The sequence below is a fragment of the Prionailurus viverrinus genome, chromosome B2 (assembly GCF_022837055.1).
Source record: "Prionailurus viverrinus isolate Anna chromosome B2, UM_Priviv_1.0, whole genome shotgun sequence".
Lineage (NCBI taxonomy): Eukaryota > Metazoa > Chordata > Mammalia > Carnivora > Felidae > Prionailurus > Prionailurus viverrinus.
In genome coordinates this window covers 143,794,623-144,082,980 of record NC_062565.1, presented here as the reverse complement: position 1 = coordinate 144,082,980, position 288,358 = coordinate 143,794,623, and the positions used below count along the sequence as shown (strand labels likewise).

The 288,358-nt window shown below is 44.2% G+C and overlaps 1 protein-coding gene across 1 annotated transcript; it reads right to left on the bottom strand.

Moving 5' to 3' along the window:
• Positions 1-91,623: 91,623 nt before the first annotated feature.
• Positions 91,624-199,612, bottom strand: FNDC1 (fibronectin type III domain containing 1). Its single transcript, XM_047858725.1, has 23 exons — positions 199,504-199,612; positions 172,351-172,545; positions 169,932-170,018; positions 169,419-169,487; positions 153,224-153,430; positions 147,793-147,891; positions 146,138-146,255; positions 143,108-143,295; positions 142,096-142,203; positions 138,736-138,924; positions 134,769-137,345; positions 132,978-133,078; positions 130,679-130,790; positions 129,187-129,582; positions 114,351-114,419; positions 112,632-112,790; positions 110,327-110,557; positions 106,765-106,873; positions 101,159-101,238; positions 97,803-97,832; positions 96,690-96,851; positions 95,225-95,347; positions 91,624-92,637 (listed from the first exon to the last, which is right to left on the bottom strand). Exons 1-23 carry the CDS (start codon positions 199,610-199,612, stop codon positions 92,522-92,524), a joined length of 5,634 nt encoding a protein of 1,877 aa, XP_047714681.1. The 3' UTR covers positions 91,624-92,521.
• Positions 199,613-288,358: the final 88,746 nt, after the last annotated feature.

Genomic DNA, 288,358 nt, shown 5'->3' with positions numbered 1-288,358 from the left:
AAACCTCAAAAGGATACCCAGTTGAATTTGAATTTTAGATAAACAGTTAGTAATTTTTTTAGTATAAGTATATCCCATGCAATATTTGGGAGATACTTATACTAAAAAATTGTCTGTTGTTTATCCAAAATTCCTATTTAACTGGACATCCTTTATTCCACCTGGCAACCGTACATGCCCCGGAAAGGAAGATATTCAGAAGAAGCCCTACAAGGCTAGTTAGTATTTCGTGGGGGACTACCTCTCTCTAGAAATTATTATTATTATTTTTAATCAAGGGGACCATGTTCTGCCTCCCACAGACAAAAGGGGCCAGGGGTAGGGTTGTGGACTCAGCAGCACAGAAGCAACAGGAGGGAAGCTACACCGGGGTTCTCATGCAAGACAGTGTGTCCCAGGAAACCTCGAGTCGGACCCAAATCCCCTGTACGTGACAGAGTTTAGTACCTGCATTTATTTACTTACCTCTCCCAGAGAACCGTCTCATATTTCCAAGGTCCATAATTCATCACGAATCCTCCACACTGGCCACACGCTAGCCACTCTGGAAATACAGCATGCATACTCACCACGGGAAATGGGATTTCTTGGACTCTAATCACCAGGATTGAGCTAAGACAAAGTGACAAGCATAAAAGCACACTTACGTATTCACGCATATGCTTTTATATATTATCTTTTATGCTTACTGTGGCTGAGGCTTGTGTCTGTTACACAAGTAATCTCAGTACCAGAGTCTGAGATGTCTCTGGAGAAATGGGAACAGCGTCCTGAACAATGGAGCTTGATCATAAAAGATGTCATCTTCAGATGTCCCGTGATGGCTGTAGTTAGAATTCAAAGTTTATGTATATTACACAGATGGTGAAAGACACCTATATGGGAAACAGGAGGAGGAGGGAAGAAGGGAAGACAGAAGAAAAAGGAGATCCGAGACAGAAACAAAGAGAAGTAGGAAAAAGATGCCCAGTAGTTAATTTCTCCTTAGGTTGCATGAACGTTTAACAATCAAGCTTCTAGTCTTGTGAGCCTGAGCTTAGAAAACTCTTTGAAAAAATCAAATCAACTTAATCTAAGAATCACTTTTTGGGAACACAAGGGAAAGCACCGTTGAACCCAAATGGCAGATGTAGAGTGTTTTGAGACGGTGATTCTCTGTCCATATAGTTGGTATAGGGTCCATATGTAAGTACATCTAAGTAAATACATTTATCTGTAACTAAATATCATGAATTAGTTTTTGTCCCCCGAAGGGCTTAAGGATAGTATATTTTTTTGTCATATATATATATTTAAAATTTTTTTTTTGTTTAACGTTTATTTATTTTTGAGACAGAGAGAGACAGAGCATGAACAGGGGAGGGGCAGAGAGAGAGGGAGACACAGAATCTGAAACAGGCTCCAGGCTCTGAGCGGTCAGCACAGAGCCTGACGCGGGGCTCGAACTCACGGACTGCGAGATCATGACCTGAGCCAAAGTCGGACGCTTCACCGACCAAGCCACCCAGCGCCCCTGTCATATATATTTGTGCATTTTTAAAGATGATTGTGGAAATAATAACGTATCCTGAAGCAGTGTTTTGTTTTCTGTTTGTTTTTTCCCCTTGTTCCCCAGCACAGTTACGGCGCCGGAAGAATAGTGAACCAGACAAGTATTCCTGCCCTCATGGGGCTTGTGCACACTCTCCCCACACCCCTGTGCCCCGAGGCAAACAGGAACATTGCCCTACAAGTGTCACAGATCACTCCTTCCCTTTTCAGCTTTGGTCTGTGCAGGCCTGGCTTCCCGGGCACGGGGCCCGTGCAATCACACAGCCCCTGCTTGGAAGGGCCCCGTGCTTGGATTAATGCTCTGCTGTCCCCAGCCTGAAATACATACTAAGTTTTGTCCAAGGGCCTCTCGTGTTCACTTTGCACTGGCTCTTGCAAATTATGTAGCCTGTCCCACGTTTGTGCATTATAATAAAAAAAAAAAGGTCAAGTTAATAATTATATTTCCATAGAGAATTTAGAACACGTCTCCTAAATTATTTCAATCTCTTCATATTTGTAACCTCTAAATCCCTAGGAAGTCATAACTTTTTCTTTTTTTTTAAATGGGGACAGTGAGGCCCCAAGGGATTATGTCAGATTTGATCACTCCACCTCTGTGCTTCCAAGAGCTGGGTCTTTCTTCTCATTGCCGCCGAGGACTTCACTAAAGACGGGGACTCTACGCTTTGTCCTTGCCACTCTTCTGTGCATTAAACCCAATTTTTATAACCTGTGGGACTCAGCACTTCACAGCCAATAACTTTCCAACCATCAAATTTCATTGTGGTTTGGCTGATCGTGGGTAGATTTCGACCTCTTTTCTCTAGTTGGTAGAGAACAGGAAGCACAGGTTAGGGATGAAGCGGGCGGGAGGAATCACGTTTTCCTAACTCTGGCCTCTGGTTCAGCAGGCTGGACCAGCCCCAGAGCGGTCGGGAGCTGCTGACGAGGAAAGTCCTGGTGCAGGAGGCCGAGGCGGTCCTGTCACTGCAGACTTGCAGTGGTCCAGAGGTTACTGATCCAGGAGGCCATGCATAGTCTGTTCTGGCCACCTCTAGTTCTTCTTTTGTTTTCAGAAGCTCCTGTATCTTGCACTTATTGCAAATTTGTGTTCTGAACACATGACTATTGTGGAGTAAAACATATCACAGCTCTACTTTGCAAGGATCAGGTTAAATCCGTAGCAGGGTCTGGTGGTTTTCAAGACATAGTGATCTTCTACCTCTAACGTAATTATCAGATCTCTGGAGGCGAACGGGAGAAAGAGGATTTTCCTTTTCTGTGGGACTGAATCCCTCCTATCTTGTTGTCAAGAATCCATGACCTCAATCATGTTTGTCTGTTTGTGTTGCATCTCTGTGTGGGTGTATCAGACATATACATATATACACACATTGTGTATATATATATATGTATCATATTTATGCAAACTATACATATATATAAATCATATATATACATGGTTCTGACACAGAAGAAGCTGCAAAAATTGCTGGATTCAAATCTATATTTTGATCAATCCGAAATACATATCTACTTCAACATTGTCTGAAAAGTTTAGAGAAGGACTTGGCCATCAGTCGCCTGCTTTTCCAATGTGACTTTTTTCCTGAGGCCCCACTGAAGAGGTATCGTCCTCCTCCCTCAGCAATGGTTGTGTGCAATTCGGAGCAGGGAGAGTCTTTCACATCTGAAGTCAGTGGTCAGATTAAACTTGGGTGACATGTAACACCAGTGCATTGTAACGATCTATTTTCTGCTTTGCGGTCCACGATATCCATTTTGGGTAAATCACAAAAGATTCTTGCAACGAAGGCTATTCCCCTAACAAAAATAGAGATGGAGTGATCTTCCTTTTTTTTCTTTTTCTTCTTCTTTTTAATACAAACCCCACAACTTTCTTATAGAGAAAGAAGTCCAGCGTGCCTGATCAGGACAGTCGTTGCAATTTACAAAGGCCAAGGCTCCCCCAGCCCTAAATGTAACCCCTTTCCCTTTTTTTCGAGCCCGAAACTTTCCCTCTGTATTCTCAGACTTTGAAAGCAGTTCGCAGATTTTCAGGAACAATGGCAAATTTTCAAACATTCCCTAGAAAGGGTGTAGCCCTGCATTTCTCATTTATCTGCTCTCCTTACATCAGCCATCAGTGATGTTTGCAACCCCAGGCAGTTTTTTACTGCAGTTCATTCAAGGGTGAACCAGAGATGACAGGCCCTCTGGGCTATGGCGGGAAGGCCATAAGAATCAAAGAACAAGCAAATGCCCTCAAGAAAGAAAGTTTGATAAGTCCCTGCTGTATGATTTCTATCCCTTCTGCAAAGCTGTTTTGTTTCCAGCCATTTTCTTATAATTTGGGACTCTTTTGGAAAAGTCTTGCTACTTTCCTAGGAAAAGTCTCCAGGGGAGCAAGCTTTCAAAGCCCGCTGCTAATTATGTGCCAGGCTAACATGTGGAAGGCCGTTTGTTTACAAAAATGGGGCAAACGCACAGATTGCTCCCCACCAGGCCCTATACCCCCACGGCCACTCAACAACCAGTGCTGAGACTTGCGGGCGTCTAGGGTACATGCTGTTTTGAAGCCATTTGTTCTCTAGGATTCTTGACTGTTATTATGTCATGCATGTTCCTCTGGTTTTATTCCAGATGTATAACATTAACATGAAATGTTGGAGGTCATGACAGTGTTGGACTCTAAAAACATTACTGCTTGTCTTTTCAGCGCCGGTCCCCAAAACGACTTGCTAAAGAAGGAGCTGGCATCCCTTCTGGCATTTTACACCACCGGAGGTCTTGTGTGTGTAGGGTAGGAGGGGGGATGGAGTGGGTCCACTTCATCGGGGATCCCAGTAACATTACAGACCCAAGAATATGTCCAGTTCTCAAGGTTTAGCTATTGTGAAACGATTGTTTAACTATTTTTATGGGTATTTCAGAAGGGCTTTGGATTGCCTTACAAAGTTATGGAAGGGCTACTAAACACACTTATAAGATTCGTCAACTGCAGAGATACTTGCACAGCCACGGTGATGTTCAGAAGCGGCCATCTCCATTGTCCTACCTCCAGCTGCCCTGAGTGAAAATAGTGGCTTGGTATGCAAGCATAGCTTCATTACGAATCCCCTAGACCCTTCTTCTAACCAGACAGCCAACCCCCAGGCCCATTATTTCTTCTACAGAGATTCATAGATGCTGGCAGTGAAACCAGAGTGATCTCCAAAAGTCTGTGCAACGGTTATCGGTTGCCGCATAACAAATGACCCCAAAACTTCATGGCTTAAAGGACAATCATCCTTCGTTATTTCTCCCCAGTAATGAAGACCTCCCCATGTGACCTGAGCTTCCTCACAACGTGGTGGCCGGCTTCTCAGTGTGACCATCGTGAGACAAAGAAAGATCCAGGCAGAGCTGTATGCCTTTTATGACCTAGCCTTGGCAGGCACGCAGAATCACTTCTACTGTGTTCTGTTGGCCAAGGCAGTCACAAAGGCCTGCTCTGGTTCATGGAGCCCACCCCTTATTGCAGAAATGTCAAGTAGGACTGTGAGAGTATGTGGGATGGAAAGTATATTGCTTCAGCCACTTTTGGAAAATACAATCTACCAGAGGTACCGCCTCCATGGATTTTTTATCAACGTTAGTAAAGGCACCACCTGAATAAATACTAATGCAGCCTTGTGAGATATACAGAGACTCCAGATCTCCTGTGGGATGAACAGCGGTCAGAAAGCCCAACAATTCAGTGGAAACTCTAGAAGAACTTGCCAACTGGAAAGGGAGGAGAGAGGATTGCTAGGTTCTTCTCTCAGCTATGCTTTTGGATAAACGTCTGGAGAGCACAGGGCTCAGCAGGTCAAGAACCAGCAACACCATAAAAACAACACCCTACGTGTTATTGCACGCGATGTTTTTATATGCACTATCCCATCTGATTCAGCAGACAGCTAGCTCACTGAAGGGTGGACAGTCTTTCACAGGGATTCAACAGCAAACAGGGGAGACGCTTCTTCTGTGTCCAAGGAATCTGCACTTTAGTAGGAGGAGATGGGCAATAGACAAAGCGGAATAAGCCAAGTGACAAATGAACAGGAAAGTGACAGCTAGTGATGGGCACTGTAGTAAAACCAGTGCAGTGTGTGGTAGAGACGTACCCAGTGCCATACCTAGCACAGCAGTGCATTTTAAGTGGTCAATGACAGCCTCTCCCAGACTCTGGGGATATAGGTCAGACACAGCTTCAGTCTATGGATGGAGGAATTCAAGTCACTGGGGACATCCTGTGGCTTGGGTTGGTTTAGCAGCAAGGCCAAGGTGAGAACTCCAGATTGTTGGCTGTAGTCCCTTGTTCCCCGCAGGCTGCACGGCTCCAGGCAACGGTGGCTGATCAGGGCCTGGTCATTCAGCAAGGGTACGTAGCCTGGTGTGGGTGCTGTCTCCACGTGGGGCCTGGAAGGTGTGCCAGGAGCCCTTTGAGAATGGAGAAATCAGTGAGTAGCCAGCAGAAGAACACGATCTTCCCTATCTGTTTAGATCAGGAAATGAGTTAAAAATTGTCTTTCTTGGGGCGCCTGGGTGGCTCAGTCAGTTAAGTCCACTCTTGGTTTCAGTTCAGGTCATGATCTCATGGTTTGTGGTTTTGAGCCCTGCATTGGGCTCCGTGCTGACAGCTTACAGCCTGATTGGGATTTTCTCTGTTCCCTCTCTCTCTCTTCCCCTCCTCCACGAGCTCTCTCCTTCTCTCAAAAACAAATAAACATGTAAAAAAATTGTCTTTCTTTACATAGTAGGCTTGGCCATGAAAAGCTAGATGGAAATACAATCTTTGTGGATTAAACTGTATTTTAAGAGCTCTCTGACATCAGGATTGGCAAAATGCTGATAATCCTTGAAGTTGAGCAAATGATCCATGGGGGCTCACCATATTGTTCTACTTTGGTGCGTGCTTGAAAGTTTCTCAAATGAAGAGTAAGTAAATACAAAAATATTAGCAGAGGATCTCTCTTTCTCTCTACCTCTCTTAAAATAAGAACAATTAATTCAAGCAATCTTTTTTTGAAAAAGGAAATTTTGCAAAAAAAAAATGTATAACTCTCCAAACATATGCTTTTTTCTAAAGCCAAGCAATAGTGTATCGAAATAATTTGTAATATTAGCTCCACCTTTACGTTCAGTGATAGTTAACATGAATAGGTGTGTTTCTACCTACTGGGAATATATTATGAAGTATCAGAAGGAGACAGCGTGGTTGCAGTGGTCACTCAGGAGAGGCAAGGTGAACCTGGACGTTCTGGGAACAGGGTCTGGTCCCATCTCTCCCACGGCAGGTCTGTGGCTCCGGGCAGGTCTCCTCACATCTCCAGTCCTTGGTTTTCTCAAGTAAAGGAAGCGTTTGCTCTGGATCACTTCAAGGATCCTTCCTCCCAACATCGGAAAGAGAATTTTGGGGGTCAAGGCATGACGGGACTGAAAATACCAAGACCACTTAGGACAGACGACAGGGAAGACAGAGACGAATTTCCAGCTCCTTGGACGAGGACCCACCTGATGCCTCAAGGCCTTTCAGGATGTCCAGATCATCCGTGGCTCCTCACCTTCCATCTGTCTCCCTGCCTCCCCAGGCTAACATCTTAGATGTTCTGTAAAGGAAACCAATGAAAAGATGAGTAACAGCTTCAACAGCTACTGAAGATATTTTCACAATGTCTTTGAATTTCTCAGACAACACAGCGTATAAATGTCCTTCTCTTCATCTGGAAGAAGGTACACAGATCTTCCGCCAAATGGTGACCACTACTGCTCTGCGTGGACAGAAACCCTGTGCGTGGGCTCGGAGCCGCGGTTTCCTTTCCTTTCCCCTTGGGGGATAATGTGACCTCTCTGGGGACTCTCTCCTCTTCACCCCCTGACCAGAAACCAACCCCAGTATCTATAAAATACAGCAAGGAGACGCTCAACGCTCATGGTTTAATATGCTTACAATTCTTTCTAGGTGATTGGATTGATTTCTCATTTTTCATAAATTTTATTTCCTTTAACTTTTCTCTTAGTGTTTCTGGACTCTCCAACTTTTCTTCAAAGAGCACGCATTCCTTTGGACTTGGGAAATGAACCCCAATACACAGGATTTTTTAAAAAGTATATATTATTAACCCCCAGCTTAAAATCTGTCACCGGTCCTTCATCGGCTGGCCTTGCCAAGTGCATAGAATCCAGAGAGCTGGGCTGGCCCCTCGGCCTCCAGGACCGGGGACCCTACCGACTTTACCTTCTGGCCCCCTGTCCTCCTGCCCTCACTTCCCCAGGCCACCCGGGGCTCGCACCCACTCCCTGCACCCACATGGACCCGGCCTCTGCTCCTGGACCTGCCACGGTCCAGCCGCCAGGGGCCTCCACCCTCGGACCCCACCTCCTCCTCCCTCTGGCCGGCTGCAGTGTGCAGCACGCGCCGCAATCTCTTCAGGAGGCCCTCCCTGCACCTTCCCGCACCCAGGCTCTTCTGGAAGAAACCCCAAACCGCACTGTACGGCGCGTTCCAGGGCTGTTTCTTCACTGGCCGAGAAATGCCCTGACGCCAGACTCGGCGGTTTTCTTTCTCTAGTTTTTTTCTTTTGTCTTTTTTGTCTTTTTGGACTTCTCGGTGTCCAGCAATGTCAGACACCCGGCAACTTGACCCATGAACTTATCCACAGGATGTTTGCTTGGGTTTCAGGAGGTTTACACAGCAATTATAAATCACTAGAGGTTGTTTCTCTTTGCTCCCCCAATAAAGGCCACTTAGGAATAAAACCATGAAGAGTATAACGTGCAAAGGACCAAACTAAACACAGATGACATACCGGGGATGGATGTTACCTGCAGCAAGGTTCCCCCCTCTATCCGCGCACTGTTCCACCTGGAACCCCTGCCGTGCCCTCTGCGGGCTGCAGCCCGGGCAGCGTCTGGCTGACTTACGATGACGTAATGCGTAGTGCGTTGGCCGTGGGGACCCTCTGACTGGTATACTGTAGGTGCTCATTCAATGCTCGTGGAAGGAGGGAATTTCATATTTAGGTAGCCCGTGTGTCAGGAAGGGTTCGGTCCATATGAATCAGGGCATTAAACAAGGCACGCAGGGGGAGCCGCAGGGAGACTTTCTGGCCTTGTTTCCTGCAGGCACTGGGGCACCTGACTGGTGGGAGGGGCCTCAGCGCCACAAGCTCCGCCCCCGTGAGGGGCTGCCCTTCTGCAGCCAGCCAGGCGCTTGGGACTCAGCCAGCGTCATGTGGGCTAAGAAGGCTAGGCGAGCGTTTAAAAAGTGCTTGCCTTTCCTCCTTCCCACGTTAAGCTCCAGATTCTCCGTTATTTTTGAATTCTCCTCCTCTGTCCTCTCTCCAGAGTTTTACCAGCCCCGAGGCTGAAGAGCCTCAGAGCGTCACCCTTTAGGAATGTAAAATGATTCTTGCCCCAACACAGCTTTGCTTAATAACACACTCTACAAATTCAGGGAGCTCATTTGGGTAAAACACAGTTTTTCCTTTTCGTCCCTTTGCTGCTTTCTCCAAACAAATTCTAAGAAAGACTGCAACATCAGCAATTTGGCAATTTGGGACTGAAATAGAGAGTCTAGAGTCTGGAATCTCATGTCTTTTTCTGATTGAAAAAGTAAAAATTCTTTGAAGTGTATAAATTTGTGCTTGGCAGTGCTTGCATCTGGCGCTGTTTCATTTTTCACAGACCAAGCCAGAGCAGGGAACACTATTCCTCAACCCTTCCGCACCAAGATTCTCTGCCCGGTAAACCTTCACAAACCAGGACAGGAGTCCTCCTGAAAAGGGGTATAAACCCCCCTTCGATCACGTCTGACCACAATGATGAATCCCTCCAGGTGCCTCTTCTTCACTGTCCTAACCATCCTGTCCCCACCTACAGTGACATACACCACAGAACCCAACACCCAAAACCAGGCAATCTGTTAAGCGCCCTCTGAAGTATCAGGTGATGGAAAATGGGAGAAAGCTTGGTTAGGTGGCCACCACCTATGTATCCAATCACGGAAGTTCCTTTCTCTCTCCCGGGTGGCTCAAGCACAGTGTTGGGGGTGTCGGATATTTCAAGGGGAGAGGTCAGCTGCAGCCCACAGGGAGACTTGTGTGCCTTGCTCCTTCCATGGATTCCGGCTTCATGTAGTGATAATGATAATGATGACCAGTTGCCATGTAGACTCTCCATGGAATTGTGTGCACAGTGACCATTAGATTCCTTCATTATGTTCTGGAACAGTAGAAGACAGTGCCACTTGAAGCTTGAAAGAGTGAAGGGCCCATTGAGCATGTTGAAGGGCTGCTTTAGCCCACAGAATATCCCCCAGACATTTAAACACCACCCCCCCCACCCCCCTACGCCCCCTGCCCAACACTCTGGAGACTGTGTGAGAGTGCCTGATGGGGACTGGAGTTTGCATTATTTTGAAGCTGGGAAAATGAGGTTTGGGGAGCCAAAAAACTTTTCTTTTTTTTTTAAGGTTTATTTTTGCAAGAGAGAGAACTTGTGAGCACAAGTTGGGGAGGGGGGCAGAGAGAGAGAGAGAGAGAGAGAGAGAGAGAGAGAGACATAGAATCCAAAGCAGGATCCAGGCTCCAAGCTGTCAGCACAGAGCCCGATGTGGGGCTCAAACCCATGAACCGTGAGATCATGACCTGAGCTGAAGCGGATGCTCAACCGACTGAGCCACCCAGGTGCCCCGGTTTTCTATCTTTTGAGGTGGAGATTAGAATATCTTCTAATTCCTCTTCTAGAAGAACTGCTTAGACAGTGTCCTGATGAAACCCTGAATGCAATAAAGTAACCCAAATAAAGATGCTCCAGGCTGAATGTTGCAGCTAGTAATGTCAATTGGGCATTTACTAGCACTGTTCCCCCTTGGAGCTAGGCTGCCTTGTGCTTGAACATTATTGTTCTTAGAGTGTGATCATATCTAAGAACTGTTTCTAGGACTTTGGGAGGTAAAGACAAGGGCAGCAGGGACACCTAGCTGATTTTCTCTTCCTCTGACCCTGGAGGGAATGATAGAAGGAGGAATGGAAAAGCATGGCACACACACTGGGCTGGACACTGAGGTCCCCTGAATGGCATTTTACTGAATAACTAGGACTGAGAGAATGGACAATGGGTGATTTTGGACTTTGGAGTGTTTGAGGGGTTGTGTTTGTCCTGTTTAGCTCAAGGAGTCAGACCACACGCTCTGGGTGGCAGGGGGCTTTTCACTGAAAAACAATGGATGTTTTCAACCTCAGTCATTGGGGGAAACACTAATCCTGAAGCGAGATATCTAGAAAAGGAAGACTGTGAAAATTGAAGAGTTGTTGCAGTTCTCATGGAGATGTGACCCAGGCCCTGCCATGTGGTTGGGCTGGGACCAGGTAAGTAGCTCCCTGGGAGGGGACCTGTGGGGTCATTCGGGGGCCTGTGTATGAACCCTAAGAACAGACCCTTCAGAAACAGCTGTGTTTTACTCTGTGAGTTGTGATTTCCTAATCCCAGGGGCTCTTGGTGAAGTGTCATTTGGGGCAGAGCCCCATTTCACTCATGCTATGGGGAGCTGTGAGCATCTGTGTGGTGATCTCCTAGGGCCACTGACAACCAAAGCAGCAGTCATAATAGCAGTGGGAGCCAGGCAATAAGCCAGGGGATTTTAGCAACTTATCTAGCAGTGTGGTATAGAGGGCAGCTTCTAAAATGGCCCCTGAGTTAATATCCAAAATCTATAAAGAACTAATCAAACTCAACAGCCAACAAACAAATAGTACAATGAAGAAATGGGCAAAAGACATGAACAGACACTTTTCCAAAGAAGACAGCTAGATGACTAACAGACACATGAAATGATGCTCAACATCACTCATCATCAGGCATATACAAATCAAAACCACATTGATATACCAACTCACACCTGCCTGAATGGAAATGAACAAATAGGAAACAACAGATGTTGGTGAGGATGCAGAGAAAAGGGAGCACTTTTGCACCGCTGGTGGGAACACAAACTGGTGCAGCCGCTCTGGAAAACAGTATGGAGGTTCCTCAAAAAATTAAAAATAGAACTACCCTGTGACTCAGCAATTGCAGTACTGGGAGTTTATCCAAAGGATACAGAAATGCTTATTTGAAGGGGCACATGTACCCCAATGTTTATAGCAGTGATATTTTTTTTTTTAATTTTTTTTTCAACGTTTTTTATTTATTTTTGGGACAGAGAGAGACAGAGCATGAATGGGGGAGGGGCAGAGAGAGAGGGAGACACAGAATCGGAAACAGGCTCCAGGCTCCGAGCCATCAGCCCAGAGCCTGACGCGGGGCTTGAACTCACGGACCGCGAGATCGTGACCTGGCTGATGTCGGACGCTTAACCGACTGCGCCACCCAGGCACCCCAGCAGTGATATTAATAGCCAAATTATGGAAAGGGCCCAAGCGTCCATCAACTGATGAATGGATAAAGAAGATGTGGTATCGGGGCGCCTGGATGGCTCATTTGTTTAAGCGCCAGACTTCAGTCCGGGTCATGATCTCGCAGTTTGTGGTTTTGAGCTGATAGCCCAGAACCTGGAGCGTGCTTCAGATTCTGTGTCTCCCTCCCTCTCTGCCCTTTCCCTGCTCACGCTCTGTCTCTATCTCTCAAAACTGAATAAATGTTGAAAAAAAAGATGTGGTATATATACACAATGGAATATTACACCGCGATCACAAAGAATGAAATCTTGCCATTTGCAACGAAGTGGGTGGAACTAGAGTGTATTATGCTAAGCGAAATAAGTCAGTCAGAGAAAGATAAATATATGATTTCACTCATATGTGGAATTTAAGAAACAAACCAGAAACACATCAGAGAAGGGGAGGAAAAAGAAGATAAAAACAGAGAGGAAGGCAAACCATAAGAGACTCTTAAATACAGAGAACCAACCGACGGTTGATGGAAGGGTGTTGGGTGGGGAGATGGGCTAAATGGGTGATGGGCATTAAGGAGGGTACTTGGTTTTTTTAATTAACCAATTAGTTAATTAATTGATTTTTAAATTTATATCCAAGTTAGTTAGCATATAGTGCAATAATAATTTCAGGAGAAGAATTCAGTGATTCATCCCCTACATATAACACCTGGTGCTCACCAAACACTTGCCTGTTGCCTATTATCCCATCCCCCGACCCACAACTTCTCCAGTGACCCTCAGTTTGTTCTCTGTATTTAAGAGTCTCTTATGTTTTGCCCCCCTCCCTGATTTTATATTATTTATGCTTCCCTTCCCTTATGTTTTGTATCTTAAAGTCCACATGAGTGAACTTATATGATATTTGTCTTTCTCTGACTAATTTCACTTACCATAATACACTGTAGCTCCATCCACTTTGTTCCAAATGGCAAGATTTCATTCTTTTTGATTGCTGAGTAATACTGCATTGTGTATATATATATATATATATATATACCACGTCTTCTTTATCCATTCATCCATCGATGGGCATTTGGGCTCTTTCCATACTTTGGCTATTGTTGATAGCACTGTTATAAACATTGGGGTGCATGTGCCCCTTCAAATCAGCATATCTGTATCCTTTGGATAAATTCCCACCAGCAGTGCAAAAGGGTTCCTCTTTCTTCGTATCTTCACCAACATCTGTCGTTGCCTGAGTTGTTAATTTTAGCCATTAATTTTGCTGATTGGGAAGCGGTACTCCATCACTGGGTGCAGTGAGAGGAGCCAATGACAGCAGATGACCAATAGAAGCAGTACTTAAAAACACACTAACTGGGGTGACATAATCAGACATGTCATGATGGCCAATTAGGCACTAGGGAACTTTTACTATAAAATTATGATATTAGAAGGAAATGCAATTTACTTTGTAGTCACAGATTAATGAGGCTAGAAAAGACTGGTTATTTGAGAAGTACTTGTGAATCATTTATTTCCCAAAACTATGTTTCTTACACCTTGCTTGGATCCCCTTCTCTTCCTCACTTGTTTTCCCACTGCCTCCCACCTGGAAGTGGATTTCCTGCCTTCCTTGTTGAATCAGTGACTCAGTCGAACCAGGTGCCTGCCTTTGACTTTAGTTCATCCAAAAAGAGTCGACTCCCATTGGCTTCTCTCACTGCCCCTAGTGATGGAGTCCCGCTTCCTACCCCCCGCAGCCAGGTGCTCAGGTCTGGGTTTGGGGACATCACATCCCAAATAGCACCAGGACCTCAGAGCCTGCACGTGTCTGGGACGGGCATCAGACGTAGTTTGCATCTGCTCAAGAAAGACTTAGTGCAGTTGAGGTATAATTGATCTAAAATGAGTTAGTAACAGGAGCAAAGCTCAATATTTAAATCACTACATATCGTGATCAACATCATACGACTTTTAACTTTGAAGGCTTCGGACAACAAACATGCTCCACACGGTCTGTTTGTTGGGATCACTGTTTCAAAAGGAATTCAGGAAAGAACCCTGAATTCCTGGGATAGACTACAGGCCAACCCATGCTGGCCATGTCACTCTGGCCTGTGGTCCTTTTACCAGATGGGATCCTTGGTGTCCATCCACGAATGGTGGCAGTTTCAGCCAGGGCTCACCACCGCAAGGGTCTGGAGGAAGCCTAGGGGAGCTCTGCTATCCATGAAGCTGCTACCTCCTAGTTCGCCATACTTCTTAGGTTTCTTCGGTCCGATTCAGACCAAAGGCTACTTTCTCAATGTGTTTTTACTTGGCTGGAATCAAACAGAAGTAGAGAAATGGGATGTTTCACCACTTAAATTTGGAATTACAATATCATTAATTCCTCATCAGCTTTTGAATTTCTGAGATAGGGTGCCTGACAGGCGCTCTCTTTCAAGTTGCCTTTGCGATGTTACCAGCTCTGCTGACATACCTTTAAGGGTCGGTGAAACACTGGAGAACAGTTCCTGCAATGAACAAAATGCTGTGTCTCAGAGATTACCATCACTTTGTGGTCAAAAATATTTTTTCCTGTATGACTTGTCTTATATCAAAGTGTCTGGATTATGTTCACTGTAACCATAAACTGTTAGGAAGGTTTTCTTGAATACACTAGCCATTTGTACCTCTTCATTCTGGATGACAAAAAACAAAACAAAACAAAACAAAAAACAACAACAACACAGCACCACCTAGAAAGAAAGACAAAAGGATCCACAAGTGTGATCACTTTCTCATGCCTGACCTTCCCGCGGATGTTCCAAAACAAAGATGAAATCAGACAGTGAGGCCTGCGGAGTAAATAATCCCTTTCAAGTTTATCCATATGGCATTCCTGGTCCTGGAAAGCTGATTCGTTTCTAGATCAAAGGGAGGTTGGCTGGGTGGACCCAGGGGTTAACAATGCTGAGTTCTGCAGGATGCTGATGATGCCTTAGCCTCAGCCTGACTGTTGGGCCGGGTAACTCGCAACTCTTCTAGCCTGATAAACTTAGTCACCAAACCCTATCTTCCTACCACCGTTGGAGCAAGCCAGGGATATTCTGCAGAGGGCGGGAGTGCTCATCTGGGGCAACAGGAAAGTTCAGACCAAGGGAAAAAGCAAAACTGAACTGCGTGTGTCCGGATTTCTTTCCTTGGCAGTGGGCGTCCAGGGATCTGGCCTTGGCCTGGGCTCCGGGAACTGGCCTAGCATGGAGGAGGGGTGCGGCTACCCATCTGGAGCCAAAAATCAACATTCAGGGTCAAGCAGGCAGACTTGGAAAAATAGGAGGGGACTGAGCAGAGAGGTTGCAGCAATGACACTGTAAGCCAGGACTTCAGCATGAGCGAAGACAAAGGCACACAGAGAAGAGAAGCCAGAGCCCCAGGAGATTCTGAGAGGGACAGGGCCCCTTGTCTCTGGGTGGAGAGGGAACATGAGGACAAACTCAGCACAGCACAACCAGGGTTCCCATGCCAGGAATGGAATTTAGAGAGTTGACAAGACAGAAGGGAGGCCAGAAGCTGGTGTCAGAGTCACAGTCTAGTGTTAGCAAAACAGACAAGTTCAAGTAAGGACCAATAGCGGCTGAGATGGGCTGGTCCACGAAACAGGTTTTGGTTTCCGCTCGCGTTAATAAATCAACCGATGCCTGATTCATGGGAAGATCAGGTATGTTACCAATAGGGCCAGGACTGGGAGGGATGGACTTCAGACACAGGAGTTCTGATAAATGCTATTCTGCAGGATTCCCAAACAAGACAAAGCAAAAACAAGGCAAAGCTGCACTTCACATTTATAATACCATACACTGCATTAGGGAGTATATTCTCTGTAGGGGAAAACTTTAATTTTGAATGAGCATTGGTGAGAACTTAAGTCCTTAGCTTACAATTTCCATGCCTGATGCTAGATAGCTTCCCACGGGGTGACTCCTCATGTCAAACTGGGTTTCTCCTCCGTTGCTCACCTGCGTCCGAGGTCTGGTGCTGGAGGACCCGTTCACATGGTGATATTCCGTATCCCTGGACCTCTGTCTGAGCTGGGTAAGTCAGCAGGTGCGTGGCAGGAGAATTCTTGGAAGCCCTTCCTGGATCAGGACCGATGGCCATGACTTAACTATATACATGGGAGACACTGTGAGATTAAATATATACATAGATCTCCAACTCAGCTTCTCTTTTAAGAAGACAGATCTCCAAAACTCCCCTGGACTCGCCAGTGCTACTTGACATCAGGGAAGTGTGACAAAAGGGAAGTTCAATGCAGAGAGGTCGTGTCTTGACCGCAGCAGCCAAAATATCCCATGTGCGCAGTTTACCAGAAGCAGGTGACCCCGTGAACACGCTGCTGGGTGCCGGAGGTGTTAGGAGAAGCCCAGCAAATGGAAAGCCCAAAGCTGAGGCACCAGTGGCTGGAAAATCAAACCTTTTCCCAAATATACTCATTTCTCAGAGGTCCTGGTCTTGAGCTTCTCGATTTCATTTTCTCCCAGAGAAGAGTCGATTTTTAATTCTTTCTCTTTGGGGCATATTTTCGTATTTTCTTCCTTGTTTTCGCAGTGGGCACTTTAGCTGGCTTCCAGGTGGTGACATAAAGTACTTCGGGTTTTTCATGAATGCTTATTATTGTTATTTGAAAAGCGGAAAATTTTCAAACGTCATAATTGTTGAGGTTGGGGCAGGACAGAAGCGCAGGGGGCCAGCGGCCGACCTGTAGGCCACCCTGCGGGTGCCTGTGTCTCCAGACCAGGTCCTCCTCTCACCGAGTCCCCACAGTTGGTGAAGCGAAGGTCCGGCAGGGCACCGAAAAGGACGTTTACTTCCAGGGTTGAAACGCAAGTCAGTACATTTCAAATCACCAGATTTTTAAAAACTGCGTACAGAATTTAGACCTCCGGTATTTCTAAAACATCGGACATGCCACAAAACAGAGTGTGGGCAAGGGTGGTTTTATAACCCCGCCTGATCTCATGACTCAGGACGAGGGGTTGGGCAGCTCGCTCATCTCCGCATGGTCCCCTGAGGGGCCTGGACTCAGGGCCGGCCCGGCAACAACCTGGTCCCAGCCTGGCCACTCACAGACCCGGCCTCTAGTTCACCCGCCCCCCGCCCCGTGGTGCAGTCTACAACCTGAGCTACAAGGAGCAGGGAAGGGAGAAGATCCAAATCCCCTCCTGGCTCTGTGGCTCCAGGTTAGAATTCAGGCCTCATTTAAAAATTACATTCCAGAATTTCAGTTTCAGCTTCTCCCCCTCCCCCCTCCTCCCCCCCTCCTCCTCCCCTCCCCCTCCTCCTTATCGCCTCCCCCTCCTCTCCTTCCTTCTCCCCCCTCCTCCCCTTCCTTCTCCCCCCCTTCCTGCTCACCTCCCCCTCCTCCTTCTTCTTCAACTTTCAGCCCCAGCACAGAAGAAAACCTACAGCAGCTCCATCTGGCAGGACGAAACGAACGTTTTACGTTTTGCAGAAATGTCTGAAGGAGGGGGTCTTTCGAGGTAAAGTAGCTGGTTCCTCATTCTCCCTTCAGGGCAGGACCACAGCCCAGACCCCGAAAGGCAGGAACTGGTTCCCGTTTAAGAACTTCCAAAGCAAGAAGATTCCAGAAGCGTTATTGGTCGCGTCATTGCACAGCCCTCTATTCCGTATCTTTAGGTGCCTCGGGTGGGGCACTTGAGCCCAGAACGTAGGTTACGTAGGATGCAGCCCATCTGGGTCCGGGAGGCCCTGGGCTGGGGGTGGAGGGAGAGCTGCAGGCAGCGCGGGGGTGGGGGGGGAGGTGGGGGGGGGAGGTGGGGGGGGGTGCTGAGGTGGGGGAGGGGGGAAGGGGGAGGGGGTGAACGTGCCGCACACGCTGCCGGCTGTGGGTCACGTCGGCCTCCCGACATGTATCGTTCAACTTGAACAGTGTTGTGAAACATTAGCTTTTAAAATTATGAGACAGTTGCGAACTTTTGAAAATTTGGAAAATTCACGTGCGCTCACGCTCACTCACTGCCCACACACATTTAGAACCTGATTGCCAATGTTTCTTTAAAGACTTAGGCGATGTTTCAACTATACTTCAATTAAAAAAACAAACTTGGGAGAGCTAGGAACAGTTGAGGCCCTGTTCGCGCCTGGCTGTAGGCACGTACTCCACAGTCCCCATCGCTGCCTGCGGACGTCCCAGGGGGACCACCCGTGTCACCAGCCAGCCTCTGTGGTCATCCGACTTGGTGACCACAGCTAGAGCCGTGCTAATGGAAGTTTAATGCCAGCCGAAGGTGCAAGCGAGCAACATAGGTAATGCGCTTTTTCCAGCAGCCACATTTTTTTAAAAAGGAGAAAGGAACGGGTAAAATTAATTTTAATAATACGTTTTGTTTAGCCCAACATGTCAAAAATGTGATGCAATGAAAATAAAAATCATTTTTTTAAGTTTATTTATTTTGAGAAAGAGTGCACATGTATGAGGCGGGTGGGGGGTGCAGAGAGAGAGGAAGACAGAGAGAATCCCAAATAGGCCCTGTGCTGTTAGCACAGAGTCTGATGCAGGGTTCCAACTCATGAACTGTGAGATCATCACCTGAGCCAAAAGCAGGAGTCGGACCCTTAACTGACTAAGGCACCCAGGGGCCCCAATAAAAATGATTAATGAGACATTTATATTCTTTATTCATACTATATCTTCAAAATCCACTTTTATTCTCTGGCACATCTCAGTTCAGGCTTGCTCCATTTCAGATGCGGCCGGTGGGTGGGAACCCAACAGCCACAGGACGCTGTTGTGCTGCCTGGGAGAGACCGACCAGCAGTGGAAGGTTAGGTTGGAGAGAAAGACTGAGGCCAGATCATGACCTCAGGGTTCCCGGGTTAGGCAGAATGCTCAGTTCTGGGTGGCCTTAAAGGAGGTGCTTTTGTACTTCCTTTCATCAACAATTAGGAGCCACTGGAATCCTGTTCGGGGGCTTCTGTGCAATGTTTTAAAAGTCCTTTATTTTATCCGACCTTCCTACTCCCATATCTCAAATCCATTTACTCTTGGACTGTCTTGAATGTATATGGAGAACAGCTGAGCCAATGCTTCCAGAGGTTTCCAAACTGTTTCCTTTAGAGTGCCAGGGTTCCAAGTAGGGGCCTCGGAGGAATGGTGAGTGGGAGCCCTAGAGCCGGGGCCCACGCCAGCATCAACTGGAGGAGGTTCATCAATCTGACATGTAGTGGCTTGTGCAAGATTGTATTTACAGAAACAGCACTACTGTTTTTGTGTCTTTTTAGCTGTTTGAAGAATACTCCTTTATGATATAATCTTCCAGAATGGATAAAATAGTCCCTCCTGTGCTAGGTGTTTAAGTACTTGGTGTGATCCCTATTCCCTGCGTCTGTATGTCTTTTATGGATCCTTCCTTCACTTTAAGTCCCTTTATCCTGGGTGGGCCAATATAAGTTGGGGACCAGGTATGGTCATCACATGCTAAAAGGGGCCATTAAAAAATATAGTCATACGTAATGCTTTAAAAACTTAAAGGAGTTGTTTACTTACCATGTGTCTTCACAAATCTCATGTGAATCAGCGATTATGGATCTGATTGTGCCATTATAAACTTTTAAAACTCCACTTTCTATTAAGTCAATCAGGACGGTGTTCTTTTGTAGAAACAGATTTCTCGCAAAAAAGGAAATGGACTGTGAAGAAAGAATTGGCTCCTAGACCTTCTAATCAAATTGACCACATTTACTCACCCACCCCCTTCCCCAAACCCGTTTGGTAAGCCGATCTCTTAGCAAAAGAGAAAAAGGCTTTCCATTTTTATGACTTACATGGAATAAAGAACAATGTCTCCGCCTCCAGACCGTGACCGTCTCTGACTTTATTGTGATCTGTGGTAGAGAGAGGAATTCGCAGAGGAACATTCTCCCAGACGGCCACAGACAGGCTTCTTGGGACAGTTCATCTGCCTACATGGCTGAGCTGCTTGCTTTCTTTCTCCTTCCTCTTCTGCTCACATGCTTTCTTTTTATTTGAGATCATAATTCATCATCCCTTACCTGCCGATCAACTGAAACAAGTCATGGTGGTTTCAGACACAACTTCATAGCACCAGGTGGTTTCTTTTAGTGAATTCCTTCAAGGTGACTCTGATGTGTCCAGGCAAAGCCAGTGATGGAAACCCACCCGAACCCAGTAGTATTTGCAAAAGAATTCCCCAGGGTGCGTTCAGTTACAGAGTTTCGGTCAGGTTTCTTGTTATCCTTCACTGTCTTCTGAAAAGGCAAAACAGTGAGGCAGATGTGTCTGTGAAGAAACAATGCTAATGTAACAAAGGTGCAGCGGGGAAGGTATGCTTGGGGCTCTGGGTGGGGCAGAGGCTATATCGCAACACAGGTGTTCAGACATTCAGATTTCATCCAGGAAATGTACTAAGAAGCTCATTGATCCAGGGACGAGTGCACAGGACATCCTCCAGAAAGAAGAGCTTGGCTGGGGAATCCATTCTGGGGAGAACTTTGAGGGGACACAAGATGGTCCTCCCATGTGTGTCACACTTAGGAGAAAGTCCCAGCTGATTGCTGCGATTCCACCTTCGCTCTTGCACAAGAAAGGATGGAATAATTCCAGGGAGAGTGATGCTTTCATAGGCATATATTTGAATCGGTTCTAACTGACATAAAGAAGTAGGTAATTTGCAAACTTTGATACTCGAATATCAACCTATCACATTCCTTAGAAATGATCCCACAACCCATGACCTTCAGCAACAAGTTCAAGGGTAAAGCAAGGATACAAGCATCTCATCAAGAAAAGATGGCACATTAAATGGGGATAATTAAGGAAAGTTTAATATTATGATTATTTGCAAAAACATGAATAAGCTTAAAAGAAATGAACATGGAATGATGAAACACCATAGGGCCAATTTCAACAAGGAGACCTTTTGCCCCCTGGGCCTGATGGAGGAAGGCCAGAAATGCTCACTGGATTCCTGAGAGAGAGGGGGCCATGTGGAGGGAGTTACATTCTTTGGGGAAGCCACCAACACTCTCTCTGCAACTCAGCTCCTTCTGTCTTTTGAGTTGTTGCTTGTAAATGCCACTGTAAGCCTAGGGCAATGGATGATGTTGCAGCTGCCTATAGAACCCAGCACAGAACAAGATGGACACAGCGGGTTAAAGGGAAAATGCCCAGTATAGGCATCAATTCCAACAGGACAGGGCTGTTCATTGGCCAGAAGACCAGGGAAATAGGGTAATCTAGCTCAGTTTGAATGATCAGAATCTGAGGTAGCAGTACATTTTCTCCCAGTTATCACTGTGAAGCAATTGCTACTCTACTAAATGGCCCACTCTGTGTTCTTCTCGCCTGCTGGACTGTGAGCTCTTTGAAGGAAATACCTGGCCTTTCATCTGTACACAGTTTACTGCACGGCGTTTGACATGTAATAAATGCTCAATAGATGGTGGTGAATTGAATCAATGAATGTCCCAGGCCGCTACTAAATTGAAGCTTTATTCCTTTTGACTCTTTACCTTGGCCAGAATCAGTCTTCAAGAATGGTGCAGACCAATAAAACTAAGAGTTAGTTTTTTGAAAAGAGAAACAAAATCAACTTTTAGCTAGACTTACCAAGAAGAAAAGAGAGAGAGGACTCAATTAAATAAAATTATTAATGGAAAGAGGAGAGAGACATTATCACTGATATCACAGAAAGGCAGACCATAAGAGACCACTCTGAACAATTACACAACAACAAGTTGGAAAAGCCTAAAGAAAAGGATAAATTTGTAGAAGCATACAACCTACCACGACTGAATCATTAAAAATGAGAAAATCTGAATAGACCAATAACAAAGAGGAGATTGAGTTAGTAATCAAAAACTTCCAGTCAAAAGCAGCTCCAGGACCAGATGGCTTCACGGGGGAATTCTACCAAACATTTAAAGAAGAATTAATACCAATCCTTCTCAAACTCTTCCAAAAAAATGAAGATAAGGGAACACTTTCAAACTCATTTTATAAAGCCAGCATTACCCAGATAAGGACACTACAAGAAAAGAAAACTCCAGACCAATATCCCTGATGAATATGGATAGATGCAAAAATCTTCAACAAAATACTAGCAAACTGAATGCAACAGTACATTTTCAAAAAAAGAGCATACTGTGATCAAGTGGGATTTATCCATGGGAAGCAAGAATGGTTTGCATATGCAAATCAATAAACGGGATATACCACATTAATAGAAAGAAAGATAAAAATTACATGATCATCCCAATAGATACAGAAAAAGCGTTGGATAATTCCACATCTTTTCATGATAAAAACCTTCAACAAAGTAGATATAGAAAGAATATACCTCACCATAATCAAGGACATATATGACAAGTCCACAGCTAATATCACACTCAATGGTGAAGAATGAAGTTTTTCCTCTAAGATCAAAAGCAACACAAGGGTGCCCACTTCCATCCTCTCTATTCAACATAGTACTGGAAATCTTAGAGCAATTAGACATAGAAAGGGGTAAAAGGCATCCAAATTGGAAAGGAAGAAGTAAAATTGTCTTTATTTACAGATGATATGATTTTATGTAGAGAAAATCTTAACGATTCCACTAAAAACCTGTTGAAACAAATAAATTTAGTAAAGTTTCAGGATACAAAATCAACATAAGAGATCATTCCTACACAGTAACAGTGAGCTCTCTGAAAAAGAAAGAAAACAATCACATTTACAATGACATCAAAAACAATAAAATTCTTAGGAATATATTTAACCAATGAAGTGAAAGATCTGTATACTGAAAATTATAAGACACTGATGAAAGAAATGCCAAAAGATACAAATAAATGAAAGATAGCCCACAATCATGGATCAGAAAAGGTAATGTTAAAATACCCACAGTACCAAAATCCATTTATAGATTCAATGCAATGCCTATTAAAATTCCAGTGGAAATTGTCACAGAAATGAAAAAAATCCTAAAATTCATATAGAACCACAAAAGACCCTGAAAAGCCAAACCAGGCTTGAGAAAAAACAAACCTGGAGGCATTACATTTCCTGATCGCAAACTAGATTACAAATGTATAGTAATCAAAATATAATGGTACTAGCATAAAACAGATGCATAGACCCATAGAACAAAATAAAAAAAAAAAAACCAGAAATAAACCCGTGCTATACTGTCAACTAATATTTGATAAGGAAGCCAAGCATATGCAATGGGGAAAGGGTAGTTTCTTAAATAAATGGTGTTAAGAAAATTGGATATTCACAGCAACTAAATAAAAATGGGAATATAAATGTAATGCAAGAATATAAATACAATGAGTATTATTAAGCCACGAGCAGCAACATAGATGGACCTTGAAGGCATTGTGCTAAGTGAAGTCAGTCAGACAGAGGAAGAAAAGTACTGCATGATCTCACTCACGTGTGGAATATTAAAGAGTCAAACTCATAGGAACAGTAGGATGCTGGTTGCCAGGTGCTGTGAGTTGGGAAAATAGAGACGTTGGTCAAAGGGTACAAACTTCCAGTTATAAGATGATTAAGTTCTGGGGATCATGGTGATTAAGTTAACAATATTGTACTGTATGCTTGCAAATTGCTAAGAGAGTAAATCTTAAATGTTCTCATCACCATCTCAATAAAAAAAAAGCTAATTATATGAAGTGATGATTTATTAACTTATTGTGGTAGTCATTTTTTAATATATACATATGTCAAATCATGTTCAACTTATATAATTTTATGTATCAATTATGTCTCAATAAAGCTGTAAAAAAAAAAGGAATAGTGTGGAGATCACCTTCAGGTTTAGTTATTAATTTGGGATTAAGAAGCTCATGGCTATAGCTGAACTAAGTGGCAATATTCAAGATCCTGAGACTTTATGGGACCCAGAGGTATAAAGGGACCCAGAGGTTTAGAAGGTCAAGGAACCCAAATGCTAGCAGGTAAGGATCTCAGTGGGGCCTGGGGGGTTTACTTATCACAGCCAACAGGAGCATGGACAGGTCTCTCGGTAGGCTGAACTATAATCTATGCATCTTAGTAGAGGCCAAATTGAAGGCCTATTGATAGAACCCTGATAGCAGTGTTGACTATAATAAATGGAATAGGCCAAGTGACAAAGGTAAATAATTCTATGCCTGATGAAAATCATATTCTGGGTATATAAACTTACAGAATATACATAGTTATAGGATTGGAAAATTACAATAATTTATTCATTTTTCCTAAAGACTTAGGAAAATAAATTGGGCCGTCTTTCAAACTATTGTTTTAGGGAAAGTTACATACATGAACACGGATAAATACACAAGCATTTGCAACAACTTGAGATTTGCCACAATACTTTAACTCTGGAAAACTTCTAGTGGTTCTGCCTTGAGGGCACCGTATTTACCATGGGACCGGGGCTTTAGAGAAAAGCATTTGGAGGCATGTATACTTCAATAAAAGAACCACCACAAATTTGGCATGGCTTAGGTATGTTAGTTCTTCCAGAAGCTGGGGACCTGGACCAGTGAAACCCTCTTTCAGGGTAATAAGACCGTCACACACATGACATTCTTAATAAAATTCTACTGTTATCATCTTTGGAGATAGTCTTTTGCCATATTTCCGTAGGAAAAAAATAAAAGTCATCAATAAAATTAACCATAGAAATCTTCACCCAAAAGACCTTTTAGGAAAGTGAGAAAGGTCTTTAATTATAGAGAAACTAGTAAGCTATAAAATTAATTCATAATAGGGACTCCACCAATCTGAACTCCTTTGTAGGGCTGTTGAAATTGACCATGCTATATGAAATCTACAAGTTGGAAAACAATACTGAGGACAACTGAGAGATTCAGGGAAAATATCAGCAAATTTAATGTCTGTACACAATATCAACAGCTACAACAGAATATTATCCTAAGATGTAGTGGGTTGAACTGTGTCCCCCCAAAAGATACACTGAAGTCCTAATCCCTGGGACCTGTGAATATCACCTTATTCGGAAAGAGTACCTGCAAATGTAATCAAGTTAAAATCCAATGACTGGGGTCCTAGTAAGAAAAGGAGACAGAGATTCAGACATGGAGACGGAACACACATTGAAGGAAGGCCGCACGAAGACAGATGCAGAGATTGGAGTGAAGCAGCTGTAGGCCAAAGAATGCCAAGGGCTACTGGCATTGCCCGTAGCAAGAAAAGGCAAGGAAGGATCCTCCCCTAGAGCCTTCAGAGGCAGCCCAGCCCTGCTGACACCTTTATTTCACACCTCTGGCCTCCAGAACTATCAGAGAATAAATTTCTGTCCCTTCAAGCCACGTAGTTTGAGGTAATTTTGTGATGGCAGCTCTAGGAAACTGATAGAAATGTAAACAAAATTGAAAAACCAGTATTTCCTGTTCTGTGCGCAGTAAAAACCTGGAAGCCGCCCTGGCACTCCCCCCACCCCCCCATATCCAGTCTATGGCTGGGTCTTCCCAATTTCACCCCTACCTCTGTTGGCTGCTCCATTTCTCCTTCTCCCCGTCACCTCCTCTCCAGACTGGGGCTCGAGGACCAACTCCACCGCAATGGCCTCTCTCCAGACCTTCCTGCCCCAGAGTTTCCTCAGGCTCCAATCCTTCCTCCTGCAGCCAGGTTGGCCTGAAAATGTAAATCCCATTAAGGGGCACCTGGGTGGCTCAGTCGGTTAAGCACCCCACTTTTGATTTCGGCTCAGGTCGTGATCTCATGGTTTGTGGGTCTGAGTCCTGCGTTGGGCTCTGTGCTGACCGCGCAGAGCATGCTTGGGATTCTCTCTCCCTCTCTTTCTGCCCCTGCACGCGCGCACGCTCTCGCTCTCTCAAAATAAATAAATAAACAGTAAAAAAATTTTTTTCTTAATGTAAATCTAACTACACCCTGCTCCTCACTGCCCTCCCAACCTCTCCATTCACTTTTATAGGGCTTTAGCCACTGATGCCTTATGTGGTCTGGGTCCTTCCAGACTCTCCCTTCATCCCACTCTGTCGCTTGCTCCCTGCTCTCAAGATGTTGCAGCCTTCTTTCTGCTCCAAGAATTCTCAGAGCTGTATCCTCTCCCAGGACGTTTGCACATACCATTCCCTAGGCCCAGCGCCACTCATGCCTCCCCTCTCACGCTAGCTTTACCCCCAGTCCCTCCCTCAGAATCGGTCAATCTGCACCTGACATGCTCACAGCTCCTGAACACTGTGACAGTTAGCCCGACTCCTAATTACACATCTGTTTCCGTGGTATTTGAAAAACGTCTATCTCCCAAGCTACTCTGTAACTCCGTGGCCGGTTCTGTTCCCAGGGCCTGACTCAGCCGGTGCACGGAGGAGGGAATCAGCAAGCTGTGACTGAGCGCCTGAATCTGTTACATCCTTTCAAACTCTCCTTTCCAGTAACTCCCACCTTTTTTTAGGAGGGAAAAAACCCACAAAAGACGTACCCTCTTTACCGTCCCTTCTTCTTACTCCTTCCATCAAACTTGAAAGAATTTGAATAGGGCTGACCAAAAAAACAAAACAAAACAATAATCTAGCTACAGATTTCGGCCCCAGGCTTGCGGGATTACTGAGCGATGATCGCATTGATTGCAAGAAACATTTTCTCATTAGAAAAAGAAAGACATCTTGAAAAAGATCTTATCTTGTCTCTAAAGCTTTTTGTCAACATGAGCCGGCACAGCTCTTCACAAATGTCTGGTCTGCCTCCACGTGGGAAGCTTTTTCAACTACTTTACTGATAAGACGATTGGCTCTGATTAAAAGTGAATTGTTCATGAGACCAGTCTACAAAAGATAGAGAACTGTGCTTTTAGGTCAGGAAAAGAGCGGAGCGTTTCTGGAAGACGCTGACCTCCTTTAAATGAGTCGCCCTCGCTGGGTGGTGACTGGTGGGGCTCTGTCCCTCTCTGGTCAGAACGCACGCTTCGTCTCCAACACATCCCCCTGCGCCTCCAAAACTGTCTCCTCCTAGGCAGCTCCTGGAGTGCTCTCCTGTCTAGAAGAGTGGTCCCCAAAACATCTAGCACCAACCCCTGCAGGACAGTTTGTAACTATCTGCCGGTGACTAAACATACTCCAAATGCTATGGGTGTGTTGGGGACTGCCATTTCTCTGCAGCAGCTGGATGTGGCACACAGAGAGCAGCAGCACCTCTACCCCACGCTGGGGTGGCTGCTCTGGGGTGGCCTGCTCCTTCCATCCCTTCCCCGGGTCTCCAAAGCAGCTCCTTCAGTCCTCAGACACACGCTCTGAGACAGCCACTGTGACTTAATCCGAAGTCCCTAGGGAGGCCAGGACCCCCGTGACCACGACGAGAGGAAGTCAAAGGTCCGGAACACAGGAGGGAGCCCCACCTTGCCATCAGCCCTGAGGCCCTCCATGCTTCCCTGGCCAAGGCACCCACTTCCGGTTCTAGAGAGAGAGGACTTCCAGGAAGGGGAAGGGGTCCATGGGGCCGACGACGGGCTCATCTCCACCTGCTGTTATAAAACACAGTGTCTAACAAACATACATCCCACATAGCTGCAGAGCACCCCTTCACCATCCCAAAAGACCTATTGCTTTGTTGGCAACTTGCCCAAGAACAGCTTTGCATGTTATTTGTTAGTTTACTTGTATTTTATGGGTTTGTTTATACGCTGTATTTATTGATGCAAACGGATATTCACGTGCTCTTTGAGGTTATATAAAATGAGGGTTTACGGCAAGAACCCAAAGGGAACCAAGAGCCACATGGGGCTGTCGGCTTCTTCTGAGCTATAAAGTCACTCCAAGTCCCAGAGCCTCCTGAGACAGGGATTATAGGAGGAGGAGGCTTCAGGGAGGGTTCGGATGGTGCCTCAGACATATTGAGAAGCAGGTCAAGCATCTCGTGTGTGCATCTGCCCCAGCCACACCAAGGAAGGGAATGTTAATAGGTCACCGCTCAGTTTTACCCAAAGGCACCTCATGTCCTGCTTGGATCCTCGTTATCTTCGGCTTGTGCACCTGTGTGATCCCCATGGCACTATGTGACAAGGGCCACCAAGAGTAAAAAAAAAAAAAAACAAAAAAAAAAACCCTGCCTGGAGAGGCTTTCCCTAGAGCGGATATGTGGCCTGGCAGCCACCAACATCCAATGGCAGTTTCAACTCTAGCACTTTACAAATGTTCAAATACCTTAATTCTCACAGAAAACATAAAGCCAGATATCACTATGGCAGTTTTGAATAGGAGGGAGCAGCAGCCTAAGCGACAGTTGGTCAGTTGTGGGGCATCTGGGATTTGACCCAGGCTCGGGGCTTGCTTCAACGCTCACACTTCCGTGCACGACACAAATCTTCAGGGGAGCTTCGCAGGCTGGCTGATGGCATCCTTGCTGTTCTTACGCAGTCTTGTACATCCCCACGCAACTGACTGGTTTAGTTTTGTGTGGCAGGAACTGGTTCTCGTCGTCATGAGCTGGAGGGGGCAGAATTTAACTTGATTTTTCAGAAGTAGAACGATTAGGTATATTTCTGGTTCTGAGCCCCGTTCAGTTAAAAGCTAAACACATCCAGACATGATTTTTGTCTAGTCATGTCTGGGAAACTCCATCAGATGTATTCCCTGTTTATGCTTCATACTCAACTCTCCATGCCCGTCCCAGCCCCGAGGAATGTTATCAAATCTGGATGCCAGGAGGGAAGGCGGCAGAAACGATTATGCCAGACCACATCTCTTTTCAAATCTTTTCTGTTTTATACCTGGCTCAGTGGCTTTTGAAGTTAATGGTGAATGATGCTCATTTTTTGTTTTCTGGCCCCAAAGGGGTAGAGTGTCATAAGCCAACTGTGTGGGCTGTGGACTGGAAGGGAATGGGCTGTGTAAAGAAATCCTACGGTGGGGGCAGGGAGGGGTGGGTTGGTGGAGCGTAAATAACCACTTATCAGAGGCTTACACTGACTCCCCCGTACAAAACAAACCCCTGTCCCTGCCTGCCATCTCTTCCTCTCCTGGACCCAATTTTGTTCCGTTCTCTTCATAAATGTATCACCTGCTCGCCGCATATTTATTTATTTGTTCATCCTCTGTCTCCCATTCCCCCCTCCTCCACAAATATTGTAATATCATTTACTTGACGGGTGGGCTTTCTTATGTTCATTGCTGAATCTCTAGCAGCCAGAGCAATATCAAGCCTAATATCAACTTTCATGACATATTTATTGAATGAACTATGAATTAAATCCACAAACTCTCCCACTTCAACTGGTTTTACAAGATCCAGTCTTAGTCTTACAAAACTACTCTGTTAGTGACGTGCTGTTTACTTCCACATCTCATTCCCCCCAAATCCACCAGCGCATGATCAAGGCCTTGGTAGTGGAAGACCGTTTCTTGTTATGGCCCATCAGACTGCAGGGCATTTTACTCCTGTACCACGTTGCAATAAAAGAAACCAATAGAAAAATGCAGTCAGTCTGTGTATTTCCAGTGTCTTGCAGAACCTAAAGGACTTAACTACAGAGTAAGTGGCAGAAATAAATGGGACAAAGCAGAGAAAACTCTTAAGGGGTGTATGTGTTCGGAGGGGAAGTTGTTAGAAATCTAGTTGGAAGTTTGAGCTAGGAGTGGAAGTTCATTTTTTACCATTGTTGGCCAAATATTCTTTCCCATTCCAGAAACATGTCCAAGCCAGTATTGGTGTCAGCAGGTGACCCGAGGATTATCTGTTCATCCATTTCCATGGTAAATACTGTAACTATGGAAAAATCAAGCATTCCAGTTCGAGCAATATGATTAATTTCTCTCTGTTGACAATATTTTGCATAGTTTTAAAAGATAATAGAATAAAGAAATGAACTTGCAAAAAATGCAAACGTTATGTAACCATAGTTGCCAAAGATCCAATATTTCAGATGCGTGAACACCAACGAGTAGCTAGGTCTAAATGGGAGAATTTGGAAACGTCAAGAAAAGTACTGTGCTGAGGAATCCCTCTCTGCGGAAAATCAGTCGGGCTGCTCAGATTTCCTGTTACTTCCTTGATCCTTTTAGTTTTTTAGCTTAGCACGCATTCCCAAACTGGATCCTAATATTTTCCCAGATATTGCTTTTAAAATTCTGTCGATCAGTTCCTCTGGCTTGTCCCCTAGATTCTGCTGTTATAGACAATTCTCTGTTGACTTTCCCCTGTTGCTTCTCTGATTTGGGTTTTCTCATGCTGCATAATCTAGTTGTGTGCATTGACTAGTATGATCTGTTGAGAGGTCATCCATGCTCCACTTGGCCTCAGTTTTTAAAAGTGTTCTGAGCAAGTATAAGCCTTGTTATCAGCCAATACATCTTTGGGGCTGTGTGGGAATAGCCGTATAACATGAGTGGCAAACTGAATGTTCAGCATCCATTAAAATTTCATTTTTCAATTGATACCAAAGATAATACAATGTATTTGGAAATATGCATGACCAAATTTCCCTTGCCGTCTATATGTTTGACATTAAAGGTAACTCAAATCTGGCAAAAAAAAAAAAAAAAAATTCTGGTAGTATCTTTACACTGTCAGCTGGCAGAAAAAGTGAATCTGGGATGGAGGAGGTAATTTTAGCCTATGGCAAACATGAGCTCCCTAAACAATGAGGTGCCTGTTCAGCAGGAAAGCGGAGGGAAGGCAGGGAGCTTGGCTCTGGGTCCCAGCAGCTCCTCAGGGACCAGGTGGCTGAGGAGAACCCCAATGCACTTGTCATGGTGGCTGTGCGACCAGGCAAATTTTCAGGGGGTGAGGGGGAAGGGGGCTCAGAAGCTGTGCAGTATTTAAAATAACTACCTGATTCTTTGTCATCTAAAACTTCATGTCCTAGATCAAACCCTGCTCTCCATTATGATTCTGGAGGAAAGATGGAGCATTTATTGTCCTTAGATCCCCTTCAGGGGAGGGAAGAAACACTCACGCCCTCTTCCTGTCATGAGGAGAAGCTCCATCTAAAGACAAGACAACCCCGGGCTATCAGCGTCTGCCCCAACACAACCTCAGTGCTGGAAGGGGAGTGAACAGTGAGAACACGGATGTCTTGGAAATAAGGGTTCATGAGTTTATTAGTGCCTGCGCTCTCAGACTCAGACCTCACAACGTGTATGGCTTGTCTGCAATTTCAAAAGGAGAAAGAAAAAGGGTTACCTAATGAGCTAGCTTATTAACGAGCTAGGGACTTCCTAGGCATGCACGCGCTCACTCATGCTAGGTTACGGACTGCGGCCAGATGTTATGCCACAGGCTTGGCTTAATTAGCACTGGAATTGTGGTTAAATATAAATGGTAATTTAATTTGGAGCTAAATGAAATGAGTACATGAAATTGAGGTTACTCCTAAAAGCTGAAAATTACTGATAAAAAAAGACACAGTTGTAAGAAGAGCCTCTGTGGGCACTGGAATGAAATCAAATCAAATCAAAGTGGAGTTAAACACCAGTTTAGACCTGTTCCACCTAGTCGTCTTGATCTTATAATTGTGGATCGTAAATCATGTTGATTGCTCAAGTCAGAGTTTCGGATCCCAGGTCCCGCTGTGTAAAAAACATGGCTCTCCGGAATTAAGAGGTTGAGACAGAGAAGACGTGTCTCTTTAATGAGAGAGGTAGCAGAAGCCGACCTTGGGTCCAATCTTTCGACTCTCAAACTGTTCAGAGCAACTGGGGGAAGAGAAAAGGGTCTGTTACGGGTTGAGTCGTGTACCCGCTGTGCTCCTCAGTCATATATTGGAATCCTCATAACTGGTACCTCAGAATGTGACTTTATTTGAAAATAGAGTCATTGCAGATGTAATTAAGCCAAGATGAGGTCATACTGGAGTAGAGTGGGCTCCTAATCTATGATATGGATATTTTGTCTTTGCAAAGAGAATACCATGTGCAGAATGAATATGAATCTTGTCTTTATGAAAAGAATGCCATGTGCAAAAAACAAGGCACATACAGAAGGAAGACAATGTGAAGGCACAGGGAGAATGCCATCTGCAAACAAGGAGCCTCAAAGACTGTCGGCAAACCGCCAGAATCTAGAAGAGAAGATGGAACAAAGTTTCCTCACAGCCCTCAGAAGGAACCAAGCGTGGCTGCACCTGGATCCTCGCACTTCTGGCTTCCAGAACTCTGAGACGATACTTTTCCGATATGTTTCCGTTGTTTAAGCCACCCAGTCTGTGACTTAACATGGGGCCAATATGAAAACGTAGCAAAGCAGCCACCTCTGTTGGTGGTCCATGATACTGGAACATAACCAGATTCCTTTCCTGCTGCCATCTTTCTCCTAGTCAGAGGTTACGTTTTGGGGTTAGTGCTGAAAATGGGACACCGGTAACTTGGCAATATAGTATTTTTGAGGTAATCCTTGAGGTTCCCTCCACGGTGGTCCCCTGTACCCATTACTTGCCCCACCATTGGTGGCATTGATGGCGTTCTTTGTGCAGAAACCTCGGGGGAAGGGATGGTTAGCCGAGAGTAGAATCAAAATCTTGGCTCAGTTTCTATACAAGAGCTGGAAGTTTGGGGGAGAATTTTCTCTAGGGATTCACAAGCTTGACCTTGACTATAAGGAGGAAAATGGTCTATGGAATTTAGGACATACAACTTCCATACATGGAGTGGGGAAGAGCGTGTGATGATGTTAGGGCAGATGAGAAGTTTCTCCGTTGGTGATTGGTTTGGGCTCAGATGCTAGTGAGTTCCGGAGGAAGATATTCCACTCTGTTTTGGGCCCAGCCCCTGAAGATGGGAGAATGAAAGAAATCCCAGAAACCTTGGGGGGTGGGGAACCTCAGCTTTGTCTCTGAATGCAGAAGGGCAGCAGGCCTTATGGGGAAGGACCCTGCACAACGGAGAGCAGCGTTGGTAGGAAAGAAATGGCTTGTGGGTCACTGAGGCAGAAGGGAGGCATCCACCGTGGAGAGGATACAAAAGCGTTCTGTTCCCCTGACAGTGGTGCAGAGGTGCCAGGGGGATCGGCAGTGCACATCTGCGGGGGGTGGGGGAGGGTAGAGGTAGTGTCACACACATGACCTGGGGGTGGGGGTGGGAGAGAGAAGTGATATGCAGATGCTTTGATCAGGACCCAGGAAGGAAAGGTGGCAGCAATGGAGAGATCCTATCAGTTGGAGGTCAGAGGGGAGGTGTGGGCTGTGGTCACCTTGTAATGCATAAATCTATTCTATGGCGAGTACGTCCAGTCAAACTCGGACGTGTGAAGGAGGTCTGTGAATGGGCAGAGGAAAGAGGTAAGAAGTGAAATAGAGACCCAGAGAGGGAAAGTATAAAAGACCACTTTTTCCCTTCTCTGGGACATGTACCATGTTGTCTTAGTCCCCTTCCGTGTTTTTCCCCTCTTCGTGCACACATGCACACACACACACACACGTGACCTGTGTAGAGTAGTGAGGTAGGCAGGGCTGGGAAACCATCCTGTCTGACGTGGTTGTGTTGTGATGCTTATGGAGAACCGAGCCATAGGCTCCACCAGAAGCTCTGCTTTGGGCCACAGTGGACACATGCACGAACACTTCTCCATCTCTCTTGTTCCTTTCACACTTCAGCAGACCTGAGGAAGAGCTCCACGAACCGTCCTGTATGGCTAACCTGTGTTTTACTTGCCAACCACGTCTCAAGAAGAAAAGGTATCTCTTTCTGCTTTCCCAAATTGTGAAGGATTATTGAATATAAGCCCTTTTATGCTGCAATGGATCTGTATGAACCTACGAAATGGTGAGGGATCCATGAAATTATATTTTAAGCAATACTTCTAATCTGTACCTTGTATACCCATCCTTTGTCCAAACTTATCTTTCCCCTCTTATCACCAGCAATCATTGTGAGATGTGTATACTTTTAACCTGAAACACAGATCTTATATAGCTAAATAAACTTTGAAGATCTGGTTCACACAAATTGGATTGGAAACCAAATAAAATTTGCAGCAAATGATTATTAATGGTCTTACTAGCTGCTTCTATAGGTATACTGTCTACTCAAACCTCCTCAGAGTTAGAGAATATTTTTTAGTTAATAATAATTACTTTAGGCTTTATCTACCAGTTGCAAACCCTATACCCTAAACAAAGTATACCAGTGAATATGAATACATAAATATGGCTTGCCATATATACGCACCACTTAAGGTTAATACCAGTTGAATGGTTTACCAAGAAGAGGGGGATAATGTTCCCATATTATTCTAATTAGTATAATCCATGGGGAATAACATTTTGAAATGGAATTGTTAACAGAGTTGCAACTGTCTTTTATCTAGAAAAATGTTTTTGGCCAGGTGTCGTTAAATGTATAGTCTGCAGTGTCCTCAAGTTGAGAAACATGACTGGCAGTCATTCCTCCCACTCAGAGGGATCCCCAAATCTGTCTCACTTCTCACTGGGTAAGTGGTTTTGTTGGAGCCCAAGGCTTTCAGAAGTACTCTCAGGAATGGACTAAAAGCTTAGGAAGAGTCATGCTGTCTTCCTTACGTCTAACTATTCTACAACTAGATATTGTTACAGTGCCATGGTGTTGGATCAATACACACACACATGCACACACACACACACACACACACACACACAATCCCCAAGTTCTTAAAGTCAAATGTACAGTAGATATAATCTTTGCCATTTCACAGATGATAAAACTGAGACCCACAGGTCAAGTAACCTGCTGCCAGAAACCTATACCCCGTGGAGGTGTGATCCAGACCAAGCCAGCCCAACCCCACTATGCTTTGTTATCTCTGCAGAGCTTTCCTATTTCCAAATTAAAAATCAAGCAGTCCTTGGGGAGAAATTTGCCTCTGGTATTTAGAGAGAGAAAACTCACACAGAAGGACTGGGTTCTCATTAAGTCAATGCAGTTGAGCAGATAGGTTCCAAGCGTTTGCTGAGGACAGTGGGGATCACACTGATACACAATACAGGTCCCACCGTGTGGAATCTGGTATTTGGGGGGAAAGTGGAAGGGGGGATGAATATGTGAGGCATCTACAGAAAGAACTCAAAGTTCAGATTATCCTTGTCTAAAAAAAGGAACCCGAGTGCAACGCCTCGAGGGCCAATTGGCATTGTGTGCGTAACTGCTGAAGCCGAGTGATGGACATGTGGCAAATGTTGTTGATTGTGCAATCGTCTTTACTTTGAATCTATTTAATAATTTCCATAATTCAAGGTTTTAAAAACACTATGGGGTACATGGAAGAAAAAGCTTGCACCTGTGCGGAAGACTGGGAAAATGGTTTCAAAGGAGAATTGATAATTATGGGATTTGAAAGACAGAAAGGATCTCAACAGGGGGAGATGGATGCAAGTTCTTTTCTACCATTTCCCCGGGAATGTCACTCCTGTCTCCGTTCTCAACTGAGCTGTGTCGTTATTGCAAGAGTCCATGGTTGTCCTCCATACTTGGCTCTATTTGGCACCGTGCACCTAGCCTCACGGATACCGGTAGCCATAAATCCACTGGGGGAATCCAAGTGGTAACAGGTCTACTCTTGTGGTTCTGCCAGAAGCTCCCCCAGATTTTGCAGAGAAGCTGCATCTCCCTGGTGCTGCTGAATGCCAAAGGAACAAGCATTCTCCTTCCATTCAGTCCATTTGGCTGTGTATTTGCAACAATTCCAATTCAACTGGAATCTTCAGTAGGCCTTTTTCCCTGAGCAAAGTTGCAGTTGAAACCATGTGTTCCAGCGTGACAGAGGAGGAAGCCCCCCTCCCTCTGCTTGGGCTCCAACACCGTATTCTGTGTGGATGTCCTGCTCACCTTCTTCAGGCTCTGTTCCTCACTCCTAGCCACCACCATGCTGGGTCATCTCATACCCTATGTGGACACCTTTCTTGCCCTGCTCTGGATCCTAATCCCTATGATGGATCACCCCCATCTTGCCCATATATTCTCTTTACCTGCTTAAGTTCCAGCACCCATGTTGGGCCTTCCTCTCAAATGGACATACTCTTCACTCATCCTTTACCAGCCTTTGCTGAACCCTGCCCCCCCACCTTTGAAAGCTTTACTAACACTCATAGGATCTGACTTCCCACTTCAGTGGATGCCATACTCACTGTCTTTGAGATCTGACTCCCTCTACCAGGCTTGTCTCACAGAGTGACGTCCTCCTCATCCTCTTGAGCTGTGACATCTCATGAAAGCCCACAACTCAGGAGATGCCTCCCACACTCTTGACAGACTCTGAGACTCCACTTGGGCCAACTGTGGCTCCTCCATACACATATATGCCGACCTTGCTAAGCCTACCAGCCTGGCTCTAAAATTTAACTTTTTAGCAAAGAAGAGAAGAGGAAAGAGAAGAGGTGGAACAGTCTTGGGAGATCATATTTTGTTCTTGTTTAGGGGTAGAGGTCAGAGTAACTGAAGTATAATTTGCACACCCTAAAATCCACTCTTTTAGGTGTATGGTTCTAGGAATTTTTATAACTGCTGCAAAAAATAAACAAGTAAATATCTCATCCCCAACATTTCTTTAGGCCCCTTTATAGTCAATGCTTATTAGTAATGATTTCTTTCCCAACATTTTTTAGTGATTGCCCTAGGATTCATCATATACATCTTCAATTTATCATTAAGTGAATGATACCACTTCACATACATTGTAAGAACCCTACAACAATATGCTCTGATCCCTCTCTTTTATCTTTGGTACAATAGTTGTCACATATTTTTTATTTTTTAAATATTTATTTACTTTTGAGAGAGAGAGAGAGCATGAGCAGGGGAGGAACAGGGAGAGAGGGAGACACAGATCTGAAGTAGGCTCCAGGCTCCCAGCTGTCAGCACAGAGCCCGATGCGGGACTCAGACTCACGAACCACGAGATCATGACCCGAGCTGAAGTCAGACGCCTAAGTGACTGAGCCACCCAGGTGCCCCAGTTGTCACATATTTTACCCTTATGTGTGGCATGAACCCATCAGCCAAGCTTTGCCTTGTATCTGTGGCAGACGCTGATTAGAAGAGAATCTTCCACCCTCAACCAGGAGTAGGTCCCTAATTATATTTGTATAGAACCCTGGGCCCTGGATTATTTCCTTCCCCTCCCCAGGAATAAAGGTTTTATTTTTCGTTTGTTCATTTCTGTTTTGTTGTCCTGTACTTTCCACAGCAACAATGGATCTTTACCTGTGCCCTGGTGATGACAAGGTTTGCTTCCCTGAGAAGCTCAAGGTGTTCATTTCTGTGAGAAAAATCCCCAAAGGGCAAGGCTTCAAGCCTTTGTCATCACGGCAGCTGCTCTGCTTCCCACCATCGATGTCACTAGGGAGGGCTCTCTCTGTCTCCTACCCCGCACCTGAGCTTTCTTGTGGGCCACCCACAGAGGTCTGTAGAAAAGATCCTGTAAGTTAGTACAAACTCCCTTCATATCTGGGGCCTCCACGGATTCTATGCTGTCATGTTAGCCCACTGTTGACCTTTAGAAATTCTGTAAAAGTATAGCTGATTTCTTTTTCCCTACTTATATGGCAACTCTCCCTTCCTCTGGTGCTGTTTCACACATGAGCTAGTACGTGCATCCCAACTCTCCTGGGGAAGCCTATTCCTCCTTGGATTTTGGACTACTTGATTGGTTGCCCCATAAGGTCAGCTCTCTGATGGGTTCAAGAAATGCTGTGATACTACTTTTTTTTTTTTTTTTGGATTTTTCTCCTTATTACAATGGGTCAATACCCTTGTAGCTTTCTACCTCCTAAGTGGAAGTAGAACCCCAAGGAGATTTTTAAAATTTGAAATGTTTTCATTAAAACTGTGTTTTTGAAAGCATAATGTAAAGTTACTATTAATCATATAATTATGTGGAAGGAACTTTTAAACCTAGCACAAAGAGAATGACTAGATAACGAGAAGAAATAAGCCTGTATACTGTAGAAATAATTTTCAGATATGGGCTAATTCTATACAATTATGTATACACTTAAGTGTGTACATAAACAATGACTGATAATCTTGGGAAAGCAATACTATTTTGTGAACTTTACTTTTAATTGATGTATAATATATATTTAGAAATGCATGTAAGTGTAGAATTCGGGGCACCGGGGTGGCTCAGTTGGTTGAGCATCTGACTCTTGATTTCAGTTCAGGTCATGATCTCACTGTGCATGAGTTCAAGCCTGTGTCTGGCTCTACACTGACAGTGCAGTGCTTACTTGGGATTCTCTGTCTCCCTCTCTCTCTGCCCCTCCCCATCCCACTTCCTCACCCTTTCCCTCTCTCTCCAAGATAAATAAACATTAAAAAAAAAATGCACTTAAGTGTAGAATTCAACAAGACTATTTAAAAAAACTTTTTTTTAAAACATTTATTTATTTTTGAGAGACAGAGACAGAGTGAGAGCGGGGCAGGGGCAGAGAGAGAGGGAGACACAGAATCCAAAGCGGGCTCCAGGCTCTAAGCTGTTAGCACAGAGCCCAACACAGGGCTTCAACCCACGAACAGTGAGATCATGACCTGAGCTGAAGCCAGACACTTAACCAACTCAGTCACCCAGGCACCCCTCAACAAGACTATTTTTAAAGACGCATCTAACTTCTAAATATATCCTTGTGCTATTAGAAATTGATCATTGTTTTCCATGTGAAGTACTCAGCTCCCACAACAAGTACCAAAGGAGAATGGAAATAATTATGTTGGGAATTGAGCTGAGTCTGTAGTTTTTCATGACATCTTTTATTTCTCAACATATTTTCCCAAGTCTCAAAAACTTCTTGGATAAAGCTGAAACCTCTTGAGTATATTTTGCCAAAAATTGAATGAGAACAGGAGCTGCTACAGTTGGAAGCAAGGGCTTGAATGAACTTCTCACATCCTTGCAAGAGAAAAAATTGCCCTTATGGTTGGACCTAGGGAACATCAACTCCTGTCTCCTGTCACCTTGCTGGTAATAGGTTATGGAAAATTAGGATTTTTTACTCTAAATCAAAGAAAAAAACAGTTTGGTTTGCCCATCTTTTTCCTCTTGGAAGCAAATTCACCCTGGGAAGCCTCTATTTCAGACAAAGGGTATAGGTTGTCTTAATGATATTGACTCTGGAGAGAAGGTTAAGCTTTTTTATGGAACTTGAGCTTCTATGGCTGAGTGTGGAACTTAAGCTTGTCCCTCTGAGTGTGTAGCTGACTTTGAAATAAAAGACCTCTCTGTATTCTTCAATGAGCAACTGCTCCCCTTAAACTCTTCCTGGGAATCAATCAGTGTCCCCCAGAAACACATGACTTCCTGCTTATTAGGTTGTGTTTTTCAGATCCCTCTGTCTGCCCTCTCCTTTGTGATGCAATTCCCATCAGACCACCAAGCAACATCAGCTAAAGGACCTTTAGCTTTTTTTTAAAAAAAAAATTTTTTTTTCAACGTTTATTTATTTTTGGGACAGAGAGAGACAGAGCATGAACGGGGGAGGGACAGAGAGAGAGGGAGACACAGAATCAGAAACAGGCTCCGGGCTCTGAGCCATCAGCCCAGAGCCTGACGCGGGGCTCGAACTCACGGACTGCGAGATCGTGACCTGGCTGAAGTCGGACGCTTAACCGACTGCGCCACCCAGGCGCCCCAAGGACCTTTAGCTTTAATAGACCTGGTTTGATCCTTCTTTCCGAAAACAGTAGAAGACTTCCTTGGGATTCCTGTGTTCCTTTAGAGAATTAGTCTGTGTCTGGGTTTGTTCACTTCTTGTGGATGCATCCAATATTTAATTTTCTCCTTCAACACCTTAAAGAAGTTGTTTCTGATTTTCAACCTCAATCAGTGCATTCATCCCCGAACTGGGTAAGACAAAATAGAGAATTTGAGATAAGCTTTATTCTGGAGTCTATGATCTGGTTGCACCAGTAGATAGAAAGGTCCAGAGCCTACAGAAAGTTTTGGTTTAACTGCCTGATTCTTCTGCTAGAAGCATGAAACCAAACCAGGCTTTGCTTCCCCAATGGAGTAGGTCTGGGAGGCCATGGACTCTACTATTGTCTCAGGGTAAACTGAGTCAAGAAGGATGAGGTTTCCTGAATGCAGATGTGATGGATAACTTGTAATGCTCCTGGTTTTCTTCAGGCCTGGAACCCAAACTCTCCAGGAACAAAGAAGCCCAGGAATCTGGGAACGTCCCAAGCTGGCTTTAGCGTGTGATTCTGTCTTCCAAGTGTAGAAGTTCTAATAAAGAGCATCCACTTTTCACGGGAGACTCAAAACTGCCTTGCCCGACCTCAGCCCTTCAAAAGAATCATGCTGATAGGGGTGATTGAATAGCCCTGATTTGAACTTTGGATGGAAGGCTCTAGAATAAAGTTGGCCCCAGTTAAGGATCTCTCTTAAGGCAGCTCTTCTCTCTGGCCCACTTATTTTTGGAAGACTTACTGTGCTTGCTGATTCTAACCCTGCCGGTCAGCCAGGCTGTGGTGACCACTTCACGCAGGGATGGCCCTAGCTCTGCCTTCTGTGGACTAGTTCACCCAGGGATAGCCCTGGCTGGTCTGATGAGCTCTTCCAGATAGTTTCAACCTAGCAGCTTCTAAGTATGTCTGAGTTCCCCTTCCACTGGTAAGTTAGCATTGAATCTACCAGAACGGAGAGCCAAAGATTCATCTCCTTTTTCTGTAGGATCATACTCAAGACTGTAAACACTGGTTCCTCTCTCAGTTAAAATACAATTTTTTTTTCTTATGACAAAGCAGTAATTATTTACTGCCCGTAAAGGAGAAATTATAGATAGTTCACACTCTCGAAAATTACTGGGTGAAGATGTGTAAAAGTGTGAGGCTTTCAGTAAGATCCTCTTCAACTACCGACCTGGACACCTTCGGACTCGTTCTGTCAAGCTCCAGGTGCTTATGTTCAAGAACGTGCTTGTGCAGAGGACGTTAATGTCTCTTAGAACGACATTTACCTTGAGACTGTTCTTCTGCATCAATACAGTCAGCTGTGGAGAAAAGAACATTCTTCTACAAGGTTTCCATGCAGTGAGTGAGACAAATAATTTGGCATTTGATAACTGCTAGTCTGATTCCCTTGAGATCTATGCCCATGAACTCAAATGTCTTTCTTCTGAGTTCACGTGGTCTCTTTGTTCTGTATCGCCGCCGTAAAGTGGGGATTTGTGTTAATGAATTCTTCTGGGAAAGTTCCATGAATGTAGGACTGTAGGTACAGCTTTGGATCACATGCTCTTAAGTGACTAGTAAGAGCTTATTTATGAAGTCCTCGTGTGGTGCTGAAGAACATGGTCCTCCCACAACCCTACGAGAAGGAGTGATTACCTCTGTTCTGCACATGAGGAAATCGAGAGGCTCCTAGAAAATAAAGCCTCGAAGATGGGATAGCTGGGAAATGGCAGCCGCTGGGTTTGGCCCCTCATTGGTGCCAGGACCCCAGCTTGAGTCCTTATGCCCCTTCTTCTCGGTTTAAGCCATTACTCCCAGCTAGTAACCAAGCAGCACCATCCCCCCACCGCCCAGCCTCACAGTCTGCAATGTCTGTGCCACCAGGATGGGGATTAATGTGGCTCATCTGGAGTTTGCCAGTCCCCAAAGCACAGCTCACAAGAATAAATAACCAGCCTAAACCAGGGGGCAGAAGTGTTCCAGGGACGCATATCTGCCTAACTCCTAACAGAGCTGTGTTTCCCTCCCAAAGAGTGCAAGGTTTTCTTGGTAACCATTAAGATTCCTTTTTGGAATCCAATATGCTTGACAAATGGTCCTGGCTTCAGGCCTCCCGAGTTTCCACATGGCTGGGGTTGCTTAAACTGCAGTGACAATTTAGGGATTTGTCTTGTTCCAAGCGCATGGTAAAGTGGAAAGTTTGCTCACCCCTCCCACCCACACCCCCAGCCCCACTGCCTCCCTTGGTTTTCAATCCCTGGCTGAGGACACAGCTGCAGGAATCCACCGCCACTGAGAAATTCTGAAGGGTATCCGGTTTGCCTTTGGCTGTGCGGAGAGGCCAGGACTGGGCCAGAGCCCCCGAGGCCCATGAATGCTCTTCGCTGAGGTGGGGCCCTTGCTGCCTTTCTGGGCCCTGCTTCAGCCCCCTGCATTCTCCTTCCTGGGCAGTTCGGCCGACACGGGACTGCGCGCTGTTTAGCTTGGCTGCGAAGATAGAAACAAAGCTCCATTATGCCAACCCAGGATCTGCTTTACAGCTTTCTGTGAAGAGAAAAATCTATTTACCAAGGTTTGAGGCAAGAATGTGCCCTGGGGCTAAAGTGCAGCTTCCCTAAGAGACGTTATGAGGATTTGTTTTTATTGCTAAACTTTGCTTTGTTTTAAGAAATCATGTACTTTTTTTGAAGTTTCAGTTTTCAACGTGTACATAAATATTAAACCCATCTCATCTTTTTTTCAAGGCTTGGCTATCCCTCCCCCCACACACTCTCCAGTCAGACCACCTTGGTCTGCAGTTTGGGTGAAGTTCACTTTTTCTTATGACATCCTTTCAAAACTGTTATTTTCCTATTTGCAGAGCCCAAAGGCTGAAAACACAATGGCAGAGAGAGAGAGAGAGAGAGAAGTACGTGCATTAAAAGTTAAAAAAGGAATGAAAGTCTGACGTTTTCCAAGTCTTAAATATGACTTCGAGTGGTTTTTGTTTGTTACTGTTGACAAGTTAAGGCTAAAACCAAGATTCATTCATTTTGTTTTTCACTAAATTCAATCAGCATATATTCTGCACGTCAGTCTGTGTGCTTTGCCCTGAGGCGACCGGATAAACACACCACGGTGCACCCAGAGGAGGAAGACTTGCGAGATAAACAGCTGTAATAAGTGTGGTAAATTGCAAAAAGGGCACTTTGGTAAATTGCAGGGTGGTCAGCATTGCTGACGGGTGCCAAGAGCGCTCCCTCCTTGTGTCCACGGGAAGCCCCTCCTACCCAGAGGTAGAACCAATTTCCTCCCCCCGAACTCAGGCTGCTGGGAGGCTTTTGTGACCAACAGGCGGCTACCCTGAGCCCTGACTTCAGGAGGCCTCCCCGTTTCCGCCTCCGTTTCCGCGGTGCCCCCTTCGAAGCCAGCGGCCATGTTGGAAACTCAGCGCCATCACCGAATGGTGAGGGATGTAGGGAAAGAGAGGTCACGTGGGTAGGAGCTGAGTCACCCAACTGACACCATGTCAGGGAAGCATCGCTTGCAAGTCCTACCCGGTCCCCCAAAGCACAGGATGGCAGGCACGGAGATGGTTGTGGTTTTGAGCCCCTCAGTTTTGGGGTGGCTTGTCCTAGAGCGATAGACAGCTAAAGCAATGGGTGATGGTCACCAATGCAATATGGACTAAAGAGGAAATACGATTAATCCTACCGGCATCACCTGGGAACACCGGAAAGGGGCCTTGGTGTGCATTGTGAAGGGGAAACACCTCACGAAAAGTCGCCATTACCAAGCTTCCAGCTCAGGCAGCTGATTCCTGTGTCGCAACAGGAATGTTGCGACTAAACAGGGTGATGTTTAGTCCCTGCTACGTGCTGTTCCCAGTGCTTTACTCTCTCATTCAGGCCTCCCCACAACCCTCTGAGGAAGGTGTGCAACTATTATCACCTGCATCTTGCCGTTGTGAAAACTGAGGCTAAGAAGGGTTAAGGATCTTGTCCGAAGTCAAACAGCCAATGAGTAGTGTAGCAAGGAATCCGCTCCAGACCCTGCAGTACCAGAGTCTAAGCTTTTTTAATCTCTCTGCCTAAAGCTAGGGTTCAGGACAGCAGCTCGGGCTTTGTCACATAAGTATCCTTTGGCAGGCCATTTAGCTGCTCCAGGCCCAGCTTTCAAATCTGTAAACGCAGGGAGTTGGATTAGATCAGTGGTTCTCAAATTGTGACCCCTGGTGCAAGGAGAGGCCTTTGGGACCCAGAGAACTGGGAGCTGGGTGTTTTCAGCTTCCTCCCCGGCTTGGCCAGAGGCAGCTCTCCTGGTAGCTGACTTACACGAAGGGGTTCCACGCCAGCATTCTATCAAGGAGTGGATTCTGCTGATGAAGACACATTCGAGAACGCCAAATTCTGGAGTTCTGCAATTTGACTGGCTGCACCTTCAGACCCCATTACCACCACCCGCTCCTCCCAGGTGGCTGAATGCTGGACCCCACCAGCCCGTGGCGTCCCTTCCCTGTCCCACAGTAGCTTGGCTGGTTCTAAAAGTTGCAGGGCCCGGTGACACAGTCAGAGCACCTGCTTTGTATGTGAACCTTGTGTAAGGCAGGCATTACGGGGAGAGGCAGGTCCTTTCCAGTAATTTGATCTTCACGTTATCATACCAAACCTCGGCTGGAGTGCCGTCCCATTATTTTGTATTTTGTTAAAGGGCTGCCTTCCCAGGGTGGGGGCTGCGGGATGAGAATGAAGAAGGTCAAGAGCCTCCAATATCACAGTGGGAACAGATGGGCTGGATCCAGGGCTGAGAGGAGCCTGTCTGGCCACAGATGGATCCAGTACCGGTTCTGAGGAGAACCGAATTCTTCTTTCAGCTCTGACACTACATCATCATGCGGCTTCAGACAAGTCATATTTACAAGGTAAAGATAATCATATGTACTCTTCCAAGTTTATGGAATAATTATAAGAATTGAATGAGAAAAGACTAAAGAAAATATTGCATATGCTGAGCACAATGTCATTATCACCTCTTAAGTGTTAATCACGTGGTACATAGAATTCATTTTTCTCATGAAGTGGTGGCCTTCTTTGTTTCCCATTATTATTATATTTTTGGTAAGAGATGAAGCAGGTAAGTTTAAAAATATCAATCTTGGGGTGCTTGGGTGGCTCAGTCGGCTTCGGCTCAGGTCATGAGCTCACGGTTTGTGGGTTCAAGCCCCACATTGGGTGGGCTCTATGCTGCTGACAGCTCAGAGCCTGGAGCCTGCTTCGGAATCTGTGTCTCCCTCTCTCTCTCTCTCTCTCTCTGCCCCTCCCCTGCTTGTGTTCTCTTTCTCTCTCTCTCTCAAAAAGAAGTAAACATTAAAAAAATTTTTTAAATGGGGCGCCTGGGTGGCTCAGTCAGTTGGGCGTCTGACTTTGGCTCAGGTCATGATCTCATGGTTCGTGGGTTTGAGCCCTGCATTGGGCTCTGTGCTGACAGCTCAGAGCCTGGAGCCTGCTTTCGATTCTGTGTCTCCTTCTCTCTCTGCTCCTCTCTTGCTCGCACTCTCTCTCTCTCTCTCAAAAATAAATACACACTAAAAAAATTTTTTTGAATAAAAAAATAAAAATATTAATCTCATTTCAACCTATTTTTTTTCTAGTACACTAATAAAAGCCAGTGCAAAGTTGTTTGGCTGCAGAGAGATAAGCAGTATATTTGACATCATGATCCTAAAACAAAGGTTCAGTATCCATTGATTCTCTTCTCCTTTTTAGTAAACTGATTTTTGCCAGTCCTTAAGAGCCACCTAACACTTCAGGAGCCCCAGTCGGTGAGAAGAGGTTCAAAGCATCCGCAGGGATCCTAGAGAAAACACGCAAGCCATCAATGGTGGCTAAGATAGAAGCAGACTGTGTTTTATGGGTGAAAAAGTGGTCAGCACCCCTTTGGTAGGGACGCTAAGACTCTGATTGAACCAGCAAGTTAGAAAACATTGGTCCTTTGTGTTCTCTGAGTCACTTTGCCGGAGGAGAAGCCCCAGGACCGCAAGGCCTGCATCTGCAGAGGCAAGAATGCTTGTCTGGGAGACGACGGAGCTAAGGAAGTTTGTGTTGGAAGCTGCAGTGGGGACACGTGTTTCTTGGCTTCAAGTAGCACCCACAGAAGGGCGGTTACACTGACCAAACCCCTGTCGGAGCAGCAGAAGCTGGAGCCTATTGCTTTGAGGTTCACCTCCCACCGAAACATGTTTTCCTATTGTTTGAACAGGAACTTCATGTGTCCTGAAGTTGGCAGGAGGGTTGTTTATCTGCTCCCATCACAGTCGTCTTAAGGGACCAGTGGCAGATGAAGACAGACCTTCTCCCCTGGATCCAGAGCCCGTTTCAGGAGAGGCTGACAGGTAGTTGGTGCCCCGGGGCTGGAGGCTGAAGCCACGTGGCATTCTTCAAGGGTGGAGCCCATCGCGGCGTCTGCCACACGGAGTTCCTAGAACGTTTTCAGTCTTCTTGTACTGTGCCAAAAAGCCTTTCTTGTTTTACTGTGCGTCCTGAAATGCTTTGCCATTTTTTAAGGCGAGGCCTGGGTATGGAAGGTTCGAAATGCCCCTGCTCCATTGGCTTTGCCACCTCTCCCCATGCTTTTCCTACTACCACGCAGAGGGGGCTGCTGTCACTGGAAGAAACGTCCCCAGTGTGTCGGAAAACAGGGAAACAGTGTGGGGGCAGCAAATAATAAAGAACGGTGATGTTTTCCCTTATTTCCTATATTTTTCCCATCGCCTCAACACATTTTCAAATTTGAGAACTTTGTAAACCTTGCCACAGACTGTTCGACACCCCTAATGAAAAATTCTGTTACCGGGATGAAGATGAGTCCTTGACTAGTTTAGAGATTCTTCTCTTGGAAAATGGAAGAGAGGCCACTGGACCAGCCAAATGCCATGCCCACTTGAAGCTGGCGGGGTCTCGGCTTTGTGGCCACGGGGACGTATCATAAGATACCGTAAGCTTCCATAAGGCACACCAGCTTCGTGGAGCTTGGGGAGAGAAGCAACAGCTGAAGTGGCCCGGAGCAATGAGCACAACACGAAACCTTTGCCTGTGTGTTTGCTTCAAGGCAGCTGCTAAAAATTGTGTCTTGTGCTCAGAAAACACCTATGTGGCACTTACTGTGTGCCAGCGCTCAGCTAAGCACTTTAGAAAACTCAGTTCTCGAAACAACCCACAGGGCAGGTACTAGTATTGTCCCCACTAGAGAAGAGGAAAGCCAGACATGGGGAGGCTGCAAACCTTGCCCAAGAACAGAACTCCTGAGCGGCTGGGCCAGCCATACGGTCCCCCAGGCGTGCTCCCCCCCAGACCCCAGGATGTCTGCGAGAAAAGCCCTCAACCAGGACGTTCGCTTTGTCAAAGCACACCTATGGGAAAGCTTCCTAAGAGAGTCAAAGTCAATGCCAAGCAGGGATAACCCTTGTTAGGCTTCTTATTATGTATTAGTAACTATGACTTTCCAGTCACCATCACAGGGGTCTCGCATCCAAAAAGAAGTATCAGGTGAGCCGTGGTACTGGTGGTTGGAGAGCAAACTCCTTACCCTTTTTTGGAGTGAAAGTAGGAAAGGTTGGCAAAGTAGGGCCCCTGAAGGTTTGGTTTCGCTACACCCTTAATCTTTGGCTGAAAGGGGCTCCACAACTGTTTCCACTGTCAAATTGGATGTTATTTCTTTGCTCTTCCATGGGAAAGGACAGTCTACCCTGGAGCCCCAGGTTCCAGCTCTAATGGCACGGACTTTGAAGCTCTGTAATTTTTAAAAAAAATTTTTTTAATGTTTATGTTTGAGAGAGAGAGACAGAGACAGAGCACAAGCGGGGAAGGAGCAGAGAGAGGGGGAGACACAGAATCCGAAGCAGGTGCCAGGCTCCGAGCTGTCGGCACAGAGCCTGATGCAGGGCACAAACCCACGAACCGCAAGATCATGGCCTGAGCCGAAGTTGGATGCTTAACCGACTGAGCCACCCAGGTGCCCGGGAAGCATAAACATCATTAAGAGCATAAACATTTCGGATTTTATATCATCTTGATTGTTTGACCTTTTGCCGTTATGAAATTACCCTCTCATATCTGATATTTTTTTCTTCTAAAATAGATTTTTTTTATATTAATACAGCTGTCCTGGTTTTCTTCTGATTGGTGTTGGCCTTTCTGTAGGCCTTCACTTGCAATCTTTTTGTGTCTTTATATTTAAACTGCGTTTCTTGGAGGCAGCACACAGTTTGGCCTCTTTGTGTTGTCAGTTCTGACAGCCTCTTCCTTTTCGTTGGGGCAAGACACTCCCGAGTACTCCTCCTGCTGCCCCAGAAGTGCCTTGAAAGCAGTTGTTCCATACGTTTTCTCAGTTTTTTCATTGGTTGGGGTAGGCAGGTACATCTGTCCCTGTTACCCCATCCTGTTGGGGGCGGAAGTCACCAACCCAGAAAGAGCCCTTCACTCTGGGGTGAGCAGAGGCTGAGCCCAGGGGGCAGAGGTTGAACCTGGAAGGCGTTTGAAGAGTCCACTACTATTCCATTTTGAAGAACAGAGTGCTATTACTTTTGAAGCAAGTTCAAAGTATTTACAAATTGAATTTGGCCACTACTAGTTATTAGCTATTTCCGTCTCAGACTTTACACTCTGTGATCTCCCTTTTATGTGAAACATACACATCTAAAATCATGGGGAAAATAAATTACTTTTTACAAACCCCAGTAGACAAATGGATAAATAAAACCTCAAGGGTATTTGACCAGCATTTGGACCAATCCCGGATGTATCTGTTGCCCCTTACAATCATGAGAAAAACCTGCCACACGTGGAACTGCTGTCACACCTCAAAACAGAACTAAATACATTATATTATATAATTCTAAAGTGAGGGGACACAACTCTATTGGCAATTTACTTTATGTTTCAGGCTTGTCTCTGAGTAGGAAAAAATAGAAAGTTAAAATTTTTTGCAGGAATAATAAAAACTAGATTTGCTATAGGTTCTCTCTTCCTGTCTCTGGTAAAGAAGAATCAAAATGTTTCAGGATCTCGTAAGGATCCCAGCGATCAGCCTTACTCCTGCAGAAGGTTGGGGACGGGGGGTGTCCCTCCCTGAGACAAACCAGGGAGATGTCAGGTTACAGACACTCAGCAAGCCTTGTTGCAGAGGCCAGAAGGATACTTGCAGTGGGAGTAAACGGTCTGCCACGAGGAGGATCAGGGAAGGAGGAGTCCAGGAAACTGGAAATGAGGAGGGTCTGTACTGGGAGAAGTGACAGGAAACAGAAAAGCAATGACTCTGAACTGTCCAAGATCTCCTGAGCATGTTGCTGGCAGTGGACGCCCAGACGTCCAATCTAACTCGCTCCAATTTCCGTTGTTGTTAGAAGCTAGACATGTAAACATAGTGTCTCTAAGGGTGTTTTAACTGCTCAGAATATTTGTTTGATTTAACGAGGCACCAGGTCCCAGCCATCTTCCAGCTCAGCGTTCTGCAGGGCATGATTCTCATACCACCAATCTGGATCATTCATTTCAAATTCAGAAGAGAAAAGATCAAACAGTGGGCGGCACCTCAGGAGGTCTTTGCTGGAGAGGGAATCCTGTTATCCTGCTGTTTATCAATATCCAAGACAACCTTCCTTCCCTGCCCCACAAAATGCATGTAGGACTGGACATGTGTAGAGGCAGTTCTAGATGCATATGGAACAGGGTTTTGGAAGGATGCTTTATCTTCAACTCTCAAAAGAAAGCATGAGTTACTGGAACATTAAAACCATCACAAGGAATAAAAAAGAAACTGTTTTTTTAGGGTAAATTTTCTATTGCATTAGTCCCCTAGATAAGTGTCTTAGTTTTCACATCTTCTGGAAGGTCTGCTGGCAAAAGCAGTGGGTGTCTATATACCCTCTGAGACTGCAGCTGACTCTCTTGGGCTGCTCTACGCTGGGCTCTTCTGAAACGATGCCACACTTTGTCATGGCTCGGCTCACACTTTGTCTCCTCCAGCCTGCTTTGACTGTGCTTCTAGAAGTGGTTCCATCCACAAGCGACCATCATATTAAGACTAGAGTAATGGCACCCCCAAAGGCTCTCAGCAGAAAAAGCCCCCCAGCAGCTCATGCTGAACATCGGGCCAGAGCCACGCCTACCCATTTAAATAATTTAGCTCACTTAATGGAATGAAGAAGCCCAGTGGATAGCACTAGGTGGAACTGTACCCAGAGATTGCTCATGACTGATCTAGCTCCCTAAGTGATACCATTTTGTAGTCCTCAGTACTCATTTCTTTGAACATTCCAGAGATGGCTGAAAGTGATAGACCGGAAACAGCATAAACCAATATCAAGTACAATCAAACCTAGTGGAAATCTCCCTAGATAGCCACCCTTGGGGTGAAACTGAGACACACTGGACTTTCGAATGTTTTCAAAAATACTCTGACAAGTAGGACACAATTCAGGATAAGTTCCCTCAACAGTGAATAATGCCAGAGAAAAGTCAAAAACGTTACAAAATTAGTAACAACCACCTAAAAGGATGGGTGACTTGATCTGAAGACCTAAAGTAAAAGCTTTCCTCATGTGATTCTCAACTTGGCAACACGAAACACGTTTCAGGGAATCACCGCTGCCGCCCCCAGATGTATTGTTAATATCCACTGAGTCAATGTTAAAAAGCAACACTTTTAAACTAATATATATTTTACTAATTCTAACAGCATCTACATACATTTGAAAAATATTATGCCACACTTATTGTCCATATGGCTTTATGAACCCCTCGCCCTTTGCCCAGAGTTTGGGGATCATTAGTCCATTCGGTGTAATATCAGTGGTACTACAAGATTAATTCTAGGATTAATTAAATCTAGAAGCTTCTGGATTCACTTAGCCACTATTTCTGTAATTATTGGTCCACTTAGGTTAGTCCTCAAAAGATAATGATTTCTAGAGATGCATGCTTTCATCTTTGGTAGCCAGGTTATCTTGGTTGATGTTGACCCAATAGTCCTAAAAATATTCTCTTGAATCAAAGATAGCAAGTGAGGGGTGCCTGGGTGGCTTACTCTTGGCTTCATCTCAGGTCATGATCTCATAGTTCATAGGTTTGAGGCCCACATTGGGCTCCTGCTGACAGTGTGGAGCCTGCTTGGGATTCTCTCTCTCTCTTTCTCTCTCTTTGTCCTTCCCCAGCTTGCACGCTCACTCTCTCTCTCAAAATAAATAAACAACAACAAAAAAAAAGATAGCAAGGGTATCCTATTTCTATAGGCTGTTTGGCTTTCAGACAAAACATGAACGGAGATCACGTTTCTAGAAGGAATCCATTTGTTCCAAATCTGAGCTGTTCCAAGTTTGTGTTTGTCTAGACAACGCTAGGCCATTTTACAGGTAGTGCCATCACTCTTTTTATGCGTGAATTGCTCTTATGAAACAGGCATTGCCATTGTTTAAGTGCTTTTATAAAAGTTAAGACGTTTGTTTCACTTTTTAAGTGTCAGTAACTGATATTTCAATAAGAAAACATATTTCACATAAAGCACCATTTTCAGAGGCCTGAACAAAAATGATTATGAAAAAGTCACAGCACACTTTTTCTTGGTTTGTTTTATGGGTCTTAATAAAATAGTTGGTGTGCATTACACTTTCCTAGACACTGTGGACATGTAAGGCCTTCGTATAGAGCCCAGGACAGGAAGATCTTTGATTCTGCCTGTGTGCATCTGATGTTAAAGCTACATACATGGCCACGCCATTTGTGCCATTTCCTCTGAGACCAAAGAGGCCACCAAGATGGCATTGGACCATCTCGGCATTACAGCATCCTGACCTGGCCTCAGGGTAAGATCTCAGGCCACCTGGATTCTCCGTGGGTGTCAAATAGCCCCTTGTAGACATGATCGTTTTGAGAGCACGATGTAGAAGGTCTGCTGGGGAGAAAAATATGTAAATATGTTTTCTCTCTCTGGGCCTTGTTTGCAGGGAGCCAGGAAGAAGTGGTAGATGACTGAGGGTGGGAACAAAGAGAATCTAGCATGGAAGGGGCTGAGGAAGCAAAGGAAGGACCAAAGGAAGCTGGGCAGAGCTCAGCAGAGGGACTGCCGCACGCAGCACCACCTCCTGTGGGAAGAGGAGCCTCCGAGCCACCTGAGCTCTTTGTCTTCGTGGAGGAGATGAGGGCGTGGGCACAGCGGGAAGACACTTGGACCCTGGTCCCTGAGCACGGCCAGAGCAGAAAGAGTAGGGTGCCCACGCTCGCATGCCACAGGGCTCACGGGAGCTACCCACCCCATGACCAGAATTCCCTGGGCTGCGGCTGGAGAGCGCCATGCCCACCAGAGATGCACCCGCACAGGCCACATCAGCAAAGGCTGGGATGCTCGACACAGCTGCATTGCCCCTGAAGAGCAGTCAGCTGTCTCTCAGCTGCCCACCCCTGCCGTTGCCCTTGGAGGGCATGGGGTCCTGTAGGGCTGGGGAGAGGGAGTAAAAAAGCCACTGTCACTAGATTAGGAATTGAATAAGACTCTCTCTCTCTCTCTTTTTTTAAAAAAGGTATTTATTTATTTATTTTGAGAGAGAGCGCGTAAGCATGAACGAGGGTAGGGACAGAGAGAGAGAGAGGGAAGGAGAGAGAGAATCCCAAGCAGGCTCTGTGCTATTAGTACTAATACTAATATAATACTGTGCTATTAGTACTAATGTGGGGATTGATCTCATGAACTGTGAGATCATGACCTGAGCCAAAATCAAGAGTCGGATGCTTAACCGACTGAGCCCCCCAGGTGCCCCAAATTGAATAGGACTCTCTTTTGCCACAGGTCACAAAAGCCTAAGATGCTCTGCTTGGCGTGGCAAACACACACCTGTGGCCTTGCTAGTGCTGTCACCTTTTCTGTTCTGTATCTGTGGGGAGCATCAAGGAGGAAACAGAGCTGGCAGGAAAGTGGAAGCCTGTTTTGTTATTTCTGTGCTGAAATATGTCATCATTTCTCCCCTATCTTGCTGCTTTGGCCCCATGGACCCTGGGCTGCATGGAGAACCCCTCTGAGGCAGGGGCACCCAGACACTGCCACTTAACTCTATCCCCTTTGACGGCCCCATGATGCCAGGTGTCGGAGGCTTGAAGGGCAGGTGAGCTCTGCTGGAGTCTGTTGAAAAAAGAACAGGCTGGAAAGCAAGCCCTGGGGGGTGGCACTGGTTTCTGAGGTGGAGGAAGTTTCTAGGGGGCCAGAATCTTTTTTAGACTATGCCAGTTCATAGCTGTACAATTCCATCTAGTCTTCTAAATCCACAGCATTTCAGAACATCAAGAAACCTTAAGGCCCAGAAAGTGTGGCTGACTTCCAGGGGATCACACAGCTATTTAGTGGCAGAGCTGGTGCAAGAACCACATCTCTTTTCTAGTTGCAGGGCTCTTTCCCACTAAGCCACTTTTTTCCAAAAGAGCTCTCTAGAGGACAGCTTCCCATCCCCTCTCACGACCTCAGTGTGACACATGGGGCAGACTGAGGATGTACAGGACTCTTGCCTCTACTGTGCTGTTCCTCAGTTTACAGAACTTAACATCTCTGACTCCTTTCAAGCACACAATTTCCTGGTCCATCTCTGGTTGCTCCTCTTCTGCTCCTCTGAGTTCTGGAATGATTTACATAATCCTCAGCTGACTGTGTTCACGATACGAGGACTATTCATGATTGCACATAGACTCACGTGTGCACACGGGCAGGTGTGTCCACAGCTGATATCGCAACCTCCATCACTGAACCTTGGACCCACTCAACCATTCCAATGGGAACAATTCACTGGGGCATCAGAGGAGGGCTGTCCCCACCCTTCTCTGCATTGTGGGTCCAGCAGCTGGGGTACCATCCCGAGCTCAGGTGCAGCATGAGGGGGAGAGGGGCGGGTAGAAGGAAGGGATGTAGCCCGGTCTGAATAAGAAACCAATGAGAAGAGGGGCTGCCCCCCACATATGCATCTTTGTGGGGATGAAGAAGGTACCTCTTCCAGGTGGGTGGATTATGTCTTTGGGGATGAATGAGAAAAAGGCTCCCAAGTGGCTCCATGCCAGAGGTGAGGGCTCAGCAGAGCTGTGATGGGCTGCCTTTGCCAGGGCACTCTCGTGTGAGGTGAAATCTGCCCGAGGGCACGTGGACCTCCAGTGACCCCGTCTCTTTCTTCCACCCTCGTCCCCAGAATGCGGACCAGAGAAGAAATGCAAGGTTAATTAGTGAAGGACAAATCCAGTAAAACGAGGGACACTGAGGCAATGATGTAAAAGATAATGACCCGACTGTTCCAGATCACGGGACAGTTTCCTCCACTTATACACAAGAGTCCCCTAATCGGGTGGTTACGACAAGGCACCAAGACCCAGCACAGCTCAGTGTCAGGACATCAGTGGACAAGAAAACACAGGGCAGTGTGTGTTCCTCTTCTCTGAGGGGACCCTGGGAGTGCTGCTTTATAAATATCTTCAGGCCCCCGGCTGGCACAGGAGTGCCGTTCTGTCACACACGAAAGCCACTAGGTATATTTGCTTTCTTCCTCGCTATCTGACCAGGCAGGCGATTGCTTCTGCTCACAAAGCCATCAGTAATCTTTGTTGCTGGAAAGTTCATTCAGCGATTAAGGTCCTCCTTTCCTTCCGGTCCCCACCCTTCCCGTCCCCACATGTGTCTTCGCCCTTCCTGGCCGCATGTCTTCCTCTGGTTAATTTCCCAGTCGTAAGCTGAGGTGCAGCCTCCCACCTTTGAACGTGAGCTCTGGGCTTCCCTTCCCCGTGTCGCAGTCAGCCAACAGCCAGCGAGGCCGGCTAGTGAACAGGGCGCTGGAAATTCAGCTGACGAGTGGAGGAGTGCCAGTATAAATTTCCCTTTTTTCACCACACTTTTATAGAAGGTTGCAAAGATGCACATCAGCACTTTCACAAGCCGGGCTTCCTTCTGAAAAGAATCAAGCCTGTCAAAGCTCTGAACTTTTCTGCTGTTATTTTTAATGGTTTGATCAATTACCCGGCACATTATGTTCCTGTAACCCTATCCTATGCCATAAGAAGAGGGTTTGAATTCCAGAGTTCCAGAAAAGTCTGTTGGCCACATCAGCCAGGGTTTTATGTAACCCACCTCCTGCTCAGGGACTCATTTATTACATTTTCTCTTGCGTTCTCAGATACTGACCTCCTTTTTTCCTGACATCTCGTTACTGTTTCTTTAGTATGTTGGAGTACATTTAAGGTTTGACTATACAAGGCAACATTTCCATAAACTGTCTTTCTAGCCTCTGTTCATAAACGAATCTCCAGCAGGGAGGGCTGGCTCGCTTCAGCTGACTGATTCTGTGGGATAGGACTGAAGTGAGAAAGTGTTAGCAAAGTGACAGCCCTAGGTAAAAATGCAAGAAGTTCCAGCAAATTCCAAAAATATTTTATAGGTTCTTGATTTCATTATGCCCTCCTTGGCCGAGGAAGCTGACTGTGCAGTTACTTCACTTTTCTGCACTTCACAGAGGAAAGCTCAGAGCTCCCGAGTAGGAAAGTCAACCTCGTTGTCTTGACCTCAACCCATCCAAGTGAACCAAACAATAGTGAGTGGTGAAAACATGCTTCAGAATTGATAATGGGGATTTCTTTGATTATAATGTTTTCTCACTTAATGTGCCAAAACAAAAACTTGGCCAAAAAAAACCTATTTTGGTTTAGACAGTGTAACTGTCTAAATCAAAATGCCATGGCATATTCCTTGCCCCTGGTCTTATACAGCTGCCTCCCTGCGCACCCCATCTGCCAGGGCAACGCCTGCTCTCTTCCAAGACCTACCTTTTCCAGAAGTCTTTCCTGAGCGCCTTCCATTCCCTCCCACACAGGAGATGTGATCTTCCTGCTTACAAAATCCCCACTGCATCGTGGGTAGTCCCATCCCACACCTAACACTGTATTGCACTTACAGAGGTACGTGAGCGTTCTACCAACCCAACCAGGCTTTCTCAATCTCTCTACTATTGGCACTGTGGACCACATAATTCTTTGCTGTGGGGGCTCTCCTATGTATTGTGGGATATCTAGCATCATCCCTGGCCTTCGCCCCCTCCCCTAGGGGTGACAGCCAAAACTGTTGCCAAACGTCCCTCGGGAGGCAAAATCGCTCCATCTGAGAACGACCATTCTAGCCTCTGAGGTCAGGGGGTGATGACAGGTTTTATTTATCTTTAAATCCCTTGCACCTGGCACAATCCTGCTCTATGGTGGCATTTGTAAGTATGGGTTGAATTTTGAAAACCAAATGAAACAATATATGCTAATACAGTGCCTACACTCAACAAATTTCTACTACTTTCTACTACCACTGTTCTCTGGAACTGTTGGCCCACCTCAGCTATGGGTCATACCTACTGTGTAACTGTGGTGGGGATTAACTATATGGTGCAGGTGCTTGGCACCTGTGATGTGCAGTATTGGTTGACTCTGAATTTGGGCTGGCCTCTGAGATCGGTCATGATCTTGAACCCCGGACTCCTACCCACAGGTTTGACCCCGACCTCTGGGGATCCTGGCTCCTGGCCTCTGTCTTGGTTACTGACTTTAGTTGCTTCTGACTTGTGAGTGCAGGCCTAGCCTGGCTGTCAGCCTCCAGACCTCTCACCTGCCTTGACTGCTGTAAACCTGAACCACTACCTGTGCCTTCTTGCCTCAGTTGCTCCTGTTGAGTTAGCCCATGTCCTACACTGACTTGTTTTGCCGCCTTCCGGGCCCTATAATTAAGTTATTTGCAAACTGTACAAAACCTGCAAGATCTTGTACATTTGCCTTGGCCCTGGGTATATCACACTAAAGAGAGCCAACTGAAAAGTACCCAGTTCTATCCAACAATTGAGTTTGGGACTCTGTACTATGTAAAATAACCAGACTAACTGATGCTTTCAGTATTTGACTGCCTTGGTGCTGGGCGAACATTGCCCATGGCAGAATTTAGTAAGTAATTTAGTCATTTAGGAAGTAATACGTAATGGAAAGTGGTGGCCTGATTGACTATTGCCACATTATAAAATTATCACCAGGGAAACTCCTCATTACCTGTTGTCCTTTGAGATCCAGGCTAATGTAAGACAGACAGTGAGCCAGGCTCTCAGACTGGGCAGTAGCAGACACCTGTGGCCCCTGTTGAGCAGGCAAAGTGACAAGCGATGCCTACTCAGAGGTGTCACCTTGACAAAAGTTTATGTAGTCGGTACCTTTCTCCACCTTGCAACCTCCACTCCTAATCCTTACCTCCTTCCCCTAATCATCATAGCAACACACATCCTACATCAGCATCAGCAGAGATTAGAAAAGCACGTCATAAATGGGGACACCTGGGTGGCTCCATTGGTTAAGCGTCTGACTTTGGCTCAGGTCATGATCTCGCAGTTTGTGAGTTCGAGCACCACACTGGGTGCTCAGCCGGCTAAGCATCTGACTCTTACTTTTCAGCTCAGGTTGTGATCTCATGGTTTGTGAGTTCAAGCCCCACATTGGGATTCTTTCTCTCTCTCCCTGTCTCTGTGCCCCTGTCTCTCTCTGCCCCTCCCTTGCTTGCACTTTCTCTCTCAAAATAAATTTAAAAAATAATGTATACTTTTGAGAAAGAGAGAGACGGAGCATGAGTGGGGAAGGGTAGAGAGAGAGGGAGACACAGAATCCAAAGCAGGCTCCAGGCTCTGAGCTGTCAGCACGGGGCCTGACACAGAGCTCAAACACACAAACCGCGAGATCATGACCTGAGCAGAAATCGGACACCCAACTGACTGAGCCACCCAGGTGCCCTCCCCCCCGATATTTAAGGAATACTTATTTCTAGGAGCTGCCTTCAGTAATTCCAATTCAGAAGGTTTGAGGTGGGCCAAGAGGGGTATTTCTTAAAGCTGCTGAGAACTGCCTTAGACTATAAGACACAAGAGATCAGGTCCATGACCACTGAAGTCTCAGCCCATCGAGAAGGTAGTACACAGTGCCTGAGAGCTGGAAGAATGTCAGTAGGGAGACCAAATGAAAAAAATGCAGGTGAGAATAAGCCTGATATATCCTCCAGCTCCAAGATCCCTCTTCCTAAGTAGAGCCCAGTGTATTCTGATTCACTTTGGCTCTTGCCCTCTTAAAGACAATTCCTAGAAAAAAATTTTTTTTAATGCTCATCACCTCTAGCACAAATGAGTATTGCTGACATTGGGTTCCAGTCCTGTTGGATGTTGTCCAAACTTATCTTTTTGTTCTTTTTGCTACTTTCTGGAATCTTTGTGAGGCCTTGGATCCCCTGTAAGTGATCCAGTTTCTTTAGAACCCAAGAGCTTGAAAAATTTGTTGTGAAAGTTTATTCCAGAAGGGATGTCCAGAGTTCTCTTTAGTTATTATTGAATGAACAATCAAAAGGAGGATTTTGTTAAATGATTTAATTTGTCTTTTTTTCCTTGTGTGATTCCAACTTCAAATCCAGCAGGACTGAATCTATAAATGGCAGGACATAAGTAACCTGTCAAGGCTCTCTAGCACTCCCCCAGGCAGGTCAAGACCTAAGCAACTCTAGACCCTAGAAAAACCAAATCACCAGACACCTGTTCTGCTACTGTTAGAGCACAAAGATTCTACTTCTATCTCTCTCTTTCTCTCTCTGTCTCTCTCTCTCTCTATATATATATTCTTCTTTATATATATTCTATATATATATAAATTCTACTTTATATATAAATTCTATATATATATTCTACATATATATTTTATATATATATATATATATATATATATATATATATATGTATATATAACCTTAATAGTTCAATGAAGTGCAGGATCCAGTGAGTCTGTTTTATGGCATTATGATTAATACAGCCCCTGGAAAATCTTTTAATGTGTTACTGAACTGGTGTCAAGAGGAAAATGTCAAAATGCTAAAAACAGACTGGAGCTAACAATCTGGCCTCCAAGTCCACTAGAAGTTTATTCATTCTTCTCGTTTTATGTACACAGAGATGATCTCACACTGTCACGTGGCAGTGAGAGCAAAGTGATATGAAAACAATCAGATGGACTGTACAGAAGGCCCAAAACCAGGACCTCGAGAGCGGGTGAGGAAGTGAATGGCCCTAAATGGAGGCGAGAACTGACTATGTGCTCCATCTGCTCAAATTTTCCCCTAATATGAATGATTCCCAGAGTTTGTTATTTTTATCAACGCTCAGCATAATTGTATGAATTACCTCTAGCTGATTTATGTTCATTAACATGTGTAGAGCTGGAAGAATATCCCAAGAATCTCTTGTCTAGGAGTTTTAAAAATGTGTTCTTCAAATTGCTGATGTTCCTTGCAAACATTCCAGGGGTCTCCACGAGACTGAGGTGGAGGCTGAGGGGAAGCCAATGGGGGTCAGGGCTCAGGCTTCAAGCCTCAGCTCCATCAGGAAACATTGCATTTTTATTATTTTATTAGGGTGCTGAATTTGGATCGTTTTGAAAAACATGTTTTAAAAATATTTCACTTCCTAACCCTCATAGTGGAACTCAAATGTACAGGAGGGTTGAGAATCATCCACGATTATATAATTAATTAGTGGCAAAGCACAATGGAATCTTGCTCTCCTGAGTTTCAATGCACTTTGCAGATTTTGAAATTTTAATCTCTATTTCAGACTTCAAAACTCTGATTAATTTCTCAAATGTTTCTTTGCAATAGTGTAGGAATCTATGCTCTGAGTTGACTGGAAAAAATTCAGTAAAGATTCATGTTGTTTTAATTCATGCTCAACCAATAAATCCTTGTAATTACCAAGCTACTTTATTTTCTTAAGACAAAGCCTGCAGGCCCAGACCCAGATGAAATTCTCCAGTTTGGAATCCATCTGAGAATTTATATAATTTATTCCAGGATGGATAAAAGGTTTAGGTAACATACCAATACTGATTGATTGGTAGTGACTAACTGAGAAAGATCCTGGGGATGCCATTGACTACAGAGATAATGCAGCAATGATTAGCAATGTCTGCCATGGACATGGGAGGGGAGTGTGGTATGATGGCCTTAATTATGTCATCCCCGCTTCTCCCAAGAACCATGCTTTGGCTTTTAAATTATCTTGAAATTGTCTTTTTTTTCCCAATTAGACTATGAGTTTTCAAATTTAGGGACTGTGATAGAAATTGCTAACAAATTGTTATATATGAATGAAGGTGCTAATAAATATTAATAAACATGATGGAATTGAGCTAAGTTGAACTGGATCAAATCAAACCGAATCAAATGGAGTTAAATGGTTTATCTCCAAAGGACATCCAATTAAATATTCAGTGAAGAACACACATCTATTTACTCAGAAACCAAAAAGATATTTTCAGCAATTCATAGAAATCAAAACACTCTATATTTCATTTAAGAATATCTCACCTGGGGTGCGTGGGTGGCTCAGTCGGTTAAGTGTCCAACCTCCAGCTCAGGTCATGATCTCATGGTTTGTGGGTTCGAGCCCTGCATTGGGCTCCATGCTGACAGCTTGGAGCCTGAAGCCTGCTTCGAATTCTGTGTCTCCCTCTCTCTCTTCCCCTCCCTTGCTTGCACTCTCTCTCTCTCTCTCTCTCTCTCTCTCTCTCAAAAATAAGTAAACATTAAAAAATTAAAAAAAAGAAAAAAGAATATCTCCCACAAGTTAATTTAAATTGGCACATGGTTTCCAAAAAATATTTTTTTATGTAGGGTATCAAAGCACAGGGTCATGAAACAAAATTAAATCTAAACAAAATTAAACATTTATAATTGTGCTATCCTTGGCTGCTGAGTTACCAGTAATCATGAAAAACGGTAATGTAAATAATGGAAAATTGATTCTTGGACATTTTTAAAAGAATGATTAGAAACAGGAATGAATTAGATCACAGAAAGAAGCTAACTCCACAGAGATTTGCAAGCATCACGAGGATAGGATGTTATTTTTGAGCAAACTATCCCTTTCCATAGAGCTCTGCCCTCAGCTCTCCTCAAAGTCTTCCTTCCTATTCTCCGTGCAAAGTGGAGAGTAGAATGTATATGAGTCCATTCAGGCTGTTATAACAGCCACAGACTGTGGCTTAAACAATAAACATTTATTTCTCACAGTTCTGGAGGCTGGAAGTTCTGAGATCAGGGTGCCCGCATGGTTGGGTGAGATCTCTCTTTCTGGCTTAGACACAGCCATTTTCTGGAAGTGTCCTCACATGGCAGGGGAAAGAGAGAGCAAGCTCCCTGGCATCTCTTCTTACAAGTGCTCCACCCTCATGACCTAATCACCTCCCAAAGGCCCTACCTCCTGACACCATCACATTGGACCACACTTTCAACACAAATTCTGGAGGCACACAAACATCCAGTCCATTGCACAGTGTGGGAAAAGAGGAGGGTCTAGGGCCAAACTTCAGGGCTGTCTAGCTTTTCCCAACTCATTTGTAGAGGCACATCAGCAAAGGGGCAGACGAGGTCACAGAGGTGGGAGGGAATCTGGGATGGGCCATCTCACAGAGGCCGTGGAGAAGCACCCATCTTTCCCCTTCTTGCAATGGAGCCAGTACACTAAGTCATCTTTCTGTGCCATCATCTGCCTGGTCAGGGACAGGCTGAGACTTGCTGGCTTATTTTTTTACTTGCAGATGTGTTAAATGTGCTTTGCTGGTCTTCAGCATGGGATGAGTATCTATGGAATGAGTTCATACCTGAATAAATGAGTAGATATCTGCTTTCCACACCACCACACCCTCCTGAAACAATGAACACAAAAGCACCAGCCATGTCAGTGGAGAGGAAATGAGAAGAAGGAAATCTTGGGAAAGAGGGGAGATGTTAATATTTCCAAAGTATTGGCCTGTCACATGCACTCTGAGCTGAATTTGTAAGGAATTCAAAGGCAAATCTCTGCAATTTAAGGTTCCACTTTCAAAATAAATTAGACCTCACCCAAAAAACAGTTCCCTCTTGACTAAGACTTATATTTAGTTGAATTGGGGGCTAGTCCTCTCTGCAGTAAATGTATTAAATGTGATGAATGTAGCAAAGATTGGGTGAAAAGGCCTTTACTGCTAACCAGCTGTGTGAATTCCCTGAGCTCAGATTCCTCATTTGTAAGAGAGTTCCTTCCTGTGTTCATTCAACAAATGTTAGTTGACTACTTAGAGTTCCAGGCACTGGGCCGGGAACAAAGATACTGGCTCCTGACTTAAAGAGGATGTCAGTTGTCAAACAAACACCTAATTACAATATATGCCAGGTGTGATGAAGAGGTCCAGAGGATTGTGATGAAAACCAAGTTCCCTCCAACCTCTAATGTTCTGTGATTCCATAGTGATTTCTGTTGTTTCCCATTCTAGGGTCTCCACATTCTCACAGGGGGCTCTTTTTTGGGAATCACAGTTACCATTAAGAGCATGAAGAGTTACTGGGGTCCAGCATCCAGCCGGGATGCCACCAAAGGCACATCTCATATAGTCATCTCATACATTCCTTTTCCTCAAAGCCTTACAAGGAAGATGAAAATCAGCTGTATTTTAAATATGTTTTTGGATGACAATACAGCATTTCTTAGAAGAACTTTTCACCATTAATCTTTTCCTTTGCTGTAATCTAAAATTTTCTAGTTACATCATAAACCCATCTGCTGTTTCTTGTCCCTCTTGACATGGAGAACACCTGGCCACGGTTTGTTATCACCACCCACAAGATTCTCGAGGCCGCTCTCTATGTTGCCCCTCTGCCTTCTCTGCAGAGATACCCCCACTTCTGTAAAGCTAACTTCACAGGTTTTCTTGTTCCTTCCTTTAGACGCTGCTTCCTTTCCCAAATTCTTTCCAAATCTCACAGGGACAAGAACAAAACGAGGCCCAATACTTTGAATAGTCTCTCACCAAAAATAAAGACTATTAAGTCTTCACTGGCTTCTTTGCCCCTTTTCTTCTTCGGCTTTGGGCAATAAGCATTTCATGATGTACTAGATCTCAAGTAACATTTATACTGTTGGATTATCACTCATTTACTCATATATATCTTCAACACTGGCATTTGAAGTTCAGGACTTCAAAATAACATGAAAAGGCAATACAGCCATAGTCCCATCACCATGATGGTATTGCCTTGGTTAGCAGAATGTGCTATGCTACATTTCTGAGAAAACCAGTGCTGAGTAAGTCATCATCTGTCTGTACTGCTAAACAAAGTTTGTCCTCCAGAAATTTATCCAAATCAGTTCAGACAACAAAAACAACAGATCTTTGTTTAGCATTGATTTCATTATGAAATGCAACACTTATATTTTCAAAAAAAGAGTCTCTGGATAAAATCAAATTTTTTTCTTAGTCTATTTTTTAAATAAAACTATACTGAAAACCTGGACATTTGTATAGTTTCATATTAGTCCCCTCATAATTGTACTTTATCATTCTTCTATGGATATTAATATTAGAAACAATGAAGTTTGTAGACATTGGTGAAGATTTCTCAAGTCAAAACAAAAGTTGTAAACAGAGGAATTAAAATTGAGGAGAAAGAAAGTATTCTTTGCCTTACAAACTGTGCTACACAAAAATTATCAACCTAGAGTCCTGTGGGATCCATAAACACAGTGTAAGGTTCAAGTAGCTCAGTTTAAAGGTCAAATGCAATGAAAAAGGACTTCTATTATTCTAGCATCTCTGAAGAACATTAAAGAAGACCTAAATACATGGTTTTCGACTCTAGAATCATTTACTAGAACACTCCACCCTCACCCAACCCCCGTCCTCAGCTTTTCCAGTACCCCTTCTTCACTCACAAACTCGGCCCATAAGACTCACTCACTCTAATTCCATATCACTCAGCACTCACTGTGCCAACCCACTTAACCTCTCAATTCTTATTTAATAATGTCTTAGAGGGAGTCCAAGATTCAGAGAAGTCTGTGAATTGTCCCATCAGTTATGTTTTTCCTGGGTGATTGTTTTCATGCCAAGTCTCAAAAACCCAACTTGAACTGATGTATGCACAGAAAGCTAAGCCGCTGGCTTGTCCAACTGGTACATTACAGAGTGTGTTCCTGGAAATATAATTGGATCCAGGTGCTCAAACCATGTCTCCAGGATCCGTTCCTCTTTAATTCTTGATTTTGGGCTTTTTGTGTATTAGTTTTGATATATGTCAAGCTTTTTCCAGTTGGTAGCAAGATAGCCACTAGCAGCATTAGACACATGTCCTATCAGCCTGACAACCCTGGTGGAGAGATACATCTCTCTGATAAATGTTGCAGTAGGAGTCCTGGGCCTGATGCTCATTAGCAGACTTGAACTGTGGACGCCCTGATTCCTAAAGGATGATATACTATCCTGTACTTGGCTCTTCTCACCTACCCATTCCTGGAGCCAGAAGATGGCACATCTCCATACAGATTGGACGGGCAGAGGATGGAATCCTGGTGGTCTCTTTGGGGGGAAATGGAGGAGCATTTTTCTGAAAAACAAAAAAAAAAATGAATGTTGGGGAAGTCAAAACAGCAGATGGTAGATTAGCCTGGCTAATCTGTAGTAACAAATAACCTCCAAGTCACAGGAGAAACCCAACAGAAGCCCACCCCTTCTCCTGCCACCACATAATACGAATCTGTGGGAAGCTCTGCTCACCATGGTCACCCAGAGTCCAGGATGGTCAAGTATGCATGGCAGCACTTGCCTTCGCAACTCCCAAAGAGGAAGAGGGGGTGCTGGAGTGCCTCACATGGGCAATGAAATGCTTCTCTTGGAGGTGATACGTGTCACTTTTGTTGGAAGGACCAGGAATTGCAATCTAACCCAGTGCTTGGAAACAGGAGAACCAGAATATTCAGGAGAAGCTGCAATAATGGCCACTGTCCACTTATTAATAAAACAATAATGTCCGTAACAGGAAAGGACTCTGGACACTATGGACACCTTTCTGCAATGTTCATACAAGCCTTACATCCTATTGACAAATCCGAGTCAACCCCTACAGCCAGAGACCCAACCCAGAGGGAATTAAAACATCTCAGCAGCCAGAATTCTCATCCTTTCCCCCTTGAATCTGCAGGCTCCTGTGTCCTTATGAGGATTCTTAATGCTTTGTCATATCTGAATTTTCTCCTCATTCCAAAAGAGAAAAGAAACTTTGGAGACTGATGAGGTTTAAGATTTTACTTGCAATGCCTCCATTTGGAAGGGCCCTGGGTCCCACTTAGCTCTATTAGCTTTGGCATCTGGTCAGCAGCAAAGATGAAAGTCAGTGGTTCCGGGGCATTTGAGTAACTTGGTACGTTTAATGAGAAAAGTACTTTGTATATTCTAGTCTAAGTGAAAATTAACACTTCAGTTTTATTTCAAATTTGGCAATAGGTTTTGATTACTTGAAATATGAGAAAACTAATGTAAAGAGGAGACTAAGTTCTTAAAAATTCTCTTTTTAAATATGTCCTTCCACGTTCTTGCTTAGTGTGCGGCCTATACACTGTTACATGCATAACCATAGCAGCTCACCCCACCTACTCTGCAGCCGTTTTTACAGACACCCTTAAGCAGGCATCATTATTAGTGGCTAGAAAATTCTCCCAGTGCTCAGGACTGGCTGCATGCTAGGTTTACAAGCTGAAAAAAGTTATACAAGCAGGATTCACTCAGGGAGGGTTGTCATCCATAGGACACTGTACAACTAATTTGATTTTTCTATAGAAACAGACTTGTGTAGCCTCACAATTCCTATCTTACATATGATATCTACATACAATATTTTATTTCAATATTTAAAAATTTTAAGAAACTCTTTTATGATGGTGGCAAAATTCAGGTGTTTTTCTTTAGGAAGGATCTATCAGCAATATTTGATAAGCCATATGGAAAAGTCTTCCAGGATCTTGGTGGCTTTTTGGAAGATGAGTGGAGCTAGAAATGTCTGTTTTGCACTAGTCATCAGAGCAGAAAACAATGAAGATGGATGCTAAGTATGAATCTTTCATAAACCGAGAGCTGCCCATATTGGCCCAGGTCAGAAACTACTAAAAATTAGTGAGGTCACTGTTTCAGACTGAATTAAGGTTTTTGTTATTCTCCCAACGCAAATATGTAACTTTTGCTTTCTTCACAAGGAAAAGACAATCTTCTTGGCTCCAACTGGACAGAATTTTACTTAATGAGATATAAGTGGATCATCAACGTTAGGGGTCCAGTTTCTGTTAACAGGTGGATGGCAGGTAGAGGCACAGAAAGGGGCTGCAAAAATGCATTTGGGGTTTTAATCAAACCCACAGTGTATGATAATGTTCTGAGTGACTAATGAGTCCATAACAATGTCAGGATCTCATCTGCTGTAACATGACAAAAGACAGGAAATGGTGTGCATTTGTGAACATGTCGCAGGCTCTCACAGACCACAGACCTGATGGGAGACTGTTCATTAGATAAGAATAGTTGCAATTTATTGACTAGTTACGACATGAAAGGTGCTGTCTAAGTACTTAAGACAGAGTTATACCATGGAGCCCTCACCATGTTTTCTGAGGAATTACCCCAGTGTCACCCCTTCCTACTGTGTCACTGGGAGAGTTACTTCACCACTTCTGCCTTAGTTTTTGTGCATACAAATGGCCTAGAACAGAGTCAGACGTTGATTCATTTACCTGTGTGCCAGACAATGTTCCAGGCACCCAGGATACCGCAGATCCCTATCTTCTTTTGAGTTCCCATTCGTGATGGCTCATTTTACATGCCAGATTGATCAAGCTAAGGGAGGCCCAGATATCTAGTAAAACATTATTTCGAAGTGTCTGTGAGGGTGTTTCTGGAAAAGAAAGATTATAAGTACAAGTAAGAAAAGTTGGAAGCACAAAAGCAGTAAAATTAAGATATCTATAAAAATCAATCAAGGGATTCACAAAATAAAGGGAAGTAAAGTATGACATCATATACCTAAAACGTGGGGAGGAGAGAAGTAAAGAGTGGACTCAAACTGCATAACTAATATGCAGAAGATGTTATCTACAAACCTAATGTAATCACAAAACAAAAACCAGTTATAGATATGCAAAAAATAAAGAGAAAAGAATCCAAATATATCACTAAAGAAAGCCAGCAAACCATGAGAGAAGAAAGCAAGAGAAGAACAGACAACTACAAAAACAACCATAAAACAAATAACAGAATAACAGTAAGTGCACACCTATCAAAAATTACTTTGAACGTAAACAGACTAAACACTCCCATAAAAAGACATAGGGTGGGGTGCCTGGGTAGCTCAGTCGGCTAAGCATCCTATTCCGACTCAGGTCACGATCTTGCAGTTGGTGAGTTCGGGCCCCGCGCAGGCTCTGTGCTGACAGCTCAGAGCCTGGAGCCTGCTTCGGATTCTGTGTCTCATTCTCTCTCTGCCCCTTCCCCGCTTGTGCTCTGTCTCTGTCTCTCAAAAATAAATAAATGTAAAAAAAAAAAAAAAGACATACGGTAACAGAATGGATAAAAAACCAGACCCATCTATATACTGCCTACCAGAGATTCATTTCAGACAAAGACACATGCAGATTGAAAGTGAAGGGATGGAAAAGCATTTATCATGCAAATGGAAGTGAAAACAAAGCCAGAGAAACAATATTTATGTCAGACAAAATAGACTTGAAAACAAAGACTGTAATAAGAGACAAAGAAATATACTACGTAATGAAAAAGGGAACAATCCATCAAGAAGATATAACAATTGTAAGTATTTACAGATTCAACATGGAAGCACTCAAATACATAAAGTAGATAATAACAAACATAAAGGAAGAAATCAATAGTAATATCATAATAGTAGGGGACTTTAACACCTCACTTAAAATAATGGATACATCATCCAAATAGAAAATCAACAAGGAAATAGTGGCTTTGAATGACACATTGGACCAGATGGATCTAACAGATATTTTCAGAGAATTCCAGCCTAAAACAGCAAAATACACATTATTTTCAATTGCATAAGGAACATTCTCAGAATAGATCATAAATTAGGATGCAAAACAAGCCTCAACAAATTAAAAAACATTGAAGTCAAACGTGTATCTTTTCAGACCACAATGTTATGAAAATATAAATCGATCACAAGAAGAAATCTAGAAAGAACATAAATACATAGAGGTTAAATAACATGCTAATAGACAATGAATGCATAAACCATTAAATTGAAGAGGAAATCCAAAATTACATGTAGACAAATGAAAATGAAAACACAATGGCCCCAAAATTTTGGGATGCAGCAAAAGCTGTTCTAAGAAGGAAGTTTAGGGGCGCCTGGGTGGCGCAGTCGGTTAAGCGTCCGACTTCAGCCAGGTCACGATCTCGCGGTCCGTGAGTTCGAGCCCCGCGTCAGGCTCTGGGCTGATGGCTCAGAACCTGGAGCCTGTTTCCAATTCTGTGTCTCCCTCTCCCTCTGCCCCTCCCCCGTCCATGCTCTGTCTCTCTCTGTCCCAAAAATAAATAAATGTTGAAAAAAAAAAAAAAAAAAAGAAGGAAGTTTATAGCAATACAGGTCTACCTCAAGAGGCAATAAAAATCCTAAATAAACTACCTAACCTTATGCCTAAAGGGGCTAGCAAAAAAGGAACAAACAAAACCTAAAACTAGTAGGAGGAAGGAAATAATTAACATTAGACAGAAATAAATGAAATAGAAACTAAAAAACAACAAGACAGATCAATGAAACCAGGAACCGGTGCTTTGAAAAGATCAACAAAATTGATAAACTTTTAGCCAGACTCATCAAAAAGAGAGAGAGAGAAGGAGAGAGCACTGAAATTTAAAAAAAAAAAAACAAACAAAAAACAAAAAACAAAAAAAAAAACAGAAATGGAAGAGGAGAAATAACAATCAATGCCACAGAAATACAAAGGATTATAAGAGAATATTATGAAAAATTATGTGCCCACAAATTGGACAACGTAGAAGAAACGGATAAATTCCCAGAAACATATAACTTCCCAAAAATAAATCAGGAAGAAATCGGAAATTTGAACAGACCAATTACCAGCAAGGACATTGAATTAGTAATTCAAAAAACTCCCAACAAACAAAAGTCTAGGACCAGCTGTCCTCACAGGTGAATTCTACCAAACATTTCCAGAAGAGTTAATACCTATTCCTCTCAAATTATTCCAAAAAATAGACGAGGAAGAAAACCTTCCAAATTCATTGTATGAGGCTAGTGTTCCCCTGATACCAAAACCAGACACTTAGACAGAGAGAGAGAGATAGAGAGAGAGAGAGAGAGACTATAGGCCAATATGAACATAGATGCAAATATATTAGCAAAATATTAGCAACAAATATTAGCAAACTGAATCCAATAATACATTTAAAAAAGTCAGTCACCATGATTAAGTGTGATTTGTTCCTGAGATGCAAGGGTGATTCAGTATTTGCAAATCCTTCCGTGTGATACATCACATCAACAAGAGAAAGGATAAAAAAAAAATGATCATTTCAACAGATGCAGAAAAAGCATTTGACAAAGTATAATATCCATTCATGATAAAAACGCTCAACAAAGTTTGTGTAGAAGAACATACCTCAATGTAATAAAGGCTGTATGTGAAAAAACCACAGCTGGGGGTGCCTGATGGTTCAGTCGGTTAAGCCCCAATTGTTGATTTTAGTTCAGGTCATGATCTCACAGTTCATGAGGTGGAGCCCCACATCAGGCTCTGTGCTGAAAGCACGGAGCCTGTTTGGGATTCTCTGTCTCCCTCTCTCTCTGCCCCTCCCCAGCTTGTGTGTTCTATCTCTCTCAAAATTAATATGTAAACTTAAAAAAAGAAAAGAAAACAGTCTCATTTATAACTGCACCAAAACCAACAAAATATCTAGGAATAAATGTAACCAAGGAGGTGACAGACCTGTACTCTGAAAACCATAAAACATTGATCAAAGAAATTGAAGATGACACAAACAAATGGAAAGATATTCCATGCTCATGGATTGGGGGAATAAATATTGTTAAAACATCTATACTACCCAAAGCAATTTACACATTTAATGGAATCCCTACCAAAATACCAACAGTGTTTATCACAGAACTAGGGCAAACAATCCTAAAATTTATATGGAATCATAAAAGACCCCGAACTGCCAAAATCGTCTTGAAAAAGAATAAAACTGAAGGTATCACAATTCCAGATTTCAAGATATATTAGAAACCTGTAGTAACAAAAGATGTAGTACTGGAACAAAAATAGAAACATGGATCAATAGAACAGAATATAGAGTCCAGAAATAAACCCATGATTATATGGCAAATTAATTTCAACAAAGGAAGCAAGAATGTGCAATAGGAAAAAAAAAATCTCTTCAAAAATGGTTTTAGGAAAACTGGACAGCTACATGCAAAAGAATGAAACTGGACCATTTTCTTATACCATACACAGAAATGAACTAAAAATGGATTAAGGACCTAAATGTGAGATCTGAAACTGTAAGAATCTCAGAAGAGGGCTTAGGCAGTGTCTAACATTGGTCATAGCAACATCTTTCTAGATATGTCTCCTGAGGCAGGGGAAATAAAAGGAAAAGCAAACTATTGGGATTACATCAAAATAAAAAAGCTTCTGCACAACAAAGGAAACAATCAACAAAACCAAAAGACAACCTACTGAATGGGAGAAGATACTGGCAAATGACATATCCAATAAAGGGTAGTATCCAAAATATATAAAGAATTTCTACAACTCAACACCAGAAAATAATCCAAATAAAAAATGGGTAGACGACATGAACAGACATTTTCCAAAGAAGACATACAGATGGCTAACAGACACATGAAAAGATGCTCAATATCATTCATCATCAGGGAAACACAAATCAAAACCAAAACCTCACATCTGTCAGAATGGCTAAAATCAAAACCACAAGAAACAAATGTTGGCAAAGATGTCGCAAAAAAGAATCGTTCGTGCACTGTTGGTGGGAATACAAACTGGTGTGGCCACTAAAAAAATTAAAGGTAGACTTACCCTATGATCTAGTAATTCTACTGCTGAGTTTTTACCTGAAGAATACAAAACACTAATTTGAAAAGATATATGCATCCCTATCTTTTACTGAAACATTATTTACAGTAGCCAAATCATGGAAACAGCCCAAGTGTCCATCAATAGATGAATGGATAAAGAAAAAATGGCATATATATATATATATATATAACAGAATATTATATATGTGTGTGTATATATATATATATATATATATATAATGGGATATTACTCATCCATATAAAAGAATGAAATCATGCCATTTACAACAACATAGATGGATCTAGAGGCATTATCCTAAGTGAATAAGTCAGTCAGAGAAAGACAAATACCATATGATTTCACTCAACTGTGGAGTTTAAGAAACAAAACAAATGAAGGGGAAAAAAAGAGACAAACCAAAAAACAGTCTCTTAACTCTAGAGAACATACTGAGGGGAGGTGGGTAGGGTAAGGGAAATAGGTGAAGGAGGTCAAGAGTACACTTATGCTGATGTGCACTGAATAATGTATAGATTTGTTGAAATGCTATATTGTGTACCTGAAATTAATATAACACGGTATGTTAATTAAACTGGAAGTAAAAAAAAAATAAAGAGCAGCTTTTGTTTTAATTTCCCATGCTATCTGTTGTTTTCAACTTCACTGTCCTGCTCTTATTTTTATTATTTTATTTCTTCTTCTTGCTTCAGATTTAATTTATTCTTCTAGTTCTAACATCTTAAAATAAAGGCTTAATTCAATGATTTGAGAAGTCTCTCCTTCTTAATATGGATATTTTTATGCTATAAATTTCTCCCTAAGATGCTTTACCTGCATCTGAAAATTTTGTTATGTTGTGTTTTCATTTTTAATTCATAATATTTTTCAATTTTACTTTCTGACTTTCTTTTTGATGTAGGGGTTATTTAGGAGTATGTGGTTTAAATCCTGAATATTTCCTTGAAAAGTGTAATTACACTATGCTATACAAGCCTCACACTATGGAGAATGGGTGAGCCTATCTCCCTGCTTCCCTTCACCCATGTTTCCTGTGTTCTGTGTCTTCTCCACATAGCACCAAGAATAATCCCTTTATAACATTAGCCAGATGCTGTCACATCTTTGCTCCCTGGCTTCCCATTTCACTCAGGAGTGGCAATAAGTACTCAGTAGCCTAGAAGTCCTCCAGGGCAAGTCGGGAGCTGATCTGAGTGGAGGGAGCTGAGCTGAGAGGTGCTCAAATAGCTGATTAAGAGGACAAACTGACACTAAAGCAACAGGCAAGACCTTAATCACTTTCTGCAATGGTATAAATAATGCTCTAAACAGGAGGAAGTGCTGGCTCCCTCCTGTTCCGTTTTTCCTCACGGAATGGCATGGATCAGCAAAGGTGGATCAGCAAAGACGTGGCATCTCCTCACTGCCCCAGGAGCCTAAAACAAAAAGTTCCTGCCATTTTATGGACCTGGGAGCTAAGGGGAGGCCTGGGAGTGGAAAAGTACTGAGTACTGACTCAGAGTGAAGGAAGTATCTCCAAGGCTCCTCTCTCCCCTGATAAAGTGGTCTTGGCAGAGGTGCTTGAGGAAGGTCTGGATAAAGAGACCTCTGAATGGAGATGCCCGGGCTAGGAATGCAGATATGCATAAGAGCATGGCCTGAGTCCTTGACTGCAGGTCTCCTCCGAGGCTGTGATGCATCGGCTTTGCACAAGTCTGGTGTGGGAAGGGCAGCTTTTCCCCAGGCCTGCCAGGTAAAGACTTTGCAATTGCTTGTGGTCCTGCCTGAATGCACCTTCTCCAATCTGTGTCTCAGACCAGGTCCTCCCCTAACACCCAGGGGGCAAGAACAGATGGGCGCATACCATGTGTCTAAATTTGAAGCTACAAATCGCAACAACCAATTCTAAACAAAATCTGTTCTATTCTCCTACCTTGACAGATATACTGTCATACTTAAAAATAACATATAAAAATTAATAAGATAAACATAAAACATCAACATACATAAATAGAAACAATGCATAAGTTATGGTTTTTATGTGACTGAAAATCTGAAAAATACCAAAGAAGCCTGTATTTCATTATTATTGGGATCTTTCAGTGTTGTCGGGCTGGAGATGAAATAAAGACTTTCACAAATTATTTTATATTTATCCATAATGTTTATTTTCTTTGTCTCTATTTCAGTAAAATTATTATGACAAATTTTATGTTATTTATATTATATTGACAATAATTATTTAAGCATTAAAAATTAAAATTTAGGGGTCACCTGGGTAGCTCAGTTGATTAGGGGGACAACTCTTGATTTCTGCTCAGGTCATGGTCTTGCGGTTCATGAGTTTGAGCCCCAGGTAGGGCTCCATGCTGACAGCTCAGGGCCTGCTTGGGATTCTCTCTCCCTCTCTCTCTGCCCCACCCCATTCACTCTCTCTGTCTCTCAAAAAAAAATCAACTTTAAAAACTAAAATTTAGTTATAATCAAAGTATTCAAAAATTTAAGATATTTTCATCAAATATAATAAATTAAATGTAAATAATTAAAAATTGAAATTGTCTTTGTATTTTAAGCAGTAATTTTTCTTTTAAATTATTCTATTATCTATTGAAATTATAAGGCAAAATATACAACATGATTATTAATATCACAATTTTAAATAAATATCAGTTGAGTATAGCCAAAACGTCTGGAGATTTTAATTCAAATACTCATCTTAAATATTTTAATAGAAATTTATGATTTTGTAACTGAAGACTGAACATCTTGTTGTCACTGGAAAGAATTGGTACAGTGCTTCAGGCATGTTTTGTGTACACATGTAAACTGAAGAGTCAGATGAATCATTTACTATTGCAGAATACCCTTCAACCTCCATGTGTAACTGTTGGAAACACCATACTCATCTATGAGAACCCCAGATCAAGAATTAGAACATGAAGAGAAGAAAGAAAAGTAGATATTTGATACCACTGGGAAAAGAAAGACATCTGTTCTGCAAGAATCTAGTGCATTCGCACTAAGGATTTGATCATTTTAATCACTTTGTCATACCCCTTACCAACATGCTTCTGCTGCCCAGCCCTCTCTGCATTTGATGGTGGCCAAAGTTCAGTCCACCAACAGTGGAGCTTTGGAAACCAGTTGCCTAATGTTTCAAAAACATACAGCAAGAGATTTGGAGAGGCATTGCCCTGGGGTCTGAACAGTGCTGGCTCTAACAGCAGATGTTTGGGGCTATGGGTAGTACTGTGCCAGCTCTGTGCACCAGATTCTCAATGACTCAGGCACCTGTGCATGGTTTCAATAGATTTATTTTGTGTGGGTGTTTGTGCTGTGTGGGGCCTTCTAAAGCATGGGCCTTGGCAGGTCAGTCCTGCCTTGCACTGGCTGATCCCTTTTCTGGAACAATCTTCCAGATATCTGCAAAGCTCTTTTGAGGCCTTGCTCAGATGGCTCTTCTCAGTGAGGCTTATCTCTACTACCCTATCTAAAATTATCATCTCCACCTCTACATTCACCCAGGTAATTCATATGCCCCTTATCTTGCTCTTTTTCTTTTTGTTCACCACACCTACCATCTTGTAACACACCATGTTTATTATTTACTTTCAGTCTGTACCCACTGAAAGAGTGTTTATTCAGGGTTTTCCAGGGAAACAGAACCATTAGGAAATGGGTGGAAGATAGATGGATGGATGGATGGATGGACGGACGAATATTAGATTTATTATAAAAATTGGCTCATAAGATTATGGAGGCCAATTAGTTCCATGATCTGTCATCTGATGGCTGGAAAACCAAGAAAGCCAGAGTCCAAATGCCCAAGAACCAGGAGTGTCAATGTCTGAGGACAGGAGTGGCTCAAGTAAAGAGCAAGTTTGCTCTTCCTTTACCCTTTTGTTGTATTCAGGCCCTCGACGGATTGGGATGATACCCACTTGCATTGTGAGGGTCATCTGCTTCACTCAGTGTACCCAACCAAATGCTAGTCTCTTCCACTCAAAAAGTCACCTTGAATATGTCTTGTAGAGCTGTTCTAGTGGTGATGAGTTCCTTTACCTTTTATTTGTCTAAGAAACTTTTCATCTCCCCTTCTATTCTGAATGATAGCCTTGCTGGATAGAGTATTCTTGCTTGCAGACTTTTTTCTTTCAGCACTTTGAATATATCATGCCACTCTCTTCTGGCCTAGAAAGTTTCTGCTAAAAATCAGCTGATAGCCTTATGGGGTTTCCCTTGCAGGTAACTGTTTTCTTTTCTATTGTTGCTTTTAAAATTCTCTTTCTAACCAAATTTTGCCATTTTAATTACTATGTGTCTTGGTGTGGACTCTTGGGTTGATTTTGTTGGTGGGGGGTTCTCTGTGCCCCCTAGATTTGGATTTCTGTTTCCTTCCCAAGGTTAGGGAAGTTTACAGCTATTATTTCTTCAAATACATTTTCTACCCCCTTTTCTCTCTCTTCTCCTTCTGGGATCCCTATAATGTGAATGTTATTATGCTTGATGAAGCCTCTGAGTTCCCTTACTATTTTAATTTTTTATTTTTCTTTTTGCTCTCCCCTGTTCAGCTTGATTGCTTTCCATTACTCTTTCCTACAGGTGGCTGATGTGTTCCTCTGTTTCCCCTAGTCTACTATTTATTCCATCTTGTGTATTTTTAATTTCAGTTATCGAGTTCTTCATCTCTGATTAGTTCTTTTTTATGTTTTCTCTCTCTTTATTGAGGGTCTTATTGGGGTCCTCCATTCTTTTCTCCAGTCCAGTGAGTATCTTTACGACCATTACTTTAAATTATCTATCGGGCATATTACTTATCTATGTTTCATTTATGTCTCTTGCTGTGATTTTTGTCCTGTTCTTTCATTTGGGGCATATTCCTCTCTCATCATTTTGTGTAACTCTCTGTGTCTGTTTCTAAGTGTTAGGAAAGTCAGCCATATCTCTTGTTCTAGAAAGTAGTGACCTTATGAAGAAGAGGTCCTGTAGTGCCATGCAGTGCAATGTCTCCTGCTTACCAGAACTTAGTGCTTGAGGGGTGTCTCTTATGTATGTTGAATATGCCCTATTGTTGTGGCTGAAACTCTTTTGTCTTCAGACCAGTCATCTGCAATAGCTTTCTTTGCTTGTGACCAAGGTTTGGTCCCTGTGTTGGTAGCTGGCCGGTCTGGAGCCAACTTGGACTTGAGTTGAGTCAGACCAGGCATTTGTCAGAACTGTGGTAGCACCAAACTGTAGGGTGCTCTTCCTATGTTGTCCCCTGAGAAGCTTTTGTTGGTAGGTATAGCTTGCACTCAGACCAGATGTCTTCCAGCAGCCCACTACTGGGGCCACAGTCAAACTGATGTGTATGATTTTCTTTCCTTCTCCCCTTGGCAGGAGTACTTTGGGGTGGTGTTGACTCCTGTTGGAGCTGCTGCCACACTGCCATGCTGTGGGACCAATTTGGATAGACTCCTGTCAAGGGCATGTTGGAGGAGGCAGGACCACAGAAGAGTGTGGGGACAGGGTGTATTGTTAGCAAGCGAGGTGTAGTGTTGGCACTGTGCTGTTTTCTACAGGTGTCCTAGGCTGGGGGGTGGGGAAGGAAAATGGCGCTTTCCAGCTCTTTTGTTCTTGGAGAAGTCTCCCAGATATCCGTGCCCCTCCAGCACATACTCTGAGATTGGTAAAGAAATCTCCCTCCTGTTTACCCCAGGGTTTTTTCTGCTGTTTATATGCTGCATCTCCACAGGTTGTTTGTTGTGCTGCTTCTTTAAGGAAGGGAACTCAGTTTCCTATCTTCCTCAGCCTCTCCTAGAGCTGAGCCTGCTGATTTTTAAAGTTCTAAGTGTTAAGCCCCAATAATTATAAGAACTTGTGAAGTTAGGCCCCTCTGGTTTCCAAAGCCAAGTGTTATGGGGAGACATCTTTCCAATTCAGGTCTGTTGTGTTTTGGGTGCCTGGTGTGGGGTCTGCTCCTCTCCCCTCTCCATACAGGTGGCATCTCTCCCTCCCTCCCACAAACAGTCCTGTGGGTCCTTTTAGCTCTCCACTGTGTCTCTGACCTTCCTACATTAGCTGTGGAGAGTGTGTTCTGCCAGTCTTCTGGTCATTTTCTTGGTTATTTACACAGACGTGGGTATTTTATAGGTGTATCCTTGGGATTAGTGAGCCTTGGATTTTCCTATTCTACAGTTTTCCCTGGAAATCTCCAAAAGTTGTTCCTTTTAAAAGATCAATCAAATTGATAAAGATCTAAACAGACTAACCAAGAGAAAGAGAAGAGAAAATTACTCATGTTAGAGGGGGCACCTGGATGGCTCAGTCTGTTGAGTATCTGACTCATGGTTTCAGCTCTGGTCATGATCCCAGGGTCATGGTATTGAGCCCAGCATTGGGCTCTCCACTGAACACGGAGTCTGCTTAAGATTCTCTCTCTCTCTCTCTCTCTCTCTCTCTCTCTCTTTTTCTCTCTCCCTATCTCTCTACCCTGCTTGCTCTCTCTCTGTCTCTCTAAAAAAAATTAAAAGTAATTAAAAAAAAAGAAATGAAGGAGAGGGCATCACTACAGACCATATAGATATTAAAGCAATACTAAGAGAATGCCATGAAAACTTTATGCCATAAATTTCACAACTTAGATAAAATGAATAAAGTTTTTGCAAGACACAAACTATAAAATTTTATGTAAAAAAGAAACAGCTTAGGGGTTCCTGAGTGGCTCAGTTGGTTAAGTGTCCAGCTGTTGGTTTTGGTTCCAGTCATGATCTTGAGGTTCATGGGATCGAGTCACGCATCAGGCTCTGTGATGACAACATGGAGCCTGGTTGGGATTCTCTCTCTCCCTCTCTCTTCCTCGCCCCTCCTCTCTCTCTCTCTCTCTCTGTCTCAAAGTAAATTAAAAAAAGAAACAGAAACTTAATAGTTCCATACCTATTAAAGAAATTGAATATGTAGTTAAAAACCTTCCAACAAAGAAAACTCCAGATCCAAATGGCTTCACTGGAGAATTTTACTAAACATTTAAGGAAGAAATAATAACAATTTTGTGTAAGTCCTTAAAGAAATTAGAAAAGGATACAACATTTTGAACTTATTTTGTGAGGCCAGAATTACCCTGATACCAAAAGAAAACTAGAGTTCATTATCTCTCACAAACATAGATGCAAGAAACTTTAACAAAAATACTATCAAACTGAAATTAATACTATGTAATAGTAATAATAATAATAATAATAATAATGCAATACTGGTTATGTATTTGAAAATATAATAATATATTTCACCATATCAAAAGACCAAATAGTAGAAACTGTTGAGCTATCTGAGATGCAGAAAAGCTTTTGAAAAAATCAATATTAATTCATGATAATAACGCAAAGGATACTAGGAATAGAAGGGACTATCTGTAAGAGAAAGGGAATCTACAATGTTAGCTTACAGCTAGCATCACAGTGGTGAAAGACTAAACACTTTCCTCATAAAATCAGGAAGAAGGCAAAGATTTTTTTTTCACCATTCCTATTCAGCATCATACTGGATGTCCTAGCCAGAGTGATAGGCAAGAAAAAGAAATAAAATGCATGCAGATTGAAAAGGAAGAAATAAACCTGTCTCTATTCACAGAAAATATGGTTGTTTATGTAGAAAGTCTTATTATGCAAACAAAAAAATCTCATAAACTAATAAGTGAGTTTAGCAAGGTTGAAGACACAAGATCAACATACAAAGTGAGTTGTAATTCTAATATTAGCAATAAACAATTGGAAATTTAAAAAGTTTTAAAGTAAAGCAAAAAATAAAATCCAAACAAAATGCGAAATACATAAGGGTAAGTCCAACAAAATATATGCAGGATTTATATCCTGGAAACTAAAAACGTTGATGAAAACAACAAACAAGGTCTAAATAAATCAAAAGAAATACCAAATTCATGGATTGGGAGACTCATTACTGTCAGGTTGTACATTCTTTTCAAAACTATCTTAGACTCAGTGCAATGTCAACCAAAATCTCACAAGCATTTTTTTTTTGTAGAAATTGGCAAGCTGATTCCAAAAAGTATATGGAAAGGCAAGTTAGCCAAAATAATTTTGCAAAAGAACAAAGTTGTATAACTCATATTATCTTATTTCAAGACTTTTTCTAAAGCTACAAATTTTTTTTAAGAGACCATGGTATTGGCATAAAGATAGACCAAAATATCAGTGACATAGAAGAACATAGAGTCCATAAATAGACCCACACTTTATGGGTCATTTGATTTTCAACAAAGGCACAAAAGCAATTGAATAAAGAAATTCTAGTCTTTCAACAAATAGTGCTGGAGTATCACTGAATGTGATGCAGAAAAAAGAACCTCAACTTATATATCTTGTATCTTACATAAAAATGAACCCAAAATGGATTATCATAGACCTGAGAGTTAGAGCTAAAATTATAAAGCTGCTAGAAGAAATTATAAAACTTCGAGGAGAAAATATTTATAATTTCTTATATATTTTCCTGAAGCCATAATCCATGAAAGAAAAAAACTGTTGCATTAGGCTTCAGCAAGATTAAAAACTTCTGCTTTATAGAAGACACAATTAAGATAATTAAAAAGTGAAACCACACACTGGAAGAAAATATATGCTAATCATATGTTTGACAAAAGACAAAAGACAAAAGTCTGTTTTCAGACTATATAAAACACTTTTGTAACTCAATAATAAGAAAACAAACAAACCAACTAAAAGAAATGGGCAAAATATTTTAAAAGACATTTCACCAAAGATATGAGGATGGTAAATGAGCACATGCAAAGATGCTCAACATCATTAGACATTAAGAAGTGCAAATGAAAACCACAATGAGATATTCCTCCACACCTGTTAGAATAGCTAAAATTTTAAAACTAAATTGACAAATCCAAGTGCTGACAAGGATGTGGAGAAACTGAAACTCTCATACATTGCTGGTAAACTGTAGACGGTACTGCCACTTTGGGAAACAGTTTGACAATTTCTTACAAAGTTAAACATGCACATAATTACCACATTACTAAGGAATCTTCTCCTACAGAAATAAAAACTTATGTTCACACAAAATCCTGCATATGAACGTTTACAGTGGTTTTTTTTTATAATCACCCCCAAATTAGAAAATACTCACATGTCCATCACCTGGTAAATGCATAACCAAACAGTGACACTTTTATATAGTGGAACAGCAACCTACCAAATCAGAGAAAATATTTGTAAATCATATATCTTATAAGGGGTTAGTAAAATATATAAAGAAACTCATAGGGGTGCCTGGGTGGCATCCGACTTCAGCTCAGGTCATGATCTCGTGGCTCATGAGTTCAAGCCCCGCATAGGGCTCTCCGCTGTCAGCAAGGAGCCTGCTTTGGATCCTCTGTTCTACCCACCCTCGCATCTCCCCTGCTCATGCTCTTTCTATCAAAAATAAATAAACATTAAAAAAAAATAACTCATACAACTCAAAGAAAAAAAAACCTCCAATCCAATAATTAGCAAATGGACAAAGTATCTGAATAAACATTTCTCTAAATAAGACACACAAATGGCCAAAAGGTACATGAAAATGTGTTCAACATCACTCATCATTAGAGAAATGCAAATCAAAGCACAATGGGGTACAACCTCATACCGATTAGAATGGCTAGTATAAAAACGACAAGAAATAACAAGTGTTGGTGAGGATGTGGAGAAAAGGGAACCCTCGTGCACTGTTGGCAGGAATGTAAATTAGTGCATCCACTATGGAAAACAGTATGGAAGTTCCTCAAAGAGTTCAAAATAGAAATACCATATGTATTAGGACTTCCACTTCTGGATATTTATCTGAAGAAAATGAAAACACTAATTTGAAAAGATATATGCACCCTTGTGTTTATTGCAGCATGATTTACAATAGTCAAGTTTTGAAAGCAATCTAAGTATCCATCCATAGATGAATGGATAAAAAAGATGTGATGTGCATATACACTGGAATATTACTCAGCCATAATAAAGAATAAACTCCTGCCATTTGTGACAACATAGATGGACCTTGAGGGCATTATGCTAAGTGAAATAAGTCAGACAGCGAAGGACAAATACCGTAACAGTTCACTTATATGTGGAATCTAAACAAAACAAAACCAAACCCAAAAAAACTGAATTCATGGATATACAGAACAGATTGCTGGTGATTACCAGAGGTGGTATTTGGGAATAGGTGAAATCAGTCAAGTGTCAAAAGGCACAAACTTCCCAGTTATAAGATAAATAAGTCCTGGAGATGTAATGTAAAGCATGGTGGCTATAGTTTAAAAAAAGAAGTGAATAAAACCATATGGTACCAACACACAATGGAATGTTATTTGGCCTCACAAAAGAAGGAAATCCTGCTTTTTGTGACAATATGGATGAACCAGGAGGCCATTAGGCCAAGTGAAATAAACCAGGCATAGAATATTACATGACACCACTTATATGAGGAATCTAAGAGTCAAACTCATGGAAGCAGAGAGTAGAATGGCGGTTTCCAGAGGCTAGGAGAGGGGGAAATGGAGAGGGATTTGTCAAAGGCTACAAAGTTTCAATTATGAAAATGAATAAGCCCTAGAGATCTACTGTCCAGAATAGTGCCTGCAGCTACTACTACTTATTGTATACTTAAAATGTTGCTGAGAGAGTAGATCTTATGTTAGTGTTCTTATCACACACAAAATAATAATAAATAAAGAGGGTAGAGGGAACTTCTGAAGGTAAAGGATATGTTTAAGGCATAAATTGTGGTGATGGTTTCTCGAATATATACTATCTCCAAACTCACCAAGTTCTATACACTAATTATATGCAGGTTTTTTTGTATGTCAATCATACCTCAAAATGATTTAAAGACCAAAAAAATATATATAATAGTAAAAACAAACCAGGAATGAATCTGTATTTGGAAGGGCCCTTGGCACTTGGTAAGGACTTACTGAAATTGGCTGTTATGGATGCATGTATGGATGCATTAATAATATTTACCCTGCATTTGAACATTTTACATCCTGTGTAAAATCAGATACAATATATTTTACAACTCAATAATTACCAATTAACTCATAAATATGCTGACTCATAAATATAACCCTAAATTAATACCAAGAAAATTGGGACTGGTCAGCAAGTTTTGTACCTCTCAGACCACCATTTGTTTCTCATTAACTAGAGCATTCCCAGTGGGGAAACAGCATTCTCCAATTCAATATCAAAAACAGAACAGAACCCTGGTCACCAAATAAATATTTCCTATAAAACGAGGCAACCCAAAAATGCTGTCAATGGAATTTAGAGTCTCAAAGCAGCTGTGCTTCACATGGAACAGAACAATCAAGATGACAGCACAGAGATACAAATAAATACACACTATCCATCATTGAGGTACAATTTTCCCAATCTTTTAAAGAAGCCCAGCTTTTCAAGTATTGTTTTAGTGTAGACTGTGAACTCTGAGATGGGCATGGGCTATGTGTATTTGTCATTCATTCATACCCCCTAGCACATCATGCCGTTGAAAGTTTGTCGAATCAAAAAGGGAGGATCAACACGTTGCTCCTAAACATCACGTGTTGAGGGCACAAGACAGATTGCACCCACTCTCCCAGTATTTCCCTAAGTCTGAAGTTGAAGCCCATGAAGTCTTGCTTCAGAATGAAGTATAATGCTAGGGACTCTGCACCACACACATTCATTTCTGAATGAACCTCAGACTTCCACTAGAGCAGGACTACCTCCCATAGAGAGATTTCAAGGTCCATCTTTCAATTCACCATCAAATTCCCCTACTTTTTCAAGGCAAATTCATGAATTTCCAAATCTTCCAAGCAGGTGGTAGGGGGATGGGGTTTATTAGGGTCTTGTAGGGTGGGCGGATGGTCTGTATGCCATGCCTGGATAGAGCCAAGTGGGAGAGCAGTGAAAACAATATGGCTGGCTCCACGCTGAGGCAGGGACAGAGGGGATGCGACGCTCCTCTGAATATGACATCACAGGAGGTAGCTGGAAAAGTAACCGGAAGTAATGCCAGGGTCAGCCTGGACACAGGAAGAGTGGGATGGATGTTTTTCCTTAAATTTGACTAAACCTTTGAGGGCGACAAGCACACCTTCTCTCCCTTTGGCCTCAGCAGCAGCTAGCATGGTGCTGACTATGTAGCAAAGGCTTATAAACAAATCTTTGATAAACTGAATTAAATGAAGACTTGGTGCTGCTGAAGGAAACCCGATTTGTCAATTAAACCAAAAACTGGATGCTGTTCGGTAGAAAACACTGATTTGATTCAAACTATCATTTCCCCCCAATTCTGACCACATATGGGGGGGGGGAGGGCTGAGAGTAGAAAGTTGGTTCTTGCCAGGAATCCAAATGAAGACACATCTACAGTATGAGATGGCAAGTAGGTTTGACCTTGACTGCTGGCACTGTTCAGTGAGACAACTGCCCAAGATAGATGTTGATGGTGACGCTCTAGTCAAATGCGGGTTGATGGAGAAAACCACCTTGACTGATTCGCAGTCTATCATGGTCAGGGAAAGCCGAGTGGTGACCCCTATGCCCATATTGTCACTCCTGCCAGGGAGAAAAGCAGGACCTGTGACTCAGTATGTGGCATTAGTTGCTTATTTCAGCTTTCAGTCTCAGTTTCCTTAACTCTATAATGATTTAGGTGAAATACCCTGTGAAGTCTCAACAAGCTCCAGGAAGAGAACAGAGTTTGAAGTCCATTTCTATTTGAATGAATGCTCTAAAACTTGTCCTCAACTCATTTTTGCTAATGATATCATAATGTGCTAAAAAGAACTAATGATAGTGAAAAATGAGTTATCAATTCCCAGATGTGGTGCATGCTTCTAATTTGGTCTCTCCAGTTATGCTCAGTTCCATACTTCACCCTGCTTTCTGTTGCAGGGCCAACCTGTTTCAACCTCATCAGCTGGCCTCCTTGCCACCTGGCTTCCAGATGGTTTTGGGTGATGGGGATCTGGCAGGAACTAGGAAGATGGGGAAGGGAAAATAAGGGAACTTGGCGTGGTCCCTTGAGTGAGGTCATCGCTTTTCTAAAACTGGACTGCTGTATGAGAACCTCCCTCTGGATTCTGCTAAGCACTCCTTCCTCTGGCCCTTCAGACTCAAGAGCAGCCACAGCTCACTGATGCAGTATTCCTTGGGGTCCCCACTCAAACCTACATAACCAGTCCCTTTCTTCAACCTCCTTGAATGATTCTCATTTGAATGTGACATCTGTTTACTGTTGGGATGCTAATCCACCATCACTGTGCCTTATACAATCAGTAAATAATAAATGTTTGGTTAATTGATGAAATATGTATAAGGTCTACGTCTACTTGGATGGCTGTATCATCTTTGGAAAGGTCTGATTAGTTGTGGAGAGCAAGGATAGAGAATTGTGAACAAACATCCTGGACCAAGCAGCTTGGCTCTTCCCATGTGTCTCTTGCTGTCTAAGCCTCTTTCTTGCTGTCACTATTGAAATCATGGTGGGTTTTACTTTCTGTATATCTGTCTGTTATCTTTCTATCTATCTATGTATCTATGTGTCTATCTATCTGTCTGCCTATCTGCCTGCCTGTCTGTCTATATCTACCTGTCTACTGTCTATCTATCTATCTATCTATCTGTCTTCTATCTATCTATCTATCTATCTATCTCTATCATCTCCCCAAAGGGATAATCTGACGGATGCATTTGAGGGTCCCTACAACCACCCTCTAGCTCTAGTATCATTCTTGTCCAGTGAGACTTGGGTGGGACAGCTCTTTCATAATGCTTCTTTTCTCAGAAAGGGACAGCAGGTGGAATTGTAACTTGCAGGTGCTTTGAGGAGTCCTGACTTTTCCAGTACAAGTGGACTGTAAAGGCATAAAAACAGACCAGGGTAGGAGTGTGAAAGCAAGCAGTCGTCATAGAGACCCATGTTTAGAATCCTTTATAGCCACTCCTTCCCTAGTCTGAGACCCAGCTCCCAGCCAGACCCTCTCACTACCTAGTGTCAAAGCCTTCTGGAAGACTAGGGCAAGGAGGAGATTTGAGGGGACTGCTATTTGCATGGGGGTTCCTCCCCTGCTCAATTTTTCTTGTCCTTAACTGCAAGTTCCCCTGCTTCCTGGCAAAAATAAAGGAAGCATGATAGTCTTGAGTTACCAAAGTTTCATATTCTAAGTTCTATGTGACAATGGTATATAATATATCTCAGGTATCAGGTTTCCAATTTCCAAATGCAAAAAAAAATTGCATAAATGAAAAACATTGTCACAGAACTGGAAATAAGCTAACTGAAGACCTGGAGGAGATACTAACTGGAGACACTGGAAGAATTTCTCCAGGCTAGTGGGACTTTCTTGAGATAATGATCCTAGCCTCAAATTCTCTGTCCTTTGAAACAAACTGAACAGAGCCAGTAGATTGAAAGAAGTAGCATACCTAGAAGAAATGCAATCAGAGGAGAGCAACAGAGAATGCATTTACTTATCATTTGTTCATTCATTTTGTTGTTGAAGACTTACTTACTGAACACTTACTATGGGCCAGGCTCTGTATATGATGCCAGGATATGACAGTAAAAAGCCCAGCAGACATGGCCTCTGCCTCCATGACACTTACAATTCAGTGTGCATTGGAGGTTGGTTTGGCAAGATTCCAAAAAAAATATGGACATCAATTATCTGTCTGTTGGAGGGGAGATACCCTTTGTTTGGGGAAAATTACAAAAGAGCCCCTTAGTCTCCCAAACATAAAGTAAGTATCCAGTTACTGTGTAAAAGGAGAAATGAGTCCTAACTCTTTGATCTTTGGATGAAAAAGCCTTGCTGTCCCTCCTCTCTTCACTGGTGATGTCTGGGCTTGAAGATGGGTCACTAGTTGGGTGGGTAGGTTTGGACGTGGGTAGGAGGAGTCCTTTGGGTAGGCAAGATCTAGACTCTCTTGCTATGGTGTTAAACTTGTAGCAACATAATCAACTAGGGTATTCCTACTGAGTTCAAAGACCAGGAAATGAGCATTATTTTACTACTGCTTTTACATGTCAAGTCTGAGATCCCATATGCCCAGGTAGAAACTCCTTAGGTTCAGTCATTACTGGTGCTCCCTCCTATGCTCCACTTTCCTTCTCTCTCACCAAATCCTAGGTCTTTCCCAGAACTGAGCATTTGAGTGGCCTTTCCTGCTTCTAGCCTCCAGTTGCCCGTGATGCAATCATCCACTCTATTGATGTTCATTCACGTTCACCAACTGACATCTGGTATACTTGTTTGCATGTTTTCCATCTGCTCCATGATATATAATCTCTATGAGGGCAGGTACTGGGAGCGTAGCCGCAGTACCTAGAGGAATGTCTGGCACATATTTTTAATTCAATTGGCATTAGCAGGGTGCATGAAAGAAGGGGTGGCTTGTCACTCTGTGTTCACTCCCAGGCCTGCACAGCTGAAGGAAACACCCTCCTGCTCCTTGCGGTGTGTCAGTGGGAGAAGGCTCTGGATGGAGTCAGCTAGAAACCTCTGTGAGCTCAGCTCCAGCCCTACTGGCTCACTACATTCATCCTCGTTCCACCACATCCCTGGAGAGATGGGAAGGAATGGCCTGCAGGGCCTATCTAGCAACTACCCACCATCTTGGGGGAAATGTCTCCTCCCCACAGTAACTCCCAAAGCATTCATCCCCTGCCCTTGCATAAATCCCTTTAATGTTTTAGGCTTTTGAAAAGAAAGGCAGAGGAGAAAGTTGCCTTCAGGTATTATCCAAAGTCCCTTAAAAAACAAGAGGACTTGGCTGCCATTTTGGAGCCAGGAAAGGAAGAACCATGTGGCAAATGGCTCAAGGACAAGCTGGTAAGTATTCAAGTGCTGCCAAACCTCAATAATTGGAAAAGACTGACCGGTGTCCACTGGATTGAGCCACTAGGGAGACTGGGGCCAGGGGAGCTGGGTGTGAGGTGGGTCACAGAGGTCTGGGTGTGGCGGTGGTGTGACAAATGTGTGGGATGAGGTGGAAGGCCAGGGCATAGAGTGGGCACACTGCAGGCTCATGGGAGACTGGTGGCTTCACCTGCTGGCTCCATCTGCCTTGAGAGGTGAAGAGTCTTCTGAATGAGGGGCAGTGGAGGATGCAGGTGAGTGGTGATGGGGAGCAGATGTCAGCACCCTGGGGACAGCTTTGCAGAAAGCTGCAGGGATCTGAGGGAACCCTAGACAGACTGGCAGGCTGAAGGAGCACGTTTTGCTCATTGATAATCTTGGATGGAAAAGCTTTGTATTTTCAATTCCTATCTATATCTTTGCCATATGTTTACCCTGTTAACGAATATTTACTGTGAGCCCACTCTGTGCGGGCTCTGTGACAGGCAGGAGCAGCTGGAGGGGGCAGCAGGAGGGCAGAGTGGTGGCCGGGTTGTTGGTGTCCATGGGTATGTTGGGGGCATGGGTGGGGGGTGACCAGATTGTGGAGCACCTTGGAGGCTGTGGGAAGGACCTAGGATTTTACCCTGAGGAAGGTGGGTATCTCAAAGCACCCAGCAAAGTGTACCTCTCATCACTCCAGAGACACTCCACAACCACCACCCACCCCTGTGAGTATTCAGGGCCATTTACTTCCAGGGCTATCAAGAAGTTTCCATTTCTGGCTAATTCATTGAATCTCATTCAGGAAGACTATGCTAGTATCAGCCATTTATTTCATCATTGACCTGGTAACAGAAAGCTTCCAAAAGACTGTGTATTTGAATACTTTCTTATTTCTGTCCAAAATTTAAAAACTGGGGCACGTGGATAGCTCAGTAGATAGAGCATTTGACTCTCGGTCTTCAGGGTTGTGAGTTCAAGCCCTACATTGGGCATGGAGCCTACTTTAAAAAAAAATAGCAAAATTTAACAATTTCTGGGAGCATCTCAGTAAAAGGAATACAATAATTTTTTCTTTAGAAACATATGTGTGGTAGAGTGCATCCAGCCCATAATTTAACCAGAAATATTTGGAATTATCCTCGAACTTCTTTGATTTGATTCCACTGATAGAACTGATAAACCTGTGCTTGGGTAGCATCTTGCCTGATGTGGATGCCTGGATTCTATCAGGAGATTACCCCAATGGTATAAAGACAAGAGCATAGAAAACATAAAGCCTCGTAGTGAACAAACGTGATACATCCAGAGATTTAAAAATGGCCAGATTTTAAAATGATTCACTTTTCTTATTTGATTTCTTATTCACCTATGTGTATCTGTCCCAAGACATCAGTCATTACCTTTCTCCATATCAAACAGCCCCTGTGCATGGGGCAGGCATAGGCAGTCTGGTTTCTACCAGTTGACCCCCCCATGTGGGAAGAGCTGATTTGATCAGCATGTGAACCCTTGCCCAACATATCCAATCAGAGTGTAGTGGGGATATTTGGAACTGGAAACTGAGAGACTTGGAGAGTTGGAGAAGCAAAGTTACAACGTCTTGTAGACAGATCGCTGCATACAGTGTGGTAGCCAGACACTGCAGTTGTAGACGGCAGCCCTTTGGGCCACTTGCATCCAGAGAAAGCCATCTGCAGGGAAGGGAATGGGGCTATGCATGGAGAGCAGGAGAGACAACATACCAGAGAGGAAAAGAGGAAAGAACAACTACTTCCCAACCTGACAATCCCTGTGACTCAGCGGTGCCTCCCACATATTATTTCCTGTCCTGAGACTGTGCAGTCCAACCTTACACAAACCCTTTACTTAACTCTCAAGGTATTTCTATTCTTGGCCATCAAATAACCACTGCCTGAGAGAATATTGCTTTCCCAATCTAGATCAAACATTTTTGTGCGTGTGTTAAATTTGTCGGCTTCATTTTCTCATAGCTTTGAAATTTTTTTATTTCAGAGAGAGAGAGAGTGCAAGCAGGGGATAGAGGCAGAGACAGATAGGGAGAGAGAGAATCCTAAGTAGGCTCCATGCTCAGCACAGAGCCCAATGCGGAGCTCAATCTCATGACCCTAAGATCATGACCTGAACCAAGAGTCAGATGGTTAACTGAGTGAGCCACCCAGGAGCCCCCGTTGACTTGCAATTTCATATCAATTTCATTTCACTTTTATCATAAACCTTTGCGTGCTTAGCTCTCATTTGATTGCTAAACTCTGTACATTAATAATCTCACAACTAAGATTTAAAACCACACCTCCATTCATAACAGGTACACTCTGTGGTTTCATACAATTTTACTGAGCTCAACCTGATCTGAGAATGGTTGGAAATGGACAGTTGGGAAGATATTTTTTTTTAAACTCACTTCTAACCTGTAACTACAAAATAGTTACACCTCAAGGAGATGATTTTAAGGCATCTACAACATGTAAGATGCTACACAAGCATGGGCTGATTGATTCTATCAGCAGAATCACCACATAACTGTACTAGTGACTAAGAGCTGATTTCCATGCAGAGAGAGGAACCCCAATGTAACCCCATTTATCACCACATTTCCAAATTCCCCAGCCCCCTTGAACTGACCAAGACATGTGGCTCGAGTAGGTCAAGGGGAGAAAATAAGTCAAAACTCATCTTGTAAAAGCTGCAAGTTATGTTCTAACCAGATGGTAATAAATATGCATGAAGCCTCCCAAAGAGCGAGTTACCTCCTGAGACCACAGCACAAAGGGTTTGCCAAATGGGAAAACTGGGAACCCAGGATCCAACCACTTGGAGCGTTCAAGCATTATTAGGCTGTAGAGATGGTCAGAAATAAATAGAACTCAAGTAAGAGAAAACTGAATGGACATCTGTTAAGTACTATGTGCTAGTTTTTAAATGCTTAAACCTTCTTTCAACCTCAAGAAAACTGATCCGTAGGTACCCAAACTGTTTCTAATAGGGTGAGATGGTATTTTACACCTTGCAAACCACATATGGTCTCTGTAATATATTACTGGTTTTTTGTTCAGCTGTCTCTTATGTTTATAATGCTTTAAATGCATAGATACCATTCTGAGCTCACAGCCCATAGAAAAACAGGTGTGGGCCTCCAACTGTAAGTTTATACTTCCAGGTATACTTGAGGCTTTTCGGTGATGGACATCTCACTACCTTCTGATGAGACTCCTCTGATGATTGGACTCTTCTAAAACTGCATCCCACGGAGCCAAATGTTCTTTCCCTTTAATTCACACATGTGCCTACTTCTGACTTCTAGAGTTGGCAAGTTCTTCTTCCTCAGAGCCTCTGAAATAGAGCAAGTCTTCTTTGGGAAAACAGTCCATTAATTTCCTCCGAACTTGGCATGAAGTGGTTTTGAGACCTGTGGTGTTCCGAGAATGTGGCATCCAGAACTGACACAGAACCAGAAACTTGATGTGGCCACCATGCGTGTGTTTGGACCATTACATAACCTAGTATGGACAGAGTATCAGTAATAATACCACCAACCTATACTGAGATTCAGTGGTTTTTGCTTTTGTTTTGGCTGCTCTGTCATCTGGGGTTTGTAGGAATTTCCATCAAAAACTGCAAGCATTTACTTTCACTAGAAGTTTAGATTTCTATAACGAAATACGGTCTAAAGATCTAGGCAGGGCTTGAAAATCATTGCATGCGTGAATGCAAGTAAATTCTTTTTATTTCTGTGAGGTGAGTGTAAATTCCTTCTGAGGGACACATGTCCTTTAGTATGTGAAATGAGCAGACGGTCCTTTGGGGGTGAAGCAGGGAATGCACCCTTTAGTGTGTGAATCACAGAGGAGGGGTTGCCTGTGTCTCCAGGATGATCCAGAGCTCTGTATCTTCCAAAGGAGGCCCCGTAACCACAACAGGCTTGTGGAACAGACCAAATGGCTCTCCTCTTGTCCATGCTAATGAATTATTTATACCCAAGGAAACACTTTCAGGAAATGTGCAATCTGCTGGTGCTCTCTCCCCTCCCCAGGGCCTCATTTTGGCATCTTTCTCTGCTCTCCAATAGCATGCTAGTGGAGGCTAAAACCAGACAGAAGTTTGGAGGGGTGGGCGGGAGAAATGGAGGAAGCAAGTTGTATGTTTATTGGGAAAATTCACTTATATTTAAAGATCAGATCTTTCACTTAGAACTGTGATGTTTGAACATTCATTTGGGTACAGAATAAGGTTTTCAGACATCTTTTTTTAAATAATCCTCCTTTCATGGGCAAAAGCCCCAAAAGCTCCTTAGAGAAGCCCATCCTATTTTGCACATTAAACCGTGAGTAACATACGAACTGGGTATCTAATCTGCCCCCTCAGGAATTCTAGTATCTTCCCAGGTTGTCAGAATGCTTGTATTTTCTTTACTGTTCTTTATCGTGGGAAGGGGATTGTGGAATCTGAGGAGAATATCAGTTTTCACAGCCCCATCGAAAGGACCCTGCAAAGTTACCTGTTTCCATGTAAGTTTTACCTTCAAACCCACCAGATACATCAGGTTTCATCTCAACACAGTACTGGTACTGAAAATAATTGACTCCAGGAGGCTGGACTGAATTCTGCCATTAAATCAGTACACGGTGGTACAGCCTGGGGGCCCCAGAAAAGGGCATGCCTCCAGCTCCTTCCGACCATTGCTTCCCCTATGCTGAAATCTTTATGAAAGAAGGCAAAATCTTCATCCCACGGAGCTGCCTGAGGACACAGGGGAGCCAAGCTCGCGGAAAGGACACCATATTTTAAAAAGAATTAGAATAACATGTTTTTAAATAAATGCTCTTGTGTGGTAGTCAAAAGGGATAAGATGCTCATATGTAGAGGAGGAAATACTCAGGCAGGAAAGGGGAAAGGATTTTTTTAAACTGGATTTTTAAATCATTTGGGATGTAAAATCTTAGTTATTCCTTTTTTTGTAATGTTTTATTTATTTTGAGAGGGAGAGAGAGGCAGAGAGAGAATCCCAAGCAGGCTCCATACTCACTGGGGAACCCAACGCAGGGGTTGAACTCACCAACCATGAGATCATGACCTGAGCCCAAACCAAAAATTGGACGCTCAACTGACTGAGCCACCCAGGTGTCCCCAGTTATTCTGAAAACATACGGGATATGTCCCCAGAGAGGCGACTAGTAGTTTTCACCCGGGTCTGGAAAGATTGTCTGTCTCCTTAGGTAGAAAGCACTCGGTCTGTGACTAGGTCACTGCTAACACTGCAGTATCCCCGTCACTCCCACAGTCTAGCGGCACGCACTTCCATTGTTCACGTTACGTAGTATACAGATTCTGTGGATACTGTGGATTCTGTGGATACTTCCAAAAGATGTTAGTAAACAGTACCTTTGCTCCAAAAAGTCCCACACACATTTATCTAGTGAACAAGTACAAATTTAGCAACTTTAATCGGTGTTCTTGCAGACAAGTGAGGATAGGTATATGCATATATACATATATATATATATACCAAAATTGAGAATTTACAAATATGATTTGGTACATTTGATCTAGTAGTGGGTAAGTCCATGGAATAAATCTGAAGTAGGATATATTTCTTTTGGTGGTGTTTTTAGTAATTCAGTTCTACTGCATAGAGAGTGATCTGAAACTTAAATTTGACTAATTTTGGAAGAGTCCAATGAGAGAAAAGAAAGCATGTAGCAGTCCCTGAAGCAAGCTCATGTTTATTTATGCTGTTCCCTGGAGACGACATGTCTGAATTTTGTGCCTAAAAAGTGTGAAAACTGTACTCAATCAGTGGGCATCTCCTACTGTAGTTGCGTGTTCCTCTGGGATGTGCTATTACCAGGAAACCATGTGGAGAAGCAAAGTTAACAGCAACATTGAACTGTGTGTAGTCCAGGCCAAAGAGGAGGACTGAGTTCCAGACTGAAGACACCTGAAATGTCCGCTGTCCACCATGTGGCCTTGCTGGCACCCAGGGTCGGTGGGGCTTGGAACGCTCTCTGTCTGTTCCTGCTCTCAGCCCCTAGTGCAAGTTAGCCCAGGGGGGCCGGACGGGGCAAGTTTCAGCACGATCATCCCATGGTTACCACTTCCCTGGAATGGAGACCCCACACTCATACCAGCCCACATAGTAGTAGGGGGTTCCAAAACCAATGTTGCCGAAGCTGACTGGCTCCTGGCGATACTGGCGATAGTAGCCTAAAAGGGTAAAAGGAAAGAGAGGGAAACAAAGTGCATCTGTGATATTGTGATTTATAATAAGAATTATATACTTGGTCTTTATCCCTGTTCCTGGCACACAGCTCCTAAAACTCTTGGATTCCCTAAGTGATAAGAGTGGTTAAGGTATCTGGACATTCATAACAAATGCCTTGGACCACTCCTGAGATTATGCTAATGAGATTACTTTCAGAAAGCATCTATGGGCGGGGCTAGTCACCAGAGAGGACAACCATGTGATTAGAGGGTGTGACTTTTGGTCCCACCTCCTGGCCTCTGCAGAGGGGACAGTGGCTGGACATTGAGTTCAATCATGAAGGGCCAGTGATTTCTTAAATCATGCCTATGTAAGGAAGCCTCCACAAAAACACAAAAGCACGATGTTCTGAAAGCTCTGGGCTGGTGAACAGGTTCAGATGCTGGGAGGAGGGCACTCCCAGAGAGGGTGTTTACACTCTGTGTCCTTTCCCCACACTGTGCCTTATGTGTCTCTTCCACCTGTCCGCTCCCACCCACTGTACACTTTTATAATAAGCTGGTCGGTACCCTAGTCAGTAAAATGCTTCTCTGAGTCTTTTTTATTAAGTGTATTTATTTATTTTGAGAGACATTCATGAGTGGGGGAGGGGCAGAGAACGAGAGAGAGAGAGAATCTCGAGTAGGCTCCACAGTGTCAGCGCAGAGCCTGACATGTGGCTCGATCCCACAAACCGTGAGATCATGACCTGAGCCAAAACCAAGAGTTGGACATTTAACTGACTGAGCCACCCAGGCACCCCTATTTTTTTTTAAGTTTATTTATTTATTTTGAGAGAGAGAGAGAGAGAGAGAATGTTTCTCTGAGTCTTGCAACTCTCAGCAAGATTCCCACCTGTCCTCACAGAATTTCGGGCCTCCTGACTTGCCTGGAACCTCAAGCTTCCAGGTTTAATTCTTGGAATCTGGGGTAGGCTTTTAGATCTTTCCAGTGAATCTCTCCAAGGAAAGAATACTATAGCATTTCTGAGCAGTTCTCCCATAAAGTTAAAGTGAGGCCCCAACCTGCTCAAAAGCGTTTGTGACAACTCTCCTTTGGCCCTGTTCATTCTTGCCAGCTGAAAGGTTACCCGCCATTCTACCAGTGAGCATACTAAGTAAGCAGCACCTCTATTCAGAACCAAAACCATGGCCACAGTCGCAGAAACACAGTGAACTATAAATAATGCATAGTAACCCTGGGGCAATGCAAGAGTCTGAAAAAATAAAGAAATGTGATATATTTTATATACTGACTGTGATGGTTAATTTTATGTCAGTTGGGCAAGGCCATGGTACCCAGATATTTGGTCAAATATTCTAGATGTTTCTGTAAAAACATTTTTAGATGAGATTAACATTCAAATCATCAGACTTTGAGTAAAGCAGGTTATTCTAGAATGCGGGTGGGCCTCATCCAATCAATTGAAGGCCCTACTAGGAAAAGATTAACCTCCCCTGAAAAGGTGGGTATTCTGCCAGCAGACTGCCTTCAGACTCAAACTGCCACACGTACTCTTCCTTGGGTCTCCAGCCTAGTCTGCAGATTTTGGACTTGCCAGCCTGTACAATCATATGAGCCAACTCCTTAAGACACCTCTCCCTCAATCTCTCTCTGTCTCTCTTTCTGTTTCTCTCTTTCTTTCTGGTTCTGTTTCTTAGGAGAACTCTAATCACTTATTTTACTGTTGTGTGTATTTTACTCTATCTTAACTCTTTAAAAATGGGCAATTTGCATCCCAGCGTATTGTATCTTTTTTTGTAAACTAAAACATGTTGCTGGAACATGTCATGTCTTGAAAATGCTAGATCACTAAGAGTTAAGGGCATAATGGAAACAGTGCTGTACCTCATTCAGTTGTTCTGTTTACTTTTTTGGCAGTTGAGGGAGTTGGTAGTGTATTACAAGTTGTTAACCTTTAAGAGTGATATACTTTGTTCTCACTCTATAATGCCTAATGAAATAGTTGATACACTATCTTCTGAAGTGTATGATAAGCTATGGTTGGTTTGCATGTTCATTGACTCTTTCCTCCTTTGTACCCTTGTTTGTGCCATCCTCTGCCTGGAAGATTCTCCAATCTCTGCATGTCTAGGTCTTCTTATGACCCAGCTCAGACTCTGGCTCTTCTTCCCTGATAGCTTCAAGTGGCCTGCTTCTCTATTGTGCAGACTATAATCTGCACAATTACCTGACAATAGGACAATTATGTAATGTAACTCTTGTCATTATCTGTATTTTAAGTTGTTCCTTAAATTAGTTACCTTTCACTATTTGTTTACCTTTCCCAGTTACAGAGCAGGGAAGTGATTTTTCTGAGAGTAGGGACAAGGTCTTATATTCCTTGGTATCCCTGCCTTTCCTAAGTTCACCCCAATTCTAGCACATGGTTGGAGTATTTTGTTGATTCCTTATTTTTATGATCCAAAATGTTACCAACACCTGTCTTTAAATGGCAAACAAAAGGGAGGGTTCTGGTGATTTTCTCCTTACATTAGCCTTCCTCTCCCAGCCCCCAGGGTGGTATAATCAGGCCTTTGTTCTAATTACCTTGAATGGTGGGGAGAGCTTCTACGTAGGACTGAGGCCCTGTTCTTCCATCAAGGTGTGAATCCACAAACTGGCAGTGGTCTTCACCTCTTCCCCAGCTGTCCCCAATGTTGTAGAATGTATCTGCATGAGGGAATACAATGGGTCAGTGACTGGTCAAAAAATGTACAGCTGGTTTGAGAGTTTACACAAGCTTTGGAGACCATTTGAACTGGGTACTTAAATTCTGTGTGTCATACTTTCCACATTGGAAAAATTATAATGGCACCAACCTCATAAGTGTTGTAAGGATTCAGCAAGCTTGTGTATGCTAAATACTTAACAAGTCCTCACTAAATGGAAACTATTAATATAATAGGCAGTTTCAGCTTTTAACTGGTAGGGCTTTTTACTCCTTGGTTCTTTAAAAAAAGGAATAGATGAAACTGTGATAGAGAATATATTATGAGATAATTACAAAAGGCATGAAGATCTGTGAAAAATAGAACCTATTTTCATACATAACTAGAAGTAGGGTGTGTGTGTGTGTGTGAGTCATAGGATGCTGTCCGTGGTACTGAACCACAGCTGCACAGTAGGGCAGTTGTTTCAGTCAACCCTGGGATACTGGAGTGGCTGTGTAATCTCTCCCGGGAACTCTGATGCAGGGCACGGAAAGCACAATGGTGGGTGAGAAAAGAAAAAGCACAGATAAACAAATAGACAGTGGCTGTTAGGAGAGGTACACACACTGAGAAACTGCCAGAGTGGAGAATGGTAGGGAAGACTTTGTTTTGACATTGTCTTTAAATGATCACCACTAGCATGAAAAACAAAAACAAAAACAAAATGACCTATGAAAAAAATCTATAGCAGCTGAATAAAGGTTTTAAAAATGTATGTAGTAAAATCTTAAAGGTGTGCAAGTTTTAAAATAAAAAAACCCAAATTTGTATAGGTGGATGAGTCAAAGCCAGCTGGGTAGTAATGGCATTTTGAAATAGCAGCTCAAGATACTCATGAAATTCTTTGTTTTAATGCCTTACCATAATGAAAACAATGCAATTTTTATTCAGACACAGAAAAAAATAATACTTCTGATGTATGCTTCACCGTCTACAGTTTTTCTTCACAACGGTGTGGCAATGGCAAGGACTAGAGTGGGCAGAACTGTTCTTCAATACTTCTGGCTTATGCTCATACCTATTATTATTGAATTAATGGCAAATAAAATTGGACTTCATATATCTACCAGAATTTTGGACCTCATTTCTAAAATGCAGTGGATTTAAAAAATACAGAAAACAAAAATGAGTAACTCCAAAATAGAGCCTAAATATCCAAATTGTGTTGAGCCAGAGTGAGATATAATGGGTCCACACTTCAAATACATTCTGATGCACCTGCTATGTCAATTTAGTACCTGGTAAAATAAAAAATTTCCATTTCCATACCTTCCCACACCACACCATTCTCAAAGACCTACCTTTCAGGTTGTCACTGAGGTAGATCTTATACCGCAGTGAATTACAAAGAACAACTCCCACAAATTTTCTATACCACGTCCGCTTCACATACTGCCGGCCGTGGCAGTCCGTGTAGCTGGGGTCATGTTTGAAAGCAAATGGGATCCAGATGGGCTCACCACCTTGAGAATACAAAACATAATCTCTAAGTCATGGCAGTCCACAACATTTATTGTCACACAAAGTATCAGAAAATCTGGCTTGTTCACTGGCCTTTCCCCTCCTCTCAGGGCTTTTCTCACCTCCTCAGTGGGCACCCTTTTCCTCGTTCCCCTTCTTTCTTGGCACTGAAGTACAATTGAGGAGTTCCTCTTACCTGAACATATTTCAAGTACTGTATTTGCATTTCTATAAGGGATTCTTGAAGTAAGAAAAGGCCTTTAAGCCTCAAGGCAAATAAGATATAATGGCATATTTGATCTTTTGGGACATGCCATCCTACCTCTCTACTCCGAAAGTCCCTCAGCATAGGCTCCTACTATTCCTGTCACTCATAAGACCTGTCTTGAACTTGAGCAATAGGGCTTTCATAGCTGGTTTGAAACACCAAGTAAAAGATGCGTTGTACACTTAATCCATTTTTCTCTCTTTTCAGCAATTTAAAATATTGAAAGGGAATATAAATATAGTTATCTATTTCATTGATATTGGCCACTCCATAATGGTTTTCTTTTATAGACGTTAGCTGCTAGGGTCCTATAAAAAAAAAATTCTCAGATCATTCTTTTCCCTAGATCAGGATGAAGAGTACAAGGAAACCACAGAAGTTATCAAAAATCATAAAAATGCAAAAATGGTCAGGGAGCCTGGGTGGCTCAGGGGATTAAGCTTCCGACTTCAGCTCAGGTCATGATCTCATGGTTCCTGGGTTCGAGCACTACGTCCAGCTCTGTGCTGACAGCTTGGAGAGTGCCCCTCTTCCACTCACACCGTCTCTCTCAAAAATACATTAAAAAAATGCAAAAATGGTCTAGCATTTCTACTTGTGAGTAATCATAGCAATCTCATATTCAGTATTCAACATGATTTCTAGAATGTCAAGTTTATTATTTACGTCAAGAAGAGAAACTTACCGGGTGGCCTCACAACAAGCAGAGGATTGTCTGTAGAGTGAAAAAAAAATAATTGACTTCACTATCATATTTCACAACCATGCAATTGTTGAAATGTTTATTGTAACTGAGAGTGCTAACTGAAGAACTCCCTGGAATAGATACAATATATTTTATTTGAGAGATGCCAATGTTTTCCTTAGTTTTTATTTTCTAAGCATTTCCTTCTGAGAAATATTCTTTTTCTTTTTTTATATATTAAATATGATTTATTGTCAAATTGGTTTCCATACAAAACCCAGTGCTCATCCCAACAAGTCCCCTCCTCCCTGCCCACCACCTATATTCTTTTCTAATTAAATTGCCTTATTATTTATATAGAAGTTGTGGGACAATATAGTTAAGATTTTGATTCGGGTACTACAAAAGAATTCAATATTTGTCATTTTTAAAAGATGTGTCTATCTTGACAAAAAAGTTTGGTTTCTTAAAAAGGTAAACATATACCTACTATCTGATCTATCCACCCCATTCTTTAGTATTTATCCAAGAGACATGTCCATGCAAATACTTGTCCATGCAAACACTTTGCACTTGTCCATGCAAACACTTGTACATGAATGTTCATAGCAGTTGTGTTTGTAATAGCCAGAAAGTAGAAGCCAACTCAAATGTCTATGAACAGGTGAATGGGTAAGTTATGGCACAGCCATATGATGGAATATTGCTAAGTAATAAAAGAGAATAAACTATTGATATATACAATATGGATGGATGGATCTCAAAATGATTTTGCTGAGTGACAGAAGCCAGACAAAAGAGTTCACACTGTATGATTTCATTTGTATACAATTCTAGAAAGTGTAAATAATCTAGAGAGACGGAAAGCAGAGGAGTGGTTGCCTGGAAACAGGGGAGAAGATGGGCGCATGGCGGGGACAGGGGAGCTGGGTTGCACAGCAGCAGTGAGCACGTTGGGGTGACAGTGATATTCACTAGCGTGATTGTGGTGATGGCTTCAAGGGGGTAAACACTTTAAAAGCTACTGAGTTGTACACCGTGTGTGTGTGCAGCTTACTGTATGCCACTTGCACCTCAACAAAGTGGTACTTAAAATCTCTGTATCTTAGCCCAAAAAATGCCACTTAAGAAAATACGGAACTAGCTTTTTAAGGAATGCTGCTTTAGAAAAAATTCATTTTTGTGGTGCCTGGGTGGTTCAGTCGGTTAAGGGTCCAACTTTGGCTCAGGTCATGCTCTCCCGGTTCGCAAGTTCGAGCCCCATGTTGGGCTCTGCTCTTACAGCTCAGAGTCTGGAGCCTGGTTCAGATTCTGTGTCTCCCCCTCTCTCTGCCCCTCCCCACTTGTGCGAGCATGCATGCATGTGCTCTCTCGCTCTCTCTCAAATAAACACAAATAAAACTTAAAAAAGAGTTACTTAAAAGGAATAGTTCATTTTTATAAAATGCCATGGGCTAGGTAAACATGGCCATTCATTTTTTTTTTTTTTAATGATCATAAAGAAAAATTGCTCTTTCAGGGTAAATATCCTGTGAGTTTCAACACATGCATTTGTTCTTGGAACCCTCACAAGCAGGATACAGAATATTTCCATTACCCAAATCTCCCTTGAGCTACCCCTTTGTACAGATCTTTCATTCACTCTCACAGAACAGGGACCTACCATTAGCTGTAAGTGTGAATGCCTGTTTTGCTCTCCTGCTCTTAAGTTTCAACAGTCTGCTGAAAAAAATGTCAAATACTCCAGGGCAGGGTGGAGGGGAACATATGGAACAACAGCACAACACAAACAACAACCAAAGCTTGCCCCTGTGGTGCAGCCTACATTACACGTACACGTTTGCTTCATGGATTTTTATGTTTGGCAAGTGCCAGAATTCAATTACTTGACAATGTTCCTGTTGTCAAGTAACCACTTTCAGCGGGGCCGTGCAAAGGGAAGGAGAAGCTTGAACAAACTCACTGAACAAGCAAAGATGCCCAGGGCAAATAATTGTCAAATTGCAAGTAATTATCAAATTGTCAAATGGCATACGTGAGGATCTCCTCGGAGCTGACTGTAAAAGACAGTCTTCTTCAGAGGTGTGGGGGGGGCCAACGCTCACTCTTTGGAAGCCACAATGGTTAGGGTGGGGGCACGGCAGGACTTTTCTTAGGAGGGGGAGTAGCAGACAGCTATCTCTTTCAAACTGTATGGCAGTCTCAGAAATTACATTTCTGTTCTCAGACTTGGGGCCAGAATTTCTTGATAGCTTTCTAAACTTGAATTATTTTTTTCTATACACTTTTATCATGTTAATTCTGATCGTCACCAAAGGTCCATTCTCTTTTTAGGAAATGTAGCCATGAACTAGACACGTTCCCTTGTTTACCAAATTAACCCTTGGAAATGATTTTCTCTCTTTCTTAATTATTAATGAGGAACACACTTCTTAAATGAAATTAGTAAAAATGCTTTTGAGGTCCTTTGCCAGCATTTCTAGTATGAAGCATATTCCCATGAAAGATTTTATCTTTTCTACTTACTGTGATGCAGATTTCAAATCATCACGCTTAAAAATAGCTTCCAATGACAAATGTCCTGGGATCGAACTACGTGTGGGAAATAATCTAACCAAAGAGAAGCCAGAGCAATTTTAGCGCACAGCCGGTTCACACGGGCTTCTGAAGGTGACCTGGTTCGTTCGGAGTCATAGGTAACAGCGCCCAGCATAGTTTCCCATGTGGAAAGGCTGCTAACACAGGACTGTGGCCATGGCCAGTTTGTGCACACTGCTGTGGACCATGACCACAAGAGCACCTTATGGGAGGGCCAGAGAGCTCTATACACCAGCATGCCCCAGTGCACCGACATCCTCTGAGTGACACTGCTTGTAAGACTGGCTGCTATTCTAATTAAACTCTCCGTATGAAGTAAAGACATCTTTGTCTCCTGGCAAAAGAAGCATCTTGAAGACCTGACTAATTGGAAGAAGCAACCGCCTCTCTGGCCACATGACATCGATGCTCTTCAGCTGTTTGTAATAAAAAAAAAAAATTAGCTCTGTAACTAAATCTTCTACAGGGAGATTCAAACTTATCTTTCCCACATGGTTGAAAACTAGATTTTTCCCTTTCATTGGAATTTGACCTTTCCACTTTCCAGGCAGTTCCCAATGACGATTACTCTTAATTTTATTATCCAGATTTTAGCACAGCAGAAAGAAAACGATGTTTATTTTATGAAGTGATGTCCAATATGAACTCATTAAATAGAAAAGATTGTACTTCTTCAGTTTTTATTCCATTGTAGTCATGATTCCAAGTGATTTGTCTTTGAGAAAAGGAGAAGAATGAGAATATGAAGTTGCGGATACCTGATTCTGTAACAAATGAGACCGAAGGGCTGATGGGTCCGTAGCCATGTGGATTTTTGGCTTGAACTTTAAAATAATACCTGAAATTGGAAGAAAACATTTTTTGAAAGAGAAGCTTCTTTAATTTCTGTGTAATAAGACAGATTCCCCAACTATTAAGCATTTGCTCTGTGGAAGGGCTTGACTGTAATTTTTTTTTCTTTTTGAGAAAGAGAGAGAGAGAGAGCAGGGGGAGGTACAGAGAGAGGGAGAGAGACAGCTCAGCGTGGAGACCTCTGTGGGGTTCAATCCCACAACCATGAGATCATGATCTGAGCCAAAATCAAGAGTTGGACGCTTAACCAACTGAGCCACCCAGATGTCCTGAGTATTTTTTTTAAGTTTATTTATTTATTTTGAGAGAGAGAGAGAGAGAGAGCAAGTAAGAGAGGGGCAGAGAGAGAGAGAGAGGGAGAGAGAGGGAGACAGAATTCCAAGCAGGCTCCACACTGTCAGCACAGAGCCTGACATGGGGCTCAAATTCACAAACTGTGAAATCGTGGCCTAAGCTGAAACCAAGAGTCAGACGCTTAACCAACCAAGCCACCTAGCGCCCTGGAGTGTTACTTAATACATCGCTGATATTCATATTTTTCCTGAACTTTCTCATTTTCTAGTAACTTTTCAAAATAATACAATTAACAGCATAGACTAATGTAGCTGATGGCAACAGAAGGAGCAAATCGGGCAAATAAGCCACTTAGGGAGTGTGTTCCTTAAGGCATCAAGGCTACATGGCCCCACACAGGCTCATCCCTGGATGGACACCCCTCTCGCCCTGCTCTTGCCCCACTTGAGTTCCACGGCTTGAGAAGGAGAAGCTAGAGCAGCAAGACACTTACAGAGCAGAATTCAAATGTAACCTAATTCTTATCACTGGACTCTGTGGAAAAGCAGGATGTTTGACCCAGTAATGATGCAACTCACTGTGGGCAGGGAGAAGTCAGCCAGTCCCGAGGTTGGCCTCCTCAATGGAACTAACCTGACAATGATGTTTTGGGCATGGACAAGTACTATGGTTGGCTCTGGAGCTTTAAAAGTCACTGAGTTTCAAACTTCTGTGCCTCAAGGAAAGAGAAGCAAGTCCAAGAAGGGGAAGAGGCCTGGAGAGGTTCTGCTGTGGATTAATCTTTGTCTTGGAACAGAGAATGGGCTTGTTCATCTAGCGGGAGACTGACAGGCCAAGCAGGTTGGGAGTCCCTAGACATCTTGGTTTGTGCTCTTAGGAGCTGCAGGACAAGAAGTGGTGGTTACAAACTACCGGAGCCCAACACCACAACTGTGACCCACTAAATCTACTGTTAATCTTCATGGCTTCTCTACCTCTGGAACACCAGACACTACCTGTGCTCCTGTGGTCCTCAGCTACTTACAGGTGAACAAGGAAGTAAGAGACCCCTGTAAGTGGTGGTTCTGCCGTTTCCGAGAGTTCATAACAAGCCTTTGCCTATGGTCAGTCGTGGCACACAGGTTATATGCATTAATTAAAGTGTGCTAAATTTTCAAGAAGTGAATTATTTATTCAGATTGCAAATTCATACTTCTGTTACATCACTGTCCCAGTGCCAAGCCCTCGGACCTTCTGAGATCACCAAGGGAGTCTTGGGCCTCACAGTTACACAGAGATATTTGACATTGGGCTTGATTAAACAGAAAAGAAAAGCTCATTTGGGAAATCTGGTCTTCTTTTAAGCCTTTCAAGAAAGTCACTCACATCTCATTTAGAAGAGAATCCTTTTTAAATTTCATTTAAAAAAAAGATATGCACAATTAAGAACATATGAGTTTCCAAATCTCAATTCACTCAGCAGTCTGTGTTTTCCCAATTATGCATACTTTTATTCAGTGGTTATGGAGTTATTTAAGGCAAAATTCTGCAGGCAGTGGGTTTGGCATACGTCAATGATACTGGTCAAACTTACAGATACTTTCTTTCCTTAAAAAGGGAAATCAAAACCTAAGGAATGACACATACTCAGAGGCTCCATGAGACATTTCTGCTGAATATTTCTTAAGCCATCGCTGCAGTGGTCCTGATACCAGTCCCCAGGGTCCACTGAGGGAAGCACAGCTCTACAATTGTGGAGATGGCACAGGATGCCAGACTCGTCCGATTGCGTCACTGTATCAATTCTGTCTCACCACTGAAACCTAAGTGTTCCCCTCATCCACCTTCTCTGTCCACGCAGTTACTCTGTCCTCCAACAAAGCCCTCACGGCCCAATTCCAAGGACATATTTCCATTTGAACCTCACCTAATGTGTCAAAGCAAATTTAAATACACTAAGCTGAAAAACATGAAATTATGAAAAAAAAAGTAAGGTTCCTACTTTCAAAACCACATTAAACTTCTTCTAGAAACTAAAATATATATATTTCAAACACTGAATAGTCTCTGACTCACCCAAGTAACAAGAGCAATCCAACTTTGCCTTCTTATATAAGTTCTTGGCACCTTCTTTTGAATAGCTCCCCAGCCTAAGTCTTTGTGCTTTAAGTATAAATGAAACATGCAGACTCTAGAAAGTGATCTGGGACCAAGATGGGTGAACAAGGCGTGCAATGTCCATGTAAATTCAAGTACAAGATTCAGTTATAAACAACCAAAGCTTAGTTATTTACACAGTGGCTCGTCTAGAGGGGACTTCCTATGTCTCCCACAGGGACTCAGGTGGGATCTGGAGAAGCCCTGAGGATAGTGCTGACAACAGGGACATGCAGCCTCCATGGAATAAAGACGAGGACCACTAATGTGGATCCACCAGAGACATTTTGTAACACAGGGAGAAGATGGGCGTCCCTACATCAGGCTGTTCACGGGGGTTTTGAGGAAATCTGCGTAGAGGAGCCATGTGTGCTCTGTGCCTTGGCCAGCACTCTCCATCAGAAGAAGGAATAGGGGTGCCTGGGTGGCTCAGTTGGTTAAATGTCCAACTCTTGGTCTCAGCTCAGGTCATGACCTCACGATTTGTAGGTTCAAGCCCCATGTTGGGTTCTGTGTTGACACTGTGGATCCTGCTTGAGATTCTCTCCCCTACCCTGCCTCTCCCCTGCTTGTGTGCTCTCTCTATAAATAAATACATAAACTTAAGAAGAAGAAGAAGAAGAAGAAGAAGAAGAAGAAGAAGAAGAAAAGGAGGAGGAGGGAGAGGAGGGGAGGAAGGAGAAGAAGAAGAGGAGGAGGAGGAGAAAGGAGGAGGAGGAGGAAGAGGAAGAGGAGGAGGAGGAAGAGGAGGAAGGAAGGAAGGAAGGAAGGAAGGAAGGAAGGAAGGAAGAATTGAGCAGGCATCCTAGAGAGAAGGCTACAGTAGCAGCTGCTATTTCCAGCCTGTCCATCAGGGCACTGACTGTGGGTGGGGGTAAAACAGGAGCCTCAAGGGACTCCCAAGACCCTCTGGGACCAGCCTGTCCAGCCTCCTCTCTTCCTCCTCTGCCACCACACTGGCCTCCTTTCCTTTCTAGAACATACCATGCTTTTGGATGTCCTTTCTGCCTGGCCTCGCCCCATCCACATTCTCCAGATTAACTGCTGCTTACTACTACCCCAAGGAAGCCCACTTGACTGCCCCCCCCACACAAGTTCAGGAAAAAAGTCCCCTATTATACTCTGCCTCAGGACACTGACTCGTGAAATTTTATTATTTATATTATTGCTGAAGAACTGTGAGCTCCATGAAGACAAGGCCACGGTGTAGTTTACAGTCTGCCTCCCCCACCCTAATCCACCCCCTCGACCCCCAACCGATCCCACCCCCTTTCTCAGTGCATAGTCTGGTGCCTGGCACAGAGAAAATACTAAGTACATATTTAAGGAATCATGAGCCCTCATGCAGACCTGTTGGAAGAATGAATATACCTTCCTCCTGCATAACCATCTCCTGACATTATCCAAAACTCAAGATCAGCCTAGCAGCAAAAGTTGTAGAAAGAACATTGGCCATGGGGTGGGGATTCAGGAGACTGGGATTCAAGTTCTACCACAGAAGCTATGAGGAAGAACCTCTCTCACACCTCTTTCAGCCTTGTGACACTGAGACTGTTCTGGAAAAGCACTGTCACTCACACAAACACAAAAATTGGATATTGACTCCATTGTCTTAAATTTGTTGTTTTTGTTTGCTTTAATTAATCAGTTTTTCATAATTACTAGGGAAAAATAAAGAAAAGTGCTTTTCTCTGGTTCCTGCTTTGCTCCTTGCTTTTTATTCAAATCCTGAAGCCCATAATAGTTTGTGAACACTTAACTCAGGTAAGTCCACATGGCAGTTCCAAGCCCCCGAAGAAGGTTCTCAGCTAGTTCACAAGTGTCTCAGTACCCATGGCTATTGCCTAGTTTCTAGCCCTTTGGCACATTTCTGTTTAAGAAAAGTATTTTGTTTCAACCTTCTCTGTGTTCCTCTGATTGTACAGAAAATGAGAGACCTCAGGTCCACAGACATGTCATTTAGAGCTCTTTGCACCATAAATATAGGGCTTGATGTGACACTGATGTGCTGGAGTCATTTGTATGGGCTTGAGAAAGCCAATCATTAAATATTCAAGAATCATGCAGGCCCACTGGTAGCCTGTAATTGGCCATGGCAGGAGTATTCACACTACAGAAATTGGTAAACACCATCAATCAGGGATTTTTCTCCCCAGAGAGCTGGTTTACATACACACCATACTTGACCATCATGTTCTTGGTGCTTTGTCCATTTTCATCCACCAGAAAAGCTTTTCTGATGATCATTACTATCAAAACCAGATAGTATAAAAGAGGAAATGCACACTCACCCTCTTGTTGCCTTGGGAATAAGTTTTGTAGCTCTCATACTGAGAGCCAGAAACTCTGGTTCCCGGATGGCCCTCTGGCCAACCAGTCACTGTCCAGTTTCAGAAGATGCACTTGTAACCTTTATTAATGTGTAAAATGCATCTTTCTAAATGGTCCGATCTTCTACATCACAGAGTCTGAGTACCAGTTAACTAATATGTTTAGTAATTGCTGCCCCATTGATGTCACATATGAAGGCTGTGCTGCCTAAAGCCACCGCATGATTGACTGCATATGGATCCATTCCCCTTCAACACACAGAGCCACCTTTCTTTCCCCAAGGGTAAGTAGTGTCTAGTCTCTGGAAAACTGGTAATAAAACAGAAACATGATAGACTAACAATCACAATAGAATAATTTCTTCTAAGAAAATACATGACACACAGTGGGCATCCCTGGAAACTCTATGAGAAGTAAATAGAGACTGCAACAGAAATCATAAAACCCATTCATCGATCTTTTCATTTTCAACCTGAGGATATCTGTGACCACACACACAGGTCTCTCTCTCTCTCTTTAAAAAAAATTTTTTTTGAGAGAGAGAGAGCCTATGCAAGCTAAGGAAGGGAAGAGGGGGAGAGAAAGAGAGAATCTTAAGTAGGCTCCATGCTCAGTGCAGAGCTCAATGAGGGGCTTCATCTCATGACCATGAGATCACGACCTGAGCCAAAATCAAGAATCAGACACTTAACTGACTGAGCCACTCAGGCACCCCTCTCTCTGTTTCTTTTTAATGATGAACACATCATACCTTGTATTTGGCTTCAAGTTCTCAATGGGCAAATGAGTTACCGAAGAAGCTTGAGTAGACCACTTGTTCCTAATGAAGTCTTCATAGGATGCACTGTAAACCAAGTAACCTGCAAGTGGAGATAAGGAAGAACCCACTGAGCATCAATGAACCACATCACCCATGAGGTATGCCCCTGGAAGAGGACAAGGAAGAGGCAACAGCACAGTGGCATTCCCTTCTGTGGGAAAAGTTCAAGAATGAGAGAGAGCTGCATGCTGCATCTGGATGGGGTATAATGTTGGTACCTTCTGGTGAATTCAGATATTGGCAACAAAATTAAACATACTTCTTCACAACTGCTGGTTCCCTTCCTTCTCTTTATCTCCCACATTTCCTGGCCTTCTTCATTTTGTCAGGACTAATCACCTTGACTAACCTTGACTGCAGAGAAAAAGGCAGCAGAAGAAAAATCAGTGACCTACATGAGTATTTGAGAATTTCCTGGCAGAGATATATGCAGTTGTCCTTCATGTGAAACAAAGAAACTGTTGATGGTGAATTCTGCGTGTGTGTGTACACACGTGCGTGTTCACGTGTATGTGTGGGGGACTGAAAGACCCCAGACTCACAGTGGTCTCCTCACCCATTTGGTGAAGGATCTCCTTTGATTTCTAGTTGTTGAATATCTGTGCCTGCCCTTGACCTCGATGTTTAGTGACAGCTGTCAGGTGGTTCTTTCTGCCTTATGTGCTATGAATGGATCCCAGTGGGCCCATGACATCTGCCAAGGCTTCAAGGCTGCCTCAGAAGGCCAAGTGAAGTTCATGCCACAGCGCAGTGCATCCTTTACATGAGTCTCTTATGTCATACACAAAGGAAGAAAATATTTGTCAGGTACCACCTATGTTCCAAACACTATTCTAAACACGTTCAATCAAGTTTTCTTTTGATTAATTCTCTTGATTCTAGTATGTAGGCATTGCTATCCCCAGAGAAAGAGAGTCTTAAACGGAAGTTAAATATTTTGTCCAAGTTCACATTCATTAATTCATTTAATAGATATTTACTGTGTGCTTACTATTTGTCATATACTATATTACGTGCTGGAGATAAAACAGTGACTCGTTTTATTTCAACCCGAAGAGGAGCAAGCCAGACACACAGGCAGAATTATATGGTTGTGATGAGAGTCACAAAGGGGCAGTCCATGCATTTGGAGGTGTGTGCAGGCAGAGTCTCCCTGGGGTCATGAAAATGGGGCTGAACACTGAAGGATGGGATGCAGTCAAGGTGCAGGGTAGGAGGTGGGGGGAGGGGCTCAGATAGAGGGAAGACCAGGAAAGATGTTGAAGACAGAGGAACCAGCAGGAGATGGAGTCTCAGAGTGATGGGGGTGGGGACAGCATAAGATGAAGCTGAAGAAGCACAGAAGAGAGAAAATACTCAGTGTCCTTAGGTCACACAGGTTTTTGCTTTTCATTCAAAAGGGAGACACAACCAGACTGTCTTTGATGCCTCTCTCTGGTGCAGAGTAAAATGAATCAGGTATGGGGTGTGGATCGGGTGGTCTAGCCAGCCAGCGACTGTCATATCCAGGTGAGAGGTGGTAACTCTCAGATTACTCAGGTTCATGCGGTAGTTAATGGAGAGAAATGGATGGGTTCAAGAGAAGCCTGGAAGGTAAAACTGATAGGATTGAGTGATGAACTGAATATGGTGGAGAAATTGTAGAAGATTTGAAGACAATCCCAAAGCTTCATGTTTGCAGAAATGGGGTGGGCAGTGGGGTCATTCTCTGACATAGGAGACACAGATGAGCAGGCTGGGTATCAGAAGGATCATGAGTTTGATTTTGGATATGCTGAGTCAGAGATGCTTTGGAAACATCCTGGTTATGACATCAAGTGCCTATTTGATTTTACTGTTTGAAGCTTGAGGACAGGCAGGCCTAGCCTTGAGCTATCAATGAATGATTCATCTCCAAGATGAATTAAAACCACATTCCTGGGTGAGATTCTGGAGGGAGAGAACTTAGAGGAAAAAAGAAAGGGGACTTGGGGCCAAATCTCGAGAAGTTCCAATATTTACTGTTGGGGCAAAGCAGACAAGCCTGTGAGAGAGACTCAGAGGTTAAGAAAATCAGGTCACAAGTCAAGGAGGTGGAGAAGGGCAACAGCATCGACTGCATCTAAGAGGCAAGCTACCTGTGGCTGATTATTTTCACAAGAGCTATTTTGGTGGCATAAATAGAGTGGATTAGAGTCACACAGCTCACCAAGGGGCACACCAGAACCAGAAGCAGGTGTGCTGGGCTCCAAAGCCCTTTCCACACTGTTCCCTGGAGGAATGCATTCTTTGCTTTCTTCAACAAATATAGTGGGAGAACTTGTGAAAGGCTGCTGCTCTCTCCACAGGAGTTCCTCCTCCTCTGATGACAGTGACGGCAAGCCATGTGTGCTCACAGTGACGTTGTACGTAACGATGGCTGGTGCTTGATTCATTTACTGATAAAGAGCTCCAACTATTTTTTCCTTTAGCCTTTTGAGGTCTGTTGCTTTTCCTGCACATTGCAGGGCTGTCATGCACCAAAATGTTCCATGGTTATGAATATAGCAGCAATTGGTACAGCCTTATATTGGAAATGCCCAAGCCCCTATAAATACCTCACCTACATTATTTATGCTAGGGGCATGAGTACCTGTGATTAGGGCACTGAGGTTTGGTTTCAGGTTAGGTGGAGGGTATATGATGACGTGATGACACCGAATTATCCAGGGAGATTTGGACAGCTTGGGATTCATATTAACAAGAGTATGTGGTCCAGAAACATGCCCTCTACAATTCTACAGGCATCGTGTCTGAATTAAGTCCAGAGACAGAGTCTTGATCCCAAGGTTGACTCTCACATGGGGCAGTGCACTTTAGGAGGTTTTTCATCACGTGTGCTGCAAGATCTGATCTTACAAATGGCTATGTGGACTCCTCGGCCATTTGCAGGGTTATAGAATTTAGAGATATAACCATATTTTGCATATGAAGAAACTAAAGTCCAAAGAGATTAAGTAGCTATTTCAAGGTCTTGTAATCCATTCTGGGACTAAGATTCAGGACTCTAGACTTCCACCCAGTGCTTTTCATACTACTCAACCAAGTTTTCCTTCTTGCCTATATTTCATCCTTCTTTTTTTTTTAAATTTTTTTTTAACATTTATTCATATTTGAAAGACAGAGAGCGACAGAGTGTGAATGGGGGAGGGGCAGAGAGAGAGGGAGACACAAAAACAGAAGCAGGCTCCAGGCTCTGAGCTATCAGCACAGAGCCCCACGTGGGGCTCGAACTCACGGACCGCGAGATCATGACCTGAGCCGAAGTCGGCCATTTAACCGACTGAGCCACCCAGGCGCCCCTATTTCATCCTTTTAAAAGGAGGCATTTGCATTCATCCATCCAATCCACCCATCCATCATCCATATATTCCTCCATCCATCCATCCACTTATCCATCACTTATTCATCCCTTATAGTCTGTATTTTCCACCTACAGATCAATGGGAACACTGAGCATCTTCCTTGGACACACCTGTTATCACATCTCCTGGGGTGGCTTTATCCCAGTCCACAATGACAAATGAGTGGCAGCCTTCCATAGCGACCACAGTGATGTTGCGGGGGGCATGTTGAGGGGGCAGATCACTCTTCCTCATATCATTTGGAATGAGTTCATCCAGGCTATCCACTTGAAAGTGATCCAGAGCATCAGTCAGAGAGCATGGGGCTGATGGGTCTTTACTTAGGTATGTCACATAAGGAGCTGGAAAAGAAAAGAGATACCCAATTGTATTGTTGAAAGCTTCCCCTAGAGGCAGAAACGTAATGTCTGCTCTATGGAGCCATCACGATTCAGTCTTTCTCGGTGAGACAGAGGCTCCAGACCTGCTAAACTCAGAAACACATGCTTAGCTCTCTTTAATGGATCCATGCATTTTTATCTTCCAATCTAGTGGTTTCAAAAGATCCTGTTACTCCATGAACATCAATGACTATGTCTTCAAAGTAATTTTGAAAGATCCCCAAACTGTAATTCAACATAGTATACGTCTGCAGCATTCTGCCATGTGTATGCCCAGACATTTGGAAAGGTCAGAATCGGGCCCAGCTGACACTTAACTGGAGCTCTAGAACTCTCTCAGCACAATTCATTCCCTAGACTGACTTGGAACCAGAAAAAAAAATACACTGATCAAGATGTACAGTTTCTAGCCTTCAGTCCTTGTGTGGCCTTCTGTAGAGCTTCAGGGATACCCATGACCACCTGGAATATCTATACAAGGTCAGGCCTGAACAGTCTTTACAACATTACTGCTAAGTACAGTAACAGTAACTCTCATTTATGGACAGGTTCAAGGTTTTTCTACACACGTATCTCAGTGGCTACAAGGGCCCGGGAATAAAGCAGGGCATAGACTGATATCTCATGTTTCATCTGAGCCACTAATGCCAAGAGGGCCCACAAAACAAGGGCCAGACAGGAGACTCTACCTCTAGCCACACCTCTTTATCATACATGCTCTGCAAGAAGACAGAAATGTCAAGGAATTGGAGCTGGAGCTAGGGCTTTATACATGCAAGACTCTCAAGTGCTTTCAGGTGACAATTTCTAGTACTTTCTAAATGTTCCACTGCATCTTTTGGTACAGGCTCTCCTTCTTAGTGGCTATTGGGACTAAAAGCAATTTTTAGGTCCTCTATTTTCCAATAATTTGGATAAAATTAGGCCTTGAGAGCTTGTCGATGGATCTAACCAGGAAATTTGGGGGAGTAATCTACTATGCTTTGTAGAGTTACAGACATATGAAAATAGCCAGACAATAGCAAGCCTCTCAGTCTTCAGAAAAGTTCTTTGGAACAGCAAACAACAGTGCTGAAAGCATTTTCGTTTCTGTCGTAGAAGCACAGAGAGGAAGATCGGAACACTTGGTGAACTCAGCCAGGCTGCTTGACGCCATGATCCAGCATTAGCACTTGCCTCAGGAATGCTACCTCAAATTAATATTCTTGCTCTTCAAGCACATGAAGTTTAGACACTCAATACTACATCTTGGCTGGTGAGAGCCGTTCTCTGCTTATGGCAGAACATTTGTTTTGGAAACAGAAAAGTGTGATATTAGTTTAAGCTGTTGCCTGTCTCCACTTGGTAATATTTTTTTCCACTTAGTAACGTATTAATCTAACTGTCTCGTTAGTGAAGTTCATTAAGGGCATGGGAAAAGAAGACTCCCCACAGGGACTGAGGCACAGTTTAGTGAAATAGTATTTCCTCTTGAAATTGTTTAATAGCTGAGAAAGAAGAATAAAGTAAGCGTCTAGAGCCCAAGTCCCTGAGGCTAATGAAAATCACAGGATACAATGGAAGAGAAGGAACTTTGGCTCTGTGGTATTGTAAGAAGAACCAGTAGCTCAATTCAGTAAGATGCTCGTCTTTTACGAAGAACTTAACAAGCAACACATAGGCGAGCCCTAGTGGAAGCCCCGGCTTGGAAATGTTGCTAGAACAAAACTAGTCATGTTCTCTGGTCCTGAAGATGTTTAAAAGTGTTCCTTCCTCTTGGTCTACACGAGGCAGCCTCTCTAAGCTCTACTCTATTGGATACTGAACTTTCTTCTGCACACTTCCCTCTCCTGACTTCTGCAGAAACCAAGTTAACGTGTATCCAAGCAGGACTGACTCACTGAATCACCCCCAAATGGAAACTTCCCTCTGGGAAAGTTTCTGCTCCAAATGGGCTGCCTTGACCAGGCCAAGAAATTAGTTATGCTCTTCCTCAAAGTAAAAAAAAAAAAAAGTTAAAACCCCATGTTTTTCTGATTAAGGAGGTTCTATTTACCAACAAATCGTTTCTTTCCAGCCAGATCAAACTCTTCTCCAGGAAAGGAGCTAATGGAGCCTTCTGTCGGGATGACCTCAGGGGCCGCAGCCGTGGTGGGAGGCCTGGTGGTGGGAGGCCTGCTGGTGGTCGGTGGGCTCGAGGTCTCAACTTCATAATCTGAAATGATATGAAGGCTTTGCAGTTGGGAACTTCCAGAAAAGGGGCACCACGAGTGGCCAAGAGACACCTTCTTAACATTCAGCTTGAGACTAAAACACTCACACACACACCCAAAAATAAATGCTATGCCTGAACATAATTTGTTCCCAATGAAACAGTTATTCCTCCCATTTCAGTCCCCTTGGAAAAGCAGCTGCAGATAAAAGAAAGGAAGAGGAAAAGGAAATATATGTGAGCAGAAAAATGAGATTTTTGGATCAGAGCTGGACAGAACCTTAGAATTAATCTGGTTTAGCATGCTCCTGTAACTGGTCCCTGGCCATTCTCTGCCTAAGTAATTTTCTCTTTTAGAGTCATAGAAGATTCACATTAGACAATAAACTTGACTTTTTAGAAATTTAGAAATTTAGTCCTTCTGTGAATGGACTTTTTTTTTTTTTTCTGGGGAGGAGGTGGGATTAATCCTTTAACATTCATTTGTTGTTGTTGTTGTTTATTTGAGAGAAAGACCACGCAAGTGGAGGAGGGGCAAAGAGAAAGAGAGAATCCCAAGCAGGATCCTCACTGTCAACACAGAGCCCAGTGAGGGACTCAAACTCAAGAACTGTGAGACCCTGACCTGAGCCAAAGAAAGAGTTGGACACTTAACCAACTGAGCCACGCAGGCACCCCTGATCCTTTAATTTAAAAAAGAAAATGCTGCTTCCTTTCCACTGCTCAAATAAGAAAGGAGTTTAGTGTTTTCAAAGGTGCTAAGAAACTTTTCTTTTTTCTCTGACATTTGTTTTTTTTTCTTTCTTTTTGTTTTTTAAACTGTGGGATGAAACCACTATATCAAACTTTATTATGACTGCATCAAAGGTGACATTATTGTCTCATTGGTGGTTTAAGGCCACTGGAGCTACAGATAACAGCAGGCAAAGGAGCACAAAAGTGAGAACATCCTGAGTGTCAAAGGCCAGCACTAGGATGGGAACAAGATGCCCACAAGAAGTTTTTGCATTGCTGTGGCAACTTATAAAATATACAGAACCGTCAAAGGGTCATAAAGGAATAAGAGCCCCGGTTACATTTACGGAACGACTGTTCCAGACTCTATCCAAGGTATTTTGCATTCTTCTTCTTATGAGATTACCCTTACTTGACAACGTTCTGTGATAAAAAATCAGCACCTCTATAGCACTGCATCTTTTACATAATTAGAAAAGAAGAGAAAAGGGGGAAATGAGGGGAAGCAGAGTTGTGGGTTAAACCAAGTGGATTCACAAATTGTGGCCGAAGGAGAGGCCCAGACAAGCAGCTCCAGAATTCCTGGGGGGTGGGAGACAATGGGGGGCACAGGGGCTTGTCTGGAGGCTGTATTCACATATGAAGCACACTGTTCTTCTTTGGATCAAATACGAATGGGGGGCTCACTTGGAAGCTGGGGTAAAACCACCTTCCCGAGCACTGCCATGCAGCTCAGAGTCTGAAGGAAACTCAAAATTGAGATCATCCACTCAGTAATTAAAAGGAGAGAAATTATCCAAATCCAATCTATCTAAAACCAGTTAGTACCTTCGTCATAGATAACATACGCCTCTTCTGTGGGTATCGCTGTGTCAGTCTCCAATCCTGAGAAATCATCTAGTGAAGAAAGAGGAGAAAGGTTTCCTCTCTGCAGCTTGGAATCATGTCCAGGGCCCAGGGGGTCAGTCACCAGGCCAGGGCCGCTCAGCTTTCTCAGACGGGAGAGCATTAGAATGCTGACACCCAGAAATCCTCTCCTTCACACTCGGACAGGGGTGCTCAGAACGCCCCCTAGGGGTCAGAGGAAAGCCGCCTGCTCCAGCACGCTGGCTCTCCAACACAAAGCGCTTTCTGACCTTGCTTCCGCACACAGTGCCCACTCTCCAGCCTGCCCAGGCAGCTCTCAGGAGGCTGCGGGTAGGGCCCTGGCCCAGCAGATCACAGGCCTGAGAACAGGCATTCTCAGAAAGCAGAAGAGTGGGAGATTGGTGCTCAGGATGCCAACAAAAATCACCCCATCTGCGAACTCCCTTGTTCATCACGCCTTCATTCTCTCCAACCCGATTTTGCCACGCTCACATGTTTCGGAAGCAGGGTGATTTCCTGCCTCTCCTCCATTCTACCTTGGCAAACCACACCAATGTGAGTTCCCTGTGTTTCACTGCTTCCCTTCTAACCTCCCCCCAGTCTCTGGTGGGGAGCCCACAGTCCAGGGCCTGTGAGATTCCCCGGTACCTGCTTTACCATTGAGGTGGTGACCCTTGGTGTGTTCTGATGGGGCCAATGAATGTCAGCAGGACAGAAATTGTAAATTACCATCCACCCTTCAGGGGTCAGGACTGTCATTTCAAGAACAACTATTAAGACCTAATTTTTCCTTAGGTCATTCCAATGTCAATATTCTTGGATCCAAGAGGAATTACTTCTGGGTTGGTTCAAATCAGACAGTTTTCAAGTTCACATCACCCAGTTTGGGCCCATCTTGCCATTTGTTTCTTTCGGTACCACTTTCTTTTCTGTGTCAATTTAACTTTTAAGAACATAGTCTTGTTTCTCCTCATTATTGGTTCAGATGTGTTTCTTCCATTTTAATCTTTAGCCAGATCAAAAATGAATAAACTGTATAATTTTTGCATCCCAGAGTAAAGAAGAAAAGGGGAAAGTACAGCATTTCCTTGCTGGATTCTCACTGTTAAGTGGAATTCTCAAGGCGCTAAAATATTGCATTATGTGCCGCAGGCCACAGAAATGATGCCTTTTACCTGCAAACTGGGATCACTTCTTGAATGAGTGTCAATTCAGTCTTCTGGCAAGAGTAAACATCCTACTGAGTGACTTAGTGCTCTTTTTTTCCCCCCTTAAGATCAAATAAAACCAGGCATAGTTTTCCTAAAATAGCACCATCTTGGTTCCAAGTAATGGAAACTTCCAGATGTCAGTGTATTTTAAAAAAAAAAACTGACCATCAGGATTTGTCCCACCTGATTGCCATTTGGAAGCATTTGGAACTAGATAAAACTAGATGCTTTGTAAGTCAACTCGGCATCAATATCAAAAGCTTCCACCTCTTCACATAAAAGAGCCACAACTGCCAGCCGCCAGCATGGTGGTATGGTTCATTCTCTTGAGTAGTTCATCCAAATGGTCATGAAGAAAACACGAGTGCAAGATGTCACCAAAGAATTAGGGCCTCAGCTCCAAAGATATTTAACAAAACTATTAAAAAATTCTGAGTAGAAATTTCGAGAAAAGGTAAAATCTATTTGAAAACCAACAATATTTGTAAATTGCACAGTTGGTCCAGCTCAAGTGAATTTCCAACTATTCTCCTTATGTTTTCTGTCCTGAGAGTGAGGTGTGGGAGGGTGGAACAGCTTTCCATAATGACTGATGTTTTTCTGAAACATGCCCCAAGATCATGTTACAAGTGACTGAAGATGTTCAGCTGGCTCAACATTTCCACACACGGATGATATCATCTGATCCACTGTAGAAATGGAACCTGAAAAACAAAGATCACTGGTTTTTACTTCTCAGTTAGTAAAACAGAGAATGCCTATAGCTTAAGATATTGTTTAGACAGACCGACCAAACATGAATAATTAGACACCATGAAGAATGTGAGATGAGGCAGAAGACATTGCCTGCACTGCAAGGAGTTTATTCTCTAATGGGAGGGTCATATCAAGCAAAAAAAAAAAGTGTGTGTGTGTGTGTGTGTGTGTCTGTGTGTGTGTCTGTGTGGGGGTGTGTGCGCATGCAAGTATGGAGAGAAAGAGAAGAGTAAAAGCAACAAAACACTGCAAATGAACATATAACATGCATTTGTGCTTCCACGGATATACATACACACACATATGGCATCCATAACAAATAAGGAAGTACTTAAACACTGCTTCAGTTATTGGAATGATTGAATGACACCAGGTTATTCCTACTATTTTTAAGCAGTATTTTAAAGGAAAAGGGTGCATTATTTAACTAGGGCAGTCAAGACTTTGGGATTGGAAAAGATGATTTAAAAAATTTTTTTTTAATGTTTATTTTTGAGAGAGAGAAACAGAGCCAGAGTGGGCGAGGGGCAGAGAGAGAGGGAGACATAGAATCTGAAACAGGCTCCAGGCTCTGAGCTGTCAGCACAGAGCCCGACGCGGGGCGAGATCATGACCTGAGCCGAATTTGGCTTAACCGACTGAGCCACCCAGGGGCCCCCGGAAAAGATGATTTGAAAATTAGAGGGCTAAAAACAAAATTTTTGGATTTTTCCAGCAGAATGTAATAACAAATGGTCACTGGGTGGAGGGTATGAAGTGGGGGTCTTGAAGGGAAGGTATTCATTCAGTGATCACTAACGCAGGTGATCGTAAGCACTACAAGAGTGAGCATTTCAGGCTACCAGGCTGCAAAATGCCATGACCAAAATATTGTTTGCTAAATACTGGATGTGTGCACATGAAGCCCCAGTGCTTATGAATGTTCATTATGGACGGCACTAAATACAACAAAAGAGAAGATGCATGAGAAAAACAGAAACTTGGGAGCCAAATAAGAGGCAGGGAGACAGGATACAGGTGGTTCTGCAGTTCATTTGTGAAGGGGAGCCCTGAGACTGTCCCTCAGCTGACATCAGAGTCTCTTACTGAAAGCATCTCTCTGCTCTCAGTGTCTTTACAACATTTACAGAACAAATATCAAGGCTACTACAAGGTGTTCCACCAAAAAATGACAAACTTCATTGCATTTCATATATAATGCATAGAATTTTCCAGAGTGATTGTGACCGTCTTTCAAATTACAAGCCATCTTTAGAAGCTAATCCCCACCCAAGATGCTTGCTCCTATGCCTCTCTCCAGCATTGGCCCTGACAAGTTTCATTCCAATGATGAATGAAGCAGGGACTGTGCTTGGTATCCCCAGGCAAGTGGAGGCTGGTGGAAGGAAGCCCAATAAAGAATAACAATTTGAAAATGGGCCAACAGGGCCAGCCTATAGATGGACAGAATGAAGCAAATATAAGACATGTGATGAAGGGAAGAGGCAGATGATGGCAGAGAAGGAGGGCCCTAGGCTTATCTCATGACTACAACTAGATAACTATCAAATCATTCTAAAAACCCCAGAAATCGACCTGAAGACTGGCAGAACTAACTCCACAGCTAAAGAGAGAGAAGAGGCCACATTGAAGAAGGTAGAAAGTGCAGAGATGTAGCTTGGGAGAGAAACAGATAATGGCTACTATGGTGGAGAGGGAACCGTGGTTGTGGAGAAGGATAAGAGACAGACTAGCACACAGGGGAGTGCATGGGAAAAATGAATCCTCATGGCAATTGCCTTGCAAAGAAAGAGAGCAGCAAAATTTCATGACTTCTGGAAACCAGCATGGCTTAAAGCCTGGAGGTATTTTTTTTAAGTTTATTTATTTATTTTTGAGAGAGAGAATGGGGAAGGGGCAGAGAGAGGGGGTATGGAGGATCTGACGCAGGCTCTGCACTGACAGTAGAGAGTCTGATGTGGAGTTCGAACTCATGAACCATGATATCATGACCTGAGCCAAAGGTAGATGCTTAACTGACTGAGCCACCCAGGTGCCCCTTAAAGCCTGGAGTTTTAGAGGTCAGTAGGCTTGACTCTGAGATACCTCGGAGGACATTGAGACTGTTCCTGTAGAGAAGGCTAGACAAACAGTCCACGGACATACAGCATGAAAACAGTGATCTGAAAAGCACCTGAAGCACACAATGAGGAGGTTATTCACTCATCTCAGAGCACATCCCAGAAAGACAGCATTCACAGAGAGACCCCTCCAGGAACAAAGGAACTGGCAGGTGCCATTTTCCTTCCCCAACCCTTAGCATAAGCACAGGCCCACCTGTAGGAAGCAGCACAGTGTAGACACTGGCTACTTAACGTGCTTATGCCAAGCCCTGCCACCCACACTCTGGAAGAACTGCCCTTCCCAGTCACAACTGCCTCAGTCCTAGCATGGTGGACCCCTCCACCAGAAGACCAACCCAAACCCCTGCCAACATCACATCTCCTGACCCAGGAGTTTTGCAGGGACTTAATTCTACAGCAGTGGTGACAGGTCTCATTTCACAAGCAGACCAGAGCACACCTAGTCAAAACTCACCACATTCAGGCCAGGGACCAAACACTGCCCACAACAGGTGGAGAGAGCCACTGCAGATGACTGGCCTGATGGATAAAGTGGCCAGGAAGCAACAACAGAGAACATGCAGCCCACATTGGAGATACTCCCAGAAGTTCCAGACCCTGGGGAATAGGGAACACTGCACTAAAGGCACTACAGGAACTCTTCTTCATAAAGCCATTACCCTTAAGAACAGGAAATGTAGCTGACTTTCCTAACACAGAGAAATAGGCAGAGAGACTAAGACAAAATGAGAAGGCAGAATAATTAGTCCCAAATGAAAGAACAGAACAAGGCTACAGTTGGAGATTTAAGCAAAACAGATATAAGTAACATGCCTGATGGAATATTTAAAGCAGTGATCAAAAGGATATTCATTGGACTTGAGAAAGAGTGGAAGACACGAGTGAGACCATTAATACAGAGATAAGGATCACAGAAATAAAGAGCTTGTTAAATGAAATGACAGACATGCTTCATGGAATGAACAGCAGACTGGAAGAAGCAGAGAAATGAATTAATAACCTAGAAAACAGAGTAATGGAAAACAATCAAGCTGAACAAAAGATGAAAAAAATAATTATGCAAAATGAGAAAAGATTTAGATAACTCAGTGACTCCATCAAATGTAATAACATTTGTATTACAGGAGTCCCAGAAGAAAAAAGAGAAAAAAGGGGACAGAGAATTTATTTGAAGAAATAATAGTTGAAAACTTCCCTAATCTGGGGAAGGAAACAGTAATTCAGATCCAGGAAACACAGAGAAACCACCACCCCCAACAAAATCCACAAAGCAGATCCACACCTAGACATATTGTATTTAAACTGGCAAAACATGGTGAAAACAAAAAAATATTAAAATTGGCAATAGAAAAGAAGACAGTTACATACAAAGGAAACCCCATAAAGTTATCAGAAGACTTTTCAGCAGAAACTTTCCAAGCCAGAAACAGGTAGCATGATATATTCAAAGTGCTGAGTAGGGAAAGCCTGCAGCCAAGAATGCTCGATCCAGCAAGGCTATCATTCGGAATAGAGGAGAGATAAAGAGTTTCCCAGACTGGGGTGCCTGGGCGGCTCAGTCAGTTGAATGTCCAACTCTTGATTTTGGCTCACGTCATAATCCCAGAGTCTGGGATCAAGCCCCACGTCAGAGCTCAAGTCTAGAGTCTGCTTGAGATTCTCTCTCTCTCTATCTCTCTGTCCCTCTCCCCTGCTTGCATTCTCTAAAATAAATAAAATGAAATAAAATAATTTTCCCAGAAAAACAAAAACTAAAGGAGCTCATGACCACTAAATCAGCCCTTCATGAAATATTAAAGGGAACTCTTTGAGTGGAAAGGAAAGACCAAAAATGACAGTATGAAGGTAGGAAATGCAAATGCAGTAAAAATGAATATTTCTATAAAAACATCAGTTAAGGAACTTACAAAATAAAAAGATGTAAAATATGACACCATATACCTAAAATGTAGGGAGGAGAGGAGTAAAGAATGGATTTGAACTTAAATGACTATCCACTAAATATAAACTGCTCTATCCAGAAGATGTTCTATACAAACCTAATGGTAACCACAAGTCAAGAGCCACTAATAAATATGCAAAGAATAAAGAGAAAGAAATCCAAATATATCACTAAAGAAAGCCAGCAAACCATGAAAGAGAGAAAGAAAGGATCAGAGAAAATCTTCAAAAACAATCACAAAGCAAGTAATAAAATGGCAATAAGTACATATCTATCAATAATTACTTTGAATGGAAAGGGACTAAATGCTGCAATCAAATGACATAGGGTGACAGAATGGATAAAGAACAAGACCTACCTGTATTCTGCCTACAAGAGATTCATTTTTAGACCTAAAGATACCTGCACATTGAAAGTGAGGAGATGGAGAAATATTTATCATGCAAATGGATATCAAAAGAAAGTCAGAGAAATAAAACTTGTATCAGACAATATAAACTTTTTTAAAGTTTCTTTATTTATTTTTAGAGAAAGAGAAAGATGCAGGGAGAGAAAGGGAGAGAGACAATTCCAAGCAGGCTTTGTGCTGTCAGCATAGAGTCCGATGTGGAGCTCGATCTCACAAACCATGAGATCATGATCTGAGCCAAAATCAGGAGTCATATGCTTAACCAACTGAGCCTCCCAGGCACCCCAAACAAAATGGACTTTAAAACAAAGACTGTGACAAGAGAAAAAGAAGGAGACTACATAATAATAAAAGCAACAATCCAACAAGAAGATAAAATAATTATAAACAGTTATGCAACCAACTTGGAAGAACCCAAATACATAAAGCAGTTCATACCAGAACTGGTAAAAATAAAGTAATAGTAGAGGCCTTTAACACCTCACTGACATCATTGGACAGATCATCTAAACAGAAAATCAACAAGGAAACAAATGGCTTGGAATGATACACTGGACCAGATGGATTTAACAGGTATATTCAGAACACCTCATCCTAAAATAGCAGAATATATATTATTTTCAAGTGCACATGTAATACTCTCCAGAATAGATGACATATTAGGTCACAAGTCTCAACAAATTCAAGAAGATTGAAGTCATACTATGCATTTTTTTCTGACCACAACACTGTGAACCTAGAAGGCAACCACAAAGAAAAAAAAAAAATCTAGGAAGACCACAAACCACAAATACATGGAGGTTAAATAACATGTTACTAAACAATGAAGGAGTCAACCAGGAAATAAAAGAAGAAATTTTAGAAGTACATGAAAGAAATGAAAACACACACACACACACACACACACACACACACACACCCCATAACGGTTCAAAACCTTTGGAAGGCAGCAAAACCTGTTCTTAGAGTGAAGTTTATAGCAATACAGGCCTATATAAAAAAGCAGGAAAAAAAATCTCAAATAAACAACCTAACCTTACACCTAAAGGAGCTAGAAAAAGAAGAACAAACAAAACCCAAAACTAATAGAAGGAAGGAAATAATAAAGGTTACACAGAAATAATGAAGTAGAAAGTAAAAAAACAGCAGAACAGATCAATGAAACCAGAGACTGGCTCTTTGAAAAGATCAACACAATTGATAAACTTTTAGTCAGACTAATAAAAAAAAAAAAAGAAAAAAAAAAAGAAAAGAAAAAAGAGAGAGGACTGAAACAGAATAAAAAATGAAAGAGGAGAAATAACAATTGATGCCACAGAAATACAGAAATATAAAAAAGGATTATAAGAGAATATTATGAAAAATTATATGCCAACAAATTGGACAACCTAGAACAAATGGGTAAATTCCTGAAACATAACTTCCCAAAACTGAATCAGGAAGAAAGAGAAAATTTGAACAGACCAATTACCAGCAAGTACATTGAATCAGTAATCAAAAAATTCCCAACAAACAAAAGTCTGGGACCAGATTGCTTCACAAGAGAATTCTACCAAACATTTACAGAAGACTTAATACCTATTCTTCTCAAACTATTCCAAAAAAATAGAAGATGAAAGAAAACTCCAAATTCATGCTATGAGGCCAGCATTACCCTTATACCAAAAAGAGATAAAGACACCACACACACACACACACACACACACACACACACACACATACAAAAGAGAACTACAGGCCAATATCTCTGATGAACATAGATGCAAAAATCCTCATCAAAATATTAGCAAACCAAATCCAATAATACATTAAAAAAAATCAGTCACCATGATTAAATGAGATTTATTCCTGGAATGCAAGGGTGGTTCAACATTTGCATATTCATCAGCATGATACATCACATCAAGAAGAGAAAGGATAAAAACCATATGATCACTTCAATAGATGCAGAAAAAGCATTGACAAAGTACATCCATTCATGATAAAAGCCCTCAACAAAGTCAGTTTAGAGGGAACATACTTCAACATGATAAAGGCCATATATGAAAAACCCACAGTTAATATCATCTTTGATGGGGGAAAAATGACAGCTTTCCCCCTAAAATCAGGAACAAGACAAGGATGTCCACTCTCACCACTTTATTTCATTTCATTCCATTTCATTTCATTTCATTTCATTTCATTTCATTTCATTTCAAATATTTATTTACTTTGAGAGAGACAGAGTGTGTCAAGTTGGAGAGGGGCAGGGAGACAGGGAGAGAGAGTCCCAAGCAGGCTCTGCACTGTCAGTGCAGGGCTCAATCCAGGGTTCGATCTCACAATCTGTGAGATCATGACCTGAGGTGAGATCAAGAGATGGACACTTAACTAACTGAGCCACCCAGGCGCCACTCACCTTTATTCAACATAGTACTGGAAGTCCTAGCCACAGCAAACAGACAAGAAAAAGAAATAAAAGGCATCCAAACTGGTAAGGAAGAAGTAAAACTTTCACTATTTGCAGATGACATGATACTCTATATAGAAAACCCAAAAGGCTCTGCCCCAAAATTGCTAGAACTGATAAGTGAACTCAGTGAAGTCAAAGGGTACAAAATCAACATATAGAAATCTGCTGTATTTCTATACACCAATAATGAAGCAGCAGAATGAGAAATTAAGGAATCAATCCCATTTACAATTGCAACAAAAATATAAGATACCTACGAATAAGCCTAACCAAAGAGGTGAAAGACCTGTATCCTGAAAAGTATAAAACACTGATGAAAGAAATTGAAGATGACCCAAAAAATGGAAAGACATTCCATCCATGCTCATGGGTTGGAAGAACAAGTATTGTTAAAATGTCTACACTATCCAAAGCAATCTACAGATTTAATACAATCCCTACCAAAATAACAACAGAATTTTTCACAGAACTAGACAAACCTAAAATTTGTATGGAACCACAAAATATCCTGAATAACCAAAGCACTCTTGAAAAAGAAAAACAAAGCTAGAGGCATCACAATTCTGGACTTCACAGCTGTTGTAATCAAGACAGTATGGTACTGGCACAAAAATAGACACATAGACCAATAGAGCAGAATAGAAAATTCAGAAAGAAACCCACCATTATATGGTCAGTTAATCTTTGACAAAGCAGGAAAAAATATCCAATGAGAAAAAGGCAGTCTCTTCAACAAATGGGTTGGAAAAACTGAACAGCAATATGAAAAAGAATGAAACTGGATCATTTTCTTACACTGTACATAAAAGTAAATTCATTAGGGGTTAAGGACCTAAATGTGAGACCTGAAAGCATAAATATCCTAGAAAAGAGCACAGGCAGTAATTTTTCTGACATCGGCCATAACAACTTTTTCTAGAGAGGTCTTCTGAGTCAAGGGAAACAAGAGCAAAAATAAATTATTGGGACTACATCAAAATAAAAAGCTTCTGCACAGCAAAGGAAACAATCAACAAAACTACAAGATAACCTACTGAGTAGGAGAGGATATCTGCAAATGACATATCCCTTTACAGGGTTAGTATCCAAAATATATAAAGAATTTATACAATTTGACACACATAAAAACAAATAGTCCAATTAAAAATGGGCAGAGGACATGAACAGACATTTTCCCAAAGAAGACATCCAGATGGCCAACAGACACATGAAAAGATGCTCATCATCACTTATCATCAGGGAAATGCAAATTGAATCCACAATGAGGTATCATCTCACAGCTGTCAGAATGACTAAAATCAAAAACACAAGAGACAACAGGTGTGGTGAGGATGTGGAGAAAAAGAAACCCTCGTGCACTGTTGGTGGAAATGCAAATTAGCACAGCCACTGTGGAAACAGTATGGAGGCTCCTCAAAAAGTTAAAAAGAGAACTAGCCTACGATCCTGCAAGTACACTACTGGGTATTTACTCCGAGAACACAAAAACACTAATTCAAAGGGATACATGCACCCCTTATGTCTATAGCAGCTTTATTTACAACAGGCAAGATATGGAAGCAGCCCGGTTATCCACTGACTGATGAATGGATAAAGAAGATGTGGTATAGATATGCAATGGAATATTATTCAGCCATAAAAAAGAATGAAATCTTGCCATTTGCGATGACACGGATGGAACCAGAGAGTATAACGCTAAGTGAAATAAGTCATTCAGAGAATGACAAATACCACATGATTTCACTCATATGAGCAATTTAAGAAACAAAACAAACAAGCAAAGCGGGGTGGGGGGAGAGAGACAGAGAAAGAGAGAGACAAACCAAGAGACAGACTCTTGTCTATAGAGAACAAACTGATGGCAACCAGAGGGGAGGTGGGCGCAGGGGAAGGAGGAAATCGGCTATGGGGATTAAGGAGTGCACTTGCTGTGTTGAGCACCGGGTGATTAAAATAAAAACTTTAGGGGCGCCTGGGTGGTGCAGTCGGTTAAGCGTCCGACTTCAGCCAGGTCACGATCTCGCGGTCCGTGAGTTCGAGCCCCGCGTCAGGCTCTGGGCTGATGGCTCGGAGCCTGGAGGCTGTTTCCGATTCTGTGTCTCCCTCTCTCTCTGCCCCTCCCCCATTCATGCTCTGTCTCTCTCTGTCCCAAAAATAAATAAACGTTGAAAAAAAAATAAAAAATAAATAAAAACTTTAAAGGAAAAGGAAGTGTGATGGAGGAATAATGAGTGGGCAGTGAGACCTGGCAGTGGAGATCAAAGGGCAAAATAAGTCAGAGGAGACACCAAGGCTTAGGCCTGGAGAGCTCTCTGGGTTACTGCCAAACAATCTTTAGCTTGTCCTGGTTTATTTTATAAATGAACAATTTGGTTTTCTTCCTTTATTTTTTTTATGTTTATTTATTTTTGAGAGAGAGAGAAAGGGAGAAAGAGAGAGACCATGTGAGTGGGGGAGGGGCAGAAAGAGGGAGACACAGGATCCGAAGCTGAGCTGTCAGCCCAGAGCCCGACGCGGGGCTCGAACTCACAAACTATGAGATCATGACCTGAGCTAAAGTCGGCTGCTTAACCAACTGAGCCACCCAGGCGCCCCACAACTTGGTTTTCTGACAAGAGAGTGAGTTGTTTCTACCTGCTATCATTTCCATTATATTGTGAGCTTTTCAGAGGCAGAGGCATGTCACCTACTTTTCTGTTATCTCCCAAGACACCTGATCCACATGCAGATGATTAATGATCATCTGCTAATTTTATTTTATTTGATAAAATTATGAATGAAACCAGAATAACAAAACAAGAGCTACTCTATCGCTTTTTAGTTTACCGCAAGGGTTTTCTCAAAATGATGTCACCTGCCAAAATGATAAAGACAAAACATCTATCAAATGAATGTACTCAATTCTAAATCAGGGCTGATCTAGAATTTAACCCAAAACTTAATCATGCTGGCCTTCACTTTCAGAACCTATCATTGGAAAGTATAAAAAACCCACCATGTCGGTATCATTAGTTATTAGGGACTGTAAATCAAAACCACCAGGAGGTACCACTTTGCACCCATTAGGATGGTGAGAATGAAAAGGACAGACAATAACAAGTGTTGGTGAAGGTGTGGAGAAATCAGAAGCCTTGTACCCTGCTGCTGGGAATGTAAAATGATGCAGCCACTATGGAAAACAGTTTAGCAGTTCCTCAAAAACATAAACACAGAGTTCCCATTGGACACAGCAACTCTCTAACCTATACCCCAGAGAACTGAACACAGGTGTTAAAAAAAAAAAATTGTACATGATGTTCATGGCAGCATTATTCATAATAGCCAAAAGGTGAAAACAACGCAGATGTCCATTGACCAGTAAATGGATAAAATGTGGTTTATCCACACAATGGAATACTGATCAGCAGTCAAAGAAATGAAGTACAGATATATTCTGCAACATGGATGAAACTTGAATACAAATCATGCTAAGTGAAAGAAGCTAGACACAAAGGCCACATATTGGATTCCATTTCTATGAAATGTCCAGAATAGACAAACCCATAGAGACAGAAAGTGGATTCATGGTTTCCCAGGGGTTAGAAGGAGGGGGGAGCGAGGAGTGATGGCTAATGGGTATGGAATTCCTTTTGGGGTGATGGAAATGTTCTAGAATTTGATAGTGGTGATGGTTGCACAACCCTGTATACTAAAAACCACTAAACTATACAGTTTAGAAGGGTAAACTTTATGGTATGTGAGTTATATCTCAAGAAAGCTATAATTTTAAAATTTTTAAATGAAAATAACTATGATTAGAATTAATATGAGGAAGAAAATAAAGCTGTCAGTGGAGCAGTCTAAATAAAAAAGGAAGGTCAACCATACAGGAAAAACTTTTAAATAATAATTATAGTACATTTTAACATTATATAAAGATTACATGTTGCTTTCCCTAAATTCAGTTTTTTCAAAGACCTTGCATTGATTTGTACTTATTTTGAAAATGCTGCCTAAAGGCCAATTATAATTAACACTTGGATACTAATTCGGCCTGGGCTAGGGACACAGAAGGATGACATAAATGAAGTAAAAAACATACACATATATCATTATTTGCAAAAGAAGGAGAAGGGGAAGGAGGGGAGATGAGGGGAAGGAGGGGAGATGAGGGGAAGGAAGGGGAGGAGGGGGAGGAGGAGGAGGAGGAAGAGGAAGAAGAGGAGGAGGAGGAGGAGGAGGAGGAGGAAGAACAAAAATACCATGAAAAACTGACTTCAAGCCAAATAAAAGTCCAAAAATCCAAAGTAAATGAAATGAATATGCTACAAGCCCTCTGTAAAAGTAGACAAGAGAAAACGCAAATATTCATTAAAATGGTAGTAATTCAAATCCAAAATAGTCACTCTTCTGGTTGCAAACAATTATTAAGTAAATATCTGTTCCAATTATACCTCAATTAAAAGAAAAATAAACATGTCTGAGGCACCTGGGTGGCTCAGTTGGTTAAGCCTTTGACTTCGGCTCAGGTCATGATCTCACAGTTTGTGAGTTCGAGCCCCGCATCAGGCTCTGTGCTGATGGCTCAGAGCCTGGAACCGGCTTCAGATTCTGTGTCTCCCTCTCTCTCTGACCCTCCCCTGTTCATGCTCTGTCTCTCAAAATTAAATAAACACTAAAAAAGTGTTTTTAAATAAAAAATACAAAAATGAATGCACCAGTGTATGCAGAAGTAAAAGGTCAAGGGAAGTACGTAATATTTTCATACCAGAAATCCAAAGGTAAATTCCAATTCGTGGTCACTGGGTTAAATGATAGTGTGCAAATCTTCCCAACAGCCCTCTTCCTCAGCATGTTTCCTTGTTCTTTGGTGTGAATTTTTAGATGTGTCCAATGTTGCTGTGTATTTCCCGTTTCTGCGGGAAGACCGACTTCAAACAGAATTCCCATTTTGAATACAGCGTTCAAGTTCAAGTTGATTGGGCTTATCATGGTCAACAAGGCTGTGCAAAAGACCGGGCATGCAAAATGATTCCTGAAATGAAGCGCCTTCACTCTGCATCAGCTTAAAAAGACATGTTTTACAGCCTACATTGCGATTCATCTCAACCTAAGGGAAAGAGGATGAGTTTGCTTCCTCCGAGCCTGACACAAATGCAGGATGACCTCTCGCGAAGCAGCCTGAGCAGGGACTGAGCGGAAAAGATGATGACTCTGCAGCTCCCCTGAGACCAGACCGAAGAGTCCTTGCTTCAGGGGGAATGGGCCCCTCTCAGCAGGCAGACACTCCAGGGGCAGAGGACAGTCCTGACTGGGTGTCCTGCAGCAGGGGAAATGACACAGCCCTACCCAGTGGACAGCAGTCCTACCCTGCAGCCACCAGAGCCCAGCTGCTCAAGGATCAGCATTTTCCAAAGGGAGCGCTGATCAAGAAAGTGTTCAGCTGGCAAATGTGCTCAGGACACTACTCTTCTTGGAAACTCACAATGAGGCTATTCAGTGATCTGAACAATCCGACCATAAGAGATCATTAACCTAGTTTAAATCACATAGCTAATCACAGAACCTTTTCATTACAAAAATACAGCAGGTGCGGATCTACGACGATTCAGTAATAGCCACTTGGGGAAACGCTAGTCCACACTCGTCATGTTCCATGTTTTAGCTACATTTTTGACTTGGGTTGTGATAGGGTTGCCAGGCAAATCATTACTCATATTAAGTATGTCCCATGCCGTACGTTTCTTTGCTAAATCTGGCAGCCCCAGTTGAGACACGGTGTCCTGAGCAAAGCCGGTGGGACTAGAGACGCCTCTACTCACCATTCCACGGTGACCTACTTACCCCTCCCTGCAGCCACTGTGACTCTACTCTCAAACGCAGCATGCTAGTTACGTGGGCCACCGTTACAACGAAGGCCGTTACCTTCTTCGGGGTGGCACTCTGGGACCCCGCTGGAGCCCATTATGAGGTTGCCATCTTCATCGTGCCGCTCCAGGGTCCCAGGGGGACAGGTGGGAACAGGGGTGGTGGGTTCAGGGGTGGTGGTTGTCTGCGTAGTGGTTCGAATCGTGGTCGTTGGACGTGTGGTGGTGGTCGTGCGGCGGGTGGTGGTGGTCGTGGGTCTTGGGGTTGTCGTGGTGGGTGGTGTGGTTGTGGTGGGGGCACGGGTGGTTGTTTTCACAACCTCCAAGCCCACCAGGGGCTTCCCTCCAAGACTCAGAATGGGTTTATCCTGGGCACTGGCCAGAGGTTTGCCATGCCGCCCCTGCCCGAAGAGGGGAAGGCCATCAGGGCTCACCACAGGCGTCCCTCCCAGATCTGAAACAAAACCGAACCAAAGCCGTGCAACAAGATGAAATAATCCAGAGGAAGTAAAAAATAAACGCAGAGTGTCTTCTCAAACTTATGTATTTGTGTATTTTAAACAGTAAAAAGCAAAGGAAGGAATAAAAGAATATTAACAGAGGTAGCAATGTCTGCCGTTATCCAGAGATTTCTGGGCTTATTATATTGCCCATTACTCTGTATTACCTTATTAAATATGTAAATACTTCATCGATATGTCCGATTACCTTGAAACAACTCTTAGTCTCTGGTAAGGAAAGTAATTCTTTCCTCCTCCCGATTCCTAAGCCTCGGGAAGAAAAGTGTTACATTGTACCAGGGGTGGCAAACTCACTCTTCAAAGGGCCAGAGAAGAAGGAGGGCCAGATATTTTAAGCTTTATGTTGCAGCTACTCCACTCTGCCATGAAACTTTGGGGCGCCTGGGTGGTTCAGTTGGTTAAGCATCTGACTCTTGATCTCGGCTCAGGTCATGATCTCAAGGTCCGTGAGTTTGAGCCCCGCATCAGGCTTTGTGAATCCCTACTTGGGATTCTTCCTCTCTCTCTCTCTCTCTCTCTCTCTCTGTCCCTCCTCCACTTGTGAGCACTCGCTCTCTCTCTCTCTCTCTCTCTCTCTCTCAAAATAAATAAACTTTAAAAAAAAGAATAGAGAGTACACAAAGGGGTGTTTCTGTAAATTTCGAATAATTTTCACTTCACAAATATTATTCTTTGATTTTTTTTCCAATCATTTAAAAGTGCAAAAACGCGTTTGACCTCACAGGCATTACAAAAGCAGGCAGCAGGCAGGGCTTGGTCTTCGTGCCATGGTTTGCTGCCTCCTGTGGCTCTAGGCTGCCCTATTTCAAGAACAAAGTCGAGCACCACCTTTTCTGGAGGCTGGGATCTGAAGCAAGGGTATAACTACACTTGTATCAGGGGAAAAGCTACGTTCTGCCCCTGTGGGGCACTCCTTTCCACATGGCTAAATGTAACTGGACCAAGGGAACCCATCACAAATGGGGAGGGGGTTGTTATTCTGCAGCTAATTCAGAACATTTTTGTGGCCGAAAAACCACTGTCACTTACCCACAATGGTGCGACCATCTCCTCCCAGTTTAATCCGAAGAGGAGTTCCTTGTGAATCTTGGAGGTACCTTCCCTCTTCATTTAATACTAACCCACGGTCGAGATCCACGACCTAAACCCATGACACAGATTAAAGAATATACTGAGCATTAATCCAACTACACAAACATATGCATGAAGCCTCCACAGAAGGAGACCATAATGTGAGTAGGAAACATTATTTTTGTCCACATCATTTGCAAGGTTTAAGAATGAAGTGTAAATGTCACATTATTGTTTACCCATAGAATATGTAAATTGTTTTAAGTTTCTCAAATATGCAAAACATGTGCAAAATGCTGCTACCATTTAGTATGCTGTGTGTAATGCTGAAAAGCAGGAAACAACTTAAGTGTTCATCAGTGGAAGGAAGGGGTTAAGTCCATTATGGCCCATCTATACAGTGGAATGCTAGCAGCCCATGATACAGATTTGGCAATTCTACATATATTGACATCAACCGCTACAGACTCAGATTACAGGACTGCCTATTTTGCAGAAATAAAAATATATCCATGTGTATATATAAGCTTAAAACTGCAAGGAAAAATACTCTGGACGGACATACCCCAAACTGTTAGTAATGGTTTTCTCAGAGGCGTAGTTTGGGGTATTTATTAGCCTAAAATATATCTATTTCATAGATTTCTGAATTGTTTTAACTTCCAGCCATGACCACGTATTGCTAGTGTATTAAAAATAGGAAATGTTTCCATCAGTCTGTTAATGTTAAACATCGAAGTTGCTATAACAAATTAATTTGTAATTAAATTGCCTAATATAGAATGCATGCAAAAACTTCATATTCTAAGGAATCATAAAATTGGGGTGAGGGGAAGCTATTACCATCCCTGTTAAGAAACAAGCTCATGCTATATACACTGGTGGTTCTCCAAGTGTGGCCTGGACCAGCAGCCTCAGCGTCAGCTGGGAAACTGTCTGCTATGCTAATTACCTAGCCCTACCCCAGACCTTAACTGACAAGTCCCATGATGTTTGAGAACCATGACTGCACAGCAGGCCACGGGAGGAAGCCACTTTGTTGGGTGCTGTCTTGGTAATTAAAACTCATTTGTATAAACCCTACTTTTGAACTCGACTCCATACCGTTTCTATGCAAAATTGTTTACAATGAAGGGTGCTCAGTCAGTTAAGCATCCAGCTCTTGATTTCAGCTCAGGTCATGATCTCAACGTTTGTGAGTTTGAGTCCCACGTCAGGCTCTGCGCTGACAGTCTGGAGCCTGCTTGGGATTCTCTGTCTCTCTCTGTCTGTCTCTCTCTCTCTGCCTCTCCCCTGTTCATTCTCTCCCTCCCTCCCTCCCTCTCTCTCTATCTCAAAATAAATAAATAAACTTAAAAAAAAAAAGTTTTGCAAAAATCATTTACGATGACATTTTGCTTTAATATACATTCTTCCTTTATAAATTCCTGTTCCTTTGAGAAATGATTAAATGTATCTTTTACCTGTGACTAAAACTTTTATGAAGTCTCTCAATATGTTTTCTTACACCTTACTGTCATAAAGGGGAAGTTTTGACTGGGAATTCCCAGTCAAACTATGAATAATTGCATAATGAATAATGAAAAATGAAAAATATTTTAAATCCTGGGACTTTGTAAAGTGTTCTCCCCATTATCCTCTAACCTGCCAAGAAATCCCTAGCATTTATCTTAACCTCAGGAAGTGAAGGTCATTAAGGCTTAAGCATATATAAAATACTAATAATTATTTTTTATTTCAGTCAAACAACAATTACTGGAAAATTCAAAAGGTGATCTGTTAAAAATTGCCTGTTTGATTCAGTATGTTTTGATTTGCTCATTTGTTTTCACCCTGCTTTCGTTTGCAAAGGATTTGAGATAATTTACAGGGAAAACGTGTATACTAGTTGATCAAGTAATTAGAAAAACAATAAAAATAAAGCTATCAGAGGTGGAGAAGAAGCCCATTTGAGAGGCTAAGCATTAGCGTGCAGTTGGAACATACGTCTGTGTGATTTTCCTAACCTGTCAAAGCAAACAGGAAATAAAGGCCCCTTTTATTTTATTGGCAATGCGAAGAAAGCACACTAGTGATTCAGGGGAATGAAGATCTTTCTGAGCACTGGAAGAAACAACACGCATGTATACTGACATTGAGTGGTTTCAACTAGAGAAGAAAAACGAAAGACCATTTCGTTTATTGTTGCAAAATGCCCACCATTTTCTCCTCCCAACAGCATGAAAATAACTGGTATGTGTAAAGAAGTTTACCCTACCCACTTTGTTCCTTGAGGGCCATTGATAATTCTTTGTCCACTTGGCTTTCCATTACTACCAGGAAGTACTTTGGCTTCTACATTTGGTCTGCCATTATAACCTACATGGCACGGAAGAAAGAAACAAAGAAAGAAAAAATACAGCAAAAACAAAAACAAAAAAAAATCTGGTAAATTCAACACTCCTGTCAAGTTGGTTTCATACCAAACTCTAAGTAGTAACATATCATTTCTAAAAGAAATACTAAACAGGATTTTAAACCAATAGCTTATACATATTAGATGCCAGTCTTAAATTGTGACTTCCAAATACCCAGTATGAATGTCTATTAAAAGTACAGTAAAGTCACAGTTTTCTGACAATATTGGGGAAAGGTGACAGTCCAGAGTAAGTAAATTATCTAGATAAAGCTTAAGACAGTAATGGCTATAGCATTATTTTAGCCAGTTGGAGGACAGAGGGAGAGTTGGAAGAATGGAGAACACTACCTCTAAAATATACTAGATGCTGTCCTGCTCTTCTCAGATTATACTAAACCCAACAACTATTTCTAGCTGAATCAGGCCCAATCATCAGTCGCCAAGTGTGAACGCTCGGGGCTGACTCGAAGTTTGCTCACGTCTTTGGCGCCGCTTGAGAAGTGTTAGCGCAGAGAGAAAACAGAAGGTTCAGTTAGCGGCCCCTTCCGTTGCTCCTGTCTGCTCTTAGTACCTGCCCTTCCTCTTCATCTCTGGGCATTTCTGATCAGCTACAGTTAGTGCAAGGTCCACGCCGGGAGCGCTCTGGCCCAGCCCCACCCACAGCACCAAGTGCTTGGGCTTTCTGACAACTATTTGCAGGTCAGAGACTTATTTTTCTTGCTCAAATAGTTAATGAAAATTAAATATTTATGGAAATTCTGCTATCCACCAGGGAATGTGGATTTCACATCTATTATCAAGGTCTTAGAATTGCTTAAAATAGTCCATTTTAATAGAAAACTGACCTCTCCATGGTGCATTGTTCTATGTCTTTACAGTGGGCCAAACTAACAATACATAGTACAGACTAACAAACACTAATACATTCTTTCAAGAATCTTCCATCATGCCCCAATTCCAAGCAAGGATTCTGCCCACGCAGACTCTAATTCATAGCTGTCTACATTCTGCCCTCAATGTAAGTCACACATCTTCCTATTACTCCTCTGTGTGACAATCATCCTTAACATGCATTTTTTTTTTTCCTGGAAGTTTTAAACAACATTCACTGACTGCAAAGTCGAAGCGACACATCGGAGTCTGTCCCAGGGTGTGTTAAGTTGAGAATCAACAAGAACGAGGTCAAGCCTACACAGGTACCCAATTCCTTACTGTGGATTCTTTAAATCTACCCTGGCAGGTGAAGGACTAAAAATAACCTACAACACAGGAACCCGAGTCTGGCATCACGACCGTGACACATTTTCACGGATTAAGAGCATATGTTCAGGAATTCAAAGAGGCAGCATGTGACAGAGGAAGGGCAGGGGCAGGGTGGGGGGTGGGGGGGGGGTGGGGAATCCACGTCTGGGATGGGAAGCTGTCTGACCTCGGGCAAACCACTCAGATCCCGGAGCTTCCTCATCCGAAAACCAGGAGAAACAAGGCAAGAAGCAAGGTTAAGAGAATGAAATCACGTTCCGTCTGCAAAGCCCTTAGCACAGTGCGGGGACACAGTGGACACTCAATAAGGTAAAATGAAAGCCTCTCAAAATTGCTAGGAACGCTACTGAGAGCCACAATGAGAATGTTAAGTTAAAAGCACATTACCTGGCCTGGTAGGGGACCTCACAGGCTGGCGGGCCAGAGGGTTCCGGAACCTGGAGTTCATCATGCGCTGGCGCAAGGAGAGCATGGGGGTGGTGGCAGTATAGGCCGGAGGGGCGCGGGTGGTGAACCGCACCCGGGCGGTGGGGCCTGCGGTGGCCGGGCTGCGGTGGGGGGGTCGGGGCGGGAGGTGTGGGGCTCTCGGGGGGCTGCCTGGAAGGGGAGGACGCTGCACTGGAGTGTCGTTCTCGTCCTGGGGGGAGCTCACCCTGGGAGGCGCGGGCACAGTCTTGTCCTTAGCGCTGTTCCCATCTGCGTATTTGCCGCCCCTGGGGCTGGAGGAGGAGGGCCACTTTAGAACAGAGGAAGACAGAGGGTCCTTGTCCTTTGCTCCTTTAAAAAACATCGCGTCTTCGTCGTCCTCCTCTGCCGAGACGGACTGCTGAGATTTAGACGGCAGGGGCTGGCGTTTGGACGGGGAGGCTGGGTCCTTCTTCCCCACAGCCTGGGGCCCCAACCGGCCCGGGCCCCTGGGGCGGGCGAGAGGGTGGGGGCGGGGGCTGCCGGGCCTCGGCGGGGAGACCGGGGGTCTGCGGAGGTGACTGTCGCCCGCGCCTCCTGCCTGAGCCTCCAGCTGGCTGTGCTTGGGAAGGGATGCGGTGGCCTCCCTGGCCCGAGCCGCTGCTTCTGCGCCGTCGTGGGGGGTTCCGCCAGATCGGCCCTCGGAATCCTCGTTGCGATTGTGGGGAGACGTGGGGAGCACCCCTCGGGAGTTGGCCGTGTGTGGGGACTGACTGCCTCTGGCCGCGTAGGGGTCCGAGAAAGAGGCGCTTTCCTGCGCCGCGGGGTGGGGACGCTCGGGCTGGGGGTTGGCCGGCAGACGCCCCATCTCCTTGTTCTGGGGACCACGGGGCTGTGGCTGCGCCACGGAGACCTCGGAGGAAGGCACGCTGGCCCCGGGGTGGTGCTGTGACCGCCGAGCGGGGGCCAGTTGCGCTTTGGGGTAGCCGCGCTCCACAGCCACTTCTGTGCTCTGCTGAACATCCTGCGCCTTGGGGAGCAGGGCTTTGCCCTGAGGATGGGCACCTGCCACAGGGCCCGCGGACTTGGGGTTCTCCGCCAGGGGCTCCTTCCGCTGAGCGCTCACCCCTCTCTGCGGGCTTCTTCTGAGGTGATCCACACCCAGGGAGGAAGGCTGCCTGGAGGAGGAGGAGGAGGACACGTGGTCGTGTACCATGGTGGCGGGAAGCGGCTTCTCGTCCTCTGCTTCACTCTCCGCGCCCTCTCTGTGGATACTCGAGCCGTGCGTATGGTCAGCAGCTGACTGAGAATTCACCCTCGAGTGAACTCGGGGGGACACGGTGGACGGTGGAGAGCTGGAGGGATGCAGCCGGAGTCCTCGGCCGCTGCCAAACCGGCTGGGATATCTCGTGTGGGCAGCAAAGGGTTTGTTTCTGAACAAACTGAAATGCCCAGAGACAGGCGGACCTGCTGGCAGCCGGGCCCGGGACGTGGGAGCTGTGGCCTCAGCCTGCCTGCCTTTATCTTCTGTATCATTGTCACCAGCACCATCAGAGGCATCTCCTCCTTCAGAGGCCTGTGTCCTTGAGGAGACACCAGAAGACGAGGACGACTTGGACTGTGATGGTGCACTGGACTTGGTAGCTGGGGTGTCGTGCCCAGCCTTCCAGCCCCTGGACAGTGGAGCTCCGGGGTGTGGTTCAGGGGGCAAAACCCGAGATGACCCTCCCTGGGGAGGAGAAAGTTTGGAGGGTGGCACTGAAGCATCTGAATTTTCCTCCCTGTCCCCCAAATGGGGTGCCCTTCGAGCGGGCAAGGCTGGTTTTGTGCCGTGGTGCGCAGGGCTCCTGTCCCGCAGGGCGCTGGAGGGGGCCTGGCGGCTGGGCCACACGGCTGGCCGAACGTGGGTGGGGCTCTTGGGAGGCGGCCGCTGGAAAGCGGTGTCCTTGGGGGCCGGGGAGCCTGCAGCTGGCTCTTCCTCCTCTTGGCCCACCGAGTCATTGTCAGCAGAGCTGGAGGGCAGGTTGGGGAAGGGCCCCCCTGAAGGGCGGTGAGGGCTGCCCTCAGTGGGTGTGTGGGGTGCAGACGAGGCTGGCGCGGAAGGGGAGGCCCCTGGACGAGGGTAGGGAGCCCTGTCTACACTTTCCTTTCGGGGCAGCGCTAGTGTGTGAGCTCTGGCTGGAGTCCTTCCAGGAGCAAGGGCTGGGGGGACAGATCTACTTGGTGGCCTCTGCTGTGGCTTCTGGTCTTGAGTCTCCGAGGACGTGGTTGGTGGGTCTCCCCGAGAATCCAGCTCCTCCTCGCCGGTGATTTCTGTCGACTGAAGATCTAAAACTTCAGTCTTCTTGGAGTGAACCTGGGGTTTCCTGGGCACCCCACCGTTAGCCAATATTTTGTTCTTCAAGTCAAGAAGAGGGTTCTTGACATTTCTGCCTCGGGGAGAAACAGGCAAATGAGTGTGTTTTGAGGAAGTGGGAGCTTTGGGAGACATCTCTGGCTTTTCAGGCTTCCAGTTATCCTCTGCGTGGGTTTTCTGCACATCGGACACGCCAGAACCAGCTATAATAGATTTCAAAGATTTTGCCGTCAAAAAAGATTTGAAAGCTGTGCCACATGCAGTGAGCATTTAACATGGCCGTGTGAAGGCATTTATAATTAGTCATTATAATTTCTCATTCTTTAGACATTGGACACATTTTCCACATTATGGCAATCTCTCCTAAACGCCTCTTTTGTTTTAAGTAAAGATATAGTAGTCCTAGCAAATTGTATTACATTTCTAGAAGTTGAATCAAGTTATGTCACAGCTTATTACTGCAGGCACTTTGAAAGGAGTACTTGTAAGTAATCCTTGATTTTGGCAATGCAAGATCTTATGTAGGATTTTCTTAACATAACTGTCAGGATATTACAGATGTATTACAGCCACTCTTAGCGATGTAGGCAAGAAATACACATGAGCTTGGTACAAAATGTTGAATGATCTACACTCAAGACCAAATGGGGATGTGCTGTGTGTGATGTGAAGGTGAAGGGTGAGCAACAAATTTGTAATCTTTGAGACATTACAAAGTGTTCCCTATTCCCCACCCCTAACATGCAGGTACTTGCTTCCTCCTTCTTACTTAAAATCCCTTTAATAATAGATATGTTTGCAATCTCAAAATAAGGTCTAAACTAAAAAGGCTCCTCATGTAGGCAAAACATTATATGACACGTACCCTACAATTTACCCTTTCTTGAGAGCAGGGTTGAATGTAGGAAGGGATGCGGGGAGAGAAGGAGACTGTATATGGCAATGGAGGACCCGGAGGGAGCAAACCTCATCCGTTTCACTTTTTCCAGCACAGAATGGTTGAATATTATAGTATACACTGTGAAGCCATCCTCACATCACAGTGAAGGAGACAGCTACCGATATCGGGTGTCAATATGGGGAAACAGAAAAGAAAATACAGTCCAAAAATGCCTCACTCCAATTTTGGATTTTATTAATTTTCAGAGTGGTCAGACACACAAGGTACTTAAAATTCTTCCCACTAAAGCTGCACTCCAAAATAATGGAACACAAACTAAAAATTTTCAGTGCTATTTAGAAATTGAGGAGAGCTAACACATAAAAATGTCACATCACACCTGCAAAAATGTTCTTCCCGTGTCATCACAAGCCCTAAATTATACAGTGATATGAGGTTAATCACATAATTAATACGTTCGTGTTATTGTAATATTGTAATAGCAATTCATGTTACTAGCAATCAATAATATTTTAGTCTCCGGGGAGACTAATTTCTAAAGGAACAACAAAGATATTTTAGAAATCAATAGGCAAATTTAGCCCCCCCAAATCATCAACAGAGCAGCACTAAACCCAAGGGCATGATTCAAAGTAACACACCACAGTTAGCAGTAATGAAGAGAGAGAGAGGCACAGACACACAGTGCTTACTTGTTGGCATAGCGACAATGAAGGCTTTGGAGTGAGGCCCCAGTCCTCTCCTGTTTGCGGCCCGGATTTTGAAAAGATAGCGTTCCCCAGGCTGCAGACCATCCACTAGGGCAGAAGTAGTCTCTCCAGGATAGGTGAGGGACTTTGCTCCAAATGGTTTGAGAGCCGGGGCGTATGAAAGAATGTATTCTGAAATGATTTGGCAGACGGTTGGAAGGAGGAAACTGAAAACAGTCCTGTGTCCAGCAGACAGACTGTATGGGCAGGATGAATTAGAACGTGCATTACTAAAATTAATACTCCAGCAATGCACGCCGAGTCAGCAGCTGGAGCATAAAGACAGTGGAAGGTGAACTAGCGTTCATTCGGGCTACCAGACAGGGTCATGGAGGGTTTAGCAGGCAATTTTCCATTTTTAGCAAATTAAACACATGGAACCCAGGAGGCCAGTCTTCATACAACTTACCCAAACTATTTACGCTGCATTGGGACTTTTTCTTCATTGTGCTTTTTGCTAATTTACTATGTCACATTAATATACCCTGAGTAGAAGCAGCCATGGGAGAAATGACAACTGTAGGAACTGAGTCTCAATTGCTGCCACCTTCAACAGCCTCAGTGTGTTCGTTTGAGCTATTTTTATTTGCGTCTTAGGCCAGATAAGTTCTATACTTGGAGCAGAATTTCACCTTTGTAGGAATTACAGTCTTAACTCAATATAAGGGCATTTCACAGTATTTAATACTATGGGGAAAAGTTGCTAATTCATAGATTTATGTGATGTCTAATGTTTCCATCTTGAATCAGTGATATTTATAGACACGTGCAAACATGTAATGTCCTTAAACTTTGAAAATCAGAGCAAATTCAGTCCAAGGAACTAATATATCTCTATGCTTATGTGGAAATACTATAACGTAAAGAAGCCATGTTTTAAAGCAGAATTTCCACCCTCAACTAAAAACTGTCAGGTCTGTTTTCTTCCCAATGAACTCATCACATTAATGGGAGGATGCACTAACCACAAAAAATAACTGGAATCACAGAAAACCTAAGCGACTGTCATACTATCTACATCCTACATAGAGGAGCACAGAAGACCTTTTCTTTTCCCTGAGATCTAATCTTTAAAAAGTATGTTAATTAAAAAACTTCAACTGAAAATGCTTTTGTAGCATTTGTCCAGAAAAAAAAAAACACAAAAAAACACCCAAACATTCTTTTCTCTTTGAAAATGAGCAAACTAGTCATTTGTGGTGGTCACAAGTAAGAACTAAAAGAACCCACTGCTATAAAATATTGTCATACAGATTTTTTTTATGAATTCAATTCATCTGGAAAAAAATGTAACCATGTCGAAGTATATTCTTCTATTATGTCTTCTATTTCTCATACATATAAATTCCCCCGTGTAATTATGAATTTTCAGTCCCACCACCACACCTTTATTAAAACCACCTAACAGGGTTAAGATACATGAGTTCTTTTGGACACAAAAACTCGGTAGCTATTATTATTTCTGAAAATATTTCATTGACTACGAGGGAGCTTCATTTGCCAAAGAGCTATAAATATAAACTAAGATGTGGGAGAGGGAAAGAAAACAAGTAAGTAGCATGGTAATAAAGTCATGAAAAGAGGAACAATTGACTTTTTTTTTTATAACTAACAAAAGCAGTCAGCCAAAAAACGTATTTACGCAATTTTCACAATCCTTTTCAGCATCACAACAATAATACAGCCAAAGCTCAAACTGTCATAAAAAGGATGATTAAAAGGGCCAACTTTCTTCTCTTCATTTGCTTCTGATTTATTCCACTGGAAAAAAAAATGAGCAAGAACAGTATAATATATTCTTTAAAAACTGCAAAGTGAGAAAGCAGTAAGTTTAGAAACTACTGCCCCACATCTACCTTCCTTAACTTCTATTTGTCCCACGGACAACCTTACAGGTCCGCAAAGACAACTTACAGTTGTATACAAGAGAACTTTTCAGTTTTTTAATTAAGAAATCCTCAAAGGAGATTAGCAATAACGTCTCTATTTCTTTAAGCTTACACAAACTTGTCAGAGTATTCTGGACATAGACTTAAGTTGTCTTCTAAAATCAAATAACAATAAAATGTACCCTTAGGGTGCATTTATATAGGCACTGTCATGGGGGAATCTCCATATAGCCTTTTAAAATATCTCCAAACACGGGGTGCCTGGGTGGCGCAGTCGGTTGAGCGTCCGACTTCAGCCAGGTCACGATCTCACGGTCTGTGAGTTCGAGCCCCACGTCGGGCTCTGGGCTGATGGCTCAGAGCCTGGAGCCTGTTTCCAATTCTGTGTCTCCCTCTCTCTCTGCCCCTCCCCCGTTCATGCTCTGTCTCTCTCTGTCCCAAAAATAAATAAACGTTAAAAAAAAAAAAAAAAAAAAATATCTCCAAACAGACTTCCGAAAGGTTCTTAAATATTTTTACATTAAAAAGAAGTGATTTGTGGGATGCCTGGGTGGCTCAGTCTGTTAAGCTTTGGACTCTTAATTCCAGCTCAAGTCATGATCTCTAGGTTTGTGAGTTTGAGCCCTACATTGGGCTCTGCACTGACAGTGTGGAACCTGCCTCGGATTCTCTCTCTCTCCCTCACTCTCTGTCCCTATCCCGCTCGTGCTCTCTCTCTCCAAATAAATTAAAAAAAAAAAGAAAGAAAGAAAGAAAAAAGAAATGATTTGTGCTTTCTTTAACATTGTCAACAATTTTTAAATTTAACTAGTTGTGAATATTTTATTCTATTTTCTTTTCATCTTCTGTGTTTTTTTCTAAGGTCATAGTTTATTTTTCCTCAACCAAAAAAATAATAATAATAATTAAAAAGGCTGAAAAATAGGAAAAAATCCATTTTTTAATTTTATTTCATTACTTGATTTTCAAACCCATTAAGTATTTATGGTCTCATTCAAGACATTTGTGGTCCCACAGGGTTCCAACTCACTTCTACGTTCCATGATCTTCCTGGTACAATGAAAAGACCCCTAGCATGAAACACAAGGTGTGGCTTATATTGATAAAGGTTAGGCTGTCACACCCACACAATCAAAAACATCCCTCCTGATAGCAGTACCAAATTCCCTGTGGATAGGGAAGATGGAAAGTCATCTTCACGACTACCTGGACCTTCCTGACAATGAAAACCCTGCATGAAATACCCTTGTCCATTGGGTTAGCGCCCCACAAGCGTACACTGTTCCCTATTGCTTTTCCAGTCACTGATCCTGCTATTATTAGAACTGGTGTTCATCAGAGTCAACGGACACATCTCTGTTTGGAGTACTTTGCTGCGGTGGGCACCTTATACCTTAAATAATGAGGTTCCTACCTTTCACTTTCCCTTCGGTCTCAGGCAGTGCATCCCAAGCGACAGTGACAGCTGTAGATTTGCCATTGACTGGCCAGACGTTCAAGTTTTCAGGAGCTGTTGTAGGAGCTACAAAAGAACAAGGACCCAAGGTTTAAAAATGCCCTATGGATATTCAACAAGTGTATGACATGTGGTCCTACATACAGATTTTTCACTGAAGCAATACTGTGTTAATTTTTATTATACACGAGAGAAAAATCTACACTCTCATTACTCTTACTGTAATATAGTGATTTATGTCAGTGCTACCAACTTATGTAGTGAGTTTAGACTTATCTAGGGAAATGCTTTTAGAATTTCAGAATTCCTCTCATTGCTGAATATTGAAATATAAAAAGAAGACTAAAATCCAGTTCAAACTTCTTTCTCATAAAGCTTTTAAAGACATAGTTTTAAAAAATAATTGATACAGAGCAAAATTTTCCCCCAGGATCAAACACAACCTCAGCCTTAGGAAGGAAGAGTCTCTCCTACCCTCCAGAGCCAGGCATTACCCTGGGGCATTCACGCAGAAGTGGTGATTCCTAATTATTCTCTATCCTAGGATGTAATGTGCTCCACATGTCAGACTAACATGCTAATGAAAATGGCCAGTGAAGGATAAAACAGAGATCCAAGGGAACAGTTCCTGAACTTCTTTGCATTCGTACATAGAAACACTTCCAAGATTTTGGAGTAATGTTACTTTAAAAACTGCCTCTGCTGGGGCGTCTGGGTGGCTCAGTCGGTTAAGCATCCAAATTTGGCTCAGGTCATGATTTCATGGCTCGTGGGTTCCAGCCCTAAGTCGGGCTCTGCTGACAGCTCAGAGCCTAGAGCCTGTGTTGGACTCTGTGTCTCCCTCTCTCTCTGCCCCTCCCCCGTTTGTGCACTCTCTTGCTCTCTCTCTCTCTGCCCCTCCCCCGTTTGTGCGCTCTCTTGCTCGCTCTCTCTCTCTCTCTCTCTCTCTCTCTCTTTCTGTTTTAAATACCAGATTCTGGTGTTCTCTGGAAGACAGATGTACTCCATTTGCCGTCTCTTTCACCCTGTGAAATACGGACTGCGAATTCATACATGGTGTCTGGAATCAGGTTCTCAACCAACACGCGTCTGTTCGAGGTCTGCTTGTGATCCCACCTTGCTGATTCCCCCTTTTCTCGATAGCGCACGGTGTACTGTCTGTAAGAAAACACAAGGCAGCCACGCGCCCAGCTGACCAATTCCCTGCAACTGAACGCTAGATTCATTGCTATTTTTCCTTCCCCATAAGTTAATGACTTCTGGAGGTAAGCAGAGAAATCAAAGAGGAGAAAAATCTAAAGTTTTGACTATGTTATTAAGTCAGAGAATTTACTCTTAAGTTCCAGGGAAAGGTGTCTAAAGTAGGCCAGGAAAGATGGAGATTAGTGTCTTACAGATCAAAAGATCGAGCAGAGATTCAGAAGGGAAGAGACAGAGGGGGACAGCTTTGACCAGGCAAGTGCCTTATGAGGGATGTGTGAGTGTGAGTGTGTGTGTGTGTGTGTGTGTGTGTGGTGTGGAAAGGCCAATATTAGGAACTGGAACAGGGGCACCTGGGTGGCTCAGTCAGTTAAGCGTCTGACTTCGGCTCAGGTCATGATCCTATGGTTCCCGAGTTCGAGCCTCGGGGTTGGGCTCTGTGCTGACAGCTCAGAGCCTGGAGCCTGCTTCGGATTCTGTGTCTCCCTCTCTCTCTACCTCTCCCCCATTCATGCTCTGTCTCTGTCTCAAAAATAAATAAACGTTAAAAAAAAAATTTTTTTTTAAAAACTGGAACAGCCCAAGGTATCTTGGTTCTCCAGAAAAGAAAGACAAGAAGATCCATTTCATGCCAAAGCAGTTATCAGGAGGGAAGACAACGTGTGGTTTTGAGTAGACTTATCATTATGAGAAGGAGCAAAACTGTGTAATAAACACAGCAGGATAGAGGAGCTTATAAAAGGAGCTCTACTGTGTGATTATCACAGAGAGAAATGGTGTGGGCAAACAGGGTGTAACAATGTCAGGCAGAAGGCATCCTCAACATTCTGAGAGTTGCAAATGCCACTTAGTGTCTTCCTTTTCCAAGAAATTTTCTTTGCAGCCACTTTGCAGTAGAAAGCATGTGAAACATTAAAAAGGGGCCATTCATTATATTTAATAATGAAGACTTCAGTTTCAGACACAGCCCACCAATTAATATAAGAGTCCTGCTAAGAAAACTGAAGCCCTCTTTTGTTTTCATCAAGATGTTAGAAATCAAAGTCCAGTGGTAATCAGGAACGCTTTGTGTTGGGAGAGGCCAAATGGCTAGGGAGAGAATCACTAGACCCTTCTAAGGTCCTTCAAACGAAGCAGATTTCTTTCTTTCTCTTTTCTTTCTTTCTTTCTTTCTTTCTTTCTTTCTTTCTTTCTTTCTTTCTTTCCTTCTTTCTCTTTCTTCTTTCTTTCTTTCTTTCTTTCTTTCTCTTTTCCTTCCTTCCTTCTTCCTTCCTTCCTTCCTTCCTTCCTTCCTCCTTCCTTCCTTGCTTCTTCCTTCCTTCCCTCCTTCCTTCCTTCCTTCTTCCTTTCTTTCTTCCATCCTTCCTTCCTTCCTTCCTTCCTTCCTTCCTTCCTCTTTCTTTCTTTCTTTCTTTCTTTCCTTCTTTCTCTTTCTTCTTTCTTTCTTTCTTTCTCTTTTCCTTCCTTCCTTCCTTCCTTCCTTCCTCTTCTTTCTTTCTTCTACTCTTTCTTTCTTTCTTTCTTTCTTTCTTTCTTTCTTTCTTTCTCTTTTCCTTCCTTCCTTCCTTCCTTCCTTCCTCTTCTTTCTTTCTTCTACTCTTTCTTTCTTTCTGTTTCTTTCTTTCTTTCTTTCCTTCTTTCTCTTTCTTCTTTCTTTCTTTCTTTCTTTCTTTCTCTTTTCCTTCCTTCCTTCCTTCTTCCTTCCTTCCTTCCTTCCTTTCTTCCTCCTTCCTTCCTTGCTTCTTCCTTTCTTTCTTCCATCCTTCCTTCCTTCCTTCCTTCCTCTTTCTTTCTTTCTTTCTTTCTTTCTTTCTTCCTCTTTCTTTCTTTCTTTCTTTCACTAACAGACAGTGACAGAAACTATATCTAATACAAATAATGGTGTGTGTATATATATGTATATATATACATATATACACACACACATATATTATATGTACATAATCTCAGCATTCGATTCCGTTCATTTTTTTTTAAAGGACATTCACTCTTCCTGGTCGTAGATAGGTTCAAAAATTAATACATAGTGCCCTGGTGGCTACCAAATCTTTGGCTTTCTCTTGGTAATATTAATTATTCAGTCATTTAACACATAAAATTTTGATGGCTATATTAACCTATCAGTAACATGAAATGCTGTTCACCAGTGGCTTTTTTTAACATAGAAATTATTTTAACCTTGTGATTGGTTTTTCTTCTACTGCTATTGCAAATCAGTATAAAAATCTGAAGAGTATAACATCGTGGCTTAAGAGACAAAACAGTTGTCTTTTGCTGTACACAAATGAGCTGGACATAAAGAAATTCAGTGTCTGAAGAATGTCTAAAGAAGAACTACAGTGTGCAAGGCATTTGACAAATGTCCACCTCTCTGTGTAAAAACCCTTGCTCCTGCCAACCTTTCCTGGGTAATTGGAGGGACGGGAAGACTCCTTCTAAGATGGGCCCACATCCTCTGCACAACTAGATCGTAAGGAGACAAAGCAAAACACAAATGGGGCAAAGGAAGAGATGGAATCGGGGGAATTTCCAGACACAAGATAAAACTCTGAGCAAGTGAGAGGCGAGGTCCTCCTGTGTGCATTACACACGAGGCCATGATAGCATCTGAGCTGTGGGAAGTGTGTGACCACACTCGAGACTAGCTGGACTGCCAGAGAATAGTTGACCATTCAGCTATGGGAAGAGGCCATCATCCATGTATGTCAGAAGATACAGTCATTCAAATAAACACAGGTCTTTTGAGCACCAGAAAAACCACATCTCTCATACCTAAAGGCAAATAAATAAGGAAAAGTACCTTGATGCAACAACTTTCTTCTGTTTTTCCAAAACTGGATCCACCCAGGCTACAAGCACAGATTGGGATGACATGACCCGGACGTTGATGTCTTCAGGCACATCCAGGTCATCCTCTTCTGGAATGACAACGGGACACCTTAGAGGCTGTCTCTACAACAGGCTCTGCCCCGAGTTCCTCTGGCCCCCCAGGGTTCATTAATCACGCTGTACAATTTTTAAATTGCTTATGCTTAATGTAGATAAACTAAAATCTCCACTCTTGTCCTTCTCACAGTCTAAGAAATGGGCAGTTCACTTGAAAAGCTGCCCAATCCAGCTGACATATAGCACAGTACAAAAGGGATGCTTTGCCCTTGTCCACGATTCTCTAAGCAACTCAGTGTTTTCTTAACACATACTGTAAGTTTCTGGGAAATCACACAATCTTTACAGGAAGCAAAAGTTTTGGGGGAGAAAAGGTCAAGCCAGAGCATTTCCTTGGCGATCATGGCATGAAACAAAATTCTGGCTCAAACAACTGCACAAATCACACTGGGTTCCATGTCCTCGCATTTTAGAAAATGTGGTTTCAAGACAGATTAAGAGTTACACTCAGACATAAAATAGATTTCAGTTTGCAGATTTCCAGTGGAATACATCATAGTCACAAAGCCTGTTCTTCGTGAAGTTCTGTTCAATCTCTACCATAAATGAAGATTAAGAGGTTTCAATTTTGCTTTTTAGTCTCTTGGAGGTTTTGTTTATTTTGTTTTTTCTTTTCACCTTTAAGGGATGGTATTTCAAAAGGATGTGGCTTATGCTACAAATAGGGGAAGGTGGAAATAATTAGCCTGTTAGAAAAGCGATGGAGACACTTCTTTTATAGCAACAAATAATGAAAAATGAAAGTGCCACATCGTGTATTTGAGACTTCTGTTACACAGTGTAAGCAATCATAATCATCACAGATATAAAATTACAATACATATATTATACATAGTATATTCTATTACTGTATTATACATAGTAATAGAATGTCTATTCCACAATATACTATTGTAATCACAAATAAATTGTGAATTCATGAAAATAATCATGCTATAGGTTTGCCTCTTTACGTTAAGGCACAGGATCCAGAATAGGTATGTGTGATTTCTTAGTATGTCAGTAATATTAAAAACCACCCGTGAATGGACATAGGAAAAAAGCCTCTGTTGGTAAATGACCAATGATCAGGCTACGAGAAAGCCTCTACTACCTTCTCTTCCTCTTCTCAATGCTGTGTTTCGGTGATTTTAGCTGAAATGAAGCATGAGTACAGATCTTGCACGCCGCCCTACTCCTCTCTGTTCACGGTCTGACCCCAAGGGCCACTGATGTTGGATCAGACTGGATCCTTAAATGGAACAAACGATTGGCTGCCTCTATCACGGCAAATTTGCCGCACAGAGAAGCCATTCAAAATACACAAAGAAATATGCTTCATTGGAAGAACTCTGTAGGCTCTGAGTATAAAAGAAACACACTTCTGTCTGAAATGTGGCCGAGCCAGCCCTGTTGTTTCCTTCACACTGAATGACACCCAGTTAATTTGTCACTTAGCCAGCATCATTTGGAAACAAGACCTCATTCACACAGACCATGACTTGAGCAGGTGCGTCCTTGGAAACATACCTGAAATCTTCCGTTTCGTTAGGGCAGCCCTGTAGACAGGCTGACTCTGCCCCTGTGAGTTCATGGACTGCAGGGAGACCACATACACCGACTCCGAGGCTGTGGACCAACCGGCAAGGGATGAGGCTCTGCACTTGGCTTTCCGGAATGCACACCCTCATTGTCTGCGTCTCCCACCCCTACCACCAATCTTGGCTTTCTGGGGGCATTCCAATTTCTTCTAGACAATTAAAGATGAGACCAAGAACTGTAAGAACTAGGCTCAAGAAGAACACTATTATGTTAGAAAATGTGGGAGTGACGGTTACCTATAATTCTTGAGAAGTAGGTTTCTATCTCACCAAAATTGAAGAAAGATGAGCAATGTTTAAAAAAGAAAAGAATAGTATATTTTACCCACAGAAATCCCTCAATTTCTTTTTTACCTCCAAAATAGAAAGAGGGGTCACTCTGTTTCTGTCATCGAAAAGAAGGAAGCAAGACAAAAACAGTGAGTGTATCCGATTAGCAGTCCAGAGAGCATGCTGGGCCCTTAGAAACCGACATCCTCAGACTTGAGTCTCCAAAGATTTATTAAGAGCAAGTGTAAGAGTTTAAACATACCCTTTATTTCTGGATTGTTCTTTAAGTTAGGTCCCGCCACCCCACTCCCCTAATTGGACATCGGGCCCACTAGCATCCAACTGAATCTAAACTTGAAAACTTTATTTGGGAAAAAATACAATGATGAAATAAAACTTGTAACTCTCAAGCACCTTGGAACCATAGAGTCTGGGACCCAGATGAAGTCTTCATTCATTATCTTCCAATGTGACCTTCTTGTTTTATAAGTAAGGACATAAAGCCATGAAAAAAATTGGTTGACTTGCCCAAAGCCACGCCCCTAAGAAGGACTCAAAGTTGTCTCCAAATCCAGAGTTGTTAATGCCTAACTCCAGGCTCTTCCGACCAAGCTTCCTGTAGCAGCCTTGATCAGCTCAAGAGTAAAAATGAGGCAATTTGATATAATTCTAGTGCAGACAACAATCTTATCAGGTAATACCTAAGCAAATTAGCAGAAGGGACACTGAGATCCTAACAGAAACCTGTAACACTAGAGGTCTGCTTTCAGGGATTGCAAAGTTTCACAGCAAGGGGAGAACAAACGTTTTGTTTTTACAAACAATATGGCAGTTAAACATAAAAGGAGACCAGTGTTCAAAAACCTCACGTGGAGAAACCTACTTATGTAAACTAAACTGCTGTAGACTAATCACGTTTCAGGGAAAGGGGACAATGTTTGACAATCTTTGAGCACCCCCACTCTCCCTCTTCTTCTCTCTCTCTCTCTCTCTCTCTATATATATATATGTATATATACACACACACATATATATACACATATATATGTATATACAAATATATATATGTATATATACACACATATATACATATACATACATACTTACAGAGAGAGAGAGAGAGCAGGTAAAACTCATGCTGGGATGATAAATTATTATTGAGGCTAAGGCTCTGACATCTTACTCTACCACAGAATTTTGAAATATATGTTTTATAAAAGGGAAGAATCAAGTTTGTAGCCCTCGCATTCATAGAGCATCAAACTAAGCTTCCAGAGAGAAGTCCCTTCAGGGGATCAATTTCTTGGTGCTATTGACAAAGGAAGCAGCCCAAGGTCAACAAAGAAAAATTGTGCCATCCAACCTCACAACCCGGGAACACGTATAAATAAACATAAAAAATGTGACCCATCATTTATCAAGAGCCACCAAGAAATGAGTAACTTCCCACAATTGACGTTTTTACATATTTGCGATGTACTTCTTAAAGTTCCGAGACTGTTTTTAATGCCCAGATTCTTGATTTGCAAGCTCTCCACACTAAACTTGGCCCAAGATTATCATGAAAGAAGAGTAAACCGGGACAGCTCATGTGTCTGGGTCTGTCTCTGCCATGCTGGGCATGTCCCATCAGTTACTCATTTAGTCCCGACAAAAGTTCCATGAGGAAGCTACTCTCACAGTCTCCTTTTCACAGATGAACAACGAGGATCAGGGGGACAAGGTGACCCACCCAAGGTCATGGACTAGGTGGTCAGTCCAACACCCAAGTTTTACTCCTCTGGGTGAGGAGGGAGCAGGGCCCAGAGCCAAGCACCGGCTACGGAGCAACCAACTCGTTCTTCACAAAAGCAATGAAGCCTCACTGGTATCACAAAACACTCCATTCGGTGCCCGATTATTGATAGTCTGGAAATAAAATTTCCAAACTGATCCCACCATCACCAGCCCAGTGCCCCCTGGGACCCCAGGCACCCCCGCCCCTCCTCGGAGCCACAGAGCCTGACCTCAGGCATGTGACTCACCAGAAACGCAGGTGTCTGGACTTCAGACTTGTCTGTCCTCACTTCCTGAGGGAGCCCAAACTCACACGCTCCTTCATTACTGCCCCACTTGCATGTGAGCTCTGGTGCTTGCTCTGTTCTCTCGCCTCCTTAGCCCGGGGCCACTGTGCCTCCCTGGAGGGGACTTGGCCCCTGAGCCCTGGGTGCCCACCACAGCACTTCCCACCTCCTGTGCCCGCACCTCTGCCTCCACTTGCACGACACTCTGTCCGTTGTCTGTCCCTGCCAGGGACTGTTGGGGCCCCAGAACCCCACGGGTCCTGGCACAGAAGATGCCCAGTAAGGTGTTTTGTAAATGACTCGCAAGGCAGGATTTTTGCTGACGGGACCTCAGGCCCACCTTTCCGCAAGTTTCCTTCATGTGTGGCCATGCTCTGCAGGCACCACGCTTTTCATGGCATCTGGCTTATGAACAGAATTAGAATCCTAATTCTGGTAAAAATGAGAACACAGGCATCTCCTAACACAACAGGCCCGCTGCGACATCTCCCCGGGAATTCACGGCATCCTCCCAACCGTGCTGGAGCTAGCGTCCAGGGAGACCTCTTCTTCCTCACGGCAGCCTCTGGGATCATTTGCAATGGCAAGTCCAACACATTTTTGTTTGGTGAAAATTCAAAAGCTAACACGGTGTAGCTGAGGCACAGGAGGTCCACACTGCTCATCAGGCTGAGGCCGGAGCCATCCTTGACCTCAGGTCCCACATTTGTTCAAGCTGAAGCAGCAAGCAAATCCTTCTTCTGCCCTCAGGTGAGCCAGGGGTCATGACCGAGCAAATCAAGAGGCAGCAGAACCACTCAGATGAGACGCTTGTTCACACTGACCGACGTCTTACTGCGTGGTGTCTGTGAGAGGCTCAGCACAGTGAAAAGTGCCCACTTAAAAAAGGCCCCCTGCAGTCTCAGGAATGTAAAAACAGAGACTCCACTCTTCTGCTGATACTCTGGGTAGAATTTGGCCCGTGTCACCAAAACAGCCATTTTACAAGAAATGGCAAGAGGTAGGTAGGCTCTCCAGGGCAAGAGGTAGGCTCAAGAATGGACGACCAAAGAGTGATTGGGCCTCTAGCTCCAGGCCTCGCTGCTCATACTGAAGCCTCACAAAGTACCCACGGCTCAGACTTGTCCATCTCCTTCTGTGACCCCGTGTGGTGGCCAGTGGCACGGGAGCAGAGGGGTGGCTGGTCATTTTTGTTGGGGAGGTCTGGAGTCTGTATTTCGAGATGGTTTGGATGCTATGCCTGACAGAACACCCACCAGGCTCTTCCAAGAGTCTTCAGCAGGTGGCTGAACAGAGAGCAGTGAGCAGGACGGTGACCTCAGGGCTTTTGCAGAAGGGGAATCCAGCCTGGCCTTCCACCGGTGTCTCCACACGGATCAAATCTGCCCCGATCAGTGCCCGCCGTGCAGCCCAGGGGGCCAGGCTTTGAGAGTCTTGAGGAACTCAGAGCTGCCTGTCCAGACTCCACAATATGTGGTCACCGAGCAGAGTGGATTGTCTTCTCGGAGCACCTGAGGCGCCTGGGGCCAGCAGGAGGCTGACTTGTTTCCTCCACCGCCACTGAGCCCCCGACCGCTGTTCATCACTCCTGTGAGCCTGGCACCCTCCCTCTGGGCTCTCTTCTCCCTTCCTTCTTCCACTCCTCCATCTTGTCTCGCCAGACTCACTTCCCACTACTTGCCTGTCCCTTGTCGTGTCTGACAGAAGACTTGAGTAGGAGCCACGGGCACCACTGCCTTCTCACCAGGGACACTGCTTACGGCACACGGCTCCGTGTCCTCGTGGGCTCCTTTGCCTGGAGCCCATCCTCCCTCCCACCTCCAGCCCATCTCGCGGGTGCTGGAAGCTGAGCAAAGCCTGGCATGCAAGTGAAGAGACCACCAGGTCCCACAGGAGTCTTGTGGGAGGGCCCAATAAATCACACCCCCTTTCTGGCCCGAGTACTGACCCAATTAGGAAACGGCTGAGAATAAGTAGTGGGGGGCTAATATACTTATTGCTGGTGCGAATGTTGGAGAACATGGGGTAAGTATTCTGGAATGAGCCCTAGAATCACGCGGGCCATCCTGCCCAGCAGCCCTGGGCTCTACATGACTTAGGCCTAGAGGAGCTGAGCAGACCATGTGCTCTCTAGAGCCTGGCTTCCCCCCAAGTGGAGGACACAAAAAGGGCAACTCACGCTTACCCAACGCTGACAGCCAAACTCATCAGGTAAATAAGGGGGCGTGAGGAAAGGGGGAGAAAGGCAGGAGTTTGTAGCATTGCCTCTCTAAAACTATGGCCTGTGCCACTGTCCGGACCTGTCAGTGAGTAAAGGCAGCAAAGGTCAGGCCTCCACCCAAGCAAGAACAATGCACATAATCTCTCCACGTTCCGTGGCCAAGGCTTCCGTCCCACAATAAAGGTTTGCAGAGAAGGAGGAAGGCAGGCCTGATATGCAGCCTTCATCAGCAGCCACCACATTTCATCTTGAAAGGACCCAAGTTCCAGTGTCCTGGGATCTAAGACAAAGCTTAAAAGAACAAAACGGTGGGGCACCTGGGTGGCTCAGTCAGTTCAGCGTCCAACTCAGGTCATAATCCTGCAGACCGTGAGTTTGAGCTGTGCATCGGGCTCTGGGTGACAGTGCAGAGCCCACTTTGGATCCTTTGTCCCCCTCTTGCTGCTCCTCCCCCACCTGCACTGTCTTTCAAAAATAAATAAAACATTACAAAAAAAAAAAAAAAAAGGACAAAATGGTAGAAACAGAGACAAGATGAGAAAACCTTAGCTTCCTTCTCATGTCCAGAAAAATGGCCCAACTCAAGGAACTGATGGGCACCTGGAGGGGAGGCCTTGTCCTGCCCCTAACGGAAGGCTGAAAGGGCAGAGGCATGGAGGGCAGACCTTGCAGAGTTCAGTTCAGAAGAATCGCAATACCTGGAAAATGGACGCTACGCCTACCATGTACCTTTCTGTCATGAACGAGCTTCTAAACATTGACAAGATTGCATCGGTCATCAAAACATCAGTTACCATTAAACTCACCCAGCTTTTTAATTTCGTGTGTTCGCTCATCTCTTGTCAGCGGAACATAATTCATCTTCCGGCCACTTTCCCCGTAGCCCAGAAGAAAACCCCGTGATCTGCGTGGACTCTTGGCTCCCGACAGGCGTGGTGCCTTCCACGCAACGGAGAGCCGGTCGTCTGAGGATCGGACACGCACGCGCAAGGGCTTGTTTGGCACTTCCTTTTCTTAAAGAGGACATGACACAGAAATTATTAAACAGTACACCCCTCAGACTTAACCATTGAGTATGTCAAGTCAGTCCAAAGTCTGGCAGCTGTGCTCGAAACCTCCATGTTCGCTAACGCATTCGAGGAGGAACGTATTTCCCCCACGGGTATCGACACTCCACTCACATGTTCCTCCCTGCATTTCGGACCAAGAGGTCTCGAGAACTTCAAGTGGAAACATACCACTGTGGGGCTGCCAGCCAGAAATCTTGGATGTTTTACAACGTCCTTTTTCACCTGTTTTGAGTTCTTAAGGCCAAAACTATATATTCTCCGGTGAGAGCTAAAGGTCAGTGTAAAAACATAGGAAATGCAATTCGGTACTATTTCTAACTGTCCTCCAGGAAGCTCTCCTCTCTAAGGCTGAAAAGACAGCCTCTCCTTGTCTTTACGGTCAAACCCCTAAGAGCTAAATACTAACTGGCTTCTGCTTTTTATTGTAATTTCTCTTTCATGGCTGCCTTGCCCCGCCAGGTAAACCCCACTGCTCACCCCAGTCTCCGCTCTTTCCTTCTCGTGACATCAATGCCTAGAAATCCTCTTGCTAAATGCCGATCTCCAGAAACGCTCTGACTGTTCACTTTTTTCAAAGCAATGCATTCTGGTGGCCAGTACTTAGTGTTTTGAGTCTTGTTTTTACATCAGTTAAGAGCTGACAAGTTTGGGAACAAGGGTGAGGGGCCCTGGGGAGACCACACTGCCTGTTTCTGACAGTGGGCCACATTCTAGCCCTGCATCAGGATATGGTTAGGCTAATACGTGTCTCTCTGGTTACAGAGGCCAGGTCTTCCCAGGTATTGTTCTTCAACCTACATCAGCCCATTAGTAATTCTGACTAGTGTTTTAGACATTCTTAGCTAAGCAAAGACATAGAAACAGAATCTAATGTCACGAGTTAGTGTGAGTTTCAATAACACAAATAGACACTAGAGATGGTTATTTTAGTGGATAGAATAACCATTCTAGTGGATGGTTATTCTATTCTAGTGGAGCCAGACACATGGCTCCAATGTCTTAAATGTAATCAAAAGGGATATTCTTTTGTACACTAGCTGGAGTTACCTACTCAGTTACTGGGCACCTGCATTCCTAAAGACTACTTAGAGAATATCGTGCTATGGTAAAATAAATATTTTGCCCAATATCAAAGTAGTAATTTTTTTTTATTTGAGAGAGAGAGCATGCATGCAAGCAGGGGAGAGGCAGAGGGAGGGGAGGGAGGGGGGAAAGAGGAGGAGAGAGAGAGAGAGAGAGAGAGAGAGAGAGAGAGAGAGAGAATCTCAAACAGGTTCCATGTTCAGCATGGAGGCTGACGCAGGGCTCGATCCCTGAGATCACGACCTGAGCCAAAATCAAGAGTTGGATGCTCAACCACCTGAGCCACCCAGGTGCCCCTCAAAGTAATAACTATTAAGATTTTTTGTTTTTAGCCCAATAGTGTAGTCAAGGGACTAACTTTATGGAACTTGCAGCCTGGTATCGAATAACTTTTCCTGGGGTTATACCAAACTGATCTCCGTTTTGTTCCAAGTTAAGAGGTAGGCTCTCAATTTCAAGGACTAGCCTCTATAAAAATTAAGGACCACCAAATGATATGGAAAGACAAATATATTCATTTAAGTAGCTCAAGAGAAAATAATTTGCCAAAACTGTTCAGTACTAATACTCATTAATGGCACAGCATTGATTAACTGTACGAGTTCCTATATTAATCCTATGATTTGTTATTCTTAAGAGTTCCCAGTGGGGATCTCTTACTTCATACCCATAACAATGTGATGTCCCATGTTTCTAGAAAGATCCAGGTTGCCAAAACTTATTAAGTGTTTGGGTTATCCACAGATGACGGTGTCACAGAGGTGGACATGAATTTCTTCAACAGCATGGGTCACTGGCAAACAGACCTTGTGTGGGGCTACAGTGAAAAGATTTTTTTTTTTAAATACTGAGGAAAATGTCTTATAAAACAACACATATAAAAGTAAAATCCGAATAAGGAACAGCATGTTCAGTCTCATTTACCAACAATGACGTTTTGGTTTGTTTTTTAAAGTTAGCAGATCTTGGGGGGACATTCATCAGAACAAAATACATAACCAAGCTTAATTTCTCAGGAATAGTGTTCATGTCATTTTCAGATTTGTGCAAAGTGATGAAATAGACTTTACAGGAGCCATAAGCATGGGCATAGAAGTCAAGAAAGAAAATTTTACAGGAAGCAAAACCCTTTGCTTCATTCTGTCTTTACATCTTCTAAGTCATTTTTACCCGTGGGCCTCTAATGCAAACTGTCACCACACACACAAAATTCCATTTAACAGAAGATCCTCTCATGAGTTAATGACACAGACTCTCTGAGGGTGAACCACCTGAGGTTGGGGTTTGATTTCACAGGATGCCCAGCATCGGGCAGGGGTTGGTACTACATTTTTAAAAAGTGTAAAAGGTGAAAATGATCTCTGCCAACAACATATGTTTATTTGACTTTTATAAAAAGTTCATACCTCTTCAAGGGCGCCTCTCAGTGATGTGGGGTTGAAAATGACTCTTGATCAAGCTGCCACAGGCCATTTGCACCGCTTTTTTTTTGGGGGGTGGAAATGACAGGGTCACCACCCAACCATGGCTGCCACAGTCTGTTTCTCGAGGAGCGGCAGTAAACAGGACAGATGTCCATGGTGCTGTTATCAATTTGACTGTTCTCAGTGTTACTCACCCACCCCGAGCTCTTGGTCTAAAGCCCTCTGCGGCCTACAGTGATGCTCCTACCACTGCAGAAAGCAACACGTCAGCACGGGAGTTCTGGGATGATGTCCAGCAAAATGGGAAAATGTACTGAAAACACACACACGGGTCTTACAGGAGTCAGCTAAAAAATAAATTATTGGACAGAGATGGTTGTTCCCTGCCCTGGAGCTCTGCTCCAGGCCTGGGACGCTTCCAGCCGTGTCCCGCGTGCTACGGTGGAAAGTGTTCCCGGAGGGTGCACTGTCACTGCTGGGCCTTGGGGAACGTGGCGGGTCTCTGCTCCAGACAAATAACCCCCGACACTCAACAGTAAAATACTGACAAAACAGTAACAAGGAAAAGTGACAGAGTCCCTGAGGAGGAGGAAGGGGTAAGTTTCCAAGGACAAGGAGTTCAGTCTCAGACGGCACAAGGTTGTTGCCTGAGGTGCCTGTGGCTCTGTCTTGACCCACGCGAGGCCCACTAACTATCCACCACACTGCCCAGTGGCAAAGACAGTGGCTGCCCCCTCAGATCGTATGGGCTTTCACCCCCGGCTCCGACCTGCTGTCCAACCTCTCCACACCAGGGCTGGGGAAGGAGGCTGAGCCTGCTGTACAAGGAACTCAGGGGAAAACAGGGAATGGGGCTGAGGGGCTGAGGGTTCCAACCACCAACCACAGGGCTGAGGCTAGCCCCAACCACCAACCACACTGCCTACTGTATACAGACCTTCACAGTTTATCCCAAGCCCTCACATGGTTTATTTTAATTGTCCTTACAAGAGCTTCCAAGTAAGTAGGACAGACATCATAATCCCTGAGAGAAAACTGATGTTCAAAGAGATGAAGTCACTGACCCAAGGCCGCACAGCTACCGAGGGCCCAGTGGAGACCCGAATTCCACCACTGCGGGCTGAGTTCCAATCTTGTCTAACTAGACGCCTCCCCTTTATGTTCTCCCCTCACCCCATATGCCACCTCGGCAACCACCTAACCTCGTCTGCCAATGAACGAGTGTCAAACAAGGTTCAGAACTGAACAGGCCGTCTTCAGGGTATGAGTATAATGCCTCATACAGTGGGCACTAACAGTGTGTGTGTGGGCACGCGCACGTGTGTGTGTGCGTGTACGTGGGCGTGCGTGTGTTTCAATGGACCAGACAGTATACCCAGCAGGTAACAAACAAACAAACAAGAGAAGGCCTCTCACCAAAGATTGCCCTGAGAACTGTTCCCACACCACACGGACGTTCCAGACTCTGAAAACCACAGAGCAAGGTGAAAATGCCCCCCTCAACACAGCCCTCCATTTTTCTAATCTTGGTTTTAGAAACGCCAGCTATAATTTTTTTTTTCAGGTATTTTGAAAATTTCTTTAATATGCTGGGTCCTTCACACCATCAAACATCTTTCATAGACCTTTTATAGATCATCTGGTAACTCTCTTTTAAGCTGATGCACGCATAAAAAAAAAAAAAAATATCCGTATGGTTCACATTTACTTGCAATGAAACTACTTCGGTGTCTTCTCTAAGCTGTATGTGATAGCTTCACAGAAGCCCTGTGAAATTTTTCTAATAAATCTCTGTAAGTCTTTTATCTTGAAAACAGGAAGTCACAATTGCCACGGGTAATCCCGCTCACATTGACCAGTGCAGAGTGTATTTTAACCTTGGCGGGACACAATCCCTCCCTTGCTCCTGGTACAACCTGACCAGGTAGATCTTACTCAGAACTGGTCAATAACAGAACACCTGTGGCGATCAATTACACACCATCTACCTGGCAGGTCAACTGGGGACAACAATTACCATCTGGATTATAGCAGACCTCAGAAAGTCAAACAGGATTAGGACATCGCTCCTGACCTGTACTGCCAGCCACACCAATTGGCAAATATTCTGAAATTACACAGACTCAGAATCTGCTCTTGATGCAAAGAAAAAAACTTAAAAAACCAACGCGATGCTCTGCCCATCTACAATTCGAAGCTAGTTAAACATGGTTGCTTCTGAATTGGGTTTCCACAGACTCTAAAGTCAGGGTTTGAATCTGAGTCTGATACTCACTGGCTGTGTGACTTCGAGAATATTCACTGAAGCTCCATTTCCTCCTCTGTAAAGTAGTATATAGCATGTCGAATTTTGTAATATTAATCCACAAAAGGCATTTAAAACCGTTCCTGGCATATATTAAGCACACATTCATTGCTAGCTGTGTATGCAGTTGTGATAAAAATGAAATTCCTCGTTTACCAGACTCACTGGATGGGTGGGCCACACTCGCGCTACACAGCTCACCATGATGCCTTGCACACGGGGGGCGCCACGAAAATGCGTTGCAAAGAACCAGACAAAAGCAAAAGATGCCCTATTGCCAAAGACTCTTTACGTTGAAAACCTTCTCAAATGCGAGGTGGTCTAATCCAGACCCCTTTTTGCACCATGAACTGAAAGCATCTAACAATTATCAAGTCCCTCCTCTTCGCTGGCCTAAAAGAGTCCGTGGCCACTGCTGTCCAGGGACCACTTTCCTCAGCCTGGCCTCAGCTACCAGGACATTCTCATTTTCCGCAGAGTGTGAGGTATCACTCGGTGCGCAGCTCTGAGGACCAGGTTTAAGTGGTCTCTTCCACTGACCAACTTGACACCCCACTTCCCTGACCTCCAGGCCTCACAAAGATAAAGGTAAATGGCCCTTATCCCCATTCCCACGGCCTCGCAGGGCAGGCCTGTGTGCTCACTCGTCCTCTGCCCCAGGCAGCTTCCCCACCATCCCCAAACATCAGACCCCCGAGGCCAGCAGGGGCACCGGTCCATCCAGCAAGAAGAGGTCCAGCCTGTGAGGCTAGAGTAGTGGCCCCCACACGGCAGTGTGGGGCGGAATCACCTGGAAGGCTTGTGGAAACACTCCCCAGCCCCCACCCCCATCAGGGCCAGGGAGTCCAAAGCTTATGTGAACATTTGGTGAATAAACATGATAAGGAAGAGACAGGATGGGAAAAGGGGAGAAAACGTGCATTAGAGGGGTGTGAAGATGAACCGCGGACAGCCAGAACAGAGACAGGACATGGGCTTTGCTGTCCCCACTCGGAGTATGGATTCCCTGTCGCTAACATAGGTCCAGGCCAGCACTGACTGACATCTGCCAAGATAGGTTTGCAAGCACCTCTGTCTGCCAAGGGCTCCTTCCTGGGCGAGCTCTGACACGTAATCTCCTGAGACACCTCTGCATGTTTCACAAAACTCTCCTTCCACACACCCACATTTGCAGTTCTTCCTCTGAGGTCCTTTTAATGCCATGTTTTCGTTTCCAATAAACATCCTCAGTGATTTGACTACTAAGCTTTTGTGTGATAGGCCAAATATTTTTATTTGACAGTTTATTACTAACAACTTAACGACAGTGAGAAAATATTTTTAACAAGAAAGAATTACTTAACCAGAAAGAGAAAGACTGTCTTATTTCTTTATTTTGGAATAGTGTCTGTCACCATGTCACCAACCTTCGTAAGATAATTGGATCCCTACCAGGCAGAAGGCATTTGACAAACATCCTCACAATAATCCAATAATGGCCCATTTACAAAGAAAGCAAGGCTCAGAATGGTTAAGGGGGAATTCAAAGCCAGACAGCAGGGGCACTAAGCTGGGCTGGCAACCCTGATCTGTGGGATCTGTAGCTCTGATTCTCTCCACTTCGTTCTTGTTCAGAAGTTCCCGGTGGTTATAGACTCGGTGTCACCAGCGGCCAGCATGGCAGCTGCCCTGGGAGAAGGTCCCCTTGGTGCCTCACAGACACCTCAGGTGAAGGATCTGGTCTGCAGCTCCAGTAATCACTGCCCGTGACTTCCACACCATGAGGACACCCACTTACGGAAAATGTCAGCGAAGACCCCAAGGACCTGGCTGCTCTTAAGAGAAGTTGGTCCATCTGTCCCATCAGGATACACTCATCACACAGTTCCCCTGACATTTATACATTTCAGCACTCCAGGGAAGACCGTCTGATGAAGAGCCCAGGACCTGGGCAGCACCACCGACGGCCTGGCCACCTGACTCATCCGGGAAGCATTCAGAACATGAAGGAGAGAATTTTTGCAAGTTAGACACATCTCTCCATCCTTCAGAGACACTAGAGCGGTGGCCCTAAGCCCACACCTGGAGGCACTGGATCCTTACTGCCTTTTCAGGGTTTGGGAGAAGACAGAAGATCTTCAAAGAAAGAAAGAGAGAAAGAAAGAAAAACAACCTTGATCTCCCCCAAGCTAAACAATGCCAATTACTAACATTGTGATGGATCATGAACCCTAAAGAACCTTTATAAAACATCTCACACTAACTCTTAAATCAACCAACCTAAGTGTCTTCCGTCAAGCTTTCTCCTGCCCCCTGGACCTGCCCAGGTCTTCACAAACTCTTCTCTCCTGCTCCCTGGGATGATGCAGTGATGTCCAGGCTGTCACCAGATGACAAGCCTCAGGGCATCCTTCTCGGCATGGTGTGGAGAAAGGACGGTGTGGTCAGAACCCCACAGGCTGTGCGAGGCAGCCAGCACTGGTGCCCTAAAATAGGGCACTCGGAATCCAGTAGGGATGGTCCCAGAAACAAAGCAAATACTTTCCGCCATCCTGGGACCACTCAGCTGTGGCCATTTTATTTTGTTTGGCTGTTCGTTTCACGTTATCACTTAGCATAGCTCCTCAAACTTTTCACCAGAGTTTACTTAATAGCAAAAGCAGATGGCACAATCCCAGAAGCCAGGAGCAAGGCAATTTATGCAGACTTTATCTCAAAATTGCACGTCAATTCTGCAGACTACTCTTTAATATTTTGGTGTTTGTTTTACACGAGAAAGTAATGTTTTGAATGACTGATCAACAAGAAAGCACTTCCTGTGGACATGGCCGGTGAATCCTATACTTTCATGGACTTCCAGGTTCCAAGAACCCCAGGTTTAGAAGCCCCAAGAACCACTAGTGCGTCAGCAACTTCAGGATGTTATCCAACGTGTCAAACGGTGGCTGACTTTGACCTCGGTGGTGCAAAGAATATCGGTGAAAAGTACTTTATGCCACCGATTTCACCCCACAGGACCAGGGCTACAAAATGCCAGGTCACCCTGAGATGGCGGCCAGTGCCACATGAGTGACACCTGCACAAGCTGGTCATGAAGCCCGGCCACCGGCACAAGAATTAAGAGGTTCAGCAACCACCTGCATGGACACATTCCTCAGTTCTTACAGATCCTAAGCCTTTCGAGGGGCATCTCTCCCCACATTAAGCTGACCATCTTACTGTGTAGGCAGAGCAAGGGTCTGTTTCCTACTCACGGCAGTAGCTCCTGTATAAGCCTTGAAGAACAACACCAGCCGCCGATGTCCTCAGCCACCTGCGACAGGAGCCTGGGGGGAGCCCACCCCTGGCCCAGCCCCATGGACACAGCGTGAGGGGATCCAAGGAGCTTCTCCAGCTGTGGAGGCCTCCTCCATCCATGATGGGCAGTCGCAGTCACTGAAAGCGTCTGCTCTAGATCCCTCTGGGGGTATCGTCATTTCCAGAGGCACTTCCTGAGGACCCACGAGGGCCACAGAAAAGCAAAAGGGGGAACGGTCCTTTTCTGACCTCCTCAGCGGCTGAAATGCAGACCTCTGGCATTTCTTCACCCCGCGGCGTAACACGGAGACTATGGAGGCCGAGACGAAGGACTGGGAAATATTCTGAGGAAAATCATGTCCCAGTTCAAAGGTGTGTTTGGTTCAGTTGTTTTAGTCTTAAAGCTCGTCTACATCGCTCTCATTCGGGAGTAGACAACTAAGTAACGCACTCGTTCCCTGGAAATGAAGACCATGTTTTTGTTGAGTGGCTACTGAAGAATTCAAGTTCTTACTGTGACCCAACATGCCCTTTGCAAATGGAGACCCAGTTACGATATTTGAATAGGTTGAAAAGCTAAAAGAGAAAAGGGCTTTCTTTCAGGACTAAGATCTGCATTTGCAGGGATCCTGCCTTATGAGCACATCCCTCTTTGGCGACCTCACAGGGGCCACACCCTCCCTCTCTTCCACTCAGACATCAAAAGAAAAGGCCACGGTGGATATGAAGTCAGAGAGCGGCACCTGGCCCCCAGGACGCTGACCTTGTCAGAAGCATTGGGTTTAGTAATGACCGCAGGACATGAAGGCAGGGAGAGCAGCCCCTCACTCAAGGCCACTCACGTGGGGACAGCTCATCTCTCCAGCTTTCGGCCCTGCCCTGTCTGCTTGGAGCAGCCACTCATCGGCTCTGAAGGGAGCACCCAGCCCACCCCGAGCAAACAGCTTCACTCCTGGCCACTGGCTTCCTAGCAACTCACGGAAGGGAAAATCTGTGAGCACATATCCTTTTCATCAATACAGGGGAAATGCCACAGAAGGCTGGTTGAAGCCCTGGTGTCAGAGAAGGCCGTCAGTGATGGCTCCTGACTCCCTTCCAGGGGAAACCTGTGGGGGCTGGAACCCCCGAGGGCTTGGCTCTGACCCAAGCACATCCGGCCAAGTGAGAAGTCACACAGCTCCGCACACAAGCCTCCACGCCCTACTTTCTCATTACTGAAGAACGGGCCTGAAGGTTAGGGAAGTCTCCCCCCTAATGTGACAGGCGACTTGGAAGCAGTCACTCTGATAAAGAGCTGGGAGCCCCCAAGAGGAAGGCACCTGTCTCCGGGCAGTGCCTCCGAGGGACCGAGAGGCAGCCCCACAGCAGAGGGACTGTGCACCCATCTCGTCTCACAGACCAGCCGCCTCGAGGAATCCCAATCCACAGACACAGTCAATATCATTCCAAGAAACAGAAGGCAAGAATTAGGATCTCTGATTAACGACCACACCGCTCTGTGGCCGACACACCGGCCGGCCCAGGACCACCCCAGCGTCCGCGGCTGAACCAGGCAGAGGTGACCCTGGCCTCCTGACAGGGCGCTGTGTGATGCGGAAGCTCTCGTCACTGCTCATCTCCTATACCAGGGCACAGCCCCCCAGTGGAAGCAGCCTCCAAGTGCATTTCTGCTTAAAAAACATTTATGGAGCACCTACTGTGTGCTTGCCCCAGGCCCTGGAGATAAACAGATGAATAAACTGGGGCGCCTGGGTGGCTCAGCCGATTAAAGCATCCGACTTCAGCTCAGGTCATGATCTCATGGTTTGTGAGTTCAAGCCCCACGCCAGACTCTGTGCTGACAGCTCAGAGCCTGGAGTCTGCTTTGGATTCTGTGTCTCCCTCTCCCTCTCCCTCTGCCCCTCCCTCCCTCACTCTCTGTCTCTCTCTGTCTCTCTGTCTCTCTGTCTCTCTCTCTCTCTCTGTGTGTCTCTCTCTCTTTCAAAAATAAATAAACATTTTAAAAAAATGAGTAAATCAAAGGACCCAGCCCTTGAGGAGCTCACCACCCGGGCTGTGAACCAGAAACTGATTTTGCCCGGCAAACCATACTTAGTAACAACTGATGATGGCATGAGAAAGCTCCCGAGGAAATAATGCCACAGACATTATTAAATCCCCGTTGGCCGGGACGTTAATCAAAACTAGCTTGCGAAAAGACCAACTGATCATAATTAATTAAAAATTTCTGGACTGGAGTCTACTCTAAGTCTGGCACAGAGCAGCCCCATGGTCTGGCTCCAGCATTACCTGATGGATAATCAGATAATCAACACTGTGTGTGATTTGCCCACGGGTGGGTTGTGCCGGCACCTTTTACCCAGAGTGACACGGACGCGTGTCTTCTGGCCCACGTGGCAGGATTCCTGCCATCACACACAGAGAAGGGGAGGGCAGCACAGACGGGGGGGCCATTGGGGGAGGCACTTTCAGTGGATCCCTGGAGACAATTCTTTCTTCTGTGCACTTTTGTGTCCTTGGGCATGCACTCAACACCCAGACACTCCAAGTCAGTGTTTCTCCCTTTGCTAATAGGATTTTTGACTTTGTTGACCTAAAACAGCCAAAGTAGGGTGGAGAGAAAGGCTCGGAGACATTTCTCAGTAATAAAAATGATTCCCAATCGCTTGCTAAGCTTAAAATCATCCATGAAAAGTGGTGAATCAATCCACTTAGTGTCCAAAATTCACGAAATTTCAAAGCTGAAAGGAACCGTAGAATGAAACCCAGAACCTGAGACAGTTCTTAGAAAGGAGCCTAACAACTTCTTGTCGAGTGCAGCATGTTACAGCTGAGGAATCTGGATCTGGGAATGTCCTGGGCAGCCTGGGCAGCCGTGCACAGGGCAGAGACACCGGCTTGATGGGGACAGCGGCTTGAAGTCAACAGGTCAGGAAACAGCCCATCGCCGCACACCGGGGTTAGAGTTTCCACGCTCGACAACAGTCACATTTAAATAAATTGGCACGAAAATACACCTGAAGGTCGGTGCTCATTTTGATGAGCTACTGATAGAAAAGGGCAGAATTCGTATTTCTAGATTATGAAATACCCATTTCTCATATGCCTATAGGTATTGCCTATGAAAAGAAATGCCAGGGCAGGAAGACGCCAAACTGTAGGGCGCATGGCTTCCTGATTCATCATTTCCATGTCAAATAATTGGACACCTGTTCAACAGCAGGTATCAGCTGTTTGAGGCAGGCACTGAGGGGAGCATCGGGGCTGCCATGATGGATGCGAACCCAGGCCTGCCCTCTGGCTTGACCATGCGTGCAAAGCAGCTTCACGTGCATGAAGTCAGCCTTGAAGAGACGTGGAGACTGCAGCTTTCCTCAGAGCCGAGAGGAGGGAAGGGAGATGAGAGTTTGGAGGTCACAGGAAATAAGAGGAGGGGTGTCACGCTGATGGCCTTTATTTCCCAGGGAGGAGGGAAGCAGGGCTAAAAGTGAGAGGAGAACGGGCAGAGGGAGGAGCCTGAGCAAAGTGGCAACATTCTGGCCCAACCCATGGAAGAAAGGAAGGAGCCGGATTTAGGGCACATAGAACAACAGCCAAGCAGCGCTGAGGACCCGCGTGGAGTTGGCTAACCAGCCGTAAGGAGTGACAATGGTGCAGATCAGCTCAACTCTCTGCTTCTCCCACGAGGCTCAACAATGCACATGCAGGAGGGATGGGGGGCGGGGGGGGGTGGTGTGGGGACTAGCAGGCCACTGAGGCTGTCCCTCTGTCAGGGGGCTGGCCGTGCTGACATGAGTGGGACCAGGATAAGATGAGAAGTGAGCCAGGAGACGGCTCTGGACTGTGGAAATGGGACGTGTCTCTGGACCCAAAGCCTGAGTAGGTCTGAAAGCGGGCTCAGGAGAGCGAGGCAGTTGAGGAGGCGAGATGACTGTGGAGAGGAGCAGCTTTACCACAGATGGTAGGTAGCAGCAGCTGGAAAGCATGAGGTGAAGCTGTCACATGGGCCACTGTCATGGAGGATGTCAGTGTGGACAGGCCATTATGAGCCTAGCGCCAACATGCTATTTGTATTTGGGGAGCAAACTGGAGGTCAGGTACCAAGCCAGTGTTGGTTGAGAATGGCCACAGAGAACTGTGGGCTCAAGTCTGAGCTATAAGTTAATTGTCTACAAAATGAGCAAGCTTCAGGAACTAAAATATGATATAACAAAATATGAGGCACATATCTGACTTTTCCCTCCATATTATGTCTAGTTTGGGCCCCATAGCTTAAGGGCAGCATGACGATTTTTAGAAAACCATCACCTTATTAAAAATACACATGATCCGGGGCGCCTGGGTGGCTCAGTGGGTTGAGCATCTATCTGACTCTTGACTTTGGCTCAGGTCAGGATCTCAAGGTTCCTGAGTTCATGCCCCACTGTCGGCACAGAGCCTGCTTGGGATTCTCTCTCTCTTCCTCTCTCTCTGCCCCTCCACTGCTCTCTTCTCTCTCTCTCTCTCAAAATAAAGAAATAAACTTAAAAAAAATACATATGATCTTACTGAGAACTAAAATTTTCCAGATGAAGAGCCTGGTGAAGGCAGGTTGACCTGCGCGCCCAGTCGCTGGGCTGGTTGGAATCAGAGTCGGGCCATGGTCCTGTCCCGACCCCAGTGTCTGGCTTTGCACAGACCATATGACCCCACATCCAGTCAACGGGGAAAAAAAAGCTAAAACAACTTCAGAAAAGAAGTCTTCAGGGGAGGTAAATAATAAGATTCCAGTATCTGGACTTGGGACTTCTCTTCCCTGGGGAGTAAACAGAGGAATATGGGTTTAAGTCTCAGTGAGAGGGAACTTACATTTAAATACACAGAGAACTTTCTAGCTGAAAGATAGACCAGGAGCTACCCAAAGGCAAAGCTGAAATTTCTGCCAGGGAATTGCAGTTCTGCTTAGTCCTCTTACTTTCTGAGTCCTCTGGGTTTTCAGATTTGGACGAGCGACCAGTCTGAGAATCACTCAAGTCAGCCCTGGCACGGCACGTTCTTCCTCCTAACGCTCACCCCCGCGGTCCCCATACTATCTCAGCCTGGCGTCACCATCTTTGCGACTCCTGGGCTCCCCTACCCTGCTTATTTTAGATCTCAATGTTGTTCACTTTTCAAAGAACTTATGATCATGCTACAGGCTGAATTGTGTCCCCACCCACCCCCACCCCCGCCCAAATTCACGTGTTGAAGTCCTGACCCTCAGTTATCCCAGGAGGTAAATGTATTTGGAGACTGAGCCTTTAAGAGGTGGTTAAATTACAGTGAGGCCCCTGGGGTGGGCCCTAATCCCATCTAACTGGTGTCCTTTTAAGGAGAAGAAATTCGGAGACACAAAGAGATACCAAGAATGTGCACTCCTAGAGGAAAGGCAAGCCAAAGAGAGAGTCCTCAGGGGAAATCAGACCTGCTGACACCTTGATCTTGGACTTCCAGGCTCTAGAACTGCGAGAAAATAAACATCTATTGTTTAAGTCACCCTCTGTGGTATTTTGTTATGGCGACCCTAGCAAACTAATACAGATTATATGCATTATGTTTTGCTTATATGTTTATTATCTTTCTTTCCCTCTAGACTACAGTCTCCATTAAGGCAAGCCCTTGTCTATCTTCTTCATTATTGTATCTTTAGCATCCAGACATGCTGGCAAAACCAATGGCGCTAAATGAATGAATCTAATAATTAAGGAAAGATAACGAGGTCAAGATAGGTCTCAGCAGCATAAAGAGGCCTTCTGGAATTTGAACTGAAACTACTGTTTCCAGCAAAGCAAAAGAATAGATTTCCCTCTGGCTTCAAGTAAAACACTAGAATAAAGTGGGATGTCACCAGTCAAAGCACTAAAGGGAACCCTTGGGACCTCACCCCAGGAGTCAATGCCAATGTCTGCCAATATCGCCAGGACAAATCCCTTCTTTTGAATGAAGATACTTGGAATTCAGAATACTTCTTTTGTTTAACTACCAGGATTATAATTTATTAACCATTCCTCAGAACAGCAGCATAGTATTTTCCAAGCCTTATAAAAAAGGTGTAGATGCATGCCGATCACTTCTTGATCACTTCTCATAAATTATTCTTATTATTTTAATAACAATGAAATGTGATTTTTTTTTTTTTTTCTGGAGCACCGTCGCCAAGTCTATGCATTCTGGATATTCATTAAAAAAATTCTGCTTTACACCATATGCTGTAAATTGTTTCAGCTAATTTCTTCCAGTATCTTTTGTATCATAATGTATAACAAATATACTATTATGTATTATAGAAGTGTGCTCTTTGGCAACTAGGGCACACAAAGTCTTCTACAGAGAGAGGTTAAATCATCTTACTGTACATAAGACCCATAATGAGTTGGAACGTGATTGTCCATGAGTCCCAATTCCCAGCATTTCGGTAATTCATGCTCACGTCATACACACACACACACACACACACACACACACACACACAGAAAGGTCATACATACACATACTTCTATTAAAGAAGGCACAAGGAATTCATTACTTAAGAAAAAGCAAAAGAAAACTATTTGTTCTAAAACCACTGACATTCAGAAAACTTTATCAGAAAGATTATAAAAAATAAAATGGTCATTTAAAATACAAGATTCAAATACAAGGCACTGAACCTCTGTCAGCAAAGAGTTTACATGTCCCTCTTCAGGGGTAGACAATCGAGGAATAAACACCCTTGTCTATTCTGCATATTCCTAGGTGTACTACCATCTTGGCTACTTTACTGTCATCATCCTCTCCGTTTTGACCCTTGGCCTTTTGCTCTTGTCTCTTCTGTCACCCTCATACACTCTCTGCTCGCACTCTCACTCTGGAGCATGACTCCACAATGCATGTCTGTCTCTTACTTCTCTCTTCCAAATTTCATCCCTTCACATGTAATCACCTCTAACATGTCTCCCTTCGATCACCCCTGGGGTCAACACAAGTCCAACATATTGGAACAAAAACATATCACCTTTCCTGGAAAGCCAGTTTGCTTTTCTGGTTGTTTCATTTTTCCACCCCTTTTTGGTGGAAAAGGGACCTTGAAGCTGCCTACACCCATCAAATCTGACCTGAGAAGTAGATTATGGTCATTGGTTTCAAAGTACTCACCTTCCTCTCAACAACAACACCAGACTGATGTACTTAAAAACATGGGTCATGAAAATAATATACAGTTCCTCGCCATATCGCCTTTGGGATATCATCCAACCACACTCCAAAACAACCACATTCATACGAGAACATACAAGAAATGTACACACTTCTCTCAACAAGTAAAACAACATGACTAGACAACAGCAACATCCAAATGATAAAACATATATACAAATATGGAGCAGAGATGGAAGGCAGGTTCTCTAACATATCACAAAATATCCCATGGTTACAAGAAAACAGAGAAAGACTTGATGCAGGCAGCATATTAGCCAATAAAAGCCACTGCTTGGTGGGTTCCATTCATTTACGCCATCCACAGGAAAAAGAGCTGTAACAATCCTCATCAGGCCAGGACTGCCATCTCAACCACCATATTTGCCTGTTAACAGTGCAACAGTATCCCCAGATGTGGATGCGGACACCTCCCCACTCCAGAACATGAAAGAACAGTGAGAAATGAGCAACAATGGCTGCAGTCTGGGCCATCAGGTGCACAGCAGGTTGACCAAAACCGTGTGGCATGTGTGTTAGTTTAGCGATGGGAACTGAATGAAGGTTGGTGAGCACATGTGTGTGACAGAAACACCACCCTCTTGCGAGACGGTGCCTCAGTGAAGACATGAACCGAAGGAGCACGAGGTACCTGTGACGGTTTCATTAAATGGTCCTGGACCCTTAATGGGAAAACCATCAATCTTGATCCATTCACCTCCTAAATGAGGAAAATGCAACTTCATAGTTAGAAACAAGAACGATTGGATTTTCCACATTTCTGCGCAGCCCTAACGTATATTTAATGGTCTTTTCAACACTCTTCCAGAGGATCTGCTCAGGCCACATCAGTAACAAGGCACATACGCTTTATCGACAACACATCTTTTTGGTCTTTTGCACGTGGTTTACTCTAACGAGTGTTCAAAAAAATAGGACAAAACACGAATGACCTACATTCAAATTACTTTAAAAGAAGGAGCAAATCTCTCCTAGTTTTCAATCTTTCAGCTTGCTAGACAAGTCTAAAAAAAAAAAAAAAGAAAATTCCTGTTTGGGAACTCTTTAAAGATTCTACGTTTGTGTAGACCTGAGAAAGCAAGGAGAGATGTTTCTCCCAATCTAAGTAACAAAAAGACAGCCTCCAATTCTAGGTAAGACTTACCAGGCAGGCTTTCAGCTCTGTAAACTGGACGGCTCACTCCATTGTGGTTTTCTGCAGTAACCAGCACAAAGTACACTACACCCGGCTCTGAAACATATGGTTTATATCAAGCCACCATTTCACATCTCCAAGAATGACAGTTCGATTCACTAACCGTCTTCCTCATATATAACCAAATAAAGAAATCTGAATTAAGCGACAAGTCTAACTACGGCTTTCTCTCTCACTGTTTTAATCGCTATCGCTAACATTCCTCTCATGTAACTAAAATACACCTGACCCAAAGAACACAAAATTTATTTGTAGTACAAAGTACATGGCATGTGTAATAAGCCTGGATCCGTGAGCAGTAGGCAGAAAAAGCTTTTGAGTTTTTTAATGTGAAATTAATGCAGGAAATAGAAATGCACTGTCTGCTAACTAGATGTTTTAACCTATGCTATCAGTAACTGCCAATAATATCTCTCCATGAAAGCTCCAAACAGAAATCTCCAAAAAACAGTAAGAAAATGTCAGTGGAACTCATAAAATTTAGCACATGGGAAATCTTCATTGCAACACACATAAAGCTTCGTGAAATTTTCCCCTTATCCCAGTAAAACACTCCCTTTACTAGATCTGCGTGCTGACTTTGACTATTTCAACAAATATCTAGAAAAACAGTTGTTGGAATCTTGGAAATGCTAATCTTGAAATAACTGGGCTCCACTTTTTGACTTGCATCTAGGGGTCAAGGTCAAATTGCGATGCTCTCTTTGGCTGAGCTCCTGAAGTCAGTGGAACAGGAAGGGAAGCCAAGACGCCACATTACCAAGTGAGTGCGCCCCAAATGTGCAGCTTCAGAAAGCGAAACTCCAGTAGTGCTGGTTTGCCTCAAAATAAATTACCGCGAAAGGTAAGTGAAGGTGCGAACTCCTTGAGGAGACGAAAGTGTGCGGGCATGTGAGGGGCCAAAGGCTGGAGAGATAAGAGTTAGTTGTATCAAAGACAATAACGGTTATTACATTTCTCACAGTGAGGAGTATTCCTGCAACGGAACTTTAGTTCTCGGGCCAGAGGTCCAGGAACAGCGACACAGTGATGCCATCTAGCATCCCTGCTGTGCTCAAGGCCAGTGTGACTTCTGTCTGACTGAGGCAGGGCCTGGTGGCATTGAGGGTTTGGCACGACCTGCCAGACCAACTGGAAAATGCTCTAGATCCAGACAGAATGTAAAATCATGCTTCGCCAGGCACTTTCTCTCTTCATCCTGAGGTTATTCGTATTTTCAAAGAAATGTAATCCACATGTCTCTGACTCCTGTTAACTCATCAGTGAGTTACTTGGGAGGGATTATTTGTTTTTCAGTGAGCTCTAGGGCTCTCTTTTTGCATGTGTTTCTTCTCTGCAGCAATCTTAACAACCTAAGGTTTGAACAAGCAGATATGACCCTGCTCATGCCTTCGGTCCAACAGAATCTCCATTTAACCTCGTAGTTGGACTTTCTAGGGTAATACTGACATGGAAAGGATTCAGAGAAATGTATGTGTGGCTGGAACTACCAAGAAGGAAATCTGGCCCCCCTTATGCCCCTTCTATACACTCTCTGCTCCATTACTCAGAAAACCTAACATTAGGGAGCAGGAGGTGGAGGAGCAAGTGCGTAGACTACGGCCAGGAACCCAAGGAGTCATGAGTTGATTTTGATCCACCAGAGGAAGGCAGGAAAATGGTGACCTGGCACAGGGAGACCTGGCTGTCATGGATGCTGACTTCTGTTACTTCTTCACGATCCATCGTGAGGTTGGGCTGTGACGTGACTGTAGAATAAATGGAGTTTCAGGCTCGTCAGATCAAAAACGCAGAAGCCAGGGGATCCCTGGGAGGTGGCAGCTCAAAACCTAAGTTCAAAACCGCCTATACCTGCACTTATAAAACAATATATCTAGGAAAAACTGTAAACATTACAAACTTCCAGAATCAAATTTAACGGGGAGAATGTTACATCTTTGAACCAGATGTGGCTAAGCGAATATCGCACATACATACCTTCACAGGGACTCATTACTTGAGTAACCTCTGATTGATTTGTAAACTAGAAAGCTCAAGATGAAGTACAAAGTAGTTGAGTTTCTATGAAACAAACAAAGGACCAACGTATTTTCCAAAAGCACATTCAGAAACTAAAAATGGTTTCCTACACCCATTTAGAGAGATATCCAGAAATACTAGAATTCAAATGCAGAATGAGGAAGCCCAGGGGCAAGATAAAGGTTAAGCCACAGCCTCATGAACTCGGCTCCCCATTCCCAAAGAACCAGGAGGTCCCTTGAGCCCGTCCACACTGTGTCTCACAAACAGCCATCCTACCTAAGAAGGGAACTGAGAAGGTTGGTGTACAGTTAGTTCTGACTGGGAACAAGACCAGAGTGTCACTTACCCACATCCTCAATGAGGAAGGAGTGCGTCTCGGCATTCACCTTGATGTATTTAAGACTTTTCAGTGACTTCCCATAGGCAATGTTGTAATGCTCCACGGGTCTACTGGTAGCATCTTTGGGTGGGTCCCATGTGACTTTCAGGCCCATTTTAGTGGACAGCAGTTTCACGTGCCTTGGCTTCAGTGGGTGGTCAGCTATGCAAACAGCATGACTATGAACTTACGGGAACACAGACTGGGAAAACGAATTTTTTTTTTCCAGTGTTCTCTGATATTGTTATCAAAAGAGCAAATGACTCTTCATTTGTCTGGTCCTAAAGACTTTAAGTACAATCATGTTTGAACATCATTACAGGATGAGAGCAAGACAAACATACCAAACCCACAAGCTTTTATGTATTTTGGATAAAACAGTGGGTGGTAAATTTAAAACAAAAGTGAATCAAAACAAACTCGAGGCATTCTCTGGCTTGATTATGCTGCTTTGCTAGCACAGGAACAATGAACTCATAATTTGACATATTCTCCAGAGGCAACCATGTATCAAATAACTTCTCAGCATTTTGTATGGTATAGTTGGATAATCTTTAAAATACCTCTGAGAGCAACATAAAATTTTCATGATAAGGGAGACTATCCATTGCAGCCAAAGTGAGATAATGGAAGTGTTCATTTCCACAAAGAAAACAAACCAAGATCATCAACAGCTTAAAAGGGAGATAAGCCTCTGGTATATCTGAATATAACTAATTTAAATGTCTCCATATTTTGTCCCAGAAGAGGAAAAACAAGTTATTAAGAAGCACAATTCCATTTGTTTCTTCAGTTCTGAGGTTCCGTAAAAGTATTCTAGATTTTCAAAAATAACCCAAATGAGACATAACATTTTGTCAAACAAAATCTCTCAGCCCACACCGTAATGGATCCTAACACATAACACATAACACAATATAAACACATGCTAAACATTCACACAAATAAAGTTTAGGCAAATTTGGATCTGAAACTGTTTATTCAGTGATGCCAGGCACTCCCAGGAAAGAAAAAAGTAGCCAAAAAACCTGGAAACCTTTTAACTTAGTAACATTAAGAAAAGTGAATTTGGAACCTCGTGGAAAAAGAAAGGGGAAGTGTTTCATGATGAAACGTGGATTGGTTAGTATGTGATTTTAATGCTGGATGAAAATTCAGAACACAGGAAGCACAGATGACCCTAACATACCCCCAAAATTCCCCGCTGCCTCAGGAGGAACACGATGAGAAAAGGGGAGAACTCGTGGACCCCACTCAAAGAAATCCAGGGAGTAAAAAAGAAGAGAATGAATATGATGATTTCAAAGCAGAAGAGAAAGAGACAAAAGCATGTTGTCCGACTACGGGCACGAAGAGAAACCCACAAAGCAACCCGTCCCCAGTTCCAGAGATGAGGGTTGTCAGGATGGGAGAAATCAGAAAAGAAACCTGGTACTCTGTGTGGAATTTTGAGTTCAGGAGACTGTACACATGGTAAGGCGTTGACTTCCTGCGCATTTACTAGCAATCACGGCTACTCTTCAATAATGCTCACGTACTCCCGCCTCACCCACAAGAAACCTTCCAGGACTTACTTCGCCAGAGGACTAGGGCTCCCTTCCCTCGGTTCCGTTTATTTTTCCCAAGGCTTCATTCCAGAAACCTCTCCTCCTCCTCTGCCATCTGACTAACGAGGTTTTTCTAGTTGCATTCCATGTTCCCCCCAATGGCAGAAATCAGTTCCAGGAATCCGCTATTTCACAGTGACCAAAAGGTGTGCAAGAGTAAAGCGAGGTCTCCAAAGCCTGCAAAGGGATGCTCACGGCTGGGCGGTTCTCCCAAGGACGAAAACAAATCAATGAGTGCGTGAAAAACATTTTTCTTTACGGTTCCATTCCAAATCTAAGAAAAGTTAGATCCCGGACAGACACAGCTGAAACAAGAGGCCTATGAAACCCAAACACTGTCACATCTTCTCTTGGGCACTCATGATTCAATTAGCACAAACCCGCCTAGGCCTGAAAATGCTGGACTTTCATTACCGGTATCTGAAAAGAAGAACAATTTATAAACATACTCCTTGTTCTTCCCGGCTCTGCCTTACATCTACCCTTGGACCCGGCATAGATGAATTTCCAACTCACGCAAGAATCCATGTTCAAATGGTTGCATCAGCCCAGCATATGGGGAAACACTCAAAACCTTCAAGGAGCTCCAGTAAGGGGCACAAGTAAAGAAGGGCAAGGGGCAAATACCTCTGGGTTGCCAAAACCTAATGAATCTCATTTCGTTGTGCTCACACAATCAAAGCCTCCAACTGCGTCCATGCATGAGTCTGTTTGTTCTCCTGTTGCCAATGATCAAGTACCATCAGTGTGTCTCCACTTGATAACTGCCTGAGCCAGCATGTGTATGCTGAGAAAAAGGCCATATGGTTGGTGCGTGCAACTGCTCTAAAGTAAATACGAATGGGAGAGTTCAGTGGATAGGAAGAGGGAATTTAAAAAAAAAAAAAATTTTTTTTTTTAACGTTTATTTTTGAGACAGAGAGAGACAGAGCATGAACGGGGGAGGGTCAGAGAGAGGGAGACACAGAATCTGAAACAGGCTCCAGGCTCTGAGCTGTCAGCACAGAGCCCGACGCGGGGCTTGAACTCACGGACCGCGAGATCATGACCTGAGCCGAAGTCGGAGGCTTAACCGACTGAGCCACCCAGGCGCCCCAGGAAGAGGGGATTTATCGAGCGTCTACCGTCCACCACGCACCGCTCTGAGCACCCAACCTTATGCTGCAGGAGACGCTCAGAACACACATAACCTGGGAGAACACACATAACTCCCTCCATATTGCAGAAGGGGAAAAGAAGGCCTTGGAGCAAGGAGGTTAGGGTTCAGCCAGAGTCACACAGCTGCACCCAGGGGGAGCCAAATGCAAGCCCTGCTTTGTCCCATTCTAAAGCCCAGGTATCCTTCCCCCCACAGCTCCCAGATCCTCAGAATCTGCTCCGGCCCATACATGATCTGTGATCACTGCCAGTGAAACCACCCTTGTAAAAAAGATAAAGCCTCCGTAGTTGTAGTTGTGATTACCATTTCTTCCACCATGCTGCTTTCCCCTCGGGACGGGGCAGGGGCGGGGGGTGCACTCCTGACCCACCCCAGTCATGGCACCTTGTGCTGGGTGTCCTCATCCTCCCTCTCTCTGAAGGCATGGAAGAAGTGGATGAGGTACTCTCTCAGGGATATTTGCACTCTTAGGACAAAACCTGAGACCAAATGACTTTTCTAATAGCAACGTTTTAGACCTTAGAGAGTCACCTAATGAAGGTCATTTTTAAACACAAAGACCTTTGGAGGACCTGGAACCATACTTTCAAAGCAGCCTTAGGATCAATCTCCTTAAGATCAATCCTGAATGTAAGGTTTTCCAAAGGCCTGAGGCCAGTCTACCATGACCCCTCCTCCCACCCTACCCCCCAGCACAGGCAAACTGGGAGAGTTAAACAAACTATAGGGTGGCTTGATTAGCAGGTATTTTCACCCCCTGGATTCTCATCAACTTTGATATTTAAAATTGATGTCATTTGTGATGCTTCCTACCATCTGTACCCTCCTCAGAAAGAACTGGAGGAAGAGAAGAAGAGAGACCCTAGATCAAAAGTGATCTTGTCTGTCATTCCAGCCCCACCCAGAGCTCCCTGAGCCCAAGTTCTTGGTGAACTCATCAAATCAGCATCTATCTAAGGAACAGCCAGTCCAGGCAGCACAAATCAATGTGCATACACTTGGATTACCTGACAGAAAGCTTCTTCTTGGGACTAGAAACATGCCAATATGTTCTATTCCTGACGATCATTTTATAGGTCTCCTGATTTCCTTCCTTAAACGTGAAGTAAAGGCATAAAGACTTTGAAATTGGTTTCCAGGACTGCAGACTGCATTTTGGTTCTGTGCTGTGGGATCAACATTCTGGGAGTACAAAGATGCAATATGACAAAGTGGTTCCTCATTTATTCTAAGTGTTCTTAGAATCTTATAATAGACCACCCTCTGTTAGATAAATGCAGCATGTGACCTTTTGTAATAGTTCTCAGTATTCTTGCCTGATAAGGACGTATGATACTGGGTATATTCTTTAAAGCTATGTGTCCCACGAGCTGCCTCTTTAAAAAGGACAAAGGAAAAACCCAAAGTCAACACAACAGGAATTATATGGCCCAACAGAGGGAACACTGGGAGGTAATCTCACAGAGCGTGCACGACAGGTTAGGGCCACAACAAGCTGTTTTTTTCTTCTCCACAGGATGCAAAATGAGGAAATGAGCTTAAGCTGCAGCCTAAGGGATTTTAGGTTAAGTAAAAAAGAATTTCTTGTCCATGTCTTTCCCCTTTTCTCCCCTTTCAAGGCTGTCTTTGAATAGAGCAGATGGTAAGATGCTCCAGACAGAAGAAGGAAGCTACTAAAGTCTGCTGTGACGGAAGCAATTTCATACCATGACAAAGCCACTTCCAGACTTTGTGCCAGTAACCATTACCCCAATTCAAGAATATTTTGCCATGTACCAAGTGGCATATGGTATTTTGGTGATCTTTCAGATTCCCAGCCACGCCAGGCTAGACATGTCTGAGCCATGGTTCCCATGAGACCTCTACTGGTTTGTTCAGGAATGGAAAATAAGGGCACAGTCAGTACCTAGAGTTGCTCCTTTGGTCTAGCTCCAAACCTCAGGTCTTATCCAAGAGGGCTCTAGAAGGCCAGTTTGCTTCAAGGGTCAAAGTATGGATCCCTTTCTGCTCAAGGATAGATACCAAAATTCCAATGGCTCTGTAATGTCTGCCCTTAGAAGGTCTTCAGCTTCTGCAGAGTGACCTCAAGGGATTCTCCAGGGCTGACGAATGCCCTTGGGATGCCAGAGCTAGGTTCCCAAGGCAGGCTGGCCTGACCAACATCTGCAGGACCCATTTTTCATAGTGGATGGGGCAAAACTCTTCACCTGCCCCTTGCTCACCTTGCCACTCTGGCATCTTTCTTGACACCACAATTGACCATATGCCTGGTTCTCACTTAAATGGCTGATGGATTGAAGAAAAAGATGTTAGCAGGATTTAGACTCATGAGATCAACCAAGGATATCCAACCCAAATACCTCCAAGGACCAGGAAGATCAAGCAAATAGTGAAGACATATTAAGGAGTGTCCACTGAGTCTAAAGGCACAATTTGGTCTCACTTTAGGTACAGATCTGTTCAAGGATTCCTATCTCACTGTCAGACCACCCTCTGTCCCATGAGAGACCTAAAGGCTCTGCAAAAAAAAAAACAAAAAAAAACAAAACAAACTGGCCTGGGCTCCAAAGAAGAAAGAAAGGTCCACCCCAGGATGGTTTTGGGTAGGGGAGTGTAGGATGCTACACAGGCTTCAACTACTAGCAAAACTGATGACTTCCAGATGTCTAGCTCTGGCCTAACCATCCCAGACTGACAGTCCCTACTGCCTATGTGATAGTCCCATGTGAGTTCCAAATGTAACGTGTTCAAAGTGAACTCGGTATCTCACTTCTCACTATCTTGATTCAGACATCACCATCCATCCTTAAGGGTACAGGCATAGCCACAACGAACGAAAATACGTATATTCCTAGAAAGGGAATTCTGTCAAGGGCTATTTCTCAGAATAAAGGGATGGAAAGTTCAGAATTAATTGATAAAATGAATCCATGGTAGGGGCACTTGGGTGGCTCAGTGGTTAAGTGTCCAACTCTTGATTTTGGCTCAGGTCATGATCTCACGGTTCATGAGTTCAAGCCCCAAATTGGGCTCTGTGCTGACACCACCGAACATGCTTGGGATTCTCTCTCCCTCTCTCTCTGCCCCTCCCCTGCTTGTTCTCTCTCTCTCTGTCTCTCAAAATAAATTAACATTAAAAAAAAGATTCAATGTTTAAGTAATCCAAAATGGACACAATTCATGTAAAAAATCATGATTTGAATACTGTGATTAAAAACAGTAACTGAACCCTTTCTGGATCCAAAATATTGTTTTTGCTTTTTTCTTTGTTTTGTTCTACTTTTGAAAAGTCATACTGTGACTTCATTATATTCTCTACATAGGCAAACAATCAAACTAACAGGTTTAGTATTGATAAGGTTAAATTAAAGAGGGTGGATCGGATGTGTGACCGTCATCATGCTTTCTGTCTTCCTCTCTTCTCCAATTCCAGACCCTCAGGTGAATACAGAAGGGAGAGCTGAGCCTAGGAGCAGAACCCCTCAGGGCCGCTGCCTCACAGGTGGGGAGAAAGCAACAGGCCTGAGCCACAACCCAGGACCCTCCCATGTGGAAGCAGGAATGGAGCCTGTGGCAAGGCAGACCCGAAGAGGAAACTCACATGTCTGTGTCTTCTAACCCATTACTGTCACCGACTAGAGAAAGCAGGCCAATGGAGACTGGGCTCTTTCCACTTACCCTCAGATACAGCAAGTCTCGTGGAGGAAAGGGGGTACAGGATGAGGAGAGAGGCCAGAAGCAAAACATGAGGAGAGGAAAATGGAAGTCCCCTTAACATCCCCAGAAGACTATTCCCCAGAAGACTATTCCCACTGGGCATGACCATTAACCTGGCCCCACCGGGCATGACCATTACCCTGAGGTCAACTTGTGGCTGCCCCTTCAGAGTGAGGATCAGGACCACCGGCTCCACCTTCAGGAGCCTCCCCATTGCCAATCACTGTCCTACCATGTTTCCTCCTAGGGTTACAGATAGGGATCTCCCCCAGCCCCCAAAAGGCTCTGAAAGGAGGAGGGTTCATTCTTTAGCCAACTCCAAAGCCATGCTGACCTCTAAGCTGAAAATCCACTCCTGCCTGTCCTTTCCCAATCCCATATTCTGTCAACTCATGCTGTCCAAAATAGCCCACCAGAGTGTAAGCAATGAGATGAAATGATAGGTATTCTGATAATACAATACCAGCAATATGAAATATCCCGATTTCAATATAAGTCCTTCCCTTTACAAAATTCTCAAGGAAAATTTAGAGTCCAAGAGTGAAGCCTTCTTGGTCTCAGAGCTTAAAATATGAAGAAATTAAAATCTAAATTTCTTTCTGCTCTTCCTATTCTGTCTAGCCTCGGCCAGAGGACATTCATCAAGTGCCCAGAGGAGGTCAGGGCTCCCTTGGCAACTACAGCTTCTTCCGTCTTTTACCGGGATTGATGTGGATTCTAATTCAAAGTCTTCCACTTGCCTAAATTCTTTAGGAGCCCCAAGACCCTAAAATTTCTATAAGGCAGCAAATCCAAAATGTGCTCTGTAAAGGATACATATCACTTTTGTCTATCCAGTGAAGCCTCCCCCAATTCTGGTAACAGAGTTCTGTTCATCTGAGTCCAGATGGCTCAGAAGACTCCACTGGAATCGTTTTAACTGGAGCTGGAACCCAGGCACTGCTTTTGCCTTCCAGTCATAAGGCTCTGAAGGGAGCATCCTAGAATTGCTAGTGACAGCTCTCATGTCACACAGAGAAGACACCAAGAGATGGAGAGAGAGTCTGGGGGCTGTTAGAACCTGGGTTCTAGGGCTCAACCCCTAAGGCCAGCTCAATCCCTGCACTTCCAAACGTACAGCTCCACAAAGCAATGAATTCTGGGATTTAAATTCGTTCAAGTTGGGATTTTGCCACATGTAGTCAAACCCTGATAGGTTAATCAAGATCCTTTATGAAAGTCAAAAATAACTTTCTGAAGCTACCCGAGTAAGCCAGTACATTTAGTCACAAAAGGCTGCCAGGGTGCAGACACACCCCAAAAAATTTTAAAGCAAATACCAGCCAGGGACAGCTGCCATTCCTAGCTGAGCGCTCCATGCAGCCCACCCAGTCTGGCAGTCGATGCTGAGGAGCCGGAGAGGACAACTTGGTTAAGAAGGAAACTTCCAAATGAATGTTAAGAACTTTTCGAAATAAACGAGTCTCTTAAAACCCCCCCAAATTCTAAAATTATTTCGTAAGTATACCAAGGATTGTTCTTTAATGCAACAAAACCTTCGTGTTTATGTAAGTCTCCCTATTTCATCTTTGTTTGAAATTCAAGTTTTACTTTCCACTGGAAACCGCCAAATACTTCCCAGACTCTGAAATGAAGAAAACACAGCTCTCACTGCAACCATGAATGTTTGACCAAAAATCCAATCGATAAGCCAGGAAAGGTCAGGATGTAAACTGGGGGGGTAGGAAATCAACGTGGTCTACAACTTTGAGACTATCATTCCAAGAAAAGGTGGAAAAATTCAGCTATTGTCCATAAGATACCAGACAGCACAGGAATATTCACAAATGTAGAAATATCCAGATGGTTGGCAACACATGGGCAAAACACTGAAATGCCTGAGTTTTAATAACTTGTCAAATGGCTGGAATTATATTTGCCAAATAATTATGGCTCTTCCCTCAAAAAAACAAAACAAAAAGCAAAAGCAAATGAAACAACAACAACAAAATCAAGAATAAAAAAACAGAGAAAGTACAGGTTGATTTGCCATGGTAGGAAGTAAAACTGATACTAGTAAAATCTACATATGGTTGACTGCATTTTCCACCTGGAAGACTGGGGTTGGGTAGACACAGTCTGAGTATTAAAATAATGGCCTGGCTCCTCTTCTGACATTTCACAATATGAATGGGGTTTAATAAAAGTGTTTTCCACAGTTGGCACGATTCTGTACGGATAACTGCTTTAAAAAACAAAACCCAGGTCTAGGAGTCTAGGTCTTTGGAGTCTTTAAACTTGAAAAACACCCCAGGGAGCCAAAAGAACTCTGCAAACAGAACCTCTGACCCCACCACAGGGAAGCCACACAGCGCTGTCCTCAAGTCAGAGGGAAACACGAAGGCAAGCAGATGTCCTGAGTCCCTCGGGAGATGGAGGGCAGTCAGGGTTCTCCAGACCTTATCCCTGGTTCACATTCCTCAAAACCCAATCCATCTCCCCTTGTCACGATGTAACCCCATGTAACCGGGTTCCGCCCCCGTGGCCAACGTGTCATGTCCCATTTACCTGCTGAGGGTGTATACAAGTGGAGTGAGAAACCAGAAGACTCAGAATGCCCCAGGCCTCTCTCGGTGCGGCAGGAGCACCCCCCGCCACTCACACTCCCAGAGTTTCCTAATGAACAGAGGGAGGAGGGAAGCCACTAGGTTCAGTGTGTGTTCTGCTCACCTCTCCCGAGCCTCAGCTAAACCTGACTTCCCTGCCCTTGTCCCCAGACCCTCGGGCACTTTCCAGTGTTTTGATCACAACAAAGCATCATTTTATTCAAACTAAATGGCCAAATTCACATGCATACATGCCAATGAGCTTATAAGGGCACTAGATGGTCACTGAATACAATTGTGAATCACATTTTTTCTCCATCAGCTCAAAGAAGCCAAATGATGAAGCCATCCAAATCTCAAAATTTGAGCCACTGGCTACACTTCAGTAGAGTTTGTCTGAGACCACTTCTATCCTTTCCAGACAGTCAGGGCCACCGCCACCCTCATCTGCCTCTGTGCAAGCATTCTCCCCAGGATGAGTTTCCGGTGGCCACATGTCACAGAAAGAGACGATCCTCATATGTGGCTTTAGTAAACTGCACCCCGGGGCAGGGGTAGGGGCCACACATAAGCTGGTCATGCCCTAGGCTGCCAGGCATTCCTGCCAGCTCACAGGAACTTCTCAAGGAAAGAGTCCCAATGCTGTATGGGCTGCACTTTCTTTCCCCTGTCCCTTTCTCCTTAGGAGCTGGCCCCCAACCTCCCACCCAAGGCCACTTGCATCCCCAATGCGGCCACAGTCCTGTGATGTTGGTAAACAAAGGCTGTATTCAAAAACCATCTCATTACCTCAAAGGTTAATGGCTTCTTATGGGAAATTTTTGCCTAGAATGTTCTAGAGTCTACCTTGTTTATTTGTATTTGGGGAGAAAAAGGGGTGAACAGAGAAAGTCAGAATATTTGTTAATATAGTTTACTTCATATTATTCCCTTTCAATTATCTTTCTTCCTCCCCGCCAGCCACCTTGGGAAAGATCTAGAAAGTGGAAGAACACAAAAATGGACAACAAAAAGAAGCAGCAAGGAATTCTGTTTCAAAACCGGCAGCAAGTGGCAAAACTAAAACAAAGGGCTCAAGCCCAAAGAACATTCTTAAAATGAATCTGCCTTCTCCCTCAAGAATCTCCTGAGATGTTTTAAGTTGAATTTTTATTAGTCTCATTCAAGAATGTACAGTTTCCCAACTAATTTATAACAGTTTAGAACTTGCACTGAATTCAGAAATGGTCAACAGTGGGTTGGGTACCCAAGAATCATTCCTGGCTGCTTTTTCCTCCTTCACCTTCTTCCACAATAGAAACTGGGATGTTAAATATTCATGACCCTTCAGCCTTCCCAGTAGCTAAGGGTGGTCATGTGATTGATTCTAGCCAACGACACATACAAGGAAGTTACTATCACTTCCGGGAAAGCATTATACAGGGGCAGGATCTGCTCTCCTGTGCTTTTGACCTTTCATACCTTCCTGTTTTTTCCCCACTCTGAGATGTCAACATGACACCTGGAGATGCGGCAGCCATCTTGGAACATGAAATGACAAGCCTGAGTATGTCCAACTAGACATACTGGGAAGGCCTGGGATGGCCAACTGGAAAACATGTAAAGATCCTGGGTCCCTCATGAGCCTCTCTGCTCCTGAGTTTATTGATGAGTGAGATAAACAATTTTCTTGCCTGTTTAGCCACTGTTAATCAGATACTGTGCTATCAGCAACCCAATCCATTGCTACCTGGTATCATCATTACTGGATCCATAAAATCAAGTCACTTTTTCCCTTGATTTCTAAATGAGAGCTCCCTTTTTTTTTTTTTTTTAACTAACTTATTTCTGTTGTTTTTAAGGGATCCTCTCTGGAAATTTAATTTTGACAATGTCAGTGCTTTATTTGTTAGTATGCCACAGACTTGAGTCAGTACATCTGTCCAGAAAATGATGCAGCCAAAAGTTAGAGTAAACTTAACCTACAGAGCTGGCAGGATTTGATCATTAGGATTTAAAGTCTTAAAGGTCTTGGCCATTTTATTCAGGAACTAATGTAAGCAAAAGCTACTGTTCAAAGAAAAGACAAGAATTTTTCCCCATTTAAACCACCAGCTTTCCAGAATGATTTAGGGAAGTGGAACTGGAGGGATTCCATAGATATGCCTATTTATAATAACAACAAGAAAACAAGGGACCCCGAAGAGAAAAGGCCTATGGATTGGAAAGGAATACAGGATTCATGCCTGCTGTTGACCAGCATCAGAGATCCTACTAGACACCAGTACTTTCCAGGTTTTTGTGGGATCTTTTGCACATTCTTCAAATTCAATTCGCAACTGAGAAATAGTTTCTCAAAGAATTACCATTGTTTGCTGGTCCAGCTTAAACTCAGCCTACTATAAACTGCCTGACACGCCAGCCAAAAAAAACTCCCTGAAAATTCATTCCTTTTCCCAAAATGTGAAAGTCATTGTCTAACTATGTTAAACACTTGGGCACTACTGTCACTGAAATCACCACTCATCTTACTCGGAAAGTTCCCTGCAAAATACCCTTAGAAGACAAGCCAAGCAAATGTTGTGCAGAGGCAGGTATGAAACAGAGTATATGAAGCAGACACGACCAGAAGCCAACAACCACCTGGACTCAATGACAGCACAGACTGCTAATGATAATAATTTTTTACATTATGCTTTAATATTTTAAAAATTAGTATTTCAGATATCACCTCATGGTTATGAATAGGCATAGGCAAACAATCTATCAATGAAGAGGAAAAAAATGTTCAACACACCTAATGAGCAAGGACTTTAGGTTTTGCAATGGAGCCATTTGTGATCAAGAACAAATAGACAGAGAGGTAAAGAAGAAAGAAAATGAACACTTGTTGTATACCCATGTAGTAAGTGCCAGTCATTTCATTTATTTCTGCAACAGACATAGGTTGAATACTTACTATGTGTCAGATTCTGAGATAGGCCCTGGGGACCCAGAGGTGATTAAAAAGAGTTCTATGCTATCACAACTATTAGGTCTTTAGTCTCCATAAAAACCTTATCAAATGTACTTTGGTATCCCCATTTTTTTTTATTTTTTTTTAATTTTTTTTTAACGTTTTATTTATTTTTGAGACAGAGAGAGACAGAGCATGAACGGGGGAGGGGCAGAGAGAGAGGGAGACACAGAATCGGAAGCAGGCTGCAGGCTCCGAGCCATCAGCCCAGAGCCCGACGCGGGGCTCGAACTCACGGACCGCGAGATCGTGACCTGAGCTGAAGTCGGCCGCTCAACCGACTGAGCCACCCAGGCGCCCCTGGTATCCCCATTTTTATAAATGAGGAAACTGAGTCTCATAGAGTTAAGTGACTCCCCAGGTGCACACAGCTAGTAAGTTACACTGGCTAAACCAAAAGACCATGAAACCAAAGACCATGCTTTTCCACTATTCTTTGTTGCCTCTCAGCTGCCATTATAACTAAAAGAGATAAATGTAAGCCTGGAGAGAAGTCAGAACCAAATCTATAAAACCGAAAGTTATCAGTGGCAGCAGAATTCATGGCGATACATGAGCTCATTGTGCTGAGTGAACTATTACAAATATTAAGAAGAGTCGATATTGCCAAACCTTCATCTCTTGGTGCTTGATTTATTCTACTTCCAACAACAGTTGAGTCCTTCTCCTAGAAGTCCTCTTCTCCTGTCCTCTCTAACCCCACAGTCATCTGCCTTTGAGGACACCATCCTCCCTGGTTTATCTTTCACATCATCTGTCTCCTTTGCCAGAACTCAAATGTTAGAGTACTTCAGAGCCCAACCTCTGGCCCTCCCTCTTCTCTGCATGCACTGCCCCCACTCCACCCCGCTGTCTTCTCTCCCTAGTTAGCACATCTAGTTCTATGATTGCAAATACCAATCCATACAATGATGGTTCCTAAATTCATAACTCCAGTCCTGGGTTTTCCTTTGAGTTCCAGTGTGTCCAACAGTCTACTTGACATCCCCAGTAGAACCCAAAGAACATAGATGTGTGAAGGACGACTGGAAAGAAGACACTTTAATTTGAAATATTAGCTATAAAGAGGAGAAACTGGAAAATAGTTGCATCATGGAAGACAGAAATAGAGAGATTTTCAGAAAGTAAGGAATATCTGTCAGTGTCAAGTCAAATAAATGCTGAGAAGAGCCCATTTTTCTTCACTTATAATTAGGACAGGTTCACCCCATTCAAAACATCAAAACAAAGCTAATATGCCACCAAAGTTTCTTTCTGAAAATATCAAACTTAATGACTTCCTTTTCTAGTGCTACTCTCAAAGCACGGATGTAAGAATAAAATGTGAAAGAAAACTATAAGGCACTCGACACACATGGGAGGAGGAAGAGGCACAGTGCGGGGCTCGTGTCACTAATTAATTTTCTATTGGCTAATAGAAAATGACCCAGCATGTTTCCCAGTACCTGGGACCTCGTGACCAATTCTCCCTCCTCTCCTAGCAGGAGTGGGCTTTGGGTCTTCATTTTCCTCAATCTTAAGACATAGTCTTTGAAATGAATTTTAAAATCTTAAGAGTTGAAAGGAAACTTAAGTAACCTGATCAACTTCCCTCTTCAATCTGCCTATCTATTCTGTGCCTAAAATGGTCATGAGTAGTTTCTGTAACTAGTCATATCTACCTAACTCAAATCCCAACACATGCCCCCACCTTCAAAGGTAAATTTCTATGAATGTGTTCCTCATCTGGGCGATGATGCAGAGTTACTATGCAAGTGCTGCCCTGGGAATACCAGTGAATAAATTCACAAGTATGTAAGAAAGGCAGTGTCTTCAGTCTTCTGCGGGAAGCACTCTACTTGCACATGAGTAAAAGAGTAAGGGTATCAGACATTTAATATCACCTGCGTGCTACTAACAATACACATTATCAGGGCTCCGAAGGGCAAGGGAAGGAAGTCTTTCTCAAGTAAGGATGATAAGAGAACAAAGTAGGACATTGGTGGCATTCAAGAAGGGCCTTTGGGGGCGCCTGGGTGGCGCAGTCGGTTAAGCGTCCGACTTCAGCCAGGTCACGATCTCGCGGTCCGTGAGTTCGAGCCCCGCGTCGGGCTCTGGGCTGATGGCTCAGAGCCTGGAGCCTGTTTCCGATTCTGTGTCTCCCTCTCTCTCTGACCCTCCCCCGTTCATGCTCTGTCTCTCTCTGTCCCCCAAAAAATAAATAAACGTTGAAAAAAATATTAAAAAAAAAAAAAAAAAAAAAAAGAAGGGCCTTTGCCAGAGATTTCCCCCATGTGTGTGAGCACTGGTCAGTACTTTTGATTCTAAGAGGACATTTAATCTGTGACTCCAACCCAACCTACCCTTTACCTCTGAGAATGCTCTGAATTGCTTCCTGTAATCAAAATGTATTACAATTTCAGAGCATCAGTGGACCCCATTAAACTCATCCCAGAGACTCTAAGTCAAAACCCTCATGTTCCCCAAGACAGACATGTAATCTGCTCAGACAATATCCTGTGTTTCATCTCCAGGACTTCTTCCTTCCTACTATTTAGAATAAAAATATGGTGATAGCACAGTTTTAAAATAAGATCAAGGTTTCAGGGAGGTCAGGGGGCATAGTACCCTCTGCCCCTCTTTTCTCTTCCCCTTGCCTGTCGTTTGCTCAGATATCTGTAGGTATCTATGTGGATTCTGAGAGTTATTAACCACAAGAAGAGGCTTCAGTTCTCCCAGTCTATCATAAAATAATAGAAGGAAATCGTTGGGTAGGGTAGAGAAATGTTAAAAAACAGAGCAGGGCCCAGACATGGGTTATAACAGAAAAAGAACATGGCAGCTTTCTGTAACATATGGAATGTCAGAAAGTTGGACATTCGTAGGAGAGCAAGGCTGCCTCACCTCATCACCTAGAAATCTCGATGAGAGACGAACAGACCGCAATCCAGGTAAGAGAAAGACAGTGATGCATCCCAAATTTTATCGAATAGGAAAAAAAATGTAGATCGAGTCAACATCAAACTGCTCCCATCAGGCAAAGTCCTCACACAAATTTGCTAATTTCTGTTGCTAATCTTATGATTTTATGTATGCTAATGTAAAAACATTCAGAACTTAACACAATACCTGGCAAGTAAAAGTTGATTAGAAAGTACTAGATGATCCTATATTGCTATACCACACACTCAATGCCATTGTTTATTGCTACATCAATCCCGACTTCTTCTTTGTACCACATGCCTCAGAGCCTAGCATAGTCACTGGCCATAGAAGATCCAAGTTAATTAATTACTTACTTACTTTATGAATGAAGGATGGAGTCAGGCTTGACCTATGAATTAGGCCTACTGAATGTGCGTAGGTCTTCAGAATGTGGGTTGACAATTCAACACAGGGTGCAACACAGTGCCTCATGTCTTCCTATGGCTCAACTATGGCCCCCACTGTTAGAAGCTGCAGGAATTCTTTCACCTACTGAAAAGGAATTGTGTTGAGAGGCACACCATGTGTTGTGGGTTTAACTGTGTCTCCCCAAAAGCTATGTTGAGTGCTAACACCCAGGACCTGTGAATGTGACTTGGAAATAGGGTTGTTGCAGATGTAATCAAGTTAGGATGATGTTATGCTTGATTAGGGCTGGTCTTAATCCAATATGACCAGTATCCTTACAAGAAGACACAGGGAGAAGACCATGTGACAGTAGAGACAAGAGAATGGAGTGATACATCTATAATCCAAGGGACACCAAGGAGTATTGGAAATCATGTCACAAAGAAGAGGCAAGGAAAGATTCTTCTCTAGAGCCTTCAGAGATGGTGTGACCCTGACCTACAGATTTCAGATTTCCAGCCTCCAGAAGTATGAGAGAATAAATTTTCTGTTGTTTAAAGCCACCCAGTTTGTGGCCCTAGGAAACTAGTAAATGTAATTCTCTGCTCCAGCCGCAGAGGGACTTTCCAACACAAGCCAACACTCTTCAAAACTTGAGGGTTGACCTCACAGGACTATGGAGACAGGTGGGAAGGACACTGTCCCACACCCCCCGACCCCACGTATCCTGCTGTTGTTAGTCAGTGTACATCAATATATTTATAGCACATGTAATCAATACCAAAGAAAGCGCATCCAATCATTCAGCAAATATTTACGGAGCACCTACTCTGTGCAGGCAGCATTCTAGGCAATGAAGAGACTTCAGTGAATAAAACCAACAAAATATCCGTCTCTTGTGGAGCTTATACTCCAGTGGAGGACAACAGGCACTTATCAAATCCAAAAGCAAAACACATGACCTAGCAGGTAGGGATAAGCTGGGGAGAAAAATAGAGCCAGAGTAAGAAGCACTGGGGAGTAGGGATAGGGTTACACTGTTAAATTGGGGAGGAAGTGGTCACATAAGACCTGGTGAGATGTTGCATAAAGAATCTGAAGACAGTGAGGAATGTACCCATAGATGTTTATGGAAAGTTTTTTGGGCAGAGGGAACAGTAAGTGCAAAGGCACTGGGGCTAGAAGGTCCCTAGCACATTAGAGGACCAGCAAGGAAGCCAAGTAGCTGGACCTGACAGTGAGGGAGGGCATGGGATAGAAGATGATTATGTGTAGCCTTGAAAACTTGTTAGGATTTTGGTTTTTATGTAAGAGAGATGGGGAGTTACTAGAAGGTTCTGTGACTTCACACGTCATGAGAATCACTGTGGCTGCTGTTTTGAGAATAGGATGTAGGGAAAGAGGGCAGAAACAGGGACACCAGTAAAGAGGTTATTGCAATAATTCAGGTAAGGTGGCTTGGACCAGGCGGTGGCAGTATTTTGCCACTATGCCAAATTATATACCATGGTATCTCAGTGTGTGCAAAAATACTTGCAAGCTAATTATAGTCATATCAAGCAGAATGGGCAAAAATACTCCTTATTTTTTAAAATATTTATTTATTTTGAGAGAGAGAGAGAGAGAGAGAGAGAGAGAGAGAGAGAGAGAGAAAGAGGCGGGGGGGGGGCGGGGGGCAAGTGGGGTAGGGGCAGAGGGAGAGGGACTCTGAAGCAGGCTCCAGGCTCCGAGCTGTCAGCACAGGGCCTGACGTGGGGCTTGAACCCACAGGCAGTGAGATCATGACCTGAGCCAAAGTCAGAAGCTTAACCGACTGGGCCACCCAGGCACCCCAAACATACTTCTTAAAAATAGGCCTTTACCCATACAAAAGGTGACATATTGTATAGTTCCATTCATATGACATCCTTGACATGACAAAATTGTAGAAGTGGAGAACAGGTTAGTGGTTGCCAAGGGCTGAGGTGGACGGGAAGAAGGAAGATGAACTATAAAAGAGTAGTCCGGGGATGGAATGTTCTGCATCATGACTGTGGCGGTCACACAATCTACACACGTGACGAAATTACGTAGAAACACACACACAAGCACGTAACACTCGTGAGATGGGAAGAGTCAATGGCTTGTATCAATGTCACCTTCCTGCTGGACACTGTGTTATAGTTACACAAGAGGTCACCTTAGGGAGACACTGGGTGAAGGACAACTGAGATCCCTGCATTATTTCTTACAACTGCACATGACTCCAACTACCTCAGAGTAAACACTTTAAAAAGCCATTTTTAAGGGGCACCTGGGTGGCTCAGTCGGTTAAGCGTCCGACTTCGGCTCAGGTCATGATCTCATAGTTCATGGGTTCGAGCCCCAAGTCGGACTGGGTACTGACAGCTCAGAGCCTGGAGCCTGCTTCGGATTCTGTGTCTCCCTCTCTGTCTCTGCCCCTCCCCCACTCACCCTCTGTCTCTCTCTCTCAGAAATAAACAAACGTTAAAAAAATTTTTTTTGAAGAAATAAAAAATAAAAAGCTGTTGTTAAGAAATAGTCTTTTAGGCCTACAGTGGAGTGCAAACCCCTGACCCCTGTGCTTGGGGAAAGAGCAGGCCACAGCAGACTTGTGATAAATGAACACGGAAAGCACTCTGAGCCCCAGCGAGTGCAACAGGCCACACTGGTGTCACTGTGGGGAAGGCTCACCTAAGCTTTCTGTTCTCTAGGCGGAAGTGTCCGTGTGGCGACTTACAAGGCGGCACCATCACAGTGTGACCCTAATCTCCGTAGGGGATTTTATACCATTTTACAAAACAAGGATGGAGGCTGCGGTGCCCCTGAGAAGGCAGTCCTCCCCGCCACTGCCCTGCCAACGGCAGCCACTCCCCCACCCCGCACAAGGACAGCCTGCCCCGGCTGCCCTCGCCTGGCCTGGCTGAGGTCGCTGCTCCAGAGGGGAGACGCTCAGGGTCCCTGGCCTCTTCCCCTGCCCAGCACTGCTGTTTCTGACCGCAGTGACTGTCAGTCACCGGGAGACAACCGTGCTGTCACCCCCAATTAGCCATCGCTGTGCACCCTGCCGGGACTGCTCACTGGGGTGCCAGCTGGTCCAGCCACAGCGCCGTGCTTAGGGGACCCACCGTCCACCCCTCTGCCAGGAACAGCCGGGCTCCTCCCCAGTCTGTGTCGGCTGGCTGTAACCAACCACCTGTCCACGACGTGACAGCTGTCAGACCCTGAAACGAGTGGATGCTTGGGTGACCTTCAGAGTGGAGCATCACTACTTAGGCTCCAAGAGTCTGCATAGATTATGCCCATCGATTTCAGTTCCAAGTTACCTACCACCGCCACGGCCACGAACTCCTAAAATTGCCCACGGTTTTTTCCCTTGGAAACCACACTGAATTCTGTCCATAGAACCACCCTCAACCCCAAAGACACCCGACATTCAGTACTCCCATCTTAACTATAAAGTCTACCAACCTGCCCACACGTGAAGGCATGAGACTCATGGTAACCTGGAACCCATTCCAAGATGGGATGTTCTAGGGGCACCTGGGTGGCTCAGTCAGTTGAGCATCTGACTTCAGCTCAGGTCATGATCTCAGAGGTCGTGAGTTTGAGCCCCCACTGGGCCCGCTGCTGTCAGCCTGTCAACGCAGAGCCCACTTCAGATCCTCTGACCCCTTTCTCTCCCTCCCCTGCTGTGCTCTCCCAAAAATGAATATTTTTTTAAAATGGGATTGTTCTAGAACATTTCAGATAGGACTGGAAGTAAAGACAGTAGTTAGGAGCTGTCAGCTTGGTCTAGCATGTAATGAAGAAACTCCCCAAGCCTCAAAAAAATAAGCAGATATAAGAGAACCCCCCCATCTGGCCCGACTCCTGCACTGTCCTCCACTCAGAGGCCACGCAATCTCCCACTGTGGATGCTCTTTCAATGGCCACGACTGCTTTGGACTATGGTCAAACTCCAGGCCCTTCTTAAGCTGCCTACTGCTGACCTTTCCAGCCCTGAATGCCACCATTCTCCCAAGGGGTCACTTTGCAGGGGCCACCAGAAAACTCACATTTCTTCACACATGTCACGATGCCCCCTGCCTCTGAGCCTTCACACCCACCGCATGGTGGTCCTCCACCCGAAATGTCCTTCCTTGCCCTCCTTCTCTAACTAATGCCCACACCCGTCTTCAAAACCCAGCTCAAATACGGCTGTCCGAGACTTCCAGTCTGATTCCCCCCAGGGACTGCCCTCATACACACCACACTGTGTGTACCCTCTTCCCCACCCCCTCTCTGCCTGTGCATTCTGGACAGACAGACTGTGTTTGTTGGACTTGGTATCCCTGTGTCTGACAGGCATTGATGCTTGGGCACTGGCGCTTGGGCATTGACCCTTGCTGACTGAATGAATGGAAGAATGGATGGATGGATGGATGGATGGATGGCCTTCAGATGGAGACTCACACGAAGTTAGAGCCAGAAGGGGCCCTTAGCCATGTCTACAGTCCCATTCTGTCACTTCGTGAGAAACAGGCCCACAGGGTCATGACCTGCCCAAGTTCACACAGTACAAGCCAGCACGTGGGTCAGGTGAAGTGAATGCGGATGCAGGTGAAGAGATGTGACCTTGCAAAATAATCCCTAAAACACAAATCCCAGCATTTAGAGGACACTTTTTTCTGAGAAGTTCCAAACACCTTAACAATAATGCTGTTACAGTCTTACCACCTCCAGGAGAGGTGAGGATCCGTCAACCCCCGAGATTAACACCTAACGTCTGTCAGCACTGTTCCCTGACTTACGTGGTCTGCTGTAAACAAACTTGAATTCTGGGAACCTTCTAGTGACAACGCAAGGCCGACAGATTCCACCATAAGGATCAGGCATCACAGAGAACCACTGTACTAAACACTGAACTGTTTCTGTAACAAACCAGACACAGAACACTCATCTGAAGGGCACGTTTTAACAGGAGCCACTGAGGAAAGACACTTCCCGCAATGAAGATCATGCTTATACCCAAATGCCAAATATATTTTGTAATAGGGAATAGGCTCATCGGAAATTAAGCCCTACTGGAGCTCAATACGCTTTGGGGTGTGACAGGATCATTTCCCAATAGCCAACGGCAGTGTCACCAGAGCGTAGACTTACAAGGGCGCTCTGAGCAAATCAGAAATGCTGGTGCCAGTTCCCACCACCAGCTTAAAGAAGAAAGAAAACAAGGGAAATTAAGCAAACATCCAAATGGGAGCTGGGAGAGTCTGCGGGAAGCACGGAGGATGTGGATCCAGAAGACGGGGGTCCAAATCCTGGGATACCACAGACTACAGGACCGGCTTTGGGAAAATCAGTTAACTCCCCTGAACGCAGTTCCCTCGTGGTGAGGTGAGGGTGCTACCAACTTCACGAAGTCGCCGTGAAAATCAAATGAAATAACATACTGATAAACGGTAGACTCTGTGGCATTTTTAACTGCCAATTATTATTAAAAAGAAATTAAAATGCATACCTAAGAATGCCACGTAAAGTGAAAATGGAATTGTGTTGGTTATACCATTATGACATTACAAGTTAATCTCCACATAGAGGAGACCGAGGCAGAAAACTGTGAGCAATGACACTAGCAGCTGTCCAGCTATTTTGCTAGACTTACAAATCTGCCTTAGAACTTGCATTACTCCCCGGATACAAAGAGAATCCACGGAGGGTAAAGGGGAGAAACTGATTCATCAACTCATTCGAAACGGACCCGCAGCACTCAGGAGGCTGCGTCCTCCTCCAGTGACCCTCCAGTCCCCCGTGTTCCAGCTGCCGCAGCTCTGGAGGAAGAGCAGAAATACCAGGGACCCCCAGGGCTAAAGGGTTGCTGACACTCCTCCCCACCCCCGGATTTAACTTTAGGCTTCAAATTCCTCCTCAGCAATGGTCAGTTGAAAATTACTAGGAAGCACTCAATTCCACTCTTAATGATTTGTCCTTCCTGACTTAACGTCTGAAGGAAGCTTCAGTGAGGAGCAAAACTGAACAAGGGCAAACACTAAGAGAAACCCAGAGCACGTTTGTCCTAATTTTCTGAACTCTGAAAAAGCCACAGCTGCCGGGGCGCCAATGCAAAGGGCCCGCGGGCGGTGGAAACGCCGCCAGCAGGCCAGCAGCGCCCCCTAAGGGCCGCGAAGCGCAAGCGCTGCCGAGGAAAAGGAACAGGAAAACTGTCTTCCTCAGGACGTCCCCTAAATGTTCAGCGGCACAAAGATAACTGTGTTCAAAATGTCTACATTTTAACCATCTGGCCCATATTGGAGAAATTTCCTTAATGAAAAATCAACAATGACACAATTCCCAAAAACAGAATGAAATTCACATTCTTTGTAACTAAGACAAGGTTAAATTCTAGGAGAGACACGAAGAGGTTAGCTCATACGTATCATCAATACCCTGATCCAAATGCTCCAATATGTGCTTACTGAAACCGGTAAAGGAAATAAGCAATATCCGCCCCTGCCCCAGCTACCCAGCTCTCCTCAAAGGCACCCAGAGTTTCAGGTTCCAATGTATTCTAACATAAACAGTCTATGGATTAACAAGTAAATAGATACATATTTTTCTCTCCTTTATTTTTATAGCTTTAGATACTTGCCTCTGTATTTCCAAACTGAAATAAAATCCTCTGATAAGAAGTTTAATGATAACTTAAGAAATCCCCAAGTTCCACAGGGAACAACGGAAAGAGGTTTGCTTCCTAATTATCTGAAGGCTGATGGGGTCTTTCCTGGAATGTTTGCTTCCAGACTCCCCCCTCCCCCCCCCTCCACTACCCCACCCACCCCTGCAGTAGCAGAATAACAGCCCCCAAAGATGTGTATGTCCTAATTCCCCAGAGCCTGAGAATATGTGACCTCATGTGGCAAAATGGACCTTGCAGATGTGATGAAGGACAGGACCTGGTGCTGGTGAGATTATCCTGGATGATCCTTGTGGGCCCAATATAACCACAAGGGTCCTCACAAGTGAAAGAAGGAGACAGGAAGGTCAGAATCAGAAACTGCAATGTGTGGGTGGGGGCAGAGTCACGGGACTGCTGGGAGGGGCCCCTAGAAGAATGTGGGCACTTCTAGAAGCTGTAAAGATAAGGATCAGATTCTCCCCAAGAGCCTACAGAAGGAACATGGCCCTTCATCTTAGCCCAATGAAACCCACTTTGGACTTCTGACTTCTAGAACTAGAAGATAATGAATTTGTGGTTTTTTATGCCACTAAATTTGTGGTACTCTGTTACAACAGCAAATAGGAAACTAATTACCCCCCCCACACACACACACATACACACACACTCCTCACCCCCTCCCCTGCCTGTTTTCAGGGAATGGGCCTTTATGACTTAGCTAGAGATATGAACAGCCTTGGTTAGACATATTGACAATGCTCTGGAATTGTCCAGGATAATTTTCCAATGACAGGAATTGTTACCCTGCAATTCTTTTACAACCTCTGATTCAACAGTAACAAATTGCACGTTCAGTTGATGAATTAAACAGTTCATCTGGGTGCGCTCCAATGCACAAGATAAAAGGAAAGGGTATTTCACCTCCTCCTCTCAAAGAGGACAGAAGTAAGGAGTGAAACCCTACAGAGCTGGGTGTAGGTTGGGCCACAAGAAAGTCACTGAGGGCTTCTGGAGATGGAAGGTATCTTTCCATTCAGTTGGACTAGTGGAGACTGACTAACTGGCCCAAGGCCACACAGCATGTGAATGACACCATGAGACTCAGACCCAGGCATCCTGATTTTGGAATTACTCCCCTTGTCTACACCAGCAGTTGCCAAACTTCCTGTTCTCTGGATTCCTTTCTACTCTTAAATTAATGAGGTTCTCACAGAGATTTATATTTATGTGGGTTTTATCTGATGCTATCTACTGACCAGAAATTAAAACTAGGCACAAGTTACTATGCATGTATTAAATCATTTTAAAATAGCAGCAGTAAACCATTTCATATTGGCATTAAAAAATTGGATTTTATGAAAAATCGCCATTTTCCAATACAAAAAGTAATTGACGAATGGCATTGTTTTGCACTTCAGCATATCTCTTTAATAGAAAACAGCAGGATCTCTTATCTGCTTATGCCTTCAGGCTATGGAAATATGTTGTTTTGGTTGGAGAACCTGAAAAAAACCCAGCCTCACACAGATCTATAGTTGGAAAAGTATTTTAAAAGCCTTATGAGTAAGTTTGGAAAATCTTTGATACTACACCAAAACTCATCAAGTAGCAGTTTCTTAAAGGTTAGTTGTGATACAGAATCTGAAACCATCTCAAGAATTTTTCACATTTTGTTACATGAAAAATCCATTGGGCTATCTTGCACTTTGGATCGATCTTTTAGCCAGGCAAGATTTTGTAACACTCGGCATTGGTCACTTAGATTTACTGGTTCACCTGGTTATGCAGGTCACATCCTGAGACTTTTTTTTAAGTTTATTTATTTATTTTGACAGAAAGAGAGAGAGAAAGACAGAGCAGGGGAGGGACAGAGAGAGAGAATCCCAAGCAGGCTTCGCACTGTCAGCGCAGAGCCCAACGCAGGGCTCGAACCCACACACCATGATCATGAGATCATGAGATCATGCCCTGAGCCAAAAATCAAGAGTCAGACGCTTAACCAACTGAGCCACCCAGGCACCCAGTATGCTGAGACATTTTTATAAGATAATATTTAAAACATCACACTCATGTATATCACCATCAATATTATTAGAAAAGTTTTTAAGTATTAGGAAGCTTTCGATCGATGTTAGAGATGACTTGGCAAAATTCTTTCATTAGAAAGTTGAAATTTTATCACCAGCAAGACATACAATCAGTTATCCTATTAGAAGTGGCAGGCCCCTTTGTTCATTTTTGAGAAGATGTCTGCCAAATACCCAAGTTTGTCTGTGGTCATTCTTTCTGGTAAATATGGCGTGCCATGAAAAAAGAAGCTAGTTCAGTTCCCAACTCAAGCTACCGCACAAGAACTTTTCTTCAGGAATACCACTGAACTTGGGTAGTTAGCAGAACTGCTTTATGTCCCTTTCCTGTCCCCTCCACACACAATATTAAAAAGACATGCATTCAAGGGTAGAGAGTTGGCAAAATGAATCATTTTTACTGTTGCCACAGGACATGCTTCATTGGAACTGGCATAGCTTTACTGCACTTCAAAGGCCTAAAAAATTCAGTGACTATGAGTACAATATGGTGCCACTGCCTTGATTCACACTAAAGCACCAGTGGCTTTACTCACCAAGTTTCTCACCCTTGCTGTCAATGTCAACATGGTAAAAAAAAAAAAAAAAAAAAAAAAAGGCAAAGAGTATCTTCGTATTACTCTGAAAATAGTTTTGACCTGGCAGAGTCCCTGAAAGGATATTTAAGTTTTAAAGAAGCAAAGTCACGTCACCCATAACCACCCTGAGGGAACTGCTGTAAATTTATGTGAGTGTGTGTGTCCCCACATTTTTAGAGAAATGCATCCTATCAGACTGGCAAGTGCCATCATAATTTTAAGGGTTGGATGTTAGTTTATTGATGGGATGGATGGTGGAGGCATTGCCTGCTTATTTTGTTTTACATTAATGGGCCACCAACTTAAAGAGTTTATATAGATCCTCAGCATGCCCTGCAAATCACCTCTGTTTTAAGGAGAGCCCCCTCTGAGCTGTGATGCTTTGCCATTTAAAGTGGCTCTGGGTGATTTCATTACAGGGATTCTAGCCCCCAAAGGTTGGAGAGTAGGGGGAGGCTTGACTCAACAAGCAGCTTGCTGGGCCCATGCACTGATTCAGCCAGAGCAGGAGCAGTGCGCCCGTGGCCTTGCTGTCAGACCCAGAATACAAGTCTGCAAGTGACTGGAGCTATGTCCAGCAGGACAGACAGGAAGCCTTCCAGAGGAGCAGATGAAATAAATTATGTGCCCCATGATTTCTTTCACAGCATCGGGGAGCTATCTGCAGATGATGTCTGTTTCTTTCCTTCTTCTATTTCCCTACAATGCAGTAAATATTCGTTTCGAAATGTGCTTGTCCACTTCTAGTCTGATCATCACTGTACTGCAAATCCCACGTCAACACAGTAGAGAGAGTGCCAGCAAGCATTCCAGGCTGCACATTCCACAGCTCAGTGGAGTTACGGAGCAGAAGCAAGAGAAGGAAGAGCACGGAACACAGAAGCATTTCTGAAGCTATCACAAACAACCCCGAGTCCAGACGCACTCAAACGTAACCCATTGGGCAGGTGGCAGCGGGATCTAACAGGAATGAAGGTGGAATCGTCGCGAGGCCGGTTCAGCATTACTTCCAGCTCCAGCCCATTTTCTGAAACAAAAACTCTTTCAACATTCAGAAATTTTAATTTAGGGGGGGAAAAAAAGCCATAGGTTGTAGGTGGGGAATTTGAAAGGCTTTAAAATAGTTGTATTCTTGTGAACCACTGTACCACATATTCCGTGAATGCTTTCCTAGAGATTGCTAACAGAGAGGAAAACAAAACCCACCACTAGCACTGCCTTTTATGAAGACGTGCCTCTGACATCCCAGCATGTGACATAAACCCGAGCGTTACGCAGGATGGACCCACCAAAAAGAATTGGACGACAACACGACACCCCTCCCCCAACATTGTCCCATTCCCCTTGTACAAAAGGGCTATATAGGGGGACACTAAATAGCATCATAAAGCAAGTAGCCCTCATTGGAGTCACATCTGAATTTTTATAACCCAGCCAGGAGTGAACAGTCTCAAACAAAAACGTGGACTTCTTGGATTCCTGCAAACTGATGGCATAAATAAAGGCCACACGCTTTAAGTGTGAAAATGCCTGCACAGGAGGTGGGAACAAGGGCCGCCAAAGGCTTAAGGGTGAAAACGCCACCACAAACGTATCTCTTTCTGCAGGAAACGTTCAGAAACTCTGACAACCGGCCCGCGGGCATTTTCCCAAAAGCGCTGCTCACATCACCATCCCATCTCCAACTTCAGTCTTTGGGGAAGGGGGAGCTTCTCCCAAATCGGCTCCCCCACTCTCCCTCTCTCTCCGCTCTCAAGACCGATGTCTTCTCCCAGCTCCAAAGTTCTCACCGGGAGGTACTGGCCTCCGTCAGGGCGGCTGCCGCTTGGGCACCGAGGTACCCGACCGCCCCGGGACAGCTCGCAGCTTTTAGAAGAGTGCGCTTCTAGAAGAGTCCTGCCTCCCTCTCCCTGCCTCCCCCCTGGTCTGTCGAATGCCACCTTCCAACGGGCAATCCTACCTCGGGGCAGGTGAACTGGGGGAAAGAAAGATGCCCACGGGGAAATTCTGGGCAAAGGAAAGCATCACCACCGAGGGGTCGCTTTTCACTCTCTCTTTTTCTTTTTTGTTTTTTCCCTTTGCCTGAATCTCTCCGGGAAGTTACACTGCTCGAGCCTCCAGAACTCGAGTCTCCAGAACTTTGCGCGTTCGACGGCAAAGTCAAAACCGAGAGCGCTGAGGTCCCCGGGTACCAACGGTGTCCCCGCGCCCACCTCCCGCGCGCGCGGCGCCAAGTGCCCAGACCCCGCTCCCCGACCCGCGAGCGATGAAGACGCACAGGTTAGTGACACTGACACGCACAGCACAGAGCGGGACGGCGGTCCCCGGAGCGACAGGCAGGGTGGGTGACGCGCGAAGGGTGGACAGAGAAGCGGCGAGGAGGCGCGGAGAGCCCGGCAGCCGAGCCCGGAGCTGCGCGTACCTGGAGCCCCCGCCGGGGACACGACGGGCAGCAGCGCCGCCAGGAGCAGCAGCGCCGCCCAGGGCAGCGGGCACCGCGCGCGCGGGGCCGCCCCGGCCTCGGGCGCCATCGGGAGCCCGGGGTGCGCGGCGGGCTGGGCGGGCGGGCTGGCCGGTGGGCGCTGGGCCGGAGTCGGGGAGCGCGGGGGCACAGCCGTCGGGTCCCCGCCGTCCGTATGGGAGTGCGCGCTCTGCGCGGTGTCCGCGGCGCCCTGGCCCCGCGCTGGTCGCTCCGCCCGCGCACCGGCCGCCGCGCCGCGTACTGAGGCCGCCGGCCGCCGGCCGTGCCTTTTAGCCGCGAGCGGGCGCCCCCTGCCGGCGGCGGGGCGGCGGGGCGGCCGGGGCGGCGGGGCGGCGGGGCGGCGGGGCGGCGGGGCCAGGCGGGCGGGGCACTGGGTGCCGCGCCTGGGCTCCGGCTGCCGGAGCGCCCCGGAACCCCGCTTGGCGGTTCTGAAAATTCGGTGATTTCGGTGCGGGGCGAAGTGGCCTGGGACGTTCCTCCCATTGTCTAATCTGTCTCGTTTTCTGGCTCGGGAAATGGCTCATCGCGTCCAATCGCTTGCCAAGCCCAAGAGTGTGTGCCCTGTGATGATCCCTTAAACAAACACCCTGGTTTCAACGCTGGGGACTGGAGCCAGGCCCCTTCACCTCTATCTGCACATTGCGGTCTTGCCTGCTGCTCGCCCGGGCCTTCCCACAGCCCGCGCGCCCAGGAAAGGGGGCTTTAATGTCCCTAGACACTGCTGCCCCTGGCTGTCGTTTCTGTGGAGCGCGTCAACTCGTCTCAAAGGAGGGCATCCAGTCCGAGGACTTGGCTGGCTTGCTTCCTCCAGTATCTATTAGGGTGCCCCTGGGCCTATTAGACTCCCACCTGTCTGTAGTCAGCCCTCGCCCTTCGGAAGCCTCGCCGCGCCTGCAAGCGGGCTGGGAGCGCCCCTGGAGGCGACAGGGTCACCTGCATCAGGCGGGCCCAGGTTGGGGCGCAGGGTGCTGTCGTCACCCCTCCCCCAGTTTCGTTGCAGACCTGATCCCGCCAAAGCTCACAAAGTAACATTGAATCAGCTCTCCATCGGGACAACCCAAGACCAGATTTGTGTCCTTCCGCAGAGTGGAAAAGATTATAAAATGAATTGTAGACCGATGAAAAAGAGAAATACAGCATCTCTTTTCTGAAACAAAGCGACAATGCATCCATGCCCTTAACCTTGGCTGGTGCCTCTTGCCCAGTGATCATCTATGAAATCCGAAATTCCTTCGGCCTTCCTTCTGGAAAGCTTTCTCCTGGTTCACAGCGAGGGTTCCTTCTTCATTCATCCTGCGAGCTCTGTGTGCTCCCAGAGCTCTTGGAGTTTGCAAGCATTTTAATGTTTAAATACACACTTCCTTCCATTACTCCACAGTATTGCAGTGTTTCCTCCATAAGTCATGTAATGGAGCTGTGGCTCTTGTCTGCCCAGCAGCCCCCACCTCCTGCTCTTTTGGGAATAGCAACCCCTTCCCCCACTCCAATCAAGTGATTGCAGTGGGACCTATCCCCAGCCCATTTGGTCCGGGATCCCCAGTGGCCCAAGCAGGATCAAAGTCAGAATTTTCTAACTGGAGCTGGTGGTTAAGTCTTTCTCCAGTCATTCATGGATGTTGAAGGATGGTAGCTGTGGAAGGCTGAAATATGGCCCCTTAAAAGATATCCATACCCTAATTCCCTGGAATCCATGAATGTTACCTTATGGGGGTGGGGGTTGCATATATGAATAAGTTCAGCATTTTGGGATGGAGAGATTATCCTCGGTTATCTGGTGGGCCCTAAATGCCATCACATGCACCGTTACAAGGGGTGGGGGGGTTGACATACACAGAAGAGAAGGCAGTGTGCACACAGAGGCAGAGACGGGAGGAATGCCACCATGCGCCGAGGTAGGGGGCAGTCACAAGAAGCTGGAAGAGACAAAGAACAGATTCTCCCTGAGGGCCTCTGCAGGGAGCACAACCCTGCCCGCACCTTGAGGCCCTCACCTTGACTCCAGTGGAACAAATTTCAGACTTCTGGCCTCCAGAACTGGGAGAGAATACATATCAGGGTTTTTTTTGTTTGTTTAATGTTTATCTTTGAGAGAGTCAGAGTGTGAGTGGGGGAGGGGCAGAGAGAGAGGGAGATAGAGAATCCGAAGCAGGCTCCAGGCTCCCAGCTGTCAGCACAGAGCCCGACCTGGGGTTTGAACTTATGAACCGTTAAGATCAGGCCCTGAGCTGAAGTCGGACACTTAACTGACCGAGCCAACCAGGCGCCCAGACATTTCAGTTGTTTTAAAACCACAGGTTGGTAGTTGTGACAGCAGCCACAGGAAACTGATACAGCAGCCAAGAGGTGCCTATGTCTCTGGCTCCAGCTTTGACGGGCACCATCCAAGACGGAATGAAGTCAACACACAGAGAATAACTGAACAGGGAAAAAGAGTCAGGCAGATGTCAAGTTCTGGGTTCCAGCTCCAGCCCTGTGCTTCCTTAGGTCCGGGAGACAAAAACTCCCTTTTGCTAAATCAGAGTGGGATTTCCATCCCATGTGACCACTGAGTCCTGACCAGTACCTTCCTTCCTTCCATGTGACATGCTTGTGCGCGTGCACCTGCCTCCCAGCGTGTTACTTATTAGAGCAACTTCCTTGTGGGGTCATCTCACAATCAAGTATGAGCAAAATGGCCTCCCACTGGATCAGAACAGTCAGGGACTTAGATATGAAATGCAGTTATCAACATTTATGAGTCAGGATTCTGATTTGATTACAAATTTGAGAGTGTGTTTCATCGTAAAAAGTCCTAAAAGGAGACTTCAAACTTGAGGTTTAAAACATCTCAAAAAAGTATGATCTAAGGGTCATAGTCTCCTATCCTCAATGTGACCACCTGAAAAATAAAAGCTCCCTGAAGTTTTCTTCCACTTTATTTTACTATTGTCCTGATAGACTTTTCTATTTTTTTCACATAATTTCTTAAGCTCCTGGTTGTTGCTTCTATTTTGTTTATCAAAAACAAACAAACAAAAAAAAAAAGCAAAAAAACAGAGTAGATGTCACTCTTGGGCCAGACAGATTATCAGTACTTAATTGTGGCCCTTTCCTAGCTGGCCTCCAGGCTGTTTCTATGGTTTATTTCCAGGTTTATGAATCTGTCTGTGTCCACATCACTATGTCTGGCTCTAGTTATTTTTTAAATAACCATACATTCAAAGATCTCAACACTCTCCATACACATTGTCATGGTGTTCCAATGTGGTGGGTAGATTAAAATGCTATTCTCATGTGGGTAAATGGAAACCAAGTTCCAATGCCCATCCAGTATAGTTTTGAGAGTGCATGTCTCACGTTAAAAAAAAATGTTTTGGGGCGCCTGGGTGGCTTGGTCGGTTAAGCGTCTGACTTCGGCTCAGATCATGATCTCACGGTCCGTGAGTTCGAGCCCCGCATCGGGCTCTGTGCTGACAGCTCAGAGCCTGGAGCCTGTTTCAGATTCTGTGTCTCCCTCTCTCTCTGCCCCTCCCCTGTTCATGCTCTGTCTCTCACTGTCTCAAAAATAAATAAACGTTAAAAAAAATTTTTTTTAATGTTTTTTTAAATTATAAAAGGGGCACCTGAGTGGCTCAGTTGGTTAAGTGATCGACTTCGGCTTAGGTCATGATCTCGCAGTTTGTGAGTTCGAGCTCTGCGTTGGGCTCTGTGCTGACAGCTCGGAGCCTGGAGCCTGCTTCGGATTCTGTGTCTCCCCCTCTCTCTACCCCTCCCCTGCTCATGGTCTGTTAAAAATAAACGTTAAAAAAATTTTTTTAATAAAAAAATAAAAAAAGAAAGTGCATGTCTCATACCATCATCTGACATCCAATCTCATCCAATCTCTCATCCATGTTTGGCTCACGTGGCTCTTTAATTTCCTTTTTAAGCAGCACACCTGAATATATCTGTATGCTGTGACAGCATCAGGAAACCGTATAATCCCCATTCCATGATGGTGATGTGCACACAGCTTTTAGAAGACTCTCCATCACGTAGAATGAAAGGAAGGGAGTACTCACAGCACTTGCAGTGACTGAGAGATCACTTGGTCCAGGCACAACAGAACCGGAGAGCATCAGTCTCTAGGATGCCATAAACAGAGGCGAAGGGGCAAAGAAAAAAGAAAATAGAGGTAAGCAAGTAGACTTCACCTTGACATGGGAGAAAAAAGATGGAGATTGCTTCTAACCAGCAGTAAAATAATAACATAATGCTTCCCCCAACTTTTCTTGAGTGGTGTCTATTTTGTTCTGATTCCCACAATAATCTTAGAGCCACTACTCTGATTTTACAGAGAGAAATCCAAGCCTCCGAGAGTTTGTGGGGTTTGTCTACCCAAACTAGTGACTGCTCAGGGTGAGAGTCCCACCCACACCATCTGACTCCAGGGGCACATCTTTTCCACAATGCCGTGGTACCTCCAAATGCCTCTTGTCTATTATATTTTCGTCAGAAGCATCAGGATCAAAGCAGAGAAGACAAATACAAGTACATTTTGCATGTCCCACGCCCAGTACAGATTTATCAGACACACTTCTTTATCATCCAAATGGCGAGCAATCCTTACACAAGACCTCGATATTACATCATTTACCTTCTCAGGGTTTGGAAGGTGCAGGAGGAGAAACGTGGTAGTGACATTTCTGTAAATCCATCATTGCCTGAAACAAGTTTCCTCTTGCCAAGGCAAGTTCTCTTTTGTGCAAATATATGGGGAATTGGTGGAACAGAAAGGATTAAGATGTCAGATACCCAACCTAGCCTATGACCTGTTGAAGATTCTCATTGAGAATGTTTCGATTGCCATGAGAGAAAAGCCCACAGACCTTATTCTAAGCTTCTGTCTAGTGGCCCAGGCCATTAGACAAACATACTCAAATGGAAGCACCTAGATATTCCAGTTTATCACCTACCATTTGTCAATGGGCACAGGACTTGGGCTAGATCGAGAGGAATCATTCATTAATCTATTCCTGTCTATAGCCTCTGTTGAACATCTGTCTCTCTGCCAAGTGATGTGTTAGAATCTGGACATAAAATGTGACTGAGGCTCAGGCAGTGCCCGCCTCGAAGTAAGACAGAAACAAACAAAAAAATTGCAATCCAGAGTGCCATGATATTTAGGCCGTGAAGCTTACAGGCATTGTTCTAAATGCTGCATATCTCTTCTCTTTCTTTATTTTCCTTTTTCCCCAAGGAGGGCTTTAACCCTACATGTACTTTCCACAGGCAGGCATCACTCAGGGTGCACTCACTCTAATCCTACCGAATGAAGAAATCTGGTTTGTGGGGAAGGCATTAGTAAACTGGGGTGGAACAGAAGCTCAAGATGTCCAATATCTGAGTCACGGTTGGCAGTTTGAGAAACTGGCCCGGGCATTATGCTGGCAAAACTCCTGTCTGGCCGCCTTCCAGCCTGCCTTGGCCCGGCCCCGCCTCCGGTCCAGAGCACAACATGGGGCAGGTCGGTGGGTACCACAGAGCCAAGGGCGCAGAAGTGCCAAGTGCCGAGCATGTCACACTAGCCACACACGCCTCAGACCCCGCACATGTGGACAAGTACTCGTGCTCAAAATGCAGAAGTGAATTATTTCTTCCGTAAGCCTTTAATGAGCTCCTACTACATACCCAGCCTATATTCAGGAGCACAGACCTGTGGTCACCTCTGAAATGGCATGGACCGGCAGACAGCTGATGGGCCTTGGCCATCAACAGCCCAGGGGGCTACCCCTGGGCAAGCCACAGAATGGCCCAGCATAACCCTGGTGCCCAAAAGACCCTTCTCTCCCCAGGAACACCCACCTCTGGTGGTAGTATCGTGCTACCCAGCGTGACCAGCCCTGGAGAAGGTGAGGAAGAAGAGAGTTTGTTCACAGTGAGCCCCAGCCCCTTTCCTCCTGGGTGGCACCCCCTCTTATATCCCTTACCCCAGTCCACACCACCCATGGACACTCTACCAGTACCAACACCACTACCAAACCTGCCTTCAAGGTCGACCCTACACCCCTTTCTGGCTGAAATGGGAGTAAGTGACTGATAGGGCTTCAGGAAGGTGCTCTTCCCTACAAGTATTGGGTGCTTTTCAACTCGCAAAGCGTGATCTCATTCACCTTTAGGAACCACGAAGAGGGAAAACACACTATTATGCCCGTTTTACAGAGGGACAAACGGACCTTATGTGCCCAGCCCACGTATATACAGTTAGTAAGTGTCAGAGCCAGAACTAAGTCGTGATACCCCATTTGTAAACTCAGTCCTCTTTGCTTTTTTGGCCAGTCCAAAGAACACTTCTCCCGTGAATTAGCAGCAACAAAATATCAGCAGGCAGTCATTTAAGACTAGGACCTCTTTCATTTGCACTTTAGAAAAGGTACCCATTTTTTGCACCAGCTTTATAACCAACTCTTCCAGGCTGCATTTGAGAAGCAAAGTAAGTCCATTTTTCTTACATCCTTTAGGGGGAAAGATCAGCACAGAAGTGGCACCCAAGAAGAAACTTTCTATGATTTTGTACTGTTCAAACCTGTGTGCTTCTCTATAACATAATTCATGAACTGAGTATTTATGATGCTCTGGAGCCATTGCATGGGTTACCTCCATTCTGGGAAGGGACCTTAGCCCTTCTGCTCCTGCCTCGGCCATACAGCATTATCCCCACGATCTCGCCCTCCTTCTGCAAGCACCCTTTCCTTGGCCCCTGACGCTCAGTACTGTCCTGGCTTCTCCTCCATTTCTCCTACGCTCCTCCTCCATTTTCTTTGCTGTCAGGGCCTTTTTCTGCTCTCCCTCTCTTCTCTCGGTGGAAGACACCCCCTAGGCTCCTGCTACAATAACTGTGTGCACCGTCACCCACCCTCTCTCAGTCCGAGTCACCATGCTGCCTCCTCCCACAGGGCCTTTGCACCAGCTGATCCTTTCCCCTATTCCTTTCTGCCTTCCTTCCTTTCCTTCACAACCCAGCTCATACCAAAGTCCCCCCCCCCCGCCCCGACCTCTGCAAGCTGGTAAAAAGCCCCCTGTAAACCCACACAAAGCATCATACAACTTTCCTTTGCATTCCTTCTCATGGCTGCATGTTTGCACTTATCCGTGTGCGTATCATTATGCATCACCATGGCTGGACTGTAAGCTCCACTAGGACAGAGACCAGGTCTGTTTTTGCTCACCCTGTAGTTCAGGAACTGGTGCATGACCTGACTCAAACAGGTGCACAGCAAACATTTGTTGAGGCATGTAGGCTGAAGGACATTCTGTACTCAGCAGAACAACCTTGGTAGAGTTGGCCTCTGCAGGAAGGCAAGGTGAGCGTGGACCTCCTCCCTGCCGCCATTCCACTCCCACCCAAATCCTGGCTGTATTGAATACCCTCCATGCATACCTAGCGGTTCATTGAACCCGTGGGCAGACGTCATCAGGCTGAGAGATGCTCCTGCAAACACAATTTAGAAACACGAGACTTCCCATTCTGGACAACTGGTGCACTGAGTCTAGGAATTGCAAGAAGATACTCATTTATTGTTTCCAAGGCAGGGAAGGAATGAGTGGCAAGTAACTGTGTAACAAATCCAGTTTTTTTCATTAATTGGTGACACTCATCCTGTTTGTTGTTTCTTTAACTCACCCAACAGATAGGTGGTGAGTGCCTTGGGATTTGCAGACACCATAATTTCTCTAATCAGATGGTGCAGCCGGTTTGGTAAATGCAATATTAACCACTGACGCCAAGGAGCTGTCCACGAACTTAGACCTAATGTCGGTGATCACCTTGACCAACACTGTCCTATGAGAAAGGCACAGATTGAGGGACACTCTCCAGATGATCTCCTTCTCTTCTAGTCCGTGACTGAACAATTACTCAAGGATACGACAGGTTTATTTTTCGTGTTTTTTCAGAAGGCATGTCTTCCCGTTATTCCAAATATTGGTGACTTAAAGCAGTACTCATGTATTGCCCTTCCCAGCTTCCATGGGTCAGGAATTCAGAAGCAGTTTGGTAGGCAACTGTGGCCAGACGGCTCTCTTTTTCTTTGTTGTTTATTTATTTATTTTGAGAGAGGGAGCAGGAGAGGGGCAGAGAGAGGGAAGAGAGAGAGAATCCCAAGCAGGGACCTCACTGTCAGCACAGAACCCATGAACCGTGAGATCACGACCTGAGCTGAAACCAAGAGTCAGCCTGAGTCACCTAGGCACCCCTGGATGGATGTCTCTCATTAGGTGCAGTCAGAACATCAGCTCAGGATGCTGTCATCTGAAGGTTTGTTGGGGCAGGAGGACCCACTTTCAAGAGGATCCACTCACATGGCGGGCAAGTCGGTGCTGGCTGTTGGCTAATGGCCTCAGTTCCTCTTCATCCGGGCCTCCGACAGGGCTGAGTGTCCTCAGAGCTTGGCAGGTGGCATTCCCTGCAGCAAGCAGAGTAGGAGCCCAAGGAAGAAGCAGCAATGCCTTCCATGACCAGCCTCGGAAGTCACCCAAAGCAACTTACATTATATTCTCTCGGTGACACAGCGAGTGGTATCCCGCTTTCATGCAAACTCTTCAGTTCACTGACCAGTGATTTGGATCTTGGCTCCAAGCTCACTCACCTTGGTTCCAGCTGAAGCCATGCTGCTGGGGAAGGCACACCACCTGCCCAGGCCCCAGAATGTTTTCCCTACAGGGTCACAGAACATGATATCCTACTCTCCATCGCCTTCTCTTATTTATGCTCTTGCCTCTGATGTCCTTTGTCAGTGTGTCCTACTAGCCCGAGTCCCTGAGCATGTTTCTTAGCCAGGTTATGGCTTTCTAGTTTGCTTTCATGGCAAGGATCCTTCTCGTGTGCTCATAAAATATGACATATGTTGTAGCTCATAAAGTCTATGCAGAGGCCCATCCAGGACAGATTCCATTTGCAGCCCCACTGCATTTAGCAGGGCCCCCTGACTGCATCCTGTGAGTGGATGTCTCTGTCCTCATTGTTCCGGTTGGCCATCCCTCCTCTGTCTCTCTCATGCACCTCCCTTAACCTAGAAGCCCCCCACCCATTTTTCCTTCACCTAATCAGTGCATTTCAGCAAATGTTTCTTTGCAGGATGTATTCAAATCTTATGCCACTTCCTCCTGGAAGCCTTCCCTGACTAGACCTTCAAAGAATTTTTTCCTGCAAATTCCTTTGGCACTTAGGTCTGCATTACATCATTCATAATCATGTGTTGTTGTTCCTGGCTTGATGGCAAATTCATTCTTCTTTAGTATCTCATAGAACCATGAAGAACATAGAGAACACACAAGGCCATAAAAATCATTCTTAAATACCTTAATTGATTTTTCAACAAACATGCACAGAATACCTACCATGTATCAAGCACTGAGATAAATACTGAAGGCACAAACATGAGTAAGACACAGTGTCTGGAATAATCTTTTAGCAGAATGATATCTTGGTGGCAAAATGTACAAGGTCCAATCCTGTATCATTCACTTTAATGTGTGCTTTATCTGCACGGTTTAATAAACTTTGTATCAAATAGAAGTTCAAATGTTGCAATCAAAATATGGCCACTTTGCATATTGTAATAGCAAACTCCTAAATAAGGCTAATTAATCAAGCTGGATATTCTCTTTAGGCACTTGTCTGCTTGATTTGCAGAGCCTAACATGAAAATGTCATTGGAATGTATTTCTAAAAGCAAGATGTCTTGTTATAACTGTTGGCAGGAAAGAAAATATGCAAACTTTCAAATATCACAAGGAAAACTTGCAACTGCTAAGCCACAAAATTGCAGCTTCTCCAAGAAGAGAGATTGCCAGGGCTTCCCAAATGAGGACGGAGCATCTCCCCAGAAGCACGGCCCCCCATCGGATGGACTGAGAGCCCACTCCCCTCATCTACACCCTGGCTCTGCTCAGTTATCCTTCTGAATGCGGTCACTGCCACCAGCCCTGGGCTTCATTTACTCATTCAAGATTGAATCATTCATTCAAGATTTCATCTCTCCTTTCCATATAAAATACACACATCAGTGGAGGGCACTTTAGCCTTTTAGCCCTTCAGAATTAAGCCCCCTGAAAGCACCCACTGAACACACCCCACTTCCAGTCCAACCCTCCACCTGGAAAGCCTCTAGGGAGCCACTGGCTGTCACTATGCATTAGAAACCACCACAGTCTTCTCAGGGATGTCTCCATGGTGCTCCCTTTAAAACACATAGGATCCCGAGGTGCCTGGGTAGCATCCCACTTCAGCTCAGATCATGATCTCACAGTTCGTGAGTTCGAGCCCTGCGTCGGGCTCTGTGCTGACAGCTCAGAGCCTGGAGCCTGCCTCAGACTCTGTGTCTCCCTCTCTCTCTGCCCTTCCCCTGTTCATGCTCTGTCTCTCTTTTTCTCTCAAAAATAAATAAGCATTAAAAAAAATTTTTTTAACCACATGGTATCCCATAAATGCATTTTACCTTTATATGGAAGAATTATTAAAAATGGGGTTGAAGTGGAAAAAAAACAGGGGACTGGCTACAAAGATGAAATATAACCTGACCCAAAAAGGCAGCTTCAGAGTAGTAGGAAAGAAAGAAGAAACTCTGAGAAAAAGCACAAGGCCACGAATTCCCAAAGGAAGGATATGTCTGTGTGCATGTCTGCTTGTATGTGTGCATCTGTGTGTGTACAGGTGCATGTGTGCATCTGTGTGTGTGCATCTCTGTATGTGTGCATCTATGTGTGCATACATCTGTGTGTGTGTCTGCATCTGTGCGTGAGTGTGCATCTGTGTGTGTGCATGTGCATGTGCATGTGTGCATCTCTGTGTGTACATCTGTGTGTGTGTGCATCTGTGTGTGAGTGTGCATCTGTGTGTGTGCAGGTGCATGTGTGCATCTGTGTGTGTGCATCTGTGTGTGCATACATCTGTGTGTGTGTGTGCATCTGTGTGTGAGTGTGCATCTGTGTGTGAACATTTGTGTCTGTGTGCATCTGTGTGTGAGTATGCATCTGTGTGTGTGCATCTGTGTGTGTACATCTGTGTGTGTGTACATCTGTGTGTGTGCATGTGCATGTGTGCATCTGTGTGTGTGCATCTGTGTGTGCGTACATCTGTGTGTGTGCGTACATCTGTGTGTGTGTGTGCATCTGTGTATGAGTGTGCATCTGTGTGTGTGCATCTGTGTGTGTGTACATCTGTGTGTGCATACATCTGTGTGTGTGTGCATCTGTGTGTGTGCATGTGCATGTGTGCATCTGCGTGTGTGCATCTCTGTGTGTGTGCATCTGTGTGTGTACATCTGTGTGTGTGTGCATCTGTGTGAGTGTGCATCTGTGTGTGTACATCTGTGTGTGTGTGCTTATGTGATGCTTAATGCACAGGAAACATGAGCTTGCTCAGCTGAGGAGACAATGAAAGGTGTCTTAGAAGAGTCAGCATTTGAGCCAGACCTTGAAAGAAAGATATTGCAAGTGGAAACAGTGATGACAGGACCTTCTCACCAGAAAGACCAGCATGAGGAAGGAAAAAGAGAGTTCTGAGAAGTTCAGGTTGGCTGGACTAGAGGATGAATGAAATGCATTCATAGACAGGATACTGGGAGGTAGAACTAACAGAGCATGGTAGATGTGTGATAGGAAGGTGTTTAAGGGGCCCCATCATTAATCTTTGGGCTCACCACAAGTCAGAGACTGAATCTGAGCACCCTCAAACCCAACATCAGCCTGGACTCCTGAGTGTCCTAGGTCAGAGATATCTTCCGTCCCTGGTAGAAGCAAACACAAAACCTCTTCAGAGGAAAGCATCCTCATTTTTAGGACTCATGATTTCCACAGTTTAAGGTCAATAAAATAGGAGATCACAAATCCTCAGAGGGAAAAAAAGCACTATGATAATAATCAGAAGAAACAAGATTTGGGCTCCCAAGTGCTTTAGATATTAGAATTATTAGACTCAAAATATGACATAATTATACATGACATGTTTAAAGAAATAAAAATGGAATAAAAAATAAATAATAGTTTGAACAACAGCCAAAACAACTTATAAATGAAAAATGTTACCATGGACGATAAAAATTCAGTGAACGGTTAAAAAGAGTAGACATGGCGAAAAAGAAAATTAGGTAACTGGATGACAGATCAGAAGAAATTGCCAAAATTGTAAAATAGAGGTAAAAGAAGATGGAAAATATGAAGAAAGAAAAAGGTATAAGAAAAGAAATATGTAGCATCTATCCAATCAAAGTCCCAAAAGAAAAGAGTAGACAGAATAGAGAAGAAACAATATTCAAAGAAACAGTTACTTGTGAATTAATGAAAATTATAAATCCACTGATATAAGAAGCACAGTAAATGCAAAGCTAGATAAATACAGTGAAATTCACACCTTACATGATGGCAACTCTGAGAACACAGAATGTAAAGCAATGATTAAACGCACCCAAAAATAGATGAGAGAACGCCTACAAAAGGATTAAGTTAACAACAATCTTCTCAACAGGAGGTTGAAGATAGTAGTATAATATCTTTAGACTTTGAGAAAAAAATAACTGTAAATTTAGAATTACATACCCTGAAAATTATCTTTCAAGAATTTGGTAAAATAAAGCCATTTTCAGATAAATAGAATTTGAGAGTACTTACTACCTACAGGTTTTTACTACATAAACTTCTAAAAGCATTCAAGAAGAAAAGAAGACCTCATAACAATGGTCTGGGATGCAAGGAGGAATGGTGGGCAAAGGAATCTGGAAATATGTAGGAAATATAAACAAACACCAGTTGGGTAACATAATCAAAATAATGTCTAATCCTGGAGTTAAAAAGAAGAAAACTAAAATACTGGATCACACACACACACACACACACACACACACACGCACACGCACACACACACACAGACACAAGAAATCCAGTTTGGGGTAATCATTGTTAAGAGTTTTAAAATCAACTTGTATTGTTCAGGGAAAATTTTTGGAAATTAACTTTGAGTGTTTGAAATAAGTACGGCAAAATTTTAAGAGTAACAACTAAAAATTATAGAGTGTATAACTTTTTAAATTGAGTGTGTAATTTCTAAACCAACAGGAGAGATTTCAACATTCCTTTCTCAATTATGGGTATATAAATCAGATAAAATAGTAGATGCATAAAAAATGTGAATAATAGAAACCTTTAAATGCTCAGAGCTTGCACAATAATACATTTTAGCATATCATAACTTGTAGGATATTGCAAAACTAGAAAATATATAGCTTTAAACACTTGTATTTAAAATTATAACATTGAAAATAAGGTGAATGTCCAATTTAGAAGTTAGGAGAACAAAAGAATAAACTCTTTAGAAGAGAAGTTAAAGAAATGAGAAGAGGGTTGCCTGGGTGGCTCAGTCGGTTAAGTGTCCAACTTCGGCTCAGGTCATGATCTCACGGCTTGTGAGTTCAAGCCCCGCATTGGGGTCTGTGCTGACAGCTCAGAGCGTGGAGCCTCTTCAGATTCTGTGTGTGTGTTTCTCTCTGTCTGCCCCTCCCCTGCTCACACTCTGTCTCCCTCTGTCTCTCAAAAATAAATAAAAACATTTAAAAAAAATTTTTTTAAAAGAACTGAGTAGACATTAAGGAAAAGCAACAAAGGTACAACAGAGAGTATAATCAAAAAGCATTTGGTTTTTATAAAAGACTAATAACCAAATATTCAGTGAGATTTATCAAGAAAAAGGGAAAGAAGTCACAAATAAAGAGTAATGGGAATAAAAAGAAGTTATAACTACACAAAGAGCAGAAATTAAAAGGAAAAGAATACTATGGATTATCATAATTGTTTGCTCATCATTATTATTTGATCTGCTCATCAATATAATGTTAATAAATTTGAAAACTACTATGAAATAAATTCCTGGAAAAATTATAACTTACTAAACTTGACTCAAGAAGAAAGAGAAGGCCTAAATGGTCCTCCAATTATTAAAGAAATTTAATCTGGGGGGCGCCTGAGTGGCTCAGTTGGTTGAGCAACAAACTCTTGATATCAGCTCAGGTGGTGATCTCACAGTCATGGGATTGAGCCCTAAACTGGGCTCCAAGCTAGGCATGGAGCCTGCTTGGGATTCATACTCTCCCTCTCTCTCTGCCCCTACCCCACTCATTCACACTCATGCACATGCACTTCTCTCTCTCTCTGTCTCAAAATAAATATTTAAAAAAAATTTTTTTAAAGAAATTTAATCTGTAGTTAAGTATCTTCCCCAAAAGAAAATAGCAGGTTCAGCCAATTTTGCAAGCAAATTCTACATAACTTTCAAAGAAAGATCATTCCAATCTTCTAGATGATGGAAATGAGAGAGTACTGCCCCAGTAAAATTCTGTGAGGTTAACAGAGCCTCGAAGCCCAAACTAGATAAAGATGATATGATGAAAGAAAATTACAGACAATTTAACTGTTAAACATTGATACAAAAATCCTAAACAGCATAACAAATGAAATCCAGCCAAGTATAAAAACAAAAATATATCTTGTCCAGATTTGCTCTATCCCAGCAATTTGTGGAAGGTTTAACATCAGAATAAATTTAACTAACCACATTAATAAATTAGAGGAGAAACACCATATGGTCTTCTCGTTTGACTAGGAACAAGTATTAGATAAAATTCATCATGCCTTTAGGTTAAAAAAAATTTAAGAAACTCAAAACCAATGGGAGATTCCATAAACTGATGAATAATATCTATAAAGAACCTGCGTACAGCAATGCCTTTCTTAACTGTGAAACAGGAGGGCATTCCATAATGCCCACTCCCATCAGCCCACCATACTGGCAGACTTGAAAATTATCCTTTATTTCAGGCGCTTGGCAATTTCTCTGCCTGTCAGTTGTACTGCTTGGCACACAAAAGACAATCTTTTCCACATATCTTAGTAACAAAACAACCCAAGTTTGTTTACTTAAGTACTCTTCCTTTCTCAGATCCTATGAGGCACATGGTGGTAACTGATTTGATGTTGTTTTATATATTCATTTACATTGCCATACTGGCTATCAAATATTTTGAATAGCACTCTGGCTCCTATATAAAATCTTGCAAAGCCCCTGTTCCAACATTATAATTCTCTCTCCTCTAGACATTTTCTATTCTTATCTGAAAGGCAGCAAAAGTAAGTGGACAGAGGAGAGGGGATTAAAGTCAAACGTGTGCATTTTTTCCCCTTCTTCATGATGCAAGAAATATTTCAAGAAGTTGGTGGTGGACATGATTCTGTTTCTCCACACTCTTCCTGGTACATACAATTCTTGGTGATTGAGTGTTGACTACTACTCATTTTTATTTATGATTTCCAATGTGCATAAATAACCTAGATATTTCTCTTCACACAGGGCAATGAACTGTACGTGTATTGTTTTTAATGATCGTATTTTCCTAGTTGGAGAATCTGATTTTTTTTTCACATGCCTTCAACTCAAATCACAAATTATTCTACCTCCACAGCTTGTTTTTCTGATACATATTTCAGTAAGAATAAAGTAATTGGCAAACATGATGTTAATTACAGGAACTTTTTGTAGCATGCTTGACTGTTCTTTTTTCTGGTATTTGACAATTATGTCATTATTTTACAGTTGCTAAGGTGATCATGTGAGAATACTCAGTTTTGGAACACTTGAAGTCCAAGTTTGTGGCTCATGTCCTTGTGAATCACTCCACTTATAAATAAAATTAATTTGACACTGGGCCATTTCATCAACTATACTTCTGGTGAGTTAAATACAAGCCAGTTGTATTCTAGCAATAGTAAATGAGTTATTAATAAATAATAAATGACTTATTTGTTGGCCAACCCCTTGCAGCAAATACCATTTTGCTCATTTAGAAATAGAATTGCTCTATTAGGAAATCAAAGTAGTCTTGTATCAGGAAAATTGAATAAAAAGAGACTCTGTGTGCATGCCACCACAGAACTGCTTAAAGCAAATCGAAATAGAATGAAATTCAGAAGCTTCCAACTGTTGGTGGAAGTGTAAGCTGCTACCTCAAATTGGAGGGCAACTAGAGATAATTGCCAAAATATTAAATGGAAACATACCTTATATCATTTGCAAACAATAGAGACACGCTCGTGAGAAATTAGGTAATAATAATAATAAAACATTGTTTATAGAATAAAGAGTTCACCTGATTGAACAAAAGGCTGAATAAGAAGGTCTCAAGAAAAATAGGACTCAGGAGGTCTAAGGGTAGAAACATTTGGCCAGCTTCTTTAAGGCACCCCTTTCAGGACAAATCATCCCCAACCATTTTCCAATTTTGTGTCACTCTGTTGAAGAACCAAGTTCCAGGAGGGAGTAGCGAGTGGCTTAGATCACATGACTCCCCTTCTCCACAAGAGGGTGGGATGCAGAGTTTCTTCTCCAGGAAGGGCAGCACTGGCCCCACTTTGTATTTGCTTTAAAAAAGCACAGCAAGGTGGGAGGGCACCTGGGTGGCTCAGTCAGTTAAGCATCTGACTCTTGGTTTAGGCTCAGGTCATGATCTCACACTTCGTGAGATCAAGCCTCGCATGCACTGACAGTGCACAGCCTGCTTGGGATTCTCTCTCCCTCTCTCTCTGCCCCACCCCTGCTCTTGCTCTCTTGAAATAAATATATAAACCTTTTTAAAAATTATAAAAAATAAAAGCACAGCAGAAGACCAAAATTTGAGATGCTTTCTTATTACATCTCCCTTTCCCCCAAAGGAAAATGGAGGTGCTGTTGTCAGAAAGAAGGAGAATGGCAGGCAGGTAGATAAAAGCAGCACGTGGCCAATCTCTCTGCAACAACACCTGCCTATCAGTGAATCTATCCAGAGAATGTATTCTTCTACATCACACAGGTGGTGGAAAATGTTTCTTAATGGTAAAGAATAAAAATGATAGCAATGCTCATTAATAAGGGAGTAGTTAAATAAAGTATTGTACATCCGGACTGGAATTCTAGGTTGTCACTGAGGTCAGTGAAGTTATAGGACACAGGAAGATCTCTAAGGGACATCCCTAAGTGAATCAAGGAAGTACCAGAAGAGGACCACATAAGATTTTAAAAGACATCCCTGGGGGCGCCTGGGTGGCGCAGTCGGTTGAGTGTCCGACTTCAGCCAGGTCACGATCTCGCGGTCCGGGAGTTCGAGCCCCGCGTCAGGCTCTGGGCTGATGGCTCAGAGCCTGGACCCTGTTTCCGATTCTGTGTCTCCCTCTCTCTCTGCCCCTCTCCCGCTCATGCTCTGTCTCTCTCAAAAATAAAAACATTAAACGGGGTGCCTGGGTGGCGCAGTCGGTTAAGCGTCTGACTTCAGCCAGGTCACGATCTCGCGGTCCGGGAGTTCGAGCCCCGCGTCAGGCTCTGGGCTGATGGCTCAGAGCCTGGAGCCTGTTTCCGATTCTGTGTCTCCCTCTCTCTCTGCCCCTCCCCCGTTCATGCTCTGTCTCTCTCTGTCCCAAAAATAAATAAACGTTGAAAAAAAAATTAAAAAAAAAAAAGACATCTATGGAACAGGAAAGACTCATAAAACTTCCCTATTTTTGTCTTCCGCTGGTCGTTTAACATACATATGGTGGGAAAAGTTCATTCTCTACGGGAGAAGCTCAGGCAGGGTCATGGCTTCTGTGAAGTCATAGGTAATTAACAAATCCTATGGTTGTTTTAAGTCATAAACACAGTGTCAACTCAGCAACGAAAGATGCCTAATCCCATATAATAATAAAAATACCAGAATTGACTTAAATTAGATTTTCTCCCAGCCCTCCCAATCTGAGCCCGTGGAACCTGGAAGCCTGCAGACCTTGAAGGCTGCTTCTTCTGTTTTCCTTCCTTACAGTTTTCCAACTCTCAGCTTGCTAGAGGATTCTGACCCCTCCGGGTTCGAAAGCAGATAATTCTTGCCCAACGGGGATCTTGTAGGCTGGCATCACTCTCTCTTCTGGGTGCCAGGGCCACATGGATTCACTTGGTTGACACCCACTGCCCCTCTAGGAGCCCTCTTGGACACTATTTACAATGGCCAGTTCTGGGGTGCCTGGGGGGCTCAGTCAGCTGAGCATCCATCTTTGGCTCAGATCATGATCTTGCAGTTGGTTTGTGAGTTCAAGCCCCACATTGGGTTCACTGCTGTCTGTGCAGAGCCGGCTTCAGATTCTCTTTTCTCCTCTCTCTGCTCCTCCCCAGCTTGTGCTCTCCCCAAAATAAGTAAGTATTTTTTTAAAAATAAAAAATAAAATGGCCAGTTCTCTCTCCCATATGGCCCACATCTGGTTCGTGAGAAACACTCATAAACCCACGTCCCCCTCTCCCCACCTGCCATCTCCAGACACACGCAGAGCACCCAGTTCATCTACCCGGCTGCCTCTGGCTGAGAGAAAAAGCCTCATCTTCTGATCCTTAGCTGTGTGTCAGAGGCCGGCCCCTTATTCAGAAGGGCCCCAGTAAAGCTCCCCTTGGCTTGAGATAAAGGGGAATCACCTCTGTGCTCCCACCCATAGGAGATAGGATTGATACTCAGAGTAACTGGACTTACAGCTTTCTTTTTCTTTTTAATGTTTTTACTTATTTTTGAGAAAGAGAGAGAGACAGAACATGAGTGGGGAGGGGCAGAGAGAGAGGGAGACACAGAATCTGAAGCAGGCTCCAGGCTCTGAGCTGTCAGCACAGAACCTGACGTGGGGCTTGAACCCATGACCATGAGATCATGACCTGAGCAGAAGTCGGGCACTTAACCGACTGAGCCCCCCAGGTGCCCCTGGAGTTACATATGTTCAAAGCAATCCTCCCGACAAGTACTCTCTAATCTGCAATGACCTAACCCTACCAATGACCTCACATACCCTTCATGTGAGCCCTTCAACCAGTTCCTGACACCGATTTTCAAATATCTGCATAGCGGTATATTGCAAATACCACCCTCCACCCCTCGCCTTGTCCTAGGTCTGTCTCTCTGTCTCTATCTCTGTCTCCTCTTACACCCATGCACCCCCACCCACACACACCTTAATCCAGTTTACCACCTTATTACTCATGCCTGTGAGCATGTGTCTGTGTGTAAAGTCATAGCAAGATGTGGAAGGACACACACTGTATCTATCAGGGTCCTGGCATTAAAACTGGATAATGTGAGAAGATTTTGATTAAAGTACAGGTGGAATTTGGGGGGGAAATGAGGTTTAGTGCAGTGCCCAGGACTACCAAGAACACAGAAGCATTATAAGCCCCAAGTCTGATATCACCTGGAGAAGGGGGCTTTATGGAAAAGCTTTGGCACTTTGGGGGCACCTGGGGGCAGAGAGCCTATTAAACATCTGATTCTTGATTTCGGCTCAGGTCATGATCTCACAGGTTCATGACATCGAGCCCCATGTTGGGCTTTGAGCTGACCGCATGGAACCTGCTTGGGATTCTCTCTCTCCTTCTCTCTGCCCCTTCCTGCTCACGTTCTCTACCCACCCCCCACCCCCGTCTAAATAAATAAACATACATTTTAAAAAAGAAAGAAAAGGTCACTTTGGCTTTTGGTGGGGATGCAACCAATTCATGATAACTCAATAGGGAGGGAACAAGAGGGAATAAATACCTTGACATCACTCCTCTCCACCTCCCATCTCCTGCTAGTGTCTCCCTGTGGCCAAGGCCAGTGAGAGGCCAGAGAGCAAGGGGTCATTCATGCAGTCTGGTGTGGGTCAGCCTCCCAGCTGCAGGGTAGCCTAGGGTGGAGAAGGATGGGGAACAGATTAGGAGGACAAACGGAAGCCATGCAGAAACACCTTCCAGAATGTCACCAGCAGTTATCTATGGAGAGAGAAGTGAAAGATGACTTTTGCCTTTTATTCTTTCTAGTTCTGTAATCGGCGTTTAAAAATTTTTTTTAATGTTTATTTTTGAGAGAGAGACAGAGCACAAGCAGGGGAGAAGCAGAGAGAGAGGGAGACACAGAATCTCAAGCAGGCTTCAGGCTCCGAGCTGTCAGCACAGAGCCTGACGTGGGGCTCAAACTCATGAACCGCGATATCTGACCTGAGCCGAAGTCGGATGCTTAGCCAACTGAGCCACCCAGGAGCCCCTCTGTATTCTGCATTTTGAATTTTCTATAACAACCAAATATCGATGTATTCTTTTGGTAATGTTTTAAAAAGGAAAAAAGGGGCGCCTGGGTGGCGCAGTCGGTTAAGCGTCCGACTTCAGCCAGGTCACGATCTCACCGTCCATGAGTTCGAGCCCCGCGTCGGGCTCTGGGCTGATAGCTCAGAGCCTGGAGCCTGTTTCTGATTCTGTGTCTCCCTCTCTCTCTGCCCCTCCCCCGTTCATGCTCTGTCTCTCTCTGTCCCAAAAATAAATAAACGTTGAAAAAAAAATTTTTAAAAAGGAAAAAATACCTTGAGTAGTTATAGTCAGAACTGCATGATTTCAGACCATAGATGGAACACTGTCAGCACTGGAGATTCTACCCTGCGATGTGTCTCATGCCCTGTAACCTGTGTTACTCAGTAAGGGCTTATTCCCACTTAGAGCTAAGTGAACTCCAGCAATAGCCAGAGTCAAGCACAGGCCACTGTAGAGTGTGGGAGTGTGACAGAAACAGCCAGAACTCACCCCTTGCAGGAGCAGAATCACCACCCCCAAGATATCTGTCCACATCCTAATCTCTGCGAGCTGTGAACATGTTACCTTAGCAAGCAAGAGGCCTTGTAGATGTGATTAAAGTTCCCCTAAATGGGGAAATCATTCTGTACCATCTAGTTGGGTCCCGTGTAATCACAAGGTCTTTAAAGGGTACAAGAGGAAAGTAACAGGAGAGTCAGAGAACAGGAGGCGACCACAAACTAAGGCACAGGCATCCTCTAGAAGCTGAAAAAGACAAGGAACTGATTCACCTCTCGAGCCTCCAGAAGGAACACGCCCTTACTGATACCTTGAAGTTGGCTCCATTAGACCCATTTTGGACTTCTGATCTCCAGAACGATAAGATAATAAGTCTGTGCTGTTTCAAGTCCTAAGACTGTGGTCATGTGTTACCCAAGCCATGGGGAACTCGCACACCTAGTTTTGTGTTGTGCCCTGTACTTCTTAGACCCCTTGCAGTTAGTTCAGTGGGGCAAAGTGACTGCATTCTGGCCAGCAGAGAATAGATAAAAGTGACAGATATGACCCCAAGTCCTGGCTCCTAAAACGTCCCACAGGATGCCCCACACTCTCTCTGGTTGTCAGCTGGAGGATGGAGTGAATCTGGCAGGTGACTCGGAAGCCCTTGGAGATGGCTGAGCTGATAGGTAGGAGGACCCCAGGTCCCAGAACAACCCCACCGCAACCTGCATTACACTCTGATATGAACAACAAATACATCTGATTATAGTAAATCATTGAAACGTTGGGGTTGTTTGCTCAAGCAAGGAGGTTACTTTGACTAATGCAGAGAGTTCTGTTTCTTGAAAGGTAAGGAGCACGTATTTCCACATGGACTCCTGTGGGATTTTAACCAGCAGAATCCATCACAGAAACCTCAGGGCCTTGTTTTTAATCACAAATACTCATGTTGTTCTAAAATCATTTCTTCACATATTTCAGAATAAATGCATGCTTTTCTTTCTTTTTTTTTTAATTTTTAATGTGTATTTATTTTTGAGAGAGAGAGAGAGAGAGCATGAGCAGGGGAGGCGCAGAGAGAGAGGAAGACACAGAATCCGAAGCAGGGTCCAGGCTCTGAGCTGTCAGCACAGAGCCCGACACGGGGCTCAAACCCACAGACCGTGAGATCATGACCTGAGCCGAAGTTGGACACCCAACTGACTGAGCCACCCAGGCACCCTGTGTGCTTTTATTTCTAAAAAATCCAAGAGATAGCATGTTTTAACAATATGAAAAATAAGAGTTGTCATTTGAGATATTAATCTGACGCCTCTGAAATTATAATCATTTATGTGCATGAGAAATCAAGAAAAGAGTTTCTGTCATTTACCCAAAGCCAGAGACTGAAGCACAGGCGCTCACACAGTTGTGACAACTTTTGGCTTCTTCAAGTGACAGGTAATACCAGTACTTGCAGAGTCAGGTGACATAACTAAAGACAGAAAGAGAATTTTTTAAATCCACTTTGGTTTCAAAAAGAAGTTAAATACTTGGAGCCAAAGTATAGGAAGTATCATTGTAGTCAGATTTCATTTGGCTAAAATTTAGAGTCAAGATTAGTCAAAATTTGGGGCGCCCAGGGCGCTCAGTCCATTAAACATCCAACATCAGCTCAGGTCATGATCTCACAGTTAGTGAGTTCGAGACCCATGTTGGGCTCTGTGCTGATAGCTCAGAGCCTGAAGCCTGCTTGGGATTCTGTGTCTCCCTCTCTGCCCCTCCCCCTCTCTCAAAAATGAACAAACATTTAAAAAAATTTTTTTTCAAGATTAGTCAGAACTTTACCAGAGACACAGAAGCACTTCTGAGACATCAGATAACCAGCAATGCCAATTACCACAAACTACGGTACGCTCAATCTTCGGTCCTTGCAAAAGAGAGAAATGTAATTTAAGGAAAATATTCCAAATGCAAAGCAGAAGTAAAGGTGCTTTAATGAACAGAATGGTCAGCTTCTCTAAAGGCTGCTGAGTCCAGCTGCAAAAACATCCCCGAGGGATGTCGTTCCAAATATACACAGGGGACACTTCATTTCAGTAAAATGCAAATAATCCAGACTTCAAGACTACCGCTATGAATTTCTGAGGACAAGAAGAGCCTTTTCTTCATCTTTGACTCCATAGCCTGTAACAGAGTTTTCCCACAATTTGTGGGTGCTTGATAGAATGTTTTTGTCTAACCAAAATCTCAAAATTTATGAAGCTCATTCAACTCTGTCCTAAGCAATCAAAACCTTGTATACTTTCATGATGAAAAAGAAAAAGCAAAGGAAAAAATCAGATGAACAGCAACCTAACAAGCTAAAACGGTAAGCAAAGTGATGGATGTAAGAATATGTGGTAAATAGCCATGTATGGTTCTCCCATGCAGACCAGCAAAAATCTATTACAGATCAAAATATAAAAGAGTCCATTTATAAAGCAATCAAGTCATAAATTACCTTAGAATAACTTCAATGAGGCCAACATATGGAAAACTATACATCTGTATTTAGAACTTTAAAAGAAGGCCTGAGTGAATGTAGAGACACTTTATTCATTAAATATTAATTGCTATGGAGTGTTAGAGGATTGCTAGGAATAACTGGCAGACAGACAGATAGACAGGAATGATATTTTCTCTCCCGGTCGTCCTGCTCCTCTGACCAAATCCTGACCAGTACAAGGGGTTTCTCAACACTATTGTCAGTTTCGTCCTCAACATTATCAATCAGAAAAGCATTCATTTTCTCGAGTAATATGCTATGCAAGTCAAAGTCTTTGAAAGGATTCACCTATTTTCTATTGCCTTAATAATTAGAAAGGCAAATACCCTTCTCCCCATATTCCAAATAGGAAAATAAACTGGTGACAGAAGTCCCTTAAGAAGCCAGGTTCTGAAGTATCCATTTTCCATTCCAAAAGTTACCATGAAGGAAAGAGAAGCAGTAACCAGCTGGGCAAACAGGTCTCCCACCCTCATTTATCTGGAGGAAGTCAAGGGGCCACCTCAGCTCTGGGCCATATCAGGGACTCAGTAAATATGATGCATTTATGTGCATAAAAATTAATGCCTTTGAATGTTTTGCTTTTAAAGGGCTGATCTCCCTCTGCTTTGTTAAACAAAGCTCTTCTGATTAGTTCTAACCAGCCTTGAATTGGGGATTACTTGGCCTTGGGCAAGCTTAAAAGTGAAGCAAGTCAAAGCAAAGCATAAAAGGAGGGTGTGATTTTGCTCAGCGGTTTTCCTCATTTATTGTTTTAACCAACTCTTTTACTTCCCTGAAAGTCTAAGATAGTAGAGGCTTTCGGCAAGAAAACACCTGCGTTGCAGAGCCTCCCCGAGCCCATAAAAGTTGCGCATGCTCCAAACCACGGGGCTGCCTTCTGCACCACCCAGCTGGCCCTTGCCCCGTGTCTGTAGTGGGTACGGATCTCAGTTCTCATTTCCTGGATTTCTCTTTGGACGCCTCGTCCTGCCAAGTGAGGAGAACCTACGTAATATCAGTCAGCTTAGGGTCTCCCTCCCTCTCTTTTCCCTCGAGTTGTGTCTAAGTGCAGGAAGTTTAGAGTGTGCAGAGACTTTCAGACCTTCATCTGTTCATACGAGTCCATGCTGAGACAGCTCGCCTTCCTGACCACACCATCCTTCATACTGGCGGGTCTTCCTGTGGCCACCCAGGTGCCCTGAAAACTCAAGCTTATCAAAGCCACACACAAGGTAGATTGTATTTTAAAAAATGACAATACCTCTGGGGTGCCTGGGTGGCTCAGTCAGTTAAGCGTGTGACTTCAGCTCAGGTCATGATCTTGTGGTTTGTAGATTCAAGCCCCAAGTCAGGCTCTGTGCTGACAGCTCGGAGCCTGGAGCCTGCTTCGGATTCTGTGTCTCCCTCTCTCTCTGCCCCTCCCCAACTCATGCGCACAGGCAGTCTCTCTCTCTCTCAAAAATAAATAAACATTAAAAAAAAAAACTTTTAAATGACAATACCTCTAATGGTTGTCTGATTCCAAAAACTTTCATGTTCATTATTTTAAAGTGTCAGGCAATACAGAAAGGAATTATGTATTTCTTTATATGTATTTATATAAAGAAGAATGGACAGTGCCCTTAAATCCTTCCAATTATGAAAAACATCAGTTAATATTTTGCTGTGTGTCATTTTAGATTTTTTCCATGCATAAATATATAGTTATATGTATTTTTTATCAAAAAAAGGATCCTACTAGACATGTTGTTTTGCAAATTTCTGCCAAGTACTTTTTAAATTTAAAAACACATCCTAGATCTCTTTAACGTCAGTAGGTAGAGGTCTACTACACTGTGTTAACGTCTCATAGTATTCCATTGGAAGGAAAACCACGGTTTTAAACTACTGCCTTATTATTGACTCTGCAAATTATTTCCAACCTTTTACTATTATAAACAATGCTGCAGTGGGCATCCCTGTGTGCTGTGTGCTGAGTTGAGCAGATGTCTTGCAAATCTCCTTCCCAAATGATATAATCCTACCTCCACGCGTAAACCACCATGCTGGAGCACCAAATGTCGTTACTCACTTACCCCTCTCCTGCCTCTCGTTCCCTCTCTCCCCACCCTCCTCTCTCAGCCTGTCCCAGGCAGAAACTAGAAGCGTGAGGAAATTACCTGGACTCTGCCTCCTGTCTCCCTCTTTCCCTTCCTCCGTGCCAACCCTGGAACAGATGCCAGAGACTCGGGCGAGAGGGGAAGAATGCACAAAAGGAAAAGACTGTGTTAGAAACTCTAGTTAAAAACTCTTTGTGTTTTCTCTTGGTCTCCCAAGGAAACTGCCGCCTGCCCCTCTGGAAACCTGGCCCATGATGTTTCCTACCCCAACTGAACCGCAGGGAGGGGCCTTTCCCTGTGTCGTTCAGTTTAAGGGTGGAACTGACCAGGGCGCAGGAATGGCTGCTTCCTCTTCTAGGGTGAAGCCAGGAAGAAGAAAGGAAGACGAATAGAGAGGTGACTCGAAGAGGGTGGAAGGGAAGAGAACGAAAGGGAACTTTTCACAGGGGCTTGTGTCATTTCGGAGCGGGGAACAAAATAAAGCTGCCACCGCGTGCCCCTCATCACCTGGAGCCCGATTACACTAATACTTTATGGGGTGTGTTCCTCCATAAATCCCCCCGGCCATTTTTCTTTACAACCTCAAACAAAATTCCACTTCTGCTCCCGTGGCTGCAGGCCATAATAAATACATCTCCGGCAATTTCAGCTCTGTACATTGCCAGAATCCTGGTGCCAAATTTCATCCGGAAAGTTGACGTTACCAACCGCCTGGGCTACGGATTTTTGAATGTGTTCTTCCTTTGACCGTATAATTGGGATAAGAAAGATAACTCCCACAGAAATGTCAACACACATCTGAAACTGAAAACAGATTAAACAGATCATCCGTAGACCGGAGATACAAATTCATCCACATATTTTCCATTCTACTGTGTCACTTGTACGCATAAACACCAACAAAGGAATTGTATCACTTTCAAGTGAACTTAAAATTTTGTAAGTAAAATGTCTAGTCACCTGAGCAAGAAGGTGGGCCTGACTAAAAACAATAATAATGTAGAACCCCCCTTTCTGCGATAACGTCAAATTGCTGAAGTTGGTGGCCTCATCTGCCACCTCACTTCCTTGTGGCCCCCCCAAACCCCACTTCAGGTGTCTGAGGATGGGACAGACACCTCGTGCTCTGTGCCACTTGCTCAGGGCTGCAGAGCCACCCTCACCTCCCTGATCACTGGGCTTGCAGGGTCACCTTCCCAACCAGCCCACATGGGGCCCCCTGCAGGCCTCTATTGCCTTTATTCACCTCTGACACTGGGTCATGGGGACCATATAATCCTTCCACCTGCCCCCCCCCCCACCCTGACTGAATCCTGCTAGAGCACCTTGGCCATGTGACGTGTCTTGGCCAATGGGACACCAGCAAAGATGACAGGTGCTTCTTGAAGGAACCCACCCAGGCCAGCTGGAGGACAAGGGATGACATCATCCAACAGTCCACCCAGGCCCAGCTGGCCTAACCCACCCAGAGAGTGGTAAGAAATAACAAAATGAGGGGCGCCTGGGTGGCGCAGTCGGTTAAGCGTCCGACTTCAGCCAGGTCACGATCTCGCGGTCCGTGAGTTCGAGCCCCGCGTCAGGCTCTGGGCTGATGGCTCGGAGCCTGGAGCCTGTTTCCGATTCTGTGTCTCCCTCTCTCTCTGCCCCTCCCCCGTTCATGCTCTGTCTCTCTCTGTCCCAAAAATAAATAAAAAACGTTGAAAAAAAATTTTTTAAAATAAATAAATAAAAAAGAAATAACAAAATGAGATTGTTTGAGGATAAATGGGTAATTTACACAAAAGCGGTGGGGGCTGTCCCAGTTTTCCCAAACTCTGTCCCCTTGCTTACATACTTACGTTGTAGATACAGGACCTACATCTGTAGGCCCTAGAGATACATGACCATGCATTCAAAAGACACTCACTGAATTTGAAGCTGATTAGCCCAAAATTAGGAAACGCTACATGCCGGTCTTTGGAAATTTTGATTGGAGTCACATAATCTTTGCGAGTCCACACTGAGTCAGGAACACCCCAGTCATGACTCTGGAGGCTCCCAGATGAAGCATCCCTCAATGCCTGAAAAACCCCAACTCTGCCTAGAAGCTGGCCATACTGCCCGTAAGCAAACATGTCCATGTCTGCACGTGCACCTGCAGGCCACGCACACCCTCACACACACTCACACACACACATGCTTTGACAACAGTGACATTGGCATGTGCAGCCCCATTGGTGACAAGGGTCATTAGCCAACCACAGAGGGAGCTTGCTGCTTTCCTAGCTGGGCAAACAAGGCCATGTGATTGAAGGGGGCCTCTAACTGCAGGGACCTGGACTCTTCCCAAGGAGCCTCACACATGCTGAAACCACACGGTGGCTGTTTATGGGAGGCTGAGTTCCTCCTGGAGGCCAGCCCACTGGTGGACCTGAGGATGCTCCCACGCCACTTCTGGAAGATAGGAGTGGAGGCCTCGGGGCATGGACAGGTGCACCTGAGGGACCAAGGGGGTTGGGTTTCATTCTCTACTTCCTGGGAGGCTCTCCTGAACATTACTGCTGGGTACAAAGAAGGAAAACACTATCAACAATAGCCAAAGTATGGAAAGAGCCCAAATGTCCACTGACTGATGAATAAATAAGGAAGATGTGGTAGAGATATACAACGAAATATTACTCAGCCATCGAAAAGAATGAAGTCTTGCCATTTGCACAACGTGGATGGAACTAGAATAGATTACGATAAGAAAAATAAGTCAGTCAGAGAAAGACAGGTATCATATGATTTCACTCATACGTCGAATTTAAGAAACAAAACAGATGAGCATAAGGAAAGCGGAAATCAGATAAAAACAGAGAGGGAAACAAACCATAAGAAACTCTTAAATACAGAGAACAAACTGAGGGTTGCTGGAGGGGTGTTGGGTGGGGGGATGGGCTAAATGGGTGATGGGTATTAAGGGGGGCACTTGTGATGAGCACTGGGTGTTGTATCTAAGTGATGAATCACTAAATTCTATTCCTGAAATCGTTATTACACTATCTGTTAACTAACTTGGATTTAAATTTTTAAAAAATTTAAAAATAATAAAAAAATAAAAAGGAAAGACAGGAAAAAAAGAAGGAAAGCAGTGGTTAAGAGACACACAGCAAGTGGGAGAAAAGTTGACAGTGTGGCACTCATTTGCTTCTTTCCTCAGCTGCAGTATCGCTAATCGTTTAAAGGATGCCCGTATGTCTTTCCTCCAAATTTAATTACAAACTGTTCTTGGGCAAGAATCGCATGCCATGTGCTTTATGGTGCTGGGTAAAATGCTATGAATGGTGTGAAACCCACTTTTTTGACTTGAATCACCATAGAAAAGGGTAACATACCCAGTGTGTATTATTTTTAAGTGATTACAGATCGGGTCTCCACTGACCAAGTGAAGCAAACCACAGAGTGTATCCATATCAAAATAGATTTTTTTAAATCCAGATAATTGGGGTTAATCCAGATAACACAGGACTGAGCATCTGAAAGCCTGATCTCTCGTGTGCGTTTCTGCCTCTACCACCGACTACCCACGCGATTCTCGGAAAAATGTCCCTCCTCTGGGCCTCAGCTGTATCATCTCAACCTGCATAGCATCTGGACCATTTTTTTTTTCTGTTTAGTAACTTATTTATCTATTTGTTTTTAATTTACCTCCAAGTTAGCATATAGTGCAATAATGATTTCAGGAGTAGAATCCAGTGATTCATCCCCTACATATAACACCCAGTGCTCATCCCAACAAGTACCCTCCTTCATGCCCCTGGCCCATTTAGCCCATCCCCCCTCCCATAACCCCTCCAGTGACCCTCAGTTTGTCCTCTGTATTTAAGAGTCTCTTATGTTTTGCCCCCTCCCTCTTTTTATATATTATTTTTGCTTCCCTTCTGTTCATCTGCTTTGTATCTTAAATTCCACACATAAGTGAAGTCATATGATATTTGTCTTTCTCTGATTTAATTCACTTAGCATAATACCCTCTAGTTCCACCCATGTTGCTGCAAATGGCAAGATTTCATTCTTTTTGATCACCGAGTATACTCCATTGTATCTATAAACCACATCTTCTTTATCCATTCATCTGTCGATGGACATTTGGGCTCTTTCTGTACTTTGGCTATTGTCAATAGTGCTGCTATAAACATTGGGGTGCATGTACCCCTCGAAATGGCACACCTGTATCCCTTGGATAAATACCTAGTGCATCTGGACCACTTTTAAAGGGAAAATTTGCAGGGCACCGGCTGGCTTAGTCAGTGGAGTATGCAACTCTTGCTCTCAGGGCTGTGGGCGTGAGCCCCACGGTGGGCACGGAGCCTACTTAAAATAATAAAAATAACTGATGGGAAATTTTTCAGACCTCCATGGTAGGATTGCTTCTTTTTTGCTGTAATAACATAAATATACACAAGCATAAAATATGGGGTCAGCCATTTAGGCTCGTAGCTAGCTCTTGAGTATCACCAAAGCACATTCCAGGAAAAAAAAATTCAGTAAGCAATAGCAACACTACAAGTCAGAGTACTCAGCTGGCAAAACCAGTATGAGAGAGAAAATCAGGGTTCTAAAAGAATAGGGGCCTCACCTGGGAGTGTGCCCCCGGCATTGCAGGCTTGAGCGCGGGGCTTGCTTCCACTGTGGTGTGCCGCATGCGGTTCTCAAACTGCGGCACACTGCGCCTCCCTTGGCAGGTGGAAGTCGTAATTCCTGGCACCAGACTAACCCTAAATCTAAGCACAAATGAGAAAACAGAACCGCACGACTGTGCGCGATTAGAAAGTAATCATCCACAGAACCCAGAATATGCTTATCTTTTAGATTATCACCGAAATTCAAGCCAAGTGCTGATCTTGTAAAGAATTCGAAGGCTTTTCAGCGTCAGTCAGGATTCTCCCGCTGGAGAAATACTGGAATCAAAAACCTCTAGGGGCCCTTCAAGCTTCCTGTTTCTTCAAGCTTCTGTTCAAATCTAACCTCACCTGAGCCTCAGAAATACCGATTGCAGTACACAGATCTGCCACCAGAGGGAAATAGAGATCCACCATGGTGATGGTGAGGGGCCCATGGAGACCGCCTCCTCTTCAATATGACAGAGATGAGCTTGGAGGCAATCCTGTGCTGTTGTTCCCTTCCCGTGGGTCCTACACATAAAATAATTCAACCCAACCATGCGCGTGATAGGTGTGCAAATACTACCAATCCATTCTTTTACTCAAATAAGAGAGTTTTCTCTCTTTATTATTTTCTCTTCATTTATTTATGTTTATTGAACAAACTTTGAGTGCCCACCGTGTGCAAGAAAAAGACATGTTCCCAGGACTCAGATTGGGCACAGAATTCTTTTATTTTTTAATCTTATTTAATTTTGAGAAAGAGGGAGAGCATGAGTGGGGGAGGGGCAGAGAAAGACGGAGACAGGATACAAAGTAGCCTCCACAGTGACAGCAGAGTAGCCTGATGAGGGGCTTGAACCCATGGACCCTGGGATCATGACTTGAGCCAACGTCTGCCACTTAACCAACTGAGCCACCCAGCATCCCTGGGCACAGAATTCTAAATGGACCTCTAACCTAAGCTGAGTTGACAGTTCTCAGAGACTGTCTCTGAAATTAAGCAGTTAGGATCTTTACAAAGGGTGCGGACTCTACATTCAAAGGACAAAAGGGCACATCTTTTGAAAACAGCAGAGAGGTGTCAGTACCACGGGCAGCTGTACTGGGCTAGAAGGAAAAGTTCTGCTTTACCGCCTCCAGGAAATTTTCTGTCGAAAACTATCCTGTTTTCTTTTTTTTTTTTTTTTTTTTTTAAATTTTTTTTTTTTTCAACGTTGATTTATTTTTGGGACAGAGAGAGACAGAGCATGAACGGGGGAGGGGCAGAGAGAGAGGGAGACACAGAATCGGAAACAGGCTCCAGGCTCTGAGCCATCAGCCCAGAGCCCGACGCGGGGCTCGAACTCACGGACCGTGAGATCGTGACCTGGCTGAAGTCGGACGCCTAACCGACTGCGCCACCCAGGCGCCCCAACTATCCTGTTTTCTAAGCCATTCATTCAGTTAACAATTCTTGAACACTGGCCGTGTATACTCAGAATGTGGTAGATGTTTCTGGAATTGAAAACAACAACAACAACAACAACAACAACAAATAAGGAGACCAGGTCCCCATCCCCAAAGAACTCACTCTGATCTAGCTGAGTAAACGAAACTAAGACATGACAACATAAGAGAAATAAGTACTAAAGTGAGTGGTGGGGAAAAGAAACGAAATAGGGGCTCAGGGGCACCTGGGTGGCTCAGTCAGTTGAGCGTCCAACTCTTGATTTCAGCTCAGGTCATGATCCCAGGGTCGTGGGATCAAACTCCGAGTCATACTCTGCACTGAGTGTGGAGCCTGATTGGGATTCTCTCTCTCCCTCTGCCCCCTGTGCATTTGCTCTCTCTGTCTCTTTCAAGAAACAAAGAAAGAGGGAGGGAGGGAGGGAGGGAGGGAGGGAAGGAGGAAGGAAAGAAGGAAGGAAGGAAGGAAGGAAGGAAGGAAGGAAGGAAGGGAAAGGGAGAGGAGGAGAGGGTAGGGGAGGGGAGAGAAGGGAATGGAAGGGAAGAAGGAAGGAAGGAAGGAAGGAAGGAAGGAAGGAAGGAAGGAAGGGAGAGGGGTTAAGAGGAACAGAAGACCTCATCATGAACGACGAGGGAAGGGACCCACAGGGAAGGCATGGGAGGAAAGGGAAATGGGGGAGATCATAGATCATATCTGAGATGCACTCACCTTGTGATGATATCATGTGGCCTTATCATATAAATCTCTATGACTACTTGCCTTTCCTGAAAAGCAAAACCGTATCCTTTGTGGAAGGGAAGGGTCCCGAGGCCTGGTGGGCTGGGGTGAAGAAGGAGGGCTGGTGGGCATCAGGACCCACACTTCAGGAGCCATGCCTCTGCCCTACCTCGCAGCCTCGCCCTGCAGTGGCCAGACCCCCAGGGCTGTCCCATGTGGACGGTGGATGAACTCCATTCTGTTCATCCTGTCCAGAAAGTGCACGACAGCATCTTCACTGTGCTCCCATGTCACATACCCTGTGCTCCTGGTAGGGACAGGAATGGCTTCCCTTGTCTTTGGGGGTGGGATTATGCCATCTGTGCCCCCAAAGCAGCATCACCAGGGCCCCAGGTGTCGAGAGGCAGCTCCTCATGACCTCCCTGCTTCCATCTGCAACATATCTGTTCTAGAAAGGCCTCCACCCAAACTTCCTCTCCTCACCTCCAGACACACAGCAAACCTCATTGCCACTTAGCATGAGAGGAGTCACAAACTGTCTGGTTCTCCTGTGTGACCTGGGAGGAAACAGTTGATCCCGGATACCGTAAATGAATCTGATTGTGGCCCCATGAAGGGAGACCAGGGTGAAGAATCAAAACCAATGTTGCATTCAAAACCAAAGTGTGTAGAGTAAGCCTGCTCCCAGAGTGATTTTATTTTTTAAAATTTTTTGTTATTTAATGTTTATTTGAGAGAGAGAGAGAGAGAGAGAGAGAGAGAGACAGAGCATGAGTGGGGGAGGGGCAGAGAGAGAGGGAGATACAGAATCCAAAGCAGGCTCCAGGCTCTGAGTTGTCAGCACAGAGCCTGACACGTGGCTCGAAACCACAAACTGTGAGATCATGACCTGAACTGAAGTCGAACATTCAACCGTCTGAGCCACCCAGGAGCCCCTCCAAGAATGACTTTAAATGATCTGGTTTACTTACAAAGTTTTGTGTCCAGAGGTAAATCCTGCCCTTTGGGTAGGAAAGTTTGGTTATGTTTAAATTCTAGTTGGAATTCTAGTTCCATTCTATGGAAATTATAGTTTTCCTTCTATCAACTTCCATTCCCTGATGAGTGTATACCCCTCCATCCTTTCAAAAAAGAAACGGTTGTACACCCACAAATACCAGGCATCCTCTCCGAGGAGAATTGTGTGTCATGCAACAGAGGCAGGTAGGTCCACAAATCATAACTGAAATGCTTTGCACATGTGTGCTGGTGCGTGTATGTGTCCAACAGACCACGATGGGAGACTCAGCACTCTATTTTCATGGCACAGGGCGTTCTTATTTCATCCCACAAGCTGAAGGGCAGCTGGGACACCACTAGACATGGAGATACTGCCCTGTGGGCTCAGATAAGAAACAAAGAGAAATGGGGTGCCTGAATGGCTCAGTCGGTTAAGCCTCTGACTGAGGCAGGTTATGATCTCGTGGTTCGTGGGTTCGAGCCCTGCATCAGGCTCTGTGCTGACTGCTCAGAGCTTCTTAGGATTCTGTGTCTCCCTCTCTCTCTGTCCCCTCTCCCACTGACAGTTTGTCTCTCTTAAAAATAAACATGAAAGAAAGAAAGAAAGAAAGAAAGAAAGAAAGAAAGAAAGAAAGAAAGACAATCAAGAGACCAAAGGACAACACACAAAATAAGCCACCACTAACGGCATATGGTGCCCAAGGAAGGTCCGAGCAGGGGTTGAGAGGAAGGGGGTGCCAGGGACTGCTTGTCAACCACCGCATTTTTATTTAGCATGTAGGGGAATGGGCAGGCTGTGCTTATCCAAACAGCAAAGAATTCCAAGGAGTAGCTGCTATAAGCACCAAAGAAGACAAGGCTCATAAATCAGATGTGGGAATGAGCGAGCACATAGGAAAACCCAAGAAGCCTACAGGCCTGGTTCTCCCAGACAAAGACGGCCGGAGGGAGCAGATCAGATGGGGTATGGGTGAGTCTTCTCAGGCTGCCATGACAAAGGACCCCAGGCTGGGGTGGCTGAAATGACAGACACTTATTTTCTTATGATTCCAGGGGCTGGCAAGTCCGAGATCAAGGTGTGGACAGGCTTAGTTTCTTCGGAGGCCTCCCTCCCTGGCTTGTAGACGGCCACCTTCCCCCGTGTCTGCATACGGTCTTCTCTCTGTGCATGTCTGTGTCTTGACCTCTTCTTACAAGGGCACAGTCAGATTGGATTTAGGGCCCACCCATGTGACCTCATGTTAACTTAATCACCTCTTGAAAGACTCTAACTCCATATACATTCACATTCTGAGGTCCTGGGGGTTAGGGCTTCAGTGTGCAAATGGGGTGGTGGGGGCACAATTCAGCCTCTAACAGATGGCAACCATGACAAGCCCCTTTTCCCAGTAACCCGTGCTTCCCTTGGGAGGACAAGATACCACGGAGGAGGTGACTTATTTGATAATTGGAAAAGACTGGATAGAGCAGCAAACAGATCTGTGGAACTTGGCTTCCAGCAAATCACAGATGATGAAAGAGAATTCCAGACTCATTGTCCAGACTGAATACATGATCCCCTTCTCGTACATCTTGAACAAATGTAGAAGCTATCATAATTAAGAAAATACAAAGTATAAGGGTTATTTCAATCTATACTAGTTTTTGTTATTATGTGGCTTTTTTTTAAACACAAACAGCTAAATATATTTGAATTATAGCATTCCTGATTTGTAACTTAAGACACATAATAAAAAATTCATCTTTTGTGCTAAAAGTGTATTGTGTTTTCATCAACAGATATTTAAAGAATTATTACTGTTTTATTAGGGAGACTTAAAAACTAATTTAAATTTTTAAACCTGAATCTCTATGACTGACCTCAGCATTAGTATACGAAAGCAAAACTCCCATTTCAGAAGTGAAGAATATCCTCCATTAAAAAGAAATTTTTTTTTTAGGTGCACCTGGGAGATTAAGTGTCTGACTTCAGCTTCATATCTTGCAGTTCGTGAGTTCAAGCCCCTCATCGGGCTCTGTGCTGACAACTCAGAGCCCGGAGCCTCCTTCGAATTCTGTGTCTCCCTCTCTCTCTGCCCCTCCCCTGCTTGCTCTCTCTCTCTCTCTCTCTCTCTCTCTCTCTCAAAAATAAATAAGCATAAAAAAAGAAAGCAACAAAGAATATCCTCAATGCTGGGGAGAGAGTCTGACTCTCGAACTTCCCTTTGCAGAGGTAATTCAAGACAGAACTAATACAGAAAAGATGAAGGTAAATGAAATGCATTAGAGTGGGAAGTTCATCTTTTTTACCTGCCTATCAACACGGTTAGCTTGATTTCTGATTCTGGGGGAAATCCTGCCTGAGAAGAAGCTTTTTCAAAGGAACTTCCTGCATCCAATGGCAGGCAATCCAGCTGGAGAAAGAACAATCCATAATGAATGGCCAGCTTTCACTTCTTGTTGGGCTACCACTGGGAGGGAGGCCTGGCTTCCCCTGATGTTGAGGACCCAATGGGGCCAGCAAACAGGTGTGGATGGGCCCATCTGCAAGGATGCTGTCTTCAGGACTGCTGTGACAAGGTGGGGCCTCAGTTCCATGGCTCTCAGACATTTGCCACCACAATCATCTGGAGGGTCTGTTTAGACAGTGTCCGAATCTTCCCAGAGAGTCTCTTAGTGACGCTGTGGATCCCGCAACCTCAACTTGAGAAGCACATCTCGTTGGTTCCCCCAGGCCATATCTTACTTTCACTGCTCTCCATTCATCTTTCAGCAGATCATTCCATCTGCCAGCCCATCCTTCAAGAAAAGTGCGGAGAACAACACTGCCCAAGGCAGGGCAAGAGGGGCCTCCACTCTGGCTGCTGCTTTGGAGGCTGGTCCTCTGGCCTCTCCACGGCTACATCCTGAGCTCAGCTTGGTAGGTTCTATGCTTCTCGGACTTTTATCCATTACTTGTAGGTTGTCCAATTTACTAGCATAGAATTGGTCATAATAGTCTCTTAAAATCGTTTTTAATTCTGTGGTATCAGTTGTAATATCACGTCTGTCGTTTATAATTTATTTGAGTCCTTGCCCTTTTTATTCTTGGTAAGTCTAGGTAAATGTTTGTCAGTTTTGTTGTCTTTTCAAAAACCAGCTTAGAGGCACCTGGTTGGCTCAGTCGGTTAGGTGTCCAGCTCTTAATCTCGGCTCAGGTCATGATCTGACCATTTGTGAGGTTGAGCCCCACGTCAGGCTCTGCACTGACATCGCAGAGCCTGCTTAGGATTCTGTCTCTCCCTTTCTGCCCCTTCTCCACTTACACTCTCTCTCAAAATAAATAAATAAACTTTAAAAAACAAAACAAAACACCAGCTCTTGGCTTCTTTGATCTTTTCTATTGTTTTTCTGGACTCCATTTCATTGATTTCTGATCTGATCTTCATTATTTCCTTTCTTCTTCTAACTTTGGGCTCCATTTGTTTTTTTAAATTTTTTTTTTTTCAACGTTTATTTATTTTTTTTTTGGGACAGAGAGAGACAGAGCATGAACGGGGGAGGGGCAGAGAGAGAGGGAGACACAGAATCGGAAACAGGCTCCAGGCTCTGAGCCATCAGCCCAGAGCCCGACGCGGGGCTCGAACTCGCGGACCGTGAGATCGTGACCTGGCTGAAGTCGGACGCTTAACCGACTGCGCCACCCAGGCGCCCCTCCATTTGTTTTTTTAGTTCCCTAAGGTATAAAGTTAGGTTGCTTATTTAAATTTTTCCTTTTCTTAATGTAGGCAATTATCACTATAAAATTCCTCAGAACTGCTTTATCTGTATCCCAAAAGTTTTGGTTATGTTGTGTTTCCATTTTTGTGTTTCAACATTTTTTAAATTTCCCAGTTGATTTCTCTTTTGACCCATTGGTTGTTCAGAAGCCTGTTGTTTAATCTCCACATACTTGTAGATTTTTCAGTTTTTCACCTGTTATCAATTCCTAGTTTTGTACAGTTGTGGTTGGAAAGCTACTTGGTGTGATTTCAATCTTCTTAAATTTGCTAAGACTTGACACCTAATATATGATCTATCCTGGAGAATGTTCTGTGTGTACTTGAGAAGAATGTGCATTCTCCTGTTGGATGGAATGTTCTACATAGGTCTGTTAGGTCCATTTGATCTAAAGTATAGTTCAAGTCTAAAGTTTCCTTATTTATTTTCTGTCTGAATGATATATCTGTGTGGAAAGTGGAGTATTGACATCCCTACTTTTATCATATTTTAATCTATTTCTGCCTTCAGATCTGTTAGTATTTGCTTAATATATCTACATGCTTTGATGTTAGACGCATATATATTTGTTTGTTTTGTTTGTTTAGTAATCTCTCCACCCAACACAGGGCTTGAACCCCGAGATCAAGAGTCACGTACTCTTGCAACTGAGCCAGCCAGGTGCCCCAGGATGCATCTATATTTATTATTGTTAAATATTCCTGATGAATTGACCCCTTTATCAGTATATAAAGAACTTCTTTGCCTCTTGTTATGATTTTTGAGTCAAACTCTATTTTGTCTGATATACATATAGCCATCCCTGTTCCCCTTTGATTTCCACTTATGTGAAATATCTTTTTCCGTCCCTTCACTTCAAGCCTGTCATTAAAGCTGAAGCGAGTCTCTTGTGAGACTGCATACATTGGGTCTTGTGCGTCCCTGCCAACTAGATTTTTAAGAAAAAAAATATCCAATTGAACTAGACCAAATAAAATTTCACCCCAAGACTTGTTGATCAGAGCAAGACACTGAGAATGCAGCAATGACTAACACTAATGTGGTTCCGCCCCCTGAATTCAGAGTCCAGAAGGTCTGTGACCTTGGCGTAAGTTTATATGCCCACATGCTGCATGCACACTGCATGTGATAAGACAGCCCAGGCTCCCTGCTGCTCTCTGACATCAAACCTCCCTTCAAAGTGTCATCTTATTCTGGACTTTCTGTCTGTGTCCTTTCAAAATGTGCCTGCCTGTGTCACTTACCTCATGGTCCTGCTTCCATTACTAATTGATAGTTAATGGCCAAATATTCTGATAAACCTATATGGCAGTTAAACCCCCAGGACTGAATTCCAGCTCTACCATTTGCTATTCATACAGATTGTCTGGGCTTGATATTCTCCTTGGTAAATGGGATAATAATCGTACCTACTGCAAAGGATTATGGGAAAGGCGAAATGAGATAGACTTTGTAACACACCAAGAACAGTGCCCCCACAAAGAGTGATTAATAAATATTAGCAGATATCATTACTATCCTTATTCATGTGTTCATGGCTCCTGTCTTACATGCCTTCCCAAGCAACTATATGCAGTTCAATTGAGGCCTTCTTGATATTCAAACCTTTGTCTTGCTGAGCGCTCAGGGTTGGAATCCAGCTATGGTGTCAGGTTGGTGGGGGGATTTGGAGACAGGTGTGCTGGTCAGCGCTGGTCAGACACAGGTGTAGATGTGTGTGCTCTATCTATGGTATCCTTTGAGGGTCTTTGCAAATGTTACCTGCTATTTAGGTACATTTCACCTTTCCGTAAAGTTGGTCCTGGTCACGACTTTGTTTGCACCAACAAACATTTATGTATCCCGTCACCACTGTCTTGATCCAAAACTTTCATATGATACAATATAACTTGAAATCCTTAACTCCCTCGTGATCCGATCCATCTCTATTTCCCAATCTTACCTAAATTTCTCCCACTTAAGCTCCAAACAGCCTCACTCATCAACTGGCCTTGCCAACACCCTCTGCTTTCTGGCCTCACTGCCTTTGCTAGCGCTAATCCCTCCGACAACCATGTTTCCCCCGCCCCCACCCCACCATCTCCTCCACCGACTCCATTGTCAGCCCAGAATGCTTCCAGGAAGTTCTATCAGACCTGAATTGCTGCTTCCACCAGCCCTTACCATGCCAAAAATCATGTTTCCTCTCCGTATTCCTAGAGCATTCATAGTATTCTTCTGGAACATTCTCTGGGTTATGATTATCTGAATACATGTCTTATTGTTGCTACCTCAGTGTGAGTTACTGTAACCTTGTTATTATAACATTGTCTTTCATTTCATAGTATCCCCCTGGGAACTCCCAGATAGTAGGTATTAAAAGTTTGTTCAGTTGAGTAATTTGCACCTTTCAAAACAACTGAGTTTTAACATTAAAAAAAACAGCATCACCACAATACACATTAGTATCACTAAGAGCTCCTGCACATCCCACATTCTATCTAAGAGTCAGTCCCGTGTCAGCAGGCACACCTTGGCTGACGGCTGGCTGTGTAAACTTGCACACATTCTTAACCTCTCTGGGCTCCAGTTTCCTCATGGCTAATGCAGGACAATAACAGTACCAACCTCACTAAGAGGGGAAAATGAGTGAGTCTGTCTAAGACCCAGGAAAGCTCCTGGCACACAGGAAGTGGTCGTGGAATATCAGCAGCGACCTACTGGAGGCCCCTGTCCACCTGGCTCTCACCCTGGAGAAGTCTGGAAAATGACCATTGGGATGCTGTCATTACCAACTCTCACCAATAGGAGGCACCCAACCTCCAGGGCTGTGACGATTTACCTTCCAGAATCAGCCCAGGAATACAGAATTCAGTTTGGGGCTGGGGGCAGAGGTGTGTTTATAAATGTCAAGAAAACCGGGTTTTCTTGGGTTTTAAAGGTTTTAAAGGTCACCACATGGTCCTCTGAAAGAAGTTACACAGGAGGACATTTCGCAAGTTCCACTGGGCCTCTCTCTCTACCCACCACCTGTTTGGAAAAGGCAAAGGTGCCAAGGTGTAGATGGCAGAGCAGAAGGGGGGTGGGCAGGGACATAGGAAATAAGGAAGCTGGTTTTGTAGCTGGTGGTGCACGTATTGATTTTCGTTCCAGGATTCGCTGAAATACATCCACCTAGCCTAGCTGCTGTGGTCATCTCCTAACAGGGATATGGTCCACACGAAATCACTTTCCTTTCAGTGTGTCCCCGTTGCCTCCTCTAGCCAGGTTGTTGACCGATCCCCTGGACCTGAGCATGCCCACTCCCACACTGTGGACCACCTGCCCCAATTATGCTGGATTTGTAGGCCCGGCTCATAATCCACCTCTCCTAGGAAGCCTTCCCTGATTTCTCTAGTCCAGCAAACTTCTCTGCTGAGCATCTCCAACTGGCTTTTCCACAGTCAGGGACTATCTCCAATGTCACCTGTCAGGCACTTTTCAGGTAGCAGCCCAAGGACAGGGACATGCCTTGTTTGTGCCCCATGAAGGAGTCAGTGCAGAGTCCTGAATGAGCTCAGTAGATGCTGACTATGGAATGACCAGAGAAGGGCCAGGAGTCTTATAGGTGTGCAAGAGTGAATGGTTGGCCCCTTAATCTCCACCATAGACAAAAAAAAAAATTCCCATTTAAAATGTGACCTTGCCCATGGGTTTGACGTGATGAACCATTTTCTCCAATGCTGTAACCAAACTATGACAAGCGAAAGCTCTCACAGTCACGTCTTATGTAGGAAGTGTGCATTGTCTGGGCCTTGGGTCCCTTCCATTCTCTCGACAGCGTGTGTTACATTTTTTCACCACAGTTGACTTTACTTATTTAGTATTCCATGAGATTCTTGGCCACCTGCTCTATGTATGATGGAAAAGCCGAGGTGCCCCTGGGGGACTTGCAGGGGAGCTTGGCCAAAAATGCTGAAAATTTGTATGGAGTTTCAGTCTCCTCGTCTGTAAAATGGACACGCCTTATGTGTTTTGCTTTTCCTCGCTCCTGTCAGGAATATGATATTAGCTTAAGTCAGTTTTCTGAGCCTTGTCTCTTATGAAATGAAATTCTTTATTTCTTATGAAAGGAAATGAACTTATCAGAAACCAGGTGGGAGATTTCCGGGTGCGGTGGGGTGAAGGGTTACTCTCCTTTCTTTGTCCTCAAAATATTCCAGCTACTACTTCTTTAAAATGTAAAGTATTATTGTCTCAGAAATAGCATTTGAGTGAATCTATCTAACGCCTGATAAGCTGTTGACCTGACTTGAACATTATCTACATCCTCCATCAGATAATATGTCCCCAAGGCAAAGACCATGTCCTTTTATTCTGTTTTCTACCCCCCAGAACCTACCAGCACAGGGCCAGGTATTTTTTAAATGCAAGAAGTTGTTAGATAAAGAGATAGGGTGAACTACAGGGCTTCCTGTAACCCTTCACCTGACCCTGAAATCTCCAACTGGTTTCTGACATTTTCATTTCTTATTATAAGAAAATAAAGTATTTCCTTTTTTTTTTTTTTAAGTTTGTTCGTTTATTTTGAGAGAGACAGAGAGATAGAGAGTGGGGAGGGGCAGAGAGGGAAGGAGAGAGAGAGAGAATCCCAAGCAGCACAGAGCCCAACTCAGGGCTCGAACTCACGAACTGTGAGATCATGACCTGGGCCGAAACCAAGAGCCGGATGAGTAACTGACTGAGCCACCCAGGCGCCCCCAAGATAAAGTATTTCATTTCCTAAGAGACAAGGCTTAGAAAACTGACTTATGTCATATTCCTGATGGGAGGAAGGAAAAGCAGGAGAACACAGAGGCCATGCCCATTTTCCAGACGAGGAGACTGAAACCCCATACAAAGCTCAGCAATTTGGCCAGGCTCACCTGGCAAGTCGGAGGTGGTGCTACTGCTCCAGCCCAAGCCTCCTGGTTCTCAGCCATCCCTGTATTCCTGTTCTCCTCCGAGTCACCCTATATGCCAGCCCAGGGCACAAGGTACAAGGTATTTTAGACTCTGATGCCTTGAGGGACCCCAGCAGGATTCACTGTCATGAAGCCAGGTTGAGAAAGGCTGAGGTGGGAAACTGGCAGGATTCTGCCTGGACGGGGGCACCCAGGGCCCGGCCACCCCCGGGCTGGTGTAAGGCACCAACCTGCTCTTCTGCAAACACAGTCTGCTCGAGACCAAACCAGCGTGATTCAACTGTCCAAAGCCCGGAAGCTCAGCCCATGCTTCAGAAACTGTGTGAGTAAAGAAAAGGACGTGATCTATATCTGGCTGATGAGTCAGAGGGCGACGGCTGGCACAGCTGCGGCGTGGGAGTCTGCTGTGTCCACCCGGCCTCTAGACCCTGCCGGCCGGCGTCAGCTGCCTTTCTCATGCCCCCAGCCTCCCTGCCCAGCCACGCTTCCCTGGGCTCCTGGCAGGTGCTTTTGAAAAGGGTGGCAGGAAAAGGAAGGATGAATGAGACTCTGGTGAATCTTCCAAAACTGCTCACCTGAGCCCCAGACTGGGAGGAAGCCAGGCCTTCCTGGCCCGCAGAGCACTTTTTTGGCATCGGAAAACTCATCCCCTTTCCCCTAATGTAAACCTCTGATTTCGAAAAGAGAATGAATCAAGTCATTAGCCGGGAGGTATAAATAAATAAGAGCACCTTATTAGGCTATCTGTCTTTTATCCAGAAACTTGGAAAACAAAGACTGTTAAGCAAGGCGATGTTCAGGTGTCACAGGGACACAGACAGGATTAGGAAAAAGAGACTCCTTCTTCATTCCTGAAAACAGGGCTGGTTAGAGGCCACTTCCTTTGTCCTTTTTTTCCAGTTCAATCACACAGGCTCTCACATACTGGACTCATGTTTATTTATTTTGAGAGAGAGAACGGGGAGGGCAGAGAGAGAATCCCAAGCAGCCTCTGCACTGTCAGCATAGAGCCCCCCCACCCCCCACGCATGGCTCGAACCCACGAACCATGAGATCATGACCCGAACCGAAACCAAGAGTCGGATGCTCAACTGACTGAGCCATCCGAGCGTCCCTGGATTTCCTTCTAAGTCAACATGACTGTGTATAAACTTTGTTCAAACCAAAAGCCTGATTTCTGACTGCCATGCACACACGCACGCATTGTACGTTTGCTTTGTGAACGAGTAGCCTAAAAGAAAACCATCTTGTCCTTGACCTATGGGTCACATTCCAATTCCCTGCATCCCTTTACAATAAAACCCCGTAGTTCCTGCCTATATGCTAATCTGTCATCTCTTCAGCTTTTACAAGATGTAAAAAGTAGATAACCCTGTAAAAACCGTACCTTCTCCAGAGCACTTTCTTCCCCACGAAGTGCATGTTTCTGGGGCAGCTGTCCAAACTTGGGTTACAATAAAACTTTGCTTTCTCGCTTCTAAAGATTCTAAAAGGTGTGTTCATTTTGTGTCAACAGCCCAATTTGGCCATCCACCTCCTTTTGGTCACACATGTCCTGACTCCTCCTTCCCCTGTAAATTTCCCTGAGGCTAGAAACATACCCCTCCCCCCTTGTCCTTTATCCTGTAGGGTCAACATGACTGTGGACAATGGACTTTCTGTTTGACCTTGCAATGGATTTTTGCATTGCAGAAAGTCTGATATTTAGGGATTTCTACTTGCAGTGAGCTCTAATGCCACACCCAGAAGATCTGGGCCCTTTTCAGAACTTGACCACAAATGTAGGAGCAGCCTCACTCGGGAAGACTGATTCCTGGATGCCAAGAAGACGCTCAGTCTCTCTGCTCTGCACGTAGCCACCTGCAGTTCTCCACCACTTGGGAGAACACCCAGACACCAAGGGTCCTGATTATGGGGGCAGGCCAAGTGAGGACTGGAAGGGAGAACTCTCCAGTTCTGGCCCCTTGGCACCCCCACCCCCAGCTCTTTGGCCAGTGACCTCTCTAAGCAGAGGCACTGCCTGCTTGTCCCCTCATTTCACCTCTGCTCCAAGGTCTCTCTCTCTCTAGGGCATGAGACATGATTGTGAGACAAGGATAAACTACACGCAGCAAGCGTCAGCGTGGTCCCCGCCACGCTGCATCACTGGGACAAAGAATCAGGTTGCTCCCTTGACATCATGTGGGTACCCCCCAAACAGAACCGAAGAGCAGGAAAAACAAAACAAAACAAAACAAAAAAACCAAAAAAAGGTTCACAGATGAAAAGTAGTCAATCTAAAGTGTTGTTTAAATGCAATCTTTTCTTTATGGACTTGGACCCCAAATGGGGGAGCATCCGTATCCCTCTCCCCAAGGCTCTCACTCGTGCCAGGAGGAACGTGGGCAGAACAAAAGCTCGGAAGAGCTACCAGTTACTGGCATTTCCCAAAGGCCAGATGCTGCTCACCATCACCACATTGCATCATTACCTCCACACCTGCCTGAGGGAGTGGGTACAGCTATTGCCCCAGTGAGACTCCGGGAGGCTGAGTAACTTGCCATACCGATCATAAGAACGGGGATCTCAGCTCAGACTGGGCAACGCCAGTCTTGGGTCTTACCTAAAACTCGTGACATGAAGTGGGATTAGAGGAACCTAAAAGAGCATGGCCAAGCCTCTTGGGAGAATGACCAAACGGGGGCCTCTCCAGCCATGGACAAAGCCACCTATGATCACACTGTGGTCTCTCTCCTGCCCCCAGACCCCATGCCCATGCACAAAGCCACATTCCATGCTGCCTCAGACACACAGAATTCAGGTCCTCCCAGGCACACTTGCAGGAGTGTCCCCAAATCGTGTGGGAGGCCTGGCTCCTGCTTGCAGACCCCATAGGGTCCCTGCTGACTGTTCCCTCTCCTGCTTCCTGAATGTAAAAGCCCAGTGGTTAGAGACAAGTGGGTTCTGCTTTTACACATCTGCTGTAGACATTTCAAAGGAAGCCACAGCAGTCGATGGCAACTAGGAGTTTCCCTCACTGTCTCTTATCATTTGAGAATGAGCATAACACAGCTGTTATACTGATGGGTGCCTTTGAATCCCAGGTTTGATGTTGTGACTTTTGTTAAAGCATGGGGGAGAAATGGCAGAGCAGGAAAGGCTTGGGGGACCATTGCAGACACGGCCCGGGCTCCCCTGAGACCCCATCCCCCAGAAGCAATGCTAGCACTCAGCAGGCTGTGTATGCTGTGATCAGGACTCGAGGAGAAGAGGAGAGGGAGGCAGGGAGGATCAACGATGGCCAGGAGCAGAGCAGAGAGCATCATACTATATTCAGGGGCTTACTTGAGCATCACTGAGCTGGGACCTTAATTGTGGTCAGTGACCCTCAGTCACAGATGTCTGTGCACAAGCAGTGGGGAGTTAAAAGGTGATGGAAAACTTCTCTGGGAAAGTGATGGGAGCTTATTTTCTTCAATGGGCAGCTCCCCAAACATAAAGGAAACTTGATCAAAATCCCAAGTAATACAGTTGGCCTACAGAAGGCAAACATGCCTGGTGCAGACCACAGCATCCCCACACAGTATCTGTTACCTGTGAAGGCCACTAGAGAAAAGATGCCCACATGTCACAGGGAGAATGGGGTGTCACCAGGAGCCCTTTGAGAGGTGTGGTTGGAGATGGTGCAAATTTACTGGCTGGGAACCGAATATATGAATCCAAATACTGTGATTTTTATAATCGACTTCAGTGGTTAAAACTTGAAATTAAGGTTTCAAAGTATAAATATATACATATATACATGTATATATGTATATATACACACATATATATAATCGATCACAAGCTATCGCCACAATAGGGAAGGATGAGAAAAATTATGAATGGGAATCCAGTTTATAGAAGAGTCAAATGATGGTGGGTCTTGAGGAAGACAGCTGTGTGATTAGCGATATTCAAGAAGGTAAATGAAATTGAAGTGTGTCTGACTTCCAGTAACATAGATGAATTTCATACCTTTGCCTAAATGTGAGCACCCAGATGTACCGAGCGTTTTCAAGTGCTACTATCTTTAATCAACAAATGACGTGACTCAGATGACCATATTGTTTTCCTTCCAAAGGCACATAGAAGAACCTGGTTCCTTGCCAATCGTTCGTTGTCACCAGATGTTTCATTTTAAGATATGCAGTGTATCTTAAAACACATCATGCTGTTTGGTCTGGTCATGGGACCAAGGCTCAAGGCCTTAAATTTTGTTTGCGCTTGACCAAACTGAACAGAATTTACACATTCTCTTAGGAGGGGATTCAGCAGAGTGCTTTGCATACAATAGGTACTCAATAAGGGCTGCGTTTTCTGCTCTGTTTGTCATGGTGACCACACCATCAAACTACAAGTGGCAATTTTCATATGACATTTAAAAAGAGTCCTGTGTGACTCAGGCTAACCACATTTTGAGAGCCTGACCCGATTTAGCTCACAATTAGCTTCACGTCTGCTCTTAGTAGCCTGGCTTCCAGCTGTCAGTCAAACAGATTTATTGAGCACCCTCTGGGTACCTGGCACAGAGCCAGGCCCTGAGATGCAAAGACGGATACAACGATGGCCCCGGTCTCCAAGTGTTCCCAACGCTCACTTGGTGGACAAGTGAGCCCAGGACAGCGAGACAGGTGTAAGAGCCAAAGCAAGGTGCTGACAGGCTTGGAGCTAGGTGCCCAAAGGTGCCCCAGGAAGTCGAACGAGGCTGGAGTGTGGAGGTGAATGAAACCTGCACCCGGTTCCGACAGACAAGTAAATGGGAGTTGGCCAGGCCTGGTGGGGACCCTGCAGGCAGAGAACAGCGCTTCCCAGTGGGCAGCATGCCCGACACCACAGCCTGGGCAGGGGGCAGCAGGACACCTGTCTGACATCATGAGCACAACCACCTCTTATCACCACAAATTGGGGATAACAGAGAAACACCCCACTTTGGAGGTAGGACGGTATTTGTATATTTGTGGACCTCCTATAGAATAGTGAATCTTCAACATTTGGGTGTGGGGGGACATGGAACCCTTCGAGAATGTGATTTAAACTGAAACAAAACAGACCCCCATAAATTCATCCTGGAGCTCCTGTTGAAGAAAACCTCCTGGAGACTAACGTGCATCCAAGCCAGCTGCAGCCACCGGGACCTACAGGCACAGGTACAGCTGGGCTCCGTCTCCCCGCCTCTCTGCCCCTTTGGAATCACCCCCCTTCTCTGACCCAGCACCCCGGAGCCACCCACCGCTGAGAGAGGCCAGCCCAGCACAGCCTGCTCACCCAGGACCGGGGAGCTCAGCTGGGGGAGGTCCTGGTTCCTCTTCCTGCAGCTCACACACGTGTGGGCGGCTCGGGCTGTGCTGGCCCGTGTTTCCCCTGGGCCCACAGTCAACCCTTCAGCTAACAGTGTCTGAACAGAACATTCCATCCACGGCTGTCATGCAAGTGGGAGGCTCTTAGATGATGATCTATGAAGAGATCGACACAGTAAACAAACACAACAGAGAAGGCGCGAGTTCACATGGAACACTTAAGGTCTGGAGCCTCTACCCTGGCCGTTCACCCCTTCCTCCTGTTCCCCACCCCCGAGCCTCAGTCTCCCATCTGTAAATAGGGCTGCCGGATCCCCAGGGTAGACAAGAAGTCAAATCGAGGGAGGTAATGTGGGTGAAAAGTACTCCGAACTCTAAGCCTTCCGAAAAGCCATGCGTTACTGTTAGAGAAATCGTTGGAGAACTAATGATAACATCCCAGGAAAAGCAACCAGCTTTCTACTATAACCCCAAAACAAAATTTTAAATTAAAAGAGAGAGAGAGAGAGAGAGAGAGAGAGAGAGAGAGAGAGAGACCCAAGGGGGAGAGAATGGTGTCTGTCATTTGTTATAAGGTATCATAAATACCATTTATTTATTTATTCATTCATTCATTCATTCATTCATTTGTTAGACGAGTTCAGAATGGACAAGGAAGGAAAAGGGCCCTGAGTATAATTCCTGGTTGGATCAGGGACTCCCAGAGCTCTGGCTGCCACTCTTCCCTCTTGACGCCACTGTGTCTGCCCGAGTCGGGCCAAGGGTGGTTCCGGCTCCCTGTGGCTCCACCAGCCACTGCTTTTCCCCATCACTCCACGACTCTGCCCCCTGGCTTCCAACTGATTATGGGGGATGAGCCAGTAAAGGACAAGATAAATCCAGAGGACCTCAGTCGAAAGCAAATTAAGCAACACACATACAAGTTCAAATGCGGTTCAACCCAAGTTCGAATGCTTCATTCATATACTGTTCCTTGTGTATTTTCTCCACGCACACTGCTGGGGGGAGTAGAAACAAATCTACACTGCAGCAGCAAATACACACTGGCAAGTAGGTGACTAGATGACAGAGGTTTGCAGGGAGACAGCCAATCCAGACTGCAAGCAGTCCCTGGGTGAAGGCGGAGGGCGTGTCCCAGCAAACAGCAGGAGAGGGCCAGGGTGGTCCACACAGAGAGCCCTGAGAAGCTCAGAAGGCCGTGAGAGCCCTACAGGATTTTCAGCCTGAGATGGTTTAAACTTACGCATTTTTAAACACCCTCCCCCCAGACAGTGATGCAGAGGATGGAGGGTGACAGAAAATTGAGGGTGTTAAGATCTTTGGAAAGGAAACTGTCAGAAACTATTGACATAATGTAGGCAACATGCCACAAGAGCTTGGAACTCAGCAATAGCAACTAAGGTAACAAGGAAGGGGGTAAATGAGAATTCAGACATTTGGAGAAGGAAAAGTACTGACCTCAGCCCTCAACTCTGCCACTTGGTAGGTATGTGACCTGCAGGTTACGTAACATCCCCGAGCCTCCGTTTTATTATCTGTAAAATGGGCTTAACTGTACAGGAGTGTAATGAGAATTAAAGAGAATGAGTGTAAAGAGATGAACCTGACACACAGCAGGCACTCAAGAACGTCAGCCCCATGGAAGGAAATGGTAACTCATGACAAGGTTGGGGTCAATAGGACCCAAACAGGAAAGAATGTGCAGAGATGAGCCACAATGAAACCTCAGTGTTGGGCAGTGAGGCTTGCCCATGGACTTCAGCAGGAACCTACATTAAAACATTTGCCAGCAGGTGCCTGGGTGGCTCAGTCGGTTAAGGGTCCGGCCCTTGGTTCGTGCTCAGGTCATGATCTCACGGTTCATGAGTTCGAGCCCTGCGTCAGGCTGTGCACTGACAGTGTAGAGCCCGCTCGGGATTCTCTCTCTCTCCGTCTCTCTCTGTCCCTCCACTAGCGCTCTCTGCCTCTCCCAAAACAAATAAATAAACTTGCAAAAAAAATGCCAGGAGAAAGAGCTGTGTGCCCCGTGACTCCCCACAGAGTGACTCCAAATGCAGGTGACACAGGTCATGTGACCCAGAGGACCTGCTTCTCACTGCCAAACCCCACCCCCTACGAAGGCTCAGGCTTGCTACTGCTCAAGTCAATGTACCAGCACTGTTTCCCTTTTGCAAAGAGAACCAGTAACTCAGAGAACCCCTGATACTTCACCGTCCTCCCTTCCTTTCTGCCAAACCCACAGACAAATGGGAGGGGATCCTACTGAGGAAGTAGGACTGGAGTTAAGTGTTTCCTGGCTCCTTCCCAGGAAATGGCAGGTGTGAGCATGCTGACCAGACTCCCAGGACACCCTGGCGTTCTTCCCTTCCCAGTCAAGTGGATTCAGGCCAGGCTCTGCAGGGCGCTCAGCACATGTGCTCCTTACCCGCATCAGGGGCCCCTGGGAGCAGAGTGTGGCCAGCTAGCACTTTCTCTGTGGGAAGCCACCATCTGGCTCTCCGCTGGAAATTCACCACTGTGTGGAAAGGCAAAGGGCAAACTTATTTCCGTTCACCAGGTAGTATTTGCTACATCACTTGTTTCCTATTTCAGTGCGTTTTAAAAATTTCCCCTAGGGTGTGAGCACAGAGGCGCTGTGTTGTGAAACACGGTTAACTAGAGGTGCTTTTTTCATGACATCACTCAGATCGGCTCTGTGCGTGTAGGGGAGCCAAAGCCCCAGCCACGGCCTGTTTTCTGGGATCTCAAAGAAATGCACAAAAGTGGGGGGGGGGTGCATTTAGGGGAAGTAGCAGAGAAAAGAGAAGGACAAGGAAAATAGTGTCTCCACTGAAATTAAATGTGGAATAGCACTTGGCAGAGATGACTTCTAGAAAAAGAAACTTTACCCACTTCCTTTTACTGGTCACATTAGCTATGTGTCCGTTGTTTTTTAAAGCTCAAATGATTAATTATCTGACAGGTTTAGATCTGCTACTCTCAGTATGGCTTATAACATCATATTAAAAATATTCAATTATTTTGCCCAAATTGCCAGAGACTCTGTATCATCTAGATGTCTTCATGTGCTCTAAATCTGCAGGTGACTACGATGAAGAGGGTCAGAGGTCAGAGAATTATGCTTAAATAAATAAAACAATTTTTTTAAGTTTATTTATTTATTTTGAGAGAGAGAGAGTGTGAGCGAGGGAGGGTCAGAGAGAGAGGGAGAGAGAGAATCCCGAGTAGGCTCCCCACTGTCGCCCAATGCGTGGCTCCAACTCACAGACCTCGAGATCATACCCTAAGCTGAAATCAAGAGTTAGACGCTCAACCGACTGAGCCACCCAGGTGCCCCAATAAATTTAAATAATGCACAAATAAAAGCTTAGAAGTAGTTGACAATTAATAGAATTTTGGCTCACTGGCTTTTAAATTGGCCGTAACACTGGGCCTGCTTGCCTACGTTGTACCAGTGGGCTGGCTGCCTCTTGGGGCATAAAATGGCTTCTGCCATTTCCCACAGTCGCCACTGCTCCAGATCACGCACTTCACCCCTTCACTCTCCCTGCCTGGCCTCCCAGGCATTTGAAAGCACAGTCTCTAGGTTAGACAGTGTATGGGTGTCTGTGGCTCTGATCTGTGTAACCAGACAGACAAAACTGTGCTCCACACGAGTGAGTTATTATCTCTCAAATATATAGAAATAATCAAGCATTTTTCCAGGTCAACTCAGAGGAAGCCAAAAGACATTTATAAACAGAGCAAGGGGTTCTAGTTCCCAGCTCCTGTGGGTTGAGTCCCCGTTTTCTTATCCTGACCCCCTCCCTAACATTTTGTTGGCCATCACCAAAGGTTGAAAACCCCCTGCTTCATACCCCGCCCCCCCCCCCCCCCCCAGCCGCCGGCTTTACTGGGACTGTATCATTTCTGGACACCAGCTCATGTTGAAAGTGGGCGGGGGCAGTGGGAGGTGTGAGGTGGGTGGGAAGGTCAGAGAGCAGAGTGATTCTAATGAGTTGGACCTTTTCATCAGAGACAGCTCAATCCAAGGCTCATGCCACATCACTGATTTCCAGAAAATACCAAGCAATGACATTTTTCATGTTTGCTTTGCTTTAAGTAACAGAGATGTGTCCTTGAGCCCCAGCACAGTTTAATTCACGTTTGAATTAAACAGAAGTTTCCATGCATAAAATACTTACCTTCCAGAGTTAGTACTCTGTCTGTCTTTAGAACGGAAGGTGGATGTGAGCAGGAGTCAAAGCAACCAGACAAGAAGGCTAAGCAGCTAGCCATCTGGGTGGCATAATTTCAGAGCTGCTGAGAAGGGTCACCTACCTTTTCTTCCCTCCTTACACACACATGTGTACAGACACATACACACACACTTGCACGCATGCCTGCCGAGGTCACCCATCTCTGCCAGAAACAGGGCAGGTGATCAGGAAGGGAACAAGCCGTGCAAGCAACAGGAACTGAGCATCGCAAGGAGCCAAGTCATGAATTACGACCACTTGAGCCTCACAGATAAGGCTTTTTCCTTTCACTGCTGCCAGATCACTGTGTGCAAGGAGATCGTTCATTTGGAGTCACTGGTTTACATTTTGCATCAGGATAAACCTGACCCTTTCAACCTTTAGGGAAAACTTTTCCTAAGTAAATGAGTAAGTCCAAGCGTTCCGCCCGTGTGCCCCAAATGAGTTACAGTGATGCCCCCACACTGCTCCCCTCTGCTCTGGGAGAGGGCCACACAAGGTCTGTGTGGGCCAGTCAGCCTTCCCTGCCTCTGCTCACCTGCTGGTGGGACGTAAAATTAGCATGTGGCATGAAAAAGTTTGGGAATCATTGCCTGAGGTTTAAATTCTCACAAAAATCCTTAACATTTAGCTAGCTATCCACTGAAACAGGACCAAACAATGGTTGGACTTGATTTACTGTGCTTTGTTGTAATTCCATATTTTAAAGTTCAGGTTTTAGAGGTGCTTGGGTGGCTCAGTCAGTTGAGTGACCGACTCTTGATTTTGGCTCAGGTCATGATTTCACAGTTTGTGGGTTCGAGCCCTGCCCTGAGCTCCGTGCTGAACGTGGAGCCTGCTTGGGATTCTCTCTCTCTCTCTCTCTCTCTCTCTCTCTCTCTCTCTCTCTGCCCCTCTCCCCCGCTCAAGTTCTCTCTCTCTCTCTAAAATAAAAAATAATAAATAATAAAGTTCAGGTTTTAGAAAAACAATCTGCAATTTGCCTCTTCACTGTTTTCTCTGCTAATTTCCACTCCAGTGAAGCCAAACTCAAGCTGACTTGTTTTGGGAGGAGGCTCCTCACATCCTCCCTGCCAATCAATCCATCACGCTTCCCTCACATTGATTTCTACCTTCCCCCACAAAAGTCTATAGTCTCCAGCGTCCCTCCAACAGCTGGGGCTGCCTGACCAGCATGGTGAGCCCATCCTCCACAGCCCTGTGGTGCTGCACCCGGACCCTGAGACCATGGACAGCTACCTTCTCCTCTTCAGGGACTGGCTGGTCATCACCAAGCAGAGGTAATTTTAAGACTGTCACCGTGTCCCTCTTGGTTAAAAGGCAATTCCTTCCAGGTCTGCATCATCTCCCAGTGCCATAAGGAGCTGCCCTTCACCTGGCAAGTAAGGCCAAGAGGCTGCATCCCTCGGGCAACATCACATATGGAGTGGGGAGAAAACTACACAAGAGGCGTATAGGAAATCCATCATTGAAAAATAAATCCTACGTGAACTAGGCCTTTTGGTTTGCTTACAGATGTAGTGTATTCTCAGCAATACATCTGAACTCAGAAACCTAGAAATGAATTGAGTTAACATTATTACCACGATAATCATTCTTCTCTTTGGGAAAATATGCAATTATACTGTTTCAATATTTGCATTAGATTAGGGGAGGCTAGGTCAACAGAAGTGCAATATTACTTTTCTTGCCTGTAGGACAACTGTATACTTGCAATGTCTCCTCTCCATTTTTCTCCCACTCCCCAGAACATGCATGTGCATGTATATATGTGTGTAAGATGCAGAGGCATTCAGGATACTTATCCAATCTAATTCATCATGGTTTCTGAAACAAGAGTTCCCACCCAGCACATCTTTTTTTTTTTTTAATGTTTATTTAATTTTGAGAGACAGGGTGGGGGGGAGGGCAGAGAGAGGGAGAGAGAGAATCCCAAGCAGGCCCTGCAGTGTCAGTGTAGGGCCTGATGCAGGGCTCAAACTCACACACCATGAGATCATGACCTGAGCCAAAACTAACAGTCAGACGCTCAACCGACTGATGGACCCAGGTGTCCCCCACCCAGAGGATCTTTACAACTGTCCAGGCAGTTACTAGTTAAGGCCACTGATGGAGCCCAAACAATGCCTTACTTCCAGGAACTCAGGTTGTTAACTTGAGTCTGCAGAGCAAACACCCCAGGTTGCTGCCTCTCACTGGCTCTGGGCAGAGACGGAAGAGGGACCAAGGGGCCTTAACCACATTCCCCACTTTGCGCCCTCTCCCTCCCCGCCCTTACAATTTTGAAATGTGAGCTCCACCCAAAGGAGAAATGGGAACAAGGGTCACCCACCAACTAGGTAACTCCTGCACTGTTTCAGGGAAGAGAAGAGGGGAGGGGGCCAAAGAGCCTGGTAGGCTGCAACGAACACCACCCCGTGGACGCAGCAGAGTGGGAAAGATGGCAGCTGGGCCAATGGCCCATGAGCCACCCCGTAGGCAGCGCCCACCCCTCAACTCTCCCTGCCCTGTACTCCTCTCCCCTTGCTTTGGGAGATTCCTCTCCTCTTCCCAGAAGATCAGGAAACTTAAAGGAAATGAAAAGCATCCTCTCTTCAGGGGAGGGCTGCTGGCCTCATGCGGTTTCCAAGGAAGCTCAAACCAGGAGCCACCAGCAGGCTTTGGGTGCAAAAGAATGTTCCAAGCCTTTGTAAGGGATACAGGGGCCGAAAGAACACTCAGGGAGCCAGAGGGTGTGATCCCCACTGCCCACAAACAAACCCAAGGTGCAGTTAGAACCCCAAGGCAATGACAATATGGAAGAAGGTCACCCTGGAGTCTGGTCAGGAAAGGACTCCTCTGGAAAGGAGTCTGCCCGCCAGCTTCAGAGTCCTTCATTGCCAAGACACAATCAAGAGAACACTAGACTAGAGAGCATCACGGAGCAGGGTCCCGGGGAAACACCCACCCTCACCAGGCACTTTCAGAACTGAGTACCTATCCACAGCCTCACACGCCTTGGCTCGCTTAATCGTCACACCCATTTCACAGAGGAGGTGAAGCTCAGAGAGACTGAGCGCTTGACCAAGTTCTGCCAGGTGGAAGTGGCGGAAGCAGGCCTTAAACTTGCATCCTAGTCTCCAAGTGCAACTCTCTGTCAAGGCACCTCCCTCTGGTCCTGGAGGGATCAGAGGTGAGTCACACTCCCCAGGGGCACTCCCCAGGGGCACGTGCACATCACAGAGGATTCTGGGTGTTTTTCAGAAACAGGCACAGGGAATGTGTGCCAGCCTTTCAAAAAGTCCACACAGGCAGAGAAAAGCCCGGGGGAGGGCGGGATGGGCGTTGGGGTGAGATACAGACATTAGGGATTCATCAGGGAAACAGTGGGGGGGGGGGGGGGCCGGAGGGAAACCTCTGAAATCCAGGGTCAGCAGCAGGGTCTTTATATAAAGCATGGCCCAGAACCCTGGGAAAGACGGCGGGGGGGGGGGGGGGGGGGGGGGGGCTGCTGCTGTAGCAATGGAAGAAAGGACCCTATTTTGCATGATGCTGATGACTGTAGCCACACGGGAAAGGAGGAGATTGTTAACACTGTCCTCCCGCTTTATAGCAAGAAGAGCACTTGCGAATTTTTCACTCTCATTTGATTTCCCTTGAAACGTTCTATTTTAAGCTTTGGTGGGGAAATGTGCCACATTTTAAAGAGCTGCTCGCATCTAGCCCCAATGATTATTTTTTCTAGATGCTTAGAGATTTCAAAGAATTCAAAACATCTGGCATCCTGCCCCCTGATCCCTCCTGGCCAGGGGATGTGCTGTGTTTTCAGAGCCCCGAGAAATCCCCCGGGGTCACAAACAGCGGCGGGGAAATCCTGACCCTCTCTCGGTCTCGAGCACAAAAGATCCCGAGAAAGAAAGGGAACCGGCCGCTCCCCGCCGGTGGCGACCCGGACGCTGCGCAGGCGCGCGCTGAGCCTCGCCCCCGCCCCCTCCCTCTCTCTCTCTTTCGGACGAGGCCCTTCCCCCACCCCCCCCACTCCCCCACTCCTCAAAGCCGGCTCACGGTCCCCGCAGTGGAGCGGGGGAGGGAAGGAGTGCGGGCCGCCGGCGTCTGTTGCAAAGGACGGCGAGCTGCGAGCACACCCCGCACACGCAGGGGGCGCCGTGGGCCAGACCTCGCCGCGGACCTGCCACGTGGCGTCAGAGCCAGCCCGCGGGTCCAGGACTGAGCCTTGGCGCCACTGCTTTAAAAGGATATGAATACAGGAATCCTTCCCTGTCACTTCCCCAAAGGAGAATCAGGGCGACAGCACTTTGGAAGATATATCACATGTCCCCACACTCTCCGTGGCTCCGTGGCCTGGCCCTGTGACCCACCTTCAACCCTTCCAGTGGGTCTGGCTCCTCTTGCCTCCTTACCTCCGTCCCTGCTGCTCTGACCACCGTCCCCTCTTCCTGTGGCTAACTCGAACCCTTGCTTGGAGATGTGGCCCAATGCACAAATCATACGCTTGGGGACAGCACTGCTGAGACTGAATCTCAGCTCTGCCATTTGCGAACTATAACCTAAGTGCTACGTGCCTTGATTTCCTGGTCTGTAAAATGGGGATAAAATGGTATTTATCTTACAGGATGGCTTGAGAGGAGGAAGAAAAGAATGAGTGCATGTAAAAGGTTAGAACAGGACTGGCACAGATGTTCTGTGTTGGCTATGAAGAGGAACCCTTTCTGAAGAGTTTTCCAGGAAGGGTTCTGAGGCCTCACCCTCAGCCCAAAAAGAGAAGAGATCTCAATCTCCTCTACTAGCCTAAGAGTTAATTGTTAATAATGTAGTAGCTAATCAATACTGGCGTGGGTTGAAGGGTCTCCTCTGCCTAAGGCTTCCTGCTGCACTCTGGCGATGTAAGACAGAGAGCCCACGCTCTCAAAGAGTTTATAATGTAGCAGGAAAGTTTATTAGTCTGCCCCCCCTTGATGGACAGAGGGAAAGAATGATGGCGAACTCTTGAGTTTAGTTTTTGTTGGTGTTTTTGTTCTTTAATTCAAAGACTGAAACTCCTATGTGTTTGGGGAATGTATCCAATTTATCTCACTTAGAGTAGAATGTTCTGTATGTTTTTAGGATGTATTTGGAAGCATATTCAAATATGTATAATGAGGAGCTATTTTAAAGAAGTGTTATTGTATTTTTACGGGATTTGATGTCTGATTTTTAAAGCATTGTGGGACTACGTATGGGCCACGTAGTTATTTTCAGATCTGTGTTATTAGCATCGGTGAGTGAAGATCTATGGTAGCCACAGAAATTTATTGACAAGAACATACCCTTTGCTTCCACTGCCAGAGGAAAAATGCTTTCGGTTGCGTTTCACTATAAATAGTATGAGATACAAAGAAGTTAAGTGTATTTCATAACCTGCCCAGATGGTTTTGAAATCTCCTTTCACCCCTGAGGCAGTCGAAGTTCACAGTTGATAATTACCAACTCCAGTACTGGCTTACATAATTTGCGGAACCCAGGCTGAAATGAAAACATGGGGTGCCTTGTTCAAAGAGCAGAGCATGAGACCACACATAAGTACCTTCGGAACATGGGGACCCACATGACTGCACAGGTCACGTGTCCTCATGGCTAGCCCAGCTGCCCTCTTTTATTAATTTAATGTATTTTAACATTAATGTCATTAACATACTTAAGGAACTTTCAAGCCTAACACCTTTGCTTGACATATTTACCAATATTTAATAACCTTCCCTTTGCTTCACAAATCTTTTTTCCAAAAATCATATTTCAGAATAAAATAGATACATCTTCAATATTATTTTTTTAAATAAGCTATATAAATGCATTTCCCATGTTTTCTATAAACTTAAATGATTTTAACTGTTTTAGGCTGAAAAATGTGACTTCATTGTAGATTTCACCACGTGCCCTCATTCACACGTTGACATAGCCCATCCTGGCTCCAGCAGGACTGAAAATTGAGATTGCTTGTGTCTGTTCACTAAAATAACAGATATCTATTTATTTCCCATGCTTTTCAAAAATTTACTCATCAAGCCTTATCCAAAGCAGCACATTTGGAAAGAGAAATTTTAGGGCCACCAGGAGAGCAAACCTGCTGAATATCACAAACACAACAGTGTCTGCTCACTTTGTGCCAGGCACTGTTCAGAACCCTTCACTTGTAGTAACTTGATTAGTTCTCGAAAAATTCCCATCAGGTAGGAAATGACATCCCATCCCTTGTACCAGAGTCTCTTCTTAGACATAAGCCAACAAGTCCAGCCACACTCAAAAGGAGGAAATAAAGCTTCACATTTTGGGAGAAGATATACTGAGGGAATCAAGAACATATTTTTAAAACCATCTCACCGACATACAGATCATATTTGAAACCAAATGACACCAGATAAGATCACCAAAAGAGTGAGTATGAAGAAAAAAGGAAAGGAGACCACAGTGTGAGCCCTCGGACACTTCAACATTAAAGGGTGATTTTCTGTTTTATAGATAGGCAAATGAGGCATGGGAGTTATGCAGCTTCCCGAGGTCACCAAGCCAGTGAGTGGTGGAGCTGAACCCAGGACTTAAGCGTTCAGGTTTCAGAGCCTGCACACTTCATTTCTGCTGCCCTGAAGGAAACCACCAAGGGCCAAGTTCGGCAAATAAGCAGACTAATGGAAGTGTATAAACTGATATTTGCCATTTTGGTCTGGTGTGTAAGATCCATAAAAATTATTATTTCTTCTTGAGTTATTGGCCTCAATGTTTCTTCCCCAGATGATGGCACTACTCATATAACCATTCATTCATCTATTCAACAAATTTTTGTTGAGCATGTCTATATGTAAGGTACTATTCTAGGCACTTACGGGGCAATAGAAAATATCTTATGGGGCTCTTACGGGGCTTGTTTTCTAGCAAGAGGCAATAGAAAATATCAGATAAGAAACATAACATATGATCTAGTATGTTGGAAAGTGCAATGGGGGGAAAATAGAATTGGGTAAAAGGAACTGGCAATTCATACCAGAGGGAGGCAGTTCCAATAGTGAAGGGAGTGAACAATATAGGCCTCATTGCAAAAGGCAGTTTTGAGCAGACATATGAAGGAAATGAAAGGGTTAGCCGAGGCATCGGGAGAAAGAGCCTTCCTGGAAGAGAAAACAGAAAAGCAAAGGCCTGAAGGCTGGAGTGTGCCTGGCATGGTAAAGGAGCAGCCAGGTGGCCAATGGGCCAGGAAACGAGTGTGGGAGGCTGAGAGGTGGTCAACAGGTAACAGGTGCCAGGTCAAGCAGGGCCTGGTGGGCCCTTAGGAGGACCTGACTTGTCTTTTTTGGCCAAGTGAGATGGTAAGCCATTGAAAACATTGTAGCAGAGCAGTACTGTGATCTCATCTGTGCTTTAAAGGAAGTACACTGGCTTCTTTGCTGCAAATAGCCTAGGGTCAGGGGAGACGACAAGGGCAGAAAGGAGGAGAGCTGTTAGGAGATCACTGCAGTAATCTAGGCAAGGGACAATGGTGGCTAAGCCCAGAGAAGGTGCAATAAGTGTAGTCCAAGGTGGCTGGATTCTGAACAAACTTTGTTATCAAACAAAGGTGGTCCTTATCAGAGATAAGGCCAATCTGCCAAATTTGAGGCAGAGAGAGAGCTAACAAGGACTAAAATCTCTTGGTCCAAGAAACCAAAAGGATGGAGTGGCCTTCTACTGCAATGGGAAAGACTGGGACGGGGTAGGTTCTGGATGTGTGAGATAAAGCAGTCCAGTTTTGGACCTGTTGAGTTTGAGACGATTGTTAGACATCTGGAAGAAAAAGTGGGGAGACAGATGGATACGGGAATTGACTGTATTATGTGTTGCTAGGTAATAAATTACTCAAAACGTAGCAGTTTACAACAACAATCATTTGTTACCCCCAAGGTGTCTGTGGATCAGGAGTCTGGGAGCCACTCAGCCAGATAGTTCTGGCTTTGAGACTGCAATCAAGGTGTTGGTAGGGCTGCAGTCTCATTTGAAGGTTAGTCTGGGGAAAGATCAGCTTCCATGTTCACTTGCATACAGTTGGCAGATCTCAGAAGATACACTTACATGTTCACCCACATGCCTGTTGGTAGCCTTGGATCCTCACCATGTGGGCCTCTCACAACATAGTATCTGGCTTAGCTCAGGATGAGTGACCCAAGAGACAGTGAGGAATTATTCAAAATGGAAGCTGATGCCTCTTTATAACCTAAGCTTGGAAATGACCTTCAATTATTTCTGCCTTACTCTATTAAGTAGAAGCCAATCAAAAAATCCAGTTCACACTCAAGGCAGGTCAAATTAAGCTTCACCTTTTGAGGACAGATATTCCAAAGGATTCCTGGACATACTTTTAAAACCATCACATCTGCATACAGATTATATTTAAAGCCATGAGATTGGATAAGCTTACCAGAAGAGTGCATGTGGGGAAAAAAAGAGAGAGAGGAGGGGACCAAGGATTGAGTCCTAGGAGGTTTCAATGTTGAAAGGTTGGGGAGAAGATGAAGAACCATCAAAGAAGGTCAAGAATGAGAGGCTTGTGAAGTAGGAAGAAAACCAAGAGAGTATGATGTTTTAGAACTGAGTGGAGAAAGTGCATTAAGAAAGAAATAGTGGTTTACTCTATCAAATGTTGCTGGTAGGTAGGGTAACCATTTACCCTGACTTGCTCAGGACCATCCCAGCTTCCTCTGGTTCTGTTCTGGTGTTGTTACTAATAGCACCCTCTTTTACTCTGAAATGCAGCCCAGTCCGATAATGAATTATATGGACATCCCATACATAAGTCAAGTAACATGAGCACTGAGATTTGGGAATTGGACCAGGCAATGGAGAAGCCATTGGATAATCAGAGGGGGATCATCTAGTAAGTGACTTGCTGTGACACATATATCAAAATCCTTTTCTTTCAACATATTTTTCTATTAAAAGTTATTCACAAGTTATATAAAGTATTAGCTAATGTTAGCATAACATGAAATAACACACCAAACTGAAATAAGATTTTACAAATCACAAAGACAATTTGCTCACTAAGTTTCAACCCTTCTCAATCACTACTTGATGTAATCACAGATTATGTTAAAGTTTGAGTACAGCTTTAATGCAAACTCACTTTATGATTTGGCAATCTTGAGAAAATTATGACTATCACAAAGCTACAGAATTAATGGATTTTTCTTGTTGAAGCATAATAATTTGACAAACTGGCAAAAAGCCATCGTCAATGTGATCCAAATAGATAAAATAGAAATAGACATCCCAAGATTCATATTTATTCATAATTATCCATGAAATGCTTTTCATTTGATAAAATGTATAAAAAAGCTCTAGGTATGGCTTGTCCCCGACTTCCATGGATGCCCCTGCGCTTACCTGCCCTGCTGGCTACTTAGGAAGGGATGACCCTCTCCATACCCATCTCCACTTAGCCTGTGCCAACTTTGAATAATGTCTGTCATTTCCTTCACACCCTGCGCTGGCCCAGAAGCCATGTTTATCGCTTTGCACATCTTAATATATTTCGTTACCAACAACAGCTCTGTGAAGTCATGTGGTTCCTGTATCACACTTTGCGTATTTGCTCAGGTCACAGAGCTACAGTACCACCTCGCAGTGCATTATCTTTTGTCAAGTGAAGTTACTTAGATGAATTATTTGCCTTTGTTGAAAAATAAACCCTGGCTCATTTTTGGCACTTTTAAGAAATGAAAAGCTGATATTAACTTCCATTTTACTTATCTGGGCTTAGATAATGTTTTTCTTGGAGTCATTGGCTTCATTGAAAAAGGGATCTCCATCCACAGGAATAAGATATTATCTTGATTGTTCAGGTGAACACTGATGAGGGAAAAGACGGAAGAAATGAAAATTTTGTAATAAAATCTTTCTAAGTATTTTTTATCCGAGTAGTGTTCTCATTTTAACTGCCAGAAAACTATGAAATGATTGTATTCATAGAGGATCCTACCTTATAGGTATCAGCCCTCTGACTGTGAGGTTCTATCTAAGGAATCAGCTTGGGGTCATGACTGCATGACCACTATAGGTGCAGTTGGGTGCCTTTCACAAGAGAGTGTCACGCTGGAAAATCAGCTCACTTGGAAAAGGCAGCTGGGGAGCCAGAGTGTGACACAGAGGGTTGGAAACAGACCAAAAACCCAACACTGAGTGGTTACTGTAAATTCTTTACCTAGTCCAGTACCTAATTTTATCTTTACAACCACCCTATATATCAGGTACTCTATTAGTCCACTAATGTCGTAAAACTAACATGGAACAGATTATCTGAAAACACAGTACTTTATAAAAAAACAAGCACTTACTTGCTCACCCATCTGTAGGTCATCTAGCATCTGGCTGACCTAGCACCCACAATAGGGTAAGTTCAGGTGTTCCCCAGTGTCTCTTATTCTTCTGGGACTGCAGGACGCTCAGGGCATGTGTTTCTAATGGTGATGGCAGAAATGCAAGGGGTCACACCCAGCCCCACGAGCACGTTTCATGCCTTTGCTTGTCTCATGTACACCAACATCCTATTGTCCAAATAAGTCCAATGGCCAATCCCAAAATCAAGAGTCAAGGACATGCACTCTGCCCACCAGGAGACCATGTCAGGGATGTTGATGTGTAATTGTAGTACAGGGTTGTGAAGACTGGGACCAATAACTAATCCAGCACAGGTGCTATCATTATATTCCTCTCTAAGATGAGGACACCAGGAGAGGTTAGAAGACTTGAAGACTCACTCCCCTTAACATTAGTCCCCCATTTGTGGGACTAATGTTAAGTGGAGATGCTGACATTTGAACCCAAGCAGACCAGCTCTAGACCCCAAGCTCTTACACAAAGTAGCTCAACAGGAACCAGGTGAAAGCACCTGTGGGCCAGGGAAGACACATTAAAGGTCAGATATGGAGTGGGAAAAGGCCTGGGGAAGGAACAGGCCAGAGTCAGCAGAAGAAGGAGGAGCCTGGGTAGTTTAGTCAATTGAGTACCTGACTCTTGATTTTCACTTAGGTCATGATCCAAGGGTTGTGGGATCGAGTCCTGCATTGGGCTGTGCTGAGCGTGGAGCCTACTTGAGATATTTCCTCCATCTCTCTCCCTCTCCCTCTCTCTCTCTCTCTCTCTCTCTCTCTCTCTGCCTCCCTCCTCTGCTTGCACTCTCTCTCTCTCGAAAATAAAAAAAATTTAAAAATTAAAAAAAGGGGACAGTTGGGTGGCTCAGTCTGTTGGGCGTCTGACTTGGGCTGAGGGCATGATCTCGCGATTCACAAGTTCGAGCCCTGCATCGGGCTCTGTGCTGACAGCTCAGAGCCTGGAACCTGCTTCAGATTCTGTGTCTCCCTCTCCCTCTCTGCCCCTCCTCTGCTCATACTCTCTCTCTCAAAAATAAATAAACATTAAATTTTTTTAAAAAAAAAATTAAGAAAAGAATCAGCCTAAGAGGAACCCGGCCCGTGCTGATCTCCCATCTCCCCAGGTCATTTATCCACAGGCTTGTCAACTGCACCTGCCCTTGCATATAAATTAGCAAGTTTATGCTCCCAAATAGAGAAGTTACTCCAAAATATATTTTCAAAATTCCACTAGTTATCCAAAAGTTTACTCTTTTTATATTTTTCTTTCATTTCAAGTTGTCTGCAATGAGTAAAACAAAAGTGCAATTTATGTAAATAAATATAGTCTTAAAATATAAAATGTAACTAGTATTTTCCACTGTTTGAGAATTGGTTCATGGGATGTTTTTCTGTTATAATTTGAATAGGTTTAAATATATTTGTAGCTCATGGGATTCCAAAGGTTTTTACCTTTTACAAGTATTAAGTTTTGAGAATTTAATTAGAACCTAAAAATCTACTCCATTTGATTGTCTAGGACAGGAATAAATTTCAACTGCTTCAAAAACTGTTTTCTACATATTTGTAACTGATTTTGTATGCAATAGATGAAAATGTAATAAAATCTATATCACTTTTTTATTTTAATAACTGTACATTAAATAAGTACTTTATAATAAACATAAGGGAAGTATAGGGACGTCTGGGTGGCTCAGTCAGTTGAGCATCTGACTTCGGCTCTGGTCACGATCTCATGGTCCATGAGTTCAGACCTGGCGTCTGGCTCCATGCTGACAGCTCAGAGCCTGGAGCCGGCTTCAGATTCTGTGTCTCCTTCTCTCTCCCCGCTCTCTCTCTCTCTCTCTCTCTCAAACATAAATAAACATCAAACAAATTAATAAAAAAAATAAGGGAAGTATAGTTCAGACTGAAGAGAAGAATTTTTTGCTTTTTAAAATTTTTAATATTTTCATTTTCCATTATAAAAAATTGTTCCAATGTGGGCAATATTGCTTAAATTTTCAGTGAAATACAATCAGTCACCTTATTCTATTAATCACTTATTGCTGACCACGTCAGATCATAAGAGGCTAATGGATTATGAAACAGCAATTGGAAGAAAATACCATCGAAGGAAAAATGACAATTTTGTTTAAATCCTAAAATAGATTGAGTTGTAACTATTTCATATGTAGATGATGCAACACCAGTGCTTTCATGGAAACAAAATGAATTCTCATGACTGACATCATTGCACAATTGATCTATTCACCCTGGTTCACTGTGAAACTTATTTCTCTTCAGGTACAGATAATAGTATACACAGATTTCATCTTTGTTTTCCAAAATCTTGAAATATAACTGTGGTAAAACTTCTGACCATACTATTAAAATAAATTTACTATCAAAAAATAGGATCTCTTGTTTGACTATGAGATATGGAACTTTAAAACTAGCCTAAGTTTTTCCCCATTGAGGATGATGTTAGCTGTGGGCTTTTCATAAATGGCTTTTATGATCTTTAAGTATGTTCCTTCTATCCCGACTTTCTCAAGGGTTTTTATTAAGAAAGGGTGCTGGATTTTGTCAAAGGCCTTTTCTGCATCGATTGACAGGATCATATGGTTCTTCTCTTTTTTTTTGTTAATGTGATGTATCACGTTGATTGATTTGCGAATTCCCTGAGATCAGGAACACGACAAGGATGCCCACTCTCACCGCTGCTGTTTAACATAGTGCTGGAAGTTCTAGCATCAGCAATCAGACAACAAAAGGAAATCAAAGGCATCAAAATTGGCAAAGATGAAATCAAGCTTTCGCTTTTTGCAGATGACATGATATTATACATGGAAAATCCGATAGACTCCACCAAAAGTCTGCTAGAACTGATACAGGAATTCAGCAAAGTTGCAGGATACAAAATCAATGTACAGAAATCAGTTGCATTCTTATACACTAACAATGAAGCAACAGAAAGACAAATAAAGAAACTGATCCCATTCACAATTGCACCAAGAAGCATAAAATACCTAGGAATAAATCTAACCAAAGATGTAAAGGATCTGTATGCTGAAAACTATAGAAAGCTTATGAAGGAAATTGAAGAAGATTTAAAGAAATGGAAAGACATTCCCTGCTTACGGATTGGAAAAATAAATATTGTCAAAATGTCAATACTACCCAAAGCTATCTACACATTCAATGCAATCCCAATCAAAATTGCACCAGCATTCTTCTCGAAACTAGAACAAGCAATCCTAAAATTCATATGGAACCACAAAAGGCCCCGAATAGCCAAAGGAATTTTGAAGAAGAAGACCAAAGCAGGAGGCATCACAATCCCAGACTTTAGCCTCTACTACAAAGCTGTCATCATCAAGACAGCATGGTATTGGCACAAAAACAGACACATAGACCAATGGAATAGAATAGAAACCCCAGAACTAGACCCACAAACGTATGGCCAACTCATCTTTGACAAAGCAGGAAAGAACATCCAATGGAAAAAAGACAGCCTCTTTAACAAATGGTGCTGGGAGAACTGGACAGCAACATGCAGAAGGTTGAAACTAGACCACTTTCTCACACCATTCACAAAAATAAACTCAAAATGGATAAAGGACCTGAATGTGAGACAGGAAACCATCAAAACCTTAGAGGAGAAAGCAGGAAAAGACCTCTCTGACCTCAGCCGTAGCAATCTCTTACTCGACACATCCCCAAAGGCAAGGGAATTAAAAGCAAAAGTGAATTACTGGGACCTTATGAAGATAAAAAGCTTCTGCACAGCCAAGGAAACAACCAACAAAACTAAAAGGCAACCAACGGAATGGGAAAAGATATTCGCAAATGACATATCGGACAAAGGGCTAGTATCCAAAATCTATAAAGAGCTCACCAAACTCCACACCCGAAAAACAAATAACCCAGTGAAGAAATGGGCAGAAAACATGAATAGACACTTCTCTAAAGAAGACATCCGGATGGCCAACAGGCACATGAAAAGATGTTCAGCGTCGCTCCTTATCAGGGAAATACAAATCAAAACCACACTCAGGTATCACCTCACGCCAGTCAGAGTGGCCAAAATGAACAAATCAGGAGACTATAGATGCTGGAGAGGATGTGGAGAAACGGGAACCCTCCTGCACTGTTGGTGGGAATGCAAATTGGTGCAGCCGCTCTGGAAAGCAGTGTGGAGGTTCCTCAGAAAATAAAAAATAGACCTACCCTATGACCCAGCAATAGCACTGCTAGGAATTTATCCAAGGGATACAGAAGTACTGATGCATAGGGCCACTTGTACCCCAATGTTCATAGCAGCACTCTCAACAATAGCCAAATTATGGAAAGAGCCTAAATGTCCATCAACTGATGAATGGATAAAGAAAATGTGGTTTATATACACAATGGAATACTACGTGGCAATGAGAAAAAATGAAATATGGCCTTTTGTAGCTACGTGGATGGAACTGGAGAGTGTGATGCTAAGTGAAATAAGCCATACAGAGAAAGACAGATACCATATGGTTTCACTCTTATGTGGATCCTGAGAAACTTAACAGGAACCCATGGGGGAGGGGAAGGAAAAAAAAAAAAAAAAAAGAGGTTAGAGCGGGAGAGAGCCAAAGCATAAGAGACTGTTAAAAACTGAGAACAAACTGAGGGTTGATGGGGGGTGGGAGGGAGGAGAGGGTGGGTGATGGGTATTGAGGAGGGCACCTTTTGGGATGAGCACTGGGTGTTGTATGGAAACCAATTTGTCAATAAATTTCATATATTAAAAAAAATAAATAAAATAAAATGATAAAACTGGAAAAAAAAAAACTAGCCTAAGTTCTATAGTTCACATCTTAAATGCAATTATTAGAAAATAAGAAAATTATTAGAAAATAATTATTAGAAAATTAGAAAAGCAAAATTAAAATGCACCTTGATGAGTAGAAAAAAGTACAAAGAAAATCAAAAGTTGGAAATAAAAGTTTTAAAATGTAAAAATAGAAATAAAATACCTAGTTTGCAATAGCAAAGAAAATCATCAGAACTGAGACACAGATCTCAGAAAAATGTTTAAGACCTTTATAGAGAACATTTTGATTAAATATGAAATAAAAGAAGACTTCAGTACTGGTGAGGTATGCCACATTCATGGATGGGGAGATGAATCGTGAAGCTCTCATTTCTCCCCCAAATCACTCTGTCATCGTTGTGCTGATCAAAATCCCCAGGGGATTTTTTTAAATAAAACTGCTTCTTAAATTCTTAAATGTGCAAAAAGCCAAGACAAATTTGTGAAGAAAAACAAAGAAGAAGGAAGAGAGGCTCCAACATCTACCATCTACCAAAACAAAATATAAACCCATAGAAACTAAAACAGATGTCTTTGGGCAGGCACATTATGGAGGATTGCTTTTTCTCTTGCTTGTATTTTTTTTTTCTGTATTTTAAAAGTCGCTCCCCTCTGAAAAGAAAATATACAGTTGACCTTTGAATAACGCTGGTTTTGGCTGTGCGGGTCCACTTACACACGGATTTTTTTTTTTTTACAGTATGGTACTGTAAATGTTTTTTATCTTTCTTATGATTTTCTTAATAACATTTTCTTTTCTCTAACTTACTTTATTGCAATAATACAGTATATAATACATATAACATACAAAATATGTGTTAGTCAACTGTTTATGTTATTGGTAGAGCCTTCAGTCAATGACAGGCTATTAGGAGTTAAGTTTTGGGGAAATCAAGAGTTGTACATGGATTTTTGACTTCTGGTGAGTTGGCACTTCTGACCCCGGTGTTGTTCAAGGGTCAGCTGTAAGAAATAAACACATCTAGTTACTGCAGGAACAAAACAGAGGTAGTAGAGGAGCTGAAGAACACATAAGGTGATTTTCAAACACACTTAGAAATATCAGTGCAGTGACAGCTGACAGGTGGCCACATTAGGTGTGATTCAGCAAGCCGAATATGCGATTCTCTATCTAGGCACTAAGGTGACATTTCTGCAAGGTACCTAGCAACGTTCGCATCATCACAGACTACCTGCCAGATGTGGAGATGGATTCATAAATTTGCAGATTTCAATTCCACAATTCACCAAATTGTAGATTGCAACGTTACCATTTTCACATGAACAAAATGTTGCTAAACCATGTTGGTTATAATAATCCAAATGAGGGACACCTGGGTGACTCGGTTAAGCATCCAACTCTTGATTTCAGCTCAGGTCGTGATCTCAGGGTTCGTGGGATCAAGCCCTGCATCAGGCTCTGCACTGACAGCATGGAGACTGCCTAGGATTCTCCCTTTCCCTCTCTCTCTGCCCCTCCCCTGCTTGTGCACTCTCTCTCCCTCTCTCTTTCTCAAAATATATAAAAACGTTAAACAAATAATTCCAAATGAAATCCACTTTACTAAAAAACCAACCCTTTCAAATTTTGTTTTTTAATGTTAATTCGAATGTTTAAGTCCTTTTTGTAGAACATATAACTAGCACCATAAATGTGGGATATTTTGTTTTCTGCCACTTCGCAGGGGCACCTTTTGGTGTGCCAGCTGCTGCAGGGGCACTGCCAGTTTCCAGCCCGGCTCTGGAGACAACAGGTTCATGAGCCAAAGAAATTTGCTTTATCCTCTTTTCTTGGGAAACTCGTGTTGACCGAGAAGTTGCTGGACTGCCTCCCCTAGTTGAGGCGGCCAGCTTTCACGGTGCGTAAACAGAGTTTTGAAGGGAACATGAGCTCTGGTGACAGTCTCAATCCCTCTCCTATAGTTTCTGGGCTCTGTGCGTGTGGGCGGGCACATGTTCCCTCACCCACAAACTGAAGTCATCGAATTCCCTTGTAGGGAACTTAGTAAACATTTAATGTGAATGTGTCAAGTTCTTGATGCTTCATTTAAAAACTGAAAGTAAGTAAATTTTAAGAATAGTATGGGGGGGGGGTGTAACTAATTCAAAATCCCTGTAAGGTCTTTTGGTTTCTTGTTTTTGTTTTTGTTTTTGTTTTTGTTTTTGTTTTAGTCATGGATTCCCTTCTTCCAGGTCTGTTTTTCACAGGAACTCCTAAATGTAAGGATGAGGGAAGTTGGTTGTAGGGTGGACATCCCCGTCACCAAGTGTGGACCAGGAGAGGGGCTGGGGCCGGCAACACTGAGGGCAGCTCCCCTTCACCTTCCTCTCTGCTCCCTATTGGTGACACATTTAGGGGGCACTGACAGGAATGAAGGTTCAGTTTACAAAAAAGGCCCTTGAGACTATTTCTTCCATTCAGTGAACACTATTCCCCTAACTCAGAGAAAGGACAGAGGGAAAGAAGGGACCTTTCCTCTCCCAGAAGCTCAGTGTATTCCATGGCCCTGTATACACAGGAGAAGCCCATGACCCGTCCCCTGCCCGGCACTTTCCCTCTAACAGACGTAGGCAGTGACCAGCCCAGTGTCCACAAACGGACCACTTCCTGCGGTGCCCAAGGTGGGACAGGCCCAGAGTTTAGATGGGAAGGGCTTGGGGGAGGGTTCTGGGTTACTCTTAGGCTTCTTGAAGGTTCTGCACCTCCTGTCATGTACGGTTAAAGCCTGACCTGAAAAGGACCCCACTGGGTGTCCAAGTCCATGCTGCAGAGACCTTGGTCGGGTCTCTGTTTCGTTAACACAGTGAACACCGGCTGCCCACCTCTGTCTCCCGAGAGAAGCTGAGGAAGACACCTGTGCTGGACCCTGAAACCTTTTGTGTGCCTACCCGTGTGCCTTAATGCCACCGTTCGTGGGTTTGGTTCCTGTGGATTGAGGGACACGATACAGCTACCATTTGATTCTATGTTATATGCCAAGCACTACGATAACATTTTTATATTATTTTTGTAATATGACCCTCATAATCTGACCCTTCATTGCTATTTTTCTTTTCAGTGTGTAGACGGGGAAACCAATATTTGGGTTACTTCTTTACCTAGAATCACAGCACGAATAAACTGTGAGGTTGGGATTTGAACCTGGTTTGCCCCACACCCAAGCCTATGCTTTGGACTCTACATGGGGCCTCATGGGTCTGGGCCCAGATGTCAGTAGTTAATCTGGGCTCGACTTTTCTGATATAGCTAGTGAAAATAAGAAAACAGAACTTAAGGAAAAATTATAAAATAAAAAATTGATCCCAGGAGGCTGTAACCCAATTTTACCAAGGATGCCAACTAAAGGGGTCACTTGAATTTGCCTTCCCCTTGTCTCTGCTGGACGGCTACATGTCCTCTAAAAGCATCTCTTACGTTTTGGTGATTGAAATGTCCTACAAGAGACTTTATTCTTGAATGGTCCAGGGTTAATATTTCCTCATTGCAGGCCTCTGTTCGGTTTTACTAAGTGCCAAGTGTTTTTATTTTCTGTAAGCTAGGAGCCCTAGAATGCTGTTCTCTGTAACCCAGAGGAAACCCAGAGTAAGGCCAGGAGGGACGATAGGGAAAGGTGACACCAGCTTTACCTTTCGAAGCCCATTGTGTCTCTGATGACTTCCAACTTCCTCCAGGAGTTTCCACGGGGGCAAGGTCTACCTGCAAATGTATGCTGGTGAGACAAACACTAGAAGTGAGCAAATGAAATATAGGAGCCTAAAAGTCGTCACCCTCCACTTAGGTAATGCCTATCCTGAAAACTCACTTAGGGGGTATGTACATATAAGGTCAAGACAGAGGGTCCTCTTTAGTGAGGGATGAACATTGTGGCCCAGACAGAAGCCAAAACTCCTCCTTCCCCCAAATTCATTCACTGCTGAGGCCATGCACCTAACCCGTGGCCTAAGTAGTTGTATGCCAGGCCCTCCTCCTCTCTTGTACTGACGGTTGCTCCCTGCCCAGCCCGATTTCACCTTCCAGACCCTTCCTCTAAGACTCTGACTCCAGCAGGCCGCCCGCCTCACTTCTCTTCCATCATTTCCAATTCTCACTGTCAAACACCATCTCCAATATCACAAGCATGAGGCCCACCAACTTTGTATGGCATCGAGAACACTTCTCTCTGGTCTGACACACACCTCCAGCCCTCTACCCCACCCTCCAACGTGTGCACAGGAATGCTTACAGTTTCCAAAACATCCTGTGCTCTCCCATTTCTGGGTCTTCACCCTTGCTGACACCTCCACCAGGAAGTCCCTTGTCCCCCATAACTGCACTGAATGGAGACGCCTCCTGGGCTGGGTGAAACTCATTCACTTCGGACTCCCACTGAGCAGAAGATTGACAAACTTTCCTTGGAAAAGTAGAGAAATGCTGACCCAGTAAGGGAATTTAGTTCCCATGGAATCACCATTTCAGCCGGAATGTTTCAAAATGGCCATACAGGGCAGCAGCGTGGCAAAGGGCAGAAGCTGGGGGCTCAACTGGACCTGAATGGAGTCCCATCTCTGCCATGGGGGACGCCAGTCTCCTCTTGTGTAGAAGGTGAAGGGCAGCAGAGGGGCCGCACAGTCATGGTGGGAAGGCTTGCAGAGGAAATGACTGGAAAATGTTTATCACAGTGCCAGGTACAATAAACGTCCCCAATAAATACCAGCTTGAAAACAAATGCCTGGATCCATGAAGCTCTAGTTTTATTTGTGTTTCCTTCATCGCTCACAAATCAAAATCCTATTTGAGAAGTGCTTTCCCTTTTCTGTGAGAAGAGGCCAAACGCCCCCTTCCTCTGTGGAGCTGGGCTTGGGTAGAGAGACCTGTGCTGGATCAGCGGGGTAGGAGGGTGGGCGGCCACTGTGGGGTAGGCCCTGAAATCTGGGGGTCTGGAAAACCCATGGTTTACCACGGAAACCATGACAGGGCCTTCACATTCACACCCAGCCTGCCTTCCTCCCCCGGGCCTCCCGAGCCCCCTCAAGGGTAAGGACAGAGGCCACTGCTCCAGCAGCTAAGAAGCCCACTCTGTGGTTTGACTTTTCCTGTCCTCCCACCTGCCACGGAGTGGGCCGTGGTGCTATTATTCAGGTGCTGCTTCTCTTAAAGCTCAGAGGCAGTGGAAATCACAGACCCCGGCAGCTTCTGACGGCTCCCCTGATGTTCTGGCATTGACATTAACTAGAGGCCAAAATGTTTTCCACCAACTCTGCTCCCTCCTCTCCTGAACACAGGAATTTCTCTTGCGATGGCTTTTGAGAAAAGAATGGTCCCATTTGTTTGAGAGGAAAAAAAAAAAAAAAAAATGGCTGCACCATTTCCCCCTAACAGCCACATCTCTTAAGGAGCGATTGCTATTATCCTATTTTGAAGACCTTTTAGCACGGGCCTTACAACTGGATCTCTGATGCACAGTGATTCCTGCCCAGCTTTAACATTAGAATCCTACTCATTTGCCTTCCTCGGCTCTTCTGGAAATCAGCTTCTCACACAGCAATCTGCCTCCCAAGTGCTGCCCCAGAAGAAGCACCCAGAGAGGTCAGTGATCATTCCACTGGCTAGACAGGATCTCATTTGACTTAAGCAGGAGGCATAAAGCACTTAACTCAATTCCCAAAACAGGAAACTGATATTGCAAATAAATAAATAAATTGTTCACATGGGTGGTCATGGAGGTGACAGGGATGGATTCATGTTTTTTTTTTATTACCAACAAGCTTTTGTTGAACTTAACCCTGTGCCAGGCATGTGCTGGTCCCTGGGGGGGGGGGGGGGGGGGGGGGTACACTGAGGGGATTGTGACTGTGGGGAAATAGGTTCTACTTACATAAATGGATTAGGAAAAAGCTTAGGACGTGGAGCCACCACCATGGGGTGAAAGTGTCCAAGGTAAGCTAGCAAGATACTGTAATGGGATCACAAGTAACTTGTTATATCACCCGCAGGAAATTACTTTCCATCTGACGCCAGTATACTATTGCACTCTGATCGCAAACTCCACTTGCCCCCTAAACCCTTTGCTTCTTACACACATAAGTTAACGATTACTATCTGATTGTTTTCTTCATGTTCACCACATGGGTAATATCTTGTTTTCTTCATGTTCACCATGTGTGTAAGATCTTGAGAGCTCAACAAATACAGAAATGGAACCCCTGTTCAGGGCTCTTGTCTCCTCCCAGACATTAGCCTCTCTCTCATATTCAATTCGGCATCCACTCTCTTGCTGGACAAGAAAGAACTCCAGACTCATAGCCTGAGACATGTGACCTAATTGGGTAAACATGAACAACGATATATCCACTTGTCTTTTTTGGAACAGCAGTCCAAGCCTCAGTAGATGCTTCAGTTAAGAAGGTGCTGGGACTTAAGAATGGGAAACCAGTACATCTCATCATCTCCATCTTAGACATTCATACAACACAACATTATTTACAGGGCTAAGAAGTCTTGCAATAAAGAATCTCTTTAACTCTTTGTGTCAGTCAGGATAGGCTAAGTCATGCTGTAGGAAACAAACAACTCAAATATCCCTGTGGCTTAGGACCATGAAAGTGTATTTCTTTCTTGTTATACATGCCCCCTGAGGGTCAGCTGTGACTGCTACAGGACACAGGCTCACAGAATATGCTCAGTCGCACACACAGCTGGTCACTATGTTAAGAGAGAAGAGATGTGGTGAATACACATGTGGTGTGGCTCGTCTGGCTTGAATTGATGGTGATATGTGCTTTGTGGTAGACAAAAGACAAAGGGAATATTCTGCCTGGATATGAACATCGAACGGGACAGAGCTGGTTGGGCATGCCAGACACAGGACTCCCTCCCATAGGAAGGACTTGGCATGAAGACCAGACCATAGCAGTTTCTTTAGGAAGGGACAAGTAGGTACCATCAGTCTAGAAAAAAAAAAAATCCAAGATTTCTTCAAAGTAGTGAGGAGAAGGCAGGTGAATTAGGCCCAGGCTACATACAAACAGAAAGTTGATTAAGTCAGAGGGGAAGAAGCTGTTCTAACGGGTGTTTCCAGTAGACTCTCTACCAGAGATTTGGGAGGTTTTTTTTTTTTTTTAAACATAGAGAGGACTCTAATTTCAATAAGGAATCTGCGATTAGGCTTTATCCTTACAGGAAATAATAAACTCCCCTAATATCTGCTGAGACAAGCCTATACAAACAGGAAGAAGGATGCCCAGGGCAAATGCTCACTAAACTATTTTACAGTTTACAGGACAGGAGGATGGAGAATCGTCATAATACACCAGCCACAAACAAGTCTGACAGAGCAGACACTCTGCAGAGAACCAGAAAGGCGATTCCATATAAAGGCATCTTTGGTTTTCCCCAGGGTAAAATCAGAGGCTGAAGCACAGGCAGCATGGCTAGTCTTCCCTGGAAAACTGAGAAAGCCCTGCTCATCTATGTGAGGAATCCTACACTTTTCAGTTCAGATGGCCTTAAAGTCATTCTTATGAACCATATAAAGATGAGGCTAGCCAGACCTGTCTCATCAGAAGATCATAAGGCTTATTCAATCCTGATTAAAAAATAATCAGTGGGGCTTCTGGGTGGCTCAGTCAGTTGAGTGTCTGACTTCAGCTCAGGTCATGATCTCACACCTTGTGAGTTCAAGCCCTGCTTCGGGCTCTGTGCTGACAGCTCGGAGCCTGGAGCCTGCTTCAGATTCTCTGTCTCCCTCTCTCTCTGCCCACCCCTGCTCGCGCGCAGTCTCTCTCTCTCAAAAATAAACATTAAAAATAAATTTAAAAAAAATCAGCAAGCCACCATGCTGACAGGGCGGAGCCTGCTTGGAATTCTCTCTCTCCCTCTCTCTCTACCCCTTCCCCACTGGCTCTCTCTGTCTCTCTAAATAAATAAATAAATAAATAAATAAATAAATAAATAAGCCAAAAACAGAATAAAATTTCTTTAAATTGATACAGGATCTCTACCAGAAATCTGCTATAATCATACTTAAAAGTGAAACATCAGCAGCATTCCTATTGTAGACAAAAGAAAAGAGTGCTCGCTATTTAATATTATATTAGCAATCACCCAAAGGAACTTCGGCTACAGAACAAAGGAAGCGATATGTGGCAGGGACAAATTCTTCCAATATCCCATCTCACTTACTTTCACAGTAATAGATTCTAAATCAGGCACATGGCCCCCCCGGAATAAAAATCTCATTTCCCAGACTTTCTTGCAACTCAACCAGTGGCCATTAACTCCAGCCAATAGAATGAAAGAGGAAGTGTCATGCAATAGCTTCTGGGAACTTTCCTTAAGAGTCAGTCAGCGTGTGTTCTTCTCTCATCTCCTCTGTCTCCCATCCTACTACCTGGAACTGGATGTTGTCATCTCAGATCTAAGGATGAGGGATGGTGAGTGGTGAGCTGGAAAGGCCACTGGACCCATAGGACTTCCCAGAAGAGAGCTGCCATACCAACTGGGAACTGCCTGCCTCTGGGCATTTTATGAGAAATGAGAATGAGAAACAAACATCCTCTTGTTTAGGGATCATTTATCTGAAACAAGGGTTAGCAAATGACTCCCTGGGCGCCAAATTCAGTCAGCTGCTTGTTTTTATAAATAAAGTTTTATTGAAACAGAGCCCCATTCACTTATTCACATACTCTCTATAGCTGCTTTCACACTACAATGGCAGAGTTGAGCAGTTACACAAAGCCAGTATCTATCTGGCCTTTTACAGAAAACGTATGTCATCTCCTGATCTAGAAAATCCAGAAAATCAGTTGAACAAAAATCCACTTGAACAAATAAATATGACCCTAGTTCTATGGGGAGAAGGGAGATAAAAATGAGTTGTTTCATCTGTTCTGTCCATGCCATCTTGAAGGATAGTTGATCTAAATTAAAGAGTTTCAGTCTCAAAAATCAACTGACACCCTGAACCCTATTCAATGTAAGCCTTGTGTAAGATGTCCTGTAGTTATTAAAATAAAACCTTCGGGGCGCCTGGGTGGCTCAGTCGGTTAAGCGTCCGACTTCAGCTCAGGTCACGATCTCACCATCCGTGAGTTCGAGCCCCGCGTCGGGCTCTGGGCTAATGGCTCAGAGCCTGGAGCCTGCTTCCGATTCTGTGTCTCCCTCTCTCTCTGTCCCTCCCCTGTTCATGCTCTGTCTCTCTCTGTCTCAAAAATAAATAAACGTTAAAAAATTTTTAAAATAAAATAAAATAAAATAAAACCTTCAATCTTTATTCAGGGCAATGGTATGATTTATAGAAAAGACAAAGAAGTGATTTGGAGTCAGAAGTCCTGGGTTTCAGACTCACCTCCACTATTTATTAACCTTTAGATTTCAGCAAAGTCCTTACAACCTTGATCTTCTCATGAGAACACCTCCTTGACAAGTTAGGGCTGGAGTTACACGAGGTAACATGCATAAAGGCACCATGCAAACTTTGAACTGATGAACGAATGCTGATTTCCTCACAGGGTTTATATATGAGATCATGACAAGTTTACAATATGGTGTCTAAATGTGGGTTTACAGGAAGACCAGCAACAATTCCAAGCATGTTCACAGACTCAATAGATTTCAGTTTAAACAATTACATTATGGCCAGAAAACAACCAGTTTCCAGGCAGACTTAAAGTTCAAGGATGAAATTATAAGATAGGAGAGATGTGAGGTGAGGGAACACAAGAAAGGATAAGAAGAGAAAGTAATAAGGGGAGATAGGGCACAACCAAGGGGAAGACTAAGGAGAAAGCCCAAGGGGAGGAGGGGAACGCCAGAGGGAGCTGGGGAGCATGGGAGCGTGGCTCCCTGGTGGCTTTCAGGCAAGAAGGGAATACACTCTTCCCCATCTCAGGTTCTTTGCATATGCTGCTTCCGTTCTCTGGAATATTCTCCTTGCCTCAGCCAACCCCCACCACTTACTCTCATGTTCCACTGTTACCTTTGCAGAGAGGTCTTCTCTGCCACCTCGTCTAACATCAGTTGAATAAATGAATGAGTGAGTGGCAGGAAGAAGTCACATAAGCAAATGGAAGATCTAGATATCTACAATGTTGAATTTGGGGTATTTTAGCACCTACCACTATGATTAGTATTGCTGTTACTTTTTAATAAAGTGGCACATATCTCTGTGAGTAATGAGGAATTCAAATATCCATAGGTTTAAAAATAAAGTCTGACATAGTATTTTTTCCTCCAGTCAGCTCCAAGGAGGGCAGAAACTTCACTCATTCCTTAGCCTGTCACCACCCAGTCTAATTCCTGACACGTAGTAGGCATTCATCAAATATTGACTGAAGAGAGGAAGACAGACCAGTGTTAGCAAAACCTCACAGAGCTTTGGCCCCACCTTGGTTGCTTCTGGTAAAGACCTGGTGCCAAAGTTGTGTGGCTGGGCAGGGTGCTGGAACCAGGAGCCAGACACTCTGTTCCCTATAATGTTACTTAACTACTATGCGTGTGACCAAGGGCCAGGCAAAGCTCTCCATCAAAATGTGAATATGGCTTTTCCTTTCTTCAAATGACTTTGAACCCTTCAAAGGATCACAGTGTCCTCACAGATTAATTCAAAATATTGTTAATGCTACATTTTTGTTTTGTCAGATCTGAAATTTAGAGATCATTTTATTTACATTTTCTTTGTCAAATGGCTGTCATACTTGTGTTTTTTTTTTTCCTGTAAATAGAAGGGAAAAAAGACAAAGGCACACAGTGGAAAGTTGCTTTTCATGAAAATGTGAGGCATTTCTGGAGAATATAATAAATGACAGTCGACCAAAGTATGTTCTATGAGTATTTGGGTTTTTTTTTTAATTATTCTTTTTTTCCCCTCTCCTTCCACAACTGTTGAAGAATTTCTCTATTGAATTAACTCTTAAGCATCTCTGCAAATTTGAAATCTCTAGGAGTGTTACAGTGTGAGTGTACATATCCCATTTCTTCTTTCCTTTTTTTTTTTTTTTTTTTTACTTTTTTTAACCTTTATTTAATTTTGAGAGACAGAGAGAGACAGAGCACAAGTTGGGGAGGGGCAGAGAGAGAGGGAGACACAGGATCTGAAGCAGGCTCCAGGCTCTGTGCTGATAGCACAGAGCCCAATGCAGGGCTCGAACCCATGAACCGTGAGATCACGTGTTCAGCTGAAGTTGGACGCTTAACAACTGAGCCACCTAGGTGCCCCTCCCATTTTTCTTTCTAATAGAACCCTGATTTTTCTCAGGTATCCACTCCTTCTCAGCTGCCTGCATTCCTAAGAGGAAGCTGAACAACTCTCAGCTGAATTGGGGTGAACTTGATTGGCCTAAGAGTATTCTTTCCTCCTTGCAATTGATTGGCTCAGGAATAGACATACAGACATGTGACTCCATTCTGGTTGATGAGAAGCCAGATGAGGCATCTGGTTAAAGATACCTGTAGGGGCTTGTATGAAACACTGAACTGCTCCATAAAAATATTCCCATAAGCAACAGCATCCCATTGAAAATAACCCTTCCTAAAAATGAGTTCAGAATCTAAATCACATTAGGAAACAAATTACCAAAATGGGCAGTTAGCAAACACAATAAATGGTAACATTTGTTCATCAAAACCAGAGATAACAAATCAATCTGAAGAGATTTTAAATATATTTAAAACATTTAGGGATAAAAAAAAGAAATATATAGTAACAAAATAGTGCAGGGGGAAAAAGATAAATTGATCCCTCCCCTAAAACTCAAACAGAAACTATACAAATTAAACAAAAAGCATGGAAATTAAGTCTCAATAGGTGGGTTTAATAGTAAGTTAGGGGTACATGGGTGGCTCAGTTGGTTGGGCATCTGACTTCAGCTCAGGTCATAATCTCATGGTTCCATGGGTTCAAGCCCTATTTCGGCTCTCTGCTGACAGCTCAGAGCCTGGAGCCTGCTTTGGATTCTGTGTCTCCCTCTCTCTCTGCCTCTCTCTTTCTCTCTCAAAAATAAATAAACATTAAAAAATTAATAGTAAGTTATATACAGTTGAAGAGAAGAGTAGCAAACTAGAATATAGAAATCACCTAAAATTTAGTTCAGAAAGATAAAGTGTGAGATATAAAAGACACAGGGTAGAATGAAAAGGCTAATATGTGTCTAACCAAAGTTCTAGAACAAGATAGAGAGACAATATTCAAGAGATAAGAGCTGAATTTTTCTCAAAGGGAGGAAAAACATGTCTTCATATTATGTAAGTAGACTGAATCTAGAGCCGTATAAATAAAAGCATGTAGGCACATGGTAATAAAACTGCAGAATATCCAAGGTAAAGAGGAAAATCTTAAAGTTATCTAAAGGAAAACAAAACAGATGAGCTACAAAGGAATAATAAACTACAAGTGGATTTCTAAGAAGCCAAAGTAGATGCCAGAGGCCATGAATAATATCTTTTAGATACTCAGGGGGAAACAATTGTCATTACAGAAATCTAAATTTTAGCTAAATTATCATTCAAAGTTAAAATTTTAAAGCTAAAGACAATTTTAGACATACATAGACAAAGAGAGTTGAGTGCCCACAGAGTCTTGCTGAAAAAAATTACTAAGAGGTGTACTTCGTCAAGAAGGAAATTGAATCCAAAAGGAAAGATGAAGATCCCCAAAACAAGGGCAGCCAAATAAATTGGTAAAATGCCCTACAGAATCTAAGTCATTACTGACTGGTACCCATACTAATAAGGGCTAATTGAGTGTTGCTTGAAATCAGTGGGGAGTTCATATAATAGATGCCGATACCATAAAAGATGGAAGAGTTCAGAAAGAAGCTAAACCATTCCTGTTCAAGAAGACAGAAACATAAATCACCTCTAGAAAACGTAAGGTCAAGTACACATGTCAACAATTGTGGATGACCTCATAAATAATAAAAATAGAATGTATGCTTTCCAAACAATTAGAGGGGGATATGAGGAGGTAAAAGAAAATGTGATCAATTCAATAAAGGAAGGAGGGGAGGGAAAAAAAAGAAGCAAAGCTTAGAGATGCAAAGAAAACGTGGGTAATTATTCCTCAAATTCAATCATATTCCCAACCAAATGTTGCATTACCTAAAGACTAAATTGTAGGTTAGCCTCCAACAAGATGTCTTCACTGTCGTAAAGAGAGAAGAGCTATGTGAATATATATGCACACACTGATGCGCACACAGAGAGAGCATTTGAGGAAATATGCCTGGTTTCTACAGTCTTCCTCTCTAACTGGTTAATTTGTGTAACTCCTTTCCTCCATGATCCATTCTGTGCTTCCTTTGTCCTCAACCAAGTCTTCAGCTTTTTGAAGTTCTCTGACACAGTGACTCAACCCTTTGTTCCAAAGGGGTCAGAATCCTCAGTGGTCCTCCTCTTCTCTGGATGCTATAGTTTTCCATTGGACATGGAAGTACTAAGGGACAACCCAGAAAATCCTCTGCATTCCAGACATAGACCTCCCTGCCCTTGTAGTGCTGAAACAACCAAATTTCCACTTGGTGGTTGGATGACCTACCACAGTCTGTGGGGTCATGACTGGGAAAACAGTGTTTCTCCTTGACTCTCACACTGCTACCACACAAGACTTCTGACATCAGATGTGTGCATTTTTCTCACACACCCAGTAATTCTCTGAGACACCAGCAGGGTATCCTACAATTCAATTCATTTGGACACTAATTGGAGTTAGTGCAGACTCCACAGGTTCAGGGCTCAGTCCCACAAGACTTCCCTCACTTCAGATGCCAGTTCCAGGACCAGGTTGTCACCAGTGCTATAAATCAGGGTTCCAACCACCCATTTCCTCAGGTTCAATCATTTCCTAGAACAGCTCAGAACTCAGGGAAACATTTACTTACATTTACTGGCTCATTATATAACAAAGGATATGATAAACGATACAAATAAACACCCAGATAAAGAGGCACATAGGGCAAAGTCCAGAAGGGTACCGAGCGCAGGAGTTTCTGTCTCCATGGTGTTGGGGTGCATCACCTCCCAGCATGTGGAGGTGTTCACCAACCTGTAAACTCTCCAAACCCCATGCTTTTGAGATTTTTATGGAGGCTCCATCACATAGGCGTGATCAATCTTTAACTCAGTCTCTGGCCCCTCTCCTCTTCCCACAGGATGAGAGTTGGGGCTAAAAGTCCCATCTTTCTTTTTTTTTTTTTTTAATGTTTATTTTTGAGAGAGAGAGAGCGAGTACGAGTGGGGGAAGGGAAGAGAGAGAAGGAGACACAGAATCTGAAGCAGCTCAGAATCTGAGCTGTCAGCACAGAGCCTGATGCGGGGCTTGAACTCATGAACCATGAGATCATGACCTGAGCTGAAGTCTGATGCTTAACTGACTGAGCCACCCAGGCACCCCTAAAAGTTCCATGTTTCTAATTGTGCCTCGGTCTTTCTGGTGATCAGCCTCCAACTTGAAGCTATTCAGGAGCCTACCAAAAGTCACTTTATTAGGACAAAAGACACTCCAATCACCTAACAAATTCCAAGGGATTTAGAAGCTCTGTGCCAGGAACCAGGATCAAAGACCAAATGTTAGAACAAAAGATGCTCCTAAATGCTCTTACCTCTTAGGAAATTATAAGTATTTTAGGAGCTCTATGCCAGGAACTGGGGGCAGAGACCAAGATACACGGCTTCTATTATTTCACAGATAATTCTCTTCCTTACCTTTTGGTTCAGAGGCATGAGGAGCCCCAACATGTCAGCTGGATGTCTCAACTGCCAATTAGAAGGAATCACTCACTGTTGGGCTCCCTGGGAAAGCATTCTTCCCTTATAAAGTGAAACTTCCTACAAGAGCTTAAATTGTGGGCAACAGGAAGCAAACATTCTAGAAGTGTATTATCAGGTATAATTGTGGGATTCTTGACCCAGGAGTACTGTCTAATGCCAAATTCTCTTTTTTCATCACTGTTTGATGAAATCCAATGAACTAGCAAGGTCACATCCATTAGCTGAGGAAAGTAAATCCAATTCACTTTTACCTACTTTTCTTCCCAGCTGTGTAGGCATTCCACAGTTGTTTAATCAGCCTCACCAAGGGAAAGCTTGCAGATAATCCAGCTTTTTAATTATATCTCCCTAGCCAGAGGGACTGCCAGCGTGGCCTCCTGGATTTCTTAACCTATTCCCAGACAGCATAGCCATTCAGTTGCCATCTTCTCCCAGCTGAGAAAGGACATCCCCCTTTGCACAAAGGAGCGTCTCCCTAGAATAGCAATGCAGTACTTTCCATGCACATGTGAGAGCATCTTTCCTGGTGCTCTAGGCTGCATATCAGCTGAAGATCTAACACATCATATTGAGTCAACTCTGTTTCATAACCCCGTCTGAGTGAGGCAAGATGTCAGGTCCTTCAGACAAGCATCACCACGCCACACATCACATGAAACCCTGTCCCCAGGAAAGGCCCCATTCTGTGTCTTCCCCTCCTGCACTAGCCCATAAAGTTCCTCCCACTGGAGGTCATGTTTTAATGACCACAGGTGAAGCATAGCTAGAGAACAAGGAGACAGTCTACTGTGTTGTCTCTGGCACCCCATCGCTATTTCATGGCTTATGATTTCACCTTCTATCTTAACAAATATAAAAAAAAAAAAAGTCCAAAACATAAGCCAAGAAAGGATTTGGGCGGGGGAAAATAAACACCCCACCTCATTTCCCAGGAGAAAAACCAGTGACAGTGACCATTTATTTATTTTTTTATTTTCGAGATTGAGAGAGACAGAGAGAGAGCACGAGAGTGTGAGCAGGGGAGGGCACAGGGTGGGGGTGGGGGGGAGGAGAGAATCTTAAGCAGGCTCCATGCTCAGCACAGAGTCCAACATGGGGCTCGATCCCACAATCCTGGGATCATGGCCTGAGCCAAAATCAAGAATCACTCAACCGACTGAGCCACCCAGGCACCCCAAACATTGACCATTTCTTGATTTTCTTTCTTCTTCACATGAATAAAAAGCACCACATCTTTCTGGGTTGAAGTGTCCTTTTGTCTTGCCATCAACCGAGTCTGTAAAAAAGGGAGAACTGGGGCCCCTGGGTGGCTCAGTCGGTTGAGCGTCTGACTTCGGCTCAGGTCACAATCTCACGGTCCATGAGTTCGAGCCCCGTGTAGGGCTCTGTGCTGACGGCTCGGAGCCTGGAGCCTGTTTCCGATGCTGTGTCTCCCTCTCTCTCTGCCCCTCCCCCGTTCATGCTCTGTTTCTCTCTGTCCCAAAAATAAATAAAAAACGTTGAAAAAAAAATTTAAAAATAAATAAATAAATAAACATCAAGAAATTAAAAAAGAAATTTTACAAAAAAAAAAAAAAAAGGGAGAACTGTGTATTTGGCTTATAGTTTGCACAGCCACCTAGAGACAAACCAAAATAACACAAACAAACATAAAGTAACCCAGCCTGCTGCTCCCTTGAGAAGGTGGTGGGTAAAAGCCTGTCATGAAGATCATAAAACACAGCAGGCTTGCCTGGGAGTGGGAACAGGAGGGAGTAGAAGAAGGGAGAGCAGCTGTTGAGAACCAAGAGCATATTTAAAAATTTTTCAAATTGTGGGAGGATGGGATTGTCTCAGGAGTCTGAGTTTAAAAACACCCAGCACTGTGGCGCCTGGGTGGCTGAGTCGGTTGAGTGTCCATCTCTTGATTTGGGCTCAGGTCATGACAGGCCAGATCTCACGGTTTGTGAGATCAAGCCCCATGTCAGGCTCCATGCTGACACTACAGAGCCTGCCTGGGATTCTCTATCTCAATCTCTCTCTCTCTTCCCCTCCCCCAGCTTGCATGCTGTCTCTCTCTCTCTCTCTCTCTCTCAAAATAAATAAATAAATAAACTTTAAAAATACCCAGCATCATTTACTGCTCTTGACAGGCCACATGTGACAAAATACAGCTCCCTTGGAAACAAAACTGTGCTCGGGAAAAGGCACTGAAGATCAAGTTCTAGCAAAGTCTGAGTCCTTGATGCACCCCAGCTCTCACAAGAATAAGTTTAGGAGGAAGACTTAGATGTCTGTTTACTTCCAAAGAAACAGTCTGTGATCACACGGCAAGGGCGCCATGTTTGAAGGGAGAAAATTTCCAAATGATAAGAACCATAGAAAAATGTATGGCAACTTCTTCCTTGGTGCTTAAACTGGGAATGCCACTGGCCATTTGTCCTGGATCTCTGTAGTCCAAATAACCTGAGGTGCCCTGGTGGCAGCGTGAGAGGGGAAAACCCAATGCAATGGTAGTTCTTATCTATTATTTCAAGCAGAAAAGTGTTGTTGAAAATCCATATATTTCAGATGGCAGGTCAGCCTGCCCTGCAGAATAACTGGACTTTTTGCAGATGGCCAGCAGAATCCCTTCTGCTAATCTTTGGAAACGTGGAAGAATTGCAAAGATGACCTGTGCCTGCCCTCTCTTCTGCCCTCAACCTCTCCCTCCCCACCAACCAAGCCTTCCAGATGCCCCAGCATCATCGAAGTCCACTGTTATGTATTAGAGCTTCCATGTGCTTTGGGGATGGTTGAAATATTTTGAAAATATGCTGAGGCTAAATGATATTTATGGGTCCCTTGTTTTGCACTCACTATTCAGTCCATTCCTCTTACTCAGCTCAGGTCTGCTCTCCTCTAGATGGAGCGATCCTTCTGTCCTAAATCAGGGGCGGGGAGGACCACCCTCACCCCTGGCACTCTGCTCTTTCACCCCCAGCCAAAGCCACTACTATCCCCTTCCCACAGCTCTGTTGAATCCCAGTTACGAGCTTCACAGAAAAAGAGCTTGAGAAGACTTCAGAAGCCAAGAAGTATCTTACTTCTAGGATGACTATTTCCTACACATTCAGAATTTGTTTCTTCCCAGCTTCACAATAATTATGTTTTGGTACATGGTGGTAGCTGCTAAGATTGAAGGGGAAACTTATAAGTTTGTCCTTGTCAAGAAGGAATGTTTCAACAGTCTTGTGTACTCATGAGTCTTTATTCATCCTTCAAAGTGTCTGATAAGTTCCGATTCTTCCGTAAGTTTTTCTTTTCGTTATTAAGTGCTTACTCTCTGCCTGGCCTTCTGCTTTTCTTTTGATCTATCACATTATGCTTTTTATTTATACCTAAAACAAAGCTGGGAGTCTCCTAAATATGAGCTGGGAGGAAATGTCCTTTTGCTGACTCTTGGTGCTTTCAAAAAAAGTAATGGAGAAAGCAATAACCTTCATTTATTATTACTGCTTTTATTATTAAAACACTTGGAGGGGCATCTGGTTGGCTCAGTCAGTAGAGCATGGACTCTCAATCTCAAGGTAATAGGTTCAAGCCCTACACTGGCATGGAGCCTACTTTAAAAAAAAACAACACTAAAAAAGAGAGAGAGAATTTAAAAAGACTAATTCTAACACCATTTCTTTCCTCTCACTTTCCTCTCTCTGTATTTACAAGACCATATCTTGGACTGCCTGGGTGGCTTATTTGGTTAAGCATCCACCTCTTGATTTTGGCTCAGGCCATGATCTCAAAGTTTGTGGCTTCAAGCCCCATGTCGGACTCTGCTGACAGTGCGGAGACTGCTTAAGATTCTCTCTCTCTTCCTCTCTCTCTCTGCCTTCCCCCCACCCCCTGCAGCAAAATAAATAAATAAACTTAAAAAAAAAAAAAACACTTGGCCACTGAGTATGTCATTGCATAAGACGGGAGCTGGGTGGGGATGGTCCCCACTCAGCTCTATTAAGGATGCCATAACCCTGGCACTATGCCAAATCTAAACTACAAGTCCATTCTCCACTTGGAACTGGGGGATCTGGAGGAAATCTCAAATCACCTGTGACAGTGAGTGTCATGTAAAATCATACCTACTGATGGCTCCTTCCTCACATGCCTCACATTTGCAGATCCAGAAATGTTTGCTAGTGCTTGTCCTTTCTTTCCAAACACTGTCTGGATACTGAATAGATGGTTAATCAAATGACAGATATGGATAGAAAAGAAGACAAGAGGACTAAGCTTCTAAATTGAGGCTGCTCAGGGGTCTCATGAGAGGGCTCGCTCAACTTGGAGCATTTCCACTGTACCTCAGAGTCAAATGGAGAATACAAACCAAATTCTCATTGTCTTTTACCCAGGAATTCCAGGAGCTACAAGGATTCAAACAGAAGCTGCATCTCTCTGCCTTGGGGGTAGTCTCCTAGGACAAAGAGGTAGATCAGGACAAAGACAAAACCAGTGACCACATTACTGGTGGAAGAAACGCTCTCCTCTTCATGCTGACCTTTAACCCTTGTATCACCGAGTTTCCATGAGTGCTGCTAAGTTCAACTGTAGGTGTACAACATTAAGATACTCAGGAAGACCCTGGCCCTTTAATTGAGTCACGACTGTTACAACAAACATGAAAATGTGAAAATGTCCTCCCATGAATCGACAATCGACAGGGAAGGGTCTGCACTGTTATATACATATATGCATATAAGCATTATTTTAATTATCCTTCTTTGCTTTGGGAATGGTTGTCCATGTCAGCTGTATCAAAGGGATAAAAACTTCAGAAAGGGCAGTACTTGTTCCTTCAGTGTGGAACAGAAGGCAACATAAATATAGGTCCATTATGACCTTGACATCATGCTTTGCCCCACTGACCTTCATAACCCATCCACAGCACTAGGTCTCTGTCCATCTCCACCCCACCCAGAAACAGGTAGCTCCAGCCCAGAACTTACTGTTGGCTCAGAGTCTGGCACATAACAGCAATCAAAAAATATGTGTTGAATGGAGTTGAATCTTCCTGCTCCTTTCTGGTGATTTCTGTGAAGCCTCCTAATCTCTGTGCCCTGTCCATATTCACCTGTGCTCTTGGTTGGCTGCCAGGAGCCATCTGAGATAGGGACCCACATGGGCAGTGCTCCTGTGTTGCCCCCAACATAAGGTCCTTAAGGTCCGATGGTCACCTTTCGTAAACATGCCTTAGCTAGAAACAGAGACTCTGACTAAGGAATTGCACCCATCTGGAGAGACCAGGTATAGGGGACCCTCTCAGTGAACTTCATCAGTCCCTGTCTAGATGGTCCACCCTGACTCCAGTTCTCCCAGGCTGAGAAACTCTGTGGGGATTTGCAAATGGTCTAGAGTATGAGACCAAGAAGACCTACATTGGAGTTCTAGATCTGTCTACACTTGCCTATTTTCCGGGGACAAATTCTCCCATATTTCTGAGTTTCAGTTTCCTCAACTGTTAAGGAAGCAACTATATCTGCTGTATAGAATATTGAGAGGAAATAAATGAGTTGCTGCCACACATAGTTTTGAGGATTGAGAAATAAAGCAGCTTAAGTAAAATTCCAGATAGGGATATGGATGACGGCTACTAATTATTATTATTTTTGTGTGTGTGTGTGCAGGGGAAAATCCAGATCAGCAAAGATGGGCTTCACTGCCAAGATGAATGGTAATATTAGAACCATCCATCACAGTTTCTGATCTCAGTCTCTTAGGGGTGACTGGAAAATTTCCAACAACCTTCCTACTTGCTTCAAACTGTTCTGGCAAACCACTTAATGGCAAAGTGTGGAGAAAAGTTTTGTGGTGTAGAGCAGATACACACACCTGTGAAAAAAGGGGCCAAGGAGAGGGTTCCCTTGGCAGCCATGAAGAGGTTCAATTTCTACTTGAAAAGTTTAGAGTTGCGCACAAGAACTGAGATGTTTGCTGAGCATCATTACATGGGAAGTAGGTCCTGCGAGGCTGTAGCCACAGATTTGGGGCTTGGCAGGAAATGGCTAATATTGTGTCACCTTCCCTCACTTGCTGCAATACTCTAGATAAAGTTTATATTTTATCCTTACGAACTTCATAGGATCAGCTTGCATGCACAAGGGAGGAGCCCAAATTAACATTTGTGACACACTCCCCTGGCAAGGAAGTCTTAGAATGGTATCAGTAACAGCCAGAAGTTAAGGTACACAGTACTTGCTATGTGCTCGACACCATTCTGAGTCCTTGACATACAATACATCATTCACTTCCCTTCTGACACAGATGCCCTGGTGTCATGTGAGGTAAGAGTCTTTCAAGCAGGGCGTCACAGATTTTTAGTTTTCAGAATGGTTTCCTCTAAGTCACAAAAAAATGGTCTGTCTTACTAATGTTGGAAGTGCCACCACATCCAATATCAATCAGGTGACCAAGAGATTCCCCCCGTGTCTTGCTGGGCCAGGACATGGAACCCAAGGATGGCTGTGCCTTTTGACCCGTTCCTTCAGTATAGTCACTGGGATAACAGGAAAATATGTCGCCGCGCTTTTTTGACTCACTGGGATGAATTCCAACTATAATGTCAGTATAGGCCAACCAGCAGATGCAACACTTCTTTTTATGAAAAGGAACTTCCAGGGGCCCTTGGGCAGTGCAGTCAGTTAAGTGTCCAACTCTTGATCTTGGCTTAGGTCATAATCTCATGAGTTCAAGCCCCGTGTTGAGCTCTGCACTGATGGTGTGGAACCTGTTTGAGATTCTTTTTCTCCTTCTCTTTTCCCCTCCCATGGTTGGGTGCTCACTCTTTCTCTCAAAAATAAATAAATGAACTTAAAAAAACTTTTTTTTTATTTTTAAAGGAACTTCTGGGGCGCCTGGGTAGCTCAGTCAGTTAAGCGTCCAACTTTGGGTCAGGTCATGATCTCACAGTTTGTGAATTCGAGGCCTGCGTTGGGCTCTGTGCTGACAGCTCAGAGCCTGGAGTCTGTTTCAAATTCTGTGTCTCCCTCTCTCTCTGCCCCTCCCCAGCTCTTGCTCTGTCTATCTGTCTCTCTCTCAAAAATAAATAAACATTAAGAAAAAAAAAGGAACTTCCAGATACGGTGTTGCTGGGAGAATTAAATGAGGTAATGCTTGTAAGCCTCCTAGCACAGTCTGCCACATAGAACAGAAGTTGAGCTTTGTACACCAATAATGGGAGGACATTCCAGGTAAAGGGAAACGGCATATGCAAAGGCTCGAGGGAGAGGCTGGGTGCCCTGAGACGGAGGACCAACTAGGGCTGCCATAACAATGGGTCACAGACTGCATGGCTCAAACAACAGAGACCAATTGTCTCACAGTTCTGGAGGTTCCAAGTCCAAGATCAAGGTTTTGGCAGAGCTAGGTCCTTTGGAAGGCTGCAGACCTGTTCCAGGCCTCTCTCCCTGGTTTGTAGATGGCTGTCTCCCCACTTTGTCGTCACATCGCCTTCCCTCTAGGTGCGTCTCTGTGCCTGAATTTCCCCCTATTTTTTTATTTTTAATTTTTTTTAAATTTAGAGTGCATGAGCAGGGACGAAGGGCAGATGCGGGGAGATTGAGAGAGAGAGAGAGAGAGAAAGAGAGAGAATCCCAAGCAGGCTCCACATTCAGTGTGGAGCCTGATGCAGAGCTCGATCC

Bases quoted from the DNA above. Each gene is read 5' to 3' on its own strand.
- FNDC1 (XM_047858725.1), bottom strand. From the start codon at position 199,612: ATGGCGCCCGAGGCCGGGGCGGCCCCGCGCGCGCGGTGCCCGCTGCCC. The intron at 110,558-112,631 runs GTAAATAGAACC...TTTCTTTTCCAG, and splicing joins TGGAAAGAAACGATTTGTTG to CTCCTTATGTGACATACCTA. The intron at 96,852-97,802 runs GTAAGTTTCTCT...TGTATTCTCAAG, and splicing joins GCTTGTTGTGAGGCCACCCG to GTGGTGAGCCCATCTGGATC.